Source organism: Melanotaenia boesemani, chromosome 16 (assembly GCF_017639745.1).
Source record: "Melanotaenia boesemani isolate fMelBoe1 chromosome 16, fMelBoe1.pri, whole genome shotgun sequence".
Classification (NCBI taxonomy): Eukaryota; Metazoa; Chordata; class Actinopteri; order Atheriniformes; family Melanotaeniidae; genus Melanotaenia; species Melanotaenia boesemani.
In genome coordinates this window covers 8,586,362-8,874,719 of record NC_055697.1, presented here as the reverse complement: position 1 = coordinate 8,874,719, position 288,358 = coordinate 8,586,362, and the positions used below count along the sequence as shown (strand labels likewise).

The 288,358-nt window shown below is 39.1% G+C and overlaps 9 protein-coding genes and 1 pseudogene across 16 annotated transcripts; 6 read left to right on the top strand and 4 right to left on the bottom strand.

Annotated features, from left to right (window-relative positions):
- The first annotated feature begins 14,635 nt into the window (after positions 1-14,635).
- LOC121656105 (opsin-3-like) lies at positions 14,636-18,308 on the top strand. Its single transcript, XM_042011151.1, has 3 exons — positions 14,636-15,124; positions 16,998-17,317; positions 18,174-18,308. The coding sequence occupies exons 1-3, from the start codon at positions 14,806-14,808 to the stop codon at positions 18,306-18,308; spliced, it is 774 nt and encodes a 257-aa protein (XP_041867085.1). The 5' UTR covers positions 14,636-14,805.
- A 35,309-nt stretch (positions 18,309-53,617) lies between these two features.
- Positions 53,618-65,672, top strand: opn3 (opsin 3). Its single transcript, XM_042009581.1, has 4 exons — positions 53,618-54,106; positions 55,980-56,299; positions 64,147-64,398; positions 64,619-65,672. The coding sequence occupies exons 1-4, from the start codon at positions 53,788-53,790 to the stop codon at positions 64,901-64,903; spliced, it is 1,176 nt and encodes a 391-aa protein (XP_041865515.1). The 5' UTR covers positions 53,618-53,787; the 3' UTR covers positions 64,904-65,672.
- Positions 65,673-68,274: 2,602 nt separating this feature from the next.
- Positions 68,275-91,202, bottom strand: LOC121655135 (kynurenine 3-monooxygenase-like). The gene is made up of 15 exons (XM_042009580.1): positions 90,924-91,202; positions 90,544-90,613; positions 90,275-90,372; positions 89,552-89,641; positions 88,709-88,757; positions 83,494-83,581; positions 79,865-80,030; positions 79,713-79,784; positions 74,554-74,675; positions 73,870-74,017; positions 73,733-73,790; positions 73,551-73,633; positions 70,460-70,561; positions 70,329-70,388; positions 68,275-68,802 (listed from the first exon to the last, which is right to left on the bottom strand). The coding sequence occupies exons 1-15, from the start codon at positions 90,984-90,986 to the stop codon at positions 68,656-68,658; spliced, it is 1,416 nt and encodes a 471-aa protein (XP_041865514.1). The 5' UTR covers positions 90,987-91,202; the 3' UTR covers positions 68,275-68,655.
- Positions 91,203-95,460: 4,258 nt separating this feature from the next.
- On the top strand, positions 95,461-96,355 carry LOC121656104 (opsin-3-like). The gene is made up of 2 exons (XM_042011150.1): positions 95,461-95,961; positions 96,194-96,355. The coding sequence occupies exons 1-2, from the start codon at positions 95,782-95,784 to the stop codon at positions 96,353-96,355; spliced, it is 342 nt and encodes a 113-aa protein (XP_041867084.1). The 5' UTR covers positions 95,461-95,781.
- Positions 96,356-102,918: 6,563 nt separating this feature from the next.
- On the bottom strand, positions 102,919-138,071 carry LOC121655140 (annotated as a pseudogene).
- A 3,554-nt stretch (positions 138,072-141,625) lies between these two features.
- LOC121655129 (insulin-degrading enzyme-like) lies at positions 141,626-163,698 on the top strand. The gene is made up of 25 exons (XM_042009567.1): positions 141,626-141,752; positions 142,502-142,686; positions 143,201-143,408; positions 144,645-144,814; positions 145,664-145,786; positions 146,484-146,596; positions 148,590-148,752; positions 149,159-149,251; positions 149,381-149,472; positions 151,247-151,327; positions 151,656-151,759; positions 152,039-152,141; positions 152,257-152,379; positions 152,721-152,803; positions 153,442-153,586; positions 155,327-155,437; positions 155,728-155,848; positions 156,240-156,331; positions 158,378-158,489; positions 160,432-160,599; positions 160,745-161,017; positions 161,620-161,681; positions 162,437-162,509; positions 162,593-162,660; positions 162,881-163,698. The coding sequence occupies exons 1-25, from the start codon at positions 141,670-141,672 to the stop codon at positions 162,974-162,976; spliced, it is 3,045 nt and encodes a 1,014-aa protein (XP_041865501.1). The 5' UTR covers positions 141,626-141,669; the 3' UTR covers positions 162,977-163,698.
- A 2,000-nt stretch (positions 163,699-165,698) lies between these two features.
- LOC121655128 (insulin-degrading enzyme) lies at positions 165,699-193,705 on the top strand. 3 transcript variants are annotated; one of them, XM_042009566.1, is made up of 25 exons: positions 165,699-165,838; positions 166,829-167,013; positions 167,474-167,681; positions 168,896-169,065; positions 169,938-170,060; positions 171,547-171,659; positions 171,831-171,993; positions 172,235-172,327; positions 172,429-172,520; positions 173,391-173,471; positions 174,031-174,134; positions 175,936-176,038; positions 176,146-176,268; positions 176,610-176,692; positions 177,063-177,207; positions 180,390-180,500; positions 180,654-180,774; positions 181,941-182,032; positions 182,698-182,809; positions 184,916-185,083; positions 185,341-185,613; positions 186,217-186,278; positions 188,654-188,726; positions 189,744-189,811; positions 191,593-193,705. In XM_042009566.1, exons 2-25 carry the CDS (start codon positions 166,854-166,856, stop codon positions 191,686-191,688), a joined length of 2,937 nt encoding a protein of 978 aa, XP_041865500.1. In that variant the 5' UTR covers positions 165,699-165,838; positions 166,829-166,853; the 3' UTR covers positions 191,689-193,705. The 3 variants fall into 3 exon arrangements, with proteins under 3 accessions (XP_041865500.1, XP_041865499.1, XP_041865498.1); XM_042009565.1 differs by having other exon boundaries at positions 165,825-165,948; XM_042009564.1 differs by lacking the exon at positions 165,699-165,838 and adding an exon at positions 165,845-165,948 and having other exon boundaries at positions 166,826-167,013.
- Positions 193,706-193,754: 49 nt separating this feature from the next.
- Positions 193,755-213,705, bottom strand: march5 (membrane-associated ring finger (C3HC4) 5). Of its 2 annotated transcripts, XM_042009589.1 has the most exons (7): positions 213,623-213,705; positions 213,292-213,390; positions 203,649-203,851; positions 196,243-196,373; positions 195,901-196,084; positions 195,552-195,718; positions 193,755-194,830 (listed from the first exon to the last, which is right to left on the bottom strand). In XM_042009589.1, the coding sequence occupies exons 2-7, from the start codon at positions 213,333-213,335 to the stop codon at positions 194,714-194,716; spliced, it is 846 nt and encodes a 281-aa protein (XP_041865523.1). In that variant the 5' UTR covers positions 213,336-213,390; positions 213,623-213,705; the 3' UTR covers positions 193,755-194,713. The 2 variants fall into 2 exon arrangements, with proteins under 2 accessions (XP_041865523.1, XP_041865522.1); XM_042009588.1 differs by having other exon boundaries at positions 213,292-213,698.
- A 284-nt stretch (positions 213,706-213,989) lies between these two features.
- cpeb3 (cytoplasmic polyadenylation element binding protein 3) lies at positions 213,990-258,324 on the top strand. 5 transcript variants are annotated; one of them, XM_042009575.1, is made up of 11 exons: positions 213,990-214,099; positions 215,684-216,585; positions 224,414-224,567; positions 232,108-232,164; positions 235,827-235,850; positions 238,246-238,413; positions 240,202-240,291; positions 249,105-249,223; positions 250,822-250,936; positions 251,337-251,518; positions 253,969-258,324. In XM_042009575.1, exons 2-11 carry the CDS (start codon positions 215,695-215,697, stop codon positions 254,194-254,196), a joined length of 2,028 nt encoding a protein of 675 aa, XP_041865509.1. In that variant the 5' UTR covers positions 213,990-214,099; positions 215,684-215,694; the 3' UTR covers positions 254,197-258,324. The 5 variants fall into 5 exon arrangements, with proteins under 5 accessions (XP_041865509.1, XP_041865507.1, XP_041865505.1 ...); XM_042009573.1 differs by lacking the exon at positions 213,990-214,099 and having other exon boundaries at positions 215,362-216,585; positions 224,414-224,498; XM_042009571.1 differs by lacking the exon at positions 213,990-214,099 and having other exon boundaries at positions 215,362-216,585.
- A 4,532-nt stretch (positions 258,325-262,856) lies between these two features.
- Positions 262,857-286,060, bottom strand: btaf1 (BTAF1 RNA polymerase II, B-TFIID transcription factor-associated). Its single transcript, XM_042009558.1, has 38 exons — positions 285,636-286,060; positions 284,652-284,775; positions 284,212-284,326; positions 283,637-283,780; positions 282,987-283,177; positions 280,588-280,721; positions 280,361-280,490; positions 280,195-280,263; positions 279,950-280,039; positions 279,774-279,869; positions 279,423-279,599; positions 279,068-279,208; positions 276,530-276,654; positions 273,352-273,472; positions 273,119-273,223; positions 272,814-272,963; positions 272,205-272,347; positions 271,922-272,096; positions 271,631-271,834; positions 270,986-271,406; positions 270,681-270,865; positions 270,422-270,578; positions 269,311-269,420; positions 268,679-268,880; positions 268,367-268,515; positions 268,141-268,293; positions 267,499-267,620; positions 267,009-267,176; positions 266,852-266,929; positions 266,626-266,755; positions 266,390-266,531; positions 266,160-266,290; positions 265,753-265,872; positions 265,451-265,603; positions 265,103-265,314; positions 264,839-264,998; positions 264,471-264,641; positions 262,857-264,024 (listed from the first exon to the last, which is right to left on the bottom strand). Exons 1-38 carry the CDS (start codon positions 285,647-285,649, stop codon positions 263,875-263,877), a joined length of 5,562 nt encoding a protein of 1,853 aa, XP_041865492.1. The 5' UTR covers positions 285,650-286,060; the 3' UTR covers positions 262,857-263,874.
- Positions 286,061-288,358: the final 2,298 nt, after the last annotated feature.

The following is a 288,358-nucleotide window of genomic DNA, read 5'->3' as shown; positions in this document are numbered from 1 at the left end:
TCTATCATTTTTGGTTTTTAGTTCCTTTTTATACTTTCTTCAATTGATGTTTTTTTTTTTTACTTCAACACACTACCTTGTAATTACTGTGTGCTTGTCTGAAAACACCATTACGCTGACAAGAAACATTTTGAGGAGGAGAAAGACCCAAGTTCTGAACTGAACAGACAGCAGACAACCAGATGAAGGAACTGGGGGCTTTAATTAAAGATGAAAACCTAAGAATACTGCTGAGGTAGAGAATCCAGAAACTGAAACCACAAACAAAAGAAACAGACAGAGCTGTAACACAATACCAACTACAGTATCAAAGGATGGGAAAACTAATCATGGTAAACTATGATAGTATAGACAAGAATCTGACCTTAAATTAGCATCCATTAAAACTGAGGCAACACGAGGCAGGGGCTAGTTACCTAATCCAGGTGATCATGCACCACAGAAAAGCACATACAAAAGGAACAGAAAATATAGTCAATTTATCTATTTTGCTTAGAAACCTTCCTAACTGAGTTAAATAACCCAGAACTATCTGGGCAGCAGTCGTAAATACGTTGAAGAAATGCAAGAAGACATTATTGTAGAAAGAGTGTAACATCTATGCATGTTCTGATCTAGTGGCAGATGCCAGCTGATGCCGTACGCATGACGAGTTATGTGAGATGGAATGGAGGAGTAATAAAACAAAGACAACATGGTTGCCAACAGCATGTCGTCTCCTTGGTATCTATGTGCTTAGATTACTTTCAGCAGACCAGAAACATTACATGGTGTCAGTTACGGATAGTGGCTGCATCGACCTGCGATAGACAGTGGTGAATACAGGCGTACCAATACCGCCGATAGATTGGGATTCCTCCAACTTATAGAAAATTCTGCCAGCATGTACAGCTGATGTTCTCTGGCCAGTTGTGTATTAACAGATAAAATACAAACCCAGAAAAGCGCATGCTGTCGTGGACACTGACGTGCAGCAGTCATACTGGAGAGAACCAGGGTGAAAGGAATAAAGCTGAACAAGGACAAAAGCATCATCTACTAGTCTGAGGTGAGAAATTTTGGACATATGCTGACATGAGAGGGCATCAGATCTCACCCTAATAAGGTTAAGGCGATCAGAGAAATACCCCCCATCCATCACAAATCAAATCAGAGCAAATCAGAGTTGGATACCATACTGGGCATGGTCACTTATCTCTTCAAGTTTGCCCCAGAGAGTCAACTCTGGGGCAACAGATTTGCTTGAAAGAGAATAGCGAGTTTGTATGGGACTCAAATCATGATGTTCCAGTGTGTGAAGGACCTTTTGACACAGAAGCCAGGTTCTGTACTGGCTTCTGTATATACTTTGATCACACCAAGGACATTAAATTGCAGATCAACGCACCCAAATGAGGTTTAAGAGCAGTCCTGCTTCAGGATAAAAAGCCAGTTGCATATGCATCCAAAGCTCTGAATGAAACTTAAAAAATTATGCCCAAATGGAGAAATAGCTTTTTGCAGGACTCCTTGGATGTAAGCAGTTCCACAAGTACCTGAAACAGGTGATTGTCGAGTCTGATCACAAACCTCTGGAATCAACCACATGCAAGCCCCTTGTAGCTGCACCACCTCGTCTCCAGCACATGATACTGCAGCTCCAGAGACATCACCATTACATATAAGCCAGGAAACAAATTTCTGTTGTGGACACCCTATCCAGAAAACCAACTGAATGCAACAATCACTCACTGTGTGAGGGAATGGACTCCCAAATACACACTGTATTCAGCAATGCCCCTGTAAGTCAGAAACCAGAGATGCTACAGTACAGGATGAGCATCTGTCAACTTTAAGGCAAGTTATACAGTCAGGATGGCCTGATTCAAACAACAAATGTCTACCTGCCATCACTGAGTGTTAGAACCCCAGACATGAGTTATCTCAGGTAAATGGCATCCTGCTAAAGGGAGATAAAACAATCATACCATGCTCAGGGCTGACATGTTGTCATGCATACATGCTGGACATTTGGGGATGGAAAAGTCCAAGCAGAGGGTGTATGGGCTCAATATTAAGTCATGAAGATTTTGCAGTTGTAAATGAACGTTTTCACATAATTCCAGAGTTTGCATCTGTAAATCAAGCTTGTTACCCTCTAAAAACAATCTGCCTGAAAAATCAAGTTTGCAAATGTGCAGAAAAGAGTTTGCGTGGTTGTAAAAAGATTTTGTGTTATTGGAAAAAAAAAAAGAAAAAGTTTTTTTTTGCGAAAACCCTATTTACAGATGCAAAGCACATAATTGTGTGCAAGACTCTGAAGTTGCGGTTGCGAATTTTGTCCATATCTTTACACTTCTGTTTGACTGGATGGTAACAAATCAAACTATCCAATCAGAGACCTCCTGTACCGCTGCAGACTCTTACTAGAATACAGAAACATGCATGTAGATGGTTTGAAGTCACCAGCTCAGCTACTGCTACTACACTCAGTCCTACCAGCCACTGGGAAACAGCTGCAGCCAGAACTAACCCCCACAGCGCAGTCACACTGATATTATAAACTGGACTGATGTGGATTTGTTTTGCTTAGATCACATTCACAGCTGGCGCTATGTACGTTCTGAACTTCCACAATATATGCCCTGTTACATTCAAGTACATGTCTGTTAATGTGAAACTGGAAAATTCAGTACTTCCATATCTCTGTTACGTTCATGGAATGATACCAAACTGAACAAAAAAAATAATATTAACTAGAGTTAATCTAAGATCATTTAGAAGTTCTTATCCTGCAACATTTTACCTCCCAGTAAAACACAAAAATTCTTTTATTTTGGGATTAGCTGTCTAAAAGAAAACAAGGTGTGCAGTTGACATCTACCACTAAATGGTGAAACACATTGAATAGAGGTAGTGGTGGTGGGTGTCACTTGCAGAGCCCATATTACTGTGGAGCCCACATCACTGCAGGTACCAATCCACCTGTTGATCTCCTGCTCCAATCTTCACACACCCATAAATAAAACCCCGACACTTGGACCAGGATCTCATTCCCAACTCAAAGAGAACACTTCATCCTTTTCCAGCTGATGGCCATCATCCTGCTGGAGGACTGCAATGCTCAGCAAACCTCCAACAGTTTTCAATTATGTTGTATATATTAATCTAACACTTTTGAAGCACAGCAATTAGAAGATAAAAAAGAATAAAAATTTAACACTGGGAGGAATTAAAATAAAACTGGGTTTAGTCAGGTATGTGTTCCTGGTTAAAGAATAAACGTGAGCTTTCTTATAATTTCAGTCTCAAGGAGATGAATGCCTAGTTCATTGTCCCAGTTCCTTACCATGGGGACAAAAGTAGTTTAAATTACTGTAGCCTGTCAAAAACAATTTATACATCTCCACATATGTAGGAAATATGCACATTTGAAAACATCAAATGAAGAATATTAGCTTATCATGGAATCCAAGGCTAACACATGCAGTAGACATATAGCAGGCTCTTGAAATTAATGACAAGATAAGTCTTTTAAATTCTCAATTTAAATTTTTAACACATTAATACATAAACAACAGTTAGTACACGTCACATAAAAGAATCTGACTTTGACATTATGAAACTGAATATCGGCATGTAGGTGACTTGTCACAGTGGTCAACCACTAAAAACCACTTTATTCTCCTTTTTATGAAGGTAAGACAGTTTTCCAGCCTTACATTTAGAGGATGGCTGGAGGATGAAACATTTGGTATATCACACAATTAATCACTAAGTTATTGCGTGGGGGTCGTGAACACCAACGTATGTTGTCTTGGGGGTCATGATTCAATAAGTTTGAGGACTACTGCTTTATTGCCTTGTTACAGAATACCAGATACAAGGGATCAAATATCAGAACCTTTAATTAAAACCCTATCTACAGGTCACCTTTTCCTAAGCCACATCAGCTACATGAAAAAATGCCAACTATATTATCTGCATTATCTTTTGGTAAACAGACTGGTAGAAGTTTAACACTGGGAAGCTACCGAGACCAGCCCCATTATTATTTCCAGTTCACTGAGAGTCCACATAAAGTAACTAGTAAATGCTGATGCTTGTGTTTGCTAACAATGTTATTTGAATGCTTCAAACTGAAAGCTTGTCCCATTTGCAATTTAAAGATAAAAAAGCAATGACCCAGTACAGTACAATTGATAAGTATAACATTCTTTTTGTAATGTCTCAGTGTAAATGTTGACTTTGTCGGCAGTCCAGTTCAGTAAGTTGCCTCGAGCGTGGTGAAACCTTCCAGGTAACTTATTGAAGGCTGCTGTGTGTAGACACAAATTACCACATTTAACTTAATGATGAGATTTCCTGACCTGCAGAATGGAGTGTAACTCAGATAGACACTAATTATGTTAATCAGCTGTGTAATTGCTGCAAATAAGTCCTACATAGTCACCACTTTTAGAGGCGACACCTCCGCATTCCCTCCAGAGGTACATATCACCCACTTCTACTCCTTGCTAATGCATTTGTGTAAAATAGGTTTGGCTGCCTATAGTTATAATGCTTTTGCTGTGAGCATCAGTGCACATAATGTGATGTACAGGACCACCAGTTGAGCATGAATCAGCATCTATCACCATGACAGCAAAGGACATCGAAGATGACACTTGGGTTGCTTTCTTGGCATGTTTCAGAGTGTGGTGAGGTGACATAGTTGGCAGAGGTGTTTGTTATACAGTATAACAATGACAACTGCAGAGAAGTTAGCCAGAGAAAAATACAATCACTTATACTTATGGCACATTTAGAAAGCAGAACCTGACTGGCATGAGAATACCCGGTGTCAGGGCAGGCTGACACAGGCTGATAGAGTTGAGCAGAAAATAGACAGCTGACACGGACAGGTCCCATTGGGTGACTGTATGGTAAATGTATTTAATGTCCATGGGCACAGTGCACAAAGACAGTGTCTGCAAAAAGGGAGATAATAGCAGAGATAAAGCTGAAGCTATGACATTTCTGGCATGCATGGGTAGGTGAGTCAGTCAGCGTCTGCATTTTTGCAGGAGGAGGTGTGCGCTTTATTCGGAATTGACTTCAAAGCTACAGAAAAAAACTCCTGAGACATCAGTCGCATGCTGAGAAAGTGGTGGGAAAAAATATTGTAGAGGAAAGAGAAGTGTCAGTGCGCCAAAGAGAGATCAGCAGAGGAGTGAGGCCTGCACAAAAGCAAACGCTGTCAGAAGCCATGCAGGTGTGTGTGGGGGGAGGAAAAGGAAAAAATCAAGTTTAATCTATTCTAGCATATGGGAACACAAATATATCTGAAAACCACTGAGAGCACACACAATGAAGCAAAGGTAAATACATATTCTGTCAAAAACAGAAATTTCACAATAACAATTGATATGAAGAACTGCTTAGTAGTTAATGAACATTTTTACATTAATGAGCATTTTAATCATTTGTTTTATTTAGTTTGTTTTGTGTGTTTAATGAGTTCTTCTGTAAAACTTCAGATGAGCTCAGTCTTGCCAATATTTTCAACCTTATATATGCAGTTTATGATCTCTGAGATTTTTTTTTTCTTTTTTATTTGGCGCCAGTTTGAGCAAGAACATGGTGCATTTGTTGTGCCAAAACAGCACAGAACTCACAAAAAGAAAGAAAATAGAAATTTGAATGACTTGGTTTTTGTGTGTGTGTGTTCTACCCAGGAAAGTTACATAATGCTTCATGTTCACTTGCTGTTCTGCACAAATGTTTAGATTGATCTCAAAGTGAAGACACAGGTTTTCAGTAAAACATTGCTTTAGCAAACAGTTTTACATTTTTTATATTGTGGCTGACTTAATATAAAATGTATGAATATATGAATATAAAAGTATTTCATATAAAATAATGAGATGTTGTGATGAGTCAGATGGGGTTCTGCAGAGTACAAGATATGAGTGCTCTATGTCTGGCACTGCTCTGAGAGGAAATTTAACCTTAGCACTGCTTTATTGCATTGCACTAATATAAAGATAAATGTGTATGAAAAATTATCAGAACATAAATAATGCATGAATGCATGTATTATTTTGGTTAATATAAAAAAGTTTAAAACTAGTTTGAGACTAAATACAAGTAAGGCTCACTCTATCCTGCTTTAATGTCTACAATTAGAAAATACTGTTCAAGTTATGGGAACATTTTAAAGCTCAGCATTCAGAATATGTCAGTCTTTTTGTTAAAAGAACAGATTGTTTTTCCTTTAAATGCCTGAGCTCAGGAATGAAGTAATATTTTGATATTTTAGTTGTTTTTTGTGATTTAATAAAAATGGAAGTGATTGTATTAAGTTAGCATAATCAATAATATTCATTCATCCTTTCATTCTCTGTAAGGCCTATTCCATTACAGGTAAGCTGGAGCCTATCCCAGCATTAACAGGTGAGAAGCAGGGTACACTTTGGACAAGTCACCAGTCCATCGCAGGGCCAACACAGATATGGACAAACAAACATTCATACTCGCATTCACTCCTAGGGAGAATTTAGAGTCATCAGTTAACCTAACAAGCATGTCTTTGGATGGTGGGAGGAAGCTGGAGTACCTGGAGAGAACCCACGCATACATGGGGAGAACATGCAAACTCCACACAGAAAGACCACCACCAAACCTCCCCCCAGCCAAGACTCAAACTAGCAACCTTCTTGCTGTGAGGCTGCGGTGCTAACCACCACACCACCGTGCATAATGAATAATAGTAAACATAAAATTGTTACCAGTTGAACTGATATAATATCTTATTGTGATCTAATTTGTGATTTACACAGAGCTCTAAACTAACATGGGGTAAGCATTATAAGCTTTTGCTTCTGCCTATATACCCTATTCGGACTGTCTTTAAGTTTTTTTCTTTTACAAGGACATACTTTGTATAAATTTTGTTTGTAAAAAAAAGATGTCTGAATAAAGAATCATCATAATCATCATCATCATCAACATCCATCAACCTGCCAAATATGGGTTAAAATTCATTTTGGCAGGTATAAATGAAAACTTACTGGCCAGTTTGGAAGGTGATGAATAGAGCAGTGGATTTTGATTATTTATCCTGGCAGTGCTATCACTACATTTCCCATGAACACTATTTCATGAGGTAGCATACATGCATTGTCTGCGTGCTTACTTCAGCATGTGTGGTGTCGTTTACGTGCAAATGTCTGAACAAAATACAGCTGAATAAGGAGTGAAATTTAACCAAAGAAAGGGATGCGTAGAAAGTAAGTCAAATGAATAATATTGCTGCTTTTATACAGTAAATGATGTGAATTTAACCACTGGTTTCATCCATCTTCCAGCCCACTCACAAGGATAGAAAAAATAGCACCAGTCTGACAACAAAACCCTTCTGAATCCTCCAGGAGGTAAACCTTCAGAGATGGAAACCTCATATTCCAACATAATACTCATTCACACACACATTCAAGTCTATCTCATCCAATTACTGTGAGAACAAGATATGGTTTCCTGTAATGAATTATTCATAACTCAATAAGTATACACCACAAAGGTTAGCATGTTAATCTTGAGGCCTCTCATTTGAATCCTTTTAAAAGATTATTTTGTAAATTCAGCTGACATGCCATAATTAAGTTGCTTTCTGCAGGGGTGGAACTGGGCCACCAATCTGTGACTCATGCTGATTAGTGTTTAATTCTGGATGCCCTTGCTGCTGCACACAGAAATTGTCTGAGGTCCTGTAACATGTTAAAACAAAGCGATTAAACTAGTTTAAAGAAGATTTTCTGACATTGCTTCACAGTCTGCCCTCACACGAACACATCGTTTGCATCTGCCAATATGTAGATTGTGACTTTGCTCACATCTCTACTGTATACTAGCCTGGAATAACCTTGGATGCATCTTATGCATGTCAAAGACAGAAAAGCAACAGGACTCAGGCCTTTAGACATTTTATTTAAACTGACACATCAGCTCCTTAGGGAAATTCTCAAAGACACTTCGCAGTGACAAGGAAGAGGGAAGATTGTAACAATTAATGTCTCCATCACAGTCACTATCCACACAAAAATGTCCTTTTTCATAGGAATTTACTTTTTAAGTCTTGTGAAGTCAAACATCTTATATCCAGAGGCACGCCTAAAAGTGCATGATGATTTTAGCTGCTACAAAGTAGCCAGAACAGATGTACACATTTAAAAGATCATTTTTCATAGGCGAGCTGCAGACAGCGGTGCATTACAGCTGCACCATCCACTTTCAAAGTTCACATCATCTGCTCTGTTAATCCCACAGAGAGCAGGGATGATATGGCACGCGGCCACTTAAGCGAAGCTGGTTTTAGGCAAATGCTTTATTTGTGTTTATCCAGAGAACAAAACAGCTGCTCGCTGTTCCAGCAATGCATGTGGTCCAAATGTAACTCACTAGGCTCCTCCATTGGGTATGACAGCTCTCAAAGGGAAATTAAGTTCTGTAGAGGACCTTTGAGGTGGCCAAGGGCCACGTCCATCATTTGGTTGATTTAAATCCAGAACCAAAACACACACATGATAAGAAGATAAAAAAAAGACAAAAAAAAACTACTTATCCCTCAAACATATGATTTTAAAGCATCAGACATTGAAAACAAGACTTTTAACTGGGACGTGTTTTAAAATATACCTGCCAGCAATGGTGCAGGATTTCCTCTGATAGCTGTGTCAAACAAACCAAAATGAGCACACGTATGCTTGTTTCCAGGGAAGACTCACCTAACACTTCCTCAATCACTGTGGGTTGGATGATGCTGGGCTGAGTTTTCATCTGAATATGGTACATGACTTAGTACTAAAATATATGAAAATGAATCCAGTTGTGCATTATTTACAATACTTCAAAGTTGTGTCCTCTTTACAGTCATTTTGCCAAAGGGGTCATGCTTATTTCACATCTGTCTGAGTTCAGGTTGGCTCAAGAGAGTAAATATCCACTCTTAAAAATCGTGTCATGCAAAGCTATAAAAGAAACACAAATTGAAACTGTTTTCACATGTCTGACTGCACAATGTCACGGCTTGGAGAGCCACAGAGGAGCAGAACCACTCAAAATAGAAGAAACGTACCTGGGCAAGTGAATGTCAGTCATTTCCCAGCTGTGCATTTGCAGCAACAGTCTAATGCTTTTAGTGCTGTCGTAGATTAACCCCGACCAGGTGAGCCACTGCCTGTGAGGAAACACAAATTTGACTTATCAACACATCGTATCACAGTGTTATTCAGCTTTGGCACAAAAATGTACAGTGAATATTTTTTTCTGCTATGTAAAATGTTCAGTTAAAAAAATAATATTTTTTGGCATAAAATTCTGGAGGGAGGTTTGTATTCTTTTAAGCCTGTCGTATAGTGATTATTTTTAATTCCCAAATTTCTAGATAATGTAGTCATAGTTTCTTAACTCTTTCACACCTGAGGTATCATATTAGATACATATAGTTTCTGAGACTTATTGCATCACCATATGGTAAAATCTTTGCTCAAAACCTGTTATATATAATCTGATAATTGTATTCTGCCTCCTGGTGGATACGTTTTGCACTACAATTACTATGGCATCACGGTAATGCACCTTACATGCAATTTTTTTTTATTTTATGTTTTTTGTTGTTGTTTTTTGTCTTGTTTTGTTTTGGTTTTTTTTTTTTTTTTTTTTTTTTTTACATTTTCTCAAAGCAGCAGCAAGTTAATAATTACAAAAATGACCAAATCGAAATGTTCACAATCCAGGCTTAAAATCTGTGAGGTGGCAACATTTTGTTTGGAAGTTATTTTGAGTTTTGTAGTCCTTATGTACTTTTATTTTGTATGTTATTTATTTATTTACCTTTATGTGTTTACATTTCTGTTTTCATGCATTATGTATGGGAACTGTGACCAGTTAGCATTAAACTTCGTAGTCCATGAGAATATAGTTTTATAATGCTAACCGAACCTTTAGTGGGTGGAAGCAACATAGGAAAGTCTTATAGACCTGTTGTTATTTTGAGAACTGAATGTGTACAGTAAATGTTTTGTAGTGAATAAACTGAATGTTTTAGTTGTTGTTTTTGCTAAGTAATAAAGGCTGAAAGCTGACATACTTTGACTCAGACAAGCAAGTCTCCCATATGCTGTCTTTATGCCAAGCCATGTGTTTACCACCTGCTATCTGATTAATGCTGTGTACACCGGGGGTGGGCAACATTGTTTTTTTGTTTTTTTTTTCTTTTTCCATTTTGAAGTGCTTAAAGTAATAGATAATCCAGAAATTGAAACTATAGGCACATGTTAGCTGCTACTGGTCCATAACAGGGACATAATGTGCCTGTTTTCACGAGTTCCACCATTTTATGAGGGCTTAGTAAAATGTGTGTGGCATGCCATGATCTGTGTTAAAGCTCTAGTGTGCTGTAAAACAGGTCCTTTTTTACCATGAATTTTCATCACTATTCACATTTACCTGTTTTAGGTCATGGAGTGACCCAGTCACTACTCTTAGAGAGACTGTTATTAGATCAGTAGTACTTAATAACCCTTAAAACACATCAGCAAATAGCTTCAGAGATAATGCTAGCTCACATGGAGCTCAGACTTAATGCACCACAATGGTAGAGAAAGTCTGCACAGCCAGCTTAACTCAAATTTTCCTCATGTCTGCAGCTTTGGCACAGACAATTGGTACTTTTCCCTCTTTCAGGGCCAACCTCTTTGTCAGTTGTGCGTTGAAGTGGCCCAGGCTGTTAGAACACAACGCAGGTTTATACAGCAGGATGAAAATCACTCACCCCAGCATCACGTATCGGCTCCATAAACCGCATGGCCTTCACTGCTGTTGTATTCCTCTGTGAAGTTTCTAGAAGCTTTAGCTGAAAATTGTTTGTTGCTTTTACGAGCTGCTTTTCAGTAAAATTAGCAAGACGTTGATGAGAGACATTGGAAATCAGAATTTTACTTCCGACTGAGAACAAGCTAAACACCTATATTTAAGATTTTCCAGTCAGGAAAAAAAGGACAATAATTTTAGTGAACTAAACTAGTGAACTGAACTAATTATTGCTTATGAGAAATTCCTGTTAATAGCAAAGCATAAAATAAGTTTCAGCTTAGCATTTCTTTAGTATAGTGAGCAAAGCACAAAACCTGAAATTCCTATTCTGAGCTGGGAGTATGACTTAGATATGCATTGTCTTTTGGAGGTTGTAACTTCAGAAACCAAAATATACTGTATTGTCTGAAGCACATACTTTGTCTGTCTGAAGTACGTACTTTACTCCTGCTGAGAATTTGTGGATTGCTGACTGCTGTGTAAGGTATTTTCAAAGACACCTTTTTTTTCTCCTTCACTTACAAGTTTGTAGCAGATTTACATGCTAAGCTGAAAAGTGGCTCTTGATTCTGTACACTTTGAACACTGTCATAATCTCCTGGCATTTCAAACATTTTGCCTTTGATCTGACACTTCTTGCAAAATACTGGAAGGCTAACACACACGAAGTTTGGAATTGTTTTCTTTAATTGAAGCATTTCTCTTCCATCTGTTTCTGTAAGCACAGGTGCTAAATTTACTAAACTCTTTTAAAGACAAGGTGAGATTATTGCATTTGCCTTTAGATATTTTAACAATGTGTGGATTTTCAGTTTTTTTGGGACTATATTCATCTCAGGAAGACACAAACCAGATTAGACTCTGCAGCTTCTGCATTTGACCCTCAGTTTGTGAGGCAAACATACATTAGATATATATTGATTTTTTTTTATTTATTTCATTTCTAGGCAAGAGTTTCCCTTCTTTGCAAGTGTGAGTCTCAAGAGCTGCTCTGATCTGTGTGACAGCTTAGAAATGATTCACCCCTCTCAATCAGGCCCTTTCTTTTACACAGACTTTGCTTTGTCCCTTTATTTGTTCATTGTCCATGAATGTTTTTGACTTGGACTACCTTGTTTGAATGTGAACATTAAAAAGTCAACAAATAAACACTGTTATTATTTCCTGCAGCTCTGTGGGCATGTGTCTGTAAAAGGTGAAGCTGCTGCTAGAGCTTTAATTTCACCCCTTCTCTGGAGTGCCGTAGCAGCTCGTTCACTAGAGACAGGGTGGTATTTACTCAGTGAACCACAGTAGGCTGACAAAAGAGTATCAGGGAATGTATACTGATACTGATGATGAGATGTGTGATGGCATAGCTGGCAGAACAGAGCTTTGTCATGCATGAGGTGCTGAAGTTTGTGACAGTGAAGAGCTGATTAAAAATTTATTATAGAACTGACTCCCAGTACAGTGACTGTAATGCTAGAATAATTGCATCTTGGGGGCAATGGATGGTTATTTGCATGTATGCAGATGGGCAGAGAGATGTAGAGAGAAGCCTCATTTGATAAGAAATCCCTATTAATTAAGCCTCCATTCAGTAAAACATATAAAGTTTGCAGGGTCAGAAAGACAAATACACAGTAGATGGACAGATAAAAAAAGGAAGAAAAGCCTTGATTGGATGCTTGACCTAGATAAGATCTGAGAGAGAGAGAGAGAGAGAGAGAGAGAGAGAGAGAGAGAGAGAGAGAGAGAGGAGAGAGAGAGAGAGAGAGAGATAAAATGCATTTAAAGGATTTTAAAAAAGGAAACATCATGTCAACAGTAAAAGCTTTGGAACAGCATAAAATACACACTTTTATCGGTTGTCTGAATGCTGCCGATTTGTGTTTTAATTGCCAGTACGACCAGTATAAATCTGATGACCATTTCCCTACTTAGCAGCATTGCATCAGTCCTTAGAACGAGAGCCCAATATTAGAGATAGACAATAATGAAATGTGTGAAAAAAAATATATTATTTATATGATTGACTCCAGTACTTAACAGTTGCCTGCTACATTGCCCTTGGTGTAAAAAGGAGTGCATTTTATTGCAGTGTCAGACCCCGGCATAAATCCTTGCTGACTGATTATAGTACATGGAGTACATACAGTGAAGCTTTCTCTGTGCCTTGAATTTAAAAAAAAAAAAAACTTTAAACCATGAATGGGAAGCATGCAAGTGAGTCAGTGGGTGAGCTGCAGCATAATTAAAACATTCCTAGAGTCTGTGTGCCATGCACTTCCCAACCCACACTTGTATTTTTTTTCTTTTCCTCTTGTGTTCTTTGACTGAGATCTGCTATGTTGAATCAACCTGTAGGCTTTGAAAAATGAGGTCAGCAGCAAAGGATGCTGCAGTGAGAATCAAGCATTTCAACACAGTGACATTTCTCTGAGACAACAGTCAAAGAAGAGCAGCTCGAAATGTCATATCACAGAAGAAAAAAGCAGGAAAAAAAGAAGAAAAGAAAGAAATTAGCAGTTAATGTGTTGTTTTAGAAGTTGGGGAGTTACTTAAACTATTGCAGGCTTTTGCATTCTTACCTGCAATGATACAAATTCATGTTAAAAGCATAAATGCAATAGACATAGCCATGGATCATAATTATACTGTTCTAGAGAGGTAAAAGTACACACAGGTGAGGTTATGGTGAGATGAGTGTTGTTGGAAACATGTCGACATGCTGTTTGGTTTCTGGGAATAGTAGAGAAGCATATTGCTTTCACTCAAAAAAAAAAAAAAAAAATTGTTTGTTGTTTCAATTTTAAAACATTTATTTGTGTATCTCACGGGTACATGCAATACAAAACAATATAATACACTAAACAAAAATCACTGAACATCAACAATTTAATGGATTGATTGATTGATTAATTAAAAAAACGTAAAATAACTAAAATACAAGAACAAGACACGTCAGTAAAGTTACTGCAAGACATACAGTCATACATAGAATTCAAGTAGATTATTTATATTATGGAAGAAGTTTCATATCATCATTCTTATGTGTTTGTGTGTGTGTGTGCGAAGACAGACAGACAGACAGACAGACAGACAGACAGATAGATAGATAGATAGATAGATAGATAGATAGATAGATAGATAGATAGATAGATAGATAGATAGATAGATAGATAGATAGATAGATAGATAGATAGAACTTTTGTTTCCCTGCTTTTTATTCTGAACTGAATGCCGTACTCTTCCTAAAATTGGATACTTGTTAAGCACATTTTATTGAATGTTCATTTTATTAAGATTGGACGTGTCCATGAAAGTTCGTTTTAAAGTAATAAATGTAATAACTGTATGTTTAATTGCACCTTGTGTGGACTGATCTTAGTTTTTACAATGTTGCATTAGCTGTAATAGATTAATTTTAAAGCATCTTTTATATCACCATCATTCACGAACAGACTGAAAACCGGAAATTAATTTTGATTTCAAAATAATATAGAAGTGTTTTCTAGCTAAATTATGGGATAAATTAACTATGGATAAACAGTTATACTGTGTTCGGAAGCTAGCTAAATGTTGCTCTTGAATACAAGTTTCCAAACGAGCACAAACCGACAACAGCGTCACGCGACATAATAATAATAATAATAATAATACATTTTATTTTAAAAAAGCGCCTTATCAAAGCACCCAAGGACACTGTACAAACATAAGACATTAAAAGTAAGCAAAACATCTCAGCCAAAAGCACCTGTTTTATTTTGATGAGCAAAGCGGAAGTGAAACTCCAAGGCTCTGTCTAAATTGACGTTGGTACAGTGACCCACTTTCATCAAGCCGCTGTTTCGGTGTTGGTTTAAACTAGCGGCGCGCGGGGTATCTTTTGGGTTCAGGAGCAGCGCCCAGGGTGGACCCCTCCACACTTGTCTCTCGTGCCTCGGAGGCGCGCTTCACAATGGTGGAAAACGAGTTTTTATCCGCGCAATGAATCCTGCAAACGAAACCAGAACCGAAAGAAGTACGGAACAGTACATTTTCGCAGTTGGAACCTACAAACTTCTCGCTTTTACCATCGGAACCATCGGATTGTTCGGCTTTTGTAATAATATCATTGTTTTAGTACTGTACTGTAAATTCAAAAGACTCCGGACGCCCACAAATTTGCTGCTGGTTAATATAAGTTTGAGCGATTTTCTGGTTTCTGCCATCGGTATAAACTTTACCTTCGTTTCGTGCGTCAAAGGCAGATGGATATGGACCCAGGCGACGTGCGTCTGGGACGGCTTCAGCAACAGCTTATTTGGTGAGAGGAAGAAATTATTAAATTGATTTAAATCTATTGTTTCTTGCATGTATATTCATATTGCGCTGTTTTATTATTTTTTTCTGTATTGAATAAATGTGTTTAAAGCTAAATTACAATTAATGAAAGCTTTCATCATTAAAAATAATTGTTTAAGTCTTAAGTTAGTTAAAACATTATTTTAATTCCTATAATCTTCAGTATCTGACAAATGCAGCCTTTAAAATTTTGCAGAGCAGGAATTAGCTCATTTACAATATAGAATATTCAAGGAATGCAATAAAATAAGAATATTTTTATGTTAAATACATACAGATAAAACATTATTGTTTACTACAAGACAAAAATGTAAGAATTATTTTTTGATAGCAGTGTCACATTTTGTTTTCCACGTTAATAAGCTGCAGTAAAACATAACCTAGATGGTTTCATAACGTGTATCTTTTTCTGTTGTCAAACAGTGCCTCATGTCTGTTTTTCATAAGCGTGTGAGCTCATTCTGCAGGCTACTGTTTCGTGCAGGGGTTGTCTTTTGTTATTATAGTTGTACCTTTGCTGCTGTGACACGACTGTCCATTTATTATAAGCATAAGTCTGTTTAGCAGTCAAGTGTGAATGAGCACTCAGGGTCATTCTCCAGGTCCCACCACTGCAAGAACTACAACTCAGTGGGATTGGTGTGCAGTAATGAGCTTGTTAAAACAAGCCTTCAAGCCTTTGGCCACTTTATCATCAGACTAAACACAAAAGAAGCGTTGGACAGTTGTCCTCCACTTCAGTTATCTTCCTGTCCTTTAACTGACATTGTCCTCTGTGCATATAATCTGAAGAACACGTCTGCCTGCCTCTGTCAGCGAGCAGTACTGCAACAATGCCTTTGTTTATCCGGTATGCATTGCAGATATGTCACAAGAGAATTGCAAATCAAAGACATGCAAAGTTACTGTTTACATCAAGGCTAATTCTCTATTTTATTGAGCTGAAACATCTGATTTTATCAGTGAACAGAAAGGCTGCCTTGCTGCTTCAACCCACACTCGGATAAACAGGCAGACCTGGGAGATAATGGAAATATAAGTTAGAGCAAACCGGCCTGCCCCTCCCCTACTTGCTCATTCACAATACAGCACTGCAGCTGAAAAATACTCATATGTTCTGGGTTATATTCTTACATGTAAGGCCCAAGGTCATACTGATGACCCTGTGGCATGATTGAATGAGAAGACTGGAAATCTACTGTAGATCTCTGCATTACTTTGGAAACCTAAAATGCACGAATATAAATTCAATGTGCTCCACCATGCATATGTGTCCTCTTGTCCTCTGCACACACACCTGCTTTCATTTTTTTCACTTTATTTGCGCTTACTCAGTAAGGTTGGTGACAGCAGCTGTAGTTGTTGGACAACCCTTTGCAGCTCTGATATATAAATATATAAGCATGTTTTAGAGGTTAAATATATAAGGTATGGATTAAGTGTTGGATACTGTATTATAGCTTACAAGTTGGAGATGTGTTTCTCTCTGATTTAGAAGACTTATAGAAGTGAGAACAAGCTGATCCACAAGCTACGGTTAGGAGCTATAACTATGCACTTACAGAAGCAAACTTTCCACTTATTGTGGGAAAATAAGACGGCATAACACAGATGCAGGTCTTGGAGGTGTGTGTGTGGGGGCGTCGAGTCACTTTCTGCGAGTTCTAAAGGCCTGAGAAGACTGAAACGATTGAATGTGATGTTCAGAATTCTGTTTACATGGTGTGTGATTAAATATGGTCAAAAGAGATGCTGAGTTGCCACTGACCCAGATCCTGCAGCGAGCGCTCTGCATTACTCAGCGTGCTTGTCTTTCTCACGCTCTCCCCTGCCAGGCATTGTTTCCATCATGACTTTGGCTGCCCTGGCTTATGAACGCTACATCCGGGTGGTCCATGCCCAGGTGGTGGACTTTCCGTGGGCATGGCGGGCCATCGCCCACATCTGGCTGTACTCTTTGGCCTGGACGGGAGCTCCTCTGCTCGGGTGGAACCGCTACACGTTGGAGATCCATCGGCTGGGCTGCTCCCTGGACTGGGCGTCTAAAGACCCAAATGATACCTCCTTCATCCTCTTCTTCCTCCTGGCATGTTTCTTCGTGCCAGTTGGTATTATGATCTACTGCTATGGGAACATCCTTTATACAGTGAGAATGGTAAGACATGCAGATGTTTGTTACTTTTATATAAGCCAACAGAATAAACCATAAATAAATTAATAAACATCAATATGACCATATTAAACTCTTCATCTTTCATGGTGAGTTACCTGCACGAACTTACATTAGCAACAATTCAAACAACCTTCCATGTCCAGTCATTGTGGTGTGTCATGACATCGATGTGTAATGCCTGTTTCACACATGCAGACAATTCTGCTCACTCTTCTCCCCTGCAGTTGCTTTTCACACAAGTGCGTCACAGCAAATTGTCTGCTTCAGAAACGCTCTCACAGCTGGAAGTGTTATGGGTGGGGCCGTGGGCGAGTGTCTGTCAAGAGCACAGAGGAGGCCAAAGGTGTACATTGTGGAAATTGCAGTATTTTCTTTGCTATTGTTAAAAATAGCAGGTAAGGCTCCTTGTTCACTGTTGTGATATGAATACCTCGTGTTTCTACATGCAGTAGTGAGGAGTGAGTGAACAGCAGCAAACAGGTCAGTAGAAAGGAAAGTAAAGCAGAAAATCTCAGCAGCACACACCCTCACTCAACTCCTCCAGTAGCAGCAAATGCTCCAAAATATTCGCCACTATGTTTGCACATCATCTCACTCGCTGATGAGCCAGATATTTTTGCCAGGGTGGGATTGGTGGACAGAGGTCCAGAGGAAATTCTGTAGACGTTTGCATCCTTACATGCTGCTGCTCCTAAACATGTCTAGAGCATTTCAGGACTCCAGTGTATGTGTGAAAACAGCCCAAGTGTGACAGAAAGTAATTTAAGTTTAGAGCTGACTGAAAGTTCTTGACATCATGACCTGTGTCTGGTCTGTAAGCACTCTTTCTCTCACTCAGCTGCTCTCTGTTCACAAGGTTTGCAACTCAGACCAAAGCTTCTCCCCCAGACAAGTCACTAAGTTCTCTGTGTCTCCCAGCGGCAGTGCCTTGCGTGGCAGCTGTGTTCTGCAACAAATTTCATTAGGGAAATGAATACCAGATGGCATGTTTTTATAAACAGAGTCATCATTGTCCCAAAGTCATTTTAAGAGAATATAGATTTAAAGTTATTTCACACTAGGTGCACTTCTCAATTCTGTAGCCTCCATCAGTCTTTTATATATGTTTCTTTCTTATAGTGGTTGGTGCAGGCAGTGAGCCCCACCACTGTTTGATAGTGGATGGGTTAGAGCATCGCTTTGAAACTTTACATACAGAGAAAAACAATTTTATTTTATCAGAGATGTTAGGGACTGTGTGAGCTACAGTACTTACAACCACAATCTCTGGCAAACATTTGATCATCATCACACTTTCAGCAATAAAATACAAAAGCATTTAATAAACATTGACATGTTTCTTCTCTGATGTCTTAGATGGTCTGGCAAAAAAAAAAAAAAACAATTATTTGACAAACCTGGAAAATGTAGCCAGGAGAAATATGGCTCTATGAAATGGAAAATGTGGTGGAACAAAGATTGGAAGAGCATGAATTTTATTTAAGTACTCGGGTGGCAAATTGTTTCTTGGAAAACTAAATTTAACATGCAGGGACAGATGCACTGATAGCTGATAAATCTTCAGATATAATAATAATCTTCTTTTATTAACCAGATTAAAATGAAAGGATTCATTGTATTTATAAGGAGAAAAAGGACAGTTTAAGGCTTCATTTTTATAATCATTTCCTGAAATGAAAAGTATGAAGGAGAAAAAATGTGAATTTGCTTTATCACATGAGGATTTAACACATGCTCCATATTTTGTTCTAGGTCTTTAATTTTAATTAGGACAAACACAAGTGGAAAAAGTAAGTCTGACGTCATGGTTTATGCATTCGACCTGACACTGTTTGTTTCAGGACTTCCACTTCAAGTGGCTTTCAAGTCAGTTCATCAGACTCAGAGCGCAGAAACAATCTTCATCATGAGCTGTGGTTATTTGCTTTGTCTCCTAATGACAATTTAGACACTTGAAACACGAATGACCCTTCAAATCCGGCATACCCAAACTTTTTGCCTCCAAGGACCAAAGTAATAATATACCAGTGAGCTGCGGGCCAAACACAGAGATTTTAAGGGTGAAACAGAAATAAATGTGAATCATTGATCTTTTTTAATTATTGTTCATGCATGCAAATGCATTCTCATCCATCAGTGAAAATAACACGCTACAGACATCAGCATGCCAAGATAACAATAAAGGCAGAGGAGGAAAACAATAATTGCAGGCACTAAATTATAACCAAATATAGTGCAAAATGTCACGCCAGACCTAATGAGCTGGCGAGTCAAATTTGGCCCGCGAGCCCTATGTTGGGCACCCCTGCTTTAAATATTTTCATGTTTATATGAATTGTTTCGTGACTTTAACTTTAATTACTCCAAGGTCAGTTTATCTCATTCTGCACCATGAAGAACAATTTGACTCCATTCACTTCATTTTAGCATTTATGCTTCTGCTTTTTGCTAAAAAAATAATAAATAAAAACAGTTTTTCATGTTAGAGCATAAAAAAATCACCTGCTCCTTACCAGATGTTATAATTAGGTACATACTACCTTAGATTATCAACAACACATGACATGTTAGACTCTGTAATTGTTTATCAAAAACTAATTCAAATGCAAAAGCAGTGTGTTATAAAAAAAAAAGTTAATAAAAAATTTAAAGAGTAAATAGCAGCCAGGTGCCACTTATTAAATATAAATGAATCGCAGATCACCAGCAAGTGTAAACACCTCTATAAAAGCAAAAGGTTTTGCGGTTTGCTGGTCTGGGGCATTCTGGTGTGTGTTAACAAAATGCCAAGGAGGAAAGACATCAGCAATGAGAGAATCTGGGAAGTGTTATAAGATCATTTCTTAACTCTTTGAAGTCCTTTTTTGTTGCAGTCAGACAGATTATTCACAAATCAAAAAACATTCAAGACAGTTGCCAACCTTACCAGGAGCTCATGTCCCAGAAAATTCTCCCCAAGATCACACCGTGTAGTACAAATTAAATTAAAGAGCTAAATCTTAGACGCTATGGGCCTCATGAGTTCATGGCAGTACAATCTGAAAATGACTGAACAAGTATGGCTTGTTTCCAAGTGGAGAAAAACTCTTCACAACTACAGCTTGAGAAACAAACCACAAGACTTCTGGAACAATTACCTTTGGAGAGACGAGACCAGAGGGAAGATATTTTGCATCGTGTTTGGTGAACACCAAACACAACATATAAGCTCAAGCACCTCATATCAACTGTCAGGAGGGTTGAGGATGTGGGCTTGTTTGCAAGCCAGCTCGCAGCCATTGAGTCGAAGATGAACTCCTCTGTATACCAAAGTGTTCCAGACTAAAGCTCGAAACCATCTGTCTGACTGCTAAAGCTTGGATGAAAGTGGCTCATGCAACAGGACTATAACAAAGACAGCAGCAAATCTAAAGCAGATCGAATTAATCAAAGTGTTGCAATGACACAAAGTCCAGAACTCAATCTAACTGATGGGACCTTAGAGGCCTGTTTCCACCAAGGGGTCTGGACTCAGGGTGGGATGGTTTGGTTCAGTAAACCCTGATCTCTGTTCAGTTTCCACAGCCTGTACCCATACCTGGTAGGTGAGGTATAATCAGTATAGCGATTGATGCGTCAGCTACATAATACTATGATGTCTTCACAGCACAACAGCTTCCTTGAATTATAACAAAGAACATGACACAGAAACAAAGGAAAAGTATGGCAGTCATCCAGTAGTTTGTGTTCTTTCTTCTTTGAATCTGGCTTTAAAGTCACACTATGTGACTTTCTTGCCTTAAATCCCTGCATTCCTGATTCATTTGATGGCAAAGTGACATTTATTATGAACATTTCTGGAGCTGTCACTGCTCAGCAACACTCACAGTAGCTGATTCAGCAAAGAACTGTAAGAGGAAATTATCAGAGAAGGATGACAGGAAAAGACATCAAGAGATAAGACAGGAGTCAACTTGGCTGATTTTCAATCAGTTTGGGCCATATTCATTTTTTGGAAATTCCTTTTTTATACCATATAAAGCTCAGCATAGTCTAAAAATAATTGACTTCAAAAAGACTTACATGCCTCTTTTAAATGAGCAAAAGCTAACAGTAAAAGCTAATTTTAGCGATCCTTTGCTGAAATACACACAGGAGACAAGGCAGTGCAGATCAAAAGTGAAAGTTAATGTTACAGACAGACTGGAGCAGAAAGCATCCTCAGGGTAAGCAGAGCTGTGCTCCTGTCATTTCAACACCACTACAGGCTGCCGGCAGAGAACTAGTCTGTATTGATTTGCAAGCTTGGCGGGCATCAGCAGAATGTACCCTGCAAAACTAAGACAGCCAACTACCTCCAACATCACCTCCTGTGTGTTTTCTGTATCCTTTGTTTCCCAGAGTGATTCGTTCATATCCATGAAATCATACAGAATCACTAGATTGTAGCATCTGAATTTTGTCCTTCATTTCCAACCTTATCTGATTTGGTTCAAACTCACTCGACTTTCTCATCTAAAGTAAATTAACAAATATGTGCTGCTTTAAGGTTTTGTTCCAGGTATAAGTCAAGCACATCACTGTGGTTTCCATTCCAGAAATAGCTTATGCTTAATCTACCATGGCTTTGACATGTGCACAGAAAGCTGCAATGGGCAAAGACACAATAAACAAATCACCTCAGACAGACCCAACAAGTGTGTGGGATTGTTTGTGTGCGTATCAGCGCTCATTATAAGTGTGAGGCTGGCAGCTGCAGCGGGGGTCTGTCTCTCATTTGTCTCTGCAGTATTCTCCTTTACTTGTGTAGCCAACTCTACAAGAGTGTGATCGAGGAGGAAGAATATGTGAGGAGAAAGGAAAGCCAGGGTGGTAAATGAGGCAGAAAGCTAGAATGAAAAAGTAGAACCGGAATGTAATGAATGCAGATGAAAAGTCTGCTCTGCTGTCACTGACCGCCAGTTGCCCATCAACAGCAGCGTCAGTGCATATGAGACTAGCATGCTCTTAAGCTGCAGTCAGTTAGAGGTGAAACATCAATGTATGCATGAATTAAAATGGTACTTTCTTCCCCACCATCTTAGTTCTTAGCATGAGGCCAGTGAGATAAATAGTGAGTCCATACATTGGCGTTGGTGTTGACAAATAACCCTTACATTAATGGCACTGCAAGAGACTTTGTTCAATCTTTCTTACTGCACTCCTCTTCTTTTTCCTGCTGTGCCTTCCTCAGTGACTTTGTCTTTGACAATGGCTACTCTTTTTACTTCCCCAACCTCATCATAGCCATTTTCACACATGCATACACATGCGCATGCCTCCTGCCAACCAAGACAATCTGTAAAAGGGGTTGCTGGATACAGCAAACAGGGACAGATGTTATTAGCAGGTAATCTGGCACTTTATCTCAGTTTAACACCCTGTTTTCCAAAAACTACACAGAGCAAGTCAAAACGTGGACTTTACATGAATGCACATTTTCAAGTGTGTACATTTGATATTGTCTGTATTTGGAGGTTTGTGACCATTCATATTTTAAGCTATAATCTAGGTTGTGGTTGCTTCCACAAATAGATGCAATATATAATTGCAGAGCTTTGGAGTAGCACCGGCAGTATCAGCACTATGGCCCACTTGAGATTATGCACAGAAAATGTTTTGCAGCCATGCATGAGGATAATAAATGTCATCCAATTAATGACCTGTCTGGTGAGAACAAACACTCAGATACGAGCAACGTTCAGGTAGAATGCAGAGAGCCCTCCTGATAAAGACACAAATGCATATTATTATAACACAGAACACAAACTCACTTAGTTTATCCTAAATTACAAGATTATGCTGTATTTTCTTTTTTTAAAAAAATATCAAGTCAACAATTTTGGTCATGTTTCCCCAAATGAGCGTTTTTAAAATACACCCAGCTTTAGGCGCTATGATCATATATTCTTTACAGATGAGTTTCTAATGGAAAACTAGAGGTCAACATTTTCTACCCAGGAACTCAGCATCATCCTAAACTTTAAGCTATAGCAAGATGGCAAGTTAGCAGCTCAGTGTCTGAGCACCTTGGTCTAATTTCAGCCTCTGTGTGCTTGTCATTAGCCATGCATGTCCTAGAATTCTCCCACAGAATTGATTTGACGATGGACATTTCTATTGTGACCTGACTGTGCGGCCACACTGAACTAGTTCCAGGAAGAGTTGATGCACAGCAGCTGGACTCAACCCTTCAGTGGTTTACTTTGCCGTTGATGGAATTTTCCTGTAAACTCTTCTGTGGAACAGAATGAAGTGACTGACATGTCCCACGGTAGCTGATACTGACTGTGTAGTCTGAAGCAGTTGCGTGATTGGGGAATTGTGGCTTTGTAGTCATCCCTTTACAAAAACAAAAAGAGAAACAGAGATGATGTTTCTACCTCCAACTATCCAAGTGTGCTAAACTTGAAGCCTAAAACCTTGTTAAAAATAGTGTTTTTATACCAAGAGATGGCCATTAGATCACAAGAAAATTATACAAAATTCATTAAATGTTTGAGTTACTTCAGCATCAAATTAAATCCTCCAGCTAATTGTGTTTTGGAGTTATTTTGTTCTTGAAAATAGCTCACTGGAGTCACACTGCAGCAGTGACGTTAAATACCTTAAATACTCCCCCACAATGCTGCCAGAAAACACTGATCATCTTATTTTCTGTCTCAGTTGCAATTTATTTAGAATGGTCACCTGATGCAGAAGGTTTGGCTACTTACACCTGTTCTGACACCAACGTAGGAGTAAAAATAACTGGATGGGTTTAAATTAAGCTAAAATCGTTTATTTGCACGCTTCCAATTTCTACTTACAGCACATCTGTTTTTCTTTTCCTCCGGTCATGACAAGCTGCATGAGATCGTTATGACAAGTTTAATTATGGTATTGTGGTTCACTCTGGATGCAGATGTAGGTGGGACATCGTAACTGTGCATAATTTGATGTCTAAAATACATACGCATGTCACATTCTGCATCCTAAACATAGACACATTCATAATCACAAGAAAGGAATGCATTTATTTTCCCACACAAGCTAATTAGACCTTAATAAAAATGAAAGCCTGCAGTCACATCTGGGAAACCAAAAAGCTTTTTTTAAATTTAATAATTTATTTTATCATTTCTGGTGACACAAAAATTATCACTGTGGCCTTCGATGACTGCATCTCACGGAACTGACTGATACAGTAGATCTGACCTATAATACAAACAGCGACTATGAGAATGATGCACCGAAGTGAATGAAAGCACCAAATGTTAAAGCCTAAATAATATTTTCCTCTGTATGCACATAGTGGTACAAGCAGGTGAACTACAAAAAACATAAATAAATAAATAAAAAACGAAGTATTAATTATGACAACAACTATGCCCCAAAGATTATAAATAAAAAGGGGAAACATTTTAAAATGACAGAACCAGGGCAGCTTTAAGCTTCAAGCAAAAAAAAAAAAAAAAAAAAAAAAAGATAAACGATGAACATAAACAACATATTAGATGCTAAAAACAGACATTTAATCATTTCATGGAACATATTAGCTCATTTTGGATTAGATGGAAGCAACACTCAAAAAAAAAAAAACTATCTCAAAAACGTCTAGAAGAGCATTTGACACCTAATTAGGTTAATTAGTAGCAGGTCAGTAACATGACCAGGTATTAAAGGAGCATTTCAGAGAGGCAGAGCCTCTGAGATGTAAAGATGGCTAGAGGTTAATCGATATTTGACAAACTATACCTAAAAATTGCGAGCAATTTATTAAAAAGTTCTTTAATGTAAAATTTCAAAGACTTTAAAGAAAGTTAACATCAGCACTATATATTATCAATTAATTCAGAGAATCAAGCAGAATCTCTGTGTTAATGGAGAGCACTGATAAACAACGATGATCTGGCAAAGAGTAACAGAAACCAAGGAGTATATTGAAGATAACTAACAAGGCGCAGGTAAAGCCAATCAGCCATTTAAACCAGATGTGCTGAACTGAATGTCAAGAGAACAGAACAAACAAGGGTGTGGTTCTACAAAATAAGAGGAGAAACAAAGAAACTGAAGACTCAAGAACAACAGAGACTAAGGAACAAAAATAAAACCGATGCAAAAAACCATAAACCATGACACTGTGCACAAGGAACAAAAATGGATGCATTAAAAAATGTTGTCATGGTTCAGACACGATCTTTTATAGAAAGTGATGGTATTGAGGAATCTTTGTGATTAATTGATTGTGGCATTTAATACCGCAATTAAGAAATCGTGACACCTCTAATGGGCTCAGGAACTCTTCTGGAAATCACTGTCTGTGAACGCAGTTCACTGTACAACCTGCAAATACAGGTTAAAGCTAAGAAGACACCATGTATGAACACTATCCAGAAAAAAATGCAATCTTCTTGGGACCAAAACTGTCTGAGGCAAAGTGGAAAATTGTGGTCAGAATAATCAAAATTTGAAATCCGCTTTGGAAATCTGGGACATTGTATTATCTAGACTACAGAGGAAAGGGACCATTCAGCTTGTTATCAGCAGACAGCAGCTCGTATCTCTGATAGTACGGGGTTGCATTAGTAACTACGACATGGCCACCTTACACATTTGTAAAGGCACCATCAGTTTGAAAATCATTAGATTCTGTTTTTATTTACATTTCACAGAGAGAGTGCCAACCTTTGTTTTTTAAATTGGGGTTGCATTTGGCTAGAATAAAGGAAACGTTAACTACATGACCTGCAGACAGACTGGAGCAAGTATCAGTCTTACAGTGTTATAAACTTGATCTCACTTCTAATGCATTACACACACTTGGGCAACCCTTTAGTAGGGTGGAGATTGCTAATGAGGGTTAGCTAAGCTTTGAACTTTCCTGAACCCCAACCTAAGACTCTTGGAACAACCGCAAGTTCGTGATGCAGGGCCTTTCAGGATTAAACAGTCTGCCCCTGCCGGTCTTTGCTCTTGAACAAGTGGGTTACCAACAGTTTCCTGTTATGTTTCATGATCTTGGTTTATATTCTGGTGTTTGTCATGTTTAGTTTCTGTTTAGATCATGTTTGGGTTTTTGGTTTTGTCATGTTTAGTTCAGTTTATAGTTTTCCCTCATGTGCTCTGTGTTTTCTGTTCCTGTCTCATTAGATGACCTGGTCTGATTTCTCATTTACGTTACCGGTTCCTCATTACTCCTCTGTGTATACATGCCCCTTGGTTTTCAGTTGTCTTTGTCAGGTTCTTATGTTCATCCATGTCGTGTCTCAGTTCCTGTTTTGAGTTCTGGATTAAATCTCAGTCAACAGCATCATTCTGCCTCCTGCCTTTACTGTCTGCAATTGTGTCCTCCGCATTGTGACAGTTACCCATTTTAGGCTTCTTCTGTGGTGATTTAATCTGGATTGTTAACTGTATTTTTCTCAACTAGCTTATATTACAAAGTGTAAAATTTAAGTAAATATCAATAAACAACTCAAAAGGTCATCTTTTTAAGGCTACAGATCATAGGTTAAAATCAAAACGAGGAGCTGAGACAGCAATCATGGTACTAGAAACTTAGTGTTGGTACCTGCACCACAAAATACATTTACTTTTATCCTTGCCCATGTTTTTTCCAATAAAGTCAGCATTTCACTTTAGTTTAATCAACAGTTAAGCAGAAATAGCCAACTATAATTAAAATGCCTTGAGATACTTTCAGACTGAGACAGAGAAGTTGTTTTTCCTGTTTCCAATATTAAAGGCTCAGTCTTCATGCTGCTGGCATGAGACAAGTTTCTGTCAAAAATGTCAAATCGTCTTTAAAAGCTGTGAGTAGTTGCTAAAGTTATGTAAGAACACTGAATGGCTTTGAAGGTAGATACAAGTTTTTCTGTATCATGCTAATTACTAAATAAAAGTTCCTCAGTACTAAAGTAGAAGCACCCAGAATCAGTTATTCTGGACTTTATCTGTAGAGTTAGAAGCTATAATGGAAAAATGATCCCTATCTCCCAATAGTAAAGAATCCTTTTAAAATATCCTGAATCCAGGCGGTGATCTGGATCACCCCCAAAATGTAATCATTTGTTCCTTTATTCCATCTTTTGATTTATGTTGCTAACAGACAGACAGTCAGACAAACCAACGCCACCCAAAGTACTGCAACTTTTTAATTAGTTTCTGTGTATTAAACCTTTTGTATTTCTGTTTGGATTTGTTAGTAGTTTTGGACAATTCACTTGCTTGCCTCTATAAAAAAAAAACAAAAAAAAAAAACACAAAGACAAAATGCTACCACCTATCTGCTATTATGCGTTTGAATCTGCACATACAGTTTGTACATAATGCATCATAAAAGAGGCATGAAGTAAATTGTTATCTGCCGTCAACATTGTTCGGCTGTCAGAGCTCCACACATGGTGATAAAGAGTGATAAAAATTATTAGTTCATTAACTTTATAAGGGTTAGACACCCTAGACACACATGGATCCATAGTAAATTTTCTTTTTTCTTTCATTTTATGTCTTCACACAATACTTTAAACTGAAATTGAACTTTTCCTACAAATACTTCTACAAAATATTATGTATATAGTTTGTGGATAGCACAATCTTCAAGTTGCAAACAGCTCTGGTCTGTCCTGACAACGGTCAGGTGTTAGCTGTAGACCCTATAAAACCTGTAAGGTACAAGGTGATGGCACTAGCTAATAAACTGTTATTGATGATTAATCTAATTGAAAACTGGGGAAAATGTAGGCTAGGTCAACACTTTCAATACTTTCTCAAGTGCATTGAGAGTTTTCTAAACACAAATTATAGAAGAATTATAGAAATACACAATAAAAGCATTATTTGTTTTCAAAACTTTATTGTACAAAATGTGTTGAAATTACTAATGCTAATAGACAGTTTAATAACATATTTGTTGATGTCAACAAAAATTCTCTGGTTGCAGACTTCTTTCATTCAATTCTAAAAAACATATTGACACAAAAATCCACTTTTAGGCAGGAAGTGTTGGTAACAAAGTAAAATAAATGCATGACTTTTAGAAAATGAGAACCTGTTTTAATTCTTGAGTAGAGACATGACTCCATCTTTTTGTTCATGTTATTTACAGTTTCAGGTTTTGGTTAATAGAAATAAAAAAAACTTAAAAAAAACTGTGTTAGGTTTAGGCAACTAAATCTAAGCTTTACAAGGTATGCAGTAACTTGGTGAGGTTTAGGTGTGTTTTTACTGTTGCTTTTAATCTGTATTTGGTTACGTTAGGAAAAGGATCACCAAATTAAGACCTCTTGGACCAGTGTCCTGCAGGTTTTCAATGTGTCCCTGCTCCAACACACCTGACTCAAATTAATAAGTCATTGTGCAGAACTTTATAGGCTGTTGGATCCATTTAATTTGAGTTAGGTGTGTTGGAGCACATACACACTAAAAACCAGGATACTAGGCCAAGAGGTCTGGATTTGGTGATGCCTGCTTTAGGGCAAAAACAAAAAACTTCTTAATATTTGGCTCCAAACGCTGTAAATTAGGACAAGAAAATTTTAATGTGACTTGGGTAGCTGATTAATAAACATACCCATGACAATTTTAAGCCACTTGGTGAAAATGAAAGCATGTGGTGTGTGTGGCTAAGCCGACATTGCAGCCAGAAAGTGTACAGGCTCATGACACTTATTTCTTTGTATGTTTGTTGCCTACCCACATATGATTTTCTCTTTCAGTGACTATAGAAGTGACATCACTTCAGCTACATTTAGCATTGACACATCTGCTTTGTCGTTTGTGGGGGAAATTTTTTATGATTACCAAATAAAGCCTTAGTAAATGGATCTCAAGCCAAACAATTTGTCTTTCTGGGTTTTATTAAGATGATGAATTAGGAAGCATATATTACAGAAAGAGGTTCACAGAGATTAAGGTACAGCATGGACACCCTGAGGAGTCTGCAGGTACTGTATTTTAATCAATACTGTTTTAATCAATATGTCAAAAACGTAGCCATCAGAAGAGATTTTTGAAACACCAGAAGATTTGTTGTAGCAGATGCTCCTTATTCTCCAACACTGATAAATTTTGATTAAGCTGCAAGGCTGCAGCTGTATCTGTTAATACGAGTGCAATCTTTTAAGTCCACAGCAAGCTGCAGCTATCATGTTCCACATGGTGTTTCACAAGTTTCACACATTAAAATCACACTTCCAAGGAAGGTATGTTTTTTTAAATACTTTTCTATTTTTAGTGAAACTTGGACAAAACCATTTGTAATCTCACAAAAAAAGATTTAGTTATTAATTCAGACTCGGAAATATGTCTTTACCTCATAAAATAAAGAAGTCACAGGTGGGTAAATGGATGTCAGCAGCAGAGAGGATCATCACACTTGGCTGCATGCCTCTCTTCATGTAGCATAAAACCTGCTGGTGGAACATGACAGAATGATGTGGTGCCTCGATTACCCTCTCTGGTGGTTCTGAAATTGATTCTGAACCATCAAACTCAGTGACACTTATCTGGATTGATTGTTGTGAAAGAGGGAATCCTTCAACCAGAAACCAAAGCACACTTTGAAAAACGATGTGCAGTCAAAGCACCATGAGAAAATCTTTAAACTGGCTCAAAGATAAAAAGAAACATGGAGGGGTCATTGTCGATGCCATTTCAGTAAAACACAGCAATAGTTTTACATTTTGATAGATTTTTCTCCTCTACACCTCCTTCTCTTCTCTTATTACAGACTAAACGTTTAAATTAACTAGTTTGGGACAAAGAACAATGGATTTGCAGGATAAAATAAAGGAACTCTCACCTCAGTCTGTTTCCATTGTTACATAATCACACTTAACATTTATCTTTAAATATAGAATGGCTCTGCACAGGCAGGCAATTTCCTGGACAAACCACTAGCCTTTGTCTAGACATAAGAAGATATTAACCCTTCAAAGGCATTTCGTCACACACAGTCTGCCTTTGACACCAAGCAGGGTAAAATCAAATGCACTTGAGCCCTGTACTCACAGCAAGGTGGGAACACCTGCTGTTAAAGAGTATGCCATTACCACAAAAATTATTCATTTGATCCAAAACAATGGTGCACAGGGATGAGACACATTTCCATCCACCACCCAATATCAGATCAAATCAATTTTATTTATAAAGCACTTTTCCTACCAAAGGCAACACAAAGTGCTTAACATGGTTAAAAGCAAAGTATACCTAAAAAAAATTTCATTAAATTAAAACACATTCATTATTAACTCTCTCACACACAGTCACACAAACATCTACACACATGCACAACGTCCGCCACCGCAACCATCCAGACAAGGGCCAAGCAGACACTTCACAGCTGTAGGGCTGCAGTGCAGGACCCCCAACGACTCGGTCAAGAGCGATCACTGTGGCAACAACCCCCAAACTGAGCAGGCAAAGCTCCCAGTACAAAGAATCCCCATGAGGAAAACACTGGAGTTAAATAAATAAATGAATAAATACACATAAAGGACTTTAAAATAATAGGCTAAAATAGTAATATAATAATATAAATAGATAAAAATTAAACATGAATTAGATAAAGATTAAATAAAATTCAGTTAAAAGCTAAGCTAAAAAGTTGGATCTATGTCAAACATGTTTTTACAAGAAAGGAAGATAAAAAAGACATTATCTGCTTTCATGAGGGAAGCTTTGCCATGTATTAGTTCTTGAGAATGACTTTGGGAAGAGATGGATTTGAAGCCACAATGGACCATTCTGCTGCCAAGAATCCGAGAATCCCTTGATGCAAGCATAAAAGAAGTGTTGAAACTCGCTGCTTTAGGGTCGTACTCCACACAGACACACACAAGATGAGTTCTGATTCCCCATCAGCTAATCAATTCCTAATGAGGTTAGGAAACTTCAAACAAGGCTCTGACTCAGCCCAGCTCCCAAAAAAATGAAGGGTAATGCAATAAAGATGAAAGGAGTCAGTCATCTTTTACCTGCCTCAGACTTTCTTTAGCACTTCTAAACACAGTCAATGGTCCACATTCAAACATTTGACCCGGCTTGTTGTTTGATCAATAAGATTCCAAAGAGCAGATGTTTCTCAAAGTGTCCAATTGAATATTTTCAAGTGTTTTCCAACTAGAGACATGTACTAACATGAGCAACACAAACATTAGATAGATGCAAGAAGCTGCATTACTGATTTACTCCTCTGCTCATTAAGTGCTGCTGAACTTTCGCCACACATCATGGCTTGTATTTCCCTAATGGTACTTGAAATGTATTGATTGGCATCTTCTTAGAATTCAAAAGGTTTCCACTCAGTGATTCAGATAAGTGTAACAGCAGGATTAGAAAAGCAGCTCAGGGATGCCCAGGTTCCCGTTTTGGGAAGGGTGATCGATTATTTCTTGAGATAATCAATGGGCATCTGCACATCAGCTAAATTTGCCCTTTTCCTCAGAACAGAGCAGAGGTTGGAGGTTTTTTTTTTTTTTTTTCAGAAACACATGATTGGAAACATCCCTCAGGGCAGTGGTTCTGAAGTTTGAGCCAAAACCACCAAGACAACGTACGTTGGTGTTGGCAGGCTCCCATCCCCCCACCCCCCGCATGACGACTGAGTGGTTAATTGTGTGATATATCAAATGGGTCATCCTGTGGCCATCCTCCAAATGTAAGGGTTGAAACTATCAGAATCTTTCTGAATAAGGAGACTAAAGCAGAAAAAAAAAGAGAATAGCATCAGTATTAACTTTGTTTCTGGAAATCAGATGATAAAAATTCTAAATGTAAGACTTGAAAAATATCATTAACTTCATAAATAAAAAGAATAAAGTGGTTTTTGGTGGATTCTGTTCACCGCTGTGACAAAGCACCTACAAATCAGCTTCTCTCACTAAAATAATGCCAAATTTAGATTTTTAATTTGGCATGAGTAAAAACTCAGTCATTTATGCACTAATGCGTTAAAATATTTACATGTTAATTTTACAATTAATCTCTGTGCATTAATCTGTTCATTTTGACAGCCCTAATAAAATACCAAATTTAGGCTATTTTTTATTTTATTTTATTTCTTTTTTTTTATAATGATCTTTGAGAACCACTGAAGTGTGCAAGCTGTGCTATCCGATGCTACACAGAGCCTTGTGGTTGGTCAGATGTGTTTCCAAATCTTAAGGCAGAAGTGCAGAAATGTTTCATAAATAAAGAGAGCCAAAAAAACATCTTACCCAAGAAATGAGGGAGGCTTTCCCAACTCTGTGATGATGCTCAAGATCTGAGGTACACAATGTCCTTAATACTGGAAATGTAAAGGCACAGCACACATGATTCCTGTGACGAGTGTGCATCAGTTTTTGAAAAATTAGACTTTATTTTCTACTGAATCGTGCCTAAACTGACTAATTTGCTACAGTAATTGCTGCTGAGTTCTTCCAACTCTATAATCCAACTTGTACATCATCTGTGCATGGCATAGTGTGTGATTGTTAGCCTTGTTGCATCTTATTTCTCCACCGTGTATTTGAGTTCAAACAACCAACCATAAAAGCATGAAATGACCTGCTTATAAGGATTAGATAATGGTAGAAAAAAAAAGAAGCTAAACCAGCATAAAACAGCTTTAATCTAGATTTTTTTTTTTTTTTTTCTTCTTTTTTTTTTTTTTTTGCATTTTACACCTGCAACATAGCAGCTGATGTTAACAGGAGATTGTAATAACAATGTCAACAAAGTAGTAACCAATAAAAGAGTATTTGAGGTTCAAAATGCATGTAAAAGTCATTAAAATGTTTCACAAGGCTGTTAAAAGAAAGATGACAATTTTTTGAAAAAAGGTGACAATTTTCACCTCTACAGTTCATAATGTTAGTAAACAAAATTTATTCCTAAGCAGGATGCTCAGAGATCTCTTATCACTTAGATGGTTCTGCATGAAGAGCTGTCATTCAAGAATAACTTTAATAAATATATGATAAGACTTATTTGTATATGGGAAGCCTTTGTCCAGTAGTACAGTATGGAGTTGCAATTACAAATATTACTTAAAGCCTTAAAAGGCATCTGGGATGGACTACAGGCTACAGGTCAGACAAATCAATGCTTCAGATATATATCTATATATATCTATATCTATATCGATCGATAGATAGATAGATAGATAGATAGATAGATAGATAGATAGATAGATAGATAGATCGTTCTGAAACCAAGCTCACTGTCCTTGGCTTACATCTTTTGTAATGGCATAATTAGAGTAGAATAATACTATAAAGATCAGAATGTGTTGCCTTCTAAACTACAGCATTCCCAGGGATGTCCTTGCAATGTTGATTAACAAAACACATTTTTTGTTTTTTTACAAATAACAACGACCTAAGCATAAACACATGAGACTATAGGAACTAGCATCCCAGAAGTCCTGATTGCTCTGCCAACAGAGAATGTGTGGAGGATTTTGTACCATTTTCTGTGCAAAGAAAGGAAAACAAAGGGATAAAACAATATCTAAAATGCTCAATGCTGAATTGGGTGGTTACTGTACATGCCCATCTTTTTCTTTCAAGTAGCAAGATATCTTTTATAAAGTCAGCGTTACAAATAAACATGCACCTCATCTCAACAAATACTTTCACCAAGGTTGTTATCGCTCATATTGCAGCAATGCAGCAGCCAGCAAGACTGAACAAAAGCACCTCTCATATGGAAACTCAATCATACAATCATCTGATTCTGATCTCCAGGTAACCAAAGAGCAGCAGTCTTCCACAGGTTGCTGAAACATGACATTAATTAACTTGAAAATGCTATTTGACTTTTAAGAGTGGTCTCTGAGTGGGACGGCATGGTGTCATTTATACAGTCAGCTCTGCCTACAGCCACTCTTCTTTGTCATGTTATCTGCACATTTAAAAACACACCATTAAAGCTCAGTTTAAATTAATAAGCATCTGGCTTTGTTGTTTTTTAGCTGGTTTGTCTATTAGAAATCATTTCTAGAGCAAGTATCATTTCATGTCAATATATTTTATGCCTTCCATATGCTAATCATTCTAAAAATCCATGAAAGGTCATTTATAAAAATTCATTGTGAATTTTCTCCACGTAGAACCAGAATTTGCGTTAACCATTTCTTGAAATTAATTCTCCTGCTTCTGCTGGTTTTTCCACAAGAAGATTTTTTTTCAATGGAATTTGTATGACTCAATGGAAAATGTCCAGTGTAGGTATATGGATCAATATGCTCATACTTTTCTTTAAGGCACTTATTCATATTAATGTATGGGTATTTTATAGTTTCACTATGAAAAAGAACTGGCTGTTGACTAAATCACAATACACTGCGATTAGACCTTAGACAGAGAGACAAAGATTTTTCTGGACAAACACAACTCATATAAATACTCAAAAAAACCAGAGTGCATTGGCACTTTAGTAGCATAATCACTTGTAAGGTAGAATAGACAAAGTGATGACTTACAGTGCACAAATACTCATTATTCAGTTTCACATTACTGAAGCAGGAGTTCTCCATGTTTCCCATTAGAAAAATTATACTTAACACAAAGGTCTATTTAATTAGATTTGACACCTTTTATAGCAAAAAATGGCACAGACTTAATCTTCCTGAAAGATACGGTAACAGATAAATTCCTTTGCTCTGCGCAATTAGTTTCTGCACAATTAGTCAAAATGATAAATTCATCATCATCACTGCAGCACAAAATGATTTTGTCTGTTAAATATTATGATGAGGAAAGAGTTTAGGAAACAGGTAAGTAAATTTGATCTTAATCTCCAATGTGCCATAAATAAGTAAATCAAAAAAAATTATTTTTCCAGTTTTTGAGTAACGTCGTTTGATGTGGATGCGTTCCACCTAAAGAAAAAAGTTGGTTCTGGAGGCAGAATGACTGAGTCCTATAGTGGACAGATGGACTGAAGAAGTGGACAGGAGGAAGGCAGAGGTGGACCTGAGCATGCATACATGAACTGGGAGTCAGTGAAGTTATTAAATGTCAAAGGTGATTTTCTGTGGAGTGAAGAGGGTTGAGGAGACGATGCAGGCAGCAGATACCTGGATTAGTTGAAGTTTATGTAGGTGTTTGTGGGGTAAACCAAAGAAAAGAGCATTATAGTAATCGAGATGAGATGTGACAAGGGCATTAACCTCTGTAGCAGTGCTGTTGGATGTAAGTGATGACCAGAGTTGGTTGATGTCATTGATGTGTGCAGTAAAGGAGAGGTGCTGTCATGATGATACACAGACTCTGGACTCAAAGTGAAGGATGGACAGCAGAGTTCAAGAGGTAATGAAAAACTGGGACATTGAGAGTGTCGATTTGGTTCCAATAAAAATTCTGTTTTATTTCCAATGAGCTTGAGAAAATTTGAGGGAAAACCAAGTTTGAATATCTTAAGCAGCCAAGAAGGTGAGAAGGAGGAAATGTGGTGGTAAAACTGGATTTAATCTGCATTATTTCACCAACAGTGGAGGCAGCAGCACAGTTACTAAACCATCAAAGAAGATGTGCAGCAGGAGCAATGGGACAGGTGAGGAAAATAGTTGGTTTTGTTGTTGCTGAATGGTGTGGTGGTGTTTAGAATCAGCTGCCCCAATAACACAACCAGACCAGGTTCAACCCTGGCCTGACTGTCCCCATGATCCACTTTCTTGTCTACCTACTGAACAATAAACCATACTAGAGCCCACAGAATGTTAAAAGTACAACAAAGTAAAAAAAAAAAAAAAAAAAAAAAAACTTGTGTATGGAACACAAACATTATACACATAACATCTCCCACGTTTTACATTTTCCATTTGGGGACAATATTTTTTCAATTTATAGTTGATTATGTCATGATATCCTGGGAGGAGTTTCCCTAAAAGTTTGTGTATGAAAGGCACAATTGCACAGATAAATCTGCATTTGTCAGAATTCTGCTTTACAGGAGAAGTATTAAATACAGGCTATCGAGAGCTATCTTCTTAACTCGGGAAGCCAACAAAAGTACTCTGCCTTGCTGCATTTTCGGAATCAGTTTTATTTAACCTGATTCAAGCTGGAGGCCAGTCTCTAAACTGATAAAAAGGAGAAGGGAGAATGGAAGGCACCGCTCTCCTAATGTCTCACCCAAACAGGCTGTTATTTCTAAACAACTGTTTCTATCGAGCAGGTGTCTACCAGTCTCAACTTTTCCTCATATCACGAGTCTGGAAGGAGTGGTCAGCCTGACCTCACACAAGCCTGCATCATAACCCAACAGGTGAATAATAACGTCAATGTTCTATATAAGGAAAATACACATAATGAAATGTAATTGAAGGTAATAAATGAATAAATGTATTATATGAATAAAAGAATGATTACACTTGTAATTATTACATGAGTAAATATGTTTGATTACCATATGCATTAAAATTACATCCACACATGGTGGAAATATTCCCACTGAGGAATTCCAACTCCTGGCTTTCCAGAAATATACTGAGACTTTTTAATGCACTTTTTCAACCAACAAAGCATTCTGCCACCTTCACCTACCCACCAACCCCACACATGCCCACTGAACTGTGAGGAACTGTCTCTTAATGCACCCACCTGTGCCAGATTAAGGGAAAAGAAATTTCTCTGTGGACTCCATTACTGAAAGAAAGTAATTTTATTCATCTCTGATGTGTTGTGTTTTCTTCTGACTTGCATCTCTTTTATATTCGTCACTTTAATCACTACAGTGTTTTAGGTGATACTTACTCACATTAACACTGTCTAGATGTGCCCTTGTGCTTCTCAATGTTTCTTAATAGGAGTGTGGCACATGAATTGCCCATTTGGGATAACTAAGGTTGTTTGAAATGAGCTGAACTAGATCAGTGTGGTACCAACAAACCCTTGCAATGACTACAATAAAAATTTTAAAGTAATAGGAAAAGCACATTTTAGGAGATCAAAAATAACTATTATGATCAGCTTTTCAGTCACCAGAAGTCCTTCAGTTAACCTCTAATTCAACACTACAGAAGGAACTGCAGATCTGTCCTCATAATGACTAAATTTGCTGAAGAGTGAGTGTGAATGTGAGAGGATTGGATGTCGTTTAAACTCTCACCCTCCCTGACAATGTTACCTGGTTTACCCCCCACTGGTCTATAAGTTTGCAGAGCCAGTGGGGGGTTTGCTGGGATGGATTGGATCTCTGAAGCCTCAGGTCTTTTCATCATCTGTCATCAACTTTACCACAGGGCCAACAGCGTCATATCACATGGCAGACTGGTGTCCAGCTTGACTGTGAGGGGTAAATTTATTACACTGCCCCATAGCAACAGTTTCCACTGTGCATCCCCTATTTTAAAAGCCATAACTCTTGTAGGTTTTACTCCTTTGTCAGTGTCTGCTCCTTGTCTTTCACAAAGCAATTTCATTATACTAGTTGTCAATCAGTATGCCATGTCAGCATATTTAACCACAACTTTCACATAATGGATGTTCTACAGGCTGGTATTAAAAGGTGTATGGTGTATAGTCATACCTGAACATCACTGAAGGTAGTGATGTATTCTGTGAATGGTTCTGTTAATCAGTTAATTTTCTGTTCCAACTGCTGTGTGACATTTACCTGACTTTTAAAGCTCCACTGCATCACTGTCACAACCATGATTCCAAATCTTCTAGTTCCTTCCTCCCCTGCAGTTCAGGTTAAAATAAAGACAGTTTTGTAATTACATGACATTCACTTTTAATCCTGGATTTTACAGTCTCAGTGCTCTGCTGTTTCTCATTTCTTCAGCTATGACCTTTGTCTTACGACAGCTTAGTGCTGCATTAACAATACGGTGTTACTCCTCTTGTAAAGACAGTGAAATATTAGATCTGATTAATTATCTCTAGTAACAGGATATGTACTTACTTTTTTAAGAGTGCTGTAATCAAACCTTGACTTAGAAAAACAGACCGGTGTGTTAGCTAATTATAGACCTATATCCAACCTCCCCTTTATGTAAAGATTTTTTGAGAAAATAATTTCAACTCAACTATGTGGCCATTTGAGAAGAAATTATCTGTCTAAAGAATTTCAGTCAGGGTTTAGAGCTCATCATGGCACAGAGACAGACCTGGTGAAAGCCAACAGTCTTCTCATGGCCTCAGATAAACGACTCCTGTCTGTATTTATCTTGTTAGATCTCAGTGATGCAGTCAACACCACTGATCACAACATTTTGTTACAGAAGTTTGAACATATTATTGGGATTAAAGGAGCAACATTAGACTGGATTAAGTCATATTTATGTGATAGATTTCCATTTGTTAATGTAAATGATGAGTCTTTCACATGCAAGAGTAACTAATGGTGTTCTTCGGGGCTCTGTACTTGGAACAATACTTTTCTCGTAATACAGGTAATACAGGTAATTTATAGGTAATATAATTAGACAACGTGACATAAACGCTCATCTCTTTTTCCTGTCCTCTGCAGCCCAACAACCCCAAATGGGCACCCTGCACAGATTGGGTTCTGCAGTTGTTTTTCCTTCCTGTTAAAAGGGAGCTTTTCCTTTCCACTGTCCACTTGAGGATTGGATCAAAGTCAAGATTCGATGCAATCTGTTGGTTTTCCTTAACTAATCTATTATTTATTATGAACAGGCTTGAAATTATTTGTCTGTAAAGTGCCCGGAGATGACATTGTTGTGAAGTGGCGCCATACAAATAAAGCTGAATTGAATTTGATTTAATTAAAATATGCAGTAAATACCACCTGCTGATGTGTGCTAACACAAGAGACTGCCCTGCACTCTGAGTAAAACAAGTTAAAATTGTGTTTATGTTTCCCTGGTTTTCTTGTGGACTTCTTGAAAAGATTATTTTTCTATCATTTTTGGTTTTTAGTTCCTTTTTATACTTTCTTCAATTGATGTTTTTTTTTTTTACTTCAACACACTACCTTGTAATTACTGTGTGCTTGTCTGAAAACACCATTACGCTGACAAGAAACATTTTGAGGAGGAGAAAGACCCAAGTTCTGAACTGAACAGACAGCAGACAACCAGATGAAGGAACTGGGGGCTTTAATTAAAGATGAAAACCTAAGAATACTGCTGAGGTAGAGAATCCAGAAACTGAAACCACAAACAAAAGAAACAGACAGAGCTGTAACACAATACCAACTACAGTATCAAAGGATGGGAAAACTAATCATGGTAAACTATGATAGTATAGACAAGAATCTGACCTTAAATTAGCATCCATTAAAACTGAGGCAACACGAGGCAGGGGCTAGTTACCTAATCCAGGTGATCATGCACCACAGAAAAGCACATACAAAAGGAACAGAAAATATAGTCAATTTATCTATTTTGCTTAGAAACCTTCCTAACTGAGTTAAATAACCCAGAACTATCTGGGCAGCAGTCGTAAATACGTTGAAGAAATGCAAGAAGACATTATTGTAGAAAGAGTGTAACATCTATGCATGTTCTGATCTAGTGGCAGATGCCAGCTGATGCCGTACGCATGACGAGTTATGTGAGATGGAATGGAGGAGTAATAAAACAAAGACAACATGGTTGCCAACAGCATGTCGTCTCCTTGGTATCTATGTGCTTAGATTACTTTCAGCAGACCAGAAACATTACATGGTGTCAGTTACGGATAGTGGCTGCATCGACCTGCGATAGACAGTGGTGAATACAGGCGTACCAATACCGCCGATAGATTGGGATTCCTCCAACTTATAGAAAATTCTGCCAGCATGTACAGCTGATGTTCTCTGGCCAGTTGTGTATTAACAGATAAAATACAAACCCAGAAAAGCGCATGCTGTCGTGGACACTGACTTCTTCAAGTTTGCCCCAGAGAGTCAACTCTGGGGCAACAGATTTGCTTGAAAGAGAATAGCGAGTTTGTATGGGACTCAAATCATGATGTTCCAGTGTGTGAAGGACCTTTTGACACAGAAGCCAGGTTCTGTACTGGCTTCTGTATATACTTTGATCACACCAAGGACATTAAATTGCAGATCAACGCACCCAAATGAGGTTTAAGAGCAGTCCTGCTTCAGGATAAAAAGCCAGTTGCATATGCATCCAAAGCTCTGAATGAAACTTAAAAAATTATGCCCAAATGGAGAAATAGCTTTTTGCAGGACTCCTTGGATGTAAGCAGTTCCACAAGTACCTGAAACAGGTGATTGTCGAGTCTGATCACAAACCTCTGGAATCAACCACATGCAAGCCCCTTGTAGCTGCACCACCTCGTCTCCAGCACATGATACTGCAGCTCCAGAGACATCACCATTACATATAAGCCAGGAAACAAATTTCTGTTGTGGACACCCTATCCAGAAAACCAACTGAATGCAACAATCACTCACTGTGTGAGGGAATGGACTCCCAAATACACACTGTATTCAGCAATGCCCCTGTAAGTCAGAAACCAGAGATGCTACAGTACAGGATGAGCATCTGTCAACTTTAAGGCAAGTTATACAGTCAGGATGGCCTGATTCAAACAACAAATGTCTACCTGCCATCACTGAGTGTTAGAACCCCAGACATGAGTTATCTCAGGTAAATGGCATCCTGCTAAAGGGAGATAAAACAATCATACCATGCTCAGGGCTGACATGTTGTCATGCATACATGCTGGACATTTGGGGATGGAAAAGTCCAAGCAGAGGGTGTATGGGCTCAATATTAAGTCATGAAGATTTTGCAGTTGTAAATGAACGTTTTCACATAATTCCAGAGTTTGCATCTGTAAATCAAGCTTGTCACCCTCTAAAAACAATCTGCCTGAAAAATCAAGTTTGCAAATGTGCAGAAAAGAGTTTGCGTGGTTGTAAAAAGATTTTGTGTTATTGGAAAAAAAAAAAGAAAAAGTTTTTTTTTGCGAAAACCCTATTTACAGATGCAAAGCACATAATTGTGTGCAAGACTCTGAAGTTGCGGTTGCGAATTTTGTCCATATCTTTACACTTCTGTTTGACTGGATGGTAACAAATCAAACTATCCAATCAGAGACCTCCTGTACCGCTGCAGACTCTTACTAGAATACAGAAACATGCATGTAGATGAAGTCACCAGCTCAGCTACTGCTACTACACTCAGTCCTACCAGCCACTGGGAAACAGCTGCAGCCAGAACTAACCACCACAGCGCAGTCACACTGATATTATAAACTGGACTGATGTGGATTTGTTTTGCTTAGATCACATTCACAGCTGGCGCTATGTACGTTCTGAACTTCCACAATATATGCCCTGTTACATTCAAGTACATGTCTGTTAATGTGAAACTGGAAAATTCAGTACTTCCATATCTCTGTTACGTTCATGGAATGATACCAAACTGAACAAAAAAAATAATATTAACTAGAGTTAATCTAAGATCATTTAGAAGTTCTTATCCTGCAACATTTTACCTCCCAGTAAAACACAAAAATTCTTTTATTTTGGGATTAGCTGTCTAAAAGAAAACAAGGTGTGCAGTTGACATCTACCACTAAATGGTGAAACACATTGAATAGAGGTAGTGGTGGTGGGTGTCACTTGCAGAGCCCATATTACTGTGGAGCCCACATCACTGCAGGTACCAATCCACCTGTTGATCTCCTGCTCCAATCTTCACACACCCATAAATAAAACCCCGACACTTGGACCAGGATCTCATTCCCAACTCAAAGAGAACACTTCATCCTTTTCCAGCTGATGGCCATCATCCTGCTGGAGGACTGCAATGCTCAGCAAACCTCCAACAGTTTTCAATTATGTTGTATATATTAATCTAACACTTTTGAAGCACAGCAATTAGAAGATAAAAAAGAATAAAAATTTAACACTGGGAGGAATTAAAATAAAACTGGGTTTAGTCAGGTATGTGTTCCTGGTTAAAGAATAAACGTGAGCTTTCTTATAATTTCAGTCTCAAGGAGATGAATGCCTAGTTCATTGTCCCAGTTCCTTACCATGGGGACAAAAGTAGTTTAAATTACTGTAGCCTGTCAAAAACAATTTATACATCTCCACATATGTAGGAAATATGCACATTTGAAAACATCAAATGAAGAATATTAGCTTATCATGGAATCCAAGGCTAACACATGCAGTAGACATATAGCAGGCTCTTGAAATTAATGACAAGATAAGTCTTTTAAATTCTCAATTTAAATTTTTAACACATTAATACATAAACAACAGTTAGTACACGTCACATAAAAGAATCTGACTTTGACATTATGAAACTGAATATCGGCATGTAGGTGACTTGTCACAGTGGTCAACCACTAAAAACCACTTTATTCTCCTTTTTATGAAGGTAAGACAGTTTTCCAGCCTTACATTTAGAGGATGGCTGGAGGATGAAACATTTGGTATATCACACAATTAATCACTAAGTTATTGCGTGGGGGTCGTGAACACCAACGTATGTTGTCTTGGGGGTCATGATTCAATAAGTTTGAGGACTACTGCTTTATTGCCTTGTTACAGAATACCAGATACAAGGGATCAAATATCAGAACCTTTAATTAAAACCCTATCTACAGGTCACCTTTTCCTAAGCCACATCAGCTACATGAAAAAATGCCAACTATATTATCTGCATTATCTTTTGGTAAACAGACTGGTAGAAGTTTAACACTGGGAAGCTACCGAGACCAGCCCCATTATTATTTCCAGTTCACTGAGAGTCCACATAAAGTAACTAGTAAATGCTGATGCTTGTGTTTGCTAACAATGTTATTTGAATGCTTCAAACTGAAAGCTTGTCCCATTTGCAATTTAAAGATAAAAAAGCAATGACCCAGTACAGTACAATTGATAAGTATAACATTCTTTTTGTAATGTCTCAGTGTAAATGTTGACTTTGTCGGCAGTCCAGTTCAGTAAGTTGCCTCGAGCGTGGTGAAACCTTCCAGGTAACTTATTGAAGGCTGCTGTGTGTAGACACAAATTACCACATTTAACTTAATGATGAGATTTCCTGACCTGCAGAATGGAGTGTAACTCAGATAGACACTAATTATGTTAATCAGCTGTGTAATTGCTGCAAATAAGTCCTACATAGTCACCACTTTTAGAGGCGACACCTCCGCATTCCCTCCAGAGGTACATATCACCCACTTCTACTCCTTGCTAATGCATTTGTGTAAAATAGGTTTGGCTGCCTATAGTTATAATGCTTTTGCTGTGAGCATCAGTGCACATAATGTGATGTACAGGACCACCAGTTGAGCATGAATCAGCATCTATCACCATGACAGCAAAGGACATCGAAGATGACACTTGGGTTGCTTTCTTGGCATGTTTCAGAGTGTGGTGAGGTGACATAGTTGGCAGAGGTGTTTGTTATACAGTATAACAATGACAACTGCAGAGAAGTTAGCCAGAGAAAAATACAATCACTTATACTTATGGCACATTTAGAAAGCAGAACCTGACTGGCATGAGAATACCCGGTGTCAGGGCAGGCTGACACAGGCTGATAGAGTTGAGCAGAAAATAGACAGCTGACACGGACAGGTCCCATTGGGTGACTGTATGGTAAATGTATTTAATGTCCATGGGCACAGTGCACAAAGACAGTGTCTGCAAAAAGGGAGATAATAGCAGAGATAAAGCTGAAGCTATGACATTTCTGGCATGCATGGGTAGGTGAGTCAGTCAGCGTCTGCATTTTTGCAGGAGGAGGTGTGCGCTTTATTCGGAATTGACTTCAAAGCTACAGAAAAAAAACTCCTGAGACATCAGTCGCATGCTGAGAAAGTGGTGGGAAAAAATATTGTAGAGGAAAGAGAAGTGTCAGTGCGCCAAAGAGAGATCAGCAGAGGAGTGAGGCCTGCACAAAAGCAAACGCTGTCAGAAGCCATGCAGGTGTGTGTGGGGGGAGGAAAAGGAAAAAATCAAGTTTAATCTATTCTAGCATATGGGAACACAAATATATCTGAAAACCACTGAGAGCACACACAATGAAGCAAAGGTAAATACATATTCTGTCAAAAACAGAAATTTCACAATAACAATTGATATGAAGAACTGCTTAGTAGTTAATGAACATTTTTACATTAATGAGCATTTTAATCATTTGTTTTATTTAGTTTGTTTTGTGTGTTTAATGAGTTCTTCTGTAAAACTTCAGATGAGCTCAGTCTTGCCAATATTTTCAACCTTATATATGCAGTTTATGATCTCTGAGATTTTTTTTTTCTTTTTTATTTGGCGCCAGTTTGAGCAAGAACATGGTGCATTTGTTGTGCCAAAACAGCACAGAACTCACAAAAAGAAAGAAAATAGAAATTTGAATGACTTGGTTTTTGTGTGTGTGTGTTCTACCCAGGAAAGTTACATAATGCTTCATGTTCACTTGCTGTTCTGCACAAATGTTTAGATTGATCTCAAAGTGAAGACACAGGTTTTCAGTAAAACATTGCTTTAGCAAACAGTTTTACATTTTTTATATTGTGGCTGACTTAATATAAAATGTATGAATATATGAATATAAAAGTATTTCATATAAAATAATGAGATGTTGTGATGAGTCAGATGGGGTTCTGCAGAGTACAAGATATGAGTGCTCTATGTCTGGCACTGCTCTGAGAGGAAATTTAACCTTAGCACTGCTTTATTGCATTGCACTAATATAAAGATAAATGTGTATGAAAAATTATCAGAACATAAATAATGCATGAATGCATGTATTATTTTGGTTAATATAAAAAAGTTTAAAACTAGTTTGAGACTAAATACAAGTAAGGCTCACTCTATCCTGCTTTAATGTCTACAATTAGAAAATACTGTTCAAGTTATGGGAACATTTTAAAGCTCAGCATTCAGAATATGTCAGTCTTTTTGTTAAAAGAACAGATTGTTTTTCCTTTAAATGCCTGAGCTCAGGAATGAAGTAATATTTTGATATTTTAGTTGTTTTTTGTGATTTAATAAAAATGGAAGTGATTGTATTAAGTTAGCATAATCAATAATATTCATTCATCCTTTCATTCTCTGTAAGGCCTATTCCATTACAGGTAAGCTGGAGCCTATCCCAGCATTAACAGGTGAGAAGCAGGGTACACTTTGGACAAGTCACCAGTCCATCGCAGGGCCAACACAGATATGGACAAACAAACATTCATACTCGCATTCACTCCTAGGGAGAATTTAGAGTCATCAGTTAACCTAACAAGCATGTCTTTGGATGGTGGGAGGAAGCTGGAGTACCTGGAGAGAACCCACGCATACATGGGGAGAACATGCAAACTCCACACAGAAAGACCACCACCAAACCTCCCCCCAGCCAAGACTCAAACTAGCAACCTTCTTGCTGTGAGGCTGCGGTGCTAACCACCACACCACCGTGCATAATGAATAATAGTAAACATAAAATTGTTACCAGTTGAACTGATATAATATCTTATTGTGATCTAATTTGTGATTTACACAGAGCTCTAAACTAACATGGGGTAAGCATTATAAGCTTTTGCTTCTGCCTATATACCCTATTCGGACTGTCTTTAAGTTTTTTTCTTTTACAAGGACATACTTTGTATAAATTTTGTTTGTAAAAAAAAGATGTCTGAATAAAGAATCATCATAATCATCATCATCATCAACATCCATCAACCTGCCAAATATGGGTTAAAATTCATTTTGGCAGGTATAAATGAAAACTTACTGGCCAGTTTGGAAGGTGATGAATAGAGCAGTGGATTTTGATTATTTATCCTGGCAGTGCTATCACTACATTTCCCATGAACACTATTTCATGAGGTAGCATACATGCATTGTCTGCGTGCTTACTTCAGCATGTGTGGTGTCGTTTACGTGCAAATGTCTGAACAAAATACAGCTGAATAAGGAGTGAAATTTAACCAAAGAAAGGGATGCGTAGAAAGTAAGTCAAATGAATAATATTGCTGCTTTTATACAGTAAATGATGTGAATTTAACCACTGGTTTCATCCATCTTCCAGCCCACTCACAAGGATAGAAAAAATAGCACCAGTCTGACAACAAAACCCTTCTGAATCCTCCAGGAGGTAAACCTTCAGAGATGGAAACCTCATATTCCAACATAATACTCATTCACACACACATTCAAGTCTATCTCATCCAATTACTGTGAGAACAAGATATGGTTTCCTGTAATGAATTATTCATAACTCAATAAGTATACACCACAAAGGTTAGCATGTTAATCTTGAGGCCTCTCATTTGAATCCTTTTAAAAGATTATTTTGTAAATTCAGCTGACATGCCATAATTAAGTTGCTTTCTGCAGGGGTGGAACTGGGCCACCAATCTGTGACTCATGCTGATTAGTGTTTAATTCTGGATGCCCTTGCTGCTGCACACAGAAATTGTCTGAGGTCCTGTAACATGTTAAAACAAAGCGATTAAACTAGTTTAAAGAAGATTTTCTGACATTGCTTCACAGTCTGCCCTCACACGAACACATCGTTTGCATCTGCCAATATGTAGATTGTGACTTTGCTCACATCTCTACTGTATACTAGCCTGGAATAACCTTGGATGCATCTTATGCATGTCAAAGACAGAAAAGCAACAGGACTCAGGCCTTTAGACATTTTATTTAAACTGACACATCAGCTCCTTAGGGAAATTCTCAAAGACACTTCGCAGTGACAAGGAAGAGGGAAGATTGTAACAATTAATGTCTCCATCACAGTCACTATCCACACAAAAATGTCCTTTTTCATAGGAATTTACTTTTTAAGTCTTGTGAAGTCAAACATCTTATATCCAGAGGCACGCCTAAAAGTGCATGATGATTTTAGCTGCTACAAAGTAGCCAGAACAGATGTACACATTTAAAAGATCATTTTTCATAGGCGAGCTGCAGACAGCGGTGCATTACAGCTGCACCATCCACTTTCAAAGTTCACATCATCTGCTCTGTTAATCCCACAGAGAGCAGGGATGATATGGCACGCGGCCACTTAAGCGAAGCTGGTTTTAGGCAAATGCTTTATTTGTGTTTATCCAGAGAACAAAACAGCTGCTCGCTGTTCCAGCAATGCATGTGGTCCAAATGTAACTCACTAGGCTCCTCCATTGGGTATGACAGCTCTCAAAGGGAAATTAAGTTCTGTAGAGGACCTTTGAGGTGGCCAAGGGCCACGTCCATCATTTGGTTGATTTAAATCCAGAACCAAAACACACACATGATAAGAAGATAAAAAAAAGACAAAAAAAAACTACTTATCCCTCAAACATATGATTTTAAAGCATCAGACATTGAAAACAAGACTTTTAACTGGGACGTGTTTTAAAATATACCTGCCAGCAATGGTGCAGGATTTCCTCTGATAGCTGTGTCAAACAAACCAAAATGAGCACACGTATGCTTGTTTCCAGGGAAGACTCACCTAACACTTCCTCAATCACTGTGGGTTGGATGATGCTGGGCTGAGTTTTCATCTGAATATGGTACATGACTTAGTACTAAAATATATGAAAATGAATCCAGTTGTGCATTATTTACAATACTTCAAAGTTGTGTCCTCTTTACAGTCATTTTGCCAAAGGGGTCATGCTTATTTCACATCTGTCTGAGTTCAGGTTGGCTCAAGAGAGTAAATATCCACTCTTAAAAATCGTGTCATGCAAAGCTATAAAAGAAACACAAATTGAAACTGTTTTCACATGTCTGACTGCACAATGTCACGGCTTGGAGAGCCACAGAGGAGCAGAACCACTCAAAATAGAAGAAACGTACCTGGGCAAGTGAATGTCAGTCATTTCCCAGCTGTGCATTTGCAGCAACAGTCTAATGCTTTTAGTGCTGTCGTAGATTAACCCCGACCAGGTGAGCCACTGCCTGTGAGGAAACACAAATTTGACTTATCAACACATCGTATCACAGTGTTATTCAGCTTTGGCACAAAAATGTACAGTGAATATTTTTTTCTGCTATGTAAAATGTTCAGTTAAAAAAATAATATTTTTTGGCATAAAATTCTGGAGGGAGGTTTGTATTCTTTTAAGCCTGTCGTATAGTGATTATTTTTAATTCCCAAATTTCTAGATAATGTAGTCATAGTTTCTTAACTCTTTCACACCTGAGGTATCATATTAGATACATATAGTTTCTGAGACTTATTGCATCACCATATGGTAAAATCTTTGCTCAAAACCTGTTATATATAATCTGATAATTGTATTCTGCCTCCTGGTGGATACGTTTTGCACTACAATTACTATGGCATCACGGTAATGCACCTTACATGCAATTTTTTTTTATTTTATGTTTTTTGTTGTTGTTTTTTGTCTTGTTTTGTTTTGGTTTTTTTTTTTTTTTTTTTTTTTTTTTTTTAAATTTTCTCAAAGCAGCAGCAAGTTAATAATTACAAAAATGACCAAATCGAAATGTTCACAATCCAGGCTTAAAATCTGTGAGGTGGCAACATTTTGTTTGGAAGTTATTTTGAGTTTTGTAGTCCTTATGTACTTTTATTTTGTATGTTATTTATTTATTTACCTTTATGTGTTTACATTTCTGTTTTCATGCATTATGTATGGGAACTGTGACCAGTTAGCATTAAACTTCGTAGTCCATGAGAATATAGTTTTATAATGCTAACCGAACCTTTAGTGGGTGGAAGCAACATAGGAAAGTCTTATAGACCTGTTGTTATTTTGAGAACTGAATGTGTACAGTAAATGTTTTGTAGTGAATAAACTGAATGTTTTAGTTGTTGTTTTTGCTAAGTAATAAAGGCTGAAAGCTGACATACTTTGACTCAGACAAGCAAGTCTCCCATATGCTGTCTTTATGCCAAGCCATGTGTTTACCACCTGCTATCTGATTAATGCTGTGTACACCGGGGGTGGGCAACATTGTTTTTTTGTTTTTTTTTTTCTTTTTCCATTTTGAAGTGCTTAAAGTAATAGATAATCCAGAAATTGAAACTATAGGCACATGTTAGCTGCTACTGGTCCATAACAGGGACATAATGTGCCTGTTTTCACGAGTTCCACCATTTTATGAGGGCTTAGTAAAATGTGTGTGGCATGCCATGATCTGTGTTAAAGCTCTAGTGTGCTGTAAAACAGGTCCTTTTTTACCATGAATTTTCATCACTATTCACATTTACCTGTTTTAGGTCATGGAGTGACCCAGTCACTACTCTTAGAGAGACTGTTATTAGATCAGTAGTACTTAATAACCCTTAAAACACATCAGCAAATAGCTTCAGAGATAATGCTAGCTCACATGGAGCTCAGACTTAATGCACCACAATGGTAGAGAAAGTCTGCACAGCCAGCTTAACTCAAATTTTCCTCATGTCTGCAGCTTTGGCACAGACAATTGGTACTTTTCCCTCTTTCAGGGCCAACCTCTTTGTCAGTTGTGCGTTGAAGTGGCCCAGGCTGTTAGAACACAACGCAGGTTTATACAGCAGGATGAAAATCACTCACCCCAGCATCACGTATCGGCTCCATAAACCGCATGGCCTTCACTGCTGTTGTATTCCTCTGTGAAGTTTCTAGAAGCTTTAGCTGAAAATTGTTTGTTGCTTTTACGAGCTGCTTTTCAGTAAAATTAGCAAGACGTTGATGAGAGACATTGGAAATCAGAATTTTACTTCCGACTGAGAACAAGCTAAACACCTATATTTAAGATTTTCCAGTCAGGAAAAAAAGGACAATAATTTTAGTGAACTAAACTAGTGAACTGAACTAATTATTGCTTATGAGAAATTCCTGTTAATAGCAAAGCATAAAATAAGTTTCAGCTTAGCATTTCTTTAGTATAGTGAGCAAAGCACAAAACCTGAAATTCCTATTCTGAGCTGGGAGTATGACTTAGATATGCATTGTCTTTTGGAGGTTGTAACTTCAGAAACCAAAATATACTGTATTGTCTGAAGCACATACTTTGTCTGTCTGAAGTACGTACTTTACTCCTGCTGAGAATTTGTGGATTGCTGACTGCTGTGTAAGGTATTTTCAAAGACACCTTTTTTTTCTCCTTCACTTACAAGTTTGTAGCAGATTTACATGCTAAGCTGAAAAGTGGCTCTTGATTCTGTACACTTTGAACACTGTCATAATCTCCTGGCATTTCAAACATTTTGCCTTTGATCTGACACTTCTTGCAAAATACTGGAAGGCTAACACACACGAAGTTTGGAATTGTTTTCTTTAATTGAAGCATTTCTCTTCCATCTGTTTCTGTAAGCACAGGTGCTAAATTTACTAAACTCTTTTAAAGACAAGGTGAGATTATTGCATTTGCCTTTAGATATTTTAACAATGTGTGGATTTTCAGTTTTTTTGGGACTATATTCATCTCAGGAAGACACAAACCAGATTAGACTCTGCAGCTTCTGCATTTGACCCTCAGTTTGTGAGGCAAACATACATTAGATATATATTGATTTTTTTTTATTTATTTCATTTCTAGGCAAGAGTTTCCCTTCTTTGCAAGTGTGAGTCTCAAGAGCTGCTCTGATCTGTGTGACAGCTTAGAAATGATTCACCCCTCTCAATCAGGCCCTTTCTTTTACACAGACTTTGCTTTGTCCCTTTATTTGTTCATTGTCCATGAATGTTTTTGACTTGGACTACCTTGTTTGAATGTGAACATTAAAAAGTCAACAAATAAACACTGTTATTATTTCCTGCAGCTCTGTGGGCATGTGTCTGTAAAAGGTGAAGCTGCTGCTAGAGCTTTAATTTCACCCCTTCTCTGGAGTGCCGTAGCAGCTCGTTCACTAGAGACAGGGTGGTATTTACTCAGTGAACCACAGTAGGCTGACAAAAGAGTATCAGGGAATGTATACTGATACTGATGATGAGATGTGTGATGGCATAGCTGGCAGAACAGAGCTTTGTCATGCATGAGGTGCTGAAGTTTGTGACAGTGAAGAGCTGATTAAAAATTTATTATAGAACTGACTCCCAGTACAGTGACTGTAATGCTAGAATAATTGCATCTTGGGGGCAATGGATGGTTATTTGCATGTATGCAGATGGGCAGAGAGATGTAGAGAGAAGCCTCATTTGATAAGAAATCCCTATTAATTAAGCCTCCATTCAGTAAAACATATAAAGTTTGCAGGGTCAGAAAGACAAATACACAGTAGATGGACAGATAAAAAAAGGAAGAAAAGCCTTGATTGGATGCTTGACCTAGATAAGATCTGAGAGAGAGAGAGAGAGAGAGAGAGAGAGAGAGAGAGAGAGAGAGAGAGAGAGAGGAGAGAGAGAGAGAGAGAGAGATAAAATGCATTTAAAGGATTTTAAAAAAGGAAACATCATGTCAACAGTAAAAGCTTTGGAACAGCATAAAATACACACTTTTATCGGTTGTCTGAATGCTGCCGATTTGTGTTTTAATTGCCAGTACGACCAGTATAAATCTGATGACCATTTCCCTACTTAGCAGCATTGCATCAGTCCTTAGAACGAGAGCCCAATATTAGAGATAGACAATAATGAAATGTGTGAAAAAAAATATATTATTTATATGATTGACTCCAGTACTTAACAGTTGCCTGCTACATTGCCCTTGGTGTAAAAAGGAGTGCATTTTATTGCAGTGTCAGACCCCGGCATAAATCCTTGCTGACTGATTATAGTACATGGAGTACATACAGTGAAGCTTTCTCTGTGCCTTGAATTTAAAAAAAAAAAAAAACTTTAAACCATGAATGGGAAGCATGCAAGTGAGTCAGTGGGTGAGCTGCAGCATAATTAAAACATTCCTAGAGTCTGTGTGCCATGCACTTCCCAACCCACACTTGTATTTTTTTTCTTTTCCTCTTGTGTTCTTTGACTGAGATCTGCTATGTTGAATCAACCTGTAGGCTTTGAAAAATGAGGTCAGCAGCAAAGGATGCTGCAGTGAGAATCAAGCATTTCAACACAGTGACATTTCTCTGAGACAACAGTCAAAGAAGAGCAGCTCGAAATGTCATATCACAGAAGAAAAAAGCAGGAAAAAAAGAAGAAAAGAAAGAAATTAGCAGTTAATGTGTTGTTTTAGAAGTTGGGGAGTTACTTAAACTATTGCAGGCTTTTGCATTCTTACCTGCAATGATACAAATTCATGTTAAAAGCATAAATGCAATAGACATAGCCATGGATCATAATTATACTGTTCTAGAGAGGTAAAAGTACACACAGGTGAGGTTATGGTGAGATGAGTGTTGTTGGAAACATGTCGACATGCTGTTTGGTTTCTGGGAATAGTAGAGAAGCATATTGCTTTCACTCAAAAAAAAAAAAAAAAAATTGTTTGTTGTTTCAATTTTAAAACATTTATTTGTGTATCTCACGGGTACATGCAATACAAAACAATATAATACACTAAACAAAAATCACTGAACATCAACAATTTAATGGATTGATTGATTGATTAATTAAAAAAACGTAAAATAACTAAAATACAAGAACAAGACACGTCAGTAAAGTTACTGCAAGACATACAGTCATACATAGAATTCAAGTAGATTATTTATATTATGGAAGAAGTTTCATATCATCATTCTTATGTGTTTGTGTGTGTGTGTGCGAAGACAGACAGACAGACAGACAGACAGACAGACAGATAGATAGATAGATAGATAGATAGATAGATAGATAGATAGATAGATAGATAGATAGATAGATAGATAGATAGATAGATAGATAGATAGATAGATAGATAGATAGATAGATAGAACTTTTGTTTCCCTGCTTTTTATTCTGAACTGAATGCCGTACTCTTCCTAAAATTGGATACTTGTTAAGCACATTTTATTGAATGTTCATTTTATTAAGATTGGACGTGTCCATGAAAGTTCGTTTTAAAGTAATAAATGTAATAACTGTATGTTTAATTGCACCTTGTGTGGACTGATCTTAGTTTTTACAATGTTGCATTAGCTGTAATAGATTAATTTTAAAGCATCTTTTATATCACCATCATTCACGAACAGACTGAAAACCGGAAATTAATTTTGATTTCAAAATAATATAGAAGTGTTTTCTAGCTAAATTATGGGATAAATTAACTATGGATAAACAGTTATACTGTGTTCGGAAGCTAGCTAAATGTTGCTCTTGAATACAAGTTTCCAAACGAGCACAAACCGACAACAGCGTCACGCGACATAATAATAATAATAATAATAATACATTTTATTTTAAAAAAGCGCCTTATCAAAGCACCCAAGGACACTGTACAAACATAAGACATTAAAAGTAAGCAAAACATCTCAGCCAAAAGCACCTGTTTTATTTTGATGAGCAAAGCGGAAGTGAAACTCCAAGGCTCTGTCTAAATTGACGTTGGTACAGTGACCCACTTTCATCAAGCCGCTGTTTCGGTGTTGGTTTAAACTAGCGGCGCGCGGGGTATCTTTTGGGTTCAGGAGCAGCGCCCAGGGTGGACCCCTCCACACTTGTCTCTCGTGCCTCGGAGGCGCGCTTCACAATGGTGGAAAACGAGTTTTTATCCGCGCAATGAATCCTGCAAACGAAACCAGAACCGAAAGAAGTACGGAACAGTACATTTTCGCAGTTGGAACCTACAAACTTCTCGCTTTTACCATCGGAACCATCGGATTGTTCGGCTTTTGTAATAATATCATTGTTTTAGTACTGTACTGTAAATTCAAAAGACTCCGGACGCCCACAAATTTGCTGCTGGTTAATATAAGTTTGAGCGATTTTCTGGTTTCTGCCATCGGTATAAACTTTACCTTCGTTTCGTGCGTCAAAGGCAGATGGATATGGACCCAGGCGACGTGCGTCTGGGACGGCTTCAGCAACAGCTTATTTGGTGAGAGGAAGAAATTATTAAATTGATTTAAATCTATTGTTTCTTGCATGTATATTCATATTGCGCTGTTTTATTATTTTTTTCTGTATTGAATAAATGTGTTTAAAGCTAAATTACAATTAATGAAAGCTTTCATCATTAAAAATAATTGTTTAAGTCTTAAGTTAGTTAAAACATTATTTTAATTCCTATAATCTTCAGTATCTGACAAATGCAGCCTTTAAAATTTTGCAGAGCAGGAATTAGCTCATTTACAATATAGAATATTCAAGGAATGCAATAAAATAAGAATATTTTTATGTTAAATACATACAGATAAAACATTATTGTTTACTACAAGACAAAAATGTAAGAATTATTTTTTGATAGCAGTGTCACATTTTGTTTTCCACGTTAATAAGCTGCAGTAAAACATAACCTAGATGGTTTCATAACGTGTATCTTTTTCTGTTGTCAAACAGTGCCTCATGTCTGTTTTTCATAAGCGTGTGAGCTCATTCTGCAGGCTACTGTTTCGTGCAGGGGTTGTCTTTTGTTATTATAGTTGTACCTTTGCTGCTGTGACACGACTGTCCATTTATTATAAGCATAAGTCTGTTTAGCAGTCAAGTGTGAATGAGCACTCAGGGTCATTCTCCAGGTCCCACCACTGCAAGAACTACAACTCAGTGGGATTGGTGTGCAGTAATGAGCTTGTTAAAACAAGCCTTCAAGCCTTTGGCCACTTTATCATCAGACTAAACACAAAAGAAGCGTTGGACAGTTGTCCTCCACTTCAGTTATCTTCCTGTCCTTTAACTGACATTGTCCTCTGTGCATATAATCTGAAGAACACGTCTGCCTGCCTCTGTCAGCGAGCAGTACTGCAACAATGCCTTTGTTTATCCGGTATGCATTGCAGATATGTCACAAGAGAATTGCAAATCAAAGACATGCAAAGTTACTGTTTACATCAAGGCTAATTCTCTATTTTATTGAGCTGAAACATCTGATTTTATCAGTGAACAGAAAGGCTGCCTTGCTGCTTCAACCCACACTCGGATAAACAGGCAGACCTGGGAGATAATGGAAATATAAGTTAGAGCAAACCGGCCTGCCCCTCCCCTACTTGCTCATTCACAATACAGCACTGCAGCTGAAAAATACTCATATGTTCTGGGTTATATTCTTACATGTAAGGCCCAAGGTCATACTGATGACCCTGTGGCATGATTGAATGAGAAGACTGGAAATCTACTGTAGATCTCTGCATTACTTTGGAAACCTAAAATGCACGAATATAAATTCAATGTGCTCCACCATGCATATGTGTCCTCTTGTCCTCTGCACACACACCTGCTTTCATTTTTTTCACTTTATTTGCGCTTACTCAGTAAGGTTGGTGACAGCAGCTGTAGTTGTTGGACAACCCTTTGCAGCTCTGATATATAAATATATAAGCATGTTTTAGAGGTTAAATATATAAGGTATGGATTAAGTGTTGGATACTGTATTATAGCTTACAAGTTGGAGATGTGTTTCTCTCTGATTTAGAAGACTTATAGAAGTGAGAACAAGCTGATCCACAAGCTACGGTTAGGAGCTATAACTATGCACTTACAGAAGCAAACTTTCCACTTATTGTGGGAAAATAAGACGGCATAACACAGATGCAGGTCTTGGAGGTGTGTGTGTGGGGGCGTCGAGTCACTTTCTGCGAGTTCTAAAGGCCTGAGAAGACTGAAACGATTGAATGTGATGTTCAGAATTCTGTTTACATGGTGTGTGATTAAATATGGTCAAAAGAGATGCTGAGTTGCCACTGACCCAGATCCTGCAGCGAGCGCTCTGCATTACTCAGCGTGCTTGTCTTTCTCACGCTCTCCCCTGCCAGGCATTGTTTCCATCATGACTTTGGCTGCCCTGGCTTATGAACGCTACATCCGGGTGGTCCATGCCCAGGTGGTGGACTTTCCGTGGGCATGGCGGGCCATCGCCCACATCTGGCTGTACTCTTTGGCCTGGACGGGAGCTCCTCTGCTCGGGTGGAACCGCTACACGTTGGAGATCCATCGGCTGGGCTGCTCCCTGGACTGGGCGTCTAAAGACCCAAATGATACCTCCTTCATCCTCTTCTTCCTCCTGGCATGTTTCTTCGTGCCAGTTGGTATTATGATCTACTGCTATGGGAACATCCTTTATACAGTGAGAATGGTAAGACATGCAGATGTTTGTTACTTTTATATAAGCCAACAGAATAAACCATAAATAAATTAATAAACATCAATATGACCATATTAAACTCTTCATCTTTCATGGTGAGTTACCTGCACGAACTTACATTAGCAACAATTCAAACAACCTTCCATGTCCAGTCATTGTGGTGTGTCATGACATCGATGTGTAATGCCTGTTTCACACATGCAGACAATTCTGCTCACTCTTCTCCCCTGCAGTTGCTTTTCACACAAGTGCGTCACAGCAAATTGTCTGCTTCAGAAACGCTCTCACAGCTGGAAGTGTTATGGGTGGGGCCGTGGGCGAGTGTCTGTCAAGAGCACAGAGGAGGCCAAAGGTGTACATTGTGGAAATTGCAGTATTTTCTTTGCTATTGTTAAAAATAGCAGGTAAGGCTCCTTGTTCACTGTTGTGATATGAATACCTCGTGTTTCTACATGCAGTAGTGAGGAGTGAGTGAACAGCAGCAAACAGGTCAGTAGAAAGGAAAGTAAAGCAGAAAATCTCAGCAGCACACACCCTCACTCAACTCCTCCAGTAGCAGCAAATGCTCCAAAATATTCGCCACTATGTTTGCACATCATCTCACTCGCTGATGAGCCAGATATTTTTGCCAGGGTGGGATTGGTGGACAGAGGTCCAGAGGAAATTCTGTAGACGTTTGCATCCTTACATGCTGCTGCTCCTAAACATGTCTAGAGCATTTCAGGACTCCAGTGTATGTGTGAAAACAGCCCAAGTGTGACAGAAAGTAATTTAAGTTTAGAGCTGACTGAAAGTTCTTGACATCATGACCTGTGTCTGGTCTGTAAGCACTCTTTCTCTCACTCAGCTGCTCTCTGTTCACAAGGTTTGCAACTCAGACCAAAGCTTCTCCCCCAGACAAGTCACTAAGTTCTCTGTGTCTCCCAGCGGCAGTGCCTTGCGTGGCAGCTGTGTTCTGCAACAAATTTCATTAGGGAAATGAATACCAGATGGCATGTTTTTATAAACAGAGTCATCATTGTCCCAAAGTCATTTTAAGAGAATATAGATTTAAAGTTATTTCACACTAGGTGCACTTCTCAATTCTGTAGCCTCCATCAGTCTTTTATATATGTTTCTTTCTTATAGTGGTTGGTGCAGGCAGTGAGCCCCACCACTGTTTGATAGTGGATGGGTTAGAGCATCGCTTTGAAACTTTACATACAGAGAAAAACAATTTTATTTTATCAGAGATGTTAGGGACTGTGTGAGCTACAGTACTTACAACCACAATCTCTGGCAAACATTTGATCATCATCACACTTTCAGCAATAAAATACAAAAGCATTTAATAAACATTGACATGTTTCTTCTCTGATGTCTTAGATGGTCTGGCAAAAAAAAAAAAAAAAACAATTATTTGACAAACCTGGAAAATGTAGCCAGGAGAAATATGGCTCTATGAAATGGAAAATGTGGTGGAACAAAGATTGGAAGAGCATGAATTTTATTTAAGTACTCGGGTGGCAAATTGTTTCTTGGAAAACTAAATTTAACATGCAGGGACAGATGCACTGATAGCTGATAAATCTTCAGATATAATAATAATCTTCTTTTATTAACCAGATTAAAATGAAAGGATTCATTGTATTTATAAGGAGAAAAAGGACAGTTTAAGGCTTCATTTTTATAATCATTTCCTGAAATGAAAAGTATGAAGGAGAAAAAATGTGAATTTGCTTTATCACATGAGGATTTAACACATGCTCCATATTTTGTTCTAGGTCTTTAATTTTAATTAGGACAAACACAAGTGGAAAAAGTAAGTCTGACGTCATGGTTTATGCATTCGACCTGACACTGTTTGTTTCAGGACTTCCACTTCAAGTGGCTTTCAAGTCAGTTCATCAGACTCAGAGCGCAGAAACAATCTTCATCATGAGCTGTGGTTATTTGCTTTGTCTCCTAATGACAATTTAGACACTTGAAACACGAATGACCCTTCAAATCCGGCATACCCAAACTTTTTGCCTCCAAGGACCAAAGTAATAATATACCAGTGAGCTGCGGGCCAAACACAGAGATTTTAAGGGTGAAACAGAAATAAATGTGAATCATTGATCTTTTTTAATTATTGTTCATGCATGCAAATGCATTCTCATCCATCAGTGAAAATAACACGCTACAGACATCAGCATGCCAAGATAACAATAAAGGCAGAGGAGGAAAACAATAATTGCAGGCACTAAATTATAACCAAATATAGTGCAAAATGTCACGCCAGACCTAATGAGCTGGCGAGTCAAATTTGGCCCGCGAGCCCTATGTTGGGCACCCCTGCTTTAAATATTTTCATGTTTATATGAATTGTTTCGTGACTTTAACTTTAATTACTCCAAGGTCAGTTTATCTCATTCTGCACCATGAAGAACAATTTGACTCCATTCACTTCATTTTAGCATTTATGCTTCTGCTTTTTGCTAAAAAAATAATAAATAAAAACAGTTTTTCATGTTAGAGCATAAAAAAATCACCTGCTCCTTACCAGATGTTATAATTAGGTACATACTACCTTAGATTATCAACAACACATGACATGTTAGACTCTGTAATTGTTTATCAAAAACTAATTCAAATGCAAAAGCAGTGTGTTATAAAAAAAAAAGTTAATAAAAAATTTAAAGAGTAAATAGCAGCCAGGTGCCACTTATTAAATATAAATGAATCGCAGATCACCAGCAAGTGTAAACACCTCTATAAAAGCAAAAGGTTTTGCGGTTTGCTGGTCTGGGGCATTCTGGTGTGTGTTAACAAAATGCCAAGGAGGAAAGACATCAGCAATGAGAGAATCTGGGAAGTGTTATAAGATCATTTCTTAACTCTTTGAAGTCCTTTTTTGTTGCAGTCAGACAGATTATTCACAAATCAAAAAACATTCAAGACAGTTGCCAACCTTACCAGGAGCTCATGTCCCAGAAAATTCTCCCCAAGATCACACCGTGTAGTACAAATTAAATTAAAGAGCTAAATCTTAGACGCTATGGGCCTCATGAGTTCATGGCAGTACAATCTGAAAATGACTGAACAAGTATGGCTTGTTTCCAAGTGGAGAAAAACTCTTCACAACTACAGCTTGAGAAACAAACCACAAGACTTCTGGAACAATTACCTTTGGAGAGACGAGACCAGAGGGAAGATATTTTGCATCGTGTTTGGTGAACACCAAACACAACATATAAGCTCAAGCACCTCATATCAACTGTCAGGAGGGTTGAGGATGTGGGCTTGTTTGCAAGCCAGCTCGCAGCCATTGAGTCGAAGATGAACTCCTCTGTATACCAAAGTGTTCCAGACTAAAGCTCGAAACCATCTGTCTGACTGCTAAAGCTTGGATGAAAGTGGCTCATGCAACAGGACTATAACAAAGACAGCAGCAAATCTAAAGCAGATCGAATTAATCAAAGTGTTGCAATGACACAAAGTCCAGAACTCAATCTAACTGATGGGACCTTAGAGGCCTGTTTCCACCAAGGGGTCTGGACTCAGGGTGGGATGGTTTGGTTCAGTAAACCCTGATCTCTGTTCAGTTTCCACAGCCTGTACCCATACCTGGTAGGTGAGGTATAATCAGTATAGCGATTGATGCGTCAGCTACATAATACTATGATGTCTTCACAGCACAACAGCTTCCTTGAATTATAACAAAGAACATGACACAGAAACAAAGGAAAAGTATGGCAGTCATCCAGTAGTTTGTGTTCTTTCTTCTTTGAATCTGGCTTTAAAGTCACACTATGTGACTTTCTTGCCTTAAATCCCTGCATTCCTGATTCATTTGATGGCAAAGTGACATTTATTATGAACATTTCTGGAGCTGTCACTGCTCAGCAACACTCACAGTAGCTGATTCAGCAAAGAACTGTAAGAGGAAATTATCAGAGAAGGATGACAGGAAAAGACATCAAGAGATAAGACAGGAGTCAACTTGGCTGATTTTCAGTTCAGTTCAGTAAGATTGGGTCCCTACAGAGGAGTACAAACAAACTAGGACGGCTCAGATGTTCTGGCATCCTTTTTAGTTTTTGCCTGTGCAAATGCAAAAAAATGCGTACCTACCTGTTCTGTACCAAGAACAGGTTGGTTCAGAACAGGTTGGTGGAAACTGTTCCAGAGGTGCGGTTCAACTAGATCTGAGTCTATAAAGAAACTCTGGGTTAACTAACTCTGAGCTGAGCAGCTCTGAGCTTTCATTTCCAGAACAGCTGCTTTGAGTTGGCTCAATCAACTCTGAACCCCAACAAAAGTCATCACCAAAAGAGCAACGATACCTGGATTCACCATGGCAACCCCTTACAAAAAGCTGTTTATTTACCCGATTGCAGCGAGAGGTTCTTATTGAAGCATATGGGAAGAAGAGGTATTTCATAAAGAAGGGAACACTACTGCTGCTGTTAAGGAGAGAGAAGCATCATGGGAGAAAACTGCTGCCCGAGTCAGTGTGGAAGGTGGAACTGACTCCACTGACTGAATATTAAACTTCTTTAAAGCAGCATGTGGGTTAAAATGTTGGTGGATAGAATAAAATCTTAGTTTGTACTGTAGGTTTAGTCTAACTGGGGAAAAACACACATGTAGGCAAGTGAAAATTATTTTGTATAAATACATTTTTATATTGTACTAGACCATGATTGGACTTTTTCTTTTATTTCACGCTCAATAAACAAAATACATTTTCAGTGGCTATTTCCATATCTAGCCATTTAAACCCCCAACAAATGCTGTTTTTACTCATACAGTATACGTCCTCTCACCTAATATCCTGATTTTTTTTATACATATAGACTAATCTCCTTAATCACAGAAGGAGGAAGAGGATGGTAAGAAGACACCATCCTCACACATTTATAGAATTATGATTTCAGACATGTGAGAAGACTTTTCCTCATGACTCGACATACTGTTGTCTTTCTAAAATGTTCTCTGTTGCCAACATTATAAAGAAGGGTCCTATATGTAAAATGAACTTTAAGAAGTACCATCTTCAACTTCAAAACTCTTTATTGTCATAATCCATAGAGCAGTGAGACAGGAAGGCAACTCCTGGGCAGAGACTTGCACATAGCGCAAAGTACCCACGTTGCTGTGACATCATCTCATACGTCTGGTGTGTCAGGTTGTGTGTGTATGGCCAGATAATCCGGGTGACTGCAAAACTGTACCGTTTGATGATATATTGATCAGAACTGTTTGAGTTCTGAAAAATCTCCCTATGTAAATCATTTTGTATAAATTCAGCTTCTAAATCTCTGGAATCGCGTTGGTATGGAAACCCCATGTCCCACAGCTGCTTCAGGTGGGAGGAGAAACTCAGGGTTTCTATATAGTGAACCTGCCACCAAGGAGGTTCACTTCACAGAGTCAGTTACCATGGTAACAGACTCTGGGTAAGACTTATTGCTTCCCCAGAGTTTCCCTCAACTCAGGGTTAATATACTCAGAGTTCCAACATAACCCACTTCTTGGAACAGGCCCCGGGTCTCGAGAGCTGGGAGCAAATAAATACCTGCAAACCTTGATGACCTAAAGTGACCCTGTAAAGAAGAGTGGACCACTTTACCCCCTCCTATGAGAAACCGATAACATTATACATAAAACTTCTACTTCAAATAATTGCTGCTAAAGATAATGTTGAATCATGAAGTGTTCTTAGTTTTTCACACACCTGATCTGCATTTTTGCAAATAAAGTCAGAGTATTGTGTGATTTGCTGTTATTGGTCTGCTGTTTTTTACACCTAATTTTACAAATAGATTTGTTTTTCTTTTTTGTCCAGATGAGTACAATATGAGAGCTGAAAGAGATTGTTCGGTCTTTTGATCAGAACTAAATAACTTCAGTTTAAACTCCTCAACAGCAGCTACAAATTCTTCTACATTATGTTATTGCTTTTCAACCAAAATCTGTTCACTGAGTCTTACAGGCTTTTATTTTCATGCACAAAAGTCCTTGACCTGCAGCAGGCAAGTACTTTCTTTAACTCCTTTTTTATTACAGGATTTATATATATATATATATATATATATATATATATATATATATATATATATATATATATCAAAATGCTTCTCTCTGCCCTCAGTGCTTATTCTGCAAAAGCAATCATTTAAAAGATCTTTTCTTTCTTGTGCTTACACTGGTGATAGAAGGTGGTGTAGAGGACAGTTAAGAACAGTGTGTTCACATCGATCACTCTAAAACAAACACAGAGGATCTTCTTTAGAAGTTATTGTCTATATCAAGCAAATGGCTTCAGTATGCAAGCAAATGTGTGAATGAAAAAAGTATGACCCACATGTTTGTCTGCATCACATTTCCCTCTCTTAAATATTCACAATCTTCCTGGAAGTATGAGCTTCTACTTCATCAGAGCTTGGAGCTCAGGGAAAACTCCCTGAATGCTGCAGAGGCCTGGGAGGACTCACACCACAGCGTTTATGGAAAAACTTAAAAGAGAAGTTGTATGAATTTCAAAGCCTTGCTTTTTTGGTGTTTTTTTTTTATTTTGTTTTTTTTTTTTAACATGAACAGTCTGTTGAGCTTGTCACAGATATCTGAGGACCTGGAGAGAAGGAGACTACTAACATGGAAATGGTTTGGGCCTTTATAAGAATAAAAAATAATAACAAAATTGAATATATTAAAAAAAGAGAATTTATGAATGAAAATATAGAGTCTAAAATAGGTTTATCATCTTATTGCTTTAGCTGAAGGGTATATTTAATCCGCAGGGTCACTCGGTCTATCATCGAGCCACTGCCATTTTTTTTTTTTTTTTTCGATCAGCTCTGAGTTATTATCAAGATGTTCCAACCAGTCACTCGAAGGGAAAAGAAAAGCCACTATAACACAGCGTGAAGGACTAAAATGGACAAATCAACAAAAGTCCAGGGCCAACCTGCTTCATCCTAAGCAAAGCAATCCTGAATGACAGCTGAAATTCAGAGTTGATTGGGAGGCCATCTAATCTTGATCTTAATGATGATGGCCATTAAGCAGGGTCAGGGGCAACATCAGGGACCAGTCGTGATGCAGACCACACACACACACACACGTTGCTGGAGCCAATGCCAGAATACAAGATTATAGAGATCACAGATTCTCAGTGCTTCCTTCTTTAGCTAAAGCATCTTTTGTTCATGATTTAAAGTAGTTTTGAAAGAGAAATTCATGTTTTTGTGCAGAGTTTAACAATCTGTTAACAATATAAAACATTTTTTAAAGGCAGTTTAAGACCTAGTAAGGACTTTTTTTTTATTATTATTATTTGTCCTTGAGTGAAATCTTAGAGCTGAAAGAGATTTTTCTTTCTATTGATCAGAACAGAAAAACTCATTTTAACTTTAACTTCTTTAAACGCAACAGCTGCTACAAATTCTTCTACACTATATTACTGCTTGTCAACCAAAATCTGTCCAATGCTGAGCCTCGCAGGCTTTTATTTTCATGCAAAAAAGTCCTTGAACTGCAGAAACTTCAAGAAATTAGAATTGGAAGGTTTTTAGATCTATTGTCCATTAACATCAGATGACTCATCTAGATTCTCATGAGACAGATTTTGGCTCATGATATGAGCAGAAAAAGCTTATGCAGCAAAATTCAAATCAAAATCTGCCAAGAAAAATTAATTTCTTGCATTTCTGTGAGAAAGCTTTCTTTACTATTATTTATTTTCTCACTTTTTACGACCAAAGGACTGCTCAGTTTGATCAGAAACAAAATAAAAAAATCCAACAACCATCTGGTTACAAGTCTGTTTCATGGCTAGATTAATTTTCTCTTCTCTCTTCTTTCTCTTGTAGTTGCGGTCCATCCAAGACCTCCAGACGGTTCAGATCATCAAGATCTTGCGTTATGAGAAGAAGGTTGCAGCAATGTTTCTCATGATGATATCCTGCTTCCTGGTGTGTTGGACCCCCTACGCGATTGTGTCCATGATGGAGGCTTTCGGCAAGAAAAGTATGGTGTCACCCACAGTGGCCATAATCCCCTCATTCTTTGCCAAGTCCAGCACAGCATACAACCCCCTCATCTATGTCTTCATGAGCAGAAAGGTTTGTAGGAAACAATGATTTGACACATGTTCAGAGGATGTATGAATTCTTTTTTTCTCAATGTGCGGTGTAGGAGTATATCTGTCCCTTAAACTAGTCTTAACTAGCTGGCTTGGAGGATATAATGAGAACAAAAGGGTGGCAATTTAACCCTTGTGTTAAAAAAAAAAATCTCTTTTATCTTGTCCATCTTCCTCTCATCCTTCTCATCCTCTCCCAGTTCCGGCGCTGCTTCCTACAGCTGCTCTGTTCGCGGCTGCATTCGAAGCTGTCTTGGCTGCAGCGTAACCTCAAAGAGCGGCCCCTGACTCCGGCCGAGCGCCCCATTCGACCAATCGTCGTGTCCAGCACGTGCGGTAGCAGGAACCGACCCAAGAAGAGGGTCACCTTCAACTCCTCCTCCATCGTTTTTATCATCACAAGTGATGACCTGCAGCGTCTGGATGTTAGTTCCAAAGAGGGCGGTCCTTCACAGGTTAATGTCATCCAAGTAAAACCGTTGTGATCCACTAGAACTGGACTTCTCACCTCACCACTCAGTATGCCTTATAACCTAACATGCAAATTCCAAGCCAAAACAATCCTGTCTGACCTCCCTGGATGTTTCTGTGTTTATACACAGTTCCAGACTTTTTTACAACGGAGTGTAAATATCCAACCGTGCACCCAAGTTCTCATCTAAGCCTGTTTGAGTATTATGAAAGTGTTGACACCCACATCAAACATCTCAAGTGGTGATATTAGGTACTTAATGATGGATGTAGTTCTGTACAGTAAGTTGTATGTTTCTATGCCATGCAGCACGTTACAACTGTAGGACTGTGATGAGTATTTAGAGCCCAGTTATGAACCTGAGTTTGAATCAACATGTGATAGCAGACTTCTCTCTTTTTTTGTTTATTTTCTTTTGGTCGGGACCCAACTCCTAGTGTGTAAAATGGAAAAAAGCCTTAGCTTCTTAGCCATAACATTACTGTATATGGATTCAGTTTAAAAAAATATCCTATTTTAAGCTCCACTACCTAGTTTGTGCACCTTATCTCAGCTCATTTCAATATCTAGACTGATGAGAGCAGTCACTGTGACATTACATTTGGTGGAATTATATGTTTCAGGAATACAGGAGTGTAATTAAGTGAGAGGAGATGAGATGGGAGGGGGGTGTTCGTAATCTTGAGTGAGACACTCCCGTTCATAACCTCCTGAGCTATCAGCTAAGAATAGACGTGATGAATGGATTTCCGTTGCTAATAAAACCCCCTTTTCACTGTGAATCACTGTGGCCTTTGTTTTTACTTTTTTGTTGAACAATGTGGCAAATCAGTGCAGTAGTTAAGAGACTATGTTTTTAACCTACTTTATTGACTGAAAATGAAGGTAAAGCTCACCCTTGTTCTCTCCATATGTTGGAATTCAAAAGTAAATAGGTTGTATTTCAGTGAGAAGTTTTTTTCTTGTCTTAGACCAAAACAATTGGCCAGAGTGAGAAAATTTAATCACAGTTATCCAGAGACCTGGAGAGAAAGAGACCATTAATATGGAAATAGTTTGGGGCTTTATAAGAAAATAATAATAATAATAATAATAAAATAGAATAAAAAAACAGCATTTGAGAATTTATGAATAAAAATAGTCTGGAAAATAGGTTCTTTCTCATCTCATTGCTTTAGCTGAAGGGTATATGTAATCTGCAGGGTCACTCAGTCTATCATCGAGCCATTAGATACTTTGTAGACTGAAAATTAAGGAAAAGCTCAGCCTTGCTCTCTCTATATGTGGGAAATCCAAAGTAAATGGCTTCCTTTTGTGCACATGAAAGGCCTGCAAAGTCGTTTAACCACACCCAATGGACTACAGGCTCATCTTCCAAGTTTTTAGGGCATTAACATGAACTACATTCACAAAACTCTAATTAGTTTCAGATCCAGCAAACATCACACAGTAAGCAGTAGTCTTTCACTGGGACTGACCAGTCAGAGCAGGATCAAAGGAAGGGTGTCTTCAAAGAGACTAATATAAAACAAAAGGAACCATGGAGACTAAGGAAAATTTTTCCTGGACTTTTTCTGCCGTTGCTGTTTACACATAATTCACAGGGGTAGACTTTCAGTAGGAGGTGTGCTCAGAGTTAGAAATGAAAGGCTGGGTTTAACGAGGTGTTGGAAACATTCCTCAGAGATTTTGCTCCATATTGACATGACAGCATCACACAGTTGCTGCACATCCATGATAAGAATCTCCCATTCCACCACATCCCATAGCTGCTCTACTGGATTGAGATCTGGTGACTGTGGAGGCCATTGGAGTCCAGTGAACTCATTGTCATGTTCTAGACAGCAGTTGGAGATGATTTGAGCTTTGTGACATGGTGCATTATCCTGCTGAAAGAAGCCATCAGAAGATGCTCCACTGTGGTCATAAAGGGATGAACATAATCAGCAACAATACTCAGGTAGGCTGTGGTGGTTAAACCAGGCCACGTTGGTACGTTGCACCAAGAAAATATCCCCTACATCCTTACATCAGCAGCAGACTCAACTGTTGATACAAGGCAGGATGGATCCATGATTTCATATTTTATACACAAAATTCTCACCCTACCGTCGAAATGTCCGAGTTAAAATCAAGACTGTTTCTCCAATAGTCTTTTGTCCAATTTTGGACAATAGACATCTCCCTCAAGGTTCTACATGTTGTATGTTCAGAGATGGTATTCTCCATTCCTTGGTTGTAACCGGTGGTTATTTGAGTTAGTGTCGTCTTTTTATCATCTTCAGCCAGTCTGCCAACTCTCCTCTTTTTTCTGAAATAGTCAGACCAGCTCATCGGGCACCAAGAATCCTGCCACGTTCAAAGGCCTCTGCTCGAAAAATTGCACATCCAAAATGAAATGAGTATGTCTGAAATGAGTATTTGACTACTTTTGAAGTCATAGCAAAGGGAGATTTGTTAAAATGTGTAATTATCAGCATCAGGAAAAGAATTAATAAATAAAGGTGGCACACAGCACAAAATGTTTCAGGCTTGCCTACAAAAAAAAAGCATCCCTGGAATGATGCATCACTCCATGGATGTTCATATTCATCTGAACTTATATTAAATCAGTACAAAATGCAAACATTATGTCTTCAAAGGCCAGCTATGATCAAATGAAGCAGAACAAAATTAGAGAGGTTAGTAAAGGTTAGATGAGGCCTCAAAAATGACCATTTAGTCACAGTTTGGCACCATCGATTCTCAAAGTCCCCCGATTGGAGGACCCCAGGTTTTAGAAGGTTAAATTCTCTATATTCCTCATTCTGATACTCACTTTAAAATTTATTCAAGTCATCTTGACCATGTTCATATGCTGAATTGTACTGAGCTGCTGCCGCGTGATTGTCTGATAAATTATTTGTGTTAACAATCAATTGAACACGTGGACCTAATAAAGTGACTGGTGGGTGTATATTTGATACTTGGCCTTTTACCACAGAGTGAGTAAGCATCATGTTACGGTTTTCAGAAATGTTTTGAGTCAAAAAGCTTTACATAAATAAATAAATAGTCTAAAAGCTACTTAATAGTTCTAATGCTACCCATATTATGTGTGCTTATCAGCAAACAACAGAGGGCAAATATACTGGAGCTCTCAGAAGCACAGATCTGAAAAGAAAGGGAACTTTAAACTTGCACTTCTGGTTGTAAAAAATACATGCATGAATAGACAATTGTTTACAAAAAATATTCTCTGTTATTTCTGTGTAAGGTAATGAAATATAACCCCCATGACCTCCCAATCCAAATTACTGCAGCTTTACATCAAAACAAAGTCTTACAGTATAGATACAGTATTGTTTAGAAAAACAAAGCCAAAGAGAAAAATCTCACAGTAACTTTGATGAGAGGTAACATTTATTTGCATAGACAGTACAAGCAGCTATAAAAGCTCACACAGGTACCTAAGACCCTGTCTAAGAGTTTAATACTGACATCTTTTTTTTTTTTACATGAAAACCTTTTCAAGCAATCTAATCAAAACTCCACCACCAGACTCCCTGAGTTTAACCATTATTGCTTCAACACTGATGAAAAGTTGTCAAATCGTACCATCCATCACTGGTATAAGTTAATGCAGTCATTATTACAGAGCATAATTCCCCTGCAGAGCGTTTACTGTGAACCTGATGATTTAATCAAAATCTAATTAAAGCTCATTCTCATGTTGGATGCTGCAGTCACTGCACCTGTCTATCAGGTCTGAGAAGGTGCCAGTACTCAAGGGGTCTTAAGAGACACAAGCTTGTTCCACATCTTCTCAGCGGGGGAGACGAGCTTGTTCATATCTGGAGGATTTTTAATGAGCAGGTAGGAGCCTCCGACAACAGCTCCCGCAGCACCGAGCAGCAGGCTGTAGTTTATCACCTGGGTGGAAAACCAGAGAATTAAAACATAATTGGCTTGATTCAGTTCTGTAAGCAGTGTATGCATTTTCAGGCTGAACATGAAGATCCCTCAGAAATGATGTAGCTGTGGCTCTAAATCAAATCATAGTATGATGTGTGAACATTATCTCTGCAAAGGCCAGACACAACAATATTAGATGTTTTAGTACAGAAAGCTCACTTAGTAAAAAAAAGTTTAAATTATTAACTATATATATTTCTTTCAATAATTTACCTTAGTGGATTTTTAATTACCCATGGTCATTTCCTCCATCTTAAAAAACCCCAAATAGGAAAAAAAACAACTGCTTCGGAATTTAGTTTTCAGTAAGACATCATTTGTGCCTCTAACTGTTTTACTACTGACCATGTGTGAGATGGTTATAAAAGCCCTTTTTTCTCCTCTTGTACATTATACCATAGACAAGAGAGAGACCTTTTTCAATTTAGGAACTTATAATTATTATTATTATCATTATTATTATTATTATTATTATTATTATTAAAAAGGCCTTCCAGTTATTTCATAATGAGCTAATCATTCAAACTAATCATCATCCTCTTAAAAACTTGATTATTTAATAAATCAGCCACGGTTAGCTCCTGTTTTTATTTCCAAATTGTTTCTTGGAAAGGAGTGAAGACTTCGTGTCCATTATGATGAGGTGTGATCTGAAAAATCGCCATGCTGCTCTCACGCAGCTTCCTGTCCACTTTCAATTAACAACACCTGTCCCAATTAAAATGGCTGTGAAAACTATTTTTATATTCAAACAGACTGCATTATTTCCTCTCTTTTTAAAAAGGGAAGTTTGAACAAGGCTAAAGGTCTTTTTAGAAAAAGTTTTTTAATTTTATCAACTCATAATGAATTTTTTCTTGCTACACCTCCTTAACTTAACCATCCTCTGCGGACCGTGGATGTTTAAAATAAATTTCTTGGCAATCCCTCTTAAAAACGACCGGATATATCGACTAGCCAATTTAACTTAATCAGAAGGTGATAAATAGATCTGTTTTGTTCATTTTGAGAGAAAGTTTTGGGTTTATTTTTTCTTATAATACACTTTTACTCCACTTAGCACAGACACAGACTGTCCTGCTTTCCTGCCTCACATCTCAATTTCTCTATTTCAGTATCACGCTTATTATCATTGTAAAGAGTTGTTGTAGAAATGTATTTGCAGCTTTGCTTGTTTGCTGTGAAACTCCCTACTGTCTCTGACCATTTGTGCAGAAGTCATCAGCACAGGCCAAGGACTAACTGGCTTATCCTCAGCCCAGCATGAGGAGTAGGAGACATTTCCCCCACGCTGCAGAGCTGTCTAATGTTTCTGACGGGGAAAATGTTTACCTAGCAAGAAGCGTCCGTCTTTCACACACTGATAATGCTGCCACTTCAAAAGAGTCTTGAATTACAATACTAAGCTGTTCAAATGTAGGAAAAGAAAGTAAGGTGAAACAAAAGACGTAAAGAAAAAGAAAGCATTATCTGAAGGGTTTTACTTTGTTTTGCCAGTGCCAGCGCTCCACAGCTACATGGTATCTGGTCCTGGTGAAAGTCACCTGGAGACAAAATCAAAACATTGATTTCTGGGGTGGACGAAACACGTGTTCTTTATTAGCTGCACACTCACCATCGTGTAGAGTGGGATTATTGCCTTTGGCATTAAGAAGTGGAGGACGTTATCAACATACTTTCTGAAAAGGAACCATTTGGAGTTGACGTGTGCTCGCATCTAGGGGGTAAAATAAGAAAGGTGTTGGTGAGGTGAAGCATCTGTCCAACATACTGTCATGTCTCCTTCATTCACACTTAAGTTCAACAGCTCAGAAAGACAAACTGGCGGCAAGACTGACAGGCCAAGCATGGTTGTGAATGGATGGTGGCTGTCAGCAGCCAAAATTCTTCCAGACATAAACATGTTTTCATCTGTGAGTGGATCCAGGAGCCTCAGGTGCATCGATGACTGGACTACAGGTAACTACTTCAAAACATGTGTACTGTCTTCTTCTATGTGACTTTAAAGGCATTACTTATCTCAAACAGTAGCACCTACCAAACAAAGATGGTACTGCAGTTTTAAAGTTCAGAAGATTCTCACTTCACACATTCAGTTCATTCAGAGACGCTGTAGTAAAAATACTAATAGACATGAATGGCTCATTCTAAGACAATTCTACATTCTAAGACTAGATGAAAATGGAAACAATTTTTCATGATATATAAAATTTTTCTGGCATTAACCTTTGATTGTGTTACACACTGCACCTTTAAGCAAACAGAAACCATGTCCTGGTTCAGGATCTAATTTAAGGGGTTTGTTTCCAAATCTGCCTCCTCTCACAGCTCTAAAGTGTGAGCACGTTTCTATCTGAGTGATGGACACAGTGATGCGTGCTTTCATGCCAACTAGGCTTCAATACTCGAGTGCGTACCAGGACCTGTGGCAGACAACACACCAGCTGCCTTTCAGTTTCTGTATTGATCATGAAATTCTTTCACTTGTTTATGAAGCACCTCCTGGTCTTGGAGTAAAACATGTTGTGTCTCACATGCTCCCGGCATATATGAATCACTGCGGGCCTTCAGGTCCACTTGGCATGGTTCTGTTTACTGTTCCAGAGAGGAAGGGTGAAATGCTTTAGTGGTGCAGCTTTTAGCTTTTATGTTTCAAGCAAGTGGAACAAACTGCCCGAGGGCCCGAGAGCTGCAGCAAGTGCTGAAATCTGTCACTGCAAACCTCTTTACCCTGAAATTTGAATATGAAATGCCTTTAGAAATAATCTATCATGCACTAACCTCACCTTATTAATGTTAAACTGTTTTCTATTCAGATTTTTTTTTTTTTTTTTTTTTTGACATTTAGATTTATCTTTTCTCTCTTTCTTTTATAAAGATATTTTTATAAAGATAGATTTATCTTTTCTATTTCTTAATTTAGTTTCTACATCCTGCTTGTGGTCACTGCCAGTCATCTGGATAATGATACTTCTACAAGAAATCACTGGATAATATTTTTTTTTACTGAAAAGCCAACTCCACCCAAAACCAGAGCAGCTAAAACATCCAGTGACACCATGTGAACCAGATGACATAAAAACATTAGTGGTCCAACACCTATTTGATAAATACACACATATAATGTACATTCCCTTTCTTACGTAAAAACGTGTATTTCCACCTGAAGTTTGTGTGGTGAGACCTACATTCTAAAGACAAATGTGTTTCTTATAGTAAATTAAGCCTCCTTCATTTAAGATAACATACATGTTTGCTGGGCTTGCTTAACATAACTATACTTCTTTTTTAAGATTTAATTTCCTTTTATAGGCTTTGTGGTAAAATGTTATATAAATGTGGATGTTACAAGTGCAGCTGTTAGTGGTGGTTGTGCAGAAAGATGGCTACTCTGCCACTGTTGGATAACCTGACTATGCTGGAAGGAAAACTGTTGCCTCGGGCACAATCTGGACTTCTGTACCCACTAGGGCTCACAGCTGGACCCTTAGAGTAACTATCTACGTATTTGAGGGTCCGAAAGGTACAATTATGCTCCCAAGAACTAAATGTATGTACTGTTTTTTCTAAATGTTATGGTACAATATAAGCAAATATTATTAGGAGAGTTGGGAAAACATGGTTGAATTAAAAAAGCTAAAACTTTATATTTCCTTTACATTCTAAGCAAATTTCAATAAATCTATAAAACTGTGTAGTCTAGATGAAAGAGTGTAAAATTTATTCTTAAATTTATATAATTGCATTTGATTCTATGTTTATTTTGAATGCACTTTGATTAAACACACATTTTACTAATGTTTTTAACTTGTTTCACTTTTCCCTCATTAGTATCATGATCGTGGTGGTAGCTCAGGAGGAAGAGTGCTTTTCTGCCAGTTAGTGTTTTTGTGGAAGACACTGAACCCCATGCTCCCTCATTTGCATGTAAATGTATGATAGAGAAAAAGCATTATCTTCCTTTGGGGCCGTGGCAGGAGAGAAACATTTTCTACTTTTAAGTGAAGGGACATCAATCAGATATAAAATACAGAGCTTTATAAGGTATAAATAAGTACCTACCACTGAAGGTACAATCCCAGTACTTTTAAGGGTAACACCCCAGTGAAATTTGGCATTTATTTTATCTAAGTGTAATGTGGCTTTAAGAAATAACAAGCGATTTGAGATTGTTTTGATCTCCTGGAAGATGATAAACAGCTCATGCATTGCTTTAGGTTACATGGGTCTATTCTTTTTGAGTTGTGTGAGAAAGTGGGACCACTGTGGTTTTGATGATGTGGACTGATGTGCTTTTAATTTTAATTCCTCTGCAGGGTTCTTTTCTTTAAACATACTAACTCAATGTTTCTATCACTTATTCAGCTGCTTTGATTCTGGTCATGATTCAGTTCTAAGAGCACAACATGAAAGAGATTTTCTCTTTCTCTGCTGAACTGATTGGTGTCTGATTTTGTCATTTGGAAAATGACTAAATGAAATGAAATTCTTTACTTGAGCTGCCCATCATGGTGCATAATAAAATAAAAAGGCAAGCACGCATAGAAGCAGGCGTGTTTTTTTTATGTGCAACTTATTAACTGGAGGGGTGGGGGGTGTAAGATTGGTTTTATAAATCTGGCAAAAAAAGAATGCATCTGCTCTTTTCTACCTTTTTGCATGTAAACTATATAATTCATTGGGCATGTAAAAGATATATGACTTACTTCAACATAGTTGTACATGGCCAGGTCTGCGATTGCATGATCATCAGGAACACGGACCCTGGTATACTCAGGTAGTACAGCACCTGGGCAGATAAACAGAGGCAGCGACATGATTTTCTTGTGCACACTCAGCACATTCTCTGCTTCATCTTTACTTTTTGTTCATTTTAAAAGGCACTTACTGAAATCCTCATTGAACTGATCCATTATTTCATCGAAGACAATGCAGTCCTCAAAGCCCTACAAAGCATAAATGGATGATTGAGTCTCCATCTAATTCTCTTCTCCCTTTTCTTCTACCCCATTTACTGTTACTTACAGCATTCATTCCCTGCCCGTAAAAAGGCACCACAGCATGGGCTGCGTCTCCCATGAGGACACATTTGTCACCAATGTGATATGGGGAGCATTTAACAGACACCATGGCCTGTGCAGGCAGTCGAAAGTAATCTCTCTTGAGAGCTTCGCTGCAAAGCACAAATAAAAACAAAACAATTACAAACTTAGTTTGAGCAGGTGATTTAATCTGATATCTTTTTCTAAACAGTCTCTCCTGTTTTGCTTACAACAGAAGAATCTGCTGCATCTGAGTATGTTAAAATGACCTTACTCCATCTGTCCTGGTTTTTCTCTTTTAAAGAAACAAAGAGGAATAAAAGAATGCATTCAGCTGTTAATGCTCACGCACTCTGGATAAAATCATCACAAGAAGGAGGTGAGTGAATAAAAGCCTCAAGCATCTAAACCTCATGCATCCCTCCATCACCCGCAAGATATGATTCACCTCAAATTGAAACCTCAGGGCAGAAAACCATGCGAGTCTTAGTCTGCAATTTTACACTCCACAGACCACGGCTGGCGTGGCTGGAGTTGATGGGACTAAGGTGTTCTTGAGGATGCCTTTGCTGGCTGGATGACAAGATAAAGGCAGAGGGGCAGAAAAGAGGAAACATGGATGGTTGACAGGAGACTCGAGGGGGTGGGGAGTGAGAAGGTCACTTACACTCCGATTAGCGGGATGGAGTCGGGGAAGTAATTTTGGAAAAACTCAATGACTTCATCTCCTGTGGTGATCTTCTCAAATTCTTCAAAGGGCATGAAGAGGGTGCAGGTAAATGTCTTGTCCTAAATTGGGAGATAATAAAAGTGTGCAGTGACTTTAGTTCTAAAATACATTGTGACATGTTTCTGTTCCCATGATCAAGTGATGCTTTACATGATTAACCCTCAGAACCCGTTGCTTCAGAAGCAGTGGAGCACTGGTGTTTAAAAACCATAATAGACTTCTGGAGCTTTCTATGGTTTTGGTATTTTCTGCATCCTTAAATAAAAGCAAACACAAGCTACCACATCTGTGTTAACAGTATCCTGATATAGTTGATGAAGAAGAATTCAAAAACACTAGTATTAGTAATAATATAAACTTATCACATTCATTAATGTTGTAAATTCTCTAGTTGTTCAAAATCTATAACAGAAAATGCAAAACATTATTAATTTTTTAACTAATATTGTTGCACAAACGCCAAGGCAATGTACATTCACATTGTGCATGTGGTTATAAATGCATGTAATTTATCTATCTATTAATTGTTTTATGTATTTGATCAAGGCTACAGGTGCCATATAAATGCAAATGGCTGTATAGTTGCAACTGGTTTCAAATGGTACTTATGTTGAAAAAAAATAGGAGTAGTTGATACTGAGAAATGCAACCAATTTGCAAACTTTTTTAGCCAAAAATTTAAAACAATTAGGCAAAATATTAATTCCACACAGTCAAACAAGAAAATTAGTCTGTGTCTAAAGCCCGGAAATAATTCTGATGTCATGTCGCAATTTAAAATGGTGAATTTAAAAGTCCTACAAGAAACAGTTTGGCATTTGAAATCAACAACATGCACTCTGGACATGATACCATCCGACTTTTTAAAAACTGTTTTTATCTCAGTAGAAAGTGATCTTCTACTGATAGTTAACAGCTCGCTTGCATCAGGCATTTTTCCCAAGTCACTAAAGATAGCTGCTATTAAGCCACTCCTAAAGAAAAGGACTCTAGACGCCTCTATAATGAACAACTATAGACCTGTCTCTAACCTCTCTTTTATTTCCAAGATTATTGAAAAAGTTGTATTTCACCAGCTTCATGACTTTTTAAATGAAAGTGGAAATCTTGATAAATTTCAGTCCGGCTTCCGACCTCATCACAGCATTGAAACAGCTCTGGTCAAAGTATTAAATGACATTAGGTTGAATACTGATTCTGGTCAAGTATCAGTCCTGATTCTGTTGGCCCTCAGTGCTGCGTTTGATACTGTAGATCACAGAATCCTGTTGCACAGGCTGGAAAACTGGGTTGGACTTTCTGGAGCGGTCCTTAACTGGTTCGGGTCCTATTTAGAAGGCCGGAGTTATTTTGTTACGATCGGCAGCTATGAATCCGAGCAAGTGGCCATGACTTGTGGAGTCCCCCAGGGGTCAGTCCTTGGACCTCTTCTGTTCAACTTGTATATGCTCCCTTTGGGTAAAATATTACAGAACTATAGCATTAGTTATCAAAGTTATGCAGATGATACACAACTTTATGTGTCTCGGTCACCAGATGACTGCAGTCCAATAGACTTAATGTGTCAGTGTCTGGAGCAAATAAACACCTGGATGAGGGAGAATTTTCTACAATTAAATGAAGACCAAACTGAAATTATTCTGTTTGGTAGCAAAGAGAAGAGGGTCAGCATTGGCAAACACCTGGAGGCTCGGGCTCTTAAAATCGCCAACCAAGTTCATAACCTGGGAGTGTTGATAAACTCAGATCTGAATTTCAGCAGCCACATCAAAGCTGTCACTAAGAAGCTTTTTACCAGCTCAGAAACATCAACAGAATTAAAAGGTTAGTCTCCCAGAAAGACCAAGAGAAACTCATCCATGCATTCATCTCCAGTAGACTGGATTACTGTAATGGTCTTTTAACAGGACTTCCTAAAAAGAGCCTTAAACATCTGCAGCTCATCCAGAACGCTGCTGCTAGAGTTTTAACCAGGACTAAGAGATCTGAACACATCACACCAGTTTTGAAATCTTTACACTGGCTTCCAGTCAGTCACAGAATAGATTTTAAAACCCTTCTGCTTGTTTACAAATCCCAGAATGGTTTGGGCCCAGAATACATCTGTGATATGTTCAGAGAATATAAACCTAGCAGAGCTCTTAGATCCAAAGACTCTGGTCAACTAGTCCAGACCAGAGTCCAGACTAAACATGGAGAAGCAGCATTTTGCTGTTATGCTGCAAACAAATGGAACAACCTGCCAGTGGAGATTAAACTTTCCCCAACTGTAGACATTTTTAAATCCAGGTTAAAAACATTTCTTTTCTCATGCGCCAATGCATGAAATCTGCACGGTAACTTTTTTAACTTATCTTGCTTTTAATCATTTTAATGTAATTTATTATTTTATTGTGATTATGTGTTGATTTTGTGTTGTTGCCTTTTACTATTCTAAATATCTGTAATGTCTTTGTTTTATGAAAAGCACTTTGAATTGTCCTGTACATGAAATGTGCTATACAAATAAACTGCCTTGCCTTGCCTTGCCTTGATTATGATGAATTCAGTTCAAATTACTTCTATTTAATTTAGTTCAGCAATGCTTTTTCAATCCCAAACTGAAATTATGTTAATGCAAAATAAATAATAAAAACATAATAACAAAAAGAAATAGCAATTAGAAAATAAATGTTATTTTCTGCAGGGATGGCATTGTGTACTGGTCTTAACTGAAGCAGCCTCTGACTGAAGACACTCAAGGTTTTTGTTTTTGGGATGTATAGAGTTGCCCATTATGTTTAGCAAAATCATTTCAAAGGTTGGTATGATTTTATTTATGAGACAAGTCTCAGTCTGCTTAGTCTCCATATTTATGGACCTAAAGGACATTATTGTCCTTGTATTCAGGATTTATTCCAGCTGTCTGCTCACAAAACTGAGAAACTGACATTTAATTACTCTGCTCCTTTGCATGGAATTAGCTTCATAATTCATAGTTTAGTTTACATCAAAAGAATGCAGTATTTTTACAGTGGGTACATTGTGGCCTACTTATAATCGCTATAAAGCCAAAGATAAGTCAAGATAAATTCATTTAAGAATTTAAACTTTGTCTTTATAAATTTACTTTATCTTTCTTAAAACTGCTGCTGCAGACAACAAGCTTCAAAGCATGTTAGCTTCCACTCTGAGGGTGAGCGCTCAGCCTTCTTGTTCAATTTTCATTGTACAAGTTGGATAATGAAGCAAGTTGTTGCCTTGATGCACTGGATTGCATTACACAAATTAATTTAGTGTGACAGCTACACAGGCGAAGTGTTTATGCCATGTCTAGGCAGCAGGACAGCAACTTACTTATATAACGCTTCAAAAATAAACCTAAAAAAAATGGCCCATCACACATTTTATCACAGTTAAAGCTATTTATTATGTTAGATGTTTACAAAGAAAGACATAGTCAAGTTATAGTCATACTCAAAATACCAGCTCAGCTTTAACTGATGGTATTTTCATCTAAATCTGAAGAATTGCAGCTTTTTAATTTTATGCTGCATTTATCACAAAAAACAACCATAAATAAACCTTTTATTGAACAATAATAACGAGTTCTTTGTGAAAAATTACAACCTGAAGTTGGGAGCCCATCTATTGCCTTGCTTTGTTTTTGTCATCCTGATTTTAAAATGATTAATTTGTCCAGTTTGCTAACATTTTTTACCTTCAGGATGTTTTCTCAGAGAATGACGGGTCACTGCTCAGTGATACAGTTTCCAATTAACTTTGCTGCATTAGGCCAAGTCTGAGCTCCTAGTGTATTCTGGTTGCACTTAACACTGTGTTCTACACAGGTTGGTGTCAAAGCGTCATCTGTCCAAAAAAGAAAAGAAGACATAAAAAAAAATCTGTTCCAGAAATGTGAAGGCTTTTTGTCCAAGCCTTATGTGACCTTTTCACTTCTTGAGGAATAGAAATGTTTTACAACCTCTGGCAAACCGTTTGCTTTTGTTCACATTCACAAGTCCTTTTGTTTTTTTATAATAGACTTGGGTAACGACATGTCCTCCTCCTACATTGTTCATCGACCACTGCTGTCTTCTATGGACATCCAGAACTTTTTATGTTGCAGAGCTCTCTGGTGTGCTCTTTTCTTTTCTTTTCTTTTCTTTTTTTTTTATCCAGAAAGTAAAAAACTATTGATTTGGACACTTGTTGTGTTCTTTCCACATTTCTGATGTATTTTTGTGGGTTTATAATGGACCATTTTACAGGCATTGAGAGTTCTTTTCACTGTGTATTTAAGACTCATAGCAATAGGAAATCCAAATGCATATGCCACATGAGGCAACAACCAACATTATATAAACACATCATGTGGTGTGATGAAGACACAGTATATTGCATGCATTTTAATGCAATCAATTCAAATGTAACACCAAACTCCAACCAGTGATGGATGAAAGTCAGCTGAGGTTGTGGGCATATCATTTTCTCCCATCTGAGCAGGTGCCATCTATCAACATAAGCAAAATACACCCAGTGGACCTTTTAGCAGTGTCACTGTTGCCATGGCATCCACATCAGCAAGGATGCTTTCCTTCTTCTTCTTCTTCTTTTTTTTTTTTTTTTTTCTCCTCAGCCTTAAGGTGTTTCTGTCAGTTCAGCCAGTAAGTGACAACGTGAATGCACTCTAACGGTAGCTGTTTTAACCTGATCTCACTGTGGAGAGCCAAATCATTGTGCTGAGTCAGCCATGCAGAAAAAAATCATTGCAGGATTAGAGGGGACAGATGAGACATAGAGAAAGGTCTAACAAAGACAGGATGAGACACAGGTGAAAAGGAGGACACAAATGTAGTTTGAAAAGTAGGATAAACCTCAGGGAGCCAAGGCATTTTGCACTCCATGGTTTCTGATGAGTAAGCCTCCACTGGCTGTGGGGAGGGCTTAGATAACTCTATAAGGACACCCCAGAGGTCCAATATGGCCTCAATTTTTCTGAACTGGTTAGGGTTTTATCTTTCTGTAATTACTAGTGCTTCTTTATAAAATAGTCAGTTATAAGCATACATGGTTTAATTAACATAAAACAGAAGGAAAAGATCATTTGCTCTCACCAGGTTGGGAAGGGCGATCATCATGAATGTGTTTCGTGGCCAGATGTGCAGATAATTAGGTTTCATAGCGAACTGGAGATGAAGATGAAAGAGAGAAAGTGAAACTGAATTAACTTAAACATAAAAGCTTACAACCACTGTAGAGGACTGACCTCTCCATTGATGGGTGGTATAGTGAGCTCCATGTAGCCGTGAGGGATGTACGTCTGGCTGTAGTTGAAGCGGCTGCGACGAAGGAACTGCTTGCGGATGGCAGAGAAAGCTCCATCACAGCCTACAATCAGGTCTGCATGAATCTGCTCCCTAGATTCGTCTGACCTGAAGACCAAACCAGCAACAAATTCCCTTCATTAAAGACAGTCATTAATCTCAGAGTTGATTTGACAGGCCTCATGTACACCCTGAAGGTATTTATTTAAAAGAAAAAAACAGCACTGAATAATTTAATGAGCAACATTTTGGGACTTCATTAGCCTTCCTGGAAGCGATGTCCTACTGTCTTCACACCTGTCACCCCAGCTAACACAGCACATTCGCAAAAAGTCTTTCTCTGCATGAGAGAGTGTGATAATTGCAAAGCCCTTAGGCTTTTAGCCTCGGGTTAAATCCTGCCATAACACAGCTGCATGTTTTAAGCTTTACTTTTTTCCATTTGATCATTTCCGCTGCACTAGCTGACTAAAATCATTGCTTTTTTCATGTTATCACATAAATTACTTTCATTTTTATGGTGGTATTTGTCTAAAATCATGACTGAATGGTCATAGTTTTTGGTAATTCATTGTAATTTGACTTTTAGTAGGTGCACACTGATGTTGGCAGCTTCTGTTATCCTTTTAATAGCCTGCTCCACCATTTGATAAAGCAAATTTTTCAGATTATATTGAATTTTGTTACTAATTTGTGGAAATAAACCAGTTTTTACAACATGTTTTGGGTATGTAAAGCCAAAAGTAAGTGTTTGTAATCTCATGACCTCTACACTATTGTTACTATATTATTAACTGTCAACCATGTCTCAACCATTTGTTAAAAAAACACATTGATTCTTATTACTTTTGTTCAAAGGAGAACGAAAATGCAAAGGAACATTTACTCTTGCTGTTTTCTCAGTGCAACTTTTAAAGGGTTTTTGTAAACACACCATTCTGCTCATGACCTTTTGAAAACTTAACAGATCCAAACATCCCTTGATGCAGTCTGATATGCATCTCGTAAAACATTTCCTATAATAGTACCAAGATTTACTGATCTTACCTTTGGGGTTGTTCACACATCGGTGGATGCTGGTGTGTTTTAAAAAATCAATGCTAAGTACCTCTGCAAATATTCTTGCCATCCCATCTTCATTTTTAATGATCCATGCAAAATGCATAATCATATTCAGCACTGCCAGATTGTTTCAGCACCAAAAAAATTATCTAGACATCAATGAGTAATGTTACTGTGAGTAATTTATTGAAATTCATTTAATTATTCTTCCCCCAATGGATAGTAATATATCAGATTACACAATGTGTGTCAGAAAGGGCAGCAACGATGTGTACAAAACAAAAACACAGAAACTATTCTTACATTACTCTTACAAGTAATGGCAGAGCTTTATGGCAGAGAAAAAGATGTTTAAAAAAGGATAAATGTATTATGAAAATCTGATTTTATAACAGAAATTGTTCCATCAAAATCACAAAAATGATGTTGAATCGGCAGCAAGGCTTGCCTCCAAACGCCTTGCTGATAGTTGGATGTCTTAAACAGTCAAAAATGCCACTGTGACTTTGTATATTGGAATTGTCAATTATATTACTAAAACAAATTACATAAAAATATTTGTGGGATGGCATTATTTCCTTTTCAAATACAGACAATAGTTCAGGACATCCAAGGATACTGGAGGCATTATTGCGCCTTTCACTAGCATTTAGGTAAATGCAACTTCTTATTTGACCACATGCATGCCTCAAAGTCATTTCCCAAAACTTTTCTAAGTAAAAAAGGATGATGTAAACCAATTTTTATTTCTGATTAATAAGGATGGAGGCAAAACTCTATACAGTACTTTTCTATATTCTATTTTTGTTCCATCTGTAGTCTAGCATTATGCTAGCAGCTCTGTGAGGCTATATTGCTCATACACAGCAGTTCTCTAAATGAAATATGAGCATGTTCATATGGTGGTTTTGTACTGATTATCCAATTTCTTTTCATCCCTAAGTTCCCTTAACTGGCATTTTTTGCATACTGGAGCAAGAGAGTACTCTTCGTATACATGTTCTTAACTTATACTAACATACTAAAGACTGTAGTTTCTTCTGCTTATGCCTACCGTAGTTTAACTGATATCTAATAAATTTACAAAAATAAAATACTGTTACCAAATAAAAAAAAATAGAAAGTATTTTCTATCATAAACCACAATATTGGGTGATCAACATTTGATGGTGATCTCAATCCAAAGAATGCAAATGAGACACTCAGAATGCCGTCTGTAGGGTCACTCTGCTGCTAATATCATGACAGAAAAATGTATCTGTAAGTCCGCCCATCAAGTTCTGAGCATGTATACCTGTAGCTGTATTTGTTAAATGTAATTCCTAAAAAACTGGTCTAAACCTGACATACATCTGCTTATTGTTCCTGCACATCCGCAGCATCTCTTCATTATCCATGCTCCACCTCCAAACGGATGTGTACAGGCAACAGGTAATTAAAAATGATTGGTGCTTCAATACCAGTTTAACACATTTAGTAAATGGATTTATTATTGTCAATGACAGCTTTCTTTCATCATAGAAGTTGCAGGTGTATGGAAATACTTAATGTGCTCAACAACTCATGAATCTCTTAATTGGCTTGTGCATAGTAAATCTGATGATATCTGGTTTCCTGATTACAGCATCACAAGGAACGGCAGCCCATTTGTTATATGCTTTTACCTGCATCTTAGGATGTTCATTTCAAATTTCCTCATTAGCATGTTATTCGATTTACAACATTAAAGCAGATTATTGTACCATTTAAGGAATTGAGGTATCTAGTTCATGCTAATGGTGATCTGTGAATTTCCTAATAAGTAACAGCTACTGGAGAAGATGTCAATCAGTACGTTGTGCAAACTGGACATAATACAGCAAATATGAGCTTCCACTGTTCAAACACAGGAAAAGGGTAAGAGATGCAGCCTGGATGTGTAAGGTGCACCACAGGAGGAGTTTTGGAGCCCTCACATAAAACCATATTTAATTAAAGTGCATTAAAGATTTAGTTTGTTTATTGTAATCATAACCGCAGAGATTCAATATAATCCAAATGTTACCTCGTTACTATTAAACATGTAAATATGTAATTGAATAGAAATTCAAACGTGGGCATCAACTGGATAATTTAACATTTTAGATAAGACTGAATTCAATTTGAGAACTCAAAACAAATTTAGCAGAGTTAATGCTCAAGCATGCTGTGATTAACTAAGTACACTAATCCCCACAGTCAAAAAGACCTGGAGGTGTTTTTGTGTTAATTGGATTGTAAATTGTGTGTCACATTTAAGGACAGCCAATTATAAAGTAACTAAGAGTCACCCACAGCAGCTTCAAAGACAACATGTTTATCACCTTCCCCGACCCTAGGCAGTTAACATGCACGAGTCCACGTTTCTTTTCACGCAACAGTGAACAGGAAACATGATCAATAAATCCAAAGAATCCAAATGAGCAGCTCCCCCTCTCTATTAAGCCTGTGTGTGTTTAGGTGCACATATGTAAGAGCTGTAACTATTTACCTGACAAAGGTCATTAGCCCTGTTTCAGGGTTCCAGTTCTGCAGTTTGTGATCGAAGTTCAGCTTTGTGTTTGAATACTTCTCTGCCTCTTTGAGAGATATAACAAAAAGAGATTATATCACAGATGCTGGCATGACGCAACACCAGCGCTTTTTATAAGACAAACATCTCACTAAAATATTCAAGAAACATGAATAAAGCTAATAAAATGGAGTAATAACTCAGTGTGTTAACAGAAAGTCAAGAGGAAGCAACCTTGTGCTGATCAGCATGAATCTCCTGAATAACATCACACAGCTGTCAGTGTAGCTGCTTCTGTGAACAGCAATGTTTGGGATGTCACACTGCAAAAATCTCTTTATTTCAGTGTTTACTGTTGGAGCCTGGATTGGCCCTGATAAGAGCGATGACAATCAGCCTCTCTTTCAGCACGTCCAGGCAATCTAATTAAAGTCAGAGCCATGCTGTCACATTATCTCCAAACCTACACTGAGGCTTCTCATTAAATATTAGGCAAAATCCTTCTAGCTAAAAAACTAGCACATTCCCTGATGTTGCCTGATGCACTTAGGCCCTTTAAAGTCTGCCAAGAAGCTTACACACAGGGAGCATCTGCAGAAGATGGAGCTCTGCTTGCTAGAAAACAGTCTAAATTAGGACAAGTGACAGGAGGGAACTTCCTTTGAATTAAAGTTTTGTGCAACCTTTAAACATATAAAATACTGAGAACACATATTTATATACGAACTGTAAATTGACGGAAGGACTGAACATGACAGTAAGAGGGTATGTTTCACTGGTAAGCAAAAAGATGTCTACAGGCAAACACGATTTAAACGCATTAGATATTCAATTAAAAATGTCATTAATATGCGATTATATGAGCTTCCAGCAAGGAGCTACCAGGACATTGCAATGAAAACATTTGTATATGTTAATTTAAGATAAGAAACTGTGCTTTCCTCTGTCAAGTACCGGTGTGAGTACTTTGAAGGTACTGCTGTGACTACTCCAAAAATGTACCATCTTCTTCTCCATCATAAGCAGTATGAGGCTCCTCACTAATCTGTATTTTCCTTATGACAATTTCTTTAGTTTATCAACTTAAAAATACTCACTGGGCTGGTTACTAACATAAAACACAGGTAGTTACTGTAGTTTTTTCAGCTGAAGTGTCACGATCATAGAATAGAATAGAATAGAATAGAATAGAATAGAATAGAATAGAATAGAATAGAATAGAATAAAATAGAAATACTTTTTTAATCCCTTCGGAGAGTCCTCAGGGAAATTTGGGTACCAGCAGCAATACAACACCAACAGCAAAGCAGGACAAGCACAAGACACAATATATACAGGTACAAAGCAAAATAGAGGCAAACAGAATGCAATAAATTTAACAATAATAACAATAAGATAAGTTAAATAAAACAATATAAACAAGCATTGCACACAGTAGAGGTGGTACAGATTCCCAGTTCACTGTTGCACGTATAAGTTATTGCAACTGTTTGTATGGGTTATTGTGCATGTGTTGTATCAGGCGGACTGCACACCTCCCTCTCCCCCCTCCTTCTCCCCCTCCTGCCTAATGCAGAGTTGTACAGTTTGATGGCTCGGGGGACAAAGGAGTCTCTGAGCCGGTTGGTCCTACTCTTGGGGAGGAGCAGCCTGTTACTGGTCAGGCTTCTCTGTGCACTGATGACAGTGTGCAGAGGGTGACTGGCATCATTCACAATAGCCAGTAGTTTTTTTTAGTGTTCTCCTCTCTGCCACTGTCACCAGGGAGTCCAGCTTCATGCCAACCACAGAGCCCGCCCGCCTGATGAGTTTTTCTAGCCTGTTAGCACACCTTTTTGTCATGTTACCCCCCCAGCAGACAACAGCATAAAAAAGCGTGCTAGCCACCACAGACTGATTGAACATCCACAGGAATTTCCTGCAGATGTTAAAAGATCCCAATCTTCGCAGGAAGTACAGACGGCTTTGGCCCTTCTTATACAGGTGATCTGTACAGCATGTCCAGTCCAGCTTGTTATCCAGCCACAACCCGAGGTACCTGTAGTTGTCTACAATCTCCACCTTGTCGTCCCTGATGGTCACTGGACGTGGTTGTGGGCTGGACTTCCTGAAGTCAATAACCAGCTCCTTAGTCTTTGAGGTGTTAAGCTGGAGATGGTTCATCTGACTCCAGGTGACAAAGTCACTGACCAGATTCCTGTACTCGTCCTCTCCATCATCCCTGATACACCCCACGATGGCTGTGTCATCTGCAAACTTCTGGATGTGACACAGTTCTGAGTTGTAACAGAAGTGTAGAGTGTGAGGAGGGGGGGGGCCAGCACCGTCCCCTGGGGTGCTTCTGTGCTGCTCATGTGCTGCTAATAACAGTGTCAGATGTGGTGTCCTTTAGCCTGACATACTGCGGTCTCTCTGTGAGGTAGTTACCAATCCAGGACACCAAGCAGGGGTCCACCTGCATCTTCCTCAGTTTGTCCAGAAGCATCAGGGGCTGGATTGTGTTGAAGGCACTTGAAAAATCCAAGAAGAGGATCCTCACTGTGCCCCTCCCCTTATCCAGATGAACTTGGACACAGTGTAGGAGGTAGAGAATAGCATCCTCCACACCCACACCTGCGCGATAGGCAAACTGTAGGGGGCCCTGGGCCTGTTGCACTTGGGGCTTGAGGAGATTGAGGATGAGCCTGTGTGTGGGTCATGTTCGTTTTCTAGTTATAGTTTTGGGTTATAGTTCTGGTTTTTGTCATTAGTTTCTGCTTTAAAATCATGGTTTGGGGTTTTGGTTTTGTCATGTTAAGTTAGTTTTTCCCTTGTGTGCTCTGTGGTATCTGTTTCTGCCTCATTAGAACACCTGGTTTAATTACTCATCCACTTCACCTGTTCCCCATTACTCCCCCCGTGTATATATGTCCTTGGTTTTCAGTCACTCCTGGTCAGATCCTTGTACGTTCTTTTATGTGGTCATATGAGGTACATAGTTACATAGTTAGTTTATCCCTGTCGTGTTTTGTTCCCTGTCCTGACTTTTGAGAGAATAAACCTTGTTACTTGCACCGAGTTCTGCCTCCTGCCCTGACTGCCTGCAATTGGGTCCTCACCTCCACCGCAGACCATGACAGTAGGATCTGACCAGAAATGGACCCAGCAGGTGGTAGGATTACCCTTTTTGAGTATCTTAGCCGAGAGGCCGCTAAGTGCTCTCCGACCAGTGTGGACCTAGATCCTCCGCTCCCGGAGTTCCCTCCCAAAAGGTCCCAGAGGAGGAGACCGTTGAGGCACAGGGAGTGGAGCCCTCCCGTGAGCATTACCTCCAGTGAACTGGTGGGATGGCTCCGTGGGTTGGATCCAGAGCCAGAGCCACTGGATTATTCCCAGCAGTCGTGTTTCATGGGAACCAGATTGGCTTTTAGGACACCTCCACCCAGATGGTCCAGATGGCATGCCCCTGTGTGTACTCATTTGGCAGCCATTAACGGGGACCCGTTTGACGCCCTTCATGCAACCTCCGAGGGTGTCCACTGGAGCACTCCTCTAAAGCCACCTAAACAGAGAAGACGCTCGAGAAGGAAGTCGCAGGGTTTGGGGAAATCCTCCTGGTTTCCTGTGCCGCCACCAGCACCGACATCCACGTCTCCGGGTTCGCCACCTGCTCCAGTGCCTCAGCACCCCACACCAGCTCCCAGGCCCACGTCTCTAGTGTCACCTCCAGCTCCAGTGCCTCAGCACCCCACGCCGGCTCCCAGGTCTACTCCAGTTGTTCAGCGTCCGACGCCAGCTCCGAGGTCCTGGCCTCCGAGGCCTCTCTTCTGGTCCCTGTTCCTGAGGGGGTCAAAGGTTGTGACGCCTCTCTTCTGTTTCCTGTCCCTGAGGGGGTCAACGGTGGTGACGCCTCTCTTCTGGTTCCTGTCCCTGATGGGGTCAACGGTGGTGACGCCTCTCTTCTGGTCCCTGTCCCTGGTCTAGACGCTCCTCTCCCTCTTCTGGTCCCTGTTCTTGAGGAGGTCCCTGGTCTAGATGCTCCTCTTCCTCTTCTGGTCCCCGGCGCAGAGGAGATCGCTCCTACTTCGCTGCCTGAGGTTGACAATTTGACAATTGATATGCTATGTTCTCTGGTTCCAGGGCTCATTGCGTTATGGTGCCTGTTTAGCTCTCCGGAAAGTCAGTCCCAGTCAGTCCACCTTCTAGAGATTCAGCCTGCAGGAGATCCGTCCGCTCAACCTGCAGAGAATCCGTCTGCTCAGCCTCCGGAGATCCAGCCTGCCCGTCCGCCAGAAACCCTGTTGTCTGCGCGTCCTCCGGGTCGTCCCCCAGAGGTCCGGCCCAAGTCTTCTCGACCTCCTGGTCGACCACCGGAGACTCTGCCCCGGTCTGTCCAGTCCCCAGGCCGGCCTCCTGAACTGACCCTGCTGTCTGCTCGGCCTCCAGGTCGCCCCCCTGAACTTTGTTGTAAAGCCTGTTTTGGCCTGTAAGTCTCAAAGTTTTAATCCTCAGAACTACCATCATGGCCTCATACTTACGAGTGAAACAGTTACTACACTAAATGAAATCATTATTTTGTGCTGATAGACATGACTTGTGCTTTTTTTTAACTGATTTAATTCAGTGGGATATTTTTAGTAAATGAAAATGCAGTGTGAAATATGAAGTACTGACAAGAATAAAAAGAACTAGATGGAAGTTGAACTCTTTCAGCTTTTCAACTGATTATCACTCTTTCTGGAACAGCTTCATAAAATGCTTGAAGACTGCACTCCTATCTGCAGTCATCTTCAAATCCACTACATGAATGCAGAATCTGCTGTGAGACGTTTTGGCAAAATGCAGTTCACACTTTTAGAGTTTCAATGCTTGAATCAGTTTACATCCTGAATTCACAGATCATGGCACAGACTGCAGTCTTATCATTTAATGTTGTTTGGGAGCATTCTGTTTTATGATATCAGTGTACAGCATTAAACTGCAGGACATAGTTCTGCAGCTATTGAGTGTATGCTGCATGTAAAGGGCAGAAAAATGTTTTATAATTTGCCATCACTGAATGCTGGCTTCTTCACAGAAGTAAATTCAAAAGTGAATTAGCAATTATCCAGTTTCTGTATCATGTATATACACAGACTGCCATTAGATTTACTGAAAGGTCTGAAAGAAAAGTCAGAGCTGTAGTTCTTTTTGCTGACTTATTAAACTTTCTTACCTGTTAGTAGCTGTTTGTTCAGGTTGGCACGGTCGACAGACAAGATGTACTGAAAGCAGAACAATTTGTAATTTGCCACAATTTCTCAATCAGAACTGTGAGTGTATTAATTTAAAACTGGGACAGGAAGGTTCTGGGGTTCAAATTCTCTCCCTATGTTTATGATGTGAAATGTTACGCAACTTTAATATTTTTGTTTTATTAAACCATTGAAGGACCCCCTAATGAGATTAAGAGCCATAGCACAACAGGCAGCAGGATAATCACAATGATTTTAAGACAAGACATCACATAGAAAACCACATTTTAAAATGTAATCCCAACCGCTGTTTAGCTTAACCACCAGATAATTTATGTGACAGTTGGACTGCAGAAAACCCAGACTTGCTGTCAAACACATACAAGGTCTAGCAAACACCAGAATGAATATTTTATCTGAAGACAGTGTTTGTATGCATGATGCAATTCTTACAGCATGTTTGCTTACAGACAGATACTTGTAACATAGATGTAATCTCTCTCCCCCCCCCCCCCCCCCCCCCCCCCCCCCCCCCCCCCCCCCCCCCCCCCCCAGCAACAAATAATGTAGAAAGAAATATGGTCAATGCTGTTGATTAGCAATCATTGACAACATATATAGCGATCAGCTGGTTTTTACAGTGTTATGTCAGAATTTAAATGTACTTTTTTGTTAATAATCTGTGTTATCAAGACTGGTTGGCTTTGTTTTAGAAACAATACAGAAACTTGAAGAATTACACAAAATGTCTGTAGCTTGAAGCAAGAAAATGGCTGCAGTTCTGCAGCTGGCAGGGAGAGTAAATGTCACAAAGAGAAAGTTACCTGGCCTTTCTTGCCATAAGGGATTGGGGACTGTTTCCCACTCAGTGAATGGATCATTCTTGCATGCATTGGGATTCCCTGAGAGACAATCTGAGACAAAAATAGATCATTATAAATATTAAAACAGACAGGTACAGTCATTTAGAATATATCTGTATAATATGGTTTGCAGTGGTACATTAGTGTGTTTGCTGAAAAAAAAAGTGAAAAGAAGACATCACGCTACAGACAGGCAGTAAGCGCTGTGATTGCTTATCACTGCTTTTATGCATCTGGCCTTGAGATCATTGATGCAAACCTGGCAAAGCAGGCCTTATTTTCTCATGCTGAAAAGTCATGCAAGTGTGAAGAAAAGGGCTGATGCAGAGCCCCAAGGCCTGCTTAACAAACCCAGGGCAGCAAATGTGGAATAACTGCTGACCTAACTTGTAAAATAATTTAACTTGGGCTGGAACCGAAAAAAGCAGGGTGGTGGATTCCCTAAGGCATGGTCATGTAGTTAAGATTTTATTGTTAGAAATCTGCTAGACAAAATGCTTTCATATGAATTTATCTATATTTGTTGTAACTAACTTTAAACAATACCAGGAAAAATGGATGATCTACAATTTCTGTCCACATGCATTATTCAGCACAACAAACAAGCTAGAAAGGACAATGCCCCTCTGGTCTAGCTTATCTAATCTCCACCCTATTAACAGTAAATCCATTCAATCTGCAAACCTTCTCCTCCATTCCAACATGTTTTAGAGCTTGTCGGCCTCGGTGAGACAAGGCCAGGTTGATGCTTCTCCCCTTCACAATTTTGGCTTTCCGGATATCTGCCCGATAAAACACACACAATTAATTTTTGGTCTGGAGAGATTTACGTTAAAAGTTTTATATACTATTCAGGAATATTGCAGTTGACAAGTGAGTCCATTTCTCGAAGACAGACATGTCAGCTTTGTTTGGTTTGAAAAGTAGAATCTGAAAAGAGCTTTGAATACTACCTTCCCTGCTTTCAAAGACCTCCACATCAAAGCCTCTTTTGGCAAAGAAACAAGCATTAAGTGACCCAACCTATGAATTAAAGAGAAACACATTCAAAATCACCACATTCACATAGCTACACTAATATTTCGTGGTTGCACAATATTAAGCTCCAGTGTGAGAACTCATCCTCAGAACTTTAATGTAAATACTTCTTTCACCAGACTGTGTAAGAATATTGCTTTGTTAAACTAATCCCTGAATAAGAAGCAGGTTGCCATGGCAAACAAAACAAACTAAACAAGAAAAGAAAAGAAAATGGTAACCACATTTGCAGCTATGAGATAAAAAGACATCACGTGGAGTGAATTAATAATTTACTTTCATTTTCTGTTCTTACCAAACCACCGCCTACCACAGCAACTACTTTCTTCTCGGCCCGTCTGCCTCCTGTTTCTTCCATGTTGTTCAGGTTTCTCTGGCGCTCTGACCCTCGCACTGTCCGGTTCAAAGTCAGTTACAGAACAGTTGAGCTAAGATTTAAAAGAGGAGGAGCAGAATGGATCCTACTGGTATCTCATGAATGTTACTTTCATAATCAGTTCCTCTTTCAATGCAAACAGGAACAATAAATAACACAGGGCGTTCTGAGCAGCATTGGATAGTTCGCTCTGGTGTCAAAAAGCCAAAATCTCATAACATATGACACTGAGACAACTTATTTGGATGAAATAAAAAGAATGTACTCTTTTGTTAACTGAAAATCTCAACTTTCTTGTTGGATTTTTGTTTAATGATTGTTTTCAAAGTCCCTGAGGTTTTCTCAGCAGTTCATTCAAAGCATGTGAGAATCAATGATCATTATATTAAATGTTGTTTGTCATCTTATCACAAAAAAAACTAGTAAAAATAACTTTTGTAACAGATTTCTGGTCCTACCTTTCCTAACAGGTAATATTAAATATGAAAAGCATTTAGATAAACAAGTAAAGCATTATATCGCCATCTAGTGGTAAGACTACGAAAGCGCATATAAATATGAGTATTATTCATTCTTAAGAATCATAAAAATTGGCCCACACAAATCACAACAGAAATATTAAAACACAAGATAAAGGCAACATTTAATTGCAGCTAAACAAATAGTGCATGTAAAAACTAGAAAATCAAACTGACTGGATTTGTCACCACTGGTTCTAGCATTCACTACAAGTCTTAGATGGTCGAGTACAATTTGGAGGTTGTAAATTATTGTTGTATTTTTTATTTTTTGTATTTTTTATTTGTTATTTTTTCGTTTTATTATTGTGTTGTGGTAGATTAAGTAGTGCAGTTTAAAACTGCATCTTAATAATGCTATTGTACTAACGCTAGATTAAGTCATGTAACAAAAATATACTTTTAATACAATATGCTCACAATATCTAAGCACATAAACATCATGGATAGACGCAGAAGTAGAGGAACAAGGTTTAACATTAACAGACGCAGTAACACTGGTTCTCTCATAAACAAAGCGATTAAGTCCCTCAGGGCTACCTGTAATTCATGTAGACAACTCTTGAGCCATGTTATGGAGCTACTTGAGAGACAATTGCTCCTGCTTCTGCTGGTAGAGTAAACTCAGAATATTAACATAAATCCATCCTAAATCTTTCCTCCACTTTAATATAGTTAGTCTGAGACAGATCACAAGAGCAGAGGATATTATCAGGCAATGTGGTGAACACTAAATCAGGAAAACTAAGAGCATCGGAGTCCGGACCATTACTATCGTCAGGTTGAGGAAAGGATTATATAATAGGATCTAGTATGCAGCAAATGCCAATAATACTGGATGGTTATGAAAAAAATTTAAGCATTTGTGCTTTCAAACTTAAGTAAAAAAATTAATAATGTGTGGAAAGATTAGCAGGACCCTTAAGGTTCTGGAAAAATCATCCTGCAAATGGAACTGTGGGGGAATGTGTCAGTTCACGTTTAATAAATGATGATTTCCACTAACTAGGTGCAAATTTATTCACTCCATGTCTGGAAAGATAGATGCCTACTTAAAAAGGTGTTTTTCCTTCTAGAGTGGGTTGAAGTGATCAATAAACTCATAGCCAGTCACAGCTCAGAAAACCTGAAGCCAGGAATCACTAAATAGATGAGTGAAGTGTTTAATGCCCAGATCTGAGATAACTCAAGACCTCCCAGGGCTCTCAATCGTGGCCATCAGTGACTCAAACTTGGCAAACTGTTTTCCCATTATCACTGGTTCCCAGGAGCACAGTCACAGTACAGAGAGAGGGCTGATGATCAGTTCTACAAGGGGCTTGTTTGATCATATCAGAATTATTTTGTCAAGTTTAGCCTGAGGAAATTTCCACAGATTTGACCATTGAATTACGTAAAAGCCGGACTTCAGGTTGAATATCCAGGGATTTGGCTCCTTGATTATAGACAGCTTGTTTGAATTAAAAAGTGAATTTAATATGAAGAAGAAGAAAAGCATGCCTTTAGCCATTTAAACTGTGTGATAAGAGAATTCCTCAGTTGAAACACTCTAAACACTTCAAACAGCATATTTAAGCTTACTATTTTAAAAGAGTCATGTCTTAAATGCAGGGACCTTTTCTTTTCGACATTCAAAGGGCTGTTCTGCTGCCTTGATATCTTAAATGAATAACACATGTTTATATGCATCCATACATCTTTATTTGTCAAAGATAAATAGTTTTTCAACTATTCTCAATCAACTCTGAACCCCAACAAAAAGTCATCACCAAAAGAGCAACGATACCAGGATTCACCATGGCAACCCCTGACAAAGAGCTGTTTATTTACCCGATTGCAACGAGAGGTTCTTATTGAAGCATATGGGAAGAAGAGGTATTTCATAAAGAAGGGAACACTACTGCTGCTGTTAAGGAGAGAGAAGCATCATGGGAGAAAACTGCTACCTGAGTCAGTGTGGAAGGTGGAACTGACTCCGCTGACTGAATATTAAACTTCATTAAAGCAGCATGTGGGTTAAAATGTTGGTGGATAAAATAAAATCTTAGTTTGTACTGTAGGTTTAGTCTAACTGGGGAAAAGACACATGTAGGCAAGTGAAAATTATTTTGTATAAATGCATTTTTATATTGTACTAGACCATGATTGGACTTTTTCTTTTATTTCACGCTCAATAAACAAAATACATTTAAAGTGGCTATTTCCATATCTAGCCATTTAAACCCCCAACAAATGCTGTTTTTACTCATACAGTATGTCCTCTCACCTAATATCCTGATTTTTTATACATATAGACTAAGACTAATCTCCTTAATCACAGAAGGAGGAAGAGGATGGTGAGAAGACACCATCTGCTGAGAACCAGAGAGCCGGGCAGTAGATTTTATACCCGTCACACATTTATAGAATTATGATTTCAAACATGTGAGAAGACTTTTCCTCATGACTCGACATACTGTTGTCTTTCTAAAATGTTCTCTGTTGCCAACATTATAAAGAAGGGTCCTATTTATAAAATGAACTTTAAGAAGTACCATCTTCAACTTCAAAACTCTTTATTGTCATAATCCATAGAGCAGCGAGACAGGAAGGCAACTCCTGGGCAGAGACTTGCACATAGCGCAAAGTACCCACGTTGCTGTGACATCATCTCATACGTCTGGTGTGTCATGTTGTGTGTGTATGGCCAGATAATCCGGGTGACCGCAAAACTGTACCGTTTGATGATATACTGATCAGAACTGTGTGAGTATATATATATATATATATATATATATATATACATATATATATCAAAATGCTTCTCTCTGCCCTCAGTGCTTATTCTTCAAAAGCAATCATTTAAAAGATCTTTTCTTTCTTGTACTTACACTGGTGATAGAAAATGGAGTAGAGGACAGTTAAGAACAGTGTGTTCACACCGATCACTCTAAAACAAACACAGAGGATCTTCTTTAGAAGTTTATTGTGTTAACTTCTTTAGAAGTTATTGTCTATATCAAGCAAATGGCTTCAGTATGCAAGCAAATGTGTGAATGAAAAAAGTATGACCCACATGTTTGTCTCTGCATCATTTGTCTCTCTTAAATATTCACAATCTTCCTGGAAGTATGAGCTTCTACTTCATCAGAGCTTGGAGCTCAGGGAAAACTCCCTGAACGTTGCAGAAGCCTGGAAGGACTCACACCATCTTTATCATCTTATTGCTTTAGCTGAAGGGTATATTTAATCCGCAGGGTCACTCGGTCTATCATCGAGCCACTGTCATTTTTTTTTTTTTTTTTCGATCAGCTTTGAGTTATTATCAAGATGTTCCAAGCAGTCACTCGAGGGGAAAAGAAAAGCCACTATAACACAGCGTGAAGGACTAAAATGGACAAATCAACAAAAGTCCAGGTCCAACCTGCTTCATCCTAAGCAAAGCAATCCTGAATGACAGCTGAAATTCAGAGTTGGATTGGGACTGTCAGGGGCAGCATCAGGGACCAGTCGTGATGCAGACCACACACACACACACACTAGAGAAGGTTAATCACATGACGTTGCTGGAGCCAATGCCAGAATACAAGATTACAGAGATCACAGATTCTTCTTCCTTCTTTAGCTAAAGCTTCTTTTGTTCATGATTTAAAGCAGTTTTGAAAGAGAAATGCATGTTTTTGTGCAGAGTTTAACAATTTATTAACAATATAAAAAGTTTTTTAAAAGCAGTTTAAAACCTAGTAAGGACTTTTTTTTTATTTTTCATCCTTATGAGTGAAATCTTAGGGCTGAAAGAGATTTTTCTTTCTATTGATCAGAACAGAAAAACTCATTTTAACTTCAACTTCTTTAAACACAACAGCTGCTACAAATTCTTCTACACCATATTACTGCTTGTCAACCACAATATTTGTCCAATGCTGAGCCTCGCAGGCTTTTATTTTCATGCAAAAAGTCCTTGAACTGCAGAAACTTCAAGAAATTAGAATTGGATGGTTTTTAGATCTATTGTCCATTAACATCAGATGACTCATTTAGATTCTCATGAGCCAGATTTTGGCTCATGATATGAGCAGAAAAAGCTTATGCAGCAAAAATCAAATCAAAATCTGCCAAGAAAAATTCATTTCTTGCATTTATGTGAGAAAGCTTTCTTTACTCTTATGGCTAGATTAATTTTCTCTTCTCTCTTCTTTCTCTTGTAGTTGCGCTCCATACAAGACCTCCAGACGGTTCAGATCATCAAGATCTTGCGTTATGAGAAGAAGGTTGCAGCAATGTTTCTCATGATGATATCCTGCTTCCTGGTGTGTTGGACCCCCTACGCGATTGTGTCCATGATGGAGGCTTTCGGCAAGAAAAGTATGGTGTCACCCACAGTGGCCATAATCCCCTCATTCTTTGCCAAGTCCAGCACAGCATACAACCCCCTCATCTACATCTTCATGAGCAGAAAGGTTTGTAGGAAACAATGATTTGACACATGTTCAGAGGATATATGAATTTTTTTTTTTCTTTATGTGCGGTGTAGGAGTATATCTGTCCCTTAAACTAGTCTTAACTAGCTGGCTTGGAGGATATAATGAGAACAAATGAGAACAAAAGGGTGGCAATTTAATCCTTGTGTTAAAAAAAAAAATTTTCTTTTATCTTGTCCATCTTCCTCTCATCCTTCTCATCCTCTCCCAGGTCCGGCGCTCCTTCCTACAGCTGCTCTGTTCGCGGCTGTATTCGAAGCTGTCTTGGCTGCAGCGTAACCTCAAAGAGCGGCCCCTGACTCCAGCCGAGCGCCCCATTCGACCAATCGTCGTGTCCAGCGCGTGCGGTAGCAGGGACCGACCCAAGAGGTAGGTACCGCATCAAACACACGGCGTCTCCAGGTGGTAGGTACAATGGGCCTTGGACAACCGGTGGAAACATCGCACAACAGCGTGAAGCTGCCCTCACCAAAGGGGACATCCTTCAGCTGAAGGCTAGTAGCCTCGGTCCTGAGCGACTGGACCATTGGGTCGGAGGTTTGATCGGCTGCCATGCGAGCATAATCGAGCCCCAGGTGGACGACCCCAGCCAAAGTGCGGGAGAGGCAGTCTGCGACAATGTTAGTCTTGCCCGAAACATGTTGTATGTCCGTGGTGAACTCTGAGATGTAGGACAGTTGCCGTTGCTGTCGGGCAGACCAAGGTTCAGACGCCTTAGCCATAGCAAAAGTGAGGGGCTTGTGTTTGACAAAAGCAGTAAACCGCCGGCCCTCCAGCAACGAATGGAAATGTCGGACAGCGAGGCGCAGTGCAAGCAGCTCCCGGTGGAAAGTGCTGTATTTGCGTTCATTAGGGCGAAGCTGCCGGCTGAAGAAAGCTAGGGGTTGCCAAGCGCTGGCCACCCACTGCTCATGTACAGCACCCACCGCATAGTCCGAGGCATCCGTAGTGATTACGATGGGGGCCTCGGGTGATGGATGAGCGAGCATCGTAGCATTGGCCAAAGCAGTTTTGGCATCAGTGAAAGCGGCCATCCTCTCAGTGGTCCAGTCCACCAACTGCTTGGGGGACCTGCCCTTCAAAACCTCATGTAGTGGTCGCATGAGAGCTGCAGCTTTGGGAATGAAACAGTGATAAAAGTTCACCATACCCAGGAACTCCTGAAGGGACCGCACCGTAGCCGGGCGTGGGAAATCCAGCACGCTTGTACCTTAGATGGGAGCGGGACAACCCCATCCTTGGTGATCCGGTGACCTAAGAAGTCAATGGTAGTTAACCCAAACTGACATTTGGCTGGGTTGACGATCAGTCCGTGTTGGTTGAGACGGTCAAAGAGGGTTTGCAGGTGTGACAGGTGTTCGGCAACTGATGTACTGGCCACCAAAATGTCGTCCAGGTACACGAAAAGGTCACGCAGAACAGAGTCCGTAAGACGCTGGAAAGACTGGGCCACATTTTTAAGGCCAAACGGCATTCTCAAAAACTCAAACAGTCCGAAAGGGGTAATCACTGCTGTTTTGGAGACATCTGAAGGGTGTACTGGGACCTGGTGATAACCACGGACGAGGTCCACCTTGGAAAAAATTACTTTATCAGCCAGGTGCGACGAAAAGTCTTGGATGTGAGGCATCGGGTAGCGGTCAGGTGTTGTAGCCTCATTCAACCGGCGGTAATCACTGCATAGGCGCCACCCACCACCGGGCTTAGGAACCATGTGGCGAGGTGAAGACCAAGAGCTGTTTGAGCGGCGGATAATACCAAGGCACTCCATGCTGCCAAATTCAGCTTTTGCAATGGCTAGCTTAGCTGGGTCCAGGCGCCTCGCACGGGCGTGGACTGGTGGTGGTAATGTAATGCTTCACTCTGTGTTTGGGAGAGGTGGATGAGAAGGTATGCTGCGTAAGTGCCGGAAATCTAACTAGCAGGTGATGGAACACGTCAGCCTGCGGGAGCACCGCTGAAAGTCTGAAAGAGTCTACAGCACTCAAGACGCAGTCAAAAGAAGAGAAGGCGGTGGCGTGAACCAAACGATGGTTCTTGACATCTACCAGCAGGCCATACTCACACAGAAAGTCTGCGCCCAAGATGGGGACTGCCACCTTGGTAGTAATGAAGTCCCAGTGATGCTGGTGTTAGCCAAAGCGGCTCGTACCGGGGAAGGCAGCTGTCTCAGAAAGAGTTGGACAAAGAGGAAATCGGGTGCATGGTCCCCCAAGAGATCCAACATCCTGTCCATGAGCTCGGAGGGTTTACTGTCACCCAGACCTTGCAACGAGAATAGACAACTGGCCCGCTCGGCATCGGAGAGTTCAAAAGTCTTGAGCAGGTGAGCTTTGATTGCAGCATACTTATTGTCCGCCGGTGGGTCCTTTAAAAGACTGACCAATCTCGTGGCTGTAGCACTGCTGAGTGCTGCGACAACATAGTAGTACTTGGTGGCGTCCACAGTAATGTCACCCAAGGCAAACTGTGCTTCAGCCTGGGCAAACCACGCCGAGGCAGACGACTCCCAGAATTCTGGCAGCTTCAGAGACACCGCATTCGTAGACATCGTCGATCGGGCAGTTTGTGGAAAACGTCCACAGGAAACCCCAGATACTGTCTTGGGGTTACTAGGCAACAGTGAACAACTTGCTATAACATGAAACAACAGTCTATATTATTGCACGGTGAATTGTGTAATTACATACTACACAATCCTATTTTAAGCTCCACTACCTAGTTTGTGCACCTTATCTCAGCTCATTTCAATATCAAGACTGATGAGAGCAATCACTGTGACATTACATTTGGTGGAATTATATGTTTCAGGAATACAGGAGTGTAATTAAGTGAGAGGAGATTAGATGGGAGGGGGGTGTTCGTAATCCTGAGTGAGACACTCCCTTTGATAACCTCCTGAGCTATCAGCTAAGAATAGACGTGATGAATGGATTTCGGTTGCTAATAAAACCCCCTTTTCACAGTGAGTCACTGTGGCCTCTTTCTTTTGACTTTTTTGTTGAACAATGTAGCAAATCAGTGCAGTAGTTAAGAGAATATGTTTTTAACCTACTTTATTGACTGAAAATGAAGGTAAAGCTCACCCTTGTTCTCTCCATATGTTGGAATTCAAAAGTAAATAGGTTGTATTTCAGTGAGAAGTTTTTTTCTTGTCTTAGACAAAAACAATTGGCCAGAGTGAGAAAATTTAATCACAGTTATCCAGAGACCTGGAGAGAAAGAGACCATTAATATGGAAATAGTTTGGGGCTTTATAAGAAAATAATAATAATAATAATAATAATAATAATAATAATAATAATAAAATGAAAAAACAGCATTTGAGAATTTATGAATAAAAATAGTCTGGAAAATAGGTTCTTTCTCATCTCATTGCTTTAGCTGAAGGGTATATGTAATCTGCAGGGTCACTCAGTCTATCATCGAGCCATTAGATACTTTGTAGACTGAAAATTAAGGAAAAGCTCAGCCTTGCTCTCTCTATATGTGGGAAATCCAAAGTAAATGGCTTCCTTTTGTGCACATAAAAGGCCTGCAAAGTCGTTTAACCACACCCAATGGACTCCAGGTTCATCCTCCAAATTTTCAGGGCATTAACATGAACTACATTCACAAAACTCTAATTAGTTTCAGATCCAGCAAACATCACACAGTAAGCAGTAGTCTTTCACTGGGACTGACCAGTCAGAGCAGGATCAAAGGAAGGGTGTCTTCAAAGAGACTAATATAAAACAAAAGGAACCATGGCGACTAAGGAAAAAATTTTCTGGACTTTTTCTGCCGTTGCTGTTTACACATAATTCACAGGGGTAGACTTTCAGTAGGAGGTGTGCTCAGAGTTAGAAATGAAAGGCTGGGTTTAACGAGGTGTTGGAAACATTCCTCAGAGATTTTGAGAGACATGACAGCATCACACAGTTGCTGCACATCCATGATAAGAATCTCCCATTCCACCACATCCCATAGCTGCTCTACTGGATTGAGATCTGGTGACTGTGGAGGCCATTGGAGTCCAGTGGACTCATTGTCATGTTCTAGAAAGCAGTTGGAGATGATTTGAGCTTTGTGACATGGTGCATTGTCCTGCTGAAAGAAGCCATCAGAAGATGCTCCACTGTGGTCATAAAGGGATGGACATAGTCAGCAACAATACTCAGGTAGGCTGTGGTGGTTAAACCAGGCCACGTTGGTACGTTGCACCAAGAAAATATCCCCTAAATCCTTACATCAGCAGCAGTCTGAACTGTTGATACAAGGCAGGATGGATCCATGATTTCATATTTTATACACAAAATTCTCACCCTACCGTCGAAATGCCCAAGCTAAAATCAAGACCGTTTCTCCAATAGTCTTTTGTCCAATTTTGGACAATAGACATCTCCCTCAAGGTTCTACATGTTGTATGCTCAGAGATGGTATTCTCCATTCCTTGGTTGTAACCGGTGGTTATTTGAGTTAGTGTCGTCTTTTTATCATCTTCAGCCAGTCTGCCAACTCTCCTCTTTTTTCTGAAATAGTCAGACCAGCTCATCAGGCACCAAGAATCCTGTCACGTTCAAAGGCCTCTGCTCGAAAAATTGCACATCCAAAATGAAATGAGTATCTCTAAAATGATTATTTGACTACTTTTGAAGTCATAGCAAAGGGAGATTTGTTAAAATGTGTAATTATCAGCATCAGGAAAAGAATTAATAAATAAAGGTGGCACACAGCACAAAATGTTTCAGGCTTGCCTACAAAAAATGATGCATCACTCCAGGGATGTTCATATTCATCTGAACTTATATTAAATCAGTACAAAATGCAAACATTATGTCTTCAAAGGCCAGCTATGATCAAATGAAGCAGAACAAAATTAGAGAGGTTAGTAAAGGTTAGATGAGGCCTCAAAAATGGCCATTTAGTCACAGTTTGGCACCATCGATTCTCAAAGTCCCCCGATTGAAGGAACCCAGGTTTTAGAAGGTTAAATTCTCTATATTCCTCATTCTGATACTCACTTTAAAATTTATTCAAGTCATCTTGACCATGTTCATATGCTGAAATGTACTGAGCTGCTGCCGCGTGATTGTCTGATAAATTATTTGTGTTAACAATCAATTGAACACGTGGACCTAATAAAGTGACTGGTGGGTGTATATTTGATACTTGGCCTTTTACCACAGAGTGAATAAGCATCATGTTACGGTTTTCAGAAATGTTTTGAGTCAAAATGCTTTACATAAATAAATAAATAGTCTAAAAGCTACTTAATAGTTCTAATTCTACCCATATTATGTGTGCTTATCAACAAACAACAAAGAGCAAATATACTGGAGCTCTCAGAAGCACAGATCTGAAAAGAAAGGGAACTTTAAACTTGCACTTCTGGTTGTAAAAAATACATGCATGAATAGACAATTGTTTACAAATATATTCTCTGTAATCTCTGTGTAAGGTAATAAAATATAACCCCCATGACCTCCCAATCCAAATTACTGCAGCTTTACATCAAAACAAAGTCTTACAGTATAGATACAGTATTGTTTAGAAAAACAAAGCCAAAGAGAAAAATCTCACAGTAACTTTGATGAGAGGTAACATTTATTTGCATATACAGTCTTGATAAATTTCAGTCCGGCTTCCGACCTCATCACAGCACTGAAACAGCTCTGGTCAAAGTGTTAAATGATATGTGATTAGATAGATAGAATACTGATTCTGGTCTAGTATCAGTCCTGGTTCTGTTGGATCTCAGTGCTGCATTTGACACTGTAGATCACAGTTGCACAGGCTGGAAAACTGGATTGGGCTTTCTGGAGCGGTCCTTAACTGGTACAGGTCCTATTTAGAAGGCTGGAGTTATTTTGTTACGATCGGCAGCTATGAATCTGAGCGAGTGGCCATGAGTTGTGGAGTCCCCCAGGGGCCAGTCCTTGGACCTCTTCTGTTCAACTTGTATATGTTCCCTTTGGGTCAAATATTACAGAACTATAGCATTAGTTATCAAAGTTATGCAGATGATATACAACTTTATGTGTCTCTGTCACCAGATGACTGCAGTCCAATAGGCTTATTGTGTCAGTGTCTGGAGCAAATAAACACCTGGATGAAGGAGAATTTTCTACAATTAAATGAAGACAAAACTGAGATTACTCTGTTTGGTAGCAAAGAGAAGAGGGCCAGCATTGGCAAACACCTGGAGACTCGGGCTCTTAAAATCACCGACAAAGTTCGTAACCTTGGAGTGTTGATAGACTCAGATCTGACTTTCAGCAGCCACATCAAAGCTGTCACTAAGACAGTTTTTTACCAGCTCAGAAACATCAACAGAATTAAAAGTTTAGTCTCCAAGAAAGACCAAGAGAAACTCATCCATGCATTCATCTCCAGTAGGCTGGATTACTGTAATGGTCTTTTAACAGGACTTCCTAAAAAGAGCATTAAACATCTGCAGCTCATCCAAAATGCTGCTGCTAGAGTTTTAACCAGGACTAAGAGATCTGAACACATCACACCAGTTTTGAAATCTTTACACTGGCTTCCAGTCAGTCACAGAATAGATTTAAAAAACCCTTCTGATTGTTTACAAATCCCAGAATGGTTTAGGCCCAGAATACATCTGTGATATGTTCAGAGAATATAAACCTAGCAGAGCTCTTAGATCCAAAGACTCTGGTCAACTAGTCCAGACCAGAGTCCAGACTAAACATGGAGAAGCAGCATTTAGCTGTTATGCTGCAAACAAATGGAACAAACTGCCAGTGGAGATTAAACTTTCACCAAATGTAGACATTTTTAAATCCAGGTTAAAAACAATTATTTTCTCATGAGCCTATGCATGAAATCTGCATGTTTTTTTTTTTTTAACATACCTTGCTTTTAATCATTTTAATGTAATTTATTATTTTATTGTGATTATGTGTTGATGCCTGTTACTATTCTAAATATCTGTAATGCCTTTGTTTTATGTAAAGCACTTTGAATTGTCCTGTACATGAAATGTGCTATACAAATAAACCATTATTGCTTTAACACTGATGAAAAGTTCAAATCAAATCGTACCATCCATCACTGGTATAAGTCAATGCAGTCATTATTACAGAGCATAATTCCCCTGCAGAGCGTTTACTGTGAACCTGATGATTTAGTCAAAATCTAATTAAATTTGGACACCCCTCAACTCATTCTCATGTTGGATGCTGCAGTCACTGCACCTGTCTATCAGGTCTGAGAAGGTGCCAGTACTCAAGGGGTCTTAAGAGACACAAGCTTGTTCCACATCTTCTCAGCGGGGGAGACGAGCTTGTTCATATCTGGAGGATGTTTAGTGAGCAGGTAGGAGCCTCCGAAAAAAGCTCCCACAGCACCGAGCAGCAGGCTGTAGTTTATCACCTGGGTGGAAAACCAGAGAATTAAAACATAATTGGCTTGATTCAGTTCTGTAAGCGGTGTATGCATTTTCAGGCTGAACATGAAGATCCCTCAGAAATGATGTAGCTGTGGCTCTAAATCAAATCATAGTATGATGTGTGAACATTATCTCTGCAAAGGCCAGACACAACAATATTAGATGTTTTAGTACAGAAAACTCACTTAGTGAACAAAAAGTTTAAATTATTAACTATATATATATTTCTTTCAATAATTTACCTTAGTGGATTTTTAATTACCCTTGGTCATTTCCTCCATCTTATAAAACCCCAATAGGAAAAATAACAACCACTTCGGAATTTAGTTTTCAGTAAGACATCATTTGTGTCTCTAACTGTTTTACTACTGACCATGTGTGACATGTTTATAAAAGCCCTTTTTTCTCCTCTTGTACATTATACCATAGACAAGAGAGAGACCTTTTTCAGTTTAGGAACTTATTATTATTATTATGTTTACCTAGCAAGAAGCGTCCGTTTTTCACACACTGATAATGCTGCCACTTCAAAAGAGTCTTGAATTACAATACTAAGCTGTTCAAATGTAGGAAAAGAAAGTAAGGTGAAACAAAAGAGCGTAAAGAAAAAGAAAGCATTATCTGAAGGGTTTTACTTTGTTTTGCCAGTGCCAGCGCTCCACAGCTACATGGTATCTGGTCCTGGTGAAAGTAACCTGGAGACAAAATCAAAACATTAAATTCTGGGGTGGACGAAACACGTCATTCTTTATCAGCTGCACACTCACCATCGTGTAGAGTGGGATTATTGCCTTTGGCATTAAGAAGTGGAGGACGTTTTCAACGTGCTTTCTGAAAAGGAACCATTTGGAGTTGACGTGTGCTCGCATCTAGAGGGTAAAATAAGAAAGGTGTTGGTGAGGTGAAGTATCTGTCCAACATACTGTCATGTCTCCTTCATTCACACTTAAGTTCAACAGCTCAGAAAGACAAACTGGCTGCAAGACTGACAGGCCAAGCATGGTTGTGAATGGATGGTGGCCGTCAGCAGCCAAAATTCTTCCAGACATAAACATGTTTTCATCTGTGAGTGGATCCAGGAGCCTCAGGTGCATCGATGACTGGACTACAGGTAACTACTTCAAAACATGTGTACTGTCTTCTTCTATGTGACTTTAAAGGCATTACTTATCTCAAACAGTAGCACCTACCAAACAAAGATGGTACTGCAGTTTTAAAGTTCAGAAGATTCTCACTTCACACATTCAGTTCATTCAGAGACGCTGCAGTAAAAATACTAATAGATATAAATGGCTCATTCTAAGACATTCTAAGACTAGATGACAATGGAAACAATTTTTCATGATATATAAAATTTTTCTGGCATTGACCTTTGATTGTGTTACACACTGCACCTTTAAGCAAACAGAAACCATGTCCTGGTTCAGGATCCAATCTTTAAGGGGTTTGTTTCCAAATCTGCCTCCTCTCACAGCTCTAAACTGTGAGCACGTTTCTATCTGAGTGATGGACACAGTGATGCGTGCTTTCATGCCAACTAGGCTTCAATACTCGAGTGCGTACCAGGACCTGTGGCAGACAACACACCAGCTGCCTTTCAGTTTCTGTATTGATCATGAAATTCTTTCACTTGTTTATGAAGTACTTCCTGGTCTTGGAGTAAAACATGTTGTGTCTCACATGCTCCCGGCATATATGAATCACTGCGGGCCTTCAGGTCCACTTGGCATGGTTCTGTTTACTGTTCCAGAGAGGAAGGGTGAAATGCTTTAGTGGTGCAGCTTTTAGCTTTTATGTTTCAAGCAAGTGGAACAAACTGCCCGAGGACCTGAGAGCTGCAGCAAGTGCTGAAATTCTGTCACTGAAAACCTCTTTACCCTGAAATTTGAATATGAAATGCCTTTAGAAATAATCTATCATGCACTAACCTCACCTTATTAATGTTAAACTGTTTTCTATTCAGATTTTTTTTTTTTTTTTTTTTGACATTTAGATTTATTTTTCTCTCTTTCTTTTATAAAGATATTTTTATATAGATAGATTTATCTTTTTCTATTTCTTAATTTAGTTTTCTACATCCTGCTTGTGGTCACTGCCAGTCATCTGAGCCGCACTTTGCACCTACATAAAAGATGTCACACCGAATAAAGTTAACATAGTTAGATTGAACTGCTGCATTCTAAGGCATCACACTAATATAAAAGTCTTAAGATGTGCCTGGATAATGATATTTCTACAAGAAATCACTGGATAATACATTTTTTTACTGAAAAGCCAACTCCACCCAAAACCAGAGCAGCTAAAACATCCAGTGACACCATGTGAACCAGAGGACATAAACATTAGTGGTCCAACACCTATTTGATAAATACACACATATAATGTACATTCCCTTTCTTACATAAAAACGTGTATTTCCACCTGAAGTTTGTGTGGTGAGACCTACATTCTAAAGACAAATGTGTTCTTATAGTAAATTAAGCCTCCTTCATTTAAGATAACAGACACGTTCACTGGGCTTTGCTCAACATAACTATACTTCTTTTTTAAGATTTAATTTCCTTTTATAGGCTTTGGTGGTAAAATGTTATATAAATGTGGATGTTACAAGTGCAGCTTGTTAGTGGTGGTTGTGCAGAAAGATGGCTACTCTGCCACTGTTGGATAACCTGACTAGTGCTGGAAGGAAAACTGTTGCCTCGGGCACAATCTGGACTTCTGTACAACTAGGGCTCACAGCTGGACCCTCAGAGTAACTATCTACGTATTTGAGGGTCCGAAAGGTACAATTATGCCTCCCAAGTACTAAATGTATGTACTGTTTTTTCTAAATGTTATGGTACAATATTAGGAGATATTATTAGGAAAGTTTGGGAAAACATGGTTGACTTAAACAAGCTAAAACTTTATATTTCCTTTACATTCTAAAAAAATAAAAAAAAAAATCTATAAACTGTGTAGTCCTAGAAAGATTTTATTCTAAATTTATATAATTGCATTTGATTCTATGTTTATTTTGAATGCACTTTGATTTAACACACATTTTACTAATGTTTTTAACTTGTTTCACTTTTCCCTCATTAGTATCACGATCGTGGTGGTAGCTCAGGAGGAAGAGTGCTTTTCTGCCAGTTAGTGTTTTTGTGGAAGACACTGAACCCCATGCTCCCTCATTTGCATGTGAATGTATGATAGAGGAAAAGCATTATCTTCCTTTGGGGTCGTGGCAGAAGAGAAACATTTTCTACTTTTAAGTGAAGGGACATCAATCAGATATAAAATACAGAGCTTTATAAGGTATAAATAAGTACCCACCACTGAAGGTACAATCCCAGTACTTTTAAGGGTAACACCCCAGTGAAATTGGGTATTTATTTTATCTGAGTGGAATGTGGCTTTAAGAAATAACAAGCGATCGTTTTGATCTTCTGGAAGATGATAAACGGCTCATGCATTGCTTTAGGTTACATGTGTCTATTCTTTTTGAGTTGTGTGAGAAAGTGGGACCACTGTGGTTTTGATGATGTGGACTGATGTGCTTTTAATTTTAATACTTATGCAGGGTTCTTTTCTTTAAACATACAAACTCAATGTTTCTATCACTTATTCAGCTGCTTTTATTCTGGTCATGATTCAATTCTAAGAGCACAACATGAAAGAGATTTTCTCTTTCTCTGCTGAACTGATTGGTGTCTGATTTTGTCATTTGGAAAATGACTAAATGAAATGAAATTCTTTACTTGAGCTGCCCATCATGGTGCATAATAAAAGAAAAAGGCAAGCACGCATAGAAGCAGGCATGTTTTTTTATGTGCAACTTATTAACTGGAGGGTGGGGGGTCTAAGAATGGTTTTTATAAATCTGGCAAAAAAGAATGCATCTGCTCTTTTCTACATTTTTGGCATGTAAACTATATAATACATTGGCATGTAAAAAGATATATGACTTACTTCAACAATAGTTGTACATGGCCAGGTCTGCGATTGCATGGTCATCAGGAACACGGACCCTGGTATACTCAGGTAGTACAGCACCTGGGCAGATAAACAGAGGCAGCGACATGATTTTCTTGTGCACACTCAGCACATTCTCTGCTTCATCTTTACTTTTTGTTAATTTAAAAGGCACTTACTGAAATCCTCATTGAACTGATCCATTATTTCATCAAAGACAATGCAGTCCTCAAAGCCCTACAAAGCATAAATGGATGATTGAGTCTCCATCTAATTCTCTTCTCCCTTTTCTTCTACTCCATTTACTGTTACTTACAGCATTCATTCCCTGCCCGTAAAAAGGCACCACAGCATGGGCTGCGTCTCCATGAGGACACATTTGTCACAATGTGATATGGGGAGCATTAACAGACCCAGGCCTGTGCAGGCAGTCGAAAGTAATCTCTCTTGAGAGCTTCGCTGCAAACCACAAATAAAAACAAAACAATTACAACCTTAGTTTGAGCAGGTGATTAATCTGATAGTTTTTTTCTAAACAGTCTCTCCTGTTTTGCTTACAACAGAAGAATCTGCTGCATCTGAGTATGTTAAAAATGACCTTACTCCATCTGTCCTGGTTTTTCTCTTTTAAAGAAACAAAGAGGAATAAAATGATGCATTCAGCTGTTAATGCTCAAGCACTCTGGATAAAATCATCACAAGAAGGAGGTGAGTGAATAAAAGCCTCAAGCATCTACACCTCATGCATCCATCCATCACCCGCAAGATATGAGTTACCTCAAATTGAAACCTCAGGGCAGAAAAGCATGCAGTCTGCAATTTTACACTCCACAGACCACGGCTGGCTGGGACTGGAGTTGATGGGACTAAGGTGTTTCTTTGAGGATGCCTTTGCTGGCTGGATGACAAGATAAAGGCAAGGGGCAGAAAGAGGAAACATGGATGGTTGACAGGAGACTCGAGGGGAGTGGGGGAGTGAGAAGGTCACTTCACACTCCGATTAGCGGGATGGAGTCAGGGAAGTGTTTTTGGAAAAACTCAATGACTTCATCTCCTGTGGTGATCTTCTCAAATTCTCAAAGGGCTATGTTAAAGGGTGCAGGTAAATGACTTGTCCTAAATTGGGAGATAATAAAAGTGTGCAGTGACTTTAGTTCTAAAATACATTGTGACATGTTTCTGTTCCCATGATCAAGTGATTGCTTTACATGATAACCCTCAGAACCCGTTGCTTCAGAAGCAGTGGAGCACTGGTGTTTAAAAACAATAACAGACTTCTGGAACTATCTATGGTTTTAGTATATTCTGCATCCTTAAATAAAAGCAAACACAAGCTACCACATCTGTGTTAACAGTATCCTGACATAGTTGTTGAAGAAGAATTCAGAAACACTAGTATTAGTAATAATATAAACTTATCACATTCATTAATGTTGTAATATTCTCTAGTTGTTCAAAATCCATAACAGAAATGCAAACATTATTAATTTTTTAACTAATATTGTTGCACAAAAGCTTAAGGCAATGTGTACATTCACATTGTGCATGTGGTTATAAATGCATGTAATTTATCTATCTATTAATGTTTTTATGTATTTGTTTTAAGGCTACAAGGTGCCATATTAAATGCAAATGCTGTATAGTTGCAACTGGTTTCAAATGGTACTTATGTTGAAAAAAAATAGGAGTAGTTGATTATGATGATTCAGTTCAAAATTACTTCTATTTAATTTAGTTCGAGCAATGCTTTTTCAAATCCCAAAACTGGAAAATTAAGTTAATGCAAAATAGAATAAAAAACATAATAACAAAAAGAAATAGCAATTAGAAAATAAATGTTATTTTCTGCAAGGATGGCATTGTGTACTGGTCTTTACTGAAGCAGCCTCTGACTGAAGACACTCAAGGTTTTTGTTTTTTGTATGTATAGAGTTGCCCATTATGTTTAGCAAAATCATTTCAAAGGTTGGTATGATTTTATTTATGAGACAAGTCTCATTCTGCTTAGTCTCCATATTTATGGACCTAAAGGACAGTATTGTCCTTGTATTCAGAATTTATTCCTGCTGTCTGCTCACAAAACTGGGAAACTGACATTTAATTACTCTGCTTCTCTTGCATGGAATTAGCTTCAACATCACTTAATATTAAAGAGGCTGATCTCACTGAAATTATTAAAAATGATTATATGCAATTTAGAAGTTCTTTATCTTGCTATTTCCTCATCTGTGATGTTTTTTCCTGTGATTGTATAAAACATTCTCAATTCATGTTTAATCTTATGTAAACTTCTTATGTAAAAAAACAAATGCATATTTGTCAAATGACTGTAAAGTGTTTTGTACTTGTGCTGGGACTGTTTTGCAAAAGAAATCTTTTTGTCTTAATGAGACTTTCAATGTTATGTTGGTAATTCATCAATTATACTTGTTAAAATAGTTTAGTTTACATCAAAAGGATGCAGTATTTTTACAGTGGGTATATTGTGGCCTACTTATAATGGCAATAAAGCCAAAGATAAGTCAAGATAAATTCATTTAAGAATTTAAACTTGTCTTTATAAATTTACTTATCTTTCTTAAAACTGCTGCTGCAGCACAACAAGCTTCAAAGCATGTTAGCTTCCACTCTGAGGGTGAGCGCTCAGCCTGCTTGTTCAATTTTCCCTTGTACAAGTTAGATAATGAAGCAAGTTGTTGCCTTGATGCACTGAATTGCATTACACAAATTAATTTAGTGTGACAGCTACACAGGCGAAGTGTCTATGCCATGTCTAGGCAGCAGGACAGCAACTTACTTATATAACGCTTCAAAAATAAGAAAAATGGCCCATCACACATTGTATCACAGTTAAAGCTATTTATTATGTTAGATGTTTACAAAGAAAGACATAGTCAAGTTATAGTCATACTCAAAATGCCAGCTCAGCGGGGGGGCGCTAGCGAGCGCGATGGAGTGAAGATGTGTTTGTTTCAGCTCCTGTACACTCTTGTTTAAATTTCATCATTTAAGGACCTACGTTACCAATTTGTCTCACAAGATTTTAATAATTATTTTTAATCACTCGAAAAACCCAAACACCCAGCGACAGTCGCATTTATGGCATCAAAGTTACGAAAGTTCAAATACGAGGCCTCTTCCACTGCTGGACCCAGCGCAGCCACGGCAAAAAGTTCGGACAATCCCCACCAACCACCATCCGAGACTACTGCAAGCATGGACCCTACAACGATTAAAACGGACATCCTTGCCTCCCTGCGAAAGGATATCTCCGCCATAATCAAGGAAGAAATAAAGAGTGCCCTGGCAGATGATTTTGACTCACTGATAAGAAATAAAGGACGGAAATTAGCAACAATACTAGCGCCATCCGGGCGGAACTTGAACATATGAAAGCTAATGTAAAAGCTGTTGAGGATGGCATGTCAACTTGGTCCAACGAGGTGGTGGCAATGCGAGGGACAGTGACCAGCCTCAAAACAGAAGTGAAAATGCTCAAAGAGAAATGTGAGGATCTAGAGGGGCGAATGAGAAGGGGTAACATCAGGATTGGTCCGGTGTCAGTGCTGAAGCTCCGGGGATCCGCAGGCGGCGTGACACACGGAGGCTATCTCTGGCGCCGTCTGAATGGAAGTTTTCCAGGCTGGACAGGGAAGTATGAGTGTAGCTGCTCTCATCGTAAGTGCTAAATTCAGCGAAGGCGGCTGGAGACAAGGCCAAGCGTAATCCATCGCTAAAATTAGCACAGTGAAGGAGACGCCATGGGACATCTTGAGAAGAGAGTCGTAACAGTCGGAAGGTAAACATAGCTTAACTAGCAAAATGACACCCGATTGCCATAGTTTCGCAGACTATACAGATCAGGCGTTGTTAAAGCCAGGGCTGCTGCCTTTACCGAGGTCGAGGAAAATGCTACCGTAACAGACCCGGTGGTCCGCTAAAGGTGAGTATCAGGGCTCTTTCCCGCCTAGATCTTCTGTGATCTGCCCACAACAAACGAAGTAAAAGGAGTTTGTGGATGCTGACAAAGCCATGGACTATAGTGAAAGAAGAAATACATTGTCCATCCCAGCCCGAAACTGTAGAGTGATCAATCAACCTTGTTAGAAGAGAGTGAGAGACAAAAGGTAAGAAAGTATAGTAAGAGAAAATTCCGAGGCATAATGTCCATTGTAAATGAATAGTTGTGCAGTGGCCTGAGTTAAATTGTATAGGTAGGCCTATATATCGGTGCGCAATCTGATGTAACTTAGAGCTGCTCGCTCAGCCACACACCCTGAACTACAACGTGTTCTTTCATCTCAAAGAACTGGAAAGATCTTGGTACTAGTTTTGCTCAGGGTTCCTTTTATTTTCCTAGTTACTGTTCTTGCTCAGATCCCATTGTTCCCCGGGGATCATTTAGCAGTCAAAAGAGTTGTAAGAAAGTGCTTTGTTCAAATTTTACACATAACCGTATGCTCATACGTAAACATCCTGGTTTTTGTTGTTTTTATCTTTATTATTTTTCATTTGTTTTCAGGCTTAATCTTTTCAGATATGCATGCATTCCTGGGCTGTCATGTAGATATCCATTTGCATACTATGATGCCTTTTGTGATCAATAGGACAAAACACTCCCTAGTATTCATTTACATTTCTAAATATGGGACCGCTTAGAGTTATAAGCTATAACGTCAAAGGGCTTCATAGCCCAATCAAAAGAAAGAAAATCCTTGGTCAAATCAAGAAAGATAATTGTCAAATCGCATACTTACAAGAGACACACCTGTCTGATATGGAGTATGACAAATTGAAGAAGTCATGGGCAAATCAGATATTTTACTCATCCCACAAGTCAGGCAGAAAGAGAGGTGTCGCTATTCTGGTGCACAGGCAGGTAAATTTCACACCGCTTACCATATGTAAAGACCCAGAGGGAAGATATGTGTTGATTAATGGAGTAATTGATGGAGTGCAGGTTTCCCTCTTTAATATATATGCTCCTAATGAGGACGAGCCTAATTTTATGCATAATATTTTCAATATAGTGCTCCAACAGAGCTCTGGAATTCTATTGCTTGGAGGAGACTTTAATTGTGTTATGTCCCCCCACTTAGATAGACACCCCAATTCCAGGAGTCCTGCCTCTCGAATGAGTAAGGTGCTAAAGCATCTGACAACAGATTTAGGTCTGGTGGACGTCTGGAGAAGCAGGTACCCCAGGATCAGCGATTATACCTTTTATTCACATAGACATTCATCCTATTCTAGAATAGACCTATTTTTCACCCCTAAAACAGAACAGCATAGAATAGAAGACATTGAAATTTTACTAATTACCTTTTCCGATCATGCTCCTCTAATATTTTAATGGAATTTAGGGCAAACACCAAAAATTAAACATTGGAGACTTAATGCATCACTTTTGAATGACAGGGAATTCCGTGACTTTATAAATGGTGAATTAGATACTTATTTAGAAATAAATGCCACCCCTGAAATATGGCCCTTAATTTTGTGGGACTGTGCTAAGGCTTACATCAGAGGCCGTATTATATCTTTTGCGAGCGCTAAGAGAAAGAAAAGAGAGGCTCAGCTGTGTGACTTGGAGTATAAAATAAAATGTTTAGAGTAGCAACATAAAAAGACACCAACCCCTGACCTGCTACGCGAGCTTAAATCTACGCGGAGAGAACTCGACAGTCTAATTACGGAGAAAATAGAGGGCACTTTAAGATTCACCAAACAAAAATACTACGAAAACGGCAATAGAGCGGGCAGATTGCTAGCAATAAGACTTAAGAAGCAACAGTCTTCAAATATGGTCCAAAAACTGAGGTCTGATCATGTCACAATCACTAAACCAGACTATATCGCAGATTGTTTTGCTAAGTATTATAAGTCCCTGTATAAAAACACTGACACCTGTACAGATGATGAAATATTGGAAAAATTCTTGAAGGACATTCAACTGAAAACATTCCCTGAATCTATGGCAAAACAATTAGACGAATCGACTAGAGAACAGGAAATACAACAGGCAATATCCAATCTGAAAAATACCAGAAGCCCTGGACCTGATGGTTTTATTAACGAATTTTATAAAATCTTTACAAAGAAAGTCACACCCTTATTGTTAAATGCCTACCAACATGCACTACAATCTAGTCCTATGGCACCTTCCTGGAATGATGCTACAATTGTTGTGATACATAAAGAGGGCAAGGACCCCACCAATTGTCAATCATACAGACCAATATCATTACTGAATACAGACCTGCGCATACTTACATCAATTTTATCCAAACGTGTCAGTAAAGTCATTACAGAAATTATAAACCCGGACCAGACTGGGTTCATAACAGGGAGGTACTACGGGGATAATGTTCGCAGATTGTTAAATTTAATGTCTTATTCCAAAGCAGAACAGAAGGAAGCAATGATACTGTCTCTCGACGCTCAAAAGGCGTTCGACCGTGTATCCTGGCAGTACTTAATTCACACAGTGCAAAGATTTCAATTTGGCCCAACTTCATAAAATGGATAGAAATTTTGTATTCTAGTCCACAAGCTGCTGTAAAAGTAAATGGGACGATATCCGAGAGGTTCTTGTTAGAGCGTGGCTGCAGACAGGGATGTTCTTTGTTGCCTCTGTTGTTTAATATCAGTATAGAGCCTTTAGCACAGTTAATTAGAGATGACAATAACATTAAGGGATTTTCAATAAATGGAGAGCAACATAAATTGTCTATATATGCTGACGATGTGCTGTTATATTTGTCTGAACCTGAAATAACAATTCCCTATTTAAAGAAGCTAATCAACAATTATGGACACCTTTCTGGTTATATGGTTAATCTAGACAAAACATCGGCTATGGATATAGGGGGCAATATACGGCAAACTATTAAGGTTCAAAGTGGATTTAAATGGCCTAAAAATGGTTTTAAAAATCTTGGTATCCAAATTCCTCAATCACTTGCAGATTTATATAATGCGAACTATAAGCTTGTTATAGGGAAAATCAAGAAAGATTTAGAGCGGTGGACAGTCCTGCCTTTGTCTCTCTCAGGTAGCATAGAGAGCATATGTATGAATGTGCTGCCAAGGCTCTTATATCTCTTTCAGATGTTGCCAATAAATATCCCCAACTCTACATTCAACGAATTAGACAAGCTCCAACTATATATGGCAGGGAAAACGCCCTAGGGTGAGGCTACAAACATTACAGTTATCAAAAACACAAGGTGGACTCGGAGTTCCGAATCTGAAATACTATTTTTGGGCAGCCCAATCACGACCCATAATAGCCTGGATACAAGATCTATCTGGCACACAATGGCTTAATATTGAAAAGAGTTTATGTGAAAGATCCTTGGGGACCTTGCTTTTCTCTGACATTTCCTTAAAGGTCCCATATTATGCAAAATTCACTTTTTAATGGTTTTGGAACAGTCATACTGGTCCCCCCGCATGTGTAGGAGACCCGTAAGTGTGAAACTCTTTCAGGCGCTCTCTCTCCCCCCTGCTCCACCTCTAGGGAAGTAAGCGCTGAAATGAGCTTGTTTGAAAGCGTGTACGTTATGACGTCATAAGGGACAATAACCACTCCCCACAGAGCGATGGACCCGTCTACCGGCTCCCAAAGCCCGCCCTCTAAAAATCACCTAGCGCCCAGTGTTTTTCCCTCTTCGGCAACCCTCGTTAGCGGACATGGCTAAGCGACAGAAGCACTGTTCTGTTTGTGGCTGCATAAATGAACACGAAAACGTTTTTTTACTTCCATCCACTGAACCCACGAGGACTGAGTGGATTAATTTTATTTTTGGAGGAAATGTACCCGGAAAACTTCCAAAGGTTTTGCATGTCCGTGGCCAGCATTTCAAAGAGGACTGTTTCCACAACATGGGGGCATGGAAAGCAGGCTTCGCCAACTGTTTGAAGCTGAAGCCAGGTTCAATACCAACTGTCCGTGACACAGCTGGAGAGGTAAGAGCTGGCAGTTATTTTATCGTTTCGGCCTTATTAGTCTGATAGCTTGAAAATATATTAACCTGTCAATCACCTCATGACGGGCGATGCGATGGGCGGAGCCAACAGCTGAGCTGCTCCACCAGGGTTCCGCCCACCATAAACGGCACATTTCTGAAGCTGCTAAAAAGAGAGAGGTGAAGAGAAGCCGCTGCACTCAAACTGAGGGTCGATTTGTCCATACCATGGCGGAAATATTTCATTTAGATATTAATGAATGGTCTCAGATTGGGAATAAAGTGTATAATATGGGACCTTTAAAAGATATACATATGAGTGAATGGAGCAGGGTCACACTTCAGATCTGGACTAAAATAAAACAGTCATTGGGATTACCAAAAGAGATTTCAGCTCTATCCAATATTACACTATTACAAGGCTTTACCCCCTCCATTACAGACAAGGGCTTTGGAAATTGGGTGAACCATGGGCTCAGCAAATTACACCATACTATTAAAGACGGTAATTTGAAATCCTTCGAACAATTAAGAGGTGAATTTCAGCTTCCCAGAACTGATTTTTTCAGATATTTACAGCTACGGAGCTTCTTAACAAAGCATAAAGAGTGGAACAAAGTTTTAGAACCTTCACCAGTTGAGGAGCTCCTGATAAAAATACAAAATGGGAATAGGCTCCCAAAAGCTATTAGTCTTTTCTACAAAGCATTTTCAAGTTTTAATATGAATAAAACATTGAAAATAAAGATTAGGTGGGAGTCTGAACTGAGCACTCATATATCAGAGGAAGTGTCCAAGTTCATCTGGATAAGGGGAGGGGCACAGTGAGGATCCTCTTCTTGGATTTTTCAAGCGCCTTCAACACAATCCAGCCCCTGACGCTTCTGGACCAACTGAGGGAGATGCAGGTGGACCCCTGCTTGGTGTCCTGGATTGGTAACTACCTCACAGAGAGACCGCAGTACGTCAGGCTAAAGGACATCACATCTGACACTATTATTAGCAGCACAGGAGCACCCCAGGGGACGGTGCTGGCCCCCCTCCTCTTCACACTCTACACCTCAGACTTCTGTTACAACTCAGAGCTGTGTCACATCCAGAAGTTTGCAGACGACACAGCCATCGTGGGGTGTATCAGGGATGATGGTGAGGATGAGTACAGGAATCTGGTCAGTGACTTTGTCTCCTGGAGTCAGATGAACCATCTCCAGCTTAACACCTCAAAGACTAAGGAGTTGGTTATTGACTTCAGGAAGTCCAGCCCACAACCACGTCCAGTGACCATCAGTGACAATAAGGTGGAGATTGTAGACAACTACAGGTACCTCGGGTTGTGGCTGGATAACAAGCTGGACTGGACATGCTGTCCAGATCACCTGTACAAGAAGGGCCAAAGCCGTCTGTACTTCCTGCGAAGACTGAGATCTTTTAACATCTGCAGGAAATTCCTGTGGATGTTCTATCAGCCTGTGGTGGCTAGTACGCTTTTTTATGCTGTTGTCTGCTGGGGGGGGTAACTTGACAAAAAGGTGTGCTAACAGGCTGGAAAAACTCATCAGGCGGGCGGGCTCTGTGGTTGGCATGAAGCTGGACTCCCTGGTGATAGTGGCAGAGAGGAGAACACTAAAAAAAACTACTGCCTATTGTGAATGATGCCAGTCACCCTCTGCACACCGTCATCAGGGCACAGAGAAGCCTGACCAGTAACAGGCTGCTCCTCCCCAAGAGTAGGACCAACCGGCTCAGAGACTCCTTTGTCCCCCGAGCCATCAAACTGTACAAGTCTGCATTAGGCAGGAGGGGGAGAAGGAGGGGGGAGAGGGAGGTGTGCAGTCCGGCTGATAGAACACATGCACAATAACCCATAAAAACAGTTGCTATAACTTATAAGTGCAATAGTGAACTGGGAATCTGTACCACCTCTACTGTGTGAAATGCTTATTTATATTGTTTATTTAACTTATCTTATTGTTATATTTATTGCATTCTATTTGCCTCTATTTTGCTTTGTACCTGTATATATTGTGACTTGTGCTTGTCCTGCTTTACTGTTGGTGTTGTATTGCTACTGGTACCCAAATTTCCCTGAGGGCTCTCTGAAGGGATTAATAAAGTGTTTCTATTCTATTCTATTCTATTCTAAGTATGGGAGGACGTATGCTCTGAAGCTCACGTGGTGACTAACTCAAGTTTGTGGAGAGAGTTTGAATGGAAAGTCATAACAAGATTTTTTAGAACACCGGAGGTAGTCGCAAGAATGAACCCTGTAAACCGTAATATCTGTTGGCAAAACTGTGGTGGCCATATTGGTAACCACGCTCACATTTTTAGGTTCTGCCCAAAGATTAGACCTTTCTGGGATGATGTATTTTGTAATGGAAAATTTATACACATGTCTGTACTTTGTATTGTTACAAAACCTTGTCTTGTGAGTTACTTAGGAAGGAGGATGACTTCTACCCAGATGAGAATTGAGTGAGCTTCATCTACCTCCCCTTCCAATCTTCTGATAACATTCCTTTGAAACAAAGGACTAATGATTTGTCTTGATGTGATCAGCTCATGCTAGTTTATATAAACCAAACCCAAATGTATCTGTTCAGACTCGCACAGTCAAACCCCTTTGACTGTGGGACTCTCATTGTCTGATCAGCTCTTAATAAAATACTTTGTTTGATTCTCACTTAGTGTGTGATCTTTGATAAATAAAATTCCACAACAATTTGCAGCCCTCAACATAGTGTTTCACCATACATTTGCTAAAGAACCACAGCTGGCAATTTTAGGGGCATATCCAGAAGGTTTTGATGGGAAAAGTAGGAAATACCTTTTGCGAATCTTATTGACCGCAGCCATTAAATGCATAACCATCAAGTGGTTGAAACTTGATCCTCCCACATACAACATATGGATAGAGAAAGTGAGGGAAATCTATCAAATGGAGAAAATTACATATTCATTGAGAATTCAAAGAGAGCTGTTTACTAAAAGATGGTGTCCTGTGATTGATCTGTAGATGCAGTGAGTATGTGATGCACCAAACTTTGTACATGCATACAGAATCGGTAATATCTCTAACAAATGTTCCCCTTTTTTTATATATATATATATATATATATATATATATATATATATATATATATATATATATATATATATTATTATTATTATTTCTCTTGGTTGGCTCATTGTACAGATGTTTGTCAGAATATGTTTGAAACCTGTTATTGCATTTGGAATGATGTTACATGTCTGAATGTAATGCGCTTGCATGTCTGTATGAGCAGTTACAAAATTAAATAAAAAATAAGTAAAACCTTTTATTGAACAATAATAATTAGTTTTTTGTGGAAAATTACAACCTGAAGTTGGGAGCCCATCTATTACCTTGCTTTGTTTTTGTCATCCTGATTTTAAAATGATTAATTTGTCCAGTTTCCTAACATTTTTTACCTATAGGTTGTTTTCTCAGAGAATGACGGGTCACTGCTCAGTGATACAGTTTCCAATTAACTTTGCTGCATTAGGCCAAGTCTGAGCTCCTAGGGTATTCTGGTTGCACTTAACACTGTGTACTGTTACAGGTTGGTGTCATAGGGTCATCTGTCCGAAAAGAAAAGGAAGACATAAAAAAAAAAGCTGTTCCAGAAATGTGAAGGCTTTTTGTCCAAGCCCTATCTGACCTTTTCACTTCTTGAGGATTAGAAATGTTTTACAACCTCTGGCAAACCGTTTGCTTTTGTTCACATTTGAAGTCCTTTTTTTATAATAGACTTGGGTAACAACGTGTCCTCCTACGTGGTTCATCGACCACTGCTGTCTTCTGTGGACATCCAGACCTTTTTATTTTGCAGAGCTCTCTGATGTGCTCTATTCTTTACTTTTTTTTTTTTTAAATCCAAAAAGTAAAAAACTATTGATTTGGAAACTTGTTGTGTTCTTTCCACATTTCTGATGTATTTGACTTATTTTTGTGGGTTTATAATGGACCATTTTACAGGCATTGAGAGTTCTTTTCACTGTGTATTTAGGACTCATAGCAATAGGAAATCCAAATGCATATTCCACATGAGGCAACAGCCAACATTTTATAAACATATCACGTGGTGTGATGAAGACACAGTATATTGCATGCATTTTAATGCAATCAATTCAAATGTAATACCAAACTCTAACCAGTGATGGATGAAAGTCAGCTGAGGTTGTGGGCATATCATTATCTCCCATCAGAGCAGGTGCCATCTATCAACATAAGCAAAATACTCCTAGTGGACCTTTTAGCAGTGTCACTGTTGCCATGGCATCCACATCAGCAAGGATGCTTTCCTTCTTCTTCTTCTTCTTTTTTTTTTTTTTTTTTCTCCTCAGCCTTAAGGTGTTTCTGTCAGTTCAGCCAGTAAGTGACAACGTGAATGCACTCTAACGGTAGCTGTTTTAAACCTGATCTCACTGTGGAGAGCCAAATCATTGTGCTGAGTCAGCCGTGCAGAAAAAAAATCATTGCAGGATTAGAGGGGAGCAGATGAGACTAGAGAAAGGTCTAACAAAGACAGGAATGAGACACAGGTGAAAAGGAGGAGCACAATGTAGTTTGAAAAGTAGGATTTGCACTCCATGGTTTCTGATGAGTAAGCCTCCACTGGCTGTGGGGAGGGCTTAGATAACTCTATAAGGACACCCCAGAGGTCCAATATGGCCTCAATTTTTCTGAACTGGTTAGGGTTTTATCTTTCTGTAATTACTAGTGCTTCTTTATAAAATAGTCAGTTATAAGCATACATGGTTTAATTAACATAAAACAGAAGGAAAAGATCATTTGCTCTCACCAGGTTGGGAAGGGCGACCATCATGAATGTGTTTCGTGGCCAGATGTGCAGATAATTAGGTTTCATAGCGAACTGGAGATGAAGATGAAAGAGAGAAAGTGAAACTGAATTAACTTAAACATAAAAGTTTACAACCACTGTAGAGGACTTACCTCTCCATTGATGGGTGGTATAGTGAGCTCCATGTAGCCGTGAGGGATATACGTCTGGCTGTAGTTGAAACGGCTGCGACGAAGGAACTGCTTGCGGGTGGCAGAGAAAGCTCCATCACAGCCTACAATCAGGTCTGCATGAATCTGCTCCCTAGATTCGTCTGACCTGAAGACCAAACCAGCAAAAAATTTCCTTCATTAAAGACAGTCGCTAATCTCAGAGTTGATTTGACAGGCCTCATGTACACCCTGAAAGTATTTATTTAAAAGAAAAAAAAACCAGCACTGAATAATTTAATGAGCAACATTTTGGGACTTCATTAGCCTTCCTGGAAGCGATGTCCTACTGTCTTCACACCCGTCACCCCAGCTAACACAGCACATTCGCAAAAAGTCTTTCTCTGCATGAGAGAGTGTGATAATTGCAAAGCCCTTAGGCTTTTATCCTTGGGTTAAATCCTGCCATAACACAGCTGCATGTTTTAAGCTTTACTTTTTTCCATTTGATAATTTCCGCTGCACTAGCTGACTAAAATCATTGCTTTTTTCATGTTATCACATAAATTACTTTCATTTTTATGGTGGCATTTGTCTAAAATCATGACTGAATGGTCATAGTTTTTGGTAATTCATTGTAATTTGACTTTTAGTAGGTGCACACTGATGTTGGCAGCTTCTGAAATCCTTTTAATAGCCTGTGCCACCATTTGATAAAGCAAATTTTTCAGATTATGTTGAATTTTGTTACTAATTTGTGGAAATAAACCAGTTTTTACAACATGTTTTGGGTATGTAAAGCCAAAAGTAAGTGTTTGTAATCTCATGACCTCTACACTATTGTTACTATATTATTAACTCAACCATGTCTCAACCATTTGTTAAAAAAACACATTGATTCTTATTACTTTTGTTCAAAGGAGAACGAAAATGCAAAGGAACATTTACTCTTGCTGTTTTCTCAGTGCAACTCTTAAAGGGTTTTTGTAAACACACCATTCTGCTCATGGCCTTTTGAAAACTTAACAGATCCAAACATCCCTTGATGCAGTCTGATATGCATCTCGTAAAATATTTCCTATAATAGTACCAAGATTTACTGATCTTACCTTTGGGGTTGTTCACACATCGGTGGATGCTGGTGTGTTTTAAAAAATCAATGCTAAGTACCACTGCAAATATTCTTGCCATCCCATCTTCATTTTTAATGATCCATGCAACAGTGCAATAATCATATTCAGCACTAGCCAGATTGTTCAGCTATCCAAAAAATTATCTAGATCATCAATGAGTGATTGTACTGTGAGTAATTTATTGAAATGTCATTTAATTATTCTTCCCCAAGTGGATAGTAATATATCAGATTACACAAGTGTGTTCAGAAAGGGCAGCAACGATGTGTACAGAACAAAAACACAGAAACTATTCTCACATTACTCTTACAAGTAATGGCAGAGCTTTATGGCAGAGAAAAAGCATGTTTAAAAAAGCATAAATGTAATTATGAAAAAATCTGATTGTTATAATCTTAAACAGTCAAAATTGCCATTGTGGGCGTTATATATTGATGGAATTGTCAATTAATACTACTAAACAAATTACATAAAAAATATTTGGGGATGGAATTATTCCTTTTCAAATACAGACAATAGTTCAGGACATCCAAGGATACTGGAGGCATTATTGTGCCTTTCACTAGCATTTAGGTAAATGCAACTTCTTATTTGACCACATGCATGCCTCAAAGTCATTTCCCAAAACTTTTCTAAGTAAAAATGATGACTTAAACCAATTTTTATTTCTGATTAATAAGGATGGAGGCGAAACTTTATACAGTTCTTTTCTACTTTCTATTTTTGTTCCATCTGTAGTCTAGCATTATGCTAGGCAAGACAAGGCAGTTTATTTGAATAGCACATTTCATGTACAGGACAATTCAAAGTGCTTTACATAAAACAAAGACATTGCAGATATTTAGAAATAGTAAAAGGCATCAACACATAATCACAATTAAATAATAAATTACATTAAAATGATCAAAAGCAAGATAAGTTAAAAAAAAAAATAAATAAAAAAAATAAAAAAAATAAAAAATAAATAAAAAAAATAAAAAAAAAATAAATAAATAAAAAATAAAAAAATAAAAAATAAATAAATAAATAAATAAAAAAAAATAAAAAAAAAAAATAAAAAAAAAAGTTACCGTGCAGATTTCATGCATAGGCGCATGAGAAAAGAAATGTTTTTAACCTGGATTTAAAAATGTCTACATTTGGTGAAAGTTTAATGTCCACTGGCAGTTTGTTCCATTTGTTTGCAGCATAACAGCTAAATGCTGCTTCTCCATGTTTAGTCTGGACTCTGGTCTGGACTAGTTGACCAGAGTCTTTGGATCTAAGAGCTCTGCTAGGTTTATATTCTCTGAACATATCATAACCTAAATCATTCTGGAATTTGTAAACAATCAGAAGGGTTTTAAAATCTATTCTGTGACTGACTGGAAGCCAGTGTAAAGATTTCAAAACTGGTGTGATGTGTTCAGATCTCTTAGTCCTGGTTAAAACTCTAGCAGCAGCATTTTGGATGAGCTGCAGATGTTTAATGCTCTTTTCAGGAAATCCTGTTAAAAGACCATTACAGTAATCAAGCCTACTGGAGATGAATGCATGGATGAGTTTCTCTTGGTCTTTCTGGGAGACTAAACTTTTAATTCTGTTGATGTTTCTGAACTGGTAAAAAGCTGTCTTAGTGACAGCTTTGATGTGGCTGCTGAAAGTCAGATCTGAGTCTATTAACACTCCCAGGTTACGAACTTGGTTGGTGATTTTAAGTCCAGAGTCTCCAGGTGTTTGCCAATGCTGACCCTCTTCTCTTTGCTACCAAACAGAATAATCTCAGTTTTGTCTTCATTTAATTGTAGGAAATTCTCCTTCATCCAGGTGTTTATTTGCTCCAGACACTGACACATTAAGTCTATTGGACTGCAGTCATCTGGTGACAGAGACACATAAAGTTGTGTATCATCTGCATAACTTTGATAACTAATGCTATAGTTCTGTAATATTTTACCCAAAGGGAGCATATACAAGTTGAACAGAAGAGGTCCAAGGACTGACCCCTGGGGGACTCCACAGGTCATGGCCACTCGCTCGGATTAGTAGCTGCCGATCGTAACAAAATAACTCCGGCCTTCTACATAGGACCTGAACCCGTTAAGAACCGCTTCAGAAAGTCCAACCCAGTTTTCCATTTGATGCTAGCAGCTCTGTGAGGCTATAGTGCTCATACACAGCAGTTCTCTAAATGAAATATGAGCATGTTCATATGGTGGGTTTGTACTGATTGTCCAATTTCTTTTCATCCCTAAGTTCCCTTAACTGGCATTTTTTGCATACTGGAGCAAGAGAGTACTCTTCGTATACATGTTCTCAACTTATACTAACATACTAAAGACTGTAGTTTCTTCTGCTTATGCCTACTTTAATTTAACTGATATCTAATAAATTTACATAAATAAAGTACTGCTACCAAATAAAAAAAAATAGAAAGTATTTTCTATCATAAACCACATTATTGGGTGATCAACATTTGATGGTGATCCAATCCAAAGAATGCAAATGAGACACTCAGAATGCCGTCTGTAGGGTCACTCTGCTGCTAATATCATGACAGAAAAATGTATCTGTAAGTCCGCACATCATGTTCTGAGCATGTATACCTGTAGCTGTATTTGTTAAATGTAATTCCTAAAAAACTGGTCTAAATCTGACATACATCTGCTTATTGTTCCTGCACATCCGCAGCATCTCTTCATTATCCATGCTCCACCTCCAAACGGATGTGTACAGGCAACAGGTAATTAAAAATGATTGGTGCTTCAATGCCAGTTTAACACATTTAGTAAATGGATTTATTATTTTCAATGACAGCTTTCTTTCATCATAGAAGTTGCAGGTGTATGGAAATACTTAATGTGCTCAACAACTCATAAATCTCTTAATTGGCTTGTGCATAGTAAATCTGATCATATCTGGTTTCCTGATTACAGCATCACGAGGAACCCATTTGTTATATGCTTTTACCTGCATCTTAGGATGTTCATTTCAAATTTCCTCATTAGCATGTTATTCGATTTACAACATTAAAGCAGATTATTGTACCATTTAAGGAATTGAGGTATCTAGTTCATGCTAATGGTGATCTGTGAATTTCCTAATAAGTAACAGCTACTGGAGAAGATGTCAATCAGTACGTTGTGCAAACTGGACATAAACACAGCAAATATGAGCTTCCACTGTTCAAACACAGGAAAAGGGTAAGAGATGCAGCCTGGATGTGTAAGGTGCACCACAGGATGAGTTTTGTTGCCCTCACATAAAACCATATTTAATTAAAGTGCATTAAAGATTTAGTTTGTTTATTGTAATCATAACCGCAGAGATTCAATATAATCCAAATGTTACCTCGTTACTATTAAACATGTAAATATGTAATTGAATAGAGATTCAAACGTGGGCATCAACTGGATAATTTAACATTTTAGATAAGACTGAATTCAATTTGAGAACTCAAAACAAATTTAGCAGAGTTAATGCTCATGCATGCTGTGATTAACTAAGTACACTAATCCCCACAGTCAAAAAGACCTGGAGGTGTTTTTGTGTTAATTGGATTGTAAATTGTGTGTCACCATTGTAAGGTGACAGCCAATTATAAAGTAAGCTAAGAGTCAACCGACAGCAGCTTCAAAGACAACATGTTTATCACCTTCCCCCATACCCTAGGGCAGTTAACCATGCACGAGTCCACGTTTCGTTTCACGCAACAGTGAACAGAACATGATCAATAAATCCAAAGAATCAAATGAGCAGCTCCCCCGTCTTTATTAAGCCTGTGTGTGGTTTAGGTGGCACATATTGTAAGAGCTTGTAACTATTTACCTGACAAAGGTCATTAGCCCTGTTTCAGGGCTCCAGGTTCTGCAGTTTGTGATCGAAGGTTCAAGCTTGTGTTTGAATACTTCTCTACCTCTTTGAGAGAGATATAACAAAAAGAGATTATATCACAGATGCAGAAATGACACAACACCAGTGCTTTTTATAAGACAATCTCACTAAAATAAAATGAATAAAGCTAATAAAATGGAGTAATAACTCAGTGTGTTAACAGAAGTCAGAGGAAGCACCTTGTGCTGATCACATGAATCTCCTGAATAACATCACACAGCTGTCAGTGTAGCTGCTTCTGTGAACAGCATGTTTGGGATGTCACACTGCAAAAATCTCTTTAGTTCAGTGTTTACTGTTGGAGCCTGGATTGGCCCTGATAAGAGCGATGACAATCAGCCTCTCTTTCAGCACGTCCAGGCAAATCTAATTAAAGTCAGAGCCATGCTGTCACAGTTATCTCCAAACCTACACTGAGGCTTCTCATTAAAATATTAGGCAAAATCCTTCTAGCTAAAAAACTAGCACATTCCCTGATGTTGCCTGATGCACTTAGGCCCTTTAAAGTCTGCCAAGAAGCTTACACACAGAGAGCATCTGCAGAAGATGGAGCTCTGCTTGCTAGCAAACAGTCTAAATTAGGACAAATGACGGGAGGGAACTTCCTTTGAATTAAAGTTTTGTGCAACCTTTAAACATATAAAATACCAAGAACACATATTTATATACGAACTGTAAATTGACGGAAGGACTGAACATGACAGTAAGAGGGTATTTTTCACTGGTAAGCAAAAAGATGTCTACAGGCAAACACACGATTTAACGCATTAGTTATTCAAAATAAAAATGTCATGTAATATGCGATTATATGAGCTTCCAGCAAGGAGCTACCAGGACATTGCAATTGAAAAACATTTGTATATGTTAATTTAAAATTAGAAACTGTGCTTTCCTCTGTCAAGTACCGGTGTGAGTAACTTTGAAGGTTCTGCTGTGACTACTCCAAAAATGTACCATCTTCTTCTCCATCATAAGCAGGATGAGGCTCCTCACTAATTATGACAATTTCTTTAGTTTATTAACTTAAAAATACTCACTGGCTGGTTACTAACATAAAACACAGGGTAGTTACTGTAGTTTTTACAGCTGAAGGGTTAATCCGTGCTCATTCTATTTTTTCGCTTGCATTTCACTGTAAATCAGAAACAAGAAACTTTAAAAATTGTACAGAAACAATGTTTTGATTTTATCAACTGAGATCAAATCAGCTTGTTTTAAATGTGTATTATTAGCAAGACATGCTTGTTCTTTTTGCTTTATAATGTCATGACTCGGTGTCAATACAGATGTCTAACTAATCTGAAACAGTGTTTCTCACTCACGTTTCCTTTTTCACAAAAGATACTGATAGAAGAGCATAGATTTTATAGTTTCTGTTTTACTGTAGTCTCAAAGTTTTAATCCTCAGAACTACCATCATGGCCTCATACCTATGAGTGAAACAATATTACACTACATGACAGCACCTGGGTCCAACTGGACTCAAAGCAGTCTGACTATCACTTAATTATGACGTCCCATCTTGTTTGAATTCTTGCTTGTGTTGTTCTTACTCTCAAATGTAAGTCGCTTGGATAAAAGTGTCTGCTAAATGCTGTAGAATAGAATAGAATAGAATAGAATAGAATATTAAAATCAATATTTTGTGGTGATAGACATGACTAGTGCTTTTTTTTTAACTGTTTATTCATTGGGATATTTTTAGTAAATGAAAATGCAATGTGAAATATGAAGTACTGACAAGAATAAAAAGAACTGGATGGAAGTTGAACTCTTTCAGCTTTCAACTGATTATCACTCTTTCTGGAACAGCTTCATAAAATGCTTGAAGACTGCACTCCTATCTGCAGTCATCTTCAAATCCACTACATGAATGCAGAATCTGCTGTGAGACATTTTGGCAAAATGTAGTTCCACTTTTAGCGTTCAATGCTTGAATCAGTTTACAGCATGAATTCACGGATCATGGCACAGACAGCAGTCTTATCATTTCATGTTGTTTGGGAGCATTCTGTTTGATATCAGTGTACAGCATTAAACTGCAGGACATAGTTCTGCAGCTATTGAGTGTATGTTGCGTGTAAAGGGCAGAAAAATAAATGTTTTATAATAATTTGCCATCACTGAATGCAGGCTTCTTCACAAAAGTACAAAAGTGAATTAGCAATTATCCAGTTTCTGCATCAGGTATATACACAGACTGCCATTAGATTTACTGAAAAGTCTGAAAGAAAAGTCAGAGCTGTAGTTCTTTTTGCTGACTTATTAAACTTTCTTACCTGTTAGTAGCTGTTTGTTCAGGTTGGCACGGTCGACAGACAAGATGTACTGAAAGCAGAACAATTTGTAATTTGCCACAACTTCTCAATCAGAACTGTGAGTGTATTAATTTAAAACCGGGACAGGAAGGTTCTGGGGTTCAAATTCTCTCCCTATGTTTATGATGTGAAATGTTACGCAACTTTATTAATATTTTTGTTTTACTAAACATTGAAGGACCCCCTAATGAGATTAAGAGCCTCAGCACAATGATTTTAAGACAAGTCATCACATAGAAAACCCCTTTTAAAAATGTAATCCCAACCTCTGTTTAGCTTAACCACCAGATAATTTATGTGACAGTTGGACTGCAGAAAACCCAGACTTGCTGTCAAACACATACAAGGTCTAGCAAACAGCAGAATGAATATTTTATCTGAAGACAGTGTTTGTATGCATGATGCAATTCTTACAGCATGTTTGCTTACAGACAGATACTTGTAACATAGATGTAATCTTCCCCCCCCCCCCAGCAACAAATAATGTAGAAAGAAATATGGTCAATGCTGTTGATTAGCAATCATTGACAACATTTATAGCAATCAGCTGGTTTTTACAGTGTTATGTCAGAATTTAAATGTACTTTTTTGTTCATAATCTGTGTTATCAAGACTGGTTGGCTTTGTTTTAGAAACAATACAGAAACTTGAAGAATTACACAAAATGTCTGTAGCTTGAAGCAAGAAAATGGCTGCAGTTCTGCAGCTGGCAGGGAGAGTAAATGTCACAAAGAGAAAGTTACCTGGCCTTTCTTGCCATAAGGGATTGGGACTGTTTCCACTCAGTGAATGGATCATTCTTGCATGCATTGGGATTCCCAGAGAGACAATCTGAGACAAAAATAGATCATTATAAATATTAAAACAGACAGGTACAGTCATTTAGAATATATCTGTATAATATGGTTTGCAGTGGTACATTAGTGTGTTTGCTGCAAAAAAGGTGAAAAGAAGACATCACGCTACAGACAGGCAGTAAGCGCTGTGATTGCTCATTACTGCTTTTATGCATCTGGCCTTGAGACCATTGATGCAAACCTGGCAAAGCAGGCCTTATTTTCTCATGCTGAAAAGTCATGCAAGTGTGAAGAAAAGGGCTGATGCAGAGCCCCAAGGCCTGCATATTAAACCCAGGGCAGCAAATGTGGAATAACTGCTGACCTAACTTGTAAAATAATTTAACTTGGGCTGGAACCAAAGAAAGCAGGGTGGTGGATTCCCTAAGGCATGGTCATGTAGTTAGATTTTGTTGTTAGAAACCAGCTAGACAAAATGCTTTCATATGACTTTATCTATATTTGCTGTAACTAACTTTAAACAATACCAGGAAAAATGGATGATCTACAATTTCTATCCACATGCATTATTCAGCACAACAAACAAGCTAGACAGGACAATGCCTCTCTGGTCTAGCTTATCTAATCTCCACCTTATTAACAGTAAATCCATTCAATCTGCAAACCTTCTCCTCAATTCCAACATGTTTTAGAGCTTGTCGGCCTCGGTGAGACAAGGCCAGGTTGTTGCTTCTCCCCTTCACAATTTTGGCTTTCCGGATATCTGCCCGATAAAACACACACAATTAATTTTTGGTCTGGAGAGATTTACGTTAAAAGTTTTATATGCTATTCAGGAATATTGCAGTTGACAAGTGAGTCCATTTCTCAAAGACAGACATGTCAGCTTTGTTTGGTTTGAAAAGTAGGATCTGAAAAGAGCTTTGAATACTACCTTCCCTGCTTTCAAAGACCTCCACATCAAAGCCTCTTTTGGCAAAGAAACAAGCGTTAAGTGATCCAACCTATGAATTAAAGAGAAACACAATCAAAATTACCACATTCACATAGCCATACTAATATTTAGTGGTTGCACAATAATAATATAATAATAATAAATTTGATCTCTTGGCGCCTTTCAACACCCAAGGTCACCGTACACAAAAGGAAAAATAAATAAAAAGTAAATAAAATTAAATTACATTAGAGTTAAAAGCAGATAAAGGACATTGATATAAAAATGACACAAACAGTCAGTTTACATGGGTTATAGGGAGTATGCCAGTTTAAACAGGTGGGTTTTGAGTGCAGATGTGAATGATGGCAGAGAGTTGATGTTCCGAATCTCGGATGGGAGTGAGTTCCAGAGCTGTCGCTCTGCTCCCCATGGTAGAGAGACGGGCCGGGGGAACAGTAAGGTGAACGGAGGAGGACCTGAGAGCACGGGAGGGAGTGGCAATATGGAGGAGATCAGACAAATAAGGAGAGGCCAGGCTGTGAATACCTTTGAAAGTGAGGACCAGTAACTTATAGTTGATTCTGTATTTTATTGGGAGCCAGTGGAGTTGTTGAAGTACAGGGGAGATATGTTTAAAGGAAGAGTTCTGGAGAAGCTGCAGTTTTAGAAGGGATTTATTGGGAAGACCGAACAGGAGTGAGTTACAGTAGTCAATGCGGGATGTGACAAGACTATGGATAAGGATTGCGACAGCATGCGGAGTGAGTGATGAGCGCAGACGATTGATATTACGAAGGTGGAAGTAGGCTGACCGAGTAATGCTATTGATGTGGGCTCGAAATGATAGGGTGCTGTCGAGAATGACGCCGAGACTCTTGACCTGAGGGGAGGGGAAAATGGCAGAACTGTCAATGTTGATGGAGATGGTTAGAGTGGAGGGCATGCCGACAAGTAGAACTTCAGTTATACTGCTGTTGAGTTTGAGAAAATTGGAGGAGAACCATGCTTTGATTTCCTGAGATTTTTCCGACTGTAGGAACCTTTTGCAGTTCCTATAACCTTTTCAAGAACCAGGCCGTTTTCTCGTGCATTCCGACATATAGGAACTAGGGACCAAAGCCCTTAGTTCCTATAACCATTTTAGCTCCTGCTCCAAGGCAGGGTCTAAACGGGGTTCTATAGGAACCCTCATGATGTAGGTGTTTCGTGACTGGTAGCTACGCCCCTTGCCAGATTTCCGCATTTTGTGTCCCCGCCCCATTTAAAAACACGGTTGCACCTACGGACAAAAACAACAACAGAGCAAGCGATAAACGGACCGACGAGGAGGTCGAAGCTCTTCTGACCGTCTACGCCACAGAGGATTTTCAGAGAGGTTTTGAAGGTTCGCAGTGAAATATAAAAATATTCCTGACAATCAGCTCTCAGTCAGAGAACGCGGGCATAACGCAAAGCAGCGCACGTAGAAAACTCACACAAGACTACAAATAAATTAAGGACCACGACAACCGGAGTGGGACGAACTGAAAAAACAGTAAATTTGACAGCTTGTACCACTGTACTCGGCCAACGCCGCAGCAAAGGACCCCTGCGTGCGGCAGGAAAAGCCAGTGGGATATGCAGAGCATATACACACATGTAAATAGTTCTTTTTGCTCTGCTGTATTCACTATAAAAACATAAATGACTTTGTAAAGAGTCTGAAGTATTCAGTTTCTGTCTGTTAGATGTGCTTTGGCCACATCTATAAAATATTGGCTAATAAAAATATTGAGTAGTTATTAACTTATCACAGCTATGAAATATTAAATAATCCATCTTTGGCCGCTACATTTTAAGTCTTATCCCTGGGTGTAAATTACATTAGTTTATCAACTTTATAATATGCGCCATATCACAGAACGAAGTTTATCATGTTTAACCAAGTTCTGACACAAATTACACACCTGTAAACATTTCACCACCCCTTTTTATATTTTTACCTTCATATACGTTAAATCTGTGTGACTATGTCCTCATAATTCTAAACCATAACTCAGTCACAACCAACCCTTCAGTGACGGATTACTCCTTCACCTTTCTACTGATGATTCCATAAAACACACAAAGCTTAATAGCAGGTGATGAGATCTTTATTTTGCACATAACACAAAAAAAAAAAAATGAAAAAAAAAAAAAAAAATGAAATGATGCATTTTCTATGGAACATTTTCTCTTTAATGTATACATGTATGTTCTGTCTGTCGAACTTCCAGAACATGATGCTTATTATAAAAATGTGTGTTGTGATTGGCTGGAAGGCAGGAGGAAGAGCATCAAGGCTGTTCTCCATCTCCTTCAGTATCTGCAGCAGGTGGTTCTGTCAATCTTCTCCAGTGCAACTTCAGGCGGCCACAGATGTATTGAAATGTCTCCCTGGACATACAGAAATTCTCTATCCACTGCTCATCGGTAAAATTGAGAACAACCTTTTCCCACTAGTTATCAGCTTTGCTCCGGACCAGTGAGGAGTTCAATGAGCTGCAGCAACGTCTGAAACGCAGAACACAAGTTACAATAAACCCGCCGTCTGAAATATTTACTTATTGTAATCTGCTCAACACAGACAGTAGAAAACCATCTGAAATGATTACTCATAAGACAAGTATACAATCGGCACATGTTTAATAAGTTAAACTTACACGTCGTCTCCTTTGTCTGCAGCGTATCTCCTGCCACTGGATTCTTCATCTTCTGACTTTCAGGAGTCTTCCAGCCTCGACGTAAGACGCCTGGTTGTATCGTCCATCAGTAACATCTCCATCAAGCAGAGCATGAACACTACGATCTTTTCGTTCTCCATATTAGCTTGCCGTGTTGTTTTGTTTTTAGCGGGTTGTTTTGTTGTTATGTGGCGCTAAAGCCACACGTCACTGTCGCAGACATATGCTTCACATCGGTCCCGCTACCGCCCCCAACTCATGTGCAAATGCAACATGAAACAGTTCCCCTGGAGAAGGGCCATTCTTAGAACTAGGACAGATATTAGAACTGCGTTCTTAGAACTTCTCTGTCGGAATGCGCCTCTGGAGACAGTCAGAGATAGAGTAAGGTGGAAGGGAGGAGTATGGTTTGGAGAAGATGTAGAGCTGGGTGTCATCTGCATAGGAATGGAAGTTGATATTATATTTACGGAAAATATAGTCAAGGGGGAGAAGATAAGTGATGAACAGAAGGGGGCCCAAGACTGATCCCTAGGGTACACCGGCCGAGACAGGGAGTGACTCTGAAGTGTGGGTCTTGAGTTGAATAAACTGTGTGCGGTTGGGGAGATACGAGGAGAACCAAGTGAGAGGAGTATGAGAAACACCAAGGGTTGCCAGTCTATTTAGGAGGATGCTGTGTGAAATGGTGTCGAATGCTGCACTGAGGTCTAAGAGGATGAGGATTGTGAGAAGACAGGAGTCAGCTGCAGGTTGCTGGTGATTTTTAACAGAGCAGATTCTGTGCTGTGAAAAGGACGGAAGCCAGACTGGAATTGTTCGTAAAGGTTATTATTAGTGAGGTGTTTGTGGAGTTGAGAGGCGACAATCTTTTCGAGAATTTTGGAGAGGAAGGGAAGATTAGAAATGGGGCGAAGGTTATTGAAGTCAGACGGATGAGCACCAGGTTTTTTGATGATCGGAGTGACAGCAGCAGTCTTGAAGGATAGTGGAACATATCCGGTGTTGAGGGAGGAATGAATGATGGCAGTGATGTGAGGAACCAGTGAAGGGAGACGTGCTTTGACTAGGACTGTAGGGAGAGGGTCGACCAGGCAGGTGGAAGGTTTGGATTTCTGAATCAGTTCAGAAATATCAGATGGGGATGGAAGAGTGAAATCTGAGAACGGGTGAGGGATAGAAAGAAATGGAGGTAGAGGGTCTGCGATGGAAACAGCAGCTCCTCCAGTGGCAAGCTGTTGATGGATATTTGAGATTTTTGAGGTAAAGAAGGACAAAAGGGAATTGTTGTCAGCTGAGTAAAGATGAGGAGGGAATGTGTCCAGAGGTTTTGTGATATTATTGAACAGTGAAAAGAGAGATTTAGAATTTCCTTCATTAGAACAGATTAAACCTGAATAGTATGTGGATTTTGCTGAAGCAATACAGTCCTTATGTAGAAGAATGTGGCTATTGTACATGTTCTTATGAATGGTGAGTCCAGTTTTCTTGGCAAGGCGTTCAAAGGTGTCCTTTGGCTTTAAGTTGGCGCAGGGCGGGAGTGAACCATGGAGCAGAGCGGGAGAAGGAAACGCATCTGTGTTTCAGTGGAGCAAAGATGTTAAGAAGGTTGTTTAGGTTATCACTGTAGTGAGAAACTAAATTATCAGGAGTGGAAAAATTGCAAGCAGTGGGGAGGTTATTTATGGCAGAAAACAGTGTGTTGAGATTGATATCCTTGAGTTTCCTGAAGGAAATGAAACGGGGAGGGTGGGTTTTTATAAAGAGACACACTTATTTTGAAGGAGATTAATTTATGATCAGAGAAGGGAATGTGATGGGCTACAGAATCAGTAGGAATTACACCAGAGCAGCAAACCAAGTCCAGAATATGATTTTTGGATTGAGTAGAAAAATGTATGTATTGTTGTAGTCCAAAACTGTTTAGACAGGATGCAAAGTCTCTGGAAAGAGGATTATTGTCCTTGTCCATATGAATGTTGAAGTCACCAAGTATTATCAGATTTGGAGAGAGTGAAGATAGATGGGCCAGAAGAGCCGCAATGTCATTCAAAAAGTCCTTATTGGGTTTAGGTGGTCTGTACACAATACATAGAATAATGGGAGTTGAACCAGAGTTGTGAGGCCATGTTTTCAAATGAATTAAGCGCCAGAGCCTCAAGTGGCTTTACTTTCCACTGCTGGCGGTGAATCATCGCGAGACCACCGCCCGCCTCCGCCCTACCGGAGCCTCGAGGTTTACACATGTAAACAAACTCAGGAAGAGTGGATGAGTTGAGATGAATAAAGTCATTGAGCTGTTGCCACGTTTCAGTTAAACAGAGAAAATCCAACTTACAGTCCGAGATTAGATCACGAGGCTGAACTTAGCTTCCGAGTCGCTCAGCCTCCGAGTCGCGCAGCCTCCGAGTCGCGCAGCCTCCGATTCTCTAGTTAAGGGAAATTTTAAGGGACCCTTAACCCTTCGTTTTATTGATACTCAATACAGTCAAACCTGTCTTAGATTATTCTACAGAGTCTACAGAATCTGAAAAACATAGTTTGTGATTTGTGAAACCTTTCTCTGATTTGTGAAAATGCAATAAAGGCAGATTTCACTGATTTTTCTGCCGTTTTTACCCATAAGACCTGGTCCAGATGTTATAATATCACACTGAGTCAGGTCAAACCTGTCCTAGATTATTCTACAGAGTCTACAGAATCTGAAAAACACAGGTGAATCTGATTTAAGAAACCTTTATTGGATCGTTTTTACACAAGCCCACACCTGACCATGTCATTCCTTATTGCCATCTCCATGGCCTCCATTTCACTAGAAAAAGAAATCATATTTTTTGACAGAGATTTTGGGCTATTTTTTTAAAGGACATTTAAATGTTTCACTAACCTCTCATCCAATTGTCCATGATCAACCTCTGCGTCTTTTGTTGTCATGTTCCTTATTTCTTCCAAGGCCTTTACTGTCACCTTTGTTACAGGTATCATATCCCAATTATGCATCCATATTATTGTCAATGTTATTATGCTCATACCTCTACATTTCAAAAGGCACCTATTGACTTACCTCTGGCAACATCACAACAAGGATGTATTTAAGCTTGTCATAGGACAGCATGGTGGAGACTTCATCTGAGATTTTTTCACAGTTATGAAGGAAGCCTGTCAGGTACTTAACTATCCTGTCCAACTGTTGGTCATCGAACAATATTGGAACCCACTTTTTGTTCATCACATAACGCTTTATCATTATGCGATCACTATGACCATGTCACCTCCAGCAAGCAAACAGTACAGTTAAGTTTGAGTACATTTATTTTTCAAATCACAAACTATGTTTTTCAGATTCTGTAGACTCTGTAGAATAATCTAGGACAGGTTTGACCTTACTCAGTGTGATATTATAACATCTGGACCAGGTCTTATGAGTAAAAACGGCAGAAAAATCAGTGAAATCTGCCTTTATTGCATTTTCACAAATCAGAGAAAGGTTTCACAAATCACAAACTATGTTTTTCAGATTCTGTAGACTCTGTAGAATAATCTAAGACAGGTTTGACGGCATTGAGTATCAACAAAACAGAGGGTTAAGGGTCCCTTAAAATTTCCCTTAACAAGCGACTCGGGGTCGCCCTGGGGTCTCATTTATAAAACTGTGCGTAGGATTCTTACTAAAAGTGTACTTACGCCCAAAACCGGAAGTTGGCGTACGCCATAAAATATTCTGAATTATAAAACCGTGCGTACGCACAGGTGCAAGCAATTTCCCCTTTATAAATCACACTCGTCCTTGAAGTTTGCGCAGATGAATTTGGCTCATGCTCCGCCCACTACACACCCACTTTCCACCATAAATGGTCAATGCAAAGTACCTCAGCGTGTATTAAAATGAGCCAGCTGATCCATGTTGTGATCCATGAACAATGGCAACCGCAGGGAAGCGAACCAAAAAACGCAACTTCACAGAGGCAGAAATCGATGCATTAGTGAGTGAGGTGGAGAGTCGAAAAATTATTTTGTTTGGTAGCCACAGTAGTGGCGTGACAAATAAGAGTAAGTGTCGTGAGTGGCAACACATAGTTACCTCAGTTAACTCTGTGAGCGGGACAGAGCGGACCATGGCGAGATCAAAAAGAAACCATCAATGAACTGAAGGAAATCAGAACAACACTGCATAATTTGTGTGACATTATGTTCGACATTTCAAACACATTAAAAGAGCTTGTGAAAAAGTGAACCTTATTGTCTGCTTAATCGCTGCATGACCTCCTCACGGAGCCGTGCCCCGTGTTGGAACTCCCTGTGTCTGGGAGGGGGCTGTGGGTGAGGGTCGGCATTCCGAGGAGGGGGGAGGCCAGGAGGTAGTTGGATGCCGTGCCTCAGTGCCAGGTTGTGCAGCACGCCACACGCCCTCACGATCCTGCGCACCTTTTGGGGATGGTACAATAATCTACCCCCTGACGCATCCAGACACCGCCACCGGCATTTTAAAAGGCCGATGGCGCGCTCTACAGTTGAGCGCGCACGGGAGTGAGCGGTATTGAACAGGGTCTCCTCTGCGCTCTGGGGGTTTGGGAAGGGGGTCAGGAGCCAGCGCCGGAGGGGGTAGCCACTGTCCCCTGCATTTCAATGAAACAGTGCATCAGTGGTCTGCATCTGGCTAAGCTGGTTGTCAATATAAAGTTATTGTCTTACCAAGAAGCCAGCCATCACGTACAGCGCCTGCCTGCAGTCTCTTCTCTACACTGCTTTGCGCTAGGATGTAAGAGTCATGTGTAGAGCCAGGCCATCGTGCAACTACATTTGTCAACATCATGTTGGATTGACATATGACTTGAACATTGATAGTATGCACATGCTTCCTATTGACATACATGAATTCATCGACATATGGGGCCCTTATAGCAATATGAGTGCAGTCAATTGCGCCGATTACATTAGGAAAACCGGACATTGCTGCAAATTGCCTTTTAATGTCGGCCTGTTCTCCTGCAATATAGAGAAATTGGATGTGGAAGAGTGTAGCAGGACGCATAGACAGCGGAGACGGGTTATGAACTCTTGCCGGGTTGAAGTCATGCACGCTGACCAGTGAGCCGAAATCACATCTGCGGTCATACAGCCAGAGCGCAAAATTAATTGGAGACATGGTGACAGGACCCCACGCTGCCACAAGAGGACTCTGGATGCAGTGTGTTGTTAATTCCCCACCTCTCCATCTGTGTCGCCAATTCCCCCAGCCTCCAAAACCAGCGTACGCATGGGTCAGAGCTGCCGTGAAAGACCGCACATTTTCACGTCAAGTTTGTTTTTTATAAATCACAACCTTTGCGTGAAAAGAGGCGTACGCCAGTTTCAGGCCCCATTTTGTGCGTACGCAACGGTTATAAATGAGACCCCAGATGACTACTGCGTTTGCGGGGGCATTTCTGCCGTAAGAGGAGGGCCGACGTCCTGAACAGGAATGCCCAATAGGGGGAGAGTTGTACGACGGCTGTAGCAGAACGTTGATGGAACTCCAGCATTGTACTGAAGTCCAAGAAGAAACTGACGATCACACATCAGCAGAGATTCCGAAAGCAGCGAGCCCAGGCATAAAATCAGGAAAAACACAAACCAAAGGGAGAGCAACAGACGAGCAGCCACGTACACCGGCGCCATCTTGCCTACCTCAAATAGCAAATACCACGTATTAAGCTCCAGTGTGAGAACTCATCGCTCTTCAGAACTTTAATCTAAATACTTCTTTCACCAGACTGTGTAAGAATATTGCTTTGTTAAACTAATCCCTGAATAAGAAGCAGGTTGCCATGGCAACTAAACAAAAAAAGAAAAGGGTAATAACATTTGCAGTCATGAGATAAAAAGACATCACGTGGAGTGAATTAATAATTCACTTTAATTTTCTGTTCTTACCAAACCACCGCCTACCACAGCAACTACTTTCTTCTCGGCCCGTCTGCCTCCTGTTTCTTCCATGTTGTTCAGGTTTCTCTGGCGCTCTGACCCTCGCACTGTCCGGTTCAAAGTCAGTTACAGAACAGTTGAGTTAAGATTTAAAAGAGGAGGAGCAGAGTGGATCCTACTGGAATCTCATGAATGTTACTTTCATAATCAGGGACAATAAATAACACAGGGCGTTCTGAGCAGCATTGGATTGTTCACTCTGGTGTCAAAAAGCCAAAACCTCATAACATATGAACATAAAAAGAATGTACTCTTTTGTTTACAGAAAATCTCAACTTTCTTGTTGGATTTTTGCTTATTGATTAGTTTCAAAGTCCCTGAGATTTTCTCAGCAGTTCATTCAAAGCATGTGAGAATCAATGATCATTACATTAAATGTTGTTTGTCATCTTGTGCAGAAGAGCATTAAAAACAGTATCATTTTGCTTGTGGAGAGTAACAGAATGCTCTGATGTTGTATCTATTATCAACAATGTGTGTTTTGCACAATACATGCTTAATTTGTCGAAGGTCTTCATTTTTGCAAAGCTCTTTTAAACTTTTTGCAGTAACTCATTGAAACTTGAAAATGTGCATTTCACAACAGCAGCTTGAGCCTTAAATCTTTAAATTTGCCTCTAATTTTATCTGAAACGATTTTCTGTTTTGTTTTTATTTAATTAAGAGTATTGCTCAATATCTCTATTTTAGTGTAACTAAAGCCACTTTAAAAAACAATTAAAACCAAGTGTTGCTGGGTAACTTCATAAGTGTACATATGGATAAACACAATAAACAAATATCTATTATCTATCATTGTAGCAGATTCCACGGTCAAAGAAATTAATGAACCACTGAGTGATTTAGCCTGAATGAGGTGAAGAAATATTAGGCCATTAAGCATGAAAAAAATTTACTTAAGCAAGAAGTCCTACATTAAGTCAAAAAGCTATTTCCAGTTTGTTTTTGGCTTTATTTCATTTTGAATTGGCTCACTAAGCATTTATGAAGTTTAACAACATAATAAATACGATCCTATGAGGATCCAGAAATTTAGTAAAAGTGAGGAGCTGGAGTAAATATGAAGTCTTTTTTTTTCTTAGCTTTATATTATAGGAAGTTCAAATCTTGAGCTTAAGCTAAATAAAAGCACAATCTGCAGTGAGTAGCCGGTGCTAAGTGTAGCTAATCACATCCTGTGAGTTGGATGAAAACCTTTGTTGGTACTGCTGGGCTCATTTTCAAAGCCTTCCTCAGCTGAATGCGCCCGTGTTGTTTGCACACATTTGTTGCCGGCATCATTGTCAGAAGCTTCTACAATTTCTCTGCTCCTGACCTTCTGTACATCAGCTTTCCTGGAGAAAAGATGTTTCAGGCAGTATGCCATTCACAATCACCAGATTGTTTATTAAAGTAAGCGTTTCTCTCCATTTTAACACATAAATCAGGATATCTGTGTTATACACAAGTATTTAACTAGTGTTATCTGTGGTTAATAGTTGTAAAAAAGGAACAACCTCTTCTGACTTTCAGCTTTGCATATTAGGGCATCACAAACAAATCCTTCCCAGGTAGTTGTAATTCAAAGCAGGCTTTACATATGCAGTATACGTTTAGGATGTGGTTTTAACCATGTAGATCTCACAACAGATCCTGTAACCCAGGGATCACCAAATCCGGTCCTCGAGGGCCAGTGTCCTCTGATTTGGTGATCCCTGCTGTAACCCTTTCAAACAAGCCACACTTGTTCAGTTTTTTTCTAATTGTGCTATCATGAACATTAACAATTAACATGCTAACTGTAGAGTCTGAGATATAGTTTCTTGGGTTTGTTCCAGTTTCTCTGAGTACTTCTTACTTTACAGTACACTGCCATGCACTAGCTTATTACTGCTCAAGTCAAACAGGTTTTGTGCAAGCTGCAAACACTTAAATCTTCTGACCCTTAGCATTTGAACTAAGATTCTGTGTTTTTTTGTTTGTTTGTTTTTTTTGGCTGCTTTCTGACCTTTAAAGCAAGGTGTTATAGATCAAAAACACTAGCAAACAGCATTTCTATCTTAGAGATGACTTACAAATCATAGTATAGGGATCAGAAGTTCTGCCATTGTTCTACTTTGTTATGATGAGATGTTAGCACTTTGTCGTCATCAGGGGTTTTAATCTGTGCTTCAGTGTGGGATTTTACATTTTTTTTTGTTTGTGTGTGTGTGCTTCTTCGTGTTCTTCCACACTGCTTGCAGGAGAAGATAAACTAGAGACTGACTGCCTCTCGCATCCAGTGTCAGCAACGATGGCTGTTTTTGTTTGCCGGCTCAGCCACATTACTCCAACACTAGTCACCAATGTGTCAGTTGCAATCTTAGTTCATTTTTTTTATTTGACAAAAAATATAGAATAATATCTGTTGTAATGTTCAAAGAACATAATGTGGGGAAATACTTAAATGTGAGTTATCATTTGTGGCTGTGATAATTTCTGGTGTATTACAAAATGCATAAAACAACTTGTAGATTATGTGCAAATTATAAGTCATACATTTTACAATAACAGAAAAAAATACAAAAAAAGTTATCACAATGAAAAGCACAGCAAAAACGATAAAATTCCTACCTATATTGTTTTTACACTAGAAGATTGTAGTCTTGGAAAAAAAGGTCCTACCTTGAATTAATGTTTTATGTAACTGTTTTGTTTAATGAGTGGCAACTGGACAAGTTTCGTTTTCATGTTGGTGATGGTGAAGCTGGCAGTAAATGCAGGTCTGCAGTACCTGTCCAAGCCAGATTATTTTCCTGCTAACCAACAAAGAAGCTCTGAAAAAAGCACTTTTATGTTCATGAAATCTGAAACTAAAAACCAAACTAAAAAAAAACTAAAAACGGCTGTTTTATAAAGTTTCATAAATGGTATCAGCCCTAGGACAAGTGTCAACAGAAACAAGCAGCACTGTCCTGCTGCCACAAGGTGGTACCCCAGAGCAGAGCATATGCTGAAGTTTGCTATCTTTTATAGATTTTAAGTTGGTCTATATTTTGTAAAATGATTGGATTTAAAAGTATTAAATGAGCCTTAATTAAATGCCCAAGTTACACTGTGAGTGAAGACACATGCAGGATCAGAAAGTAACAGTAGGTATACTGATTATATTTAGTCCCTATCTGAAATTGTGTGTTCTGTAAGTCAATCTTACAAGCCATGGCTTTCTTTGTGGACCCTCACTGAGTCCTCTACTTTTGTCCACAGCAGGTTGAACTTAAAATCTTTTATAATCAACTCAATACTTCTGCATCAGGTCTTAAGCAGTTTTTTCTAAGACTTACATTTCTTGAGAATTGCATATTGTGTTGAATCAGCAGAGAGCATTCACCCTGCTGTTTCTCAGGAAGAGAAATTCTGGTTTTCATTGATCTTTGTCATTAAAGAGAATCTGTCATCAGAAGAGAATGCTTGTGTAGCCTAAAACAAATCTAAAGTTTGTTCCTGTAGACTTTTTAAAGATTTGTAACTTTATATATTTATGTGTGTGTGTGTGTGTGTGTGTGTGTGTGTGTGTGTGTGTGTGTGTGTGTGTGTGTGTGTGTGCGTGCGTGCGTGCGTGTGTGTGTGTGTGTGGAGAACTGATTGAGAGGTTGGGAGGCGGAGCTTAATAATCTGTTATGGAGGAGGTTGGGTTAGGTTAGGTGGTTGCTATGGTAATACAACCGGTTACTCCCCACTTTGCGAGATACGTCCAGTCACCAGGAAGCAGCGTCTGTATAGATCAACCATTTAGGTAAGTGCCCATGGCAGTTGTTGTAGCTTTTGAAAAGTACACTAAACTTTGTATTGGCTAAGTCTACCAAACAAACATTAGCATCTCGTGCCGCTGAAGCTGGTGTTTCCCTGACTAAGCACTGTTAGCTGTGTTGCTACATTAAGAGCTAAGCCAGCTTGTGTACAATGTTCCACTTTAAGTATTTTAGTTATGATACACTTTAAGCTGAGTGGAATTACGGGTTTTGCGAAACTAGACAAAGCAAGTCGGTTGCTATTTTCAAACGTAACTTTTCTGTAGTTGTTGTCATAGGTCAGACAAGCTAATGCTAGTTTCACTTTTGTGATTGGGATAGTTAGACAAGCACTGTATAGACAACAGCGCTTAATGCCAAGCGGTTGAATTCATTTATCCCTGTACTTAACAGTCCGGTTTAAGCATTTTTGTTCTTCTTCTGGTCAGATTAATGATTTTTGTTCCATCTTGTTGAATGCTTAATTTACAAAATTAGCAGCGATGATTAGGTAGCTAGAAATTTGTTGTTATTTAACAGTTTTTAAACTATGTACAATAATGCAAAGATTTAATATGGCACTCCTGTTGTGTTTATGACTTTGCTAACTGCCGTGAGACCAGGCGTTTTTTATAGATTTTGACCTAAATGAATTGTATCCTTCATAACTTCAAGGGATATTGAAAGCATCCTTGGTGCTAAATACCCTTTGCTCTAATTTCTTTAAACTGTTGAATTATTCCCTCCTCTGCAGGCTGGTGTCATCCTTACCACTCAAAATGAATGATCCAGCTGTGAAGAGGGTGGTCAGTGATATAATTTGTTCTCCAGAGGACAAAAGGGTTTACAGGGGCCTGGAATTTACCAATGGCTTGAAGGCAATGCTCATCAGTGATCCAACAACAGACAAATCCTCAGCTGCTTTAGATGTCCACATAGGTAAATCTACATACCTTATGTCCTTAATATAGCTGCCATACTAAAATGAAAGAGAAAAAAATGTAGTAACTTCTAGTGAATATCGTCTGACAGGACTGATGAGACTGACAACTTGTTGGTTGTAGCATATAACGAGGAAAAATAAGATGCTTCATAGTTAACAATTTTTTTCAATAAACCTTTTGACACAACAAAAGACAGAGTTGCTCCAATTATAAAGCAAGATTCATTATAGTTGTAATTATATTTTTGTATTACAACACAGCAGATAGTTTTACTGTCTACTCTAGTGTTGCCTTATTTGATTAGTACTATTATGTATTATTAATAAGATACTGTTTCTAAGTGTTACATAATTACTAACATGCCAACAATGTGCTTATTAAAGCACATTTTGTAGTGTAATTGCATATTAAAGATCATTCACTGTCCCTAGTTTCTTGGACAACCATGCATGGCAACACACACAGCTTCATTAGTCAAATCTGAGTGTTCATTTCTCTTCCATTCACAGGTTCACTATCAGACCCAGAAAACCTCTCAGGCCTGGCACATTTCTGTGAGCACATGCTGTTCCTGGGAACACAGAAGTATCCCAAGGAGAATGAATATGGCCAGTTCCTCAGCGAACATGGAGGCAGCTCCAATGCCTTTACCAGCGGGGAACATACCAACTATTTCTTTGATGTGTCCCATGAGCACTTGCAAGAAGCTCTTGATAGGTACTGTGCTTTACATGCTCGTAAAATTCCTGTCAAGAGCTCTTCTATCTTTATTCCTTGGTGTGTACATTTCCACACTTACAATGCTTTGTCTAACAAAATTTAATTCATACTCACTAGAACTAACCTATATAGAACTGGTTAATATTTTGTCACGTGTATGACTTTAACTTTCCTCTGCTTTTTAAGGTAAATCAAGATGGATGTCATATACTCTCCTTAGCAGTTGTTACCAAGCATATATTCCACAAGAGTCCACTGTCATCTGTAATGAGTGTGGGGACATATTCGGGTCCTATCTGTGTTGGTTTGGAAAGGACACTTATGAAATCAGAATTTGATCTGTAGGGATAAGCAGCCTTATTAGAAATGAATTACTTTTAAGCACCTGTCCCCTTTGCATAGGCCCTCATTGCCCAGAAAATTATGAACACCATCTGTACACCTTTGGTAGGAACGACACTGTGGAATGGGCTCAATTAATAATAAAAAATAATTGCCTGAAAGGATCATCCTGCAATTACTCTAGACTGGTTGATGCTGGTTCCTGCAGTCTGCATAGAGCGTATAGGCTACCTCGCCTTCCCTTTCTGTGACTCTGAGGTGGTGTTGTGCAGATTTGAAGTAGAAATTCTCAACCACTGTGTTGATGACTGATTTTGCTAATAGCTTGTAATACATAAAAACGGGCACGCTTTAAAGGGTTAACACGATTTTTAGTGAGGAAGATTTTAGCTGAAATTTAGGTCTTTCTGTCAGTTAAAAACATTAAAAGGAAGGCTTTTTTCATAAATATGCTTTTTATATTGTGAAATTATATAAATATTAGATAATTCTGACCGTTTCCAAATAAAAAAAAACTTTAACAATGCAGCTCTTCATGTTGCAAATACCTTGCTCCCCAATAGATCAAGGTGCAGGTGTTTAGCAGCAACTCTTTGTTTAATGTAGAGTATCAACCATTGTGTGTGCTTTGCATTTCCTCATTTGCTTAGCAGTTGCTCTGACCTTAAGTTTATGCAAATTGAGTTTTAGAATTGCATTTAAAAGCCCTTCTGTACATGTTCATGTGACACTGCTGTACAAACCACAACAACGCAGGGTTAATGTGGAAACCATTGTTCATTTTACACAGGTTAATGATGTTGAATATGCCAAAGCATGAACTGCAAGAATTGTACATCTGTACGGTGATCCAACATGATGAATTCCTTGTGTCATTTTCAATCTTTGCAGGTTTGCCCAGTTCTTTCTGTGCCCTCTGTTTGATGAAAGCTGTAAGGACCGGGAGCTAAATGCTGTTGACTCTGAGTATGACAAGAACCTAAAGAATGATGTCAGGAGGCTTTTTCAGCTTCATAAGACCACAGCCAACCCAAACCACCCATTCAGTAAATTTGGAACAGGTAGAAACCATCAGGAATGGTCACATTACCTCTCTGAAACATTAACTATAATGAAATTACTCTGCACAGTACTTGTTTTTTGCATCTTGTTGTTGTTATATTTTGATGTCATCACAAATTTCCCTGAGGAATTCCAAAGGGATTAATAAAGTATTCTGATTCTGAAAGGTATGTTCACAATCACAGTGATATTATCAGTCAGTATTTAAAGCAGTTGTACTCTCTGGAGGCTTTAGATGATGTGATGTAGAGTTAGAAACCGCCAGCTTTAAAACTTATTGTACATAAACTGCTGAAAACTATTATTAATTTAGTTAACCAAAAATTAAAATTAAAGCTGTTATGAGGGAAATGATCTCACATGAGGAAAGGAGGTATTTTTTCTGTATGGGTAAATTATCAGTCATGTGCACTTGGATCATCTTGAAGCTCAAAATAACCACCTGATGGCAGTAGCTGGCATAATCTCTGAACTTAAACAACTGAAATTAAACACTTGTAAAACACTTTGTTCAATACAGCACCTGTATTTGACCCGTCGTTCACAAAGTCATGGTATGCATTCATATTACAGATGTTGTGATTTCGTGCACAGCTCCAGCAAACATACACTCACAGGTTTTCTATATTAATAATCTGCATAGCTGGTGCTGAAGTTTTCAGTAGTTTTCCTTTTTATTTAGAAAACAGCTGCCAGTGCAGGGATCATCTGTCCCAACAAAAGTTGTTCTGATCTGTCAGTGAAAAGTAGGGGATTGTTGTTTGTTTGTGTTTTTTTTTTTTTGTAGTTTTTTTTTTTTTGCCAACAGAACCGATATAGCTAACAGGTTGGTTTAATGTTTCATGTAGGCAACAAACTGACACTTGAGACCAGACCATCTGAAGATGGGATTGACGTTCGTCAAGAGCTCATGAAATTTCACTCTGCATATTACTCCTCTAACCTCATGGGACTGTGTGTGTTAGGAAGAGGTAAGACTTCATCTCTCACTAATGTAACATGGAGATCTTTCTAAATTCTCACTGCCTCTCAGCAACTCTACAGTAAGATACGACGTCGTGCAGTAGCTACGTGGTGGACCGATGAACCACAGGATTTCATTAGCAAATAATTGTATGACACCTCACATTATTCTGAGATCATTTAAGGTATAGTAACTCATTTTATTAGCAGAAAGAATTCAGACACAAGCTTCTACCCAGTTGACAGATTAGCTCATGTTTTGCATCATCTGAATAATAAACCATCCTTCATCTTTTTTTCCCATCAGCTATTATTTTCTCATTTGGTAAACATTCCCTCACTTTCCCGTTCTTTTCTTTTCTTGTAATTCTGACATGAAAAAAAAAAAAATCCCATCAGCAGAATGTTTTATTCAGTGTTGTTCAATCTTTCTTCAAATGTTAATTTTCCTTAAAGAGTTTTTCCCATGTTAGTGATTTTTCTGGGGTGTTTTCTGGGCTTACCCACAGTGTTACAATGCTATATTAACTATTTAAATGTTACTCAGAGCTTCAGAAAAAGAGCTTTTGGTGATTTTTAAAAAGCTGTAATAATTCCCACTTTGTAATTCAATCATACCCTGAGGGTTGGTTAATATTAAACATGTTTAATTAATGGTTAATTATTGATGCTTAAATAAAACTGATGTCATCTTAATCTTTTCAGAGTCACTTGATGAGTTGACTTCAATGGTGGTAAGACTATTCAGTGATGTGGAAAACAAGAATGTGCCTATCCCAGAATTCCCTGAGCATCCCTTCCAGGAATCACAACTCAAAGTGAGTCTTATTAGATTACTATACCTTCTAGTCTATATTTGCAAAATACTGTTACTTCAGGATGTTTTCTGTACATTCCTTACTAGCACATTAGCTGTTAAATGAATTAGGGTTGACATTCATCTTGATCTACACAAACTGACACAAAAATTCACCACTGCAGATGTTTTGATGCACAACTCCTCCCTCCATTGGCAGCTGAACACTGTTGCACTTTACAGCACTAAGCTGCTGCTATCACTGTATAAAATTAACTTAGCTTTGTTTTTATTCTAGTATCCCCAGACTGCAACTGCTTACAATTTGTGACAGTTTTTGAAGAGAAAGCACAACAGTGAGGTTTTCTGTGAAAACTTGGATTTGCAAAGGGTTTTTCTTTGTTTTCTTTAATCTCTATGAATCTGTGTGTGTCTTCTCTGAGTTAAAGACTTAAAAGTCGATACAAGCATGACTCAAAAAACACTGTGATCGTCATCTACCAAGCAATTGTTTTTGTTTTTAATAAACACAATAGTCAATAGTAAGGGTAAGATGTGGAACCAACAGACTTTGGGCATGAAATTTAAAAGGTAAATACTGTAAAATGCAAAGAAGGGAATGTTGTGTATTTCATGTCCCACTTTCATTGTGACAGTTTGTCCTCATAAATACTGAAGTTGTTGGCTGAAAAACAAACTTGCAGAAACTTGAAAACCAGGAATTGCATGATATAAAATTTATTGATTCAATTATGCTGTGAAGGGAGAGCTGCTATTCACTACGTACATTTACACACTTAATGAAAGCAAAAATAACAAAATGGAGCTTAAATATGACTGTAAGAAATGATGTGTGCATTGCACTGGCAGTGACGCTAAAGTGTCAATTAAAAAGGGGTTGGATCAGATAAGCTCAAGCTTCTTCCCCCTCCTTTTAACATTTAGCTAAAATATACAGACATTTAGTTGTGTTGGTATTTTTGGTTTTATTTCCTTTTTGTGTACTTTATGTTCAAATAAATAATCAATTAGTTAAATCAAGCACATAAACATGTATTCCATCTTAATATTGTTACAGATAAATGTTCAGAGAACAGAAGTAACAAAAACAATTAACATTAGAGGATTTATATTTTTAGGCCTCAGAGCATGCACGTGCATGTTTTTTTTTTTTAAAGATGTTTTTTTTTCTTCCCTTTTTAAATGGAAAATTGGCTTTTTTGTGTGTTAGGTGTAAACTGTCTGGTCAAAACATTTATTCATTAAAAATGCAGCTAAGATTAAAAATATGTAAGCGTTTGCTTAGAATTAATGTAAGCCATGTTCCTGTTTGTGCAACAGATCTGGAGTCCAGTTTATTATAATTATCTTCAGTCTCTTAATTAGAACTTGACCAATTGGATTTTTGGAGGCCAATTTCGATGATGGGCAGAAAGAAATTCTAATAAGTGATTAATTGGTCAATTAATTAAAAAAAAATATGAATAAATTTTTTTTTTATTTATTTATATTAGCATTGTGACCCTGACTCCTTTTAATGTTAAATCACATTTTTTTTCTTTGACTCATATGAGTCAAAATAAAAACCTTCTCAGATGTCAAAACATGGTCTGTTGCTGTGGTTACTGACAGCTTGAGGACTGAAGATTGAATGGAGTCGGAGCTCCATCTAGTGGACAAACGGCGCAACAACAACATTCTGCACAACTCCCACACAAAACAGCATTTCCTGTTTTGAGTAATTAAGAATATATCAGCGTTTTATTGGCTAAATTCCAGCTGATTATGATTATTTTAAAAACATCTATAATCGCCAGATTTAATTGGCCAGCCGATCAATTAGGTGGCCTCTACTCTAAATTGATAAATTCTACCGAGAGTGTTTCCTTAAAAAGTATCAAGTATTTAGTATTTTTTGCTGTATCAGTATCAAGCTTGAAATTCTAGTTTCATGACATCTCTGAGCATGACTGCAGTGTAATGTTAGTAATGTGGTTGTTTTTCTTTTAATACAGCAACTCTACAAAGTGGTTCCCGTTAAAGACATAAGAAAGTTGAATGTGACTTTCCCCATCCCAGATATACAGAAGTACTACAAATCTGGCCCAGGACGTTATCTCGGACATCTGATTGGTCATGAAGGACCGGAAAGTTTGTTCTCTGAGCTCAGATCCAAAGGTACTAAGTTGATCCACCAGCCAAAAACAGAAGCTTTGAGGATTGTGTTTTCTTTTTTTTTTTTTTTTTTTTTTTTTTTAAAGGAAATATTCTCAGAAAAATAAAAGATGTAAAACTTTCTCAATGTTATTTGATACCTCAGAGACTTCATTTAAATTTAATAACTGTATTAAATCAGTAACAGCAGAAATACGACTGTTAAGCTTCTTCTGATTAAACTTTAGAATTTACTTTTCTTTTGGATTAAAAAGCAAACTTTATCCCCAACCGATTGAAACTTTTAAGATTAACACTTGGAGAATAGAAGAATAGAAAATTGTCCTTTTCAGTACCCAATGAGTGCATTTAATTTATGAGCTTAATTTTTCTATTGTAGAATAAAAATAACTGAATGATTATTTTTAAGGCTGGGTGGACACTCTTGCTGCAGGACAAAAAGAAGGAGCCAAAGGGTTCATGTTCTTCACCATCAAAATGGATTTGACTGAGGAGGGTCTCTGTAAGTAACACATCCTTCCTGTAGGTCTGCCGTCCCCGGTACACCTTTCAGTAAGGAGGGGGGTAAGATTTGTCTTCAAAGACAACAAAAAAGTAAGAAAACTGACTGAGGTATGATTTGTCACCACAGTGCATGTTGAGGACATCATTTTCCACATGTTCCAGTACATCCAGAAACTGCGCACTGAGGGGCCTCAAGAATGGGTGTTTGAAGAGTGCAAAGTAAATTCTGTTTATTCATTTACATAATTTCTCTGTCACATCAACCAGTCAGATATTTTACAGTCTGCTGTATCTAACCACGTCAGCTGAAGCTGGATATCATGTTTTCTTTTTCACAATAAAAGGGTGTGTGTCCATAAGATGATGATTTGGCACCGAACAAAAATAACATTGAGAATAACAGGCAAGCAGTTCTGGAGGAACTGGACAGACAGGAGATGCTGCTCTGGAAGAGGCGGGGAGGTGGCTGGCCGCGATACATGCAGGACCAGCAGCTCAAGCGAAGCTGGCTGCAGCCAGTTCCTGTTGGTTGGAAAACGTCACCTAACTGTCACCACAATCTCCTTGGTCTTGTCCACATTCACTTCTAGATGGGAGTTGTCTCACCACTCCACGCTGTTAAGCTGAACTGCAGTTCTGTGAGGGGCCTGTCAGTTGAGACGGGGACTGTGTCATCTGCAGATTTAACCAGGAGACAGCTGGACTGGGTAGACTTGCAGTCATTGACATACAGGATGAAAAGCAGCAGTGAGAGAACCAAGCCTTTTGGGGAGCCAGCTGAGGTGTACAGGAGGCTAGAGAAGGTGTTGTCCAGCACTCTCTGTAACCTGTTGGTTAGGAAGCTTTTAAACCACAGAGATTCTCAGTGAGAATGTGGAGCTGCAGTGTGTTGAAAGCTGAAGAGAAATCAGCAAACAGGAGTCTGGCTGTGGTGTTAAGGACTTCCAGATGTTTGTGAATGGTGTCTGTGGTGAAAGCCTTTTTCATTTAATTTCATCCTTCTTTTTCTTATTCAGGATGTCCTGGACATTGTTCATCTTCAACTATTTAACAATGTTTTCCATCTTAAGCACCAAACTAAGGACATTTGCACTTTTATAGTCTCTGGATAAGTTTGTTACAAATTAATGTGACTGTCACAGTGCGGCGACATTATATTTGCATAATATAACTATGAGACAACAGCAATATAGTGAATAAATTATGGTGTGGTCACATGATCATTTTGTGTTAAACAAGGTACCATTTTCAGTTGGACTCTGGTGCCAACTGCAACGTACATTTTATAGAGAGACAGAGGTCGCTTGGACCAGAGACGGCTAGCCCTGCGGCACATCTGTGTGTCACTTACAGGGCTTTCATTTTAACACACTGTTTTAGTTTCAATATTATCAATATTATCACCAGTAGCATTCAGAATTAGAGATACTTTATTAATCCCAGAGGGAAACTGCTGCCATGCAGTGCTCATTAAAACAATGACATCCAGTGAGAGAAAAGGAGGTAGAAAACAGAGAAATAATGGTGCAAATGAAATTAGAATAAGGTGATGAAATTAAATAAATAAATTAAACATAATAAAATAAGAAAAATAATACAGTATACACAACACAACAAGACATTAACAAATAGGTAAATATTTACAGTATTTACAATATTTGCTAGAGGTTATGGCTCAGAGTTATGGAGTTTGATGGTCACGGGAATTTCCTGTGGTGTTTCTGTATTTTAGTGTCCAGCTGTTTGGTTCCCAAAATATGAACAAAATAAGCAAGAACAAGTTAATCATCTTGTTTGAAACCAGGCAAAATGGATGGTTTTGTTGGAAGAAAACTTTAAAGTAATAATTACAAATTAAAGTTTGGGAGGTTTTCTTGTTAAACCCTGAAATAGCTGAGCTTTCTGAAAGAAGTCCAACGTTCTATCAGCTGTGAAAACTCATAAGCTCTGTGTTGTGTCTTCACTTGTTCTTCCACTCTGTTTTTCTATGTAGGATTTAAGGAAAATCGCCTTCAGGTTCAAGGACAAGGAGCGACCCCGTGGCTACACCTCCAGTGTGGCAGGACAAATACATGTAGGTTTAAATTCCTAACTGTAGAAATTCTGTTAAACCAAGCATGACTGTAAAATGATTTATTATTATTATTATTATTTAACACCATTTTAACAGCTCTGAAAGAACTTCCGTTAGACATATGCTGAATTATTCTATATTTGTATTCAGTTTGATCTTTATTCTTTCACTATTTTAATCTTTGTTCAGTCATTAAAGCACAATTTTATCTGTTACAAACAGATGTGTGCTTTCACACTAAATGTTTTGTCCGTTTGTGGTAGTTGAACCCTGAACTGAAGTGGTAGTTGACTCTGAAGTCTGACCAAATGTCTGCTCTGTGTTGTAGTACTACCCACTTGAAGAAGCCTTAGCAGGAGAGTACCTTCTGGAAGACTTCAGGCCAGATCTGATCAAAATGTTGCTTAATAAGCTGAGACCAGAAAACTTGAGGTCAGTCTTTGACCTCTCTTTAAATTAACAAACTATTGTTAGTGAAGCATCAGACAGTAACAGAAATATATGATAAACACTTAGAGGGAATTTTTCATATGGACATTCTTTTACATTCAGATGAAATGGCTTTTTGTAGCTCTAAAACGTAATCTAATCAGTCATGACACATTGTAAGATGGCCTTGATTTGCCCACGTGATTTGAGTACGTGATTGACTCTGACAGGTTTCTCTGTACATGTAACTATGCGCTTTGTTTCATTCCCACCAATTCCCAGAGTTACAGTGGTGTCCAAGTCATTTGAGGGTCAGACAGACAGGACAGAGGAGTGGTACGGCACACAGTACAAACAGGAAACCATAACTGAGGAAACCATCAAGGTAAATTTGTTTGGATATCATTATCCATGAAATCACACGCTCCAGTATGTATTTTCATCTGTTTGATGAATGATAGGGCCTTTATCTTTCTGCTGACTGAACACTTGTGTTTTAGAAATGGGCAAATGCAGACCTCAATGGCAAGTTCAAATTACCCATGAGAAACGAGTTCATCCCCACCAACTTTGAGATCTACCCTCTGGAGAAAGACTCTCCTTCAGTTCCCACTTTAATCAAGGCAAGTGTTTCTGCTGCACAGCTCTGTTATTAAAGGAACGTCACTCTAATCTGCCTAACCACAGCAGACGTTCCTGCTTTACATCATTTTGGTGGAAGCTTTCATATGGAAATTTGCTGTGATTGAAACATGAAACCTTTAGTTATGTTGTTGCCATGATGTCAAGCCCGTCAACTGTGTACATGTTTTCATCTCAGAAGGAATTGCTGAATGAAAGCTACTGAACCTTTAATCTTACTTTCAACTTGTTAGAGTAGTTTGTGAGATTTCTATGAATAAATGAGCAAGAACGTCCTGACTAGAAGTTCAGAGCAAATGAGAGCTGTGTTTATTTCTTCCAGGACACAGCTATGAGCAAGGTGTGGTTCAAGCAAGATGACAAATTCTTTCTTCCCAAGGCATGCCTGAACTTTCAATTCTTCAGGTGCGTAATTTATGATTTATCATTTAGAGGAACTTTGGGTACAAACTCCGAGCCAGTTTGCCATCTTTATTGTGATACTGAACTTTCCACTTAGTTAATGTTAAGAACTCATCAGTTTTCAGTTACATACACAGCTTTCTACTACTTGTTTTCAAATACACACAGTAAGTAAGCATGCTGTTGCTACAGTGTATAATGAAAAATGTATAACTTGGCTAATGAAGTGCAGAATAACAAGATATGCCAGTTTTAATTTGACTAAGGTGACTTAACTTTAAAACCTCCAGTAGTCTGACTGAGCCGCTCAATTAATTCAACAAATGTCACTGAAAGTTTTCTAAGTACAGCAGCAAAGTCCTTAATTAAGGTAAGCTGCCATAGTTTTATTTAATATTGATGTATATGCTCTTGTACAATCTGGAGAGGTCCATGTAATGCAGTGTGATAGACTGGATTAGCTTGTATCCAATGATCAACAAGTGAAATGTCACAAAATACAGGGCAGCAAATACTGCAGTAGTACTTTCTTTTTGCTGAATGCATGTGCTATCCCTCTAGGCTGTATCAGCTAAATGTTTAATAACAAGCACTGTGCTTTTTTCTGTGCTTGGTGTCACCATTGCTAATTTTTTCTACAGCCCGTTTGCATATGTGGACCCATTGCATTGTAATATGGCATATTTGTACCTGGAGCTCCTCAAGGACTCCTTCAACGAGTATGCATATCCAGCTGAGCTATCTGGCTTGAAGTATTGCCTCCACAATGCAGTCTATGGGATGTATGTAAGTATTCAGAATCATCCTCCATCGTTCTCTTGCTGCATCACGTCCACAATCATTAACCGTTATCCAAATTAGGCCACTGTGCTTCAGTCCCACCTGGATTTTCATTTGTTTCATTCCTTATGATAAAACTGATATCAGAAAACAGGTTTTTTTTGTTGTTGTTGTTTTTTCCAGATATTCTGTTTTATATGTAATTTCAGACTGTCATGTGGTAATCCCAACCAATGTGGTTTAATTCAAACTTCTGTTTATTCTCAAGTGTCTCGCTAATCCCCCTTCAAGTCAGATGTTGTTTTTACTCTCCTTTATATAAAACTAAAGAGGATTTAAAAGCATTTATGCAGCCTGCCTGGCTGGGCTGGTGTTTGGTGTAGCCTCCAGGATCTTTGTAATAAATAAGTTGTTCTACGTTTGGAGGGACCAGTGAAGGTTCTACTGGGGGGGGGGCTTTAACAGTAAAAATGGTTTGGGCTTTCTGCAATCTGATTGTGTGACATGTTGTCCTGTTTATTCAAACTCTATATTAAATACAGATTTCTATTTCAGATCACCAACTTTTTGTCATGAAACTGACGAGTAGCTTTACAGACTTTAGAAAATGACACAAGCGTCTGGACTGATGTGTGTCTACTGGTAACAAAAAGACTTAGCATGGTTTATGATAAGGCATCCTTCATGAAAAACAGTTCGAAGGCAAACTCCTAAAACCAGAGGTCTATTTGAAAAACACTTATTTCTCAGCCTGAGAGGCAGATAGAAACAGGGCTTTGAAATCTATCTGTAAGCTTAAACCTTCAACATTTATTGTAAATTAATGCTTCTGTTCACTTGTGGTCTCGAAGGTACACTATAGACAGCTGTTGCATCTGTTCTAAATGGGTAAAGCCAATTAATTATCTTAGATTAAATTTTTCTTTACTTCTTTCAAGCATTTCAACTCACACTAAAAGATTTTTCTCCCTTTGTCTCAACTGGCTTAGCTAATGGTTTAAAGTGCATTTGACTGATGTGTCCTTTGTGAGGTGGCATGTGATTTGTCTGAGTCAGCACTACTGTTGTGGCTGGCTGGCTGTCCCTTGAGGTTAATAACATTAGGAGACATTACCTGAACAGGTGTCACCACAGGGACTTGGAGAGAGGGAGAGTCGAGGAATGAGATGAGTCTGAGAGTGTAGCTGTGTGGTGGGACGTTTTGCTGAATCATGAAGGACCTTAAGCTGCATGATATAACTAAATAGAAGCAATGAGCAACCTTGGCTGTTCTGTTACATTTTTTAAAGTCTTAATTTAAATAGAAAAGAACATCATTCGCTGCTCAGGTCCCTCTAAGAGACAGAAAAGAAAAAAAAAACTGTTTACACAGACTGATATGAAGGTTTTGATCTTTGTACATTATCTAATAAATGGAAACATAATTTGAGGACCTGTTTTTAATTTTTTTTATGGTGTTTGGAGGTATCATCTTAATCTGAGCCTGCCATTTCTTACCCTGTCAAACATTAGTCCTTTTTAGTCCTTGTGTTTTCTATTGGAATGTATGACCTTAATCCTTTCTTATCAAAGACATTTATAGATTTCATTTACTACTGAATGTTGGTTAACTAATGTAAAACTTTCAAATCTGCACATGAGCAAAAAAAATAGCTGTTGTGCTTTTTTTTTTATTTTTCTTATTTTAACTCATCTTAATTTGTTGATGTCGGTAACAAACCTCTTGTCCTCTGTCGTTGGCTGCAGCTGTCTGTCAAAGGCTACAACGATAAACAGCAAATCCTGCTGAAGAAGATCGTTCAGAAGATGGCTACCTTTGAGATCGATGAGAAGCGCTTTGACATCACCAAAGAAGCTGTAAGCTGTGACAACACCATTTTACCACTGTCAAGACTGAATAATATAGGGGCTTGTTAAACCTTTTTTTTTCTTTTAGCCTGTAATTCAAAAAGATATTTTTGGTAATTTCATGATAAAGAAAAAAAAGACTGATAAAATGGGAAAAAAAACATAAGATTACAAGTTTTTTTAATGTACTCACTTTTACATTTTTTAATAAGTTCAGCTTTTTCCTCATTTCACTTTACCAATTTAGATTTTTGTACCTTTTTTTAAACACATTTCTTAACTTCTTTCTCTCCCTGCAGTACATGAGGTCTTTGAATAACTTCAGAGCCGAGCAGCCTCATCAGCACGCTGTGTACTACCTCCGTCTACTAATGACAGAAGTTGTTTGGACCAAAGATGAGCTCAGAGAGGCTCTAGATGGTGAGATGAAGCTTTGTTTCCACTCAGAGGCCAAGTATTTGTACTTAATAGCCTTTTTTTTTTTTTTTACTGAGGAGCACACAGTTTAAAAAACAAAAGAAAAATGGAGCCAACACTGTGCTCAAGCTAAGACAATGCAAGTAAAATCCAGTCTTGATGTGACAGAAACTCAGTTTGTAGATTTTCATTCTTGGCTAAAGTGTCCAGCTGTTCGGTGTACCGTTTGACTGGATCAAGTTCTGACTGCCATACACTCAAACAACCACAGAGTAGTTATTCGTATTGTTTTCTTTATTTAATTTTTTTTGGTTTGTTTTTTTTCCCTCTGTTTCATTCTTGATTGGCGAGTCGCTCTCTGATTGATTGTTGTTGTCTGTGATATTCATTCCAGATTTAACTCTCCCACGCCTCAAGGCCTTTATACCTCAGCTGCTTTCACGGCTACACATTGAAGCCCTTCTCCATGGCAACATCACCAAAGAGGTTTGTTTGGTAACCTCTTTATAACATGTGCTGTCTGCCTCCTTCACTCCATTTTATGGTATGGCAACATACCATATGTGGCAACATTTCAGATACCTTTTTAATATTTACTTTGGTTTTTTATAGGTATATCAGAGGATTATTGTCAAACATCTTAATAATCAGTTATTGCATCTGAATTTGTGTGAGTTTGAAAAGAAAAAACAAGGCGCTTCATTAATTCTTCTTTTTTTTTAACTTGTCTTGTCCAGCATGGCAGCAGCAGAATGATTGTCTGGCTGCTGTGTTGTGCTGAACAAATTTGCATTGCCAAGAGTAGCCTTATGGGTATGAGGCTCCTCTTGATAATCTGATTTTCTCATTTAATTAATTTATTTATCTTTTATCTTAATTATTTATTTTTAATTATGGAATTTATGGAATCTTGCTAGACCTGACCTGAGGAAAAAAGGAAATTATGAAGAGAAGTAAAAAGGAAAGTAGAATTTAGGAAGAGGAGACAAAAATGCGGTAGATAGAAGCAAAAACCTTTAATCCAACCTAACACCAGACAACCAACTGCTACACCTGTACAGAAACACAACACAGAATTCCTACAGCTTTTACAGGTAAACTAAGTTGACAATCATCAAGAGTCCCCCACCCAAAAAAAAAAAAATTTAAGCAAGACGGCTACAACAACATGTATCACAACGACATCCAAAGTACCAGAAACACACACACACACACACACATAGGGAAAAAAAACAACAAAAAAACAAAAGTGCTCTTAAACCCCCTGGACAACTCAGTGAATGTGTCAGCATGCAGAGCATGCAGGAATGAGGACTCATCAGCGATGAGTGTGATCGTGCAAATGTGACCACGCCTCTCCGGAGGCTAGGGGCACACTAGGGCGGCCCAGAGACCTTGGCGATCAGCAACAATCCCGGAGCAGGAACCCAAGACACCCCCACGAAGATGACCCCAGACCCACCCAGAGGGTGGCAGAGGAAGGCCCCTGCCAGAGTCCCCTTTAGTCACGGGCCACAGGCCCAGGCGGGCCAAGATGGCGGCCGCCGACCGCGCCAGGCGCAAGCCATCCAGAGCAGACAAAGCGAAGGGCTCAGGGCCCCAAGAGCCCAGCCACACCACAGTGAGCCGCCACCAACCCCAGAAGGCACCCACTCATCACATGCCTGGGGGGGAAGGAGAGGAGGGGGAGAAGGACAGCGGGAGAGCCCAGACCCACGGCCCACCACCCCCAGGCCCAACCAGGCCTCTCCCACAACTACATGTGATCCCTCCCCTCGCCACATGCACACCTATATCCTTGCCCACTCCCACTCATCCTGGCACATGCACACACAAACCTCCCAGTCTCATCTCTAAACACACCCTAGCACCTCCCCCTACGATCTCCTGGGGTGGCAACCAGACACCAGGGCATGCACCAGCCCATCCCATGGCAGCACACCCAGGCAGGCCCAGATTCCCTGGCACACACCGATCCCTCCACCCCTAAGCGAGTGGGCCACCTCCAGGCACCAGAGCCCTGCTTCATTGATTTAAGATTGCTGATGCTGAGCCTTTAGGGGAAAGGAAAATTGTAAACTTGCCCTTGCAGCATAGCATATTTTTTAGGAGATGTAACAAAACGAAAAGTGGGATGCTCTGAGCAGTAGAAGAGGATCACTTGTTCCCTGTGGTGTGATAACTTTTACTTTTAAAATGATTGTGATGGATAACTGTAGAAACAGTTTTCATACACTTTCTGTTTTACCACCACATCAGACATATTACTGGTGTCATCCCACAACCTTCAAATCAACTCACAAGTTTTTAACTAGTAGTGGAACACACTGCGTATGTATCAGCAAGTACTTATAGAAATTTTGGTAATGGAAACTTTCTGTGTAAAAATGGCCTGATTCTGACCTCATTTGAGAAAGTCTGAGTCATTTGTTAAGAATGTACACAGAAGGTTGTTCTGTCCTTTGAATTAGGTTACTATTACTGATAATAATTTGGTCTAAATGTTTTTCTTCCTGTGTGTCTGCTCTTTAGTCTGCTCTTGGCATGATGCAGATTTTAGAAGACACTCTCACTGAGCATGCTCACACAAAGCCTCTTCTACCAAGCCAGTTGATTCGCTACAGAGAGGTGCAGCTTCCAGATGGTAAGTCACATATTACACACCTTTTCCCTGCACACATACACACACATTTGTTTTTATATCACCATGACTGACACTCCATTGATGCAGTGCATTTCTAAGTGCCTAACTCTTGAGCAAAGGTTATATTCAAAACCAGCATTTTGTGACAGTGTCTGAAATTTGACGTTAGTTCATCGGTTCCTCAAACATGATATCTTTGGCGTTTTGTGAAATGTTTGAGTGTGATTGAGGTTAAGGGGACAGGATTTCCCACACATAGACCAATGTGCAGCCCAGCGCCACAGAAACAACTCCAAGCCCCACAGATTCTGCCCCCAGAATCTTCAAAGAATTAAGATCTGAATAATTTCAAATGCTTCTTGAGCTTTAAAATTGTCTCAGCAGGTGACTGAAGAACAATAGATAAGCATACAGGTGAATATTTAATATGGCAGCTCAGAAATTGTGTGTTTGAACACCACCCACTGTACAGACTTTGCATACACCCCGATGACTGACTCCACCTACCACCACAACCGCGCACACTCAATTCCTTCACCAGCGCCAGAGGAGTACCACAAATTGCTAACGGGGACCTGATTTATAAAGCTGCCATAGATACAAAAACCGGCATACACCAACAGTCAACTTTTGGGATTTAATAAAACCAAACTTGGCGGGAGAATGTTCCTACCTCCACGAAAACTCTGACCCTGGCGCACAAAATCTGGGAAATGGGAAACTGCTACACCAATGGTACAGAATAAAATCAAGGAAATGATCAGGTGGACAGTCTGCTGTCAGCATATACCAATCAGTAAAAGAAAATGCAAGAAGTAAGCTTCAGTCATTCATTCTTAGACCCAGCAGAGTGGGAGCAGACTGGAGGCTGGAGGTCTAGAAGTGATGCAACGCTTATTAAACACACAAGAGGTGGATTTCCTTTTATTTTTTTTATTCTTAAACAGTCCTTTTTTAATTGTTGCCCCAATTCGTCAGGACAATGTCCATTTCCTGCAACTCCTTGGACACATTGTTAGTAGCGTTGATCGTGTCCCTTTGCACCTGCAGGACTTCCTCTGAGGACACGGCTGCTGCAGTTTCTGGCCTCACCCTCTCCAATCACAGCTGCAGCACCACAGACCCACCTGGAACACCCAGGAACTATAAAGAAATATTATTTAACACTAAATAAACCAGCACCAATCTCAGATGTATCTGTACATATTTATTCTATACATTAAAACAAAAGACTACATTACCGGCATTTAGCAGACGCTTTTCTCCAAAACGATTTATTATGGGCTCTAGTGTCTTTCCTAAGGCCCCAAATGGAAGGTGGTAACAATCACCCCTCTGGGATTTGAACTTTGGACAGATGCCCTGCCAACTGAGCTATCCAGCTGCACTAACTGATGCCTCTGGGGTGTCTTGCTTTTGACACTGCAATAACAGCATCTACCACCTGCTGCCACTATTCTGCCTTTGTGACACAAATAATGACCATGCTGTCTGCACCAATTAAACCTTTTTATGTTTTTCAACGTGGTCCATCAAGATCGCTGTCTCACATTCTGAAAAATTCTGTTATGGTCATTATTGATGAATATTTATTGTTGGCGTTCACCCGACCTTTTATAGCCACCATGTGGGCGTAGGAAGGCGTTCCCTCACGATTCTGATTCATAAACAGAAACAGGCATGGGGCGTGCGTGCACACGCTTTTATAAATCTGAAAGTTTTTGTGCGCCACATTTCTTTTTTCCCTGTGGATGCCACTTGTAGCTTGCTTTGCTACGCACAGTTTTATGCATGAGGCCTTTGGGAAACACTAAGGAATTCTCCCAGTATTAGTAAAGCCTTTGTTTTAATATTTGTCAATAAAGCATCACAAATGGAATACTCCTATGATTGCAGAACATCAGATAAATGTTTATAATATTTTGTTTTTTGTCTTTCTCAGGTAGCTGGTATGTTTACCAGAAGAGGAATGAGGTTCAAGATATTTGTGGCATAGAGATCTACTACCAGACAGACATGCAGAGCACCAATGACAACATGCTGCTGGAGCTGTTCTCCCAGATCATCTCTGAGCCCTGCTATGACACACTGAGAACCAAAGAACAACTGGGTTAGACCACAAAACACTCACATTTTTATACAGTTTTTTTTCTTTTTTGTTAATCATGGCTAACTTTTTCCAGGATAGTTTTCAAGATTCATAGATGTCGATGGCTGAGCTCTTACACATTTCTCTGTTCTGTTTCCACCCAAAGGTTACACTGTGTTCAGTGGGCCTCGACGGGCTAATGGGGTGCAAGGCCTCCGCTTTATAACACAATCAAAGAGGGCGCCCCACTACCTGGAGAGCCGGGTGGAGGCCTTCCTCAGCACCATGGAGAAGGCTGTGGAGGACATGAGTGAAGAAGCCTTCCAGAAACACATCCAGGCCTTGGCCACCCGCCGCCTGGACAAACCTAAGAAGCTCTCTGCTGAGTGCGCCAAATACTGGGGCGAGATCATCTCTCAGCAGTATAATTTCGACAGAGGTGAGCCCTCAAACCACAGCTTTTCATCCCTGGTTGTGTAGCATAGAAAGCATGTACAGGTTTTGGAGAATCGTGAATATTTTGTTCAGTCTCAGAGGTAAACGGGATGTTACTCAAATAATCTCCAGCAGTGACACACCTCAGTATTGCAGCACTTTCCTGAGTCACAGTGGACTGGAATGATGATGATTCACTAGTAATCTGCCTAAAGCTGTGAATGATGGAAACACCAAGCGGCTCTTCAGGGAGTGCTGGAGATTACTGATGGAATGTGACAGCAAAGCTAGCTCAGATTGGATTAGTTCAGTTTTAGGTTATGGAGAATTGCACAAATACCTGAACACACAGCTTTCAGGTGTAGTCTGATACTGCAGTAACAACTTTTTTTACTTATAACTAATTAAAATGTTTAAATCTTGAAAACATGGACAAACTACCTTCCTGTATAATCATGATAAACTCAGTTGAGAAACTGAGTTCCTGTGTGGCTAAAAGCTACCCAGAGTCCCTCTTTGAAATGGTCTCAGGGTTTAAGCAGGACTGCAGTGATATGCCTAAAACTGTTTATGTTGACACTTTGTGTTTTCCTTGTTGTGTTGCAGATAACATTGAAGTAGCACATATGAAGACGTTGACTAAAGAAGACATAATGCACTTCTACAGAGTGAGTAGTACAGCTGTGTCATGTTACTCCTCTTCCCTTGAATCCATTTGACACAGCACAGCGGGAGACACGTCCTTGTCTTCTGAGTCGATTACATCTCTGAGTTCTAACAAATTTCTGTCCCAACTTTTCCTGGCTTGTTACAGACACTGCTGCTAACATCTGATTACTTTCTGTGATTGTAATTTTTTTTTTATAGAAAAGTGATATTTTCACATATTTCTCTGGAATAGGTATGGGTTAGGAGGTGTTAGTTTAGTTGTGTGTGTCAGACATCCTTACATATTGTGCAGCTGAAACTGAAACTGATTCAAATGTCAAACAAATCTTTGCTTTCAGATAATCATCTACTAAAGACAATTTAACAGATTACAGGACTTGTACAGACTGTTGTACAAGCTGTACAGACTGGATTTAATTTGGCTTCATCAACTCTGCTGAGTAGGGATGCAAGATAATGGATTTTTGGCCGATATCCGAAATGCCAATATTTTACAACTCATTTATCCGTAACCGTGAGGCTCCATGTAACACAGCTGTCAAATGATGCTCCAGGCTGGGAAAACGGTGGAAAGTCTGGTTTTTCAGCCTCGGGATACTGCAGGGCATCAACGGTCCAGGAATGTGCATGATGAGAGTCAGTGTGTCATCAAAACAAGTCAGAAGTGCAGAATTTACAGGGTGGAATCTTATGTGGTGCTTTAAAGACATTCCTGACCCTAATCTTTTTTTTTTTTTTTTTTTTGTCTATACAGGAAAAGCTGGCAGTTAAGGCCCCAAAGAGACACAAGGTGTCCGTGCACATCTTGTCCAGAGAGATGGAGTCCTGTAAGTATATTTACAAAGATGCTGGTTGCTTAATTAGTTTATTCAGTGACATTAACTTGTGTGTGTGTTTGTGTGTGTACCAGGTCCACCAGTGGGAGAGTTTCCTGCTCAGAATGATGTCAGCCTGTCTCCTGCTCCTTCCCTGCCACAGGTAATCAACATCCTTTTCTTTAAGCATTTTTTATTGGTTACCCACTTCCTTGACTGTTTGCATATTTTACTCAACATAAACTTGCAACAGACCATTTAAAGCTAAGAGAACATTAATAGCTGAAGTTTTGTAGCGTGACATAAATTAGATGTACACAGTGAAACTACATGTGGCTTCCTTTTCGACCCGTCTTTGACCTCCAGATGTTTTGTTTCCTCAGCCCACATTGGTTCAGGACATTATGGCGTTTAAGAAGAGCCTGCCTCTGTTCCCTCGGCCCAAACCTCGCGTCAACTTAGTGACTGCCAAACTATGAGCAAGGCTGGCGGGTCGTCACACAGCAGCATGCAGTGGTGGGGAGGAGGATGTCAGCGAAGGACCTCACTCGGTTTCAAACCTAAACCCACGCACTCTTTATCTTCTCACATCAAGCTGTTCGCCTGACTGAGTCCACAAGGCTGTTGCAGAAGTAAAAATCCTAAATTATTATGAAGGCTTTTAGAGAAGCTTCACAGTGGGAGGTGTTGTCTTTCATTTCTTCAGATGCTGCTTTGAGAATGGGTTGTGTGTGATGAAATGGGGGGGGGGGGGGGGGGGGGGGGGGGGGTATTTTTTGGACAGTCTGAGGCAGCAACAGCTCTGCTGAAAAAATCACAGAAGTCTAAAAAAGTTTTATATAAATGTTTGCATTTCTGCGGCCTTACTGTGATTTTAATCACTGTTCTTTTTTTAAATGTTTGCTCTTGTAAACTGGAAAATGGAACCTTTTATGAAACTGTTTTTTTAATTGCCCACTCTACAGTCATTTTAAGGTTTTATAGCAGTTCACAATAGTATGCGATCCAAGAACTTCATGGATATTTCATGTTGTTTTTTTTAATTATTTGATTTGATTTTATGGGTTACCTGTAAATATTTAATAAGATCTCAGCACTGAGATGTTGGTTTGTGTTGTAATTTCTGGGGAAATTGTATTTATTTACATTGAGCATCTGGATGTGAGACTTCCTGTAGCTTTTCCCAATAAAATAAATGAATGTATGCACTTCTCTCCTTAAGCAATAAAGTAAATGCTCTTGTCAGGAGTTGATGCAAGGTGAAGTGAATGTGGTTTGTTACTGCAGGACTTCTCGCTGGGATCCAGGTGAGCTGGGAAATTTTTCACTTATCACCAGTTAGCTTTATAAGAGTCAAATGTTAAATCTGATCTAATAATAAATCTAAAGTTTTATCTCCAGGAATTAATAGAAGTCTAGCAAATTGCACGATGTTTTCAGAACTAGGTCCCATGGAGCGCTGCTGTTAACTTCATCATAAGGTAGAAAGTTTAAACTCTCAGACTTTGTTTGATGGACTGAGGAAACTGGAGATATGATCATTTGAATTTTTATAAAAATATTAATGTGAGTGTTAAAGTGGGATGTGATAGAATAATCAGGCTCTTTCGATATTCTAGTCATTAATTTAGTGTTTCATCTTGTTTTAAGATAAAAAAAAAAGTCATTTGAAATGACAATGGAAAGCTGCAGATAAAAACAAACTAATTCAACCTTTTTTTTTTTTTTACTGAGTAATGTTTTATATGCAATGACTCATATGCTGTGTTAGTTTTGGGTTTAAATGTATAATAAGTCCTTTTTACTCCGTTTTAAATCTACACTGAACCAAAAAAACACTTGTTTTTTTGGCTCACTGTGTGTTTGAGTTTGACTGATCTAGAAAGCTGAGCAAACACCTCAATGAAACATAAGACAGAGACAGCAGGATGTGATCAAACCAGTATGACATGATTAAACAATCATAAATTAAAGAGTAGAAAAAAGCAGCTTTTATGTTTTACTATTTTTAATGTTTCAATTGATGTTTACAAGAAATATTTTATCTGCTGCCGTTTCATGAATACTGCTGTTAAAATTCAGCTGATTTGTTTAATGTATTTGAAAATATACAATACACTACTTTTGATTAATTATTGAATTTTGTGCCTAACAATGCAATTAAATGTGATTAACCGCAGAAAATTATGTGATTCATTTTTAATCATTGCCTAGCACTGCCTTTGTTTGGCTCAGATCTTAGGGAAGAAATAACTCGGGATTTTATATCATTTTTCACATCGCACTCTGACCCGATCTGCAAAGTTAAGAGCCCAGACTTTGTTTTATTTTACCTGCTCATGCTTTCGTTTCTGCTTCTGTGTGACCAGTTTTTGTTTTTTACTATTTAGAAAAAAAAAATTCTTAGAAACTTGTTACATAATGGGAGGTTACTTGCAAATAGAATAGAATAGAATAGAACCTTTTCTGTTTATGCACAGCATGGTAAATCAAAACTTTGTTTAGCAGCAATCTCCAGTAGCAGCCACATACTGTATAAAATGTGCGTATGTTGTGTATTGTTTTAAACTACATTCAGTGCATGTATGACTAATATTCGTTAATATAAATTTTGTTCGGGGGTTGCCTAACAAATATAAATAAATAATGTCACATGTTGTTGGTCCGGATTAGGAGAAAGGTAATGTGGAATATGAATGTGATTTGACTATACTAAAAATAAATAAATAAAAATTGTCGCCATCTACTGGCAAAGTAGCGACAAACACCCGCTTGCGCATCTGTTCTGCGCAGCCTGACTTAAATAGCATGCAAACAACAAGCTTAGGCCAAAGGTATATAAAATTAAGTTTTAAAAAGTTTAAACAATAACTAAGAACTAAAGGTCGTCATGTGAGAAACGAGGATCACGCTGTTGGTCTGTTACACGGTTCCGTTGCGACTATAACTTTCAAAATTAGACCCCCTTTAAAAATTCGAGGCTTAATAATGATTTTACGTGTTAAAGGAAAGGGATGTAACATTATCATGTAAATTATCATGCATTCAGTGCAGTAGGTGAAAGGGCTTGAAATGAACTTGATCTGAGACGTTGAACGCAAACGGAAACCCCGGTGCAGGCTACTTAATCATTATCAGAATTAATGACACGACGTAAATTTCAGTTAAGCTCTAGACTGTCGATTGCCAGTGTGTTTATATTCAAGTATATGTTATGATTATTATTTTTATTGTGTGTCCCATTTGTAAATTTAATTGTTGAATTGATCAGTTGCATCGCATCATTATAGTACGCTCTGGGCTCAACTGCCAGTGGCTGTTTAAAGATGGCGCCGTAAAAGGTTTGTTTTCCATGAGTGCAAAGTATGTTTAAGTGCATTAACCAAACGGCCCACTTTACAAGATACCTCCAGTCAACAGGAAGCGGCGTCTGCATTAATCGAGATTTTAGGTAAGCGCCCTCGGACAAATGTTTTTACTTTCAGTTAAAATAATTTATTTTTTATACCAAGCGTCAAGTTGGCTATCTACCAAACTAAGATTAGCATCTTGAACCGCTAAAGCCGGTGTTAGTTGACCTAGCTACCCTCCCTGGCTAAGACGACGTTGTTAGCCGTGTTGCTGTATTAAGAGCTAAACCAGCTTGTGTTCGATGTTACGTTGCTTAGTCATTATACACTTTCAGCCTTGTGGATTTAAACAATTTCACAAAATTTGACAAAACATTTCTCTTGCTATTTCGACACTTGCTAACCTCGTTGGTGCTGTTGTTATAAATGAAATGAGCTAACACTAGTTTTCCCCCTTTTGACTGAGATAATTTTGTCTTCCACTACTGGGACTATTACGCTTAACACAAAGCATTTGTATTTGCTTGTCACTGTACATAACAGCCAACTTTATGCATTTTTGTCGTTTTGATCAGGTTTAATGATTTCTGCCGTCTTGTTATCAAATATTTTTTGGTAATATTAGCAGAGATGCTGAGGAATCTGGGTAAACTTATCCAAATATGGTACTTATTGTTTTACAACAGGTGCTTGAAATTAAATTGGATTTGCCAAATTGCCTAAAAGATTTAGTATCACATGCATTTTAAGCGTTTAATGAGTTAGCCAATTGCAGTGACACCACATATGCTTAATAGATTCTACCTGTTCTACAGTCATTTAGCAGACGCTTTTATCCAATGAGACTTAGATTTGAGAGTAAGAACAACACTCCATTGGATTGTATACATCATAGTTTTAAGAGATAATAAAGACATCTTTGATGTAAAATGCCTTTCTCTCTAAGTTATTTAAGCTTTTGAATTTTTCCCTCCACTGCAGGCTGGTGTCATCTTTACCAGTCAGAATGACTGATCCAGCTGTGAAGAGGGTGGTCAGTGATATAATTCGGTCTCCAGAGGACAAAAGGGTTTACAGGGGCCTGGAGTTTACCAATGGCTTGAAGGCAATGCTCATCAGCGATCCAACTACAGACAAATCCTCAGCTGCTTTGGATGTCCACATAGGTAAAAAAAAAAAAAAGGGGGGGTGGGGGTGAGATAAATAAAAGCTTGATGTTTAATATTCCAAAGTTTTCAGTGAAAATTAAATTCTTTGACTAACATTACCAGAGTTTTTGACTAAGTAATGTGAAATGAAGTCTTGCCATACTAATATATTTTAGTTTTTGAACATGTCAAATGGCATTACTTGGTCTTTCAAAGCAGGACTGGCAAGTATTGCCCAATATAATTAATGCTGCTGTTATGATGTTGTTTGTAAATGGCAGTTGATGTGATTGCTTTACAAACGCACCAACAGCTTTTCATATGAATGTATTGTTGGTGGTATCATTACACATTTAAGAAAATTCAATGTCGTTGTAGTAAACTTTATTAAATAAAAGTTCTGTTTCTAAATTCTTAAGAGCTAAGACATACAGATTCATCAATCAAACCAGAGCATCTATTTTTCTTCTATTTACAGGTTCACTATCAGACCCAGAGAACATCTCAGGCCTGGCGCACTTTTGTGAGCACATGCTGTTCCTGGGAACACAGAAGTATCCTAAGGAGAATGAATACAGCCAGTTTCTCAGTGAACACGCAGGCAGCTCCAATGCATTTACCAGTGGGGAGCATACCAACTATTACTTTGATGTGTCACATGAGCACTTGCAAGGAGCTCTTGACAGGTACTTCAAAAGTCAATCAGTGGGATTGGATTGAGCCTGTACCTGTATTCTTTTTATGTTCTTGCATACTCTTACTTACAACACTCTTGTACGACTTTGCCAATGTGAACTTTGGTGATACTCGGCATTAGCTCCTGTACAGCTGATTCATATCTTTAAAGATTTTGTCATGTTTGTGTGTATGATTGAAAAGCTAATCAGTCTTCTTTTTAGGTTGTACTTGGTTCAAATCAAGACAGATATCATATGCTTAACTTAAGCAGTTGTTTGGTTCCAAGTGTGTTGGCCACAAGAGTCTACATCCTAATCTATGAGAACTGCCAGGTCGTTGTCATCTTCTCTTTGGTTACCAGACCAACCTTCACTGTGCTGTCATTTGTAACCATTGCCGTGGTCCTCCCCCCATGTCAGGCTTAAACTTTAGGCACACAACAAGACTGATGTCCTCAGCCTTGCAGGGGACCATACTCATGTCCCAGCTGTGTTGACTTTGAAATGAAATTTGAATTGAACCTGAAGGGATAAGCTTACCTTATTAGAAATGAATGACAGTAGTGAGCACCTGTCTCAGTGGCAGAGGCTCGTTCTCACGTGCCAGTGAATTGTGAAGGCCATCTAGACTCCACTGGTTGGAAAGGACATTGCAGAGTGACCTTAATTATTAATAAAAGCATTGTCTAAAAAGGACATGTGGCTGTGTGGCTCCCTTTTTATACTTATGCTAATTATATAGTAAGACGTTTTATCTGTCAGACATTTATCTGGATGGTTTACGTGGTTACATTTTAAATTGAGTGCTTAACATTTCTCATAATGTCAGTTCTGTGTAATCAGAAAGGAAAACCGTATTAATCTTGCTATTCTGCAATTTCATAAACATAAGGTGACCCCAAACCACTTATTTAAAAACTTTGTAACAAAGGAACATGGTAGAGGTGCTTAGTGGAAACTATTGAATATACAGTATCAATTTGTTTATGTGCTTTGCATGTCCTCATTTGCATAGCAGTTGTTCTGACCTTTTTTCTCATGCAAATGATTTTTCATCATCTCATCTTGGTGTCCCATCTGTGCATGTGTACACGGTCTTTTAATATGGAACACATTTAGTTTACAAATGCTAAAAATGACAAAGCTTTAACTGCTAGTTTTGAACATCTGTTTGGTGATTTTAACGTGCTGAATTCCACTTGTTTTTCTTTCAATCTCCTCAGGTTTGCACAGTTCTTCCTATGCCCTCTGTTTGATGAGAGCTGTAAGGACCGGGAGGTCAATGCTGTGGACTCTGAGCATGAAAAGAACCTGATGAATGATGCCTGGAGGCTTTTTCAACTAGAGAAGGCCACAGGCAACCCAAACCACCCCTTCAGTAAATTTGGAACAGGTAGAAACCGTCAGGAATTTTCACCAGACATAAAACACTTTAAATGACTTAGTTTTCCTTTGTAGTTTGAGCATCCTGCTTTGATTGTTAACATAGGTGTCATAGCAGGACTGTTGTCTGTACGACCAAGAAGAGCAATATATGCTAAGCTATAGTCACAGTGGCACTATCAGACAGTATTAAAGCAACTGTACAATTTTAGAGTCAGGATTATCTGGCTGTCCCAGATGAATCTCATCACACATGTTAAGATTGACATTTTTTTTTATATATAGCAAAACGTTCTGAATAGTTTTGATAATTTAAAGAAAGGGGTTTCCCTTTCTTGGCGAATCTCAGCTCAGAGTGACATGCACTTAGATAATCTCTGAGCTCAAAATAACCACCTGATGGCAGTCTTGATTTATATAATCTCTGTTCTAGTAAAGGGTAAAAGAGGATCAGACAGGCCTGAAATCCATGCTCTCAGAGCCAGCTAACATAATCTTCTCTGAACTGCTGCTTTATTTGTTATTCTTAGAAAAACTGAACCACTTAAGTTGATTCCAGATATGACCTGTATTTCATGCATGCAGTTTATGCAGACATGACACGCAAGCATTTATTTGACATAGTTTGAGTATAATGTTGTAAAAAAAAAAAGAAATTGCTCCATCTCTCATGCTCTCAAATTGCTTCTCTGTTTTAGTTGCTGCAGACATGTTTTAGTGGATGTGTCCTTTTCATTCTTGCTAAGAGAATTACATTTCTGAATCCGTTTATTCAGGCGTTATTATTACAGTTGAACGTGAAGCTTTGGTATAAAAAGTTTGGGTCTGAATTCATTAACAACAGTGGGTAGAACTAATAGGCCTTTTTAATATTTCATATAGGTAACAAATTGACACTTGAGACCAGACCATCTAAAGATGGGATCGACGTCCGTCAAGAGCTCCTGAAATTTCACTCTACATATTACTCCTCTAACCTCATGGGACTGTGTGTGTTAGGAAGAGGTAAGACTTTATCTCTTACTAATGTAACATGGAGATCTTTCTAAATTCTCACTATGCCTCAGCAAAACACTTAAGTAAGATACAACACGTCTGTACTGTCATTGAGGAACAAGGAGCGCAAGTCATGCAGTACGTGGACGTGAAAACCACAGTATTTCAAGTTTTATTACTAAATCATTGTACAACAGCACACATTATGCTGAGATCAGTCGAGATATTGTACTTTGGTTTTATTAGCAAAAAGAATTGAGATGTCATGCTTACATTTAACACCAGCAGATTAACATCTCATGAAGAACAAGAATCTCCTTTCCACCAGCTTTTGAATAAGTTCATTTATTAGCAATAAAACAGTGGTCCAGGATGCCGTGCATCACTCAGCTTAAGTCCCCCTCCATTTTACATTAAGACAAAGGGATTAAGTGTTGGACATGGAAATGAACAGAAAAGACTAAAGAAGTGTAGAGTTGAAGGATGGATCAGCCACAACTGTGTGATAACATCGTGCAACACTGTTCTTCATGCTATTTTCTACATGTTTGGCTCATTTGTCACCCAAGGAAGAGAGGGTGTGGTCACAGCTTCAACTCAACTTTTAAACATCCATGAAGTCAAACAGAAAAAGCCACAATGACAACAAAGTGATTGGAGTATTTTCTAGTGAAAGCTGAACTTTATGTAGAGACTCAGCAAGAAGTTATTAAATTAGCATGTTGTTGTTGCTGTGTTTCCGTCCCGGGCACATCTGTGCCAAATGGCCAAAACTGCCAAAAAATAAAATAAATACAGAAACATAAACATAGCTCAGACTAATTAGTACGCCAAAAAATATACAAAAATGTTTTAAAAGTAGTTTTTCTTTTAAGTCTTTTATAAAATGTGAGATTTTTTCTCTGCATATGGCCCCAAAATGGTATATTTCTGGATTTAGTTTAGGCAGTTTTGGGCCTCAGTAGATCTCATCTCTCAGATAAACAGACTTTAAACAGGAATCTGAGAAGATAAAGAACAAAGCAGTGATGCTTTGAAACAGTGCGGTGGTCAATAGTTTGGTTTGTGCTTGTATTGAAGCCCTTCTGTATTTATTTTGTCATCGCAGGTAATAAGGACCACTGTACTGATGATGATGACGATTATAGAGACTACAAAAAAAAATCTAACAAAATTTTCTGTAATTATAGTTGTTAAAAAAACTGCAGTTAAATTTCCATTAGAAGCTTTAAAATCCAATCCGTTTTATCTTCTCAAAGCATCTTTCTTCTAACACAAACTTTCTATAAATGATTGAACTGAAATCCTGTCTGAAGGTTTCTTGTGATATTTTATGTTTTTCCTTTTTTATATATATTTTAGAAAGATCCAGGAAAGGTCAAATATGAAAGATTGTCCTTTTTTGCTGTTGAGCGATTGCAGAGAGGATTTTAGAGGTTTTAATTATCAATTGTTTGAGCTCCACGTCTACTTTGTTTTCTTGATCTTTTCCCAGAGTCGCTTGATGAGCTGACGTCCATGGTGGTAAAATTATTCGGTGAAGTTGAAAACAAGAATGTGCCTGTCCCAGAATTTCCTGAGCACCCTTTCCAGGAAGTGCACCTCAAAGTGAGTCTTACATTATATTATTGTACCCTCTTAAAAACTTTTACTGTCACGTAAGACTGTAAACACAATGTGTTCATTTTATTTCACCGGGCTGAGACTCTAATATCAAGACATTTTCTGTGATTTTCTCAGTGGGGACTTTTAGTAATGCAGTTTCTTCTTCTGTTACAGCAATTCTACAAAGTGGTCCCTATCAAAGACATAAGAAACTTGTATGTGACGTTCCCCATCCCAGACCTGCAGAAGTACTATAAATCTAACCCAGGACATTATCTGGGACACCTTATTGGTCATGAAGGACCTGGAAGTTTGTTGTCTGAGCTGAAATCAAAAGGTACTAAAGGAAAAAGCTGACCTGCAAACTGATAAATATTTAAAGCATTATAATAAAAATGCTCTACACACTCTGGACAAATATTGTATAACCGGCATATAGTTATTTAAATTTTCTTTTTTTTAAATATTTTCATAACAATGCTGCTCTTTAACAGTTATTAAATGCTTTTATTGTATAATTAAAGTAAACATACACCTTTTACTTAGAGAAATGTGCTGCTGTGATAATTATTTTTCAGGCTGGGTGAACACACTCGTTGGAGGGCAAAAAGAAGGAGCCAGAGGATTCATGTTCTTTATAATCAATGTTGATTTGACTGAGGAGGGTCTTTGTAAGTACACCATTTAGTATGTTTTATTATAAACGGCCAAGTTGGCGTTAGGTTTGTTCAGTTTCTCTATGTCTTTCCTGTGATTTGATCTGTCACTGCAGTGCACGTGGAGGACATCATCTTCCACATGTTCCAGTACATCCAGAAACTGCGCACTGAGGGGCCTCAAGAATGGGTGTTTGAAGAGTGCAAAGTAAATTCTGTTTATTCATTCACATCACTTTTTGTCAGCATTTCATCAAAAAGCGCTCCAGGAGTTCTTTGATAAAACACTTGTATAATATTATATTTACATTTAAATAGCAATGGTTTATAATAAAACAGCTATCTCTTTGCTTTGATCTGTTCATCAGCCAGCTATCTGTTTAACATGGTTTTCCCACCAAATGGAGGAAACTTGCTCTTTTATGATCACTGGATGAGCTTGTCTTAAGTTAATAGGACTTCCTACTGCAATGAGATTATAGTTGCACATTACAGTCTGTGAGAAAGCAGCACTTTGGGTATGTTATTGTGTGCTGTGGCTACAATAAAAGGCTCAGTTCTATGACTATTTTGGATTAGATAAGGGGTGATTTTAAGTAGGACTACATTCAGATTGGTGAAGGTGTCAATTACAGTTTCAACATTTAGGAAGACGGTTAGCTCTGCAACACATCTGTGTGGGCAGACGACCTGCCTCTTTTATTTTATTGTTTTTTAATGTCTTTTAATATCTTGGTTGGTTTAAAGTTTTCATGACGGTTTCAGCTTTTCTTCCAACACATTATTATCACCAGCCACATTCAATGTCCAGCTGATCTGCTCCCACTAGTGGACTTTTTTTTGTCTGACATGTTACACAGCTGGTATAAACAAAATAAGTGAGAATAATTTTATCTTCCTGAAGGGATAAAGAAGGGGTGGAGGTTTTTTCCTGTAGGTGGCTGCTAAAGAGCTTGGCTAAGTCTCTTTTTTCATTTGTAATTATTGAAAAGGAATTAAAAGGAATTGTTGCTCAGATAAAAAAAAAAAAAAACTTTGTAGACACAAGTTCAAAGATTTTTTCTTCTCTGTTTTGTAGGATTTAAGCAAAGTTGCCTTCAGGTTCAAGGACAAGGAGCGACCCCGTGGCTACACCTCCAAAGTGGCTGGTCTGCTTCATGTAGGTTTCGTTTTCCAGCTGCAGAGACTGTTTCCATGGAGACTTAATGCAGCTCATTGTGTCTATTCCTGCTGGCGTCATTAGGCCGCCTGCAAGAGCTGCTGACTGTTATCTAAGACTGGAAATGTTTCAGGGACACAGTCAGATTTAAGCTAGCTTTATATTTACTCTTTGTGACTTTCCCTGCAGGTAGAAAAAAATATTTAATGACTACTGTGGAGCTAATTACAGAAATTTAGTTACACCAAGTTGGGCTGTGAAATTCTTTTCCATTACAACAGGTCTCACAAAGACCTTTTATTACCCACATACTGCAGGACAGGATACACTTTTACCTCATGTGTAGCAGATATTCTTGCAATTTCACTCTTCTTTAGTCGGTAACTTACACATTTACCTATGTACCAAAAATCTCTAAGCTTTAACAGAAAATGTGTCAGTCCTCTCTTTGTTGGCTGAAGACAAAAAATGTTGACATGTCTCCACACAAAGCTGTACAGTTAGTTTCCCTTTAAACCTCAGGAAACACAATCTGAATAAAATCTGTTCTGTGTTGCAGTACTACCCTCTTGAAGAAGTCTTAGCAGCAGAGTACCTTCTGGAGGACTTCAGGCCAGATCTGATTGAGATGGTGCTTAATAATCTGAGGCCAGAAAACGTGAGGTTGGTGAGATTAACTTAATCTCTGGTCATGAACAGAAAACTGAAAAAAAAAAATCAACATCTCTAGTTAGTGAGGCATCACAGAGTAACTCAAATATTTAATAAATGTGGGAATATTTTAACATGATGGGTATTATTACAGTATTACATTTTCTGAGAAGTAGAGAATTTTCTGCCTTTACAGGTCTGATCTTCTCTGCAGCCACAAAAAACTTAGAAAAAACTTACTAAATTTTATATATAAAGTGAATTTGATTTTAAATAAACAGTGTGTTCACCTTGAGACACATTAGAACTGACTCAGTGCTAAATGTGCTTGATCAGAGTTAACTTTATGTTTTATTCATAAACTGCATGCAGTTAGTGTGAAGCTGGTTTTATGGATTGCCAGGAACCACCAGAAAGACATTCAAGCAGGACAAACCTCCGTGAAGGCTAGTTATGCCCCCCCCCCCATTTTTTAAAGAGTTAGCCTAAGCTCCAGTCCACCTCTGCAAAAACTCTCACAATTTGCCCTGGAGGTTTTTTATCTGTCATGGATGATGACAATATTAACTAATCCATTCAATAATGCTTGCCAAAACTGAGATGGGAGGCTCTAATTGGCTTCTCTGACTGTTTGTGATTAAGTCTTTGTTTAAGTGTCTGTTTAAGCTTGGGCTTTTGACAGTTCTTGAAATTCACAAGTTGGTAATACTTTGTATTAAACTCAATCCAGCAATGATAAGGAGTTGGTGATGGGACAAGGCCATAACCCTAACCCTCCAGTTGGAAAAATGATCTCCTTTGTTGTCCTTCCATCCCTGTGTTTACTGGGTGTTAGAGCCCCTCCCACTGGAGCAATCACCACTAAGTCAATAAAAAACAACCTGGCTAAAAGTGAAGAACAGAGACTTGTATTGTGAAACAAAAGTGTGAGAAGCTAATGTCACTTCAGCGTAATTTGCTTTTAGAGTACTCCATTGTTCTAGACTTACGGGTGTTGTATATCCCCTGGACCAAACAACCAAACATGGCTTCTACACAGAAATGATCTTGATTTGGATTAAACTGAAACTTTGTCTTGTTTGCAGCATGAACATTTTGGGAGGCTTCAGTCTTCTGGGCAAATCACAAGAATTTAAGAGGAAAGTTACCTCACCTCCAGCTTGATTGCAATGGCAGCTCTATATTTTTTATGAGCTCCAGAAGCAATTAGTGAGAAGAAGAGACCGGTTTTATTTTATCTCATGCAGTAAACTTAAGAGCTGCCAACACCTGTAGGACTGCTTGCAGTTTCTTTCTCCCTGTCTGTTAGTGAGTGTACAGTTTTTGTTTAATAAGTTTTGACAAGTAGTAATTAATATTTATATACACTTCAGGAGCCGTAGATTATGACAGTAGAAAGTAAGGCATATCATAGAAGTTGTTCACATAAAAGGCATTGTGACACCGAATCTAACGGAGTCAAATATATGTAGTGTAACAAAAACAAGAGCCTTGGGTCAGACCATGGTGTGAATTTCTCATAATAATCATTTTAAAATTAAAAAAAAAAAACACAGACATGCCATTATCCTTCTGATTAAGCTGTTAAACTCACACTAAATGTGCATCAGGCCATTTTGTTTCAGGTGGAGGAATTCTAAACATTGAGTCAAATGTTGATGGAATCTCTACATCAAACATGATCCGAATAAAATCATGCATCACTCAGATCGGTTTAAGCTGATGCCAACAGGACGGAGTTGATAATTAGCTCTGACAGAAGGTTCTCTGTAGATGTAACTATGTTCTTTATTTCTTTTCCACCATTTTCCAGAGTTGCAGTGGTGTCCAAGTCATTTGAGGGTCAAACAGACAGGACCGAGGAGTGGTACGGCACACAGTACAAACAGGAAGACATCTCTGAGGAGACCATCAAGGTCAATTTATTTGGTTGTGCTAACTTCACACTAGTCTGCTGTTTGACGAATGATAGTGTCTCTGTCTTTTAAAAGATGATTCTGCTGACTGAACACTTGTGTTTTAGAAATGGGCAAATGCAGACCTCAATGGCAAGTTCAAATTACCCATGAGAAACGAGTTCATCCCCACCAACTTTGAGATCTACCCTCTGGAGAAAGACTCTCCTTCAGTTCCCACTTTAATCAAGGCAAGTGTTTCTGCTGCACAGCTCTGTTATTAAAGGAACGTCACTCTAATCTGCCTAACCACAGCAGACGTTCCTGCTTTACATCATTTTGGTGGAAGCTTTCATATGGAAATTTGCTGTGATTGAAACATGAAACCTTTAGTGATGTTGTTGCCATGATGTCAAGCCCGTCAACTGTGTACATGTTTTCATCTCAGAAGGAATTGCTGAATGAAAGCTACTGAACCTTTAATCTTACTGTCAACTTGTTAGAGTAGTTTGTGAGATTTTTATGAATAAATGAGCAAGAACGTCCTGACTAGAAGTTCAGAGCAAATGAGAGCTGTGTTTATTTCTTCCAGGACACAGCTATGAGCAAGGTGTGGTTCAAGCAAGATGACAAATTCTTTCTTCCCAAGGCATGCCTGAACTTTGAGTTCTTCAGGTGCGTAATTTACGATTTATCATTTAGAGGAACTTTGGGCACAAACTCCGAGCCAGTTTGCCATCTTCATTGTGATGCTGAACTTTCCACTTAGTTAATGTTAAGAGCTCATCAGCTGTCAGTTACATACATTGCATGCTGCTGAAAGTCATGTAGACGGGTTCGCTGAGTATTTAATTAAGTTAAGCTGCCATATTTGTGCTCATTGTTGATATATATTAACAATACATGTAGCATTCCTGTACACTATCATATTAATGTTTAGTCACAGGCACTGTGATTAACTTGTAATATTTCCATCTTCTTCCATGAGTAAATGTAGAGATCAGTATCTCTGCGCTTTGTGTCACCACTGCAATTTTCTCTACAGCCCGTTTGCATATGTGGACCCATTGCATTGTAATATGGCATATTTGTACCTGGAGCTCCTCAAGGACTCCCTCAACGAGTATGCATATGCAGCCGAGCTAGCTGGCTTGAACTATGATCTCCAAAATACCGTCTATGGGATGTATGTAAGTATTCAGAATCCCTCTCCATCGTCCTCATGCTCCATCGCAGACCTTTTACATCCACAATCCTTAATCGTCCTCAAATTGGCCTACCGTTGTTCAGCCAGACCTGGGTTTTCATTTGTTTTATCCTTTTGGGGGAGGAGGGAGGGACTTTTTTTTCAAATCAGAAATTTGGGGCTATCATGTAGTAATCCCAGCTAATGGAGTTTAAAACTAATTATTTTTATTAAACCTGCAACCCAGGCTTGACTGGTCCAACCTCTCCTGTCTACACCTCTCTTCATCCTTAATACGTCCCTTTTCCTTACTCATCCACCTCCTTCGACCGCCTAAAAAATGTGTTTTCTCATATCAGATTGCCGCTTCTCTTCTTTAAATACTCCATTAGGGTTCAAAAGCCTTTTTGTAATAACCACATCAGGTGAGGCAACGTTTTACAAGTAAACAGAATTGGCTTCAAAGTTTGTGTGGGTGTGCCGGTGGCCCGAGTCTTCCCTAGAAAAGGTTTTGCCAGTGTTTATTGTACAGAGAGCTGGTCATGTGGCTGCATATACATACTCTTCTTATCATTCTTCCTACATCTGCATTGTCATTTTTTCTTTCTCTTAGCCAGTCTCTCAAACAAGCATTTGTTCCTTTTTATTTTTTATTTGTCCTTTCTTCCTTCCATTAGTCGCTACCTTTATGCCGACCCCCTGCACTGCAACATGACCTACTTGTTACTCAGATTACTGAAGGATGATTTAAAAGAGTATACATATGCAGCCCGCCTGGCCGGGCTGGTGTATGGCGTAGCCTCAGGGATGAATGCCATCCTCGTAAGTAAGCCGTTTGAAGTCTGGAGGGAAGTGTGGGCGCGAGTGAAGGGTCCGCTCTGGTGCTCTAACAGAGTGAAAATGGCTTGGGTTTTTCTGCGCTACGTTTGGTTGTGTGAAGTGTTGTCCTGTTTACACAATAAATATCTGGTTGAAATCAACAACTTTATGTCATGAAGCTGACATTGAGTTGGCCTTCTTAAAAAGTCTTAATCAGCTGTAGAGGCAGAATTAGAAAAACATTATTAGAAGATAAACCCCTAAAACCTGGAGACTTCCAGAAAAGCAGTTGTCAGAATTCACAAAATCCCTCATTTTTCAACCGAAAAGGCAGATGAAGACATGACCTTAAAAAGAGTCCTTAAACCTTCAGCTTTGATTATGACTTATCACTTATTGCCAGCTTGTGGTCTGAAAGGTATATGCACATTTTACATTTTGGTTTAATGGACAAACCAAGTAATTATCAGAGGGAATCTTCTACATTTAACATCATTTCAGAGCACAAACTTCTACGCTGTGTTTAAGTTTCTCTGATGTGTTATCACTTTGTGTAAGATCAGCGATAGTAAAAAAAATGGCCCCATTTTCTTACATCTGTTGTTGTTCTCATACAGACTGTAAATGAACAAGCAAGTTTCAGAGCAGAAGGACTGAAGTTAACAAATATAGATTATCTGACGTGATTATTGTCACATGTCTGATAAGAGTCGTGTTGGGAGTGGATCTGTATTCAGAATGTGGGACAGCACAAGTGACCTCAGTTTGTTCCCTATCCCAAAGCATAAGTAGGGTGCCCTTTTCTTTTTGGGGGGATCAGGGTGAATTCCTGAAAGAAGAGGGATGCTCTGTCCTGTTGCATTACCAATCTGCTTGCCTGTGAATGAAACTGCTTTGCTGTGGTGGTACTTTCTTGTCTATTTTTCACACTAACATTCATTCTGTGGAGAGTTTATGACTGATGTGTCCTTTGAGATGGTTGTTCAACACATTGTAGATGTAAGGTGGCACGTAAGCAAGTCATTTATTTATATGGCACCTTTCAAGCACAACTGTAGCTCAAAGTGCTTCACATGAAGAAAAGAGTTTAAAAATGCCATCAAGCATTACAATAGCATAAACATTACAATAGTTTAAATCATTAAGATAATCTAAAACAATCAGCAGAACAGCTAAAAGTTAAAATATGTTAGTAAAACAGTATGATTAGTCAAAATCAAGTTAAAAAGTAAAAGTGTAGAAAGAATAAAACTGATCACAAAGTAAATTGACCCAAACTGGGCCTAACTATAGACCTTTTACAGAGAAAAGTTTTAAGCCTAGAAGACAGTCTGCATCCTGAACACTGACTGGGAGCTGGTTCCACAGGAGAGGAGCCTGATAACTGAAGGCCCTGCCTCCCCATCCACTTCTAGATACACGGGAACCAAAAGATGGCCCGCTGTTTGAGAGCGGAGTGTTCTCTTTGGACTGTATGGGATTAGAGTTTTTTAAGGGATTGATGGAGCAAGGTGTTAAGAGCTCTATATGTGAGCAATAAACCTTTAAATTTGATCCTGGAGCTCACAGCTTTTTTTCTGTATCACTGAGACAGAATCTTCCCGATTTTTGCTATATCACAGAGATGAAAAAGCTGTTTTAGTATTCTGTTTTATATGCGAGTTAAAGGACATTCTGGTCAAAAATAACATCAAGGTTTCTCGTGATTTGTCTGAGTCAGCACTGCTGTTTTGGCTGGCTGGCCGTCCGTTGAGGTTAATGATGTTTGGAGGCATTATCTTGAACAGGTGTCACCGCAGAGATTTGACGAGAGGGAGAGGCGAGGAATGAGATGAGTCTGAGAGTGTAGCTGTGTGGTTGGAGGTTTAGCTGAATCATGAAGGACCTTAACGTGCATGACATGACTAAATAGAAGCGTTGAATAACCTTGACTGTTCTATTGTATTTTTTTTAGTCTTAGTTTACATAGGAAAGTGCGTCATTAGCCGCTTAGCTCCCCGTAAGAGACGGAAAAGAAACGTTTACACAGACTGATATTTCGGTGGTTTTACTTTTAAGCTCCGTTTTCTCATCATGTTTATTATTGTTGTACATTATCAGATAAAACATGACATGCTTTGTCAGAACTTGAGTGATATTGTGCTCAGATTCTCCAGGAGTTAGGTCTAAGTTTATGGTTTATTGAAACACATTTCAGGAATATTTATTTGTGGTATTTTGTGTTGTCTTGTGACCAAAGAGACACATCAGTCATTTATTCAGTCTTCAAATGTAAAACTTTCAAATTGGTGCAGTCATTTTGTTTTTTACTCATCTTACCTGTTTGTTAGTAACAAACCTCTTGTCTTCTGTCGCTGTTGGCTGCAGCTGTCTGTCAAAGGCTACAGTGATAAACAGCACATCCTGCTGAAGAAGATCGTTGAGAAGATGGCTACCTTTGAGATCGATGAGAAGCGCTTTGACATCATCAAGGAAGCTGTAAGTTGTGACTGCACAAGTCTTTTAGTTTGTCAAACAGCACAGTGACAGAAGCTTGAGTTCTAAATTCTGATGCAAAGTACTACATTTTTCCTTTCTCTTCTTGTTCTTTAAGTCTGGGTGTTGCACTGACTTCTGCCTATCTCCCTGCAGTACATGAGGTCTCTGAATAACTTCAGAGCCGAGCAGCCTCACCAGCACGCTATGTACTACCTCCGTCTACTAATGACTGAGGTCGCTTGGACCAAAGATGAACTCAGAGAGGCCCTCGATGGTGAGACGAAGCTCTTAATCTTTGTGTTTCCCTTCACTCTGGTCCCAGAAGCCCAGTACTTCTGTCTAATAGCCATTTTTTCTTTCTTTACTGTGGAGCGAACAGTTCGAAAAACAACATAAACACAAAGCCAACTCCGTCCTCAGGCTGGAACAACACAAGTCAGCTATAGGCAGTGTAGTAGTTTTAGAAAGTGACATGAAGTGACAAACAAGCTTGATGGTTTTTAATCAAAAGTTGAGAAGAAATGTGACAAACTCAGTTTATAGGTTTGCTTTCCCGGGCTGAAGTGTCCAGCTGTTTGGCTTACAGTTAATAGAAAACTGCTCCTTCTTCTTTTTCTTTCTTTTTTTTTTCCTTATAAATCCTCATTTAAATGCTGAGGCTGTTTACCAGCAGATGCGCCTCTAGCTGCCGTCTTTCCTCGTCACAGTCTGGATCCTGAAGGACAGATTGTTAGATTTTTATCTGTGGACTTTACACTCTGTAAACTTTTAGACTCAAACACTGTACAAATTCAGGGCCCATAGCACCATCACCTGGCCCTGCAAGTACCAAAGCTTGTTCCTATTTCAGTGTAACTCCCTCTGTCTGTGAGACCCTATCCATCTCCTATCCTGCCCTAATGTGTTCCCCACTAGCAGTCATTTAGATAATGTTTGTGTGTCCCTGTTGTAGCTCCATCCTTGAATCTGGGTCAGACGTTGCTTGAATTCAGATTCGCCCGCTAACATAATATTCTGTTACACATGCACAAAAATCAACAATGTACACAGATTAATTATTTTATTGTTTTTGAGAGTTTTCTAACATCTAGAATGACTCCATAACAAGCAGGTGCTGTATGTTTGTTCAAAACAGGAGTGTTACTGGGTCCTTTTTGTTAGTGCTTAATTGCAATAAGATGTGCATCCATATTAAGGTAAATAGTCTTTATTTATACAGAGCTTTTTAACTGTGCCTGGAATGATATGTATATATGTATAATGCGATGTATAATGTAAAGTGCTTTACATTATACATCGCATTCACACACTGATGGCAATGAGATGAAGATGATATTGGGAGTAAAAAATAAAAAAAAATCTTCTTTTTCTTTACCGATTGAGTCTCGATAAGAGGATTGCTCTCTGATTGATTGCTGTTGGCTGTGATCTGTATTCCAGATGTAACTCTCCCACGCCTCAAGGCCTTCATACCTCAGCTACTGTCACGGCTACATATTGAAGCCCTTCTCCATGGCAACATCACCAAAGAGGTTTGTTCACTGTCTGTTTTACTGCCAGCTTAGGGAATGCGTTAATCAGTTACACATCAAAATTTTGGAGCAACATTCGAGTCAGCGGTATCATTTAGCTGGAATAGTGGAAGTTTACAGAATGTCTGGTATAAGGTCGCTGCAGTCACAGTACCTGCAGTACCTTGAAACAGTGTCAAGCAGGTGGAGGGAGAATCACACCACCCTGTGACAGCAGCAGTCTGCTTTGTCATCATGAAACTACAAACTACCTTTTACATCAGCAAAGTAAGAGTTGATAAAGTAACTTAAAAAAAAAAGAAGAAAAGTCTGCGATATGAAGCTATTTTTAGCTAAACAGGCTAATTTAAAAGACTTCCGTGATGTGTAAATGATCTAAACGTACAACTTACTTACAAGGTGACCTTACTCAGGGTGTGTGCTTCATCAATTTCAAAGTGATAATTATATTGATAGGAAAAAAAACATTTATGAAAATGTCTGTAATGTGATCTAAGATTTTCTCATGATTATAAACTCACTTTATTTGTAACATTTGTGCCAGTTGCAGTTCTCCTTTTAGATTTAGATAGAATTTAAATAGATATTCATGCTTCTCTGAGTGTAGTAGCGATGACTGAAGATGTTCTGGAATAAAATGTTTTTCTTGTGTGAACTCGCTTTAGTCTGCTCTTGGCATGATGCAAATGGTGGAGGACACGCTCATTGAGCATGCTCACACAAAGCCCCTTCTACCGAGCCAGCTGATTCGCTACAGAGAGGTGCAGGTTCCAGACGGTAAGTCCAGCACTACATGCTCCTTCCAGCACACACACTCACACACATACACAAGATAAGCTCTGTTAATCATCATCTGCCAGCCGTGCCCATCTCCATGGTGACCATGCAGCACGGTCCTTAACCGGTGCTCCTGCTCCCGTCATCAGTGACGCCGTCTTGCTTTTATAAAGATCTGATTAAATTCAGCATCCCACATCTGCCTCAGAGGGTCGTAATGGTCACTGAATGGAAATCGACGTCACTGGGAGAATTGCGAACAGATCCTCCACAGTACAAATAATGAGCATGCATGGAAAGAAAAGGCACCTGCGTTGCCTTTCTCATAACATTTGGGAAATTAGAAAAGGCGGAGAAGAGCAGAGCTGTGTGGGCCAGCTGGTGGCATCCTTTTGAGATTTTCCAAACTGAACTCCAGACTACCAGCCAGGCACAGAGCAGGACTACAGAAGGGATACAGACACAGTGCTGGCCTCTGATAAAACCAACTGAAGGACCATTTATGCTCCCTTACGTACGTAAATAGCGACATTTGTTTCAAACGTTGTCATACGTTGTCGTCCTCATACTTCCATGCATGTTTAGCGTTGCCGTGGGCAGTTTAGTGGGCAGTGCTAAGTTCAGAGTTCACTCCCACGAGCCGACTTCAGTTAAAGGCACCGTTTGGAGGCGGTAATGCATCACTGTGAAGTTGTTTCCAACCGCCCAACACGCCCTGAACACTCACATATAATCTTCAAAAGCTCGTGCAGTTTCAACAGTTGTTGTCCTCGTCTTCACTCTTCTTCTATGGTTTATTTACTGTCCCACACATTCATACCTGATAGACATATCATGAGGCAACGTGGGGTTCAGTGTCTTGCCCGAGGACACCTCAGCTTACAGTGTGGTAGCTGCAGCCACCACGAGGCTCTCGTTAAGAACTGCTGTTGATGTTCAACTTAAATAAGGAGATTTAAAGCTGCAAGCTTCGACCCACCGTTTCAGGGTACAGTGGTTCCTCGCTATTCGCGGGAATTACGTTCGCAAAATAACTCGCAATAGGCAAAATCCGCGAAGTAGTCAGCTTTTTTAATTTAATTATTTTAGATGTTTTAAGGATGTAAAACCCGTCACTACACACTTTATACACTTTTCTCAGACAGGCATTAACATTTTCACACTTTTCTCTGTTTAAACACCCTCAAAGTTCAAACCTTCGTAGAAAAATAAGTCCAGTATTATAGAATGAAAGCACAGGACGCAGAACACAATGCACTGTTAAAAAAAACAAAAAAAGGTGCAAAGTTGCACTAAAAAATCTGCAAAACTGCGAGGTCGCAAAAGGTGAACAGCGTTAACTCACCAGGGCTGTTTAAGGCTATTTTTAGGCCCTCCAGTTGAAAATAAAGAGGCCAAAGAAAGAATCCCCATTAAAAAAATAAAAATAAGCTCTGGTATCTGTAATAGGTTCCTTTTGTGGAACCTCAGCTTATGCAGCTCTTGATTTTTGTTTCCCAAGTAAGTCTTTTGACATTGATGTTAAGAAATGCTGGGATAACTCTTTCAGAGCCAAAGTGTTTAGTCAGCATAGTCAATCCCAATAAGTTCAAACTGAAAACAAGTATGAAAGCAGCCAGCTTTTCCACATGTAAGAATGGATGGCTCCTCTCATGCTGTACTCAAAATAAAATGTAAACTACAGATGAAAGGCTAGAGGAGAGCAGTTTGGAGCCACTCGGCCCAAAAGCAGAATTTAAGAAATCAGCATAAAGTTGCTGCTGTTCTGTGTCACCGCTGTCCTCTGTCTGAGCTTCCCTTCATAACTGCCTCAAGCCTCGAGTAAAGTGCTGAGGTACAAATGCATAATTACAGCTGAAACAACTCATCTTTTTGTTGATGGCATCATTTCTACAAGTTAGTTGAAGCAGCCCCAACAAACAGATTGTCTACACAGGAAGAGGAAACTGTAACACTAGACTGGTAGAATTCATTTTGATGCTCAAAATATACAAATCATTGAATTTTAGATTATTAATGTGATTTTTCTCAACTTCTAAGTGTGTCAGTAAATGAACTTTTTTATGATTTGAACACGGGAAAAGAGCTATTGTTTGTCTTTCTCAGGTGGCTGGTATGTTTACCAGCAAAGGAATGAGGTTCACAACAACTGTGGTATAGAGATCTACTACCAGACAGACATGCAGACCACCAATGACAACATGCTGCTGGAGCTGTTCTGCCAGATCATCTCTGAACCCTGCTTCAACACGCTGAGAACCAAAGAACAACTGGGTTAGACCACCAAACACACACATTTTATACAGTTTTTTACTTTTTCAAACAGGTTTCAACAGAGATGAGAACAAGTTACGGCAGTTTTATTCAATTTAAATAATGATGGTATTCAGATTTATTAATAAATAAGGTGTCTCTTTGGATGTTTTGTTGTAACAAAGAATATTGACATAAAAACAGAGTAATATTTTCAAAATGGGGGAAAATGTTTGCTTGAGTTGAGCTCTTATTTTCTGTTTCATTCCCACCTCAAGGTTACATTGTGTTCAGTGGGCCCCGGCGGGCTAACGGGGTGCAAGGTCTGCGCTTTATTATCCAGTCAGAGAAGGCACCCCACTACCTGGAGAGCCGGGTGGAGGCCTTCCTCAGCACCATGGAGAAGGCTGTGGAGGACATGAGTGAAGAAGCCTTCCAGAAACACATCCAGGCCTTGGCCATCCGCCGCCTGGACAAACCTAAGAAGCTGTCTGCTGAGTGCGCCAAATACTGGGGCGAGATCATCTCTCAGCAGTATAATTTCGACAGAGGTGAGCCCTCAAACCACAGCTGTTCATCCCTGGTTGTGTAGCATAGAAAGCATGTACAGGTTTTGGAGAATCGTGAATATTTTGTTCAGTCTCAGAGGTAAACGGGATGTTACTCAAATAATCTCCAGCAGTGACACACCTCAGTATTGCAGCACTTTCCTGAGTCACAGTGGACTGGAATGGTGATGATTCACTAGTAATCTGCCTAAAGCTGTGAATGATGGAAACACCAAGCGGCTCTTCAGGGAGTGACGGAGATTACTGATGGAATGTGACAGCAAAGCTAGCTCAGATTGGATTAGTTCAGTTTTAGGTAATGGAGTATTGCACAAATACCTGAACACTCAGCTTTCAGGTGTAGTCTGATACTGCAGTAACAACTTTTTTTTACTTATAACTAATTAAAATGTTTAAATCTTGAAAACATGGACAAACTACCTTCCTGGATAATCATGATAAACTCAGTTGAGTAACTGAGTTCCTGTGTGGCTAAAAGCTACCCAGAGTCCCTCTTTGAAATGGTCTCAGGGTTTAAGCAGGACTGCAGTGATATGCCTAAAACTGTTTATGTTGACACTTTGTGTTTTCCTTGTTGTGTTGCAGATAACATTGAAGTAGCACATATGAAGACGTTGACTAAAGAAGACATAATGCTTTTCTACAGAGTGAGTAGTACAGCTGTGTCATGTGACTCCTCTTCCCTTGAATCCATTTGACACAGCACAGCGGGAGACACGTCCTTGTCTTCTGAGTCGATTACATCTCTGAGTTCTAACAAATTTCTGTCCCAACTCTTCCTGGCTTGTTACAGACACTGCTGCTAAATTACTTTGCAAACGAAAAAAGATCTGTTTATTTTTTACTTTAAAAGAAATAAGAATACCAGCTATTCTCAAATGATGTGCAGCTGAAATGTTCAATGTCAGACAGATCTTACATTTAAGATCCTCCAACAAGAAAACACATACAAAACGAAGATGTTTTGGGTGCCTTTACTACCCAAACCATTCATGTGAACAACTTAAAACATACTTTGTGACCGTGGATGAATTACCACATCTTATGATATGACCTTCAAATCTTTTTGCTGTAATTAAGATGCACATTTGAGCTGCGTGATGAGGTTAAAAGACTGTGATATGATGGATCTACTGGCACAAGCTCAAAACTGCAGCCAGATGAATATACCTTGCTATCCCTCCAACCTAAGGTGGCAACAAAGAGTGTTACTATCTATCCTAGATATGGTGCTTGGTTTGTCCCATTTGGGCTGCTGTAGTAGCATGGAGATGCAAGATGGTAGAGGGGAGTAGAGGGTACCGCACGCTGTCTTTGGGTAAATAGAAGTCATATTAAGATAATGAAAACACACCACTCCTTAGTTTTAAGCAGTTTTGTTTACTAATCTCTACCAATAGATCACATTAAATGATGAGGGTTTACACCCTGACAGAAAGCTTGTGGCTTTGTAAAGACATACTGGAGAGTCATGAGGTTCTGCTACCGGGTTGGACCCCCTTTTGCAGTCAGAACTGCCTCAATTGTGGGGGGCATAGATTCAGCAATGTACTGGAAAAATTCCTCTGATTTTTTTCTCCATATTGACATGATGGCGTCACCCGTCGGCTGCACATCTATGATGAGAATCTCCCGTTCCACCACATCCCAAAGCTGCTATACTGGACTGAGATGTGGTGACTGTGGAGGCCGTTGGAGTCCAGTGAACCCATCGTCATGTTGTCAGGGCTTTCATGATGATTTCATCGTATTCTGTCCCTACTATCTGAATGTGGAGCTGAAATGGAGACTCGTCATCTGACATCAACAAGACATCTTGGTCCAGACGACTGCTTCTCACTGGATATTTTCTTTTTCAGACCATTCTCTGTAATCGCTAGAGATGGTTGTGTGAAAATCCCAGTAGATCATCAGTTTCAGAAATACTCAGACCAACAACCATCCAGCATTCAAAGTCATTGCATCCCCTTTATTCCTCATTCTGATGCTCGGTGTAAACTTGAGAAAGGCATCGTGTCCACATGATTCAACACCATGAATTGCTGCCATGTGATTGGCTGATTTACCTAAAAATGCATGAAGGTGTTTCTATATTTGTCCTTGAGTTGCTACAGAGACATTTGTACACTGCTGGTTATTACAGATTAGAAAACCGATGATCCATAACCACATCATCATAAGATTGTAACAACAAACTTTTAGAGTTTGAAAGATGAACTGACCATCAATGCAGATGTCAAATTTCAGCTTTCTTTAGTAGATGACCATTATTGTATGACGCTTTCAGACCACATAACATCTGTAATGATTATTATTATACAGCAGTAACTCAACAACAATCACATTATTTGATGAGAGCATTACTGGACCAATATCCCGTACAGGCTGCTCTGTGTGATTGGATTCAGTCTGCCCTCGCTTTCATCTCCTGTGGCCTCATGCTTCTATTCATAGCCGTGGAGGTGACGCTGACACAGGATGCTCACAGCATATGAGCTGCTGTAATGACAGCCAGACCCTTTCAAGGGGAGATAAAGGGGCCAAAGACACATGGCTGCAGAGAGAATTGGCATTATCTCAGCCCAGCAGAAGCCATTACAGCTGCCATGCAGAATGAACCTAATGCATTTCTAATGTTGTATCAGCAGAAAGTACAGAAGCTGCTTCTTTCATTCTTTCTTTCTTTTTTTTTTTTTTTTGTTTTCTTTCCTATCGTTATATCCTTGTTGGTTTCCTAAGTTGATACCGTTTTGATTCCAGATAAGCCAAACCTTCAGTGTGATATAATCCTCCATCCAGAGGTTGTGATGAGGCCTGACTGTGAAGTTAAACCTTCACAAGGTTGATCCCACAACTGATCCCAGACTCAGTGGTGTAAAACTTTCAACCATGATGACAATATTTCTGTATTATTTCTACCTCCAGAGGATGTGTGGACTTTCAGATAAAAAATAAAAAAACAATCGAGTCAGAGATGATGCTCCCTGTGATAATCCCTAACGGTGTGTGTTCGTCTCCACAGGATCGGCTGACAGTCGAGGCCCCGAAGAGACACAAGGTGTCCGTGCATGTCCTGTCCAGAGAGATGGACTCCTGTAAGTGTTTCTACTAACAAGCCGATCAGAGATGAAATATCACATCAGTACATCGCTTCATTAAACAGCATCAGTCCACTTTTAAAATATAAATCGAGCCTCGATGCAGTAATCATTTGTAAGACACTACAGAGAAAACATGTTGATTGGTTTGCATCTGCTTTTAATTTTAATTTTAATTTGGTATGGAAAATGCTGGTATCCAAAGGTGTGGTATGTAATTATGATAAAGTCGCGTGCTAAAAATGTTTGGTTTGAGACTTTAAATTAGAGTATGGCTTACACTATATCTTTCTTTAAAGCAACATTATGCAAGTTTCCAACCTTAAAGCTCTGTGCTTCTGACATTCATTATGCACGTTCCTGGGCGGTTGTTGCCTTGCAGCTTCCTGAGGCTGAGAAACTGCACTTCACAACCTTTTCTTTCCAGCCTGGAGCATCATGTGACAGTTCTGTTTTGCCTTATGACACCATGTCACATGCCAACAACTGGAGATTGACATGCTGACTGTTTTGAACGCACATTGTAGCTGATTCATCAAAGAACCGCAAGAGAACAGTAAACATCTGAGTAAGAGAGGAAGTGGCAGAGCAGGTGATAAGACCAGAGTTTTGATCAGACTGACTTTTACTGGCTGGAGAAAAGACAAGATGCAAGATGGACATTGGATTAAGGGGGGGGGACACTAGTGAGAAAAATCTGCCAGAGTTTACTAGTGTTGCTTAAAAGTGAACAAACAGATTTATTCCTTCAGTTTCAATTTCATTATATAGGAATTGTGTCAGTCTTTAGGCTGTCATTTAAATTTCTGACTATGCTGACTACTACATGTTAAATCAGCACAGATCACTGGATCAAACATCAGCTAATCCATTGAATCGACTTATGATATTGTGTTGTGATCAGACTTGTGATTTGAACCGCTGATGCTGGTTGTTTCATTTAGTCACTCGAAAAGCTTATTCACTGTGGCATTGATTTGTAAACTCGTGTGTGTGTGTGTGTGTGTGTACCAGGTCCAGTAGTGGGAGAGTTTCCTGCTCAGAATGATGTCAACTTGGCTCCTGCTCCTTCCCTGCCACAGGTAATCAATATGCTTTGCTCTAAGTCTTTATTTGCTACCCACTTCAGTCAGTTAGAAACAGACAACTTTCCCCTTATAACCTGTTTAAAAACAAAAAAAGAAATACAAAAGTTATGTTGTAACTAGAAAAATAGCAGATTTGTAGTTTTTACTGCAATAAAATGATAAAAGATAAATATTTTTTACATTAGGTTTTTTTTTTGTGAAAGGGTTCTTTATATATATATATATATATATATATATATATATATATATATATATATATATATATATATATGATTTCATCATTGGTATTTAACCCTTTGGATGCCAGTTTTGATTATAAAACTCAGCTTTTTTAAAAATACCGATAATGCAATATTCTAAAAACAAACCTGGCTTAGATTATTACCATTTAATTAAAAATAAAGAGAGCTGTATTGTGTTGTGACTATTAATAAAAACATTTGTACCATACACTTCCATTATAACCACGTTTTGTTTTAAAAAAATTTAAAAAAAGCAATCAGTGAGGGAGGGGCTAAAAGGGGGGGCTTTTTATTTTTCAAAACTTCATTGGTTTACTGCAGAGAAATAGGAAATTACAAGCCAAATATTTTTATGCCTGAATTTTATACTTTAAACCATTTTTATTTTTGGTCCATCTGCTTTTTTTCCCTCAATGTAAAAGTGCTTGTAGAAGCTGAACTGTGTAATCAGTCAACATCCAGACGTTATTTGTTTTCAGGACGGCCTCAGTTGTCAGATTATGAGAGTAAAATGATGTAAAATGAATGTGTCAATAGATATAGCACCATACTGACCAAGCAAAACAACATAACATAACATTTATTATTAAAATAATATCAGCAGTGACCAAGCCTTTTGTCATCTGCACATCATTCTCTCAAGTCCTTGCTTTCAGGAGAAAATTATTGGCATTGAAACAAACACAGCAGAAACTATTTATATATACACTTATATAAACATATATACTCTTTTTCCTCTAGCTATGTTTTTTTACTATTTACTTACTGTCTTTACATTATTGGTGCACCACTGCACCAATAATATCCTCTGGGCTTTATTCCAGCCATATTGTTTTTGTTCTTTTCTGACATAATTTGTTGATCTTTAGCTGCTCCTGATTGGACCGTCAATCTGATTGGTGGAAAGTTTGACAGGAAGTGTCATCATCATAATATTGGGGTCAGAATAGAGGTCTCTTAGAAACAACGCAGTGATAGCGATCTTTTTATATTATGGAAATGTGATAATGGAGTTACCATGGATCACACATTGCGGATTTACCAGTCTCAGAATAAACGCTATGTTTTGCTGCTGGATTGTAAACCTCGTGGATGGGATATAAATGTCTGGAAAACTTACGTAGATCACTTAAAGGGTAAGCTATCGATCACCATTAACTCCACGGAGTTGCACAATGCCACTCCTGAGAAATTGTTGACTAAAAGCACTCGAGGCATCGGCAAGCTGGGGGAGTTTTAAGAGTTCAAGCAGGGGGTCAAAAATATGGTTATAATGGAAGTCAGTCGTAGTCAAAACACAGCTGATGTGGATTAAACTCAAGAATATGAAGGCGAATTTACAAAGGCATTTCCCTCCTACATTTCATGACTAGGGAACAATCACGGCCGAAATGATTTTAATAGATGCACCTCACAGCAACACAAATTTCCTTAACAAGGCAGGACTGTAGCAACAATAATGGTGGAAGTCTTGAAACCTGATGTAACGTCATCTTCTGCCATCTTTGACCTCCAGCTATTTTGTTTCCTCAGCCCACGTTGGTTCAGGACATGACGGAGTTTAAGAGAAGCCTGCCTCTGTTCCCTTTGCCCAAACCGCACATCAACTTCATGGCTGCTAAACTGTGAGCGAGACCTTCAGCAGCGGCGCGCGGTGGTGGGAGGGGCATCAGCGAAATGCCGCCCTGCTCTGTTTCCAACCTAACCACATCCCTCCCACTTTACCCGCTCCTCCCACCTGGAAGATGTTCATCTAACTGAGCACGCATGAGTGTGTTTGTTTGTGTGAGTGCATGTGAATGCGCGTGTAGCAGGCCGCAGCCACTAAAGGAGATGCTTGGTAACAAAAAAAGAGTCACAAAGTTATAAAGTGGTTGTTTAAAATAGCTGTGATAACGGTAGAGGTCTCACCTGACTCACCTCATGTTAAGTCTCTGAAAGGAGACGCAGCACTCACATGCTTCAAAGTACCGCGTCGGCTGTCGTAGAAGAAGTAGAACATTTTTAAAAAAACGAGGGCCAAGATCCCTTTACACAGGAGCTTCACAGTAGGAGGCGTTTTGTTTGATTTCTTCAGATGCTGCTTTGAGATTGGGGTGTGTGTGATGAAATGGGGGGTGTTGTAGAGGTTTAGGTGAGGGTTTTATTTCTTGGTTTGGTATGTTTGCCATGTAACTTCTGAAAACTTACTGAAAACGTTATCACAGAAGACTCAATCTGAGAAAGTTTTATTCAGGCGTATGCATTTTTCAAAACCTTATTATGGTTTTAATCCCTACTTGATATGAAATGTTCTTGCCCGTAAACTGGTAAAATGTTGGGAGCCTTTGAGGAGCTTTTTTCTTTCTTTTTTAATCACTTAACATACAATCGTTCTCGTGAGTTAAAGGTTTTTATCGCATTTCACAGTAGTGTGTGATTCAAGCACCTCAGGGGAAACTCCATGCTGGTATTATTTTTAAATATTTTATTGGTAATAAAAATGAAACACTCTACATAAATTTAGATTTGTTCTTTGTTCACTTTAACAAATATGATCCAGCAGCTGTGGTGAGCTCTGGGGAGATTTATTTACACTGTGCATCTGGATGCGAGACTCCCTGCAGCTTGTGCCTTTTTTAAAATAAAAAGGGGGAGGGGGGGGCAGAGTTTTAGTTTGAATACCGGTCTGACATGAGGGAGGGGGCAGAAACCTGCAGGATTTAACTGGTGGATGTGCACTGGCTCAGAAAAATTATTGCATTTTTTTCTGTTGATGTCAAAAGGTTTTTTTTTTTTTTTTTTAAATTGGTATAGAAGCTCCAGTTTACTTTTTCCTGAATATATGCATTTCTCATTAAGCAATAAACTAAATACTCTAGGATGAACGTGGCTCTGCTGAGTAGCTGCAGCAGCTGGATGGAGACAGACCGCTCAGAACCGACTGCCCTCTGAGCGGTCGGTGACGATGGCGACATCAGCGTCGTGCAAGCGTGACCTGCTCTCTCAGGTACTAACAGTCTTTAGCAGTATAAAAACCACAGCTTCTGGAGCTGCCAACCACTATTTAACCACTTTTTTAAACCCCCCCCCCCCCCCACCCCACCGTACTTCCTCTCAGGCAGATTTAATTGCAGACACATGCTGCTGCTCAGTTTTAAAGGATTAAATCAGGTTGGATTAACTATGATTGTGCTTTATCATGAGCTTCTTCACTGTTTTCCAGCATTTTACTACATCTAAACCAGGTCAAAACCACTTCAAGTTTCTTCTTCGTTGAAAGGCACTATTTTCCTTGTGGGCAAAACCCAAAGACAACCAGCAGAAGTATGCCTTAGGCAGGCTCACGCCCACAGGCAGTAGCTGGACAGCATCTGAGGGCAGTGACAAAGCAGTTTTTTTTTTTTTTTTTCCAGTGTTCAAGAAACTAGCAACGTTACATATCAGGCTTCAGTAGGGCCATGCACTGTTAATCTTGTGAAGTATTTAGTGAGTGGTTTACATTTAAAAAAATCACTTTTCTTACATTTCTGAATGTCTTCAGCAACAGGACTGATTAGCTGGTTCTGTTTGGGTTTTATGGGTCGGTGGAAAGTGCTGATGTTTTAAGTTTGTGGTCTTTTATGTCTCCTGTGTGTTTCTAATTAATAAACAGAATGGAACCGTGTGTGTGTGCTGTTGTAAAGTTTTACACGGGCTCAAATCGGACACTTAGATGTTTGAAAAAATACATTTATTCACAGAACTGGTACTACAGAAGTCCGATGGCAGAAGCAACATGTTTACAACACAGTTCACTTCGTCTCTTTTGGCATGGAGGCTTGAAAGTGAGCATAGTGGGAGGCTGCGGTCATCTGAGCTAATTATAACAGAAATCACACTGTGCTCTAACTAATCTATGTTTTGGGGTCATTTAACTCAGATTACATCATTGTCACACCTGCCTTCAAGAGTTTCCAGATTTAGACATTTCCACTCAAACATTAATTGGTTAGAACAGCATTTTACCGATGCCCTTTTTAGTTGTGGGACACTGACGAAATTTTACCAAATGACACAAGTTAGAGGCTGTAATTCCTACAGTGAAATTTAATCCCAGTTGACTTCAGAATCATGTGATGGCAAATAATAAAAAAAACTAGCTTGTTTTGGGTGAACTGACCCTTTACTTTCCATTAGTTTCAGCCAAGTATCTACAGCTTCAATGAGAGGGTTTCCAGTGGCGTTAAATGCTGCAGAACCGGCCTGAAGTTCACATTCAGGCAAATCCAGCTGGCGGGTTGGGAGAAGAACTGCAGTTACCAACAGAAAATGTCCAAAAAGAAAAGTTTGTCTGGTGTCAGTTTTCACCCCTCCCAGCAGAAAGTGCAGCTTTCTTTTTAAAATAAAAAAAAAAAAAACGTGGCGGAGCATCTGGCGGAGGTGGGCTCGACCAAACGTAGGGCTGAGATGGACGACGAGGCATCACATAGGAGCGTTCCGTCAAAACGAAGGCAAAGCTCCAGGCTGAATGAACGTCAACACTGCCAAGGCTTATGAAAGAATAAAAACTTAAATACAGAGTCTAAAGCATACACCTCTGTTAACTTCTGATCTGTGGTCAGTGTGTTATGTTTAAGATGGTTAATTTCTCCTATCAGTCGTAACATCCTCTCTCTGGGCCACGTGGTCTTCCTCAGGCTTCTTCCTGCTCGGGGAAGTTGAGGATCTTGCGGTGGGCTTGCCTCAGGTACTGCTGCTGTTTGAAGTAAACCTTAAACGCCCCTTTGATGGCCACGAAGGCGATGCCTCCCTGTGGAAACAAAACATGTTGAAAGACTGCTTAAAGACAGAACAACACATCAAAGAGTTCTCCAGTAATCTAGATTGAAAAAACTCCTCTGAGTTAAGACCTGCTGTAGATCTTTCTGGGTCAGGGTTAATTTTAATGAAGATAAAACATTCTGGAAAAAGTTTTCCATTTGCACATCATCAAGTGGAGAACAAAAAGAGGTGGAACAAACACATCTGATGACAATCTGCATAAAAAATAGTATAAATCTTGGCCTGGATGTCCAATATCCAGATTCCTGCTGGCTGTACTGGAAGCTCAGATATTAGCTGTTGAACTGAGGGACGGTGATTAGATTGTAGCTGATGGGTTCTCAGATCGAGTCACGTTCATGCATCATTTTCAAAGCTGCACCAGCTTGAGCTGCATGAAGTTGCATCAGCAAACCACCACAGGCGGGAGTGGTGGGTTTTAATTTGGTCCCACCATCTGCTTGTCTGTGCCGTAGTTTTCCCTACAAATGCAACAACTTCCGTGACGCAGCTCGTTTGTTTACTCTGCAGCAGCCTGTCATCTCACCACGTCTTGCATGATAAACAATTCCACTCAAGGATGCAGCCATTTATTCAACAGAGAGGCCTCATCTTAACCTCTGCAGAAGTATTAATTACCTATGATTTTCTGATTATTAAATAGGCTACAAACGCTGCGCTGGGTGTGTAAGGAGTCTGTTTGCACCCACCAGGATGGTTCTCTGCAGGTTGGAGTTGACGCTGCTGAACATGAGCTTCCCCACGATTGTGGCGATGGTGGGGAAGACCAGAGCGCCGCACAGGATCCGTGTGGCGGAAACGTGGTCGGCCAGAGGACTGGCCTCTGCGGGGATGCGAGGAACTGGGCAGCCGATCCCTGCGGTTTAAACATTTATTTTATTGTCAGTGAGAGTAGTTCACCTGGAGGGTCACAGTTCAGGAGCTTCAGGTGTGTGTAATGTGTTACTTCATTACCAAATTCCATTCAGTCATTTATTTACACAGCCTCTCCAATTATGCAATATTAAAAATGGGTAAAATGAAAGAGCGTGTCCCAACCTGGGAAGATGATGTTGAGGATCTGCAATTTGTTGGAGTACTTCCTCCACAGACGCAGGACATAGTCTTCCCAGCGGATCATCTTACCAAGGATCAGCATGACGGGGATGGTGGGTAGCCCAATGAGCAAGAACAGAGGGTCGGCCCGCTCCATGACATCCAGACCTTCCTTATGGCCCACCACCTGGTCAGCACAGAGTCAGAATTACTGCAGAGAAGTTAAACTGGTTGACCTTTTTTACCCAAATGGTACTGGCTTTTTTTGTCTAGAAATTAAGAAATACATGCATGAGGTTCCAAACTGCACCAGCTTGTTGTTAACCCAACGACCTGGAGCCATACCTGCATGACAGTGACGGCTCCGTAGGTGACAGCAGTCCAATAGATGGAGCCCACCATGATGCCGGCTGCAGCAAACGGGCCGGCCTTCGAGATGAGCCTGTCAGCTAGGTCTAGCACGTAAACCACGGGACCTGATGGAGGCGAACATCAGACAGTATGTAAGTCGATTCTGACATTAGTCAGAATTTACAGAGCTGTGCAGGAGCAACTAAATTACACTGCAATTAAGATCAACTAATGCAATTCAGAGTTGCATTAGTTGATCTTAAAGATTTTGTGGTGATCAAAGGAGAGTGAGTCCCAAAGACTGTCAGTGGAGTTCAGGTCTGGACTCAGTGGTGGCCAATCCATGAGTGAAAACAATGTCTCACACTACCTGAACCACTCTTTCACAACCTGAGCTAGAGATGCACGATATAATAGGCAAGATGTCGGTATCGGCCGAAGTCGGCTTCAAAAGTAAACATTGAATATCAGCCATTCCACAGATAATAAAATAACAGGCACTGGAAGAACATATTTCTAAGTCTGTTTTAAGTAAGATTGGAAGCACATGTTTTGTTTAAAAAACCGTTGTCTAATATATATAATTATATTGTATATATATCTCTTAGAAAAGAACATTTAGCAGTAGAAATTATTTTTTGTGATGTTTTGATTTTTTTTTTCACATATTAATTAAAACATTTATATGACTCCAGATATTTTTTGCTAGATGTTGAGGTCTTATTAAAGAAAGAAAGATACCGAGCTGGGAGGTAAGTGAGCAGGAAATCTAACACAAACAGTACTGTGCAAACAAAAAGCTTCCTTGTCTGCCTCGAGATGGAATTAAGTGCATTAAATCAACATCAGGAAGCTCACATGGAACAAACATGTGAAAAAAGAACATGACAACAATGCAGTCATGTGAAAGAATGCCTCATGTTTCCGGCGTATTGACACACAGGGAGGAGCGTCTTGAGGGCTGGTTCCTCCCAAGATTACAAATAACTGGGCTAATTCTCAAAGAGCATGTAACGAGCATTAATCTGAAACCCAAACTTGCCCTCAGCCCAGTGACATCCCCGCCCGACATCAGGGGCAGGACTGAGAATCATAAAAATAACAAAAAAGAAAAGAAATTCTCTGCTGCATCCTCCTCTCTGGCATTTCAAGGGGACTCGAGGGAAATCATGCAATATTTACAGAAAGGCAACCTGATTTCCTCACTCAGACAGACTCATCCACATCCTATTAATAACCAGCCCAGGAGTCGGTGGGAGGAGAGCGGGGTGGGGACGCCTCCGGAGGGACAGCACTGAGCTTGTGTGCGCCGCAGTGGAACTTTACAAGATCGCAGCAGATCATTCTGAGCTGAAAACCTATTTTCTCAAACACATCTACACTGCAAACAAAGATGTACACATATAAAGTGTTTATACTACTGCTGAGTATCTCACACGCTATAAATGTCTAAACCAGCCATCTGATGAGCCTCACCTCCATTCCAGCTACTGATAAACTGCTTATGATCACTTCAGAAAGCATCTCATTTCTAGCAGATTCTTTAATAGCAGATCTCACAGCTTGTGGCTGAATTTAGTCCCTCTTGGTTAAATTTATGTCTCTGCTTGATTACTAAACATTTTCAGTTAAGTGGATGTTCCTTTACTGCAGCTTGTTAATCCAAGGAATCTAAAAATAGTAAGACAAGGTGCAAGATCAGACTCTTCGGCCAGTAGCTAACAAACTTAAGACAAGCAAGACGAGTTCAGTTTACTGTTCTGTTCATACAGTATGTCCATACTTCATGGTAATAAAGGGATAGGTGTGTTTAGTAAACATATTACCATCCTGGATAACTAGTTTGGCTGGAGTTGCTGGAGTGCAAACCTCCATATATCTGTAAAATAAAGAAATGGTTGCCAGTTCATGGTGCTCCAGAGGGCGATGCTTACCGGCAGGAACGACTTCCTGCATCTTTCTGCCTGACAGTGTCTGACTGAACACATGTTCCACACATATGCTGCTTTTTCCTCACCGTGTCTTGTACAGGGTGTGTTCAGCAGCTTGTGCAGCAATCAGCTCCAGGTCAGTCACCAGCTCAGAACCAGCCTTCTTTATCAGTTTGTTCAGTTCCTTTTAGTCTCTGGCTCTGATGCCGCTGCACCAGATTGCACTTTCCACCAGACTTCTAGCAGATATGCAACTTCAAGGTGCAAACATTGAAGGCTCATAGCTTCCTTAAAAAGTAAGAGTCTCCTGTGTCCTTTCTTGTAGATGCTTCTGTGTTGCATTTCCAGTCTATTTTGATCTTCAGCTGAACTCAAAGGTACTTGTATTCCTCCATTACCTCAACCTCATCTCCAAAGATGTAAACAGTGTTTTGTTTACCTCTATTTCTTCTAAATATCACAACTAACAATGGAGTACAATTTTAGAGCAGGAAACCATTCTTAAGTTCTTTTGTTTTATTTTTATTTGTGAATAAAAATCTAAATCCAAACTGAGAAGTATCTTATGTGAAAAATCATACTTTTCAGTAACAAATCATATAATTTTTAAAGGATTTAATACGAGTCCCAAGAGCTTTGAGTTTCAATGTCTAAATAATGTCAAGATATTGTTAAAAATTCATTTCAGCAGGCTCTCAGAGTTTCATATTTTTTATTCATTCAATGTTTACAAGACTATATAAATGTAAATGTCGCAATTTAATGAACAAAACCAGATCAGGTACAAGCTAATTCACTCAAACCTGTGTCAAGTCCAAACATTCTGCTGACATTAAACACACAACTCTAAAAGGTTTATTTCAATATCCCACATCCTGGACAAATTTGATGGTGAAATTTCAGCTGAGCATCCTTTAAAACATCAGAAGTATAGTGGAAAACAATGCAGACTTCCTGCACAGGTAATCTCTGTTAAATAATTCTGTTTGTAAGGATTAGTAAGCATGAAAATGTTTGACAGAATTTGCCTAAATTTAGCCAAATTCTCCCCTACAGTTTGAACTTTCTTTCAAAGATCCTGGCTCAGGATTATTAAAAGATGGCAATTCTGAAACATCTCATGTCTGATTAAGAAATAAGGCCATGACGTATCTGCAGAGTGCAGAGTCGCTGGTCATTGTGAAAGTAGGACTTGGTTCATAAGCATTTTCATCGAGAGATGTCGGCAGCGTAATGTTCCTTATGTACGCTGCAAGGCTGTTACACAGGAAGTGAAAAAAAGAAAAAGAAAAGCTCCATCACCTACAGTTAAAGACACCGTTAGCTCTCCTTTAAAGACATACAAACTCCTGGATGTTTGTATAATTTGCCCACAATCAAGACATTACAAACACATGTTGTACAATTACAGCTGAGTAAATTTATTGTAGAAATGTTTAAGTGCAGCCTTTTGCCAACACTGCTCCTGCTCACCAGTTTAGGAAACAACACAAAACAATTAAGGTGCATTTAGTACTTTTAAAGATTCTTAATCTTACAACACAAGCGGTTTTTCTAAAGTAATTATTGATGCAGCAGCTCTCAGCTACCGCCAGACATTTGATGCTTTCCAGTAGTCCTTTTACTGGACCTGTGTTTGCTGACCAGACTAGGCTCACACTGCTTGAGTGTATCATCATTAATATTATGGAAGACTTTGATGACGGCACCGGAACCTTCTCCACTTTCTCCCCGGCTAAGCATTACGCCACCATGACCAAAGGGAACTGGGTCATCCTTAATGGACGCTAGCCGGATGGAGAACCAAGCAATTTATTTCAGCCACTGGCAGCAGATTCCATAATTAAGATCATTTTTAAAAAGGGGAAGAAGAAAAGCGCAACAGCAGTTTTTCAGTAGTGGGGCAAACACTGGCACACTGTTCTGACTGGCTTGTTTACTCACTCTGGGGTGAGGAAAGAAGCAGCAGCAAGGACACGGTGTCCTCAGAGATTGGCTGGCAGCGGCTTTGCAGCAGGTGCTTGGTGGGAGCAGAGCCAGACCAGCACATAGCTGCTCTCGTCTTTAAGTGTTATTAAAGTCTCCTCTTCTAAATCATAACTTGAAGAAAAGGACCAAAAATCTGGTAGATGTGTGGCTCTGAATCTGCCCCGTTGGTGGACAGGGGGGGTTTAAGAGCCAAATGAGTAGCGCCTGTCAAGCTTCTGAAAGTGAGGTGGCATCAGCAACAACCTTGTAAACACAGGAACTGTAGCAGCTTTCCAGCTGTGCTTTTTATCTCGACCTGTAAACAGATTCAGCTCCATCCCCGGGACGGGAAGCTCCATCCCCGGGACGGGAAGCTCCATCACCGGGACGGGAAGCTCCATCCCTGGGACGGGAAGCTCCATCACCGGGACGGTAAGCTCCATCACCGGGACGGGAAGCTCCATCCCCGGGACGGGAAGCTCCATCACCGGGACGGGAAGCTCCATCCCCGGAATGGGAAGCTCCATCACCGGGATGGGAAGCTGCCATTCAAACACTCAAGTTTGAACCCATAAAAGCCAAGACAGTCAAATTCCTGCCGGTGGCATATCTGGAGGGAAACTAGTGTTGGTGGCCTGTAAAATGTGCAGACAATAAATATAAAAGAAGCTTTTTGTCAGTATGACCAGAATAAAGGACTGAGTCAGAATTTGCAGCAAAACACAGAAAGAGAAAGACAATGAAATCCTGCAAAAACCTCTGAATATGTCTGTTAATAAGCGTTTTTATAGGTTAAATCAACAGAACAGTTTGCAGTCTGGCCCGTCTAAAGTCACGCAGCGCCAACGAAGCAATGTTCCAAATCATCATCTGATCACAGCATTGTTCTGCTCTACTCTCCTGTCTGAGGAATATCTTGTTCTTTTCCTCATCACAGATCTGACATCAACAGACCTGTAAATGTGACGTTAGAGTCACAGAACAACAGCTGGGATTTCATGAATTCATTGGCAGAGCGGCAGCGTCACTCCACTCGTCGGTGCTTGGTCATGCTTTTATAAGCTGCTCTGCCGCCTCCTCCCGTGACCCATTTACACTCCTACTCCTCTCTCCCAGACAAATCCAACATCCCCGCTCACCTCCTTTGCCACTTCTGACGGTCGCTAATGGAATTAGAAAAAAAAAACTTTTCCCTGTGGTGGAACAGCTTCTAATCAGACACTGTCCACATGATTCCAGCTACGACTGAGAAAATTAACATCTGAATTCAAAACATGCTACCAAAAATCTCATCTCTAGGAGTAAGTAATATTGTTAGAAATAATAATAAAAATAATTAAAAAAATAAGGTTACTGGCCTCCTTTCATTTCCTCAGTCTGTCAGTTAAACTGTAAAGATTTAAAGGAGCAGCTAAATCAAAGATAACACAAGCTTCTGGTTAAAAAAGTCTCGAGCCTTCTGATGCCTTGTAGATCATTCTCTAGGAAAGAATCTTCCTGGACATCAAACACAGTAAAGAGAAATGTGATGTATCCATCACAACACTCCACTCATCTTTATCAAACTGCACCAGCATCTGACTGCTTATAAAATGAGGTTTTCAGTGAGAATAAACTATTTATTTCTGCTGGGCTGCAAGAGTCTTTCATTGTGTTTTTTTGTTTGTGTGTGTTTTTTTTTTTTGTTTTGTGATAAAGTTGGCCAGGCTTGACAAACCACAAAGCCGCTGTATGATCATATGGCACAGTGAGAGAAAACACTGAGGCAACGAGTCCAAACTGTAAATTCTAACACTAACCTGCGAAGCTGAGGCTCAATTTGTGATGAAAACCACATGAGGAAGACAGCAACACGAACACAGACAGTTATGACAAATTTGTTTATGCTGTAATTCCTTTAAGTCCTTTCATGGTCCAGCACCAGGGTACATCTCTGACATGCTAGAACGTTACTAACCATCTCAGGCTTTGAGAACCTTGGGGAGTGGTCTCCTGGTGGTTCCCAGAGGCAGGACTGAACATGGCGAGGCTGCTTTTCAGTGCTAAAGTCTGGAACAGTCTGCCTGACGGTGTAAGACAAGCATCTAGTGTGGCCGCGCTTATGGCAGCTGAATTTATTTATTTCTGTACCATCTGATTATTACAGATGGGTGGAGCTGTCACCCCCACCCCAAAAAAAACAAAACAAAAAACAAAAAACAAAAGGGGACCTTGTCACATTACAGCGTGATAAAGTTTATTGTAAAAAAATGAATGAAAGTAGCCTGTATGTATGTAGATGTTGTTGCTACATCTTTCTGTGCGTCCTCATTTGCCACATACTGATGAATTTCTAATAAGTGCTTTTCGGTACACTGAGTGCACCTGACCTGATGGATGGTAAGGGATCAGAGAGGTTGACAGACTTATTCCCAAATGCCAAACAAGCGCCCATAACAAGCTCTGACAGAAATATACAGACATATATGCTGAAGTGCAAGGCAACATCTAAAAAAAAGGTGACATGAAACATTCATTTTATGACACCGAAGTGAGTGACAGCACAGCCTCTGTAGCTATATATACACCTGAACCCGTTTACCAGCTGGGCCCAGGCTCCTGCTGGTTAACATTGTCTTTGGTCCAACTTCAGTCTCATATTGCAACTTCTCTATGAGGTGAGATGGCACAGGGGCAGCTGAGACAAGCATATGAACACTAAATATGTCCAGCAGTTCTTCGAATGATACAACTATAACTAGCTAACCAACTAACTAACTAACTAACTAACTAACTAACTAACTAACTAACTAACTAACTAACTGGTTCTGACCAAGAAAAATGTTCCTCTTAAAAAAGTATGAGGAAATCAGATAAAAAAATAAAGACCAGTTCTGACCAAATAAGCAGGTTTCGGTGCATTTTCATCATGAGTCATGGCTTTTAGGAACAATTGAAGCCTTCATCACTCCAAGGTGTCTGGGTAACTGAGGCGGCTGCTTCACCAACATGCTGTTGGTCAGTCAGCCTGGAACCAGGCCTTTTAAGGTATACAACTTTCTATTCTTTGTCAGACTGAAACAAAATATTTATCATCACAGAAGCAAGCCGGCAAACTGAGCAGCTCTCAAAGCTTTGGATTTAGTTACAGGCAGCAAATATTCAAAGAAGTCTGTTTACAATGATCTGCTCTGTAATGTTGCTTCGTGGTTGAAAACTGCCACGATATTTACACTTACGACATTTTTGACTCTATAGCAAACTCAGACTCAAGAGATAAAATATGTCTCATAAGCTCTTCTGATCACTCCAGACATATAACTTATAAAACTTTAACTACAACACTGGAAGCCTCCATTTTTCCATGAAAGGGGGTTAAGAGAAAAGTACCCAGAAAAACAGGACAGCTGGGGCAGGACTGCCACATCGCTTTGAGCTTAAATATAACAACTCAGAATTTCTCTGGACTATTCATGTTTTTAATTTATATCAACTTGCTGTACTTCCTGAAATGCAACCCACCTAGTTTGGGAAAGACAATGAGGTATTCTGCATTGCACTGTGGACAGGCCACGCGCGCCGTGCTGTTGCCCCGCTGCTTCTCATCCACCCAGCGCTGCAGGCAGGCCTGATGAACCCACTTGGTTGAGCCACGGCATCGACACGGTCGCACCCACTCCGCCGTGCGGTCGTCTTCGTCTGTGGCAAAGCACACCCAGCAGCTCCTAAGACAAACGTACACACCCACAGGTGGGATAAGATAATAAAACAGACACACACACACAAGTGGAAGAAAGATATTTTTGTCACCATTTACTGTAAACTGGTTGTCTGCCATCCTGCTGTCAGCATGTGATGAAAAGAATTTCCATTAAGGGTCCATTTCTGATCACATCAGATTGATTTCCCTCTTTTCTTTGTTTGACCAACTTTTACTAAAAATAAACAAGCTAAGCATCGCACCTAGTCTACCTGTGTATTTTATTTTATTTTTTACACACAATACACACCACTTGTTTCCCAATTTCCCTGACCTCACCATAGTACATCTCCAGCTGTGATATTAAATTGTTCATAATTCTCAGCATTGTGTGACTGGCTAGAAAGTCGCCCACCCATGTGCTTCGCTTGCAACTAATTTAAAAAATTCAGGGCAGTGATGCTTAGTTCTTTAGCTAAGCCGTGATTAGGTTATAATATTTGTGTATTATACAAGTATAATAAAGAAAAACAATCAATTCACAACAATGAACTCTTTTTAATACTTATTTAGGGCTCAGAAAAGCCTGTTCCTAGCTAAACCACAGGATCAGGAAGTTTCTAATGTCTTCACATTATTTTCAGCTCGTCCATCCACATGTGATATTTATCTCCCCATTTTCCTAATTAAAACCGACGTACATGGTCTACATTCTACATTACAAAACAACCTTTAATAGATGTCTGTTTTATATAACTGAACAAAAATATGATTTAAAATTAGGTCTAACAAAAGTTTTCATGTACCTCTTCTCTTACTAGGTTTACACAACTAGCCATTTCTGCCTGATCCAAAAGCAACACACATGTACATTTTACTCTTCCCTGTCCTGTTTTTAACAGGTTTACCAGGAACAGAAAACCCCTGCCCTCTTTCTTCTCTAAGGAGCAACACTTACACACTGACTGCTTTTAATTTCTATTTACACTAGTAATAATAGAAATATGCAACTGTGGTATAAACTATTCTATTCTAGAGTCATTTAGCAAAAGCTTTTCTCCAAAGCAACTTAAACAGGTGGGGACATCATAATTAACTGGTAGTCAGACTGCTGTGAGTCCAGTTGGAAACAGGTGCTGCCGTGTAGTGCTAGAGGCAGTGCATTGTTTTCCCCCTTCCCAACAGTCCTTTATTTAATTACGAGATCAAAATGTCATCACACAAGATCATCTTGGGCGTAAGTGGACGCAGCTTATTCAGTGCCGAGTTGTGCCAAAGAGCTGGTCAAATCTTTCTAACTCATTCCAACGAATGGAAGAGTTAATTGTGGAAACACTCCTCAAACAGCTGAGTCTAACTGCAGATCGAACGGTCGACTGCATTCCTACAACATAACAGATCACATCAATCTTGCACTGGATGTTGTCTTGTCATTAACCAGTTTCAGAAATAGTGCTCCAATATATATGTGTATATATGTGTGTGTATATATATATATATATATATATATATATATATATTATTTTCAATCATGAACAAATGCTTCGAAAAGGTTGCAGTTTTCTAGAAAACTATATTGTTGCTAACTCCAGTAGTACTTTAGCCACAGTGCTTGACTCAGCAAAACTCCACAAAACAGCATGTACAGCATGTACAGCTTTCCTACCCCCGCAGCTAAATAATGGATGCCAAATCCGTAGCCTTCTGTCATAATCATATGGAGATCTGTGTGTACTTTATTTCTAGCTACATGAGCGTTTGGGGAGAGGTACCTGGTCCTCTGTCACAGACTGGGTGGCAAACCTGGGTTATGTGCTCTGCTTGCATGTAATAAATTATTTTCCAAGACTGTCCTGGTGCTGAATAAAACATGACAATGCAAGACAAAAGGATTCGGGTGAAGGTGCTCGGATGACATGTCCAGCAAAGGGCCACAGCGAGAACATGGGGTGAATCCGAGCCTGACAGGATCACCAAGCCTCTTTTCACACTCTAGTCTTAATTGAGCTCAACCCGTAGCCATCCCCTCCGGTTTTCTTCTGACAGGTACTATGAAGTTGAATAAATGGATTAAATTTATTACATGAAACACAAAGCTGAAAAAAGTTACTAATGAATAATGTTTATTCGTTTGTATACAGTGGCTAAGGAGGCACAGAGGCAAGAAAAACTGAGGCAGCAATAAAATGTAAGGCTGACACTTTGATGGACAGTTGTCTCCACATAGGCACAGAAATGAGAGCTACCTTAGATTCTTCCTGTAACCGAGCCCCTGAGCATAACAGGATCCAATACAACAACACTGAAATGTTACCCTCTGAGAGAAACTTTAATCTCCAGCTCACTGTTGCATCAGACCTGTTTAACAGACCGTTTAGGCAAAATAAGCCAAAGCTACATGTGTACAAATGTCCCCTGAATACAGACAAGATCTTCTGTATTTTTAAATTAAGAGACATAGGGGGGAAAAAAAGAAATACTACACTTGAAAAACCAACACATGACAACTATAAAATCATGTGCATTTAACATTTGAACAGAATATATTATTTTAACATGTGCAGAATTGTTGGACTTTCCAGGAATGGCAGTAGAAGAAGAAACAGTTGGTTTCTATGTAAACAAACACTGCTGCATTCATTGATATCTTACCAATTTCCTTTTCTCCTCCCTTAATAATTTTAATTTCTTTTGAAATCCCAAGCAAAGTATTTGCGCCACATATTGACCAGTTCTGTTTTGGCCCCATTAAATAACATCTGAGTAACAAAAACAGTGAAATACAAGCCATATTGTAAAGCATGTGATTTTTCAAGCAAACCAATCTGAACAACAATCAGCCAAACCCGACCGTCTCTATAAGAATTAAAACTTAGATCCAAATGATTCTGATCAGATCAGAATCTTCCAATTTTTATGTTTTTGTGAAGTATTTACTGGCAACAATAATCAAGCAAGCCAAGGCTGTTTGTGTGCATATTTACATATTCAAAGGCATTTCTGTACAAGAATAATTATTCTTTTATAATATCTTTCTTGTATCACCTGACTGATAATCAAGAACTAGAGAGTGTGACCCGCTGTGTTAGCCACTTAGTAACATTATTAACAGGCAAACTCAAGAGGGGTGTTACCGTTTTGGTGTGTTAATCCAACTCATGCAAATAACTGTTTTGAAACTTCAAGGGAAAGTGAGCAGCAGCTTGTATTATCTCTTTGATTTCTGAAAAATATGCCAAGATCAAAGGACTGTGCAGCAGTGAAAGTCTGCGGATCCTTTAGAGCCACTAAATGACGCTCTTCGCATCAACTGCAGATGCAATTCTGATGACTGAAGAAGACACAAAGCTGTGTCATACCACCACACACACACACACCAACAACAGCCCATTAAATAGAAAGAAATGTAGTCTTACACTGGGACTAACACTCTATACAAAGACATGCATAGCTACTCTGTCATTACCTCACAAGTCAGGCTCCTGTTCTTTAAGAAGTGAGTAAGCCACCCAACAAAAGACTCCTTTCACTGATCAATGGTCATGTGACTGTGGGAAAACTGGATGGTCAACAGCAAAAGAAAAATAAATAAAAAGGCAGGACATGAGAGAACCACATTCTGGTGTACCAAGATCTTAAAAATATAAGGAGTATATGGAGTGGATTTTTGTCCCAGAGATAACACTGACCGTCAGATTGTTTTAATCTGTGTAGAATCCAGTTTCCCAGTCAGAGATTAGTAGCACCTTTTATGAGTTGGTGTCTGGTTTAATGAGTATTTTGTAAATAAACTGGAGAGTGTCAGTAGTTTCTTTGAAAGGGTTATATGTTCTTAGGTATTTTCCACACAAGACTGAAAATAAAAGGATGTCATGATAACACTGTACAACCCAACATCATCAACCCCTCCAAAAATAACCAGGATTTGATCTTTTCTATATAAAATACTTTTATTACATTTAATACTCTATAATATAAAATAATTTATATCTAAACAAACTACTTAAAATTTAAGCCATATTTCTGAGAGGTTTGGTTACACTATGTTGTTTATCTGAGATTCATAATTAAGCTTTCCCTGCTAATAGACTAAGACCATTTAAACCCACGATAGCCTCAGACAGTTCCACAACCAGCAAGCATACTTTAAGTATGTGCACTGCTAATCGCTGTAAGTAACCTTTGTACTTTAACATGGACAGAGAAATTCAGGAAACAGTGTTTGTTTATGCTTTCATTGCCCACAGTTGCCTGGCTTTCATTTTAAGAAAGCCAGGGAAGTTACAGATTACAGTTAATTAAACCAAGTCAATTTTTAAGAGCTCACAGTCCTGTGGCTCACATCTCAGGCTCATATGCTGTGATCATCTTAAAAATTGTGATTATAATGGTGCTGCTTGTAAATTTTCAGTGTAGAATATTATGAAGCCTTGAGTTGGGGCAGAGGCAATATGATGGTCTCAGGTGAAAAATGTGTGGTATGAAAAAGTCTGATCTGCTAGATAAACCGCTTTGCATAAGTAGTATCACTTTGTTTGGGCTTCCATGCATATTAATACCATTAATGCTATTTATGCAAACTGGAGAGTCCCAAGACAAGACGAGTCAATTACTGATCTGCTTTTGATTACAATTTGTTGAAAATATCAACAACCATCAGCATGAGGGTTTACAAAAACCATCATATTCCTCTAAAATAAAGCTTGTAAAGTACTGTCTAGATGTATACAAAAATACTGGTATTTATGCCTATATAATTATAGGATCTACTGTAATGTAAGTCTGCCTGTGGACACTCACACCAATTGAAAGCATACTATGCATTACTTACACTGTAGCTGCAAGGTCAATCATTTATTTTCATATGCACTGCAAACATGTATAGACTTGTCTCAATTAGCAATCACTTAACCCTAATACTCCCTTTAAAAAAATCCCCTTTGTATCTTAAGGTAACATAAATGTGTGCAATAATCAAGCAATACAAAAAAGTTAGGATTTTTTTTATTTCCATTTAGACTTTTAATGTTATCTAAACCAGCATCAGTCCAAATTATATTTATCAAATATTATTTCAATTTTTATATTTTAACTTTTAAATTGCCATTTTTTGGTCAAGATGTGACTCAATTTGATAGTTTAAAAACACAAACAAATCTATTAAAATTCATTATAGTTTTAGTAAAATGGATTATTTATGGTTTGATTTTTGTTAAAGATAAGCAAAAAATTAATTTATATGCATTATTTGTTTTTGCTCAGTGTAAAATACTCCAGTTTTGGACCCTAACACACAAAAATGTGCACATAAAAGTCATTTAAAAAAATATATGTTTTTATTTATTTTCACTTTTTTATTCTTCAAACCAGCCCCAGTTCTAATAATCCACATCAATGATTAATGAATTTTTAACTTTTTCAACCTCTACATTGCCAAGATTTGATTATGGTGCGACCCCATTTTATGGTCTAATAACACAAAAATGTATTAATTTATAATATACTTAATGCCAACTGGATTATTTATTTTGAATCTGAACAAATTTTATTTTTATTATTACAGTCTTGTATGTCCATCCATTCATTTTCTGCTGCTTATCCGGAGTCGGGTCGCGGGGGTAGCTGCCTAAGCAGGGAAACCCAGACTTCTCTCTCCCCGGTCACATTCACCAGCTCATGTGGAGGGATCCCGAGGCGTTCCCAGGTCAGTCGAGAGATGTAGTCCGTCCAGTGTGTCCTGGGCCTTCCCCGAGGCCTCTTTCTGGTGCGACGTGCCCGGAACACCTCACCAGGGAGGCGTCCAGGAGGCATCCTAACCAGATGCCCAAGTCACCTCATCTGGCTCCTCTTGATGTGGAGGAGCAGCGGCTCTACTCTGAGCCCCTCCCGGATCATCGAGCTTCTCACCCTATCTCTAAGGGAGAGCCAGGTCACCCTGCGGAGAAAACTCATTTCGGCCACTTGTATTCGCGATCTTGTTCTTTCGGTCACTACCCACAGCTCGTGACCATAGGTGAGGGTGGGAACGTAGATCGACCGGTAAATAGAGAGCTTTGCCTTTTGGCTGAGCTCCTTCTTCACCACGACAGGCCGATGCAGAGTCTGCATCACTGCAGATGCCGCACCGATCCGCCTGTCGATCTCCCGCTCCATCGTTCCCTCACTCGTGAATAAGACACCGAAATACGTGAACTCCTCCACTTGGTGCAGGACCGTATTGCAGACCCAGAGAGTGCATTCCACCCTTTTCCAGCTGAGGACCATGGTCTCGGATTTGGAGGTGCTGATTCTCATCCCAGCCGCTTCACACTCGGCTGCAAATCGCTCCAAGGAGAGCTGAAGATCACGGCCCGATAAAGCCAACAGAACCACATCATCCGCAAAGAGCAGTCTTGTATGTGTCAAAGATTAGCAGCAAAATGAACCACTTGAAAGCTACCTTCCCTCATACATATTGATCACACAGTAATACAACGTGCACACTATTGACAATAGCGCGTGCACAGACACACAAATTCAAATCCATATCTCCCCTTATTCACATACTCATACACACACACACACACACACAAAAACACACACACACAAGCTTAAAGCTGGGGAGCTTGTGTGGGGAGCAGAGGACAGGGGATAAAGTGCACGCTTTCCTTGGCAGATAAAGTGGGTACTTTCCTTATTTGGCATTTCTATTGAAAATGAGGTCATCGGGAAGGAAATCCCTCCGAGCACAAACAGAAAGTTCTTGGCCTCAAATGAAGAGGAGAAATGAGAAAATGTATGTTCTATACTTTGTATTCGAGCAGGATCGAAAATAGTAGTTTAAATGGATTTCAATTTGCACATTTTTGTGCTTAGGGCGCAAATGAGGTGTAATTAAGATCATGTTTACAACAGCCTAAAAATAAAATTACACAAAAAAAATTTAAAAACATAAAAAAATGCTTTATTTTGATTCCCTCATCTTCATTAAATATGCTAGAAATTAAAATCCAGAAAAAACAAAATGTGCTTGGGTGAGATTAAAGATTAAGTACAACTAAATGAGCTAACTGTCATTCATCAATCATGCACTTTTCATGGCATCACCTTGTCTGTATTTTGCTGTAAACGTGATGTATCTCCTTGAGATAAGGTTTAGAAAGCAAACATATGTTTTTAATGTTCCTACTTTCATTTCAAATAAATAAATGGCTGTTCTTATAAGAGTTAGAATAATCACGAAATTATTAGCAGGCTTACACTATTATACCATAAAAACAAGAGAATTGCAATTTAATAACTAATTAATCGGCTACTAAAAATTATAATTATGACAGACCTTAATATTTATGGCAAATTTTATCAACCCATTCATATGGAAAATTTAAAGGTGAGTATTCTGGACAACAGTATCAGATCAAAACAAGAATATGAGAAAGATGAGCAAGAGCCAGTGTAAGAAAAAATGTTTAGCTGGATTGAAACATGTCACCTGCATCTGCTTATGAAACACTGCATTGCAGAGGCAGCTGACTGCTTGTGGCAGGCCCAGATAAGAGCCTGGGGGGCTGTGTGTTTGCCAGCGATAAAGGCCTGATACAAAATTGTCTAAAAGCAAGAACACATGACATACATCTCACTGCTATCAGGCCCTCAAACACTGTCTGGGTTATTGCTTCTCCCATACACCTGCAGCACGTAGCTGAGGCACTTTCCACAAAGCCCACCTGCCCTTTCTTTCTTTTTGCTACTGTACCATGTACTTGAGAAGTGGGTTCAGAGTCCAAAGTTCAATATTGACAGAAAGTGCAGTGTCAAATACCTCTTTCTACACACTGAACATGCTATCAGATTCTATTTTTAAGGAAATTGTGTAAAAATGTGCTTGGACTTAATGTTGCTGCTTCTCACCTCCACTCTGGAGGGTGGCAATGGCGACTGAACCCAACATTACCCTGGTTCGTTGTGTAACATGTAACTGAGGTTTAAAAACTCATTTCTCATGTTGTGGAAGACTTGTCCGTTTTGTGCACTGTTAGGTTCATGAAAATAAGCAAAACTGTGATATCCAAAATATACAAATATAAACGTTTTCTGTTGTTGCAATATTACTTAAGTAAAAAAGTATCAAGAACGTTGTGTAATTTCTCTTGGAAGTCTTGTTCATACATGTTAGATACAAAAAACTAATTTTGTTTACATAATGTTTGTTGTTTACATAATCAAATCTGATATGTACTAAATCTGAACTTAAACAATGTGGCTTATAAATGAATGTTGCTTTGATCACCTGGGCAATTAAGATACAACAAAGACCATAAAATGGACCTCTGACTATACAGGATAAAGCTACAAATCAAAACCCCACACTTTGGATTAGATTATCTTGGGCCACAACTAGTTGAGTTATAGTATAGCTTAACTAAAACAATGCCTCACAAATCCAAATTATGCTTGCTAACATGAAGCCAAACACAGTTGTAATAACTGTGATGGATTTGTCCCTAAATACTTGTTTGCCAGCTGCCTATAATAAGCAGAAGAATCATGTTCTGAAAATGTGAGTGGTTGCATGTTGGTCCCAAATAAACCATGTTAACAGATATTTCTAATAAAGTGAAACAGCTAGGCTTTTATCTCTCCATGTAGCTAACTGCCTAAAAATTGGCTTTAACCCACTCCTGTTTAGGACTACAAATCTTTCTTTTTTTTCAAATCCACCAATAAAGTGTTTATTCTATCGATCTATCTATTTCTATGTTTAATGTTGGAGCTCATCACACCTGCTGTAAAACAAGTTCAATGGGCTTCAAAATGTGTGTGCTGGACAATGGACATCTGTGACATTTTGATATGACATGGTGCTTACGTGTCTTAACCAGACAAATACCAAATACTGCCATTTCAGCATGGCAACTGTTTTTGTTCTGCTTTCAGTTTTGGTTGTTGTTATTGCACTTCTTCACGAATAACCTACCAATAACCTACCTACCTCTCTTCTAAGCCTAAACTTATTTTTAGTTTTTTAAACAAATTAAAAGGAAGCTCGTCATGACACTCTTTGTGTCTTTTATAATAAACAGAATGTGGTATGTCAGATAACCATCTTACAGAACCGAGTTGCCTCCTTATGTAACGATGAATACATAACGGGACAAATGTTTTGGAAGTCGGAGATCTACCAGACACTGGGATGAGGATGAAAAGCACCCCTTTACGAACTATTAGTAAAAGGTTAAGGTAATATACGATCGTTTCTTGAAGAATCAATCAGTCAATTTAATGTTCGTAGATGGCGTCAACCCTGCAAAGTAGATAATGACACACAGTAGTACTTCGAAGTCAGTAGTATAAGGTTATTTAGCTTATAACGAAAACCAAGAAATTCTAATAAATAAACAATTCCAGTATGTCTGACAAACTGTTGTGATTTACCGTAAAGCTACGTAACTGTCACTAGCATGTTAGCCTTTCACTTTAACTCACCTGTCCAGATTCTGCTGCGTGACCACTGCACTCTGTTCCGCCATTGTCACAGACCGTGACAATAAGGTGAGGCCCTGTCTTCTTGGTAGATGGAGTTAACTGTGTTATAAATAAAACATTAAATGACACTCCTGATAATTTGCTGCAATGGAGTTTTTGGCGTTAAATCTCTTGCTAGCTAACTAGCTACATAGGCCTTTGTGTTGATACAGCGCGTAAGCCACAAACGAGCCAAGTATTAAGCATAAAACTACTCCCACGCGGTCATGGCTGTCTAAATAGCATTTCTCTGCGTTCGATGCACTATTTTGAGTAAAAATCCTCTTTAAACCTGTTATGGCCTCGTTTGGCTTGACCGTTTGACTCCATTGACTGTCCGTCTCTGAGGTAACGTCAATAAAGCACGCGTCTGCGTGATTACGTCATCAAAACAAGGACCACACTGCAAAGGCACCTTTACCTGACATGGGAAACGTAGTTTCACGATGTATTGATCTATTATTATATTATATTATATTATATTATATTATATTATATTATATTATATTATATTATATTATATTATATTATATTGGCCAGGGACTAGCTACAGAGCATATTGTGAACCCAGAAGTCAAGAGGAATCCGCATCTTAATTAACTACAACTCCCACAAATCTCCTCGGCATCATCCATGCGCCACAGTCAATCAGCTGTTGAAGCAACTGCTGACTACCTCGGCACAAGGGTAGCTCGCTTGTCATATCTAAACCCTGACGGGGGATACAGAAATATCTTTATTCAGAGTCTCAAAAAGGTGAACGATAAAGGTAATTTAATTTCACGTCGGGCTGAGATGCGACTTCACAGTCTGCATGCTGTTTTGTCGTTTGTAGTGGGAGACATATGGATTAGAATGGGATTTCATTGCAAGACAGTTTCATGAAATGTAAAGCGGATGTCTCGGTCAGCGCGACAAACTAGCAGCTGATGGGTCAGGGGTTTTTTGGTCAGGGTGTGCAGTAAAGGACCGGTGAGGTGAGCCACTGTGGGCTGCTGATTGTGCTGCTTTGATGACCTTGGAAGTGTGGCTCTTGGAGGAGAAAACACGGATTAACCGGTGGGGTGTTTGTAAACGCATGCAACTGCGATGAGGCTACATTTTAAAGTCCAATTTATGTCACCACAGTTATGGTGCTAAAATGATCTGGCATGCCACCCGGAGTGTTATTTTCATAGTCTCCAGACTACTGCATCCTTGTTATTGAAAGGCCTCAGTATAAGAACTGCATATTAGCTCTCCTACCAGTCCAGAGGAGCCTCATCTGTGTCACCACTGGTTTAAGTTTAGCATATACATTTTTTAAACCCTGCATTAAATGACGCTGTAAGAAATAATGATTGTTATCTGAAAGAATGTGCTCAGCCACAGTGTGTAGCCTCAGACAGTTTTGTTTATATTTTTATGATCATTCCTGAATTTAACACGGAACCTGCCTGAAAATTACATTTACCATGTGGATTAATCTGCATTGTGTTTGATGAGCTTTTGCAAGGCGTTGTCTCGGAAATGCAAAGTAGTTGACAGGCTCATTTAGTAAGAAAGGCTCAGTCTCTATGAATAAAGGGCATTTAGTAACTTTACCTATTGGTGCCTTAAAATGCAAAGTACATAATGTATTATGTAAAGGCCAACCGGCGCCTGTGTCAATGCGGATCTCTTTGCGCAATGATAAATATATCTTCTATTATTCTTCTAGGATTACTCTATTTGCTTGGTGCGTCTACTTTCTTCGCCTTACGCACTCTGCTCTGATAAAGATGATACATTTAATTGTAACAGAAACGTCTACACATTGAATTAGACCCAACTGCGTCACTTTCTACTGCAGTAAAAAATAAATAAATCGAAGTGTGTCCTTTCTGTAGGAAGTCATAACAAAACCTCGCGTGTTTGTCGAAATGTCTAGGTCAAGGTAGAGTGTCATTTCACCTTGCTGAAGGACAGCTGTATTTACTGACGTATGTAAATGAATATAGGGGAGGTCCTTTGGCAAAAAACACTGAATCAGTTTCACATTGCAGCTCTGGAGTTCCTGCATGGAAGGAAAAACGAGACGTGGCGAAATCGGGTGAATCTCTGCTGCCATATAGTCTCTGCGTATAATTTGTAGGATTTATTGTTCACTTTGTAGCCTTGGGAAGTGTTTACTTGTTTTTCTTTTTCTTCTTTTCTGTTTTCGGCTAAATGGGTGATCACGCATTCGCTTTACAGCTGCCAGGTCCTTCTAACATCATACCCCTGCCTGAGCTCTCCCAGTTCATCAGATACTACAACAGTCCAGCGAGCCCGGTGTATGATCTCCTCAATTACAACAATAATAACTCATCGTGTCTGTTTCCCCCTGTTGCAGCTCAGCAAACCATGCAGGATGATTTACTGATGGACAAAAACAAAGCCCAGCCTCACCATCAGCAAGATCCGACGCAAGTAGACCCTCCTCCCTCCACACCGACACCGTCATCGGAGCCCACTTCTTCTTCATCCGAGTCGGAGAGCCCGTCGACCGGGAGCAATCAAGCTGCTTCAGCGCTGAACAGCGGCAGCAAGGACAAATTGCCCATGGAGTCGCCGATCTTGCCCGGCTTGAGCTTCCACCACCAGCCTCAGGAGACCGGTGGCCCCCTTTCCTCCCCTTCCTCTTCGTTTGGGAGCACTTGGTCCACGGGAACCACAAACGCCGTGGACGACAGCCTTTTCCAAGGAATACCCTCCGTGAACGGAACGATGCTTTTCCAGAACTTCCCCCACCATGTCAACCCGGTATTTGGGGGTAATTTCTCCCCGCAAATCGGCCTGGCTCCCCAGTCCCAACAGCATCAACAGCAAGCCCAGCAGCAGCAGCCCCAGCAGAGGAGATCTCCCGTCAGCCCCAGTCAAGGCCCCTTCCCCCAGAGAAACGCTTATCAGACCATCATGAACAACAGTAAGGGGTCTTCGTCGTCTTCCTCTGCCTCATCGTCCGCTTGGAATAATCACCAAAACGCCGCATGGAGCACAGCCTCCAACCCATGGAGCGGGCTGCCGGCGGGCAGAGACCCGCGCCGAGCGGTGGGCGTCGGGGTAGGGGTCGGGGTTGGAGTCGGCGTCGGTGTGCCGTCACCCCTCAACCCAATCTCCCCGATGAAAAAAACTTATACCAGCAATGTTATAGCACCCCCCAAATTCCCAAGACCCGGTCCCCTCACACCAAAGCCCTGGATGGAGGACAGCGCATTCAGAACTGACAACAGCAACAACATACTACCTTTCCAGGTAAATACAGACAACTGTCGCTCTAGAGTTTTACAATACACTTTCACCTAGTTGTCGACCTCTAAAGGCTTAATTAGAAAGCCTATATAAGGCATCAGGTCCTGAGACAGAGCTGTGTTGACAAAAGTAAGGTCATCCTGAATTTATCAGCACCTTGAAGTTATTATTGGTCCATATGGTTTATGTCATCACCGAAAGAACAAAACTACAATAAGGAAATAATAGTCTTACATAATTTCTAGCCCATCTCTTTTCCTATAGCTAGATAATCTCCCATTTCTTTATGCAGTAGTCTATCTCATTATATACCATTATAGGCTAAGCCAAATAATCCGCATAAAATGATGAGCTGCCTCTAAAACGTTTGCCAGATGTTATGTATGTCAAATATGTTGTAGTATGGAGGAGCGTTGTAGAGTAGAGGTCGAGTAAAACAACTGGTCTTGAGGTGTTAATAAACAATGATGGATATTTGTGGGGAAAAAAGTACAATTTATTAAGTCAAGGTGTTAATTTTCATGACAATTTACACACAGATTTTAAATGACGCGCGATGCATTTACGAGCTTATTGTAAACATGAGCTGACGGTTATAACGAGGAAGGACTCTTTTATTTTTATTATGAAAGAATATTAGTCGTTAAACAGAGTAAGCTAGTAAGGGATCGAGTTGCAAAGTAATTGGAATAAACAGATTCCGTCACAAAGCATATTGATTCATACTTCCCATTATTAGTCTAAAAAAAGACCTCCTGACAGCTAAGATCGACCATATGAGCACTGAAGGTGTCACTTCTACCCAGTAAAGCCGAGGCCGTGTTGGCATTTTTCTTGGCATGGTTGGCATTTCTTGGGCGCATTTCTTAGAATTTCAATATTTGCGACAGTACCTGAAGTTATCACACATACACATATTTGATTGGTTAGAGATGTGAAAGAGGGTGGAATTTAACCTTCCAAAAATAGAAGTTAAAAAAAGCAGGGATATTGTTTGATAAATAAAAATAGCTAACTAAACCTAATGATGTGCGATACCACTCATTTTCTTTTCAGTCTGATACTAAGTAAAATACAAGCAAGTATCAGCAATACTGATCCGATACCACTACTTCGTACAAAAACTTAACGTCAAAAACTTAATAAAATCACTTTCAAGGCAGCCTACTCTGAGGGGAAAGGAAATGAAAGTTGCATGTTTACTGACTTTGACCCTGAAATTAACTGAAATTAGCAGTAAAATGGATAAATAAATATATAAATGCCACAATAATTAAATATCTGTGTTAAAACCTACATATTAAAATTTTAGTTAACCATCATGAGAGGGATTGATGTTATTCTCTGTCTATCCTATTAAATATTTTTAAATATTATTCATCCATATTTTTATTTTTAAAAACCCTATAATGGCTGTTTTACTGAATATTTAATGACATCAGCTGCTGCAGCATCCTTACTGACTGAATCCTGGCCTGTTGAATTAATGTGAGCTGATCTCAGGGACACATATCAATCCAAGCTGAACTCATACAGATATTTATTGCAGCATTTTCTTATTTCATGACCATATTTATTACTCTACATAAAACAGGATGCAAAAGTCTCTAGAACAAGGGGAACTTCTGTTGTTTCAACATCAACACAAAAACCCGAACCTAGCAGACAGATGAAAATCACTTTCCCAAAATTTATCATCAGTGGCCCACAGCTCCACATTTCCTCCCTCTGAATAGTGGTGAGTACCTGCCTGCAGCATCAAAGGACTCCAAGAGTGACGTGTCTCACCCTTGTAGCACGTGTACCGCTAATTTCCTCCTTTTCCTCATCATAATTTAATTATATATTGTGTTATGGTAAACTTTTAGATGTTTAAGGAGGTTTGTGGTGTTGCTACAATGACTCTATGTCTTCCCACACACATCATGTCATTTCTGTTCAGCTCCACATGTGATGCTACGCCCTGAGTGAGTGAAAGATGTGCTGCTGCACCCCTACGCTCTGCCATTTCACATATAACTTTGGCAGGTGGAAGAAAAAGTAGTTCCTGCCAACTGGGTATAACTTAGAGAAAATCCTGACATGATAGTTCATTTCCACTAAATTCCAGTTCATGATGGATTGCATTTTTACCCCAAAATCAGTAAAATATTGATATTCAATGAAAATTGATTCTAGAACATATAAAGCTGGTATTGGTAGTATCGATATTTTGGTGTTCATCCACACATCACTATTGATAAATAAAAATAGCTAACTAAATCTACAGAGTGCCTTAGCTGGCATGAAGTTCCTATAAAAACGAAAAACCAAAACATTTAGTAATACAAAAGCTGATATAATTGTCTGTGTTCTGTCGTGGGAGGTTTGTATGCCCGTGAAAGCTAACATTACATGCTAAGTGTTGTTCTGTTTAAGAAACAAAAACTGAAGGATAGCAAAGAAATTCACGTTTTGTGCCTAGTTCAAAGATTGCCTTTCAAGGACCCACATGTCCAGTTTCATACTGGTTTAGATTCATTTTAGTCCTCCATTCTCTCTTGACTGTCGTACCTATCGAAGAGAAGTTGCTTTAGGAAAAAAAAGGAGAAAAAAAAAGAACCAACAAACATTTCCAACGGCATCTACAGTTTCACTAAAATGGAACAATGTCCAAGACTTTAAACAGAATATAAAACATAATATAGTCCTAGGGCTTTAATTGTATAGTGTTTTTTATTATGCTGAGAAATTTCAAAACACTTTTGTTGTTCATATGTTTAAGGAGCTTAAAATAGAGCTAAAGTCCATATCTGAGGGAAGAGTTGACAAACATGAGCTGCACTAATATTATATAGCTTATTCACATTGCTAGTCACGTGCATGACCTATGTTTAGCTATGCTGCCTGACAAACAAGACAGCATATGAAGGCAGCCTCCCTGATTCTCCCTTCTTAAGTTACTGGCTTACATTAAAATGACTACTTGTTTATCAATCAAAGAAAGAACAAAGTTCATGTCAAACTGCTAACCCACCTCTGCAGAGAAGACTTCATGTGCAGAGGAACTGCAGCCTGACACACGGTGAAATTCCAGCCGTCATGTAACGTACAGCCTTAAGAGGAGATGATAGTTCTGTATGTGTCAGTTAGCCCTCTCTAGGTTTTGTTACTGAGTTTCCTCAGCTGTACGCCTCTGTCTGTGTTCTCTTGGGTGGATTACAGCTCAAGTTAACACCAGGAGAAAAGGCCAGGGGGCCACATGTCACTCTGTATGGAGTGGTCTGTGCTGAAGGCAAATATTAGAGATAAAGTAAATCTGTCTTTCACTAATGTGGTCAAACGTGGCCAAAGGAAACATTAGGATAGAACCGTACTTATTATTAGCTGCTTCACCCAGTTGTCTTGATAAAACTGATACAATTAAGGTGCTCAACTTTTAAGTTATTGCATCCATTTAAATTATATCTACTAAAGCAGTAATGTGGGTTGTTCCTTTAAGGTGAAAAGTATGCAAAAAAATCTTTTGTTTCTCAGTATGTTTTTTAAATTAATGGTGTTTCTGCATTACACTTGGTCCCTGGCTCACACCTACCTGTTTAACAATTACACCCATAATTGCAGAGTATCTATCACCAGGATGCAAGGTCAGTGTGTTACATGTCAGTCGGCCTGCTTACTGAAGTGAAACTCACAAAAATCAGTGAGCTGAGCAGCCGGCAGGACACACACAACAAACACAGCTCCTGCGGCATCATGTGAACCACCGGTGGTGGATGTCCTTGTTGTCATTGTTTAGAATTCTCTTGATATCCTTCACATGTCCAGATAAACCGCAGGCTGAAACACAGAGTCACATGTTGCTCTGATATGTGCTCGTACTCGTCTGCTGCCGGCTGGAAGGCCGAGGAATGCGTGGAATTCGGTTTAACATGTCAGTGTCGGGCTCGAGACGCAAAGTCACACAAGCTCTTTGGAAGATCTGCTGATGTGAAATGATTGTAATTGCAATTATTTAGTGTTCATCTGCGAGTGGAATCAGACCAAGAAGGAAGTTAGCAGGCAAGCGGACAGAGCAGGTTTCCCACTCAAATGCAGTCTCATGCAAAACAGCAGGAACTTTGACAAGTTTAAAGGTGTATCCAGTTTGATTTACATTTGGAGCTTCATGTGGTTTAACTTAAACCTAAAATTTTCTCATTTTGGTTTTCAAACAGCCTTAAATGGGGTGCTAGTTCAGTTTTCAGAAAACCTGTCAGTTTTGATGATACGATTGCCTGAATTGGGGGAAAAGGAATAAGGGTTAGGGTTATAAATAAGAAAAATAGTAATTACTGTCCTTTTAAGGGGAAGGTTCATGAATTTATTATGACTGTATTTTAGGTATTTTATTTATACAAGTATGAATATTAAAATAAAACTGTAGTATCTATGTAGATGGGTTATGAATTGTAATATTAGCAGTTCTGGTTGTTCTCACTGATATCTATTGTAATCGATTACTAGTTTTGATTACAGAGGAGGTCTAATGTTTTTGTATTAATAGGAAACCTCAAATACATTTTTAGATATGCGTAGCTGATTATCATGAAGCACTGCGTAATCATGAAGGCAAGTCCTGACAGAGTTATTAATTACAGGGAGAACCTTTAATTCTCTTTTCAGGAATGGGCTATGGGTGCAATCAGGAACTGATAAAATCACTTTACCTTTAAACTATGGTGCAGTGTGTATCCTGTACCTGGTGTTTTTCTTTTCACTTCCTATTTGGAATTGAGTTTCAATTCTCTGCCCTGGTATGAGCCGACAGACCCATCTTCCTTCTAAATCTGGCCGCCCTTATTCTTCCTGAGCGGACTTTATTTTTAACAGATGTTTAGTCTTATCTTAAATGCCTGTGCTGTTTCTTATCTTGATTTACCACACGAATGCTTTTGTATCTTCTTTATGTGTCACGAGGAAAGATGAGCTGCTCTGTAGTGAAGATATGGCAACTAGAACCTCCATTCCACACTTTTGTGATGCGTTCAAGAGCAAAGCCTGTTTGGGATTATAGTGTATGCTGTCTCTTCAGGTTGGTTAACTATACAGTGGGTTCTCCAGCCACTGTGCATCATCGCGTTCATCCACATGTGTCAGAGAGGAGGGGAAGAGGTGGAGGAAACTAAAAGCTCAGCGTTTTAAGTGTTTACCATTTGTACCAAGTGGGCAGATTTTTATCTGCTTGGTGCTGTCGGCTCCAGAGTTGGGGGAATAACGCTTTTGAATGCTCAGCCGAATGGGCAACAATAGCCATGGTGTGCAAACAATGTGGCCCCAGTTTGGCCAGCGGACACAGGACACAGCTGCCAAGCTCAGCTTTGGTGCGCTCTCTGGCCTTACCTTTGGCACACATGTTGCTCCCATCAATGCATTCTCACATCGTGGGAAGCAAAACATTAAATCAACAGAAAGTGGTTCAGGTGTCTTATTTTAGTATGGCTACTCTGGATTGGAGTGGACCAGCCAGCCTTATGAGGTCATTGGGGTTTTGGGAGATTTAAAAGCAAAGACCTAATCAGGCACAAACAACAGTTGTTAGCACCTCATGACTGCACAGGAACCAGCTTAAACACTTGAGGGCAGGTTCAAAACCTGTCGGATCAGGTGGAACTGATTTCCCGTCACACTGATGACAAAAGACTGATTTCATAACTAACATACTCCTTCTTTGATCATATGTAACTTTAGACAGTTTTACACACGCATTTGTTAAAATGTGAGAACTTTAGTTTAACTTGTTTCTATTGAATAGAGTTTATTCTTCTGCTGGTATTAGCCTTGTAAGCCATGTTAGCACTAGATGATATGAAAATTAGCTCAATTAGCCCAATATATCAACATAAAATTGATATACATATTTGCTGGTTCTTATTGAGGATTCTCTGCCTCTTTCTTATTCACAACTAATTATGTTTGGAGATCTGAAGTTGAGACGTCTCTTTTTAGATCCAAAATTATTAATGCATCAATTTGGAGAATAAGTTGTTGATAAAGTGGTAATGAACAAAGCAGAAAGCTTCAATGATAGCTTAATTTTGCTAAGTTGACGCCCAGACTAGAAGCTGCAAACCTCCAGAGGCTCAGCAGTAAAACGAGGAATACTTAAATAATTACAAGAAAGCTGAACAGGTGATGCATAGATGATGGATTTATCTTGCCTCTGGCATCCCCAACTTAGGAATCCATGTTTTTACTTTCTTACATTTGCTTTTCGAATGTGAAAAAGCTTAAGATTCGCATGTCTGTCAACATCATCTGCAGTATCCGTCCTCCCCCGGGCTGACACATATTTTCTGTTTTTACCTGTAGAATCTCGGCCCAGATCTTTAATTTATATCAGCCCAGTAAGCCAAGGATGCAAACTGGGCTTCTACCTTTTCCCTTTTTTTTTGTTTTTGTTTTTACAAATTTTTTTTTTATTTTTTTTTTTTACAAAAAATGGTGCAATTTGCCATTTTTGACCACTTTTTTTATCTTCATTTTTCACCTTTAAAACAGTTTACCTTTCTTTGCTTGGTATTCTTTTCATGTGTGATTTTACAATTATTTCTTTTATTTTGACCAGATGTGTTAACACACTAGACCTAATATAAGACAAAAACATTAAAATCTTTGTAGGAAAAAGTTTGATTGTTTTTAGTTTGAAAATAAACATTTTTAACAAAACACTTTTTATAACTGCAAATTCAAACAGTTGATTTTAAATGCACATGTACAAATATTGTAAAAAACAAAGTTATAAACATATATTTGTAACAAAATGCAGGTAATGTCTCAGGTGGTTTTTATACAACTTTTTACAAAACAATAAGTTATCACCAGAAGACGCCACATAAATTATTTTCTCCATTCTAAAAACAATTCCTATCCTGTCCACCACAAGACAGTAGGTCTGATATTTCCAGGGTGTCTTAGTCCTCCTGTCCACCAGGAGGCAGAACTTCAATCTGCTTTTGGTGGATTTTAATCACTCCTACAACTTTTCTGTTTCTTCAGCAACCAAATGTGTCACGTTGTAATATAATTATTTGACTAGTTGATGGGGTGCATTTTTCCAACAACAAGAAAGTTGTTTTGTTTGTTCGTTTTCTGTTTCTTTGCTTGTTTGCTTGCACTTACCTTATAATTATCGGTTTTTACTGTCTCTTCCTGCACCAAACATGCACCAAACATGACGGCAATACACATGGGAAAAGTATGCTGTAATTTCTTATATCATAACTCTGGTTGAAATTGATCTCTCAACATAATTTAACAGACACTATTTTTTAGATGTATCGTAGTGTGTATGTGGGCGATTCTGAATAGATGTACAAATATTTAAAAGATCTTTTATATATTATATAGATCTTAGATATAATTATATGTGTGTATATATATATATATATATATATATATATATATATATATATGTGTATATATATATATGTATGTATGTATGTATGTATGTATGTGTATATATATATATATATATATATATATATATATATGTATGTATATTTATGTATATATGTATGTATTTTATTTTCTAAAAACAACAAAGTTGGTTAATTCATAGATTTTCCAGTGAACAATAATAATGAACAATCTACAGGTTGAAGGGTGTTTTTTTTTCATTTTAGAAAATTTCTCAATTTCTCTTCTAATGACGTTTATATATATTAAATAAAGTTTATAGGCGTTCTACTGGACTACTGTAAGTGTGGCAGCCAAATTAACATTAAACTTTGTACCTCACTTTACTTGTTTTCTGTACGATCCAGTGTTTTTACTCTCTTCCTGAATTTTTTGTTATGTTTTTGTATTGCAGGACCGGAATCGGCCCTTTGATGCTTTTAGCTTGCACTCTTTGGAGAATTCCTTAATGGATATGATAAGGACTGACCATGACAAAGGTAAACCACACCCTGCCGGTGGCCCACCAATGACTATCGCTGATATTATATGGAGGAATCATTTTGCAGGTTAGGAATATTCATACATCCATGCTTACCCAATTTAGGTTGTTGTTGTTTTGGTTTCTTTTTTTATTGCTTCATGGGCATACATCGTCTTTGATTTGTTTTTTATTTGCCAATCTGTTAACCAATCCAGTTTGAATCATCATGCTGTGCCTGAAATTTGTAGAGTAATTAACATGATAAACCTTACCTGCAAAATCTCACATGATCTGTGTTTGTGTGAGTGAGTGTGTGTAGATGCAGTGGTTTTGTTAATTTACAAAATGCCTTTCCTTTGTCATATTTTATCAGTTCAATTTACTGCTCAGAATCGGTCGATCATGTCTTGATGTCACATAACTTTTCTTTTTTTGAATAAATATGTTTTTTGTTAACTGATTGCCACAGAAACCACACTTGAACTTGAACAAACTGATTTGTATCCTCAGGATTTAATCAGTGTTGCTAAGCAACAGTTTTTTTCAATGTGAGGTATGTTTTCAGACAAAAATGCATTTTTATCTCTTGGAAAATAAGAAGAACCTCTGGATTCATGCAGACTTAAAAACCTGTCTTCACACCCTTTTAAGGCCTTTTAATGTCTGTCAGGCTTTCTAAGTCAATATTTTTGCAGCCCTAGTCACGTGTCCATTGTAAAACCTGCTGTCTCCCAGATGGGGCATTGTCACGTTTGGTGTAGGTCTTTTTGTTTTGTTTTGCTTTTTTAATGCTTCCCCCATCGTAACAATGGAAAGATCGGTGGGAGGGGTGTATAATGAGCCAAGCATGTAGTTTTCCCATCCATAGAGTCTGTTTTCCCAATCTTGTGCTGAGCATGCATTGTTTCAGCAAAGTGATCATCGCCCTCCATAATCAGCTTCAGTGGTAAGGTGTCGTAATGTCCTGCAGGGCTTCCCTTGCTAGTGTTTGTCAAAGCACAACAAACACAGAGGAGATATGAGAAAAGCCAGGGAGGGCAGTGTGCGTTCTTTGGATGCTTCGCCCTGTCGTCGTCATGCAGGCTGTGTGGGGCAGAAAGCTACTGTGCAAACCACAGAGAACCTCCCCCATGTTAGCATACCTTACTCAGTGTCTGAGGTTGGCCCTGTGTTTTCAAGTCATGACATATTTTAGAACACATCTTTACAAATTAAGGTGCATGGTCCCATGACATATTATGACATATTGTTAATCTGTTAATAAAAAAATGCACACAGTAGACTTTTGGTTGCAAACTAGTAATGAGCCATCTTCTTGAGTAAAACTTTAAGTAGTCCGTTTTCTGGTTTTCTATGTTATTAATTTAAGTCTGCATTTCTGTGTATAAGATATGAGGCAACCAGCAGAAACAGTGGAAGGAGGTTGGTCTTTTTTATGTGTTAACAAACTAACTTCCTGTCATTGAGAAAATCTGGCAAAGTGTAAGCTGGGTTGAAGAGCTGAGGTTAGGTTAGCCTAACACGCTCAGTGATGTGCTCATGTCAGCTGATAGGAAGGATGTTGTGTTTTCTTTTGTTTGTTTAATTGTAGAAGAGGAGTTCAACCCAGTGATAACATTTGACATCGAAGTGGTCATTGTTAGGATTTAGTAGTATTTCTCATAGTTTTTAATATCATACTAGATTAATTGTTTCCTTAACTCAGTCTAGAATAAATATGGACTCACAAAGAGTTGAATTGGACCTGGAGTACCTTACAAAGTTGTGTTTTCATTTGCATTAACTGGTATTTTTTATCATATAATTACACTGGAATAATGGTCGTTAGAAAGTTAATTATTAAGGAAGAGGATTCAGGAGGATGTAACTGCAGATGAATGGTGATGTTTTTCAGTCAGTGGGTATACTTCAATTAGCAAATCAGCTAATTGAACTCGAATTTGCTGTTGATGTGATTGTTACTATTGAAACTTTTTATTTTTTTAGTTTTCTTTTTAAAAAATTACAAGCTACACATTTAGTGACCTTTAGGTCAAATTCTTGCCTCTAGGGCAGGCTCTAGTTGTCTGTTGTTGAGAACTTTCACAATTTTTTTTTTTACAACAATTAAATTGGAATTCAGCTGAGCTGTATTTTCTTTTACTTTTTGTTTTAGTTTTAGAAAACAAAAAGTTATTTCATTTAAGTTCACAGATTTGAACAGTTTTTGTAGATTTTTTTTTACATAAAATCCCTTTAAAAATAATTAAAATAATGGGGTGAATACATTCACTATCCGCTGTATCTGGCCCCAAACAGTAAAGTAGTATAGTATAGTATGTAGTATAGTAGTAACTATATACAGTATGGTATAGTACAGTATATAACAGAGTAGAGAAAAGCAAACGGAAGTAAATTTCAAATGCAACATAAAGTCATGAATATGTTAATTAGTCAATCACATCAACATTTTGCATTGCTACATTCCTTGGAAATGGCTGTTGTTGCTATGTTGTGCTATAGCTAGCTTACTTGAGATGCTAACAGTTTTTGTTTCAAGCTAGTAAAGGACATTGGCAGCAGAAATATGCATAACAGTGTACAAATGTGTGGTTCATCATTTTTACAAGCCTACCTTAACCACTACTAAACCTGACAGATTTACTTTATTCTCCATGTTAGCTTGCAAACAATCTAGAAACGCTATAGGTGTTAGCATTTTAGGCTAATATGACTTTGTTGGGTTCTGACTTAAACACAGCTTTAATTGGTTTTTGTTTTTGTTTTAAATTAAGTTATTTTTTTGTTGTTTTGTATTAAGTTGTTTCTTTGACTGTTTACTATTGTTTTAAGTCTGGAATCTCACTATAGGGAGACTGCTCACTCGCTGATTACCACCAGTCAGAACTAAGTAGCCCAGCAGGTCTGGTTTTACAATCCCAACCTTATAGTTACCACCCACATCCATCCCATCACAGACATTTCTTGCATACTTCTCATTGTGGCTGGAATAGCTGTTATTCCTTGAGTGTTTTACGAGTCCTAGTGTATGTGTGAGAGAGAGAAAGAGGGTATTTTTTTTCCCCTTTAAAAAAGAAAAAGCATTTACTTTTTTATGTGATTACGAGTGGGTCCTCCACTGAAAGTGTTTGGAGAAGAGTCGACTTCGAAGTGTTTGTCTCTGTGTGAGAGACACTGTATTCCTGATAATCTTTCAAACTTTTTAAAAGCTCCTATTTGAAAGCAGGTCCACAGGGATAGCAGAACAAACGGACCCTTTTTGCTGCATCATGAACGCACACACAAACACTAGTCTCATGTAGTTTCTGAACTGGGTCAGCTGAGATCATGTGCATAGAATGAAGCACCCATCCCCACACACACACATCAGAGATTCTCCCCTTGGCCTGAAAAAACACCACCAGTTTGACAACAGCCACCATTGCTGCTGCCAGCAAAGCATCACTATCAAACACACACATGCAGGAAACGCACATCCAAATTGTTGCTGACATGCAAATCGACTGTGACATTCCATGCAAAGTACCCTCACCTCACATACCCCTATCTGAGGCTGTCAACCTTCATTGTCAGTGAACAAGACAGTTCAGCAGATAGCCTGTCTGCACATCCACACAACTTGTTGTCACTAACCACTTGAGACATCCAGAAGTGTTAATAAGTCCCTTTAATCCTTGTGGGAGCATTGTGTGGGTCTGAACACACACTTTGCCACAGCTGCCCTGACTCACATGGTCTTACTCATATGTCATTTACAATTTGCATTTTAGTCATTGGGTGTGTTTGACAGCAGCACTCAAAGGAGTTGAATTTTAAAGGGTTGCAAGTTGTTTTTATTTAAGTAATGGGTTCCTTTATACATTGTTAGATTAAAGATAATTAGTGTTACTGGTTGACTTGAGGAGAGTGACATGAGATGACACACTGCTAATTGATTTAGCATATGAACTGGATCCTTTCTGGGTAGGTGTTGATGCTAGGGTGACTTACTTCTGGCTACAGCTTAGCAGTCGGCTTGCAGACTGGTTAGAGCTATCAATCCTCGCACCTGGAAACCATTAAGTATATGACACAGCATTTAATATATCTCTTAAGGATTACTTAAGCAGTCTATGTGAAATGGCATAATGCTACTGTAGAGAATAGTTTGAGCTGTAACTGAAGGAAGTCGTTGAGGGGAAAGCAAACACTGACAATGTTTGGCTTCGTACACCTGTAGACGGAGCCACCGGTCAATGGAAAATGGAAAATATGAATTTTAAGCACAGTTCAGGTCCGATGAGTAACAGTCCCATTTCAGTTGTGTGCTTCTCTAAAAGGAATGAATGGGTGTTTCCCTGAAAACCTTCTCAACAGGAGAGCCCAGATGTTGCACTTATATCTCTTCATAAGATGAAGTTGTGCTGTGAAGGGCTCTGTGAAGCTTTAAGTTAAGAACAGAGGTTTAGTTTAGATCATGCTGCTTGAAACACCTTTTCTTTTTGTCTTCTTTTTCGTTAAGGAGCTTAATGTGGTCAAAGGGCAGTATTTGGTTTGTCAAATGTTCCACCCATAAGTTGGTTTTGACCTCTTGAACTTCTGAGCCCTCATAGTTAGCAACACATGAGATGATTTGATCTAAAGTGGGATGTTCCTGTACTTTAAACGGCCTTTAATGACTGCGCTGAGATAAGCTGATGTGTTTATTGGCCGTGTTAAAGGTTAGATCACACCTTGCCTCCAACATTATCAGAGTGCACTGTTTTGTTGTGGTGAAACAGTCAAGACTCCTGTAAGCATGACCAAGCATATATGGTCTAAGCTACAAAACAAGTCTGAGCTTGTTTTTTTTTTTATTAAATTAGCAGTTTGTCCAGATTTCACAAACTGTGAAAGCTGTTGAAACCATGATGCTCTGCCAAGTACTGCTCCAGGGTTAACAGCTAATTATTTGAAGGACACCTAAGAGTTTTATCTTTATTTCTTTTACAGGGCTTCACAAAAATCTCAAGCCACTTATTTGTTCTTTGTATTATCCTTCCAAGGTTCTAAAACTTCTCCAGATTTTTTGAACGTCTTTCAAAGCTATTCTGTGGACATTGGCTGATCTTTGTCACTAATTTTCAGTATAGACACTTTGTTACTGCATCTTCTCAAAATGTCAGAGATAACACAGTTTGACCAACTGAAGGATTTTTGCAGCTGATAGCTTGAAAGTGTGCACATCTCAGCATGGTGTGTGCAGTCAGTTCTTAAATGTAAGAAATTGTACAAGTGGGCAAAAGAAGAAGCAGCAAGCTTATCTGTATCTTACAGTGACATACTAAGGAAATAGAAAGAAAATCCAACAAAGACCTAAAACAAGACCTGAGAGATGGATTTTAGGTAATGATTTTCAGAAATGGTTTCCATGTAGGGTGGCTGTTTAGAGGACATTCTTAAAGAAAGAAAACATGGGGAAAAAGCTGAGGTTTGCCGACACAAGAACTGGACTAAAAATCAGTAACAGCAGATCTGATGGAGTGACGAGTCTTCCCCAGGGCCTGGTTCTCAACATTATTTAAGAAACTTAAAGTTTCTTAATTTAGGAAACTTTAGATTTTAGTATAGCATGGTACTGCAGTAAATATGGCAGATGTTTCATAAAGTTGTGCTTGTTGGGTATGGGTTGATAGTCAAAGGTAGTTTTGCCCACTTGTCATCTATAACGTGGAAGAAGTGAGCCCTAGTGGTAAACAGAGATACATTTTGTAATAGAAATGCTTTGTTTCTTTGCTTGTCTGTTATTTTTTCTGTTATTAAGAAGGTTGTCACAAGGGTTGTCTTTTCCGTTAGTGCTAATATTTCCACACCTTCCTGTCAGCACTCCCACTCTTTTTCTCATAACGTCTGCTGGGGCTTTCTTCTAGAGGTGTTACTAGGGGGTTTAAGTATGTGCGGTAATGTGGACCAGAAGGAGCAAAACCACAGAAGCTGAGATTAGCTGCAGGTGGGATTCAGTTGGTAGTTACAGGTTGTCATTTTCATATTGTTGCTGAGGAACTAAAAGAACAACATTTTTTTAGCTGATGTGTTAAATGTCAGTCAATAGAAGACAAAGTTTACAAAATGTTTCAGTTTGTTAATAATCTTTTCTGATTTGGATATCTTAGACCTCCCCATTAAGGGCGCTACGTCCCAAATGGATTGTGATGGACAATGTCACTGTCCACTTTGTCGATCAAGTCAGATGGGTGAAGATGTGTCATCTGCAGTCAATAAAGCGGGTGCTGCGTTTCTTCCCGTCCCCAAATGCGACCACCATGGAGAGGCTGAGAATAGCTCAGGTTCTCTGTGAGGAAATGTCACCAGAACAGCAGTGGCAGCAGCAGCAGCAGCAGCCGCCATGCAGGGGCCCCTCAGGCCCTGCCACTCAGCTCCAGGGGAAACCAGATGGCACATGCCCAGAGTTATTTAAAGGCTTCAGGAAGGCAACTGTCCCCCTGTGTCACCCTTAATGATGAATGTAGACAGAAAGGCGAGCTCAGACCTCATGTTTGTTGCAACGTTTGCTTTCCAATCAGCAAAGTCACACATTTGATTGCCAAATGTTTAGTTAAAGTGTGCCTGCTTTGAATGTACAATATGTCTTCTCTTTCCTAGAGAGGGAACTATGAGTTGAAAACTTTTAATCTGTCTGGAGGATTAACAAACAGGCCACCCACACATTTACCAATACGCATTTCAGTACCGCTGTTCCTTGGGGGTGTTGAACTTGGATGACAGCATGGCCTGACTATCAAATAGGAGCACCTTTTGGATAGTTAAATATCACCCCACAGCGTCAGTGTTTTGGTTTTATGTTTGTGATAATCACTTGAAAATGGCAAAAACGAATGTGGCAGAAGTTCATATAGCGTGTCGCACATCTACGTGTTCATCGTGCATTCTCATACTTGTCACGCTCTGTTGCCTGGATTCTGACTTTTCTGAGTGTGGAAATCCACATCTGTGGAGCTGCAGGGTGGCCTCCCGGCCCAGGCCTAACTGCTGGTTCCCACTCTTGTTTGCAAGCCGGGGGGGGGGGGCTCCTCACAGTCTTCTATCTGTCTTATGTGCTCACATTATGAAACAGTTGACATGCCATCATGTTTGCGTCACAGTGGCTTGCACCATATCCATGTCACGTGTGGAAGTGGGGGAATATTGACATATGTGTTGTATTTTATCTAAAACCAGATTTGCTTTTTCGACAAGTTAATTTTTCTAGCCTCGTCCGGCATAAGACAAACAGAGGTAGAGATAACCAGGAAGTCTTGTGGTTAGGCATCCCACGCCACTCTCTTCCCATGACAGCACTGACAGATGGGCTCATGTAACACATACACACCTCAATGATAGCAGCTCTGTTGAATTCCTCGCTTTGTTTTTGCTTTTGTTTGCGTGAACATCAAAGGAATGTATGCCTCCACCTTGTTTTTCATGCCTCTAGTCTTTGTGCCCTTGTATGACTTCTGATTCATTTGTTTATTCATTTCATATTCATCATACTGTAATTAGCTTTGTCACATTGCACACAGCAGAGTGGAAGATTGAAATGAACAAGCTGACTTTTATCAGAAATTTTCATTTAATAATTTTTTTTTTTTTTTTTTTTTTTGTCTCAGGGCGTATGGGACTCAACATCCATCATCCCGGAGCAGATCACATAATGCAGCTGAATAGTAAGTCACGTTTGCATCGTAAATGCTTCAGATATGCAGATGAATGTCACTGCTGCCATTTTGTCTCACATGCTCGAAACTTAACCGTGAACAGGAGGTGTTTCGTGATTTAAAAACGTGCCCTGGCTACAGGAGCCTGTGCTGGACACACCTGCCAACCCTTTGCCAATGCCTGTATTCCCTGAGATCGTGAACCTTGGTCAGACCTTCTAGCCCTGTGGGAAGTACACTTGACCTGAAATAGCGCTTCTAAAAACACCCCAACATGTAAGACTATATTTCTCATCAGTGTCCCACCGGCAGGCAGATAACCAACGGTGACAGCAGGCGGGGTGGGTGGGGGTGAGCAGGGATTATGCTGAAGCAAGCACAAATCTGTCCAGATCTCATAATTCTGACAGAGCCGTCTCTATCAAACAGCAACTGTGATGTGAGTCAACAGGCAGGATTTTTTTAAAACGTAAGATTTTTACTCAGTGTTTCTCCTCCATTTTTTCCTCTTCAGCTTTGAGGCATCATGAAAATGATTTTTCTTCTATTTTCTTTGAATGGCAGTAACAGTAAAAGTGGAGAAGATTCCTCCCTCCAGGTTTATTGTTGTTGTTCACTTGACAACGTAGTAGAAATTGCCTTTGAAACTTTTAAGTCGAGCAGAGTAGAAGACATATTAGACTCATCATGCCCACAGGAATAACCCAGTTTCCTCTCAAACACTTTCTGTCTTCCAGACGCCACACAGTTTGAAGTTTGTACTTATTCTTAGCCCCTCACTTCCCCCTCCTCCCTCCCCTTCTGGGTCATATTCTCTTTCTCTCTCTCACGGAGGCATCCGATGGTTTCCCAGCTCAAAGTTCTTTTCATTTTGCCCCGGTTGCTAGGTGACTTTGTTTTTGCCAAGGCCAGACAGTGAGAGGGCAAAGCAGAGGGACTATGCTTTTTTTTTTAGTTTTTCTTTTTTTTGCATTGGAGAACCAGATCTTTTTTTTTAATGAAAACATAAACAGGGAGAAGAGACTCATAGACAATATATTCATTGAGTGAAGCCAGAGGGGCAATGGAGCCCTCACAATGCAAAGGCCCATATTGGTTTTGGAGGCGACTAGTCTGCTTTTGTGACTGAAAAGTTTAGAAGTGCAAAAGGGTCTGCTTAGTGCAGTTACCCTCTCCTGCTGTTTGTTGGCATTTGCACTGTCTTACAATGCATTTAGCCACCTTTGTAGTTTCATTTTGCGGCCCAGCGGGTTTCCCATCCAACCAGTTTGTGGGAACTTTTCAGAGATTAGGTGATTTGTGCTATTAAAAAAAAGTGAGCTTTATTGAGTTTAAAGGTTCATTTTCACCTCAGAAACATAAAAAAAGAAACTGTGGTCCTCATTGTAACTCATTTATTTACTTAATGCATCTTTTCGCTTTTCTTTGAGATGCAGAATGAATTTCTTTTTTGTGTGTGTGAGATTATGGACCGTTTCCTACCGTGCAACAATTTGCTCTTAGGTTGACATGGTTGCTGATCTGCTACCTGAAAAAAATTGCATTTCCATCGATATGCATCAGTGGAGGGAGAGGGTTTTTTGGGTTGAATGCATCTTCTTTCTTTCGACAGAAACACGTCTTCGTATTCAAAAACTAAAAACATTTTATCCTTATTGCCCTTGTGGATTTTTGCAAAGTTTAGGTGCTCATCATATTGAAAATAATAAATAAAACCAAGTCAGCATTCCCGTCAGTAACTAAATAAAATAAATATTAAAAATATATAAAAAAGCTCTATGAGCTGTGGTAGCATCTCCCCAACAAGAGAGCTGTCAGTTAAAACGAAGGAAAGGATTAAATTAACACCAAATTTGTCAAAGGAAATTGGTTCAGCAAAGACTTTGAGCAAAAATTGAAAAAAGGAAACATACAGGTTCAACCATAAACCATCTGTAACAGCCAAACAGGAAAAAAAGGCTAACAGTGGCCCAAAGAGAGACGGTCATGAGCTGTGGACGATTGAATGACAGTGAAATCCAGTTATGAATCTGCATCAGATAAGGAGATGAGAGAGCTTTTGTTTAGTTCAAAGAAAAATATAAAAATAACTGAAGAAAACAACCAAATTTGCACAGTCATTGATCTCATTGCAGCAGCCGTAAGAAGGTCAGATGATGCTGTGGCTCTTTTATCAGGATGATAATCAATTTAGCCAAAAGAACCGAGTTAAAGATTTTCTTTAGAAAATTTATATACATTCAATGACATTGCCAATAAACAGCTCGGGTCCAAAACTGATGGAAACCTATGGTATAGGGGGAAAAAAGGCCCATCTGATCTAGTCTGATCCGTCATCTGCTATACAGGGACGTTAGAAGACGTAAGAAGTCTTTATTTGTCAGTACATATCACAGGGAAACCTTGAAATTAGCCCCTCTGCTTTTGACCCATCACTAGTTACAGCCACAAGTAGCAGTGGGCAGTCATGTACAGCACCAGGGAAGTTTCATTTAATTAGTTACAGCAACTGTATTTATCTTTTTTCCATGTATAGTATGTCTTATAAAGCCAGGATCCCGATCTTTTAAATAATATAGTTTTGTGTCTTCTGTCCGCTTCAACATGAAACTACTAAATGATGGCCTTGTTAAAGTGCTGATTCCATTTTTATTTATCTTGAAGAGATTATAAACACTGTAGTGATGGCAAAAAAGCCTTGCAACCTTAGAGAATATGAGGTGGAGTTGTTTAGAAATCCCAATGGTAATATGAAAATAAAATAAATGTTATCAGATTGTTGTAGGAAGACCAATCTAACCAGTGTGCCTTAATTTTTTTTTATGTCAATATAAACTGCCTTGTTTCCTGTAAGTCAACAACTAGAGTTCATAGTCCGTGTTATCTGTTTCATTCAGTTTGCCAAGTCGCAGCAGAATAATAAGCACTACTGAGAAGATAACGCAGATCATTTTGGGAACGACTGACTTTTGTGACCACCATGGGATTGTCGTTTTACCCTGCTGTAGATTTAAATTTGCTCAGCTGTGATGTCATAACCTGTTATCCACTGCCCCCCTCCTCATCTTTCCATGTTCTTCTCAGATCCTCCAGTCACCAGCCATGTCCATACATGTTTCTTATCCTCTGGAAAGTTTCCATTCTCATCTGACCTGCTTTTCCTGACCCAATAGCCACTTTTAATATTTTACCAGGGCATGATAATGACTAACCTGCTCTACCTCCGGTCCTACGTGCACTCAACTTTATGGCCTCATTTGTGAATATTCAGAGAAGACTCCAACTGTTGTGGGTTCATTAAACTGTGATTACAATCTCCAGCTACGTGGCATTGCATTATGCTGCTAAGTATCTCCACCGTTTCTGTGGCTAAAGCTCACCTTTTGCCCTCCTAACCGTGCAGTGTCTGCATGGCTCTGTTGCCAAGGCAGGTGCAGCAGGTTTACTGTACGCCGCTGCCAGGCTGTTAGAATCACTCCTTCCACTGCTGAAGCTCAGGCGTGACCACATGTAGTTTTACTGTTTCTTTAGTAATGTTCCTGGTTTGGTTTATTTCCACACAACCCATGTATCTGTATCTCTTTCCTGTCCTTGTTCCTGCCCCAACCCTTTTGTCTCTCCTTGTGTGTCCCCACCTCCCACAAACTCCCAAACTTTGCGCTGACAAGCAGCCCGGAGCTATGGCCGCCGAAGAGGTAACTTGTGGCATTTTATCTGGGGTTCTGCTTGCCATGTCGGCAGTGTCTCGCACCGAGGCTGAGAGGGGTCTTAGTGTGGTGTCAGCTTCCGCTTCTCATCTGTGCTGTGATTGATTGAAATCATATTAGTTTTGACACACTTTTTCCCATCTTGTGCATTTAATCAGGAAGGGGCAAGGGTCCATCAAACCTCTCCAAATGAATCTTGTTTTCTTGATTGTAACAGGGGAAATTTTTCTTTTCTCTCTATTCTGAGTCAGTCTTTCTATCTGTAATGTTTCCAATATGAGCAGAATGGGAAAAATGCATCCCAGCAGTTAAAATCAGAAAATCTATGCATATAGATGGATGAATTGCATGTGGTTTTATGATCCAACCGAGATGGACTGGCTTTTCTGAGATTAGCACAACTCTGCCACCAAAATAAAAAACTAAACCTGTTTGATTGAACTGATCCCAGAATTGATTTCCAGGGGTTTTCTTGACAGTATGCTGACTCAAAAGTAATTCATCATCTTAAAGGCAAAGATGTGTGATTCCAATAAGGCTCATCTCTGATTTGATGTGCTTTTTTTTCTTTTCTTTTTTTTTTTATTTACTAATTCTGTCTTTCTTTAGAAAGACTGCTGTATAACATTTGTGAAGCCATGGCAGCAGTGGGCTGTGGGGATTAGATGTTAGAGCTTGAATGAATTGTTGTCTTCACAAAACTACTTTTGACAAACATTGCTTTGTAGGTGAACAACGAAGCAGAGAGGGAAATGCAGAATTATTTTACTGTGTGTAAATGAATGGACATGTGGTTGTAAAATAAATAAATATACTTAGTAGTATACTGTAGAATTATAGTTGGCTGTTCAACTGTCCATTCATTCCCTGAATATGAGCATCTTCTATCTGCATTCTCTTGAAAAAGAAAGAAAATTGTATGCCTTTTCTAATGCATCTGGTTGTATGTAAAAAATAAAAAAAATTGTGAGAAACCATCTTTTCTTTTTATATGGCAAGAAAAACAGGACAAGTGCATGGGTGCAGTCTTTAATTAAGACATGTGCAAACCTGAATGGAAATACAGTATATGAGGCAAAAATTAGTTTGTTCAGTTAACAAGCTTGAAAGTCAAAATCTGGTTTGACCACCTTTAAACGCAGTCTGAGCTCTCCTAAACAAGCTTTCTTGTAATTTCTTTAAATAGTCTTCAGGAATGATTCTCCAGGCTTTTAAAATGATTTTTCAAAGCCCTTATTTGAATGCATTTTATCTATTTTCTGTCAAGATGATCCCATACTGCTTCTATAATGAGGTTTAGGACCTGGGGAGGAATTGTCACTCCATCGGACCTTTTTCCTCTAATTTTCAGTCCAGTTCTTGTATCATTTGGCATTAGCCTGTTCTGCCTGTCTTTTCATAGACTATTTCTGTTGAGGCTTCGGCCAACAGTATGTGGATAAACTGAAGGTCCAAATGCATCACTCAGGTTCTGTGTCAGGTCACTTTAAGATATCGTTTATCTACTGTTGATTTTTTTTTTTTTTTCTAAGGCCGGACACTTCTTTTTTTTCTCCTCTACTTGTCCAGTTTCGTCAAACTTTTAAAGGACACACTGCACATATGGCACACACTGAAATAAGCTAAGTTATTTTTCTAATAGCTCTTTGGAAATCATCTTGTTGGTGCAAAAATTATATTTTCTGCCTGTCAAACTGTGTTAACTGTGATGCTTCTTTGCACCAAGCTGCTACCTACAAAGTTAAGTTTTAAGTAGCTTAAAAGAAATAATATAAAAAAATTATTTCTGTGAAAATGCTCAGGTACAAGTACTGGACTCATAAAAAGAAGCCATTGTTCCAAAAAACAAACAAACTGAGCAACGTACAGGAAGTCTGGAGAAACATTAGCATACTCAAGACCTCTTTAAAAGATTACAAAAGAGTTTGGCGCTTTGGAAGCAAAATGCAAAGAAATGAGGACTGGCTCAGGACTTTTTCACAGTTCTGTATTTTTCCATCAGTTTCACATGCATTGAAAGATAAGAGATTTTCTGTTGCTCCTGTAAGAAACTGCACTAAATAAAAATAACTTGGGAAATTATTGATGTCTTTCTTCATAACTTTCAGAAATACATCTACTTATTTAGGTATTATAGAATATCTTTATTACGTAAGAGTCAGACTGAATGAGTAAAACCAGCTGAAAAACAAGAGTTTAGCCAGACCTATGATAGTAATTTCTAATATAATAACTGCTGCTGCTATAATGGCTTCCATATGTGAGAAATTCACTGTCTCTTTCACACCCTCCCTCCCTTCTTACTTCATGCTCTTGCACCTCTCTGTCTTCCCCTTTTATCCTGTCTGTCTTTCTGGTGTCCTCCTGTCTTCCTCTCCACCAGGTCGTTCCTGTCTTTTTCCCTTTGAAGATGGCTTCCTTGACGACGGCCATGGTGACCTCTCCTTGACTCCAGGCTTGAACTCCCCAACCCGCTGTCAAAACGGAGAGAGGATGGAGCGCTACTCTAGGAAAGTCTTTGTTGGAGGCCTCCCTCCTGACATAGATGAAGGTAAATAAAGGATTGTTTTTCATTTCCACGTGAAGAGAAAGGTGTTCAACCAGCTTTGGGCTCTTTTCTGAGTTAAAACCATTCTGCAGCAGGTTTTTCCTGATGCTTATTGGGCAGAACCTTCACAGTTGAAAGCCTCTCTGTTCACCCTGTTTTTTTCTGGTAGGGTGGGAGGTTGCCACTTACAGTTACACAAACATATGCAAACTTTGTTTTCTTGACACTTTTTATAAAAATTAATTACATGCATTATTTAGCCAATTGTTGTGTTTTTTTTTTCTTTTATAACTTTTAAAAAAGCCTGTATTCTTTGGAAATCCATTTTGGGAAATTTCCATTCCCAGCTGATTTTTGACTGTTTATCAACATTAGAAGGAAATTTAGATATATGTTTGCTGTGTTGCTTAGTAATATAAAAAATGGCAACTCGCATAGCTGTATGCGTTAAATATTAATATCTAATTAAGCAAAAACTAGCAGTTAGTCAGATGAGTAGCATGAGCAGACATACTGGAAACTAGCTTAGCTTATAAAGCCAAGCTAACAGCCTTTTCCATGTAGCAATCTTTGTTCTAAGCTAAGCTAAATTAAGCTAAAGTCTTTATTTCCAGTACCCTTTTATTATTTAGCTTAAATGCCAACTAATAAACAGATTTTTGTTGGTTTATCAAAATTAGCAAGAAATTTAGAAAAGTGTAGCTGCTTTTGCTGTCTTGCAGAGTAAAATGAAAAATGGAAATACACAAAGATGTGTGCATTATATATGAAGCTAAAACCAGACAGTCAGTTTAGTACTATAAGCTGATACATTTTAAACTAGTTTAGTTTAATAAAGGGGGGGTATAAAGCCAAGCTAACAGCTTTTTCTAATAGCAATCTTTGTTGTAAACTATGCTAAATTAAGCTAAAGTCTGGATTTCCTGCACAATTTAACTGCTTTGTTTATGATGTTCGACTGAAAAACAGATTTTTGACAGTTTATCAAAATTATAACGAAATGCTAAATTCTATACTTTTGCTGTTTTGCCGAGTAAGCTGAAAAATGGCAATATATGCAAATTCTTGCATCAGATATGAATCTGAAGCCAGCAATAGGTTAGTTTAGTACAATGAACATATTCATGGGAAATTACTTTAGCTGATATAGCCATGCTAATAACTTTTTCCCAGTTGCAATCTTTGTGCTAAGCTAAGCTAAGTTAAGCTAACCAGTTGCTGATTCCTAGTGTGAATCAAAAGCCAATTAAGCTTTGCTGGATGGATAGCTACAATGACACAATACTAGAATAAAAAAAGAACAATACTAGAAGAAAAAAACTTAAGCTTTTTCAGGATCAAAGGAAAATGCCATTTTTGATGCCAGTAGAGCTGGAGAAGTTTTGAGGGGGAAACAAAAATCAAACCAAACTTTAAAGTTTACAGACATTTTAAATACTTTAAGTTTAATAAGAGATGTTTACTTTCATGTATGTATGCAGATTAACTAGAACATTTACTACTGAATTCATGCATACTGTGTGCCCTAAGCAGGGTGAAAAATTCATGCGTTTCCACCACCAGGCAACCTAGTTCAGACTGGATGTGCTTGGCCTGTGTTCCTGTTTAATGCAGTGACTAGTACTGCAACAGGAACAGGGAAATAAAACAGAAACTGTATCTGTCTTAGCACCGAGTGTGGCTCTATGTCAAGTCCTCTGTATCTATATTACATATACAAGCACCAGTAGGTCAAATTTTATGAAAACAACATTTTATTTATTTATTCTTGTCTTTGCTTTGTTTTTGTAGATGAAATCACCAACAGTTTCCGTCGTTACGGGCACCTGGTGGTAGACTGGCCTCACAAAGCTGAGAGCAAATCCTACTTCCCACCTAAAGGTAACAGCAGGTTCTCTGGGCAGATTCACTATTTTCCCATCTGTTATCAAAGTCTGCACCAATAAATAACACCTTAGGTGTATCGCCATGCTAGAGTTTTGTAAAGGGTCATATTACCAACAAGTCAAGGCTCAAGCTGGGCAACCTTGAAGGTGTCTGTTTATGATTGAAACCCCTGTTGTTATTCCATGGAGAGACACCTACAGTATATAATGACTCTTTAACTCGCCACCAAGAGTTTTGAGCCAAGAACAGTTTGTTTGAATGAGTTTGAAATTTTGTTTTCTTACTGCAAAGAGTCTCAGGTGTCATTTTTGGGTAAGTAATCAGTAGCATCACCCTGCTTCGAGCCTCTGCATCACTCCCTTTGGCTTGGGAGCTTCAATGTGTCATATTAGGGATGCTATTAAAGACACTCTGGAAATAACTCGCATTCCATAGGCAGATGGTAATATACTGCATCTGGAGGACCTGTGAAAATATCTGTCAGGTTTTTCCCCCACTCTCATTTTTCACCCTCTTCCCCTTGATGTATTTTTTTAATACTTGGGAAGTTTATTTTAAATAGGCTTTGCACCAACATCCAAAGCCAAGAGGAAAAATGAAGCATCCTTTTAGGGGAATGAATGAGCTAATGTAGCTGGAGGACGCCGCCATGTAAGGGGAGAGGACATAGGGGGGGCTAGAGATCTGTCCAGTGTTCTTTTCTCACTCTAATTTAGATCCTCCTCTCCTGAACTCTGTGGGAAAACCATTGAAGTATCCTGTTTATATCACACTCTCCATCATTGACGGCAAGGGAGCTTGGACAAATGCCTGGTGGTAGATTTTTAGCGCCTATAGCTTCAGGGTTGGTGTGTGTGTGTGTGTGTGTGTGTGTGTGTGTGTGTGTGTGTGTGTGTGTGTGTGTGTGTGTGTGTGTGTGTGTGTGTTTGTGTGTGCGCGTGTGTGTGTGAGAGAGTGTGTTCTGTTGCCATGTGGTCTGTGAAATGAGTAATATACAAATGTAGAATTCTAGAGGTCATCAACCTTTCCTCCTGTTATATGTCCTTCCAAGCTTGACCGAATGGAAGGTAGCTGTCACTTTCCGTTCTGCTTCGCATTAAGCTGCCTGCAGCATGTGTCTGTACAGTTATGAAAGTGTTTTGGTGTGGATGAGTCATATTGTGGCTCAGTCTTACTTCAGGGCGAAGGGTAAAGCTCTTGTGGTGCTTGGGGAGAGCTGCAGCCAAAAAAGGGAGGAAGTAGAGACAAAGATGAGATAACTGTGTTACCAACTTTTTTTTGGACTTTTCCAGTTCTGGTTTCCTTTTTTACATTCATTGCACATTATTGTCAGTAGCTGGGTTGTTGGAAACTAAGCATTTCTGTAGACCTTCCTTTGATCTGAAACATCTTAGCATTGCCTCATCAAGTGCATCTCTTCCACAGCAACGGCGCTTTACAACAACAGGTATATATGCTCCGGCACAACAAAAAAACAGCAGGAGGGGCACAACTACAGGCCCAAGCTGTATTAAGAGATTAAAGCTGCATTCATCAGCCTTCATAGAATGAATCAAAAGGCTTTGTGACAATGAAAACATCAATTAAGGAAATAGGTTTTATTGTCTTTTAGCTCACTGTTTTGGTTTGGTGCCCCTGCAGTCTAAGTGGACAGTCACAGCCCCCAGTAGCCTCTTTACCAGATGCAAGTCTGCTCAAGCTTAAGGCTCATTTATGCTCTTTGTGCATATGTAAATTGGTATCTATTAATTATAATCTATTATAAGAGGTCATTTTCAAAAGTCAAAACATCACTGCCCACATACCCCAATGTGTCCTTTATGTTGACATGGTTGTTTGACAAGACATCCGCTAGAGGGCGGTGCAGAGTTCAGAGTTCACTTCCAAGTCTTCAATAGCATTATAGATAACTTGGCGACAGCGAATAAGATCATGATAATGCACATTCTCAGCAAGAGACATGAAAAGAGGCAAAGCAGTAGATGGCTGTGGTCTATGCAGCTACACATTTGCAAGCTCTTTAAAAACTAACTGAAATACCCATGAAATGAATGCAGAGGATGGTTAGAAGGGTCTATTTGTATGCTTATAAATGAGCTTTTATGGTTACATGTGAAAATACAATCATTAGTATGGCAGTAATTAATATTTGCGAACTATGATGTACTTCTACAGATTCATAGTATCTTAAATTATCTGATAAATGATTGAAATGATTATTTAAATTGTTATTTACTTTTCTGGGACTCAAAGCAACATTGAGAATTGTGTCTGATCTGACAAAGACTAAAATGAGAGATGATAAAAACCTTTGATCGATATCCTCTTAAGTACGACATCCCAGATATTCCCAAGGATGGAAGTAGTTTCTAAGTAATAGTTGTCTCTGTTTTCCCCATGAAGATGACAAACAAGTTTTTTTCTTCTTCCTCAAAGAAGCTCAGTACAACTACTTCTACTGAATTACAACCACAAGCAGTGTAGCCTTTGCCACTATCCGCTGGTAACACTACTAATCAGCCCAATGTAGTCTCCTCCACATTTCTTTTTTGAATGGAAACCCTGTTAGAGGCATGCATCCAAGTTTTCTATATAGCAATTGGGGCATGGTTGGTTTGCTATGACTCCCATGTGACTCAGATCCTAAACATGTGGCACTTGCGTCAAGTCGTGACTCACACTGGGTATCAAACGGCATCTTTTAGCAAAAAAAAAACAAAGGAAAAAAGACTGAGCAACTGGTCAATGTGGTGCAGAGAAAAACTTAAAGCTACACACATTTTCTCAGGAACTAGTGGAGAGCCTAACGAACTTACAAGCAAAGCATAAAAGTTTTAATATTTGGTTGTGTCTGGTCATGTGGACATGGGTACCTGCTGGTTGACTTAGTTGTCAAGTAACTTTTAAACCAACCAATTGTTCTGTTTCCCAAAAACAGCCAAATATTGATGTTTAAAAGTGTAATAAAGAAACAATGTAAAATGATGCACCTCTATTTGAAACTGCACAGCTCACCACCTCACTCTTTAAAAAACAAACATCACCATGGTGCTGTAGCTTTCACCCTCTTGCCTTAACACTGTCATCGCTATTGTTGGTGATGAGCTTGAAATGTTAGGAAGCTATTTCTGTCTGTGGCTGGGGATAAAATGAGGAGGAGGAGGGGGGGCTATGCTGTCTGCATGATTGAATGCTGGGAGCTATAAACTGATGAAAATGGTAATGCTAACGTCATACTGTATTAACCAAGCCTCCAAAAGGTTACAACTGAAGCTTCTCTCCACTACGGTTGAACAATCACCAATTTTTATAATGTCATCTGCATACAGATCTATCTAATGCTGCAAGAAACCAATGAGCTAGATTTTTATATCTTTCTATATTACCCAGGCCTTGGTTTATCTTTTCACCCTCGTGTTAGGATTATATCCAGTGAGTGACTCAAACTGAGATGATTAGTGACACCCAATTACTCTTCTCTTCTACTCTATCACTGACTGTTTTTTCATTTGGACCAAAGCCTCAGCATCCACATTTGTTCAAGGAGAGCAGATGTTTGTGTCTCCCTTCGCCCACCTCTTCTCTTGCTCTTCTTATTTTCCTTCAGCTGTCAGCAGCTAGTCTATTTACATTTTGTGGCATCATCACTTCCCTCTTCTGATTTAAACCTCTCACGTGATACGTATGGTGACCTACATAAAGGATTGAAGTCATCCATCCTTTCAAGTTTTCTTGGTAGTGTTGCAGATATGGTTCTTGGGTCACTTTGTCAGCTGGACTGAGCAGATGTTTGAACCGTCTTGTGGAAACCGAGTTTGCATACACGAATGTTCCTAAGTTAATCATGGATTTAAATGTCATCATCAAAGCCGGAGAAGTGTACAACATGATTGTGCTCACTTCGTCTAGCCATCATGGATTGGATTTCGACAAAGCTAGTGGTTGATGAAGTAACTGGGAAGAGATTGGTCACTACTTACAGTAATGACTGCCTTTTAATGACTTTTGCCCAACATAGTTATGTAGATGAATAGAAGTGGAAGCTAACACCAAAGAGCAATGCAGCTCTGTGGCTTAATTGTGTGGAATGATGGATGGATGGATGGATGGATGGATGGATGGATGGATGGACGGGTGGACGGGTGGGTACTATTAATCCTGTGAGGGAAATTTTTCTGTTAAAGCAGCAGACATCAGATTAAAATAAAGAACAGATAAGAAAAAAGTGTGAACATATAGAGAAATAGAAAAAAACTGCCAGTAACTTTAACCAAACTACCCAAATGGTTCTTATTGGCCAGACTTAAACTCCTGAACCAAGCAATAATACAAAAAAAATAAAACTGATTCAATTACACTTTTATAAAAAAAGAGACATTTCAGTGCAAACATTAAAAGATCTAATCTTTCTTTAAAACAATAACCTCTTTTGAACCTTTTTAGAGGTGACGTAAATGTGAGGCTCAAAACACAAATTGTTGTCAAGAACCAGCCCCAAAAATTTCTAGCTGTTCACCTTCTGGATGGCAGCTGCTTTAATAAAAGTAGATGGGGGGGGTTGGTGGAGACTTTCTAAAATCGATGACCATGTCTTTGGTTTTAGACACATTTATTTAGAGGAAAAAGTTATCACATAATGTACACAATATGTACAAGAAAAGCCCAAAAACCACACAAATAAAATAAAATAGCTATACACACAAACTATGTACAGCTATGATTATAGGTTGTTGGGTATGTATGGGTAAATGCAGAGATGATGATCACCTCTCACATGTGGAGGACGTATTGTACAGGGTTATTGTAAAAGAAAGGAATTATTTCCTAAACCTCTCTTTATGACAGCGGAGCTGCAACAGTTTGTGAGAAAGAGCTCTAGATGTGAGGAATTGTCCATAATGGAGACCAGTTTGTTCAGGGACTTCCTGTCTCTAACTGTCTCCAGTGTCTCCAGGTTGAGTCCAATGATCTTACCAGCCTTATGGATCAGTTTATTGATCCTGCTGGCATCCCTGGAGCTGATGCTGCTCCCCCAGCACACCACAGCTTACATAATGGCACTGGCCACCACAGACTGCTGAAGATGTTCTTCATCTTCAGCAGTTTGCTGCATACATTAAAGGATCTGAGCTTCCTCAGGAAGTAGTCTGTTCATCCTCTTTGTGTACACAGCATCTGTGTTAATCCTCCAGTCCAGTCTGCTGTCCAAGTCCACACCCAAGTATTTATAGCTCTCTACAACCTCACCCAGGATCCTGATGGACTGGTGTCTCCTCCTAAAGTCAATACCCATCTCCTTCATCTTGTTCATATTCAGAAGGAGGCAGTTCCTGCTCCTCCAGTCAACAAAGTTGTTCACCAGCTCCCTGTATTCCTCTTCCTGTCCATCTCTGATACATCCAACCACCCCAGAGTCTACAGAGTATTTCTGCAGAGTCAGAGATGTCTTTAAAATCAAAGGTGTACAGGGTGAAGAGGAATAGTGACAGGGCCGTCCCCTCAGGTGCTCCCATGTCACCGACAACCATATCAGATAGGATGTTTCCCAGCCGAACAAATCTCTGTCAGATAGTCAGTGATCTAGAAGACGGTGGACGTGGTAACACCCCCCTGCATAAGCTTCCCACTCAGTAAAGATGGCTAGATGGTATTGAAGGCACTGGAAAAATCTAAGAACATGATTCTCCCACTGCCTGCACTACCATCCAGAGGTGAGAGAGCACACTGCAGCTGATAGGTGACAGCATCCTCCACAATATTTCAGAGCTTTCATATGGCTTTATAACAAAATACACACATACACACACACACACACACACACACACACACACACATATATATATATATGTGTGTATGTGTGTGTGTGTGTCAAGATCAGATTTTACATGGTTTTTCTTACATTTTAAAGACTTATCAGTAGTTTTTTTGTTCCTTATTACACTTGTCAGTGAATTAAATATGAAGCTAAATCTATGCTATAGCTAGCACTAGCTTAGTTTATCACTTTTTCATTAATAAAATGAAATTAAACATTTAAACAAAGATGAATTCTAAAACGCTGAGTTAGGTAGATGGTACTGCCTCCAACTAAAGCTAGACCTTGTCTGTGTTTTCTGTTAGTAAATTTTAAAGGCTAAGTAAGTCATTGTTTAAGGGAAAATATATCTACTGAAGTACTGGCTACAGGTAGTAAATATTGTCTAGTTTCCCTGAAATTTGACAAAATATCACTGCAGTACACCATTGGGCTAACAGTGCCGCCACTCATGAGTCAAACTATTGGTCTCCACAGCAGAAGAAAAAATGCACAAAGTCACTAGTTAGTCTGCGGAATTCTCTGTTTATCTGTAAACAGCGCTCTTTAGGGTTGAAAGCACTGCTGGTGCACATATTCCTTGCTTGCTAGATAGTGTTGGGAGCTCAGCAAATATGCTCTATAAATCTCAGGCATGAGCAACTGTGGATCTGCGCTCGCCTCCTGTGGCATAAGCCTCCGCACTGCCCAAGGCTAATGGAAAATGAGAATCTCAGCGCTGTTCCGACTAAATATTAGTGGCATAGTGCCCCATGGAATTTGTAGTCTGCAGTAGGTACTGAACCAAATTAGTGAAAATGCATTGTAATATAATGTGATGCCATTTATTTGCACAAGTTAGAGCTATTTTAAAGCAGGAGGAGCCATAATAATTGACAAATATCACCAGATAGATCCATGAAGATCCTGAGTGTTTTGTTTTCTATAAATATGAATTTTGTTTAATTCATGACAGTCATTTTTATTTAAAGAAGCAGGTTAGCCTGGTATATATATATATATATATATATATATATGGTGTAATATTTTTTGCCCTTTCAGGTGTCAGTGACTCTCACATGGCATTTTTTTTCCTGTATTAAATAGATGTGTGTTTATTTTTATGAATTTCTGCAGCTTTTAGGGAAAGTCCATTCAAAGTGTCAGTTTTTTTTCATCAGTCTCCACACTCTATCTGCCCCCCATGCACCTCCTGCTTACCAGCACCTCCCCACTATTTCTGAACTTTTTGGTTTGTAAGGCACTCATTCATGCTGCTTCTCTCCACTTATTCCACCTTTCCCCTCTTTCCATCTGTCTAACTCCTCTCTCCCTCCTCCTTCCTCTGTGTCTCCCTCCTGCCCTGGGTCATGGAACACACTGTTCCCTCCCTCTGACTCTATGAGCTGCTGGCTTACTCTGCCTTTTCATGCCTTTTTCCCCTCCCTTTTTGCTATGCAAGTTGTTTTCTCTCTCTCTCTCTCTCTCTCTTAGGGAGATGTCATTGCTAAACCACATGATTTCTCCCAGTGACAAACACTTTATGCAACACAGAGACAGGGGTCTAATGTCGGGTGATGATGAGGCACGTGGAGTGCAGATACCAAGACACAAAATTCCCTTCATGTCCAGTTGAATTGTGTATTGTGATGTTTGGTACTAATAGGTGTTAACTATTAAAAACAGAGATAAGATGGTCACTTATAGTAGCTTACAGCATAGCACTATCGCATTCAAAGACTTAAGTTTTCTTCCTCAAAGGCATCATATTGTAATGCTTTAGCTTCATGTAGCTTATGGTAAATTTGCAGAATTTTCTGCTCATATAATGCAAGATAACTGGTCTCACTGCTGAAGACTGTCTCATCACTGTAATGAGAGATGCCATGTCATGCACACGCAGCAGCTTATGCACCTGCTTGTTTTTTTCTCTGATCTCCACCTTTGACGCTTGTTGCTTTTTCTCCTAACTTGTGTTTCCATCCTCCCTCCCGTCTCCTGCCCTGACACTCGCACTCAGACACATCCTCAGCTCATTTGACCGGGTCTGTTGAGTCAGGCCTGTATTTTGTCTTTCCCCGCTCACCTCACATGACAGCGACACATTGTTGTGTGCCATTTTTACACATGAGTTTTTTTTAAAGTGACAGGTTAGTGCATACTTTTGCAGAAATGATTCATGGGGTGGGGGTGTGATCTTTGCACTTATGTACTCAGCCTACTTGCCCTTCTCAAACAGCATCTCATATTGCCCTGATACATGCATGTTACAGGTGGTATACTCGAGCTGACTGTGGACCAATATCTTGTAGCCAAGTATTTTGCAAAACAAAAAGTGGATTTGGACTTTTGGATTTAGTTTTTTCTGTGATATTCAGTCTATAAATCAAATCCCAATTGCTCACCAACCCCTGTAGCTCCATGTGATGGATGTTGCCTATTGAATCGGTTTTCTGCCACTCTTAAAATGGCTTAATAGCTCTGACCTTGCATAAAGTCTCTGCTCTCAATGCTGAATAATTCAACAGTACAGACTGTCTGAATTGCTCTTTCTTTCTGCTTCGCAAGGACATCACCAAACTCTCCCCACCTGACCTGTCGCACAGGATGACCTGTGGTGTGTTAAGACTGATCAATTTTGCATGGTTCCTTCAGGAGTGAAGCACTCTCAACCATCTATTCTGAGGCAGCACAGGAAGCAAGGTGGCAGGATTGGTGCGATTCAGGGAAGCAGGCAGATGAAAAAGGGTGGAAAAACATGGCATGCAGTCATATGGCTGCGTTAGGGCCCTACTTGTCTGAACCTATCAAAAGTTACAAGGGGAAAAAAGTACATAGCCTAGTCATGGGGTTGTGTATTGTACAATGGCGACACCGAAAAGACTCAAACCTACCAATTCATGCCCAGTAGAGAGACTTTACAGCATTATACTCAGAATGTTGTAAACACTACATGTTATAAAACTGTTGGTGTTTATTTTTAAGCCTTAAATCTGAGTTCTTGCTCTTCCAGGCTATGCCTTCCTGCTGTTCCAAGAAGAGACTTCTGTTCAGGCCTTAATCGACGCCTGCATCGAGGAGGACGGCAAGCTCTACCTATGTGTATCCAGCCCCACCATCAAAGACAAACCGGTAAGTGGAGAAATTCCTCTAGTAAAAATAGCATGACAACTCACATGTTTACAAAGCTTTTTATGATATGGCAAGAACAAAGGCATATCTAGAATAGAACAATAGAGGTTCTGCATATAGCATTAATGGTTTTGCAAGTCAACCAAAATGCTATATTAACTAAAAAAGTGTTGAGACACTGTATGAGCTTTTTTATTTGTCCATTCATTCACACCTCTAATCAAGCGGATCATTTTTGGGGTTGTTGGGGCTTTAACCAACGACCAACTCCATCCGTCTGTTCCTTAGTGTCTGAGATCTGTAGTACTCAGTAACCCTCATAGCTCGTTATTACAGCACGAGAGGGCACGCAGTAAATAGTCCGAGAGCTCAGACTACACACCAAACTAAGAGAAAAATATCTGACAGCAATTTTGTTCTCATACACTTAGAATCTGGTCTATGGTCAAGACTAAGACAGGGGATCAATTATCTAATCTTTCTAAGCTACCATCTTGTCATATGTTGAACTGGCCCATGCTGTTAAAAAGCACACCACAGAATAGGTTGCTGGATGGGCCACTGGTCTTTTGTCACAATTGATGTTGTAAACGTTCCATCACATATCATATCAATAAACCATTTAACTGTGTTTTTTAGCAGCTAAGATTAAAACTGCTGCTCATATGGCCAATATTTCACCAACATTTCTTTCTGTAAAGGCAAAACAAATAGAAGCTAGATTTCCTTGTTAGGATAGAAAACATTAAAGAAAGTACTTGTTAAGCATTATTAGCTCATTTATTTCTTATTAAAAGTGAACTATACAAATAATAACATTTGAGAGCAGTACAGTTTTAGCTTTCTCCTTCTGAGGTACAGTGAATGCAGAATCATGTGAAGTTGAAATAAAGCAAAGATGCAGAAGGAGGGAGCTGGATGACCTATGTTACCAGAACAGCTCAGTAGGTAACATAGAAAAGAAAATGGAAGGGTTGTGATTTGTCAGTGTTTTTCAGTTCGTAGTGACTTCAGATGCCCCAAAATACCTTGTTAATATATGTTTTCCCCTAATATGTCCCTTTAAATTTCAGGGAATAACTTTTAAAAAAGGATTATCCTCTGTGGACAATGAATGCATGAAATTTCACAGCAACCCAAGTTTATTAGATATTCTTTTACTAAAGAAATAACATTTGAAATGTTTGCCATTGCACGAGCAGCTCATTAGCAGAACACCAGGAGCTCCAGTGCTCCATTTGTGGTTGTACAGGTATAACAGAGATTAAGAGTCGCCTTCATTTGGAACCAAAACATCCTTATAGAGGCCTCTTTATGGTGTATGGGAGGAAAATGTTTTTTGGGACCAGATGATGTTTTTAATTTCAATACCATGAGAGACCACTGGTCAAAATAGCAGCAGAGCAGAGAGGCAGTTTTGTATGCAGCGCGTCTATAATCTGCTTTTTAAGAAACACAGGAAAGACACGACTCCACTGTTTATGTACTCTGTCTTTGCAGCGGTGGATTGACTAACCTTGCCATCCAGCAAACATTACTAGCATGTCAGAAACCCACCAGAAGCAAATAGAGTTTTTTTTTAAATCTTTAATACACAGGTTCAGATCCGTCCCTGGAACCTGAGTGACAGTGACTTTGTCATGGACGGCTCCCAGCCTCTGGATCCCCGCAAGACCATCTTCGTTGGGGGTGTGCCACGGCCCCTTCGTGCAGGTAACCTGCAGATATGAATCAAATATCTTTTCTGTGAGCTCCCAAAGCCTCTAAACTGGTTTTATAACATTGACTGGCATTGTGTGCTGAGGCCTGAGGCCATAATGAAAGTTCCCCCAGCGAGAAAGCAATCCTCATCTTGGGTTTCTAGGAAGCCAGCCCAGTGGTCATCATGTTAAGAATTCATGGTGTAATGGAAGGTTCAGTCTCTGTTACTGGGATAAGCATTGCTGACTTGTCTGCAATATGACCCCAGCTAATTACCCCCAGCAGTTTAAAAATGCTGCTCAAATGAATAGTGATTTCTTAATTAATTAACTTATTTTATTTTACATCAAGTACAACAAAAGCAAAATCCCTATCATCCCCCTCCACTCACATTTTCCCGTTTTGTTTCCAGTGGAGCTGGCTATGATCATGGACCGGCTGTACGGAGGTGTTTGCTACGCTGGCATCGACACCGACCCAGAGCTCAAATATCCGAAGGGAGCCGGCCGTGTGGCCTTCTCCAATCAGCAGAGCTACATCGCTGCAATCAGTGCCCGCTTTGTTCAGCTGCAACACAACGACATCGACAAAAGGGTGAGCGAGTTCATGAGCTTCATTCACATTGCCCCTCCTCTGAGGGAAAGCAGCCTCTCGGCCACAAGCAGGAGTTTTCACTCATTCCTATGGCAGAACTTTGCTCAAGTTCTTCTTCAATGTATCAGAGCTTTCATTATAGCCAGGTCTTCAGCCAACTGCTCCGTGCAGCCTACAATAAGGGAAGGCCATGCCTGGCTGTGTAATCACTATGGCCTTTGGCTGCTGGAGTCCTGACAGATGTTTCAAGTTGCGCTCACATAGAGTTGGTTTAATTATAGTAGTTTCCTATACATGAATATCTACTGGGGCTGCACTGCAAACATGTTTATTTTAGGCACACTGGCCAGCTGCACCAAGACAGACTGTGACCAAGGGAGACTGGTTGTCAGCCAGGAAGCCAAGCCTTCGCAGGGCGGGGCTGCCCTCCCCACCCTCAGCTATAGTCATATATCTTCAGAGGGGGTTTGGTTTGTTTCTGTTGTGACTGAAACTGGGTGGTATGCAAATAATGCTCAAAACAAGCAAACAAAAACAACACTTAAGATGACATCAAAGTCTGAATTCAGACACTAGTCATTTTATCACGTCCTTGAAATGGCTTACTGGCAGTCATTTATTTTGTTTTATAATGTAAATTTTTTTTATTTTCAGGAATATAGCAGAATGATTTAAGTTGGCTGAATTAATCTATGGTTACTGCAGGCCACAGAAAATGAAGCACAAGTGGAATGCATACTTTAGATTCATGACTTCAAAGCTGCGGTATGAAACGGGGATGCCAGCTGCTGCCACATGCTCTTTTATTTACTTATTTCCCTTCTTCAGTATCACAGTTCCATTAACCGTAAATGGCTTTTGATGACGTGCATAGAGGGTTATTTATTGAGATCAGCCTCATGTCTATTGAGTTGATATAAGTATATAATAACATGGCAGAATTACCTTTTTTCTATCTGGCTTTTAGCTGATATTGTTCTATAGTTTAGTCAGAAAGACTGTGTCCTGCTGTTGAAGCGTAACCTTTCATTTTGTGGCCATATTGTAACAAGGTCGGCAATCCATCTCTGTGTGCTCATATGCGGAGGCGTCTCCATGACGACTAAGCTCTCATTTCTTGTCTCCTGGCTTAGTGGATAAACTCATTTCTCTGGATGAAAGGAGGATACCTGTGCAGAGATGAGCCTGCATGGGATCTGTGGATGCTGGCTAACACATCTGGACAAACCAGGCTGTTATTGGACAGAAAACATCCATAACATCCAGCATATGTTAGTTTTATAGATCATAGACACAGTGGTAAATTGGATGAGAAGAATATGCTGCACCCATGATACGCTACTTTTCAAAGCAGCTTTTAACTGTCAGTTCTCACTTAAAATTGGTCAAAATGTTAGTGATAAAGTTTTTTTAATTGTCAAAATAAGCAAATGCTTGTGGGGACAAAACAGCTGAGAGGCACAGTAACGTGGTGATGGAAAAAATGTCTTTCATACGAATCTGAAAAAAAGGTTAGTTGCTGCCACCCTTATGTCAATTGTATGGTGATTTGTACATGCATTCCTCGTCTCCGAGTCAAAGGGTGCTGGACACTGTTTATCACAGGGCTTTGAGGTTCATAACAAGTTTTAGACTTTGTCTATATGAAGGTTAAGACATTGGCATGTTATTATTATTATTTGTCTGCCTCCTTCCCACCTCTTAACCTTTCTCCATCTGAAGAGATCACGACCTTATAGTCTTTGTTCACAGGAGATTCCGGATTTTAATTACTTTTAAATCTATTTTTTAATTGGTTTGAAATTATTTTTCAAAACCTTAGTGGGTGTCCAGCTCCGGTCCTCGAGGGCCACAATTCTGCTGGTTTTCAATGTGTCCCTGCTCCAACAAACCTGACTCAAATTGAGTCATTGTGCAGAACATCATAGGCTGTTGGAGCCATTTAATTTGAGTCAGGTGTGTTGAAGCAGAGAAACAATGAAAACCTGCAGGACAGCGGCCCTGGAGGACCGACTTTGGACACTGTTTGAATGTATGCTGTTTGTGTGTGTAAATTTTAACTCTGCTGTTGCTATCTTGACCACGACACTGCTGGAAAATATATGTTTGAATCTCAGTGAGGCTATAGTAAGTGTTGCTGTGGTTCACGGCATTTTAGTATATGTATGAAGGGGTCCCAGAGGAAAAATGGTTGGGAACCACTGGTTTAGATCAATGTAATACCAGATCGCTAATATAGGAGTTCTGTTTTGACTGTTGTATTGAGACTTTTTTGAAGACAGAGAAGAGACAAGCTCTGACTGGTGGCTGATTGCTTAGTCACCTATACATCTGTTATATGAATAGGGGTGGCCCGGGTGAGTTTATGACCCCTGGCCTAACTTTTTGTCCCAGTCCGGCCCTTGTTACAGAAGTGGCTTTTTGAACTTACTCTTTTCGCTTTCCATCAGGTGGAGGTGAAGCCGTATGTCCTTGACGACCAGATGTGCGACGAGTGCCAGGGAGCACGCTGCGGGGGGAAGTTCGCCCCCTTCTTCTGTGCCAACGTCACCTGTCTGCAATACTACTGCGAGTACTGCTGGGCCAGCATCCACTCACGAGCCGGTCGAGAGTTTCACAAGCCACTGGTGAAGGAGGGGGGCGACCGCCCACGGCACGTGTCCTTCCGCTGGAGCTGAGAAGGGGTGGCGTGGGTCATGAGTCTGACCTACCCTCGTTGATCCCAGAAAAAAAAAACCAAAAAAAACAAAAAAAACTCCTGCAGCCTGGGGACTGCGCTGCTAGGTCTCCCCTCTCACAGCACCCCCACCATGCTCCACCCTGCTCCCCACAAGGCCCTCATGAAGAAAAAGAAAATAAAGCTAAACGGACACCATCATTTTCACATGACTGTAACTACCACAGCTCTGAACTCATTGTCTAGTGTTCCCTTCTGATGAAGCTTTGTGGAGAAAATGACATGCAAAACTCCATCAGCTTAGAATTTGCACTTTGGCACAGAATTTCACTGAAAACACACACACATACACACACATACAAAATGATATGTTCAAGACACCAGGCTACTTTAGGTTCCCTGTTCTGTTGACTGGGTGGTGTGGTACGTCCCGTTGGACCCCTCCCCGTGCTAAAACAGAGGTGGGACCATATGAATATTTAAAAAATATATCTATTTTTTCTTGTTTTGTAACTGTCTATACATATATAGATAATTTAAAATAAGTAAAAGGAGCATGCACTTATTTTCAAAAGGCTGTAGCTATATTGCCCCTAGTAAAAGAAAAAAAGAATTACCAAAGGCAAATTAAATTAAATGAAATGCAAATGGAAAAGCAAAATAGGTGGCATAAGATGTAGCAAGATTTAGCAACTATGTAGTAGTGTGGGTCCATATCGCCCAGAGTAAAAAATTAAAATAAAACGGATATATTCGCTCTCAATTTTGACTCTAAAAATATTAATACCTCATACAAGCAAATCAGATTAATTAGCTTTTGATTTCTAAGTCTTTATTTTTATAATAACATTATTTTTTTAGTATTATGTAAATGTAATGCTGCAATAGCTTTGCTGCTAAATCCATGGTATAAACGGATACCATAAATACTTTATTCAGGCTAGGGTGTAGAATAATAAAGAGCAGATCCAGGGGAACACCTGGGATTTCAGAACGACTAGCTGTCTCGGGGGGCTTCTCTCTCCGAGTGGTGGGGGGGGGGTCGCCCCTAACTGCATGTTTCTTTCAATCAAGTTGCTGCATGCAATAGACTCTTCAGTAACATGTCTACTATTCGATTCTGCCCATGTTTGCACAACTCACAATAAGTTCCACTCGCATGAAACTGGACAGAAACTGGGAAGACTGGTTAAAGGAATCATGGCAACTCCGTGTCAGATTGAAGGGTGGGGGCGGGTGAATAAATCATCTAATAATCACAAATCAAATTAAATGTAGGATTACCATTTAAAACTGTCTGATAGGTGAAGTACTTTTTTGCAGTGATTGTTGATATAATTGTGCAATTTTTTATACCGTATGTAGTTAGATCTGAGTATGCCTAGAACTGTGATTCGCTTTAACTGTTGTTTATGTCCGACATAGAAGTCCTGTGAAACTTCATAACTAGTGTATGCACACATATATATATATATATATGTTCTCTTGCACACACATACACACATAGAAAAGCCTCTGGACACACATGAACACACACTTTTGGACGACTGTCTTTCTTAATCGCACAAACAGGCCTGCAAATACGAGTCTGACCTGAAGAAGAGACGCAACAAATGTGAGCTTAAACCTTAAACTGACAACTGAGGTTGTTTTTTCTTTTCTACTTTAGTTATTGTTCCACCTTCAGCAAAAAGCAAAAGTTTAGGTCCTAGAAACGCAACCAAAGAGCTCACGCATTCGGCTTTGAACAGACTTCGTAAGAGGGTGGTTTTTGCAAAGAAAAACGTACAAAAAACAACAAAAAAAAAAAGACGTTGAAGCTACTGGAGAGTTGAGGTTGATATAATGAGCCCCTGCACAATGCTCTCACTAAAAAAAGGAGGGGTTTGGGGTGGGAAAGGGGGAACAGTGTTGCTCCGAACATGCATATGTGCGAGCTGGGGGTTACCACATTTATCCAGATTTTTTATTTTTTTCCTGCAAAGCTTGAAGTAACAGACCTGCTTAAAAAAACTAAGTAAAATAAAAGGTGGACATATATATTTTTTAGTTTTTATCCATCAGGAGTGTGGGTTGGGTGGTAGTCATGAATGCAAAGCATGGAAAATTAATTTGCTTTTTGGAGGTGGGCAAGGCGGGGCCGAGTTACACTGTGTTTTGTTTTGTTTTGTTTTGTTTTGTTTTTTCTTAGCAGTTTTGTGGACAATCCAAACAGGATCCTACACCATTGCAAATTATTGCATGTTGCCCCTTTACCCCTCTTTTTTTAATTTTCATTTTTTTTTTAAAACTCCCTGAGATGTGATTGTCCTGTCCTGGTGCCCCGCAGTCCCTCTCCTCTTTCTTGACTTAGTCGTAAACTGTTTTATTCTTTCCCGCTTTTTTTGTTTCTTGTACAAAGAAAGCTAATTGAAACTAGAAAAAAAAGAAGAAAAAAAGGGGTTAAACATAAGTAATAATTATAAACATCCCTATGAAAGTGAATTCTGGGTGTTTTTTTTTTTTGTTTGTTTTTTGTTTGTTTGTGTGTGTGTGTGTCACATTTTTTCCCTCCCCACACCCAGACAGGTTTTCTATGTTTGTTCCTTCTCTATGGTTGATATTTGTTATGCACTACACTTTGTATCTGAACAGTTTGACAGTCAGCAGTTGTTTTTGTTAAAGGACAACAAAGAAAAAAAAAGAAGACTACAAAGCGTGCTTTCTGACTGGCAAGATCTTTTGCAATACCTCAATTTTTGAAATATATTAGGAGAGAAAAAGATATTTTCTAAGTAAGTTTATTCAGATGAAAAAATATATATTAATTTAAATTAAAGAAAAATGATTTAACAGATGGCAGATTTTTTTTATTATTATTTTTTATCATGTTTTTTGTTTTCATTTTAAGAATTTATTTTTTTTAAAAAAGACAACAATTGAAGGAGCTAGAGCTTTATAACTAATATAATGATGTAGGTAGCGAGAGTATTGTCTACTTTATCACAGTGGAAGCTGGAGCAAGAGTCCCACTGGTCGAACCGGTTGATACATCAGAGAGAACTCTATAAGGAAATCAACTATCAGGTGCTCGGAGAGGAAAAATTAAACAGATTTCCCACTTTTTTGTATATTTATAATCAATCATTTACTATGCTGACCAGAGTTGTGAAAGAGACCTTCTGTTCGTTATTTTTTTAAGAGAAGTTTTTTATGTTTACTAAAAGTATGTGCTCCCTTTTGTTTTGTACAAAAAAAATGTTTGGGGAAAAAAGCAACCCTGATTTCTTGGCCTGTCATGGTTGGGAGAGAAATAAAGAGAAGACTTGTGAGAGTCACTGAACAGCTGGAGGTAGAGAAAGAAGAATGTTATTTTTAAACACAAAAACAGACACAAATGTTTTCACCCGTAACTTGATCGAAAGCCCCCAAGGTGCATCAATTGACTGGTGGCCTTCTATTCACGTAAGACTTGAATTAGTCCCATTTTTTTAAGGCTAACAACCTTGATTCTTTGTTGTAATGTGCAATACTGTTTGTACTGTTTGTAGAAAAGAAGAAAACAAGAAAAAAAAGAGGCATAAATCTTTACTGCAGAATTATTTTCATTGCAAGCATTGTGATTCACTAAAATCATTTTCTACTGTGTATTTACCTACTCTACCTGCTAGTACCTTCCAGTAGTAATGTAGCCTTTGTACGGAAAAAGTTTTCATTATTTTTAGAAAGTTTTGCTAAAAAAGAAAAGAATTTAAACATATTTGCATTTTTATTTCATATTTTTCTTTACACTTATTTCTCAACCATTATGGGGGAGACTTTCATATCTGGTCACTGTCATTAATATTATTTTGTATTTTTACTTGGAATAAATTAATTTTATGATGATAATTCTTTAAAAGTATTTTTTTTTTCCATTTGTTCACTTTTTCATTTTTTGAAACTGATAAACTTTGTAATATTGTTACTAAAGTGTCTTGTTTCTTGCTAAGCTTTATGTGTTAACTCGCTGATGTTGCTTACATTAGTGTGAAAATGATCTACAGAGATCTACTCACAAATAAACAGATTGGTGATTGGTGCTGTATAAGTGATTCGCAATGTAAACAAATGAATGGGCAATAAAATAAAAATGGCAGAATGGAGCATACATGTAGTATGTTGTGATGTAATTGTGTCAGATAAACTCAATCCACAGACCTTGACTTCTGGTACTCATATTACAATAACTGATCCTCATTGTTTATGTGGCCACAGAACATGTCCCCTTTTCTAAAAAGTCATAGCTACCTTATTTAGGAATAATCTAAGTGAAGAAATACAGTTATTAGAAGGTATTTGGTCATTTTTCTCTCCTCATCTGCCTTGTAAAGAGCTAATATTTCTTTTTAAAATTTGAAAATAAATATGAATAAATGTTTAGGTGTTTCACATTTATCTTTCGTTTTATAAACTAACAACTTAAAACATTTGCCAACATTTTTTTCTGCTCCTGTTATCATGCTAGGTTAAGCTAAAGAGTTGTTGTATTTGGCAAAGTTGTTAGTTTTATTTTATATTACTTTTTTATTTATGAGTTGTACTTTATAAAAAATAGGTTTAGAGAGTCTTGCTATTTCTCTTTGCGTTCCAGTCATCATGCTAAGTCATGCTAAAGGATTTCGCTCATGAAGTATAAAGCTGCAGCTGATTAGCTTAGTTATTTATATTAATTTACAGCTAAATGTTGAACAAAATTATGAAATTGAGAGGTTTAGAAAAGACCTTTCTGCTCCAGTCATTACGCTAGATTAAGCTACAGCCTTATGTTCATCAAATATGAATTAGCAGCTAATTAGTATAGCTGTTAGTTATTATTTTTATTTTATTAAACAGACTGGCCAAATTGAAGAGAGTTGGGAAGGCCATTTTATTCATTTCTGCCTCAGTCATTATGCTAGGCTAAGCTAAAGGTCGGTTGTTCATGCAATTTAAAGCTGCACCTAATTAGCTTATTTATTTATCATGCATATTGAAAGAATATACCATAAAGTAGAAGTATATAAAGGTCCACTTTTTACTTTGTTTCAGTTAATATGCTAGGCCAAGCTAAACAGTATAAAGCTGTGGCTAAATAGCTTGGCTGCTCTTTTTTAAATCTATTGTTTTGGGGGGGCGGCATGGCTCATGGGTAGAGTAGTCGCCTGTAACCGAAGGGTTGCCAGTTTGATCCCGGCCCGTCGAATTCATGTCGAGGTGTCTCTGAGCAAGACACCGAACCCCTAATTGCTCCTGATGGGTCATGGTTGAGGGCCTTGCATAGCAGCATCCGCCATCAGTGTGTGAATGTGTGAATGTGACGTACATGTAAAGCGCTTTGGATAAAGCACTATATAAGTACAGACAATTTACCATTTACATAATGACAAAATACATAATAAAATTTAGAGTGGCAGAAAAAGCTAAATTTTCCCTTTCTAATTTAGACATTACAGTATGCCTGACTATGCTAGGCTTATGGATAGTTCTGCAACTAGGTAGCTCAGCAAAAAAATCATGGAAACATGAGAAAACATACTACAAATTTTCTTTTGCAGTGGTGAAACCAAGCTATTTTCCTTAAAGACCCATTTATGCAACTACCAAAAAGCTCCCCCCCATCCCCCCATCCTGCACAATACTAAAACCATGACTGACTTTACACTTTTATTAGCTAGCTTCTTGCTAGTCATGTCCTAAGATAAAACCAAAGTAAACATAACTATCAATGAATCAGCTTCACTGTATTATTTCTCAGGCACGTTTCATTAATGAAATGGTGCAGGATAAATCAAAGTTACCTGGAAAGACAAACTACGCCACTACTGTAGCTCTGCTAGCTCACTGACCCCACTAAATAGTACATGGACTAAAATTAATTAGATGCTCAAGGTGTGGCCTACTATCGCTGCTGTCGGGTGCAAACTTGTGTCCAAAACTGTTATGTTTCAAAAAGTTAATAAAATGTCATGAAACTTGGTATTGTGTTTTACATAATATATCTTTGGTTAAATATTTGTAAAACTACAGACAGACAAGGGTGACCAATAGTACTGATTTATGAAGGAAAAAGAAAATCACAAATTTTGGACATAAGAGGTTTTTTTCTGACAGCAATGCTATTTTTTATTTATTTATTTATTTATTTGACTAAGGATTTACATCTTAAAATATTTTTGTATAGCAGAGTTGGATTACCTCCATTTATTCACTTTAGTACCTTGTTTTGAAAATTTTGTGGCTCCAACAACGTCAGTATCATGTTAGAAAAAATTCCAAATGATAAAAAAAAAAATCTAAGTGGATACATTGCAGCTCATCTCTCGGTGGACATGGCCTTAATTTGAACAATCACACACAACAAGACTCAGATGGGGGAGAAATGATCAGCTCCTCTTACTACAATAGAACCAAGTTTACAGTGCAGCTTACTTCCATTTTTATTATTGCCTATATGTGACTCATATCAGTCTGAATGGTTGAAATCAGATTTTTTCATATTCACTTTCATATGTGATCCTAGATGGGATACATATCTGATCTGTGTGGAATCGATCTCATTCTGAATGGCCGTGTCGCATTTCATCCACCTGAAACTTCACAGAAGTCAGACAAACATTACAATTCTGCTGTCCTAGGACTTGACCTAATAATCCTAAAATGTTTTTTTGTACCAGGCTTTAAACTACTTTAAATATTTATTTCTGCTGTGAAGTTGGTCTTTTTAACATGGGAGTATATGGGGATTGACTCTGTTTTGAAGCCAGCCCCTGGCGGATGAGGGTGAACTGCAATTTTATGCATTTCCACACATTTTACCACCGGAGGTCGCCGCTTGATCCCGACCCGCCCACTCTCCACTCCTTGATCACCCCATTAAGATGATGTTACTGTTGACATTTGTTAGTGGGATGAGGAGGCTTCTGCTGTTGTCAGCAGATGGGACATTTCAGAGCTGAGTCAGAGAGAAACATGCAAAGACACAAACACAGCACCAAAAATTAAAAACTATGATAACTGTGTTTAACTGTTATGTGTTTTCTTCTTTCTGCAGGTGATGGCTACCTGACATGGACACCCTTCAGCACCCAGCCCGTCCAGCTGATAATCAAGGTCAGCAACAAGCTGATCAGCTCCCTGTTCACCCCGATCCTGCGTGTCTGTAACTGCCTCAACGGTGGAAGCTGCCTGTACGACAGCATTACTGAAAACTACCTGCAAGGAAAGTTCCAGGTACTTCCATTTTCTTTGTTAAATTGCTGCAACGGCCTGACACACACACACAGTCAGCAGAAGTCTGGGATACTTGAGTTTGATTGGTTGTCTCCGGTGACCCAATCAGTCACCATCCACCATTGCAGAGCAGCTCTGCTTCAATTAAAAATTTACAACAGATTCCCAATGGACACAAGTTAAGATACACCCATAAGTAAATGATGAGTCATCAGCATTTTTTTTAGTTTTCCAAGAAAACTGGTAGGATACCTACAATATTACCTGTTTTTCTTTAATCGAGCCAAATACTGGCATATAGATAACATATAGTTCAAAAATCATCTGATGATTTTTCATGACACCTTTCAGTCCTTCATGCCTAAATTAAATTATAATTGTACTGATCTTCTCTGCCAGTGGCTAACAGCTTATTATTGAAACCTTGAAAACGCATTGACTGGTTTTTACCACAAGTGGACCTAAACATTTCTTAACTGTCCCAGTCGTGGTTTTAGTTGTTTTTAATTGTTTCAGTTGCCTTATTGTATTGTTTTATTGCTCTACTATCATGCACCCAATTCAGTTTTAGATGTATGTTAGTTGGTAAAGCACTTTGGGCAACATTAACTATTGAAAATGTGCCATATAAATAAACTTTACCTTTAAATTTTTTTCTTTTAAACAACTGTATGATCTATGTGCAAATGTAAGAGAAAAGAATATGCTTGGTATAATACAACAATTTTGTGTATTCTCTATAAATAATTGTATTCCATGTGTCTAGACTTGGACAGCATTCTTTATGTTGACTTATGTTTAACGGATCTTCTAACTGTAGGTTAAAACTGTATGCCATGACTTAAGATTAAATCACTTCTGGTTTTATAATTTTTTTGCAGTAAAACTATGATTGGAAAACAACAGAGTTCAGTTCTGCTAATCCTTAAAATTTTTTCAGGTTTTATATTTGCCAACCTTCAGTTTTCCTTTTTCTCTGCTAACCAGCTAATTAAATGTAGCTTCATGATGCTTTTTCCTTTCTCTGCAGTTTTCATTTCCTGTGTTCTGCTCTTGATGCTTTACTGTTATTTGTCCTCTTTGTCTTAGAAATACACTTAAAATCACCCTTCAGGATAATGAAATATTTTACCCTGAAAACATGTCCTTTTGGAGGTGATCTGGATTGTCGCCTGGATCCCGGAATTTTTTTTAAAGGATTCTTCACTGTGGGGATAATTTTGCCATTAGAGCTCCTAACTCAAAATAATGCCTGCAATCATTGGCCAAAAAGAAAAAGAAAAAAAAAAAAAGACATTAGCTTGGTGGAGGTCTGCGCTCTCTTAGTGCTTCTAGTTTAATATGAGCATTCTTATAATGATGGAGTTTTTGCATTAAAATGTACAACCACACCATCTGTCTATAACAGAACACAAGAATGGCAAGTAGTTCCAATGTTTGTAGAATTTATTATTATTCCACAATCCTAAACAAAAAGCAGCAATTGCAGGAATATGTACAAGTTTATAATTCTTTTAAAATACTTGTAACAAGTTTCAGGTACCAGTTTCAGCTTGGCCCCCTTTTTTTTTTTAAGTCTTTGTACTGTACCGCTGCTTCTATAGTATCTTCCTGGTCTACACTGCACATGGAGGAGGTGGATACACAGCATCGTCTCTCCACCACGGCCTCTTGATGGCCACAGGTTTCATACCAACAGATTCTCCCAGAGTGGCATGTGGAGACCAGGAGCTATCTTGTGGGGGCACAAACTGCTCTTAAGCTCAGCAGTGCTATAAAAAGGACCATATAGGTTATGACAGCTTGTCATTCTCACCCAGTTTCCCTTTTGTTATACAAAAACATGTCTGTATCCATCAGTCAGAGGTGCTGAGAGGTGTGGCTGGGTATAGCAGTGCTTTTAAGACTTGGTGATGGTCCAACTGCATTACAGTGTCTGAAGGAGTTAACACTGTATACTCTGGTGATGCGATGTGCAAAGGCAGCAGTGGGCTGTAAAAGTAGCACCTGCTGTTGTAACTATAAATGATATCTATAATTATGATACATGTGCTTGTGGAGGAAGAGCAACATCTCTACACACTGGTAAAACTGCTGTTTACTACCGAAGCTGATGTGAACTAACACGGGAGATTCTTGTCGCTTCTTCTATTTCATTCTCCCAACAGATTAGTACAGAGCATGTTGGTGAGGACTTACCTTCAACGTTAAATGATAGGATGTTTGACAAAGTTAAGAAAAGAAGAAGGGCAATGTTTTCTACACCGTTTCTGCAGATCTATCCATTTCACTTCTGATTTTGGCTGTGTTTGAGTTACTGCTGTGGGACATTTTCTTTTAATTTTTTAAAAAGGTGTGTAAAGAGTGGTCTCTTCAGGCTGTGACCAGGTCCTGCTTGGCCAGCAAATGAGATGACCACTGGATGTGGTGTAGGTGGGGGGGCATAGAGTTACTGTAGTGAGTGCATGAAACTGTCCAGGTTGTACTCCGTGTCATACTGCTGCTGGTCCCACAACTCTCCCAGGCTGTCCAGCACAGACTTAATGGAGGTCTTCCCTGAGGTTGACGACGACTGCTCGCCTTTATCACCCTTATCGTCCTGAAACATTTACAAACAAAAAAGGTTCAACATAAAGATAAATATTCCACAGGTATGGCAGCACAACACGGGTGTACCACAACCCCGGCATCATACTGGGCTTTGTGTAGAAAACAAATATGCACATTTTTGTGACCATGTTTGTGGTCAGAAAAAACAAGTCAAATGGACAACTCACCCTTGCAAACAATCTACTTTCTTGGAAATATTAAAATGAAAACAAAAGTGCTATGTCCTGAGAAGCAGCGGTGGATCGATCGCTTAAAAATGGTCACATTATTTTAACTGCATATAAGCCAGAACACAGAGATAAACATCTTCAATAAAGAGCCTAAACTTGCACATTACATTGATAAAGAGAAATAACTTTTGATGTGTTTAATATCTATGAAGGAGATTTGTGTCCCCTCATGTTTTCTGGCTCCATCAAAGTTTGTAAGTCTCACCTTGTCAAGAGAGAAGAGGTTGAGAAGCTGGTCTGTGCCCATGCTCTGCAGGTTGGTGTTCTCCTGGTTGATGATAGTGTTGGCAATGCTCATCTTGAACTTCTGCAGCCCCATTATCTTCTCCTCCAATGTGCCTCGTGTGATTAGCCTGTACACGTTCACCACCCGTTTCTAAGAAAAACACACACAAAGACAAACGTTAACAAACATAAATGTTCCTTTTAGAGAATCTAAGTCTATTTTGGATCATTAGTTTGAGACAGAAACAGCTAAATCACATGATTCAAGACTGATCTACCGCTATAGTTAATGTATCAGGAACAAGTCACTACGTTCTTCTGTCAGCAAAGTGTATCCAACAGCAGTACCTGCCCTATCCTATGAGCACGATCCATGGCCTGCAGGTCCCTCATGGGGTTCCAGTCATGTTCCACAAACACCACAGTATCTGCGCCGGTAAGGTTCAAACCCAGACCACCTACATGGGTGGTCAGCAGCAGAACATCAATGGATGGATCGTTGTTAAACCTAAAGTGACAATGAAGTGACATTAGTCTAATGCAGCACTCAGCAGAGCTGTCAACAGATTAATATCAAATTTATAAAGGATATTTGAAGATCACTCCGCTCACCTGGAGACTATGGAGTGGCGCAGGCCGGCTTGCACGCTGCCATCCAGCCTCAGGTAAGTTACTGTGGGGAGTTTGGGTTTTAGCAGGTCGTGCTCCACAATGTCCAGCATACTCTTTAGCTGACAGAAAATTAGCACCCGATGTTGGGCTACCACTGCCTCGGTGCCACCCTCTGACCCTCCACCACCTCCAAGACCACAATCCAACAGCAGCTGAAAAGCACAAACAGAAAACAGAGTAAAATGAAATGGTCACTTTTGTAGAAAAGATTTTCAAAATCCAGACATAATCAGGCCGAGGTTAAAAAAAAAAAAGTGAGAAGACTAAGCTGATTTTCCAGCACGTTACCTGTTTGAGAGCGGAGAGTTTAGGCGCATGCTGAATGTCTCGCAAGCTGGAGTTTTGACCTGCCAGCTGCTCTGTGATGCGTTTGTACTCTGGATGCTGCGGAGTCAGGACCAAGCTCGGGTGGTTACACAGCTTACGCAGATACTGCAGCGCCTGAAAGAGTGTAGATACGAAGTGCTTATTACACCTGTAAGTTTCACATAGCGGGCCTTTATGAGCAACACTGAAAGTAAATAAACACTGCTCTAATTGAAACACCACAAGAGACAGTTAACTAGTGCAAGATAAAAAAACATCTGTACCTGGAAGACGTGACCTGTGGCCTTTAGCTTGGGCTTTTCCTCTTCCTCAGAGGTCACTGAGATGCTGTCCTCCACACTGGCTTTGGCTCTTGACTTAGCAAAATCTTCATACAGCTGAACCTGCAAGTAGTGAGGAAACAGATAGTTATTACATAAAAGGTAAGCAATTAAACTAGAGCATCTGCAGAAAACCACAATACTCTTACATGAAAACCTTTGAGTGGCATTTAAAACAATCTATTGGCAAAAATGTAATGCAATGTTCAAAACAGCTTCAGTAAAATTAGTTCAATATCTCATAAAAATTACAAAAAAAAAGTGGAAAAAAGTAAACACTTAAAGCATTTCATCAATATTAAAAAAAGGAAATTGAGTTTTTCTGCAGGGTCATTATGGGTCACAAGTACCTGTAGAGGGCTGAGATTGCAGTAATAGTCCTGAATTATTTTAGGGGGAAGGTCCTGAAGTACGTCCTCCTTCATCCTCCTCAGAAGGAAGGGTAACACCTGTCGATGTAGGGCTTCCATCGCCAGCACACCTAACAAAGACAATCCTGTATTATTACTGGTCACACTGCATTAGAACATTTTAGTTTTATACAGTAGAAAGTTTGCATCTGCACTAACAGCTGACTTACCCGCCTCCTGTTCTCGCGATGAGCTTTTGGCGTCCCGGCTGGCCAGGATGGGTTTACCGTAGCGAGCAGCAAACTGCCGCTCTGTCCCAAGGAAGCCCGGCATGAGGAAGTCAAACAACGACCAGAGCTCCAGGACATTGTTCTGAGGACAGACAGCAAAAATAATGACATAGAAAGAAGAAAGAAAGAAGTCAAACTTCCACTGTAGCTTCATTTGGAGATCTCAGGTGCCTCACCTGGATGGGTGTTCCAGATAAGATGATCCGGAAGTTAGCAGCTAACTGTTTAATTGCTTTGGACAATTTGGTTTTCCCATTCTTGATGACGTGACCCTCATCGAGGATACAGTAATTAAATTTTATATTTCTGAAAATTTTAAATGTAATAGAAAAAAAAATGAGTTATCAAAGTGGGATTTCTAAATCAAAAACACGAAAGAAACAGATCTGGGAAGATACTCACTTAAAAAAGTCTATGTCATTTCGTACAACATCATAAGAGGCGACGATAAGATTGTGCTTTTTCACGTGGTGTTGCAACCTGGAAGAGAAACTCAAATTAGAAATTTAAGAAAAACCAAAGGAATACTTTTTTCTTTCACAAACTGACTAATCCTTACCGCATCCGTTCTGTAGGAGGCCCAGTGTAGTGTAGCGGGTTGAGGTACTCTTTGGTGCAGAACTTTCCTACTTCGTCCACCCAGTGGCCAGTAAGTGTGGGCGGACACACCACCAGCGAGGGCAGGGGGCTGCAGTCTGCATGCTTTGTCTTGGCATATTCCTGTGCCCTAAATAGAACAAAATAGACATCAAACCTGAAGTACGGCTGATAATTACAAATGAAAAGCTAATTACTTATTTTTTGCTATAAACTTTGTGTTTGCTGACATTCCATACACCTTTCAGTCGTTTCTGATGATTTTGTAGTTATGATGACAGATTAATAACATTGATTATTTGTGCCATTTTATAAAAATTGACATAAAAAAGTCCTTAAAAATCTGTAACAACACATCATTTAAAGTTAAGTTACAGTCAGTGTGGAGGCTTGGTTCAGGTCAAAGTCACACACATTCAAACAGCATTAAAAGCACTGCTGGGAGTTGGTACCTGAGGTAGTGATCTCCTGCCAGAATGCAGATAGACTGCAGCGTCTTACCAAGACCCATGTCGTCACACAGGATCCCATGCAGCTTGTATTTGTTTAGGAATGACAACCAGTTCACTCCATCCTGCAAAAACCAGACAAGATGGTTTCATGTGATAATTATGCAGAGGTTATTTATAAGGACGAAGAGCAAAGATTTATGATACAAGTTGTCAGGAAAATATCATCCAAGCTGAAAAAGTTTAGCTCCAATCGCTCTGGGATCTGTAACTGCAATGCAAGGCAGAACGCCTGCTGACAAATAGCAACAGCAGCAGCAGCATTTAAAAACAGGGAGGATCCATTAAAGAGATGAACGGCTAGATACTGCAGAGCTGCCTGCACACAGCTCAGAAGAAAGGACACATTCACCAGATCCCCGTGTGACTGATTTTAATGTAGTGTCAGGAAAACTCTATTGTCAGCATCTCTGTTGTATGCCTTTCTATGTGTAGACTGGCAGGTTTTCACGTTTCTGAATCCATCAGAAATGTAATCACAACTAAGGTGAAATGTCAGTGTCACAGAAGCTGATTAAATGTGCAGATAAATGTTAGATGTGTCAACATGGTGATCACCCTTCCAACCTGAAAACTGACACCCACCTGCTGGTACTTCCTGAGCTCTGCTTTAATCGGTACAGGGATCTTATAGTTCTCCAACTTTCTGCCATCTAGCAGCTGCTCCAGGAAGTTTCGCTCTCTGGCTTTCTGGCGGATCAGGTCAGCAGACATGGTGGGAGGGTCTGGTATCCCTGCCTGTTAAAAGCAAAATAAAATGCAATTAAAAACACTTATTATTGATCCATCACTGCTGTCTGTGCTCTCATACCTCTAGTGGTAGCAGGCGGATCAGTGTAGCAAAGCACTGAGTGGCCATGAAACGAATGCTATCACTGGGATCGCTCATTCTCCCCAGCACTGGAACTACCAGCAGCACGATGTAGGGAACAATGTCCACATCTAGCTGCTCCATGACACCTGCAGAGATGCTGGTCAAGGCCAATAATCTGTCAAAATAACAGCAGCCACTAAAGCCCTCCCACCATTAATTCCAAACATTGAGCATATGACACCACCACAATTAAATCTGAACTTTTACAAATACATTCATGGTAAAGTTGTCCAGGTATAAAGAGGATACAGGCTAAAGCCTCAATGGCACCCTCCTGCTTCGTGCAGTCATCAATAGCAGCTAACCAGGGGAGAACACACTCCAGGAAACTGTTCATGGTCTCCAGTGTGGCTATTTTACTGAGCACGCCCACACAGCGTGCCGCCATGTGCCGCACCGCTGTGTACGGATGCTGCAGGCAGGTGAACAGATGAAGTAGGTGCTCCTGTAGCTAAGAAAAAAAAATACAGAGAAATGGTCTATTAGTTTTTTACAGTAAAATTTCATCCAAATTGCAGTTTGGAAATTATTGAGAGAGTAACTCCTGCAGCAAGGGCGTTGATAGACATAGTGCTGTACAGGGGCCCAGGCCCCTCACTTTTCAGTATTAAGACCTGCTCTGCTCATAGAATGAGCAGCGTTATGTTTCACCTACAACCCGGCTGTTACTGCTGCTTCCAAAAAACTGAAATAATAATAATAATAATAATAATAATGTTGTAACATGTGCACCGGTAAATGAGGTTTGGCGACGCCTATGTCTTGCAGTGACCGTGATTACCTACATTGATCAAACCTTTATAGAAATGAAAAAAACTACAATATATTTATAATTTGAACCAATTTTAAGAATTATACAAAGCACATGAAAGCAGTCTTACCAGAGGTCTGAGCTCAGCAGCCATGGCTCCAGCTATGACTTCTAATACTTGTAGAGAATTGACTAAGTCCTGCGCCGCAGCATCTCCCTTCTCCAGATGGGCTTGCCTGTCTAAAAATACACCGGAGATGCACAGTGATTTAAAGACTGCCAAAAAACAAGCCCCTCCAGGAATGCATGATGTTGTGATTGCAACTATCAATGCAAATTTAGCCAATCCTCATGAATTTTGCACATCAATGCAATTTTGTCTAATCTCTGTTACTTTTATGCAGCTTTGACAAATTGCTGCGCTCCTCCGTGTTACACGGTAACTTCCATCATGTTTCTGATTATGAAGATGCAGACATGTGGGAGAGGAATGTGTTGCATCTGCCATCTAAAATCATTGCCAAAGACTGTGTGTGACACTTTCCCTTGTTCAAAATGAAAGTGGGGGTAAAACACATGCAACCGTGTGACGGAAGACAAATTAAACATTTTTCTATTGCAATAAAGACAAACATTTTCAGACTGAAACAAGCAAACAAACAAGACGAATCACCATGACGGAGTCTATACCATCCAGATATTGCAAATCAAAACAGGTGTAATGGGTGAAATACTCTCCCAGTATGTTTTTTTAATAAAAAAAAAATTGGCATAACAAAAAAAAAAAAGTATTAAATAAATTTCAAGAGCTTTTGCAAGAAAACAAACAACAAAAAAACCTACTAAAAATAAATGCAATGTTTTTACAACTTGTCACAAAATCTATAGCAAAAATCAAAGTATTTTATGTTGCAAGTAACAAAAACAATGCTGTAAAATCCTGAAGGCACTGGATAAAATTCAGAGGACTGTCTCACTGAAAAACTTAGAAAGTGACCTAGACTCATTTACACAGAAATATGAGAGGGATAAGACCTACATGTGATCTAAATGTTTACAGTTTTGTACTGAACTTTGACTCTAAAAGTGAGTTAGATTAATTAAACTGTACTCCTCTGGTTAGATGTTTTTACACAATCTAGAAAACAAAACAGAGTGATTGCTATGTTGGTAAATATAAACAACAAAATGTTTGTTTGCAGTATCTGTCAATTATTAATATCTAATAGACCCAAACATACCAATGCTCTTGTTTTCCAGCGCTACTGTCCTCAGTGGTCCCACTGTGTTATCCCAGAGATACGGCAGACACTTGGTAAGGTCTGCGCCAAAGTGCCTGGCTATGGTTGTCAGGGAGAAATCTGCCCCTCGTCTTTGAATAAGAAATGGCTTCTTGCTCTGCAGCAGGGAAAAAAAAAAAAAAAAAAAAAAAATTTACAGACACACAGGAAACCTGATGTTGATATGAGCTACATTATTGAGTGTAAACTTTAATTGTACCTCATCATTATCTGTGCCAATTGTGCTTCCAGGAGGAAGCTCTGTTGTTGGGGTCTTTGGGGCTTTAGGGGCAGGACCCCTCTTGCTGGTGATGGCAAATGCTGCCCTCTGGTGGCGGTATAGGGTGATGATGCCCCGGGTTTTGCTGACCATGTGATGCATACCATCTTTCTCCAGTCCACCTCCTAATAGCACAAGACATGTTTAACCAAACACCTGATTCTTGTGTTTTAAAGATAGTTTAAATTTGTAATTTTAAGCAAAATTGTGGTAAATTCTAATTCTAAAAACATCAAAACTCTTACCCCTGACATCTTCCTGTGTTGGGGGTACAGGGCAAGCAGATAAGGGCGTGACGGCAGAGTCCACACAGGCTGAGGCACACAGGTTTTTGATAATTTTGGGGTTGGGGCACGGCAAGCGAATGGAACACTGCTGCAACAGCTTGGCTATAAATGAGGCAGCGTAACTCTGGATCAGGGCGTTTTCCTCCTTTTTGAGGGCCTCCATCAGAGGCCTGACGAGAGGGTTGAGTTTGTCAGGAAGCACTTGCAGGTTGACGACTGCACAGGCCGTGAACATGTGGACACGCAGGTGCAGCTGCTGCCATTCTGCGCTGGTCTCCATCACTGTAGCTTGAGCTTGCTGCCGCTTGCTCTCCATGGCCAGCCACTGCTTTGACTTCACATTCAGACCTGCTGTTGACTCTGTAAAGATGGTGGTTACCTAAGAAATAAGCAGGATATTGATGAATATGATTGGAATGCGATAAAGTTCAATATTCGTTAACCTTTAAAAGTAACAGCTAGTTGAGTTACATTATTAAAAGAGTGTTGGTTAAGCAAATGAAGGAACAAATCACAGTCAACATCTATTAAAGATAAAAATGAGCAGTTAGCTGTGAGAGAAAGATGGTGGGTGTACGTCCATAGTATACATTATAGATTTACCAGATCATTGGCTTGGTCAATAGTTAAAACGCTACAATTGAGGCGGTCTTGAAGGTCCACATGTGCATCAGCTAGCAGCGCAATTAGCTGCTTGCACTCATTCTGCATGCGTGTGAAGGGGATAGCAATCTCATCATAGTACAACTGCTCCGTCAGAATGGCCAGAAGACGAGGCTGCACCATTGATGACACAGTCTGACAGTCCTGGGAAGCATTAAAAGAAGATTTCACCTCCACATGAAGCAATATTTTTGGGATCATAAAAAAATTCAGTTTCAGCTGAAGCTTCACCTTCTGCAGCGCAGCCCACTCACAAAGCACCAGAGCCACTGCGATACGCTGCAGGGCGGACTTGGAGTTGAGGTGGAAGAGCAACAGCTGGCCCAAAGACTCAGCTGGTCGGATCTCCTGAGATGCTGCGTTGAGCTGAGGGTCACAGATACACCGACACAGAGCCCCAAGCAACCTGGATTACAGAACACAGTTGGAGCTTAAATCTTAAAACTAAAAGACTAAGCCAGACGCTGACCTTAAGAGCAGAACTGAATAATTTCTCCCAAGAAAAACAACTTACTTGGCAGCCATAAGTCGGGCACGGACCACAACATAGTCCCTCGTCACTGGATCGTCCGTCACAGTCTCTGCGCCAGCTATATACTCTTGAACTGCTTCTTTCACCTGATTGTTCCCTTGACGTGCCTTTGTACCAGCCTTATCCTGTAGCAATAACAAAATTAGCCAGTTAGTTTGTTCATCTAGAAAAGACTGAGATTTTGTTATAAATTTTTCCCCAAATAATCAAAGAAGTGTTGTAAATAAAAAAAAAGTTTATCTAATCTGCTTCAGAGCTAAGCTGTTTCCATTCGTTCTTGCTAAGTTTATACTTCATTGAACAACACAGATATTAACTTAACTATTTGCTGAATATGCATTTATATTTCCTCGTCCTGACAAAGACTCCTCTTTAGCTCAGGCAATTTGTCACCTTTACAACCATAGAAAGATGCAGGGATACAAGTCTTAATATTTATGTAACTAGCAAACAGCTGTGCCATCATACTGACTTTTCAAAACTAAAAGCTCTTGTTTTTTAATAAAACGTCAGTTGTTTTTAGGAGACCAGACCACCAAAAAGATTAGAGTAAAATAATTTGGTTATTTTCTACATAGTAAAGTGTCTAACCTTGGAGCGGGCTTTGACCTCCAGCAGCATGTTCAGGTCTATAGGAATGTGGGAAGCCTGCATCATGAGACAGAGCCATGCACCCATCCAGGGACAACTAGCTGCTACGACATACTGCTGAGGGGCCTGACACAGCAGCTCCATCCACACCTGCACACATTAACAAAAGAGTCCAACGCACCAGATTAATCAGAAGGGCCAGAAGAAGAAGAAAAAAAAAAAGTTGTGTCGTTTATCAAATTCATTGAGCTGTAACTGTCATGTTACTCAGCAGATGGAGTAGCAGAGTGGGTCATACAACAAACCTTCTGTATCAGTTCCAGGATTTCCTCATTGCTCTCCAATATGCAGGACTGGAAGATGTGTCGCAGCATGTCTTGTAAAATTGGATTTATCCACACGGCACAACTCTGAGGAGCAAAAACACACACACACGTAACACATCAGTCCAAAAAGATTTGATTATTAAATAGAAAAAAAAAGAAGTTGAAATCTACTTGTTTTTACATAAAACCCAGTATCTACTGATAAAATGTACCTGGTCGGCTTTGGACAGCAGTGTGTAAAGAGTTTCCAGCGCTGCCTTTCGTACTGATGATATAGTGTGTCTCAAGAAGGGCCAAACGCGAGGAACCAGGACAGTAAGTGACTGCTGCATGCTGGAGGGAGGAAGAAAGGATGCCAATATAATTAGAAACAAAGAACCAAGGAAGAGCATCATTCATTAAAAAACAAAACACAAACAAGGATGAAGACAGTAGAAAAAGAAGGTTAAAAACTATCGTCAACATCACTACTACCACCATTTACCATTAGTGTGCAAGATAAAGTTAAAGATTATAAAAAACTATGTTAACCAATATTTTATGAAGGAGGCTGGCTGGACCAGCTGTGATCGGTGCTGCTCTACAGTTTTAACTATGTGTCAAAGTGTGTGAGAAGAAGCTTGGTTTTATTTTTCTTCAAATTTAATAATTTGATTTTTTCTAGGTCACCACATTGAGAAACAAGAAATTTCAGCTACCTTTTATGAAATTTGCTATTTTGACACCTCTAGTTATAATAATAAGCCTCAAAAGGCAATTTGAGCACAAGGTAATAACCAAAACAACCTGACAGCCGTTTCCTCAGTGTGGATTTCCTGCAGCCCTCATGTTTCCTTTTGCATTAATCAGCTGTACGGATCAACGGTACATCAGCTGGCCGATATATTGGGCCGATCTTTGCGTTTTTCACTAGTATCAACATGATTTACAGACAGGCATCCATAGTTATGTGCGGAGCCTGCATTACTCCTCGTCCACTAGCAGAGTGCTGGTGGAAATCCTGCTGCATCAGCTTCAAAGCAATGGGAAGTCGATCAGTGATCAGCTGATAAACACAAGTTACTTTCCACTGATCTATAAATAAATAAAGTCAAATAAAAGAGTTTCAGTAAAATAAAATCTCCAATGAGTTCTAAACAGTCTTGTTTCATTCTATGAAGTCTATGGTAGTATAAATATTCCTGCCTTCCTTCCACTTGCTGCTTCTCGTACAACGGGAGCTTTCATGTGGTTGATAAGACTGCGATGCGGAGAGAAGACAAAAATATTTCAGGTTCATAATCTCCGCTGGACGTTCCTCTGCCAACTAACTGCAGAAACCCCTGTGAGGTTTTCAGTGCACATCTTTATTATATGGATGTTTATTCCATATAATACAGCATTGATTCATCTCTGCATACCACCCTTTACAGAATACCTCCACACGTCGGAAGCAATAAAATCCTGTGTGATGAAAATAAAGACCTGTGGCACAAATATTAAAATAAAAAAAATAAGACATTGGATTTATACTGCCCTTTATATAAGATCTCAAAGGGCTACAGGTTGAAGAAAAAAGAAAAATTTTTAAAAAAGTAAACATTTTTAAAAGATATCTAAAACTAAAAGATGTCTAACAGGGGGTATCAAAGCTTTTGTTAAAAAGAAATGTCCTTTTGGGGGCATGTCTATCGATATATTGATGTGTGAGGAGGCAAACCTTGTATTTAATCCTGGCGGAGACGGGAAGCCAGTGGAGTGAGTGGAGGATCGGGGTAATATGGTCATGTTTGCGCACTCTCATCAGGACCCAGGATTATATCTTTTCTGTTCTTTACATACTAAAAATTAAAACTCAGGAAAACTCAGGGACTAGCAAGGCTTTATGATTTTAATTGAAAAAAATTTTGAATACGAAAATTTCAAAAACAGTCAAAATTAGGGCTCCAACTAATGACTATTCTGATGGTCGATTCATCACCGACTATTAGAACAACTAGTCGACCAATCAGATTATGTATCTCATAATTATTGAATGGATTTTATTTCACTTTCAGCTTTTAAATCTTGCATGAGGTTGTTATGTAAGTCCGACGTGCCTCCTCTTTAAATGTTCGAGCATTGAAGACGTACTTCCACAGTACGCAAGGTCCGCTTTACAAATCTCACATGTATTTAATTTATTTTGCAAGTTTAATGTGAAGTTGTCCCAGACTTTTGACGTCCTCTGCCGCCGTTTTGCTCCCTGATCCGCCGCCATATTTTTCCCCTGTAGGACTTTATCTCTGCTGAGAGTTGCACATGCACAATAGAGAAGACAACAATGTCTCACTATGTAGTGTTTTTCTTCTTTGCCAACAATAGTCGACAGGTAAATGCTTTGAAGACTATTTTTAATTGTCGACTAATCGTTACAGCCCTAGTCAAAATGGTAAATGGCCTGTATGGACTGTCTTGGCCGTTCTTTTGTTAAATGCATCTAATGTATAATGTATTAAAAAAAAACCCAAAGATCTATTACAGAGATATGTTCATCACTCCAGATTTGGACTATTTCTGTGAGGCGCAGATGAGAGGAAAGCAGCTGTTCCCCCATCGGTGGTTCTCTAAACGTACAAACTGCAGCAGCTGTTTTTCACCTCATACAAGTTACTAGTGTTATTTTATAGGAACTACTCGGCTACTCAGCCAGTACAGGCTGACGGGAGAAAACAGATCAGCTTCCTCCGTTATAACCTGCAGATCCTAAACTTTCATTTTTGATTATATATATATATATATATATATATATATATATATATATATATATATATATATATATATATATATATATATATATATATTTTTTTTTTTTTTTATTTATTTTTTCTTGTTGTTGTTGTTCTTGTTATTTTTATGATTTAAATTGAGGGAACAAAAAGCAGTATTGGCTCAAAATATCTGCTTAGGAAAATCGGCAGCCCGTATCAGCCACAAAAATGGAACAAAAATGTCACATTTAGCAGGATGTAACTGCAATAGATCGTTTAGTTTCTGCAGGTACAGGACATAAAACTGCTGGGCTATGGACTCAGCTGATCCAAAAGTAAAACGCATCACGTCCACTAATGTCTTCCCTCTTGTCTACATTTTAAGAATTTCAGTAAAATCAACATTTGTTTGACATTTTTCAGCTGTCCACATAGTAAGGACCCAGAGTTTCATCCACTAACTTTATTTAATATGTCACAAAATCTCAAACGGTGTCACACAGACTTTGAGTCCAGGTAAGATCTTTGGGGATCCAAGTGACAGCTACGCTGCACAGGCTCCGACTTTTAACTTAAATTACATCATGGCATCTCTCTCGAGTCTTCAGTAATGAGAATAATTTAAAAAGCAGTGTTCACTGTGGGACCTTCAAAGACTGACCTGCACTGTCGGACCTGTGGATAGGTCAGCAGCAGGGACAGTAACGTCATAATGCTGTTGGTGGATGCAGTGAGATCGTCCAGGTCCAAAAGAGCATCCCATAGTGTGTTTACTATGAAGGGAACCTGAGAGACAAGGTTTTCAAGTAAATGAAGATATCCAGAATGAAGACAGCATGTAAAATAACTTAACAGAGAAACAAATTGAAAACCTTAAAGAAATGCAAACTGGATTTTCGTTCTTTAGGAGGCAAAAATCTGAACAGATCTTTTAAAAAAGCTGTAAAGATAAATGAATCATGTTTGATTTGTGCTTTCATCACCTGCAGGATTGATTATTGCAACACTTTTTTTCTGCTCTCCCAATGAAAACTTTAGCAGCACGTCTGCTGACGGGGACCAGAAAGAGAGCCCCCCCCCCCTCCTGGAGTCTCTGCTTTGGCTTCCAGTCCGCTTCAGGGTCGATTTTAAGGCTCTTTTATTCTTAATTACTATAAGCTCTCATGAACCCTCAGGTCCTCAAATGAGCGACTTTTACTAATTTAAAACATTTTTACAAACACGGTGAACCCTTTTTTAGTTTTTGCTCCACATTTGTGGAACAGTCTGCCAGAGGACCTGAGGGCAGCTGGAACAGTCAAAGTTTATAAAACTCAGCTCAGCTTTTTACCCAGGCTTTTAATTAGATGCGTTTCTTGTGAAATTCATTTAATGAAGATCATTCATTCTGGTTTTATTTTTTTATTTTATGCTAATTTATTTTACCATTTTTGTATCCATGTTTTACATACTTATGTACTTTAACTTTAAACACATTAATTCAGCTGTTTTTATTCACATTTTACTGTTTTGTTGTCTTAACTCTCTCTCCTCCTGGTGGAGGAGTTTGTGCGTCCTGACGATCCTAGCGGCTATGTTGTCGGGGGCTCATGCCCCTGGTAGGGTGACCCATGGCAAAAAGGGTGTCTAGGGGAGGAACCAGACGAAATGCGGCTCAAATCACCTCTATGATGATGACAAAGCAAGGACCAGGGTTTCCCTTGCCCGGACGGGGGTCACCGGGGCCCCCCTCTGGAGCCAGGCCTGGAGGTGGGGCACGGAGGCAAGCGCTTGGTGGCCGGGCCGTTTCCCATGGGGCCCAGTCAGGCTCAGCCCGAAAGGGTGACATGGGCTTCCCTTCCTGTGGGCTCACCACCTGCAGGAGGGAAGCTCCTTGGTGGCAAGGCCCCAGGGGTGGATGAGGTCCGCCCGGAGTTCCTTAAGCTCTGGATGCTGTAGGGCTGTCTTGGCTGACACGCCTTTGTAGCATCGCGTGGACATCAGGGACATTTCCCCTGGACTGGCAGACTGGGGTGGTGGTCCCCCTCTTCAAAAAGGGGGACCGGAAGGTGTGCTCCAACTACAGGGGGATCACACTCCTCAGCCTCCCTGGTAAGGTCGATTCAGGGGTGCTGGAGAGGAGGGTCTGTCGGATAGTCAAACCTCGGATTGAGCGGGAGCAGTGTGGTTTTCGTCCCGGCTGTGGAACAGTGGACCAGCTCTACACCCTCTTCAGGGTCTTTGAGGGGGCATGGGAGTTCATTAAACCAGTCTACATGTGCTTTGTGGCCTTGGAGAAGACATTCGACCATGTCCCCCGGGGACTCTTCTGGGGGTTACTCTGCGAGTATAGAGTGCCGGACCCGCTTGTACGAGCTGTCCGGTCCCTGTAAGATTGCGAATACAAGCGGCCAAAATGAGTTTTCTCCACAGGGTGGCCGGGCTCTTCCTTTGGGATAGGGTGGGAAGCTCGGTGATCCAGGAGGGGCTCAGAGTAGAGTCACTGCTCCTCCAAAATTGAGAGAAGGCAGGTGAGGTGGCTCGGGCATCTGGTTAGGATCCCTCCTGGACGCCTCCCTGGTGAGGTGTTCTGGGCACGTCGCACCGGAAAGAGACCCAGGACACACTGGACAGACTACATCTCTCGGCTGGCCTGGGAACGCCTCGGGATCCCTCCGGATGAGCTGGTGAATGTGGCCGGGGAGGGGGAAGTCTGGGTTTCCGTGCTTAGGCAGCTACCCCATGACCCGACTCCGGATAAGTGGCAGAAAATGGATGGATGGATAGATGGATGTCTTAACTGTTACATATACTTTTAAACAAGATATTTAAACATGCCTGATATTAGGGACTGGGGTTTGTCTGTGGGATTGGTGGCTGGGTAAGTAGGTGGGGTGCTTCTGTGTTCTTTACCTGTGTGAGTGTGTGAGAGATAATTATTAAATGTTTTTGTTTTTAATTTGGTTAAGTTATATGCTTGGAAATGTGAAGACTTATCTTTAATTCTGTTTTGTTGTTATTTGTTATTGTTGTGTGAATCACTTTGTGCTGCTCTTATGTATGAAAAATGCTATATAAAAAAAAATTTGATTGACAGGCTGATTGATTGATTACCTGTTTTGAAGCAAAAAACTATACTGAGTAGTGTCACCAGAGGGCTGGGATGTAGGCTACACTGCTAGTGGCTATAATCCAATAAAAGAAGTAGTAACTTCCTGACCTCGCAGGGCAGAAGCTGCACCAAGCCCTCCACCACAGGGATTAGGGCCGAGGCTGCCACAGCCCTGACGTCATCATCTAGGTCCTGTAAGCCTTCAGTGATGGCAGGAAGCACCCGAGGAAGTAAAACTGCAATCAAGTCCTGAGACACAAAAGAGCAGACAGATCAGAATCTGAACACATGACAAAACTTTAAAAGGAGTCCCTATGCCACCTGATTAAAAAAAAAATCTGCAACTCCTTCTTCAGCCACAATGTCTATTTTCATGAGCATATGCTGTGCACCTTTATTAGATTTTAGGATACTGTTTTTTTTTTTTTAACATGTCATCATACTAACACGGAACAGGTGGTACCTGACGGACAGCCAATGCATACTTGATCCCCAGCAGACCCCCATGGCGGACCTCCCACTGGTCTTCCTTCAGCAGCTTCAGCAGGACGTCTACCGTCATGGAAACACCAGTATTATTCATGTGGCGGAGGGCCACTCCAAGGGTCTGGGCACATGTTTCCCTGACAGGAGCCACCACCTGCCAAAACAGGCACAGATGAAGACAACAAAGACAACAGAGCTGAATTATTTTCTGCAAGTTCTCTAATTCATTATTACTGTTTGTCTCTATAGTGATAAATACATACAATCACATATGTCGTTCTGGTAAAGTCGTGCAGAAAAAGGAAAAAAAAATTTAAAGAGCAACTACCTCATCAGATACAAAATCTCCAAAGCGGTCCAAAGCAAAGACACAGAGGAGACGGATGACCAGATCCTCAATCCACTCTTGATGTTGTCGCAACATCTAAACCAAACGTCAGGATAGCTGCTGTCATGTCTCAACTAAATGTTTTCAAGAAACCTGAATGTTTGATGAAAACCTACCTGTTCTGCAGTACTTCCCATTAGCTTTCCTCCACCAGCACCATGGGACTTGAGGATTTCTCTAAGACCTGTCCCCGCACCGTGACGAACCTGATGAGTGCAGATAAGTCATTTTTTTCAAGTTTGCTTAAACAATAGCATACAAAAAATGTGCCAGTTCCAAGGAGGATTATATGGTTTTATCAAAGCTATCAGTTAAAAAAAATGAATTGCAACTCAGATTAAGCATAATTTTAATAATTTACCTCCCATGATGGATTAAAGAGGTCATTTGAGAGCTCTTCACAGAAGCTTTCTAGAGGCCACTCATGTGTCTGAAGACAAAGAAACGAGGTTCCACTCACATTACAGGAATTCAATTAATTAGGGCTTGATTTCTATTAGTTATTGAGCCTATTTTTTATTATTTACCTCCTCTAAAAGACTGGAATTATCTGGAACGTTGTCAATTAAGACTTTATTCTCTGTTGCTGGTTGGTCAATTACTACATTGGTGGTTTTTCTTCGCTTTTCCTCAGGTTCCCCTTCCAAACTGTCATTGCTAAAAGTTGAGGAGAAAGTAGGGTCATTTATAACTACCGCAGTCAGGATTGACAGTAGGATAAAACTGGTAAACACACACACAGACATACTCCTACCTCTTTTCATTTGGATCCAGATCTCTAGATCGTTGCTTTGCCACCAATTTTGCCATTCTCTTGGCTTTATTCTTCTGACGACTGCTCATGCCTGGCCGAAACTCTGAGTCAATCAGCTCAGCAGCTTGAATGGTCTGAAAATAAAGATAAAAAAAAGAAAAAGAAAAAAAAGACAATGTCAAGAAGATTAAAATAACGCACTATGATCTCTAAGCTCAGCTTGCACTGTTTTTTAACAAAATCTAACCTAATCTAATCTAACTGGGGGCTGTTGCAGCAGGGATTGCACTTATCGGGGTGTCTGGGGCCCTGCACTGCAGCCTTATGGCTGTGGTGTGGGCCCTGGTCTGTTCTAATGGGGGTGCTTGCTGCTGTTGGACATGGGTGGGCTGGCTCCTGGTGTGGATGGATCCCCATGACATTGATATTGTTTCCTCACACCAGCATCAGGCCAGATGTTTATCACTTTTAGCATTTTATACCAACATTCAGTTCAGAGACAGAAATTAGAGAGTCATGTTTGTACTGCTGCTTGGGGTGCATGTATACATGTGTGCGTGTGCGTGCGACTGTGTGAAATATGTTAATGTGATTCTACTTTGATGTATGTAAAATCTTGTTTTATTTTTAACAATCATGTAAAGCACTCTGTGTTGCCTGTGGCATGAAAAGTGCTTCAGAAATAAAGTTTGATTAGATCTGATGAACCTCAAGCTCTATTTCAATAGTGGCTGTTCTAGGGCAACTAAATTCTCTCTGCCTTCTTTGTTATCCACATTGTTTTTTTAAGGGGCAGTTGAAATGTAATTTCTTTCTGCATTTCATCTCTGATGCACTGTTTTTAATGACAAAGTCATATATTTATCTATCTTACTTAATTACCTAATGCACACATTTGCAGTTTACACACTGCAGAACACAAAAGATTAAAAGGCTAGCCGTTTTACCATGCTACCAATATTAACAGAACTTACTGCATGTGCAGCCCTTAACATAAGGCATGATTATTAGGAAACTACATAAATAAATATAAATCAAGCTCCAACCAAAAAAAACAAGAAAACTACATTCAAATAACAAACCAGACTCATTGACCCATTCAGAACAAATTCAGTCCAGTTTTCTGTGCAGGTATTCTGCCCAAACAAGCCTTCATGTTGCAATACGACAGGTATACACTGACCTAACAGACTGAGTCACCCTTGTGACCAGTGCATGTACTTATCCGCTGTCATAATATTCCTTGATCAGTTTGCCACTCTCTGAACAGAAAGGTTAAGTGGTCTGCCACAACATCTACTTGGTCAAGTTTGTGCTCCCTAAATTTGGAGTGTGCCTGTATTATAATCATTATGGTAATGTGAGGGAACAGGTCTTCTTTCTGTGTGCCTGCTGACGATGAGATGGCCAGCATGAGAGTCTCTCAGAACTTAAGTGAGCTTTGTTTTTGTGGACAAAAGGTTGCTACATTTTCTGTTAGAACTTGGGGGTGGAGGAAAAAAAAAGTGTTTGCCACATATATTTTAAAGGGCATGTCCACCCTTTCCAAATATTATTGTATACCTTGCACTGCAATAAAAAAGGGGGGAAAAAAAAACAAAACTGTCCACTTTGAATTTTTTAAGGCATTAAAAATAGAAACAAGAACACAAAAACAGAAGTGCCATTGGCAGGAGAGCTTACAGTCTAGAGGAAAAACTCTTTTCTTCCCTCTTTATTTAGTTAATGCTACATCTACATAACGAGGTATGAGTCTATGACTTTGGGCAACAGCAGGGGTGCCCAGCTCCAGTCCTTGGGGGGTCACATCCTGTGGGTTTTAGATGTCTACCTGATCCAACACACCTGATTCAAATTAAATGGCTCTCCTCAACAGCTTGTTATCAAGTTCTACCCAAACGTGTTGACCCATCAAATGCGATTCAGACTTTGGACACACCTGAGTTATAGTATAAAGATCTATGTCAACCTCCCATGACACAGCTGCATTTACCTCTCATGAGGCGGATACAACAGGTTGTATTGTGGCAGCAATAGGGGGCAGCAATTCAGGTGGAAGAATGGGTCGTCCAATGAAAGGAAGGTTAGCGGTTTGATTCCTGCTCCCCTAGTCAATCTGTCTGATCTGCAAGACACTTCACCCTCCTTGCCTCCAGCGTTGGTATCTCTAGTGTAGGAATGTCTACACATGTAGCTTACCATCACCAAGCGTGAATGAATAATAGATACAATGTAAAGTGTTTTGGGTGTCTTGAAAAGCGCTATATAAATCTATATAAATCTAACTGTGTAAACTGCAGTTGTATATTTTGAAAACAAAACAAGAAATAAAAAAAGGTACAAAGTGCAAACTCTACGGGCCTGTTGAGTCATATCAACAATACTAAAATAAAACTCACTACGTGGTTGCGGGAGCTGCAGCCGGCTGTGACTTTGACTCCTTGGGCTTTAAGCCCACAGGAATAATCCAAGTCTTCATCGTTGAACAACTCATCTGTGTCCATTCCTATAGCAGCACCCATGTCCAGGCCCAGCTTCTTCTGAAGAAGCTTCCTCTGGCGGGCAAGACGCTCCTTTGGGTCCATCTCACCTGAACACAGATAAAAAGAATTATGGAGGAAATTATGGAGGAAATGTGAGAGGAGAGTCATGGTGGAACCGGAAAAGTGTGGAGTCCACAAATAAATACAGGAACATCATGAATGACTTAGAATGTCTTGGTAGAAGTTTTAATGAGAAGTAAGTTCACATTACAAAAGAGTAAAAACAGGTTCAGCTAAATTCAGAAAATAACCTCAGGAATTTCAGAGACAGCAGACCATCAGATAATAAAAGTGAGCAGTTTTCTGACTGCTAAGTAAATCACATTCAATCATATGTAAGAGGCTTTGCTAGCTTATGTTGATTCAGCTAATTATCACAGTTCACTACACAAAACGTAGATGATTTCAGAGAGATGGCCTAAAAATCAAATGCACAACTTTTTTCCAGTCAAAACAAATAAGCTAATACTTTAAAAACATAAATAATTAAAAGAGTGCATACACACCTGTTTTGTCATCCTGCAGCTCAAACTCAGCCCCAGCAGATCCTAGCAGAGAGGCTCCATGTTTGAGTAGTCTGGAGATGTCAAAGTGGTAGAAATTCAACCGATCACAAGAGGAATCCTCTGGAGACAGATCTTCACAAGACTCTGTTGGAAACAAAGTTTCATAAGCATATATTTATTCTGTGATTACTTCAGAACATGTCCATATGAATTTCTTTCATACAATTTATGAGAACTCCTCAAACTGACAACTGACTTTTTACAGTTGTGTATCATCGGTAAGAACTTATTTTGTACAATATGCTGTTGGTATTCTTTAACCATAGATGCCCATGCTTTTTGTTTGGAACAAAAATAATATAATAAAAACAAACAAACAAACAAACAAAAAAAAAAACCACCCAAATCTGATCAGCTGTCAGCAAATTAACATTCAAGCTTCCAATTATGAAGTTCCACTTGATGTAAGCTGACAACTATACCCGTAAGCTCCAAGAGTCATGTATTAACTACACAGTAGACCAGTTGATAGGATTCACTGAATGAGCTCATTGTAAATAATCCTTAAGGCTCACCTTCTTTAGATCTGGGAGGTGGGTTCCACTCAGGAATATTCTTTACAATGGCCTCCACAGCTTGGCCTGCTGCAATTCGAGTGTCCCAGTTGGGACTCCTTAGATAGGTCAAGACCTTGTGATTGAGCAAAATTTGATTTTGTTCAGTTCCAACAAAAGGAAGAAAATGAGAAATTCAACAGCAAACTAAAGCAATCTATGCCCTTTCTTTTTTCTCATATTGTTAAGTGTTGAGGAGGATTGTTACAGGTGTAGTGGAGCAAAACAAACAGTTACAAGGCTTAGAAATCTCACTGACCTATTTGGGAGAATTATATTTTCATACATTAGAATTTGATACATAACTGGTGACACAGCCAAGTATGTCCAAGTTGATATGGTTAAGCGCTTATGGAGGTTTGTGGAAAAAAAATTAAGACAATAATATAACAAATACACACCTTTGTTAAAAGATTATTGAGTTCATGTGGGTGAAGTTTGACCACTTCTCCAAGCTGCTGGGCTGCTGCCTTCCTGGTTACTGGTGTTGTGCCAGTGTCAAGCAGAATAAATAAACGGTCAAGTCTAAAAACGGGTAACAAAAACAAAAATTAGGTCAAAAGTGAAAAGTGTACAACAATGAAGGGATTTTTCTTTTTTAATTTTATTAAGCTGGTTCCTCTTTACCATTTCAGAAGCTATATAATGCAGAAGTATTTGAACATAAGACTGATTATCTCAATTTCATTTAATTACTTTAGCATTTGTTTAAGTTCTTATTGATCCTGTTTTTTGACAGAGTTCAAAAGCAGCCAACTAATAAAATGGGAAGCGGATTAGAGATGTACCAGGCTAAACCCACAATACTTAGGTCAAATCTGTAAACTCGGCTATGCAAAAACACCACTGGAACCACGTGGAATAAGCAGTGATCACAACGGAAATAACCAAATGCAAACCAAAACAGTGCTCAACAATTGTTTACTTTTACAGTGGTGCTATCAACACAGACAGGTTGGAAACTATTTCACTATTTAGGCACGTAGATCTACACTGAATGAGCTGTAAAGAACCAGTGCAGAAGTTTGGGTTGCTAACGCTGACATAAGTTTATCCAAATAAATAACTTAGCAACGCAACGTTAGTTAACCTGTACCTAACAACAGGACACCAGTACATGAGTGTGGAAGACCAAAATATGACAGGAGTCAAAATAAGCATCTCACTGCTGCTGTAAACTTGATTTCCATTTGAAAAAGGGCCCATCGCGTATCCCATTTAGCAATTACTTACCCCGTATCATAACAGAGTACTAGCTTACTCGTTAACATTAGTCGGCCATCACCACGCTATTCACTGAAAGAAATTAAAGCTAGCTAATTTTAGCAAGTCAGATAGCTAATTGTTAATGAAAGTCAGATGAAGTCAGTGCTAGCTCAGCTTACCTTGATACAGCCATGGTCAATTGTTATCTGAACTTCCAAGTCCCACATTCAACATGTAGTAAGTAGTTTAGTGTAGTACTTCCTATGCAGATTAACGTTTCCAATGCGACAAAAAACAACAGGCGAAGGCATTAGCTAGTTAGCAGCTACCGCTAGCTAGCAGAGGCCCGGTCAGGCTGTGTGCTTCTGACCAGCCCCAACTCTGTCTACCGAAGACAGCAAGCTCACAACCAATTCATGTCTTTAAAGTTGTCCCTGAGGCTCCTCTGCTTTCTTCTTCGACAAGTATCACTAAACAACGTAAAAGCTTAGTTCACCCTTCAGAACTTCTCGCGGATAAATATTTCAATCGAATAAGTATTAAAGAGTTATTTTGTTGCACGTTGAGGGAGACCCAGGAGACTGTTTTTATATGAGGAGCCATCTTGCATTTATTCCTTCCTCCATAGCAGGTAGACGCTGATTGGCTACTGGCATTTTGGCGAGCCAATCAAAATGTGCGTTAAAAGAGGAAACGGATAGAGAGGAAAAAAACAAAAAGAACTCGTTACATTTTTATCATACCCATATCAGACACATTGTAGCACTTTACACTGTTCGTCTGCATTAAATAAAAAGAATATGATATAAATATTATATAAATGTATAACAAAAACTGTTAAAACGGAGCCTTTTTAATTGTACTGTGCCATATATTTTATTTAAACAAGCGAATGTCCCGGACATTATACTAAATTATTTTTAGATTGTTTAATATTTACCTTTTATATTTACCCAGATTTTTATTTTTCACATATTTTTACAACATCTTTTTAGATTTCTTTTTGTTTTAAACTGCAGCTCAATCCTGAACTGACCATGGTCCTGAAAAGATTTGTCTCAGCTTTACAAAAGCTGAGGCTTATAATTAAACATTCATGGTTTCCACAGGGAATAATGTACCTCAACCCTACCATAATGAAATAAATAAACAGATTTAGTGCAGGTGGTATTCAGTAAGGGTTAATCATGCTCAGTGTTTTAGGTAGCTGGGTGGTGGATTTAACAAGCTAAATTGCTGTCCCTGAAGAGTTTAGACACACTACGCTAAATTGCTTGAGGCAATATTAGTGACACTTTCTTGATTTATTAAGCTCTTGTTATCATATCCCCTAAAGAAATAAAAACTTTTATGTCAGAGATTCAAGGAGAATCATCAAGGAAATTAGAGAAACACTTTGTTTCCACAGCAGCTGTGCATTCGTTTTCTTTTCTTCTTCTTCGAAACAAACAAAAAAAAAAAAAAAAAAAAAAAGAGGAAATTGACTTTTTTGTGACCTTTCTCAGAGTTAAGTTTCAAAATTTCCCATAGTTGGTAACTTTCAAATGCATTTATTTAACTTTTTCCTCAAATGTGACAACCGTGACATGGTGTGATCTTTCTGTAATGTGTCAGAAGGGTTTAAATTAAACACAAGTGCCCTCTTATGAGTCAATTCTTGAAGTGCTGACATATAAACCATACTTTTCTTTATTTCAACAATTGAGAACCACAGTTTTAAGTCTGCAAGCTATCCAAAATGACAGTATTCACAAAAAGAACACCTAGGAGGAAAAAAACAAGGGGGAAAAAAAACACCCATAGCAGATGTTAAATTCTTAAGTCGTCCTTAGAAAGAATCGGCACTACATGCATGTGAATAACAAAGTGGAAGGAAAAGGCAGGTTCGGTCAGGATCAGCTATCCCTGACAGCACTATATTGTGAACAGCATCACTGCACAGAGTTGTTGCTCAGAATTCGAAAAGATTTTTATGACATAATAAATATCCTGTCTGTATTTAGAATTCTGGTTATGAAACATTGTTATGCAATGTCTAAAATAAGCTCATAGTGGGGCAGTTTGGCGTATGTCCTCACATTTAAATGACAGTAGATCCTGATTTTCTTCTTTGGAAAGGATCAAATAAACTGTGAAAGTAATTTTAACAGTTGGTCCATTAAATCATTGTTCATTATCTATAACGATTTCACTTGGCTGATTTTAAGAGTATTTTTATTCACATAAAATAACAAATTGCTTAAGATCATTGCACAAAACTTGTGAAATGAATCATGTTTTGTGCTGACAATAAAAATACAGTATATGCTTGTCTTGTTAAGATGCAGCAGTATGACTTGAAAATTTGCAACCCACAATCCTTCTCTCTGTACCTCTTTTTATCAGTACTGGTGATAGTGAGCGAAGCAGACTTGGTTCAGTTGGTAACAGTGCTGAAGGAGCAAAAAGGCATCTATATTTAGTGGATTTATTTAGGAAATGGCAGCAAAACACATTTTACTTCAAACCTTAGCTGTTTTACTCATTAATGTTATCTAGTAGAACCTCAAAATTGAGAAACAGCTGGGAAAATAGAACAAAATGCTTTAGAAACAGGTAAAGCTTCAGGATCACACATTTTGTGATGAACATTATTTTTCAGTAATTTGTCAGGGAGTTTTCAGCTATGCCTGAGGCTGATTTTCTGTGCGTATACCTGCAGTAAGGTGGGAAAACAAGGATAAAGAGATCTCTGTCCTATGAAATTTATCATGAAACTTTTTTTTTCATCAGCCAGTTGTGAATGTATGTGCCATGTGATATATCAAGCATCTACAACTTCCAATGCACTCCTTAGATCCCAGCGGCATACAGTATTCATGCTGGCTTACATCTGCACCATCTACCTTGTAAACATAGTGGA

Bases quoted from the DNA above. Each gene is read 5' to 3' on its own strand.
- LOC121656105 (XM_042011151.1), top strand. From the start codon at position 14,806: ATGAATCCTGCAAACGAAACCAGAACCGAAAGAAGTACGGAACAGTAC. The intron at 15,125-16,997 runs GTGAGAGGAAGA...CTCCCCTGCCAG, and splicing joins CTTCAGCAACAGCTTATTTG to GCATTGTTTCCATCATGACT. The intron at 17,318-18,173 runs GTAAGACATGCA...TCTCTCACTCAG, and splicing joins TCCTTTATACAGTGAGAATG to CTGCTCTCTGTTCACAAGGT.
- opn3 (XM_042009581.1), top strand. From the start codon at position 53,788: ATGAATCCTGCAAACGAAACCAGAACCGAAAGAAGTACGGAACAGTAC. The intron at 56,300-64,146 runs GTAAGACATGCA...TTTCTCTTGTAG, and splicing joins TCCTTTATACAGTGAGAATG to TTGCGGTCCATCCAAGACCT. The intron at 64,399-64,618 runs GTTTGTAGGAAA...ATCCTCTCCCAG, and splicing joins ATGTCTTCATGAGCAGAAAG to TTCCGGCGCTGCTTCCTACA.
- LOC121655135 (XM_042009580.1), bottom strand. From the start codon at position 90,986: ATGGAAGAAACAGGAGGCAGACGGGCCGAGAAGAAAGTAGTTGCTGTG. The intron at 74,018-74,553 runs GTAAGTGACCTT...TGTGCTTTGCAG, and splicing joins TCCATCCCGCTAATCGGAGT to CGAAGCTCTCAAGAGAGATT. The intron at 73,634-73,732 runs GTAAGTGCCTTT...TTATCTGCCCAG, and splicing joins TCAGTTCAATGAGGATTTCA to GTGCTGTACTACCTGAGTAT.
- LOC121656104 (XM_042011150.1), top strand. From the start codon at position 95,782: ATGTTTCTCATGATGATATCCTGCTTCCTGGTGTGTTGGACCCCCTAC. The intron at 95,962-96,193 runs GTTTGTAGGAAA...ATCCTCTCCCAG, and splicing joins ACATCTTCATGAGCAGAAAG to GTCCGGCGCTCCTTCCTACA.
- LOC121655129 (XM_042009567.1), top strand. From the start codon at position 141,670: ATGGTAATACAACCGGTTACTCCCCACTTTGCGAGATACGTCCAGTCA. The intron at 148,753-149,158 runs GTACTAAGTTGA...ATTATTTTTAAG, and splicing joins CTCTGAGCTCAGATCCAAAG to GCTGGGTGGACACTCTTGCT. The intron at 158,490-160,431 runs GTAAGTCACATA...TGTCTTTCTCAG, and splicing joins AGAGGTGCAGCTTCCAGATG to GTAGCTGGTATGTTTACCAG.
- LOC121655128 (XM_042009564.1), top strand. From the start codon at position 165,863: ATGTTTAAGTGCATTAACCAAACGGCCCACTTTACAAGATACCTCCAG. The intron at 171,994-172,234 runs GTACTAAAGGAA...ATTATTTTTCAG, and splicing joins GTCTGAGCTGAAATCAAAAG to GCTGGGTGAACACACTCGTT. The intron at 182,033-182,697 runs GTTTGTTCACTG...AACTCGCTTTAG, and splicing joins ATGGCAACATCACCAAAGAG to TCTGCTCTTGGCATGATGCA.
- march5 (XM_042009589.1), bottom strand. From the start codon at position 213,335: ATGGCGGAACAGAGTGCAGTGGTCACGCAGCAGAATCTGGACAG. The intron at 196,374-203,648 runs GTGGGTTGCATT...CGCCTCCATCAG, and splicing joins CATTGTCTTTCCCAAACTAG to GTCCCGTGGTTTACGTGCTA. The intron at 196,085-196,242 runs GTATGGCTCCAG...TGTGCTGACCAG, and splicing joins GAGCCGTCACTGTCATGCAG to GTGGTGGGCCATAAGGAAGG.
- cpeb3 (XM_042009571.1), top strand. From the start codon at position 215,518: ATGGGTGATCACGCATTCGCTTTACAGCTGCCAGGTCCTTCTAACATC. The intron at 224,568-232,107 runs GTTAGGAATATT...TTTTTGTCTCAG, and splicing joins ATGGAGGAATCATTTTGCAG to GGCGTATGGGACTCAACATC. The intron at 249,224-250,821 runs GTAAGTGGAGAA...TTTAATACACAG, and splicing joins CCACCATCAAAGACAAACCG to GTTCAGATCCGTCCCTGGAA.
- btaf1 (XM_042009558.1), bottom strand. The intron at 265,315-265,450 runs GTAACGTGCTGG...TGTGCTTTTCAG, and splicing joins AACTCTCCGCTCTCAAACAG to CTGCTGTTGGATTGTGGTCT. The intron at 264,642-264,838 runs GTACTGCTGTTG...TGTTTTTCTTAG, and splicing joins GTGCTCATAGGATAGGGCAG to AAACGGGTGGTGAACGTGTA.